The 285,481-nt window shown below is 44.3% G+C and overlaps 2 protein-coding genes, 2 long non-coding RNA genes and 4 pseudogenes across 8 annotated transcripts, besides 21 other annotated features; 4 read left to right on the top strand and 4 right to left on the bottom strand.

The window, feature by feature from the left end:
* On the top strand, positions 5,630-6,659 carry RPSAP49 (ribosomal protein SA pseudogene 49; annotated as a pseudogene).
* Positions 20,015-20,874: an enhancer, noted in NCBI's record as "H3K27ac-H3K4me1 hESC enhancer chr9:90953681-90954540 (GRCh37/hg19 assembly coordinates)". NCBI's record gives its function as "activates a minimal SCP1, AML or CMV promoter by ChIP-STARR-seq in naive H9 embryonic stem cells {active_cell/tissue: H9 hESC(naive)}" and the evidence as "EXISTENCE:reporter gene assay evidence [ECO:0000049][PMID:30033119]".
* LOC124902359 (uncharacterized) lies at positions 55,518-55,601 on the top strand (annotated as a pseudogene).
* Positions 59,544-60,540: an enhancer, noted in NCBI's record as "OCT4-NANOG-H3K27ac hESC enhancer chr9:90993210-90994206 (GRCh37/hg19 assembly coordinates)". NCBI's record gives its function as "activates a minimal SCP1, AML or CMV promoter by ChIP-STARR-seq in primed H9 embryonic stem cells {active_cell/tissue: H9 hESC(primed)}" and the evidence as "EXISTENCE:reporter gene assay evidence [ECO:0000049][PMID:30033119]".
* On the bottom strand, positions 66,077-70,448 carry LOC124902204 (uncharacterized). 2 transcript variants are annotated; one of them, XR_007061652.1, is made up of 2 exons: positions 70,361-70,448; positions 66,077-69,366 (listed from the first exon to the last, which is right to left on the bottom strand). It is a non-coding gene; the product is annotated as an uncharacterized LOC124902204 (long non-coding RNA). The 2 variants fall into 2 exon arrangements; XR_007061651.1 differs by having other exon boundaries at positions 66,077-69,363; positions 70,361-70,447.
* Positions 68,509-69,368: an enhancer, noted in NCBI's record as "H3K27ac-H3K4me1 hESC enhancer chr9:91002175-91003034 (GRCh37/hg19 assembly coordinates)". NCBI's record gives its function as "activates a minimal SCP1, AML or CMV promoter by ChIP-STARR-seq in primed H9 embryonic stem cells {active_cell/tissue: H9 hESC(primed)}" and the evidence as "EXISTENCE:reporter gene assay evidence [ECO:0000049][PMID:30033119]".
* Positions 69,446-70,345: a silencer, noted in NCBI's record as "silent region_20004". NCBI's record gives its function as "represses an Ori minimal core promoter by ATAC-STARR-seq in GM12878 lymphoblastoid cells {active_cell/tissue: GM12878}" and the evidence as "EXISTENCE:reporter gene assay evidence [ECO:0000049][PMID:35858748]".
* Positions 69,693-159,943, top strand: SPIN1 (spindlin 1). Its single transcript, NM_006717.3, has 6 exons — positions 69,693-69,787; positions 107,631-107,840; positions 130,190-130,238; positions 143,745-143,998; positions 149,621-149,854; positions 156,327-159,943. Exons 2-6 carry the CDS (start codon positions 107,789-107,791, stop codon positions 156,524-156,526), a joined length of 789 nt encoding a protein of 262 aa, NP_006708.2. The 5' UTR covers positions 69,693-69,787; positions 107,631-107,788; the 3' UTR covers positions 156,527-159,943.
* Positions 76,646-77,146: an enhancer, noted in NCBI's record as "H3K4me1 hESC enhancer chr9:91010312-91010812 (GRCh37/hg19 assembly coordinates)". NCBI's record gives its function as "activates a minimal SCP1, AML or CMV promoter by ChIP-STARR-seq in naive H9 embryonic stem cells {active_cell/tissue: H9 hESC(naive)}" and the evidence as "EXISTENCE:reporter gene assay evidence [ECO:0000049][PMID:30033119]".
* Positions 77,147-77,647: an enhancer, noted in NCBI's record as "H3K4me1 hESC enhancer chr9:91010813-91011313 (GRCh37/hg19 assembly coordinates)". NCBI's record gives its function as "activates a minimal SCP1, AML or CMV promoter by ChIP-STARR-seq in naive and primed H9 embryonic stem cells {active_cell/tissue: H9 hESC(naive and primed)}" and the evidence as "EXISTENCE:reporter gene assay evidence [ECO:0000049][PMID:30033119]".
* Positions 77,291-77,515: a silencer, noted in NCBI's record as "fragment chr9:91010957-91011181 (GRCh37/hg19 assembly coordinates)". NCBI's record gives its function as "represses an EF-1alpha promoter that drives an FKBP-Casp9 reporter gene in an ReSE screen in K562 erythroleukemia cells {active_cell/tissue: K562}" and the evidence as "EXISTENCE:reporter gene assay evidence [ECO:0000049][PMID:32094911]".
* HNRNPA1P14 (heterogeneous nuclear ribonucleoprotein A1 pseudogene 14) lies at positions 91,581-92,769 on the bottom strand (annotated as a pseudogene).
* Positions 99,243-99,537: a silencer, noted in NCBI's record as "tiled region #424; HepG2 Repressive non-DNase unmatched - State 16:ElonW, and K562 Repressive non-DNase unmatched - State 24:Quies". NCBI's record gives its function as "represses a minimal TATA promoter and a strong SV40 promoter by Sharpr-MPRA in HepG2 and K562 cells {active_cell/tissue: HepG2 | K562}" and the evidence as "EXISTENCE:reporter gene assay evidence [ECO:0000049][PMID:27701403]".
* Positions 99,243-100,855: a biological region, named in NCBI's record as "P300/CBP strongly-dependent group 1 enhancer GRCh37_chr9:91033322-91034521".
* Positions 99,247-99,963: an enhancer, noted in NCBI's record as "OCT4-NANOG-H3K27ac hESC enhancer chr9:91032913-91033629 (GRCh37/hg19 assembly coordinates)". NCBI's record gives its function as "activates a minimal SCP1, AML or CMV promoter by ChIP-STARR-seq in naive H9 embryonic stem cells {active_cell/tissue: H9 hESC(naive)}" and the evidence as "EXISTENCE:reporter gene assay evidence [ECO:0000049][PMID:30033119]".
* Positions 99,656-100,855: an enhancer, noted in NCBI's record as "P300/CBP strongly-dependent group 1 enhancer chr9:91033322-91034521 (GRCh37/hg19 assembly coordinates)". NCBI's record gives its function as "activates an origin of replication core promoter dependent on BRD2, BRD4, P300/CBP, MED14 and CDK7 cofactors, with strong dependence on P300/CBP, by STARR-seq in HCT116 cells {active_cell/tissue: HCT116}" and the evidence as "EXISTENCE:reporter gene assay evidence [ECO:0000049][PMID:35650434]".
* Positions 111,248-111,749: an enhancer, noted in NCBI's record as "NANOG hESC enhancer chr9:91044914-91045415 (GRCh37/hg19 assembly coordinates)". NCBI's record gives its function as "activates a minimal SCP1, AML or CMV promoter by ChIP-STARR-seq in naive H9 embryonic stem cells {active_cell/tissue: H9 hESC(naive)}" and the evidence as "EXISTENCE:reporter gene assay evidence [ECO:0000049][PMID:30033119]".
* Positions 124,479-125,180: an enhancer, noted in NCBI's record as "OCT4-NANOG-H3K4me1 hESC enhancer chr9:91058145-91058846 (GRCh37/hg19 assembly coordinates)". NCBI's record gives its function as "activates a minimal SCP1, AML or CMV promoter by ChIP-STARR-seq in primed H9 embryonic stem cells {active_cell/tissue: H9 hESC(primed)}" and the evidence as "EXISTENCE:reporter gene assay evidence [ECO:0000049][PMID:30033119]".
* On the bottom strand, positions 166,101-166,570 carry RPL21P85 (ribosomal protein L21 pseudogene 85; annotated as a pseudogene).
* Positions 169,284-169,343: an enhancer, noted in NCBI's record as "active region_28524". NCBI's record gives its function as "activates an Ori minimal core promoter by ATAC-STARR-seq in GM12878 lymphoblastoid cells {active_cell/tissue: GM12878}" and the evidence as "EXISTENCE:reporter gene assay evidence [ECO:0000049][PMID:35858748]".
* Positions 176,733-177,274: an enhancer, noted in NCBI's record as "H3K27ac-H3K4me1 hESC enhancer chr9:91110399-91110940 (GRCh37/hg19 assembly coordinates)". NCBI's record gives its function as "activates a minimal SCP1, AML or CMV promoter by ChIP-STARR-seq in naive H9 embryonic stem cells {active_cell/tissue: H9 hESC(naive)}" and the evidence as "EXISTENCE:reporter gene assay evidence [ECO:0000049][PMID:30033119]".
* Positions 200,918-201,622: an enhancer, noted in NCBI's record as "H3K27ac-H3K4me1 hESC enhancer chr9:91134584-91135288 (GRCh37/hg19 assembly coordinates)". NCBI's record gives its function as "activates a minimal SCP1, AML or CMV promoter by ChIP-STARR-seq in naive and primed H9 embryonic stem cells {active_cell/tissue: H9 hESC(naive and primed)}" and the evidence as "EXISTENCE:reporter gene assay evidence [ECO:0000049][PMID:30033119]".
* Positions 209,209-215,789, bottom strand: LOC105376134 (uncharacterized). The gene is made up of 2 exons (XR_007061653.1): positions 215,263-215,789; positions 209,209-210,013 (listed from the first exon to the last, which is right to left on the bottom strand). It is a non-coding gene; the product is annotated as an uncharacterized LOC105376134 (long non-coding RNA).
* Positions 216,213-217,047: an enhancer, noted in NCBI's record as "H3K27ac-H3K4me1 hESC enhancer chr9:91149879-91150713 (GRCh37/hg19 assembly coordinates)". NCBI's record gives its function as "activates a minimal SCP1, AML or CMV promoter by ChIP-STARR-seq in primed H9 embryonic stem cells {active_cell/tissue: H9 hESC(primed)}" and the evidence as "EXISTENCE:reporter gene assay evidence [ECO:0000049][PMID:30033119]".
* On the top strand, positions 216,427-265,759 carry NXNL2 (nucleoredoxin like 2). 4 transcript variants are annotated; one of them, NM_145283.3, is made up of 3 exons: positions 216,427-216,985; positions 252,336-252,457; positions 256,336-257,042. In NM_145283.3, the coding sequence occupies exons 1-2, from the start codon at positions 216,684-216,686 to the stop codon at positions 252,439-252,441; spliced, it is 408 nt and encodes a 135-aa protein (NP_660326.2). In that variant the 5' UTR covers positions 216,427-216,683; the 3' UTR covers positions 252,442-252,457; positions 256,336-257,042. The 4 variants fall into 4 exon arrangements, with proteins under 4 accessions (NP_660326.2, XP_011516578.1, XP_005251784.1 ...); XM_011518276.3 differs by lacking the exons at positions 252,336-252,457; positions 256,336-257,042 and adding an exon at positions 265,248-265,759; XM_005251727.4 differs by lacking the exon at positions 252,336-252,457 and having other exon boundaries at positions 256,336-257,168.
* Positions 217,048-217,881: an enhancer, noted in NCBI's record as "H3K27ac-H3K4me1 hESC enhancer chr9:91150714-91151547 (GRCh37/hg19 assembly coordinates)". NCBI's record gives its function as "activates a minimal SCP1, AML or CMV promoter by ChIP-STARR-seq in primed H9 embryonic stem cells {active_cell/tissue: H9 hESC(primed)}" and the evidence as "EXISTENCE:reporter gene assay evidence [ECO:0000049][PMID:30033119]".
* Positions 249,010-249,099: an enhancer, noted in NCBI's record as "active region_28525". NCBI's record gives its function as "activates an Ori minimal core promoter by ATAC-STARR-seq in GM12878 lymphoblastoid cells {active_cell/tissue: GM12878}" and the evidence as "EXISTENCE:reporter gene assay evidence [ECO:0000049][PMID:35858748]".
* Positions 270,647-271,152: an enhancer, noted in NCBI's record as "H3K4me1 hESC enhancer chr9:91204313-91204818 (GRCh37/hg19 assembly coordinates)". NCBI's record gives its function as "activates a minimal SCP1, AML or CMV promoter by ChIP-STARR-seq in primed H9 embryonic stem cells {active_cell/tissue: H9 hESC(primed)}" and the evidence as "EXISTENCE:reporter gene assay evidence [ECO:0000049][PMID:30033119]".
* Positions 275,150-275,309: an enhancer, noted in NCBI's record as "active region_28526". NCBI's record gives its function as "activates an Ori minimal core promoter by ATAC-STARR-seq in GM12878 lymphoblastoid cells {active_cell/tissue: GM12878}" and the evidence as "EXISTENCE:reporter gene assay evidence [ECO:0000049][PMID:35858748]".

Here is a 285,481-nt window from a genome sequence, read left to right on the forward strand (position 1 = left end):
CATGGAGAGCACCCAACACTCTTTGAATTAGGTGGGTTTGGGTTTGTACCCAGGTCTCTGGAATGAGCTGCTTGGCTGAGCCTCAGCCTCCAACGAAGCCCATTCAGCTGTGTCCTGGCAACCTCCTGCTGTCCCAGGGCTTGCTACAGAGAATTCAATGTCTACAGCATCTCCAGTGTGTCATTATTTAAGCTTCACTTATTTGTACAGGGAGAAATATATCAGGCCGTAAGTCATCTGTAGCTGTCACATCTTTTCTGTAAGGCTAAAATGTTTCCAGATGCTGACAATTTTTAAGATGATTCCCTCAGATTGATAAAGCAAGGGGATGATCTTTCTCTGTAGAAAAACTATCTAAATCATTCACTGAAGGCTTTGCTATTTCCCACCTTTTACCTCTTTGGTAAGAAAGCTGAATTCTTTGTGCAGTGAAGGCAGTGAAGTAGGAATGTGGATGTCTTCTGTCTAGCACCCACCCGAAGGGACAGATCCTCTCCCCAGGCCTTCTCACCTAATGGATGGAGGTCTTCCCCATGCTCTGCTGGCTCACCATGCTCTTGCATTTGCCTGTCATCATTTTTCATAGAAAATAAAAGGATTGGCCAGGTAAGGTGGCTCACACCTATAATCCCAGCACTTTGGGAGGCCAAGGCGGGCGGATCACTTGAGGTCAGGAGTTCGAGACCAGCCTGGCCAACATGGCGAAACCCCATCTCTACTAAAAATACAAAAATTGGCTGGGCGTGGTGGCACATGCCTATAATCCTAGCTACTTGGGAGGCTGAGGCAGGAGAGAATCGCTTGAACCTGGGAGGCAGAGGTTGCAGTGAGCCGAGATCGCACCACTGCACTCCAGCCTGGGCGATAGAGCGAGACTCATTCTCAAAAAAAAAAAAAAAAAAGAAAAGAAAAAAAAAAGGAAAGGACTTATTTCTATACATGTCTCTGACCTTTTTTTTTTCTGGAGGGGTATGTAGTGTACATTTCTGGTTGTAATAAGCAATGTTATTTCTTATATGCCCATCTCTGTTTTAAAGTCCCCTGATACCTCCAGCTTGGGCGAATAGATACCAAATTGCATACTTTTTATTTCAAATAACATTGGCACCTGTTCCAGGTAGCATTCGCTATACTCCTACTAGGGAAAAGTAAAGAACAGTGAAACTGACAGTAACTCTTGGAGCACAATCCTACAGGAAAATGCTTACCAAAACAAAATCTTTGCAATAATCATTTTTCTTTATGGGGAAAAAAACATTAGATAAGGACAACACTGTCTAAATATTTATTTGATGATTTGAAAGGCATTTCCGTTGTTTCAGGACTTGGTGAGGCATAGCCACATTCCTTATCCTAGACAAAGCCACCTCCAAGTAACCAAGGCCAGCATCTGGACTCAGCCACTGGTCACTGAGTTCACCAGGGTAGAGGCTGTCCCCAGGGAAAGAGACCATGCTGGGGCCCAGGGTGTAGGCTATGTTTCCAGAGAAAGTTGCAGCAACATCCCCACCCCAGCTGCCCTTCTGCCGAGTGACTTGCCCCTCCTCCACCAAGAGGTGGAATGGACTTCCCTCCCTTTGCATTGGGCTGGCCCAAGACAGGCTTTGACCAAGAGCACGCAGCAGGAGTCCCTTGGTGTGGCTACCAAGACTGGGCCAGGGGCAGCCTGCAGCTCCTCATCCTCCTTCTGCCTCCTTCACCGTTGTGCACTCCTCCCTAGTACAAGCATGGCCCTAAGCACCACACAGAGACAAGGCTCCCTGAGAAAGAGACCACTTGGAATAAGAGAGACGTCTGTCCAGCCTTCAACTGCTTTAGCCATCCTGCCTGGGCCAGCCCCAGGGGTCCCCGCCCCCAGCCCATCTGCCAACTGACATCACCTGCAGCAAAACTAACCTGGCTGAGCCCTGCCCAACTCTGGACCTACAGAAGTTTGCACATATGAAATGATGGTTGTCATCTTAAACTACTAAGTCCCTGGGCCATTTGTCATTCAATGAAAGGCCCAAGTGACAGGATATAGTTAGGGGTCCCAGCAGCTTGGCAGTAAATGCTGTCAGGGAAACCAGCACAGCAGAAAATGAAGCCTGGGTGGCTGGCCACAATGCCACACCCGCATATCACAAGCTACCACAGCCCCGATTCCAGCGGGCTCCAGGGCAGTGCCATCGGCGCCAGGAGAGAGGGTGTATGGAGCATGCTTGACATAAGTGACTCCATCTTAGAAAAAGACTCCATCTTACATTTCGGAAGGCACCACACCAACAAGGACCAGAGGTTCACCTAATTAATAAAGATGGCACCCAACCAGACCAGGACATAAACAGGCACACTCTTTTACCATCAGTCCTCACCAGAGGACTCTGTGGCCATAAAACATGCAGAACGTCATGAGCTCAAAATGGCCGTCTTAACAGACACTGTCTTGCTGTCACTGGTGATCGGTGCCCAGCATCTGCCACTGAAGGCTCGGCCTGCATCAAAAACTCTTTCTTGCAAGATGTTGACAAGTGCCCGGACCAGCTGAGGACACTGTCCATATTGCTCTCCTTGGACTGGTTTGTGAAACTCTCTTCCTATCCCCTCTACTCTTTTTTTTTTTTTTCTGAAACAGAGTTTCTCTCTGTCACCCAGGCTGAAGTGCAGTGGTGAAATCTTGGCTCACTGCAACCTCTGCCTCCCAGATTCAAGTGATTCTCATGCCTCGGCCTCCCAAGTAGCTGGGACTACAGACTTGGACCGCCACATCCGGCTAATTTTTGTATTTTTAGTAGAGATAGGGTTTCACCATATTGGCCAGGCTGGTCTCAAACTCCGGGCCTCAAGTGATCTACCCACCTCAGCCTCGCATAGTGTTGGGATTACAGGCGTGAGCCATCGTGCCTGGCCTCCCCTTTACTCTTGATGTTAAATGTTGTTTTGTTTGATGTGGAATGTTTAATCTGCAATATTTATATATTGATTAAGTATACTCTAATGTATGGTTTGCAGTATTGACTGACCTGTGGAGGGGTTTCAGCCTGTGTGCCCAAGGCTCTGACTACTGAGTAAATGGGATGTACTAAGGAGAATTGCCTCTGTGGGAACTTCATGTAGTTCATGGCTTTTATAACTGAAATAGCATCAATAAAAGTCCAGCCTTGTGGAAAGACACCAACTTGCATGGATCTGGTTATGTCTGACCTTGTGCTACTCATGACAGATGTGGACAGGATCACATGCTGTAGGGCCTCAGCCACACAGGCTGGTTTCTAAAACAGGCAGCGATTTAGAACACTGAATCTCTGAGGTCGCAGATTCAAATTTTTTTTTTTTTTTTTGAGACGGATTTTCACTCTTGTTGCTCAGGCTGGAGTGCAATGGTGCAGTCTTGGCTCACCACAACCTCCGCCTCCTGGGTTCAAGCAATTCTTCTGCCTCAGCCTCCCGAGTAGCTGGTATTACAGGCATGTGCCACCACGCCCGGCTAATTTTGTTTTTTTTCATTTGTTTGTTTTTGTTTTTGTTTTTTTTTGAGACAGAGTCTCACTCTGTCACCCAGGCTGGAGTTGCAGTGGTGCGATCTCAGCTCACTGCAAGCTCTGCCTCCCGGGTTCATACCATTCTCCTGCCTCGGCCTCCTGAGTAGCTGGGACTACAGGCACCGGCCACCACACCCGGCTAATTTTTTTTTTTTTTTGTATTTTTAGTAGAGACGGGGTTTCACCGTGTTAGCCAGGATGGTCTCGATCTCCTGACCTCGTGATCCACCCGCCTTGGCCCCCGCAAAGTGCTGGGATTACAGGCGTGAGCCAATTTTTGTATTTTTAGTAGAGACGGGATTTCTCCATGTTGGTCAGGCTGGTCTCAAACTCCTGACCTCAGGTGATCGGTCTGCCTCGGCCTCCCAAAGTGCTGGGATTACAGGCGTGAGCCACTGTGCCAGGCCCACAGATTCAATTTTACAGAGTTGGAGGAAAGGCATTTACAGATTCTGCATAGGGCCAGAATGTGTCTTAGCAACTAAATCATGGATGTACGTGTTTGCAGTTGGATCAAATGCCCCAAACAATTCAATATGTTAAATGTTTACATCAGAACACTTGTATCAGAATCTTTCTGTTTCTGCACTTAGCTCTGTAGTTTCTTTGGACCTTTGTGCCTGGTTTGTCATAGGCTAGGAGCCTCCCATAGGTTCCAGCAACAGCACACAAGTGAAGGAATGGGACAGGTGTAAAAAAAACCCACAAATAGAATGAGGACAATGCTGATGATGACATCTGCAGAGGGAAGACGACAGACCATTTCCGCAACACTGAACCCAGAGTGAAGAACGTTGCTGGAGGAAATAGCAGAGGAAACCACAACTCAGAGGAAGCCACAGCTAGACAAGCAGCTACTGGTGGGATGGGATGATGGAGGGTGGAGCCATGGAAGAAACTACTGTGCTCTGTAGAGTCTGGGATGGGGCCAGGGCTCCACAGTTAGAGGCAGGAGAGTCCAGTAGGGCTGAAAATCAATCAGGATTGAAGACCTGTGTGTAGAACAGTCAACACCCCCATCCCCACCCCACCCCATGCACAGAACTGTGAGGACATCCAGCCAGGTAATGACTCCAGGCAAAGAATCATGTGCACAGTCTGGAGGGACTTGAGCAGCTGGTGTGCATGACCAGAGTAAAGGCCTCCCCACAAAGGGTGATCTAAAGGCAGCAGTCCCTGTTCATGTCCCAGAGTTTCTGTCAGCTTTTATAGTCCCTCATTCTCAAATATAAAAGCTTAACAGAGGCTCGCTGCAGAATTAGAGAAAACCTGTGGTATGAAAGAAAGCAATGAGGATTCCAAAAGAGAGAGAAAGACAAAGATAGAAGTTTAACCTCAAAGAACACAGAGAGAATTCAGAGAACATAAGAACATAAAACAGGCCTGGCACGGTGGCTCAGGCCTGTCATCCCAGTACTTTGGGAGGACGAGGCGGGCAGATCACGAGTTCAGGAGATTGAGACCAGCCTGGCCAACGTGGTGAAATCCTGTCTTTACTAAAAATACAAAAATTAGCTGGGCATGGTGGCAGACGCCTGTAATCCCAGCTACTCAGGAGGCTGAGGCAGGAGAATCGCTTGAACCCATGAGGTGGAGGTTGCACTGAGACGCCGTCTCACAAAGAAAAAAGAACATAAAACAAAGAACATGAAAGAACAGAACTTCTTTGATCAGCATCCCCAGAGAGATTTTAGAAAATATTCCATCCATAAAACAATAAAACAAGAACATGACACAGTGAAAAATAAGCCCTGTGAGAAGAACCACAGTAAAAGCCTCTGGAAATTAAAATTATGGTTCACAAAATGTAAAATAATAAATATGGGTGGACAATAATGTTTAGGAGGTCACAGAGAATAAAGAGAACAGGAAACAGAAAATAGGCCAGAAACAATAAGAGATATAGATGATTAATACAGAGGTACAACACCTACCCAGTAGGAATTCCAGAAAGAGGAAAAGAAGGAAAGAAGAGGCTGGGCGTGGTGGCTCACGCCTGTAATCCCAACACTTTGGGAGGCGGAGGACGGCAGATCACGAGGTCAGGAGTTCACAACCAGCCTGGCCAACATGGTGAAACCCCGTCTCTACTGAAAATACAAAAATTATTTCTGCGCTACCCACAGAGGGGTCCATACGGCGTTCTGGATTCCCATCGTAACTTCAAGGAAAACTTTCACAATGTGCGGAGCCCTTGATGTCCTGCAAATGAAGAAGAAGGATGTCCTTAAGTTCCTTGCAGCAGGAACCCACTTAGGTGGCACCAATCTTGACTTCCAGATGAAACAGTACATCTATAAAAGGAAAAGTTATGGCACCTACATCACAAATCTGAAGAGGACCTGGGAGAAGCTTCTGCTGGCAGCTCATGCCATTGTTGCCATTGAATACCCTGCTGATGTCAGTGTCATATTCTCCAGGAATACTGGCCAGAGGGCCGTGCTGAAGTTTGCTGCTGCCACTGGAGCCACTCCAATTGCTGGCCGCTTCACTCCTGCAACCTTCACTAACCAGATCCAGGCAACCTTCCGGGAGCCACGGCTTCTTGTGGTTACCGACCCCAGGGCTGACCACCAGCCTCTCACGGAGGCATCTTATGTTAACCTACCTACCATCGCTCTGTGTAACACAGATTCTCCTCTGCACTGTGTGGACATTGCCATCCCATGCAACAACAAGGGAGCTCCCTCAGTGGGTCAGATATGGTGGATGCCAGCTCGGGAAGTTCTGCACATGCGTGGCACCATTTCCTGTGAACACCCGTGGGAGGTCATGCCTGATCTCTACTTCTACAGAGATCCTGAAGAGATTGAAAAAGAAGAGCAGGCTGCTGCTGAAAAGGCTGTGACCAAGGAGGAATTTCAGGGTGAGTGGACTGCTCTAGCTCCTGAGTTCACTGCTACTCAGCCTGAGATTGCAGACTGGTTTGAAGGTATGCAGGTGCCCTCTGTGCCTATTCACAGTTCCCTACTAAAGACTGGAGTGCTCAGCCTGCCACGGAAGTCTAGTCTGCAGCTCCCACTGCTCAGGCCACTGAGTGGGTAGCAGCAACCACTGATTGGTCTTAAGCACTTCTTGCACAGGCCCTTAAGCAACATGGAAATAAAGTTGATGGAAAATAAACATCAGTTTCCAAAAAAAAAAAAAAAAAAGTAAAGAAGAGAGACAGAAAGAAAGAAACAGAACATAAAATGAAGGATAGAAAATTATAAAATAAATAGTCCCGGCTCAGTGGCTCAAGCCTGTAATCCCAGCACTTTGGGAGGCTGAGGCAGGCAGATCACCTGAGGTCGGGAGTTCGAGACCGGACTGGCCAACATGGTGAAACCCCCGTCTCTATTAAAAATACAAAAACTAGCCAAGCCTAGTGGTGCACACCTGTAATCCCAGCTTCTCAGGAGGCTGAGGCAGGAGAATCGCTTGAACCTGGGAGGTGGAGATTGCAGTGAACCGAATTCGTGCCACAGCACTCCAGACTGGATGATAAGAGTAAGACTCTGTCAAAAAAAAAAAAAAAAGAAAGAAAGAAAAGGAAAGAAAATTTAAAAATAAATAATTAACTTTTCTGAAGAAAGCTAATGAAGAAAGACACAATCTTCAGATTGAAAGAGGCATTGGACCAGGCATGGTGGCTCACAACTGTAATCCCAGCTACTTAAGAGACCAAGATGGGAGGATCACTTGAGGACAGGAGTTTGAGGCCAGCTTGGCCAACATAGCGAATCCCTTGTTTCAAACAAACAAACAAAAAAGAATGAAAGAGGCATTGAGAGTATGAATTACTACAACCACTTTGAAGAACATCTTGATGATAATTCATGGAGCTGACTGTCCCTAGGCTCAGTAATTTTCCTGTCAGGTTCATTCCCTGGGGGCAGAGCTTACCGACTTGGAGCTCTTCGTGTGCTGTGAGATGAATGCAGACCTGCCGGGTTTAGAGTCTCAGTCCTCAGGATGTCTGAGCAGGGCCAGGAGCAGCTGGAACAGCCAGGGATCGGCCCCTCCTGCTGGGAGCAGCTCCTCCGTCCACTGATTCCTGTGTGCCACACCATGCGGTGCCACGTCCACTGTGCACCGTCATGCGACAAGACTGGGAAGTGCTTCCCTAGAAAGACACTACACTAAGCACATAAGATGTAGGCAATTAATTGCAGCATTGTTTGTGGGAGCAAAATAAATGGGAATAGCCTAAATGTCTACCAGTGGAAAGTGGATTAAACAATAACACGCTGAGAAGCCTTCAGGTCGGTGAACACATGGATGGGTCTGCAGGGCGGTGCCCTGGAGAAAGCATGGAGCCCTCGCCCTCCCCCAGACCTGGCCCTATGTATCTCTTCATCTGACTGTTCCTGAGTTGTATCCTTTATAATAAACCCACAATCTAGTAAATAGACCATTTTCCTAAATTCTGTAAGCCATTCTAGCAAATTGTCAAGCCCAAGAAGGGGGTCTTAGGAATGCTGGATGTATAGCTTGTTTGTCAGAAATACAGGCAATACTTAGATTTGAAATTGGCAGCGGAAGCTGAGGGTGGGGCAGTCTTGTGGGACACAGCCCTTAACCTGTGGGATTTGATGCTATCTCAGATAGATGTTGTCAGAATTGAGTTAAATTGTAGGACACCCATTTGGTGTCTTCCAAGGACCTGAATTGAATTTGTTGTAGGCAAACAACTCACACATTTGGTCACAGAAGTGTTCTAAAGTTGAGAGAAAAAAGTAGGTTTTTTCCTATACATTTGATGTTAGAGAATGGATTTCTAGGGATTTGCTAGAACAGCCCTGACTCATGGAAACAAGTGGTTTGGAAAGAGAAAGGATGAAAGGATGAGAGATCAGGAACCTTTGATCCCTGGATGGCTACGTGGTCACCCAAGGTATGAAAGTGCAGCTGGGCTGCATTCAGTGACCAAAGGTAAAAGTTACCCATGGAATTTGGAGATGGTATTAGACCCAACTCTTGAGTTGGCCCTTTGGGTACATAAGGAAATGCAAAATAATCAGAAGCATGCTAAACATACAATTCCGAGGGTACTGTGAGAATGTAATAGCTAAAATGAAATTAAAAGAGAGTGCTGGCTTGGACCTTGAGGCTAGACCAAACTCAGATGTGGGTTAGTCCAAGCTTCAGCCACTAGCCTCAAAGCCACCCCCAAAAGAAAAAGTACTTCTGGCTGGGGGCGGTGGCTCACACTTGTAATCCCAGCACTTTGGGAGGCTGAGGCGGGCAGATCACAAGGTCAAGAGATTGAGACCATCATGGCCAACATGGTGAAACCCTGTCTCTACTAAAACTACAAAAATTAGCTGGGTGTGGTGGCGTGCGCCTGTAATCCCGGCTACTTGGGAAGCTGAGGCAGGAGAATCACTTGAACCTGGGAGGCGGAGGTTGCAGTGAGCCGAGATCACGCCACTGCACTCTGGCCTGGCGACAGAGAGAGACCTTGTCTCAAAAAAAAAAAAAAGAAAAAGTACTTCCAAGACCTCTGCTCACCAACAAGGTTGTCCATGTGACAGGATGGCAAAACTAAGAAAGGACTACAGCCAGGGGTACGGAGTGAAGGAGTTGTTTCATTCTGTGAATCAGTCCACCAGCTTCCTGAGGAGACTTTACTAAAGTGGATTGTGAGAGTAACTCTTTTAGGGGCAGTATTTTTGGTTTTAAATGCCACAGAGTAGAAGAGCAGTTTAGGCTGATACAGTTCACTATGAAACAATCACCAATGACTATACGTGATCCAGACACACAAAGGAAATTCCCTAGGGAACAGCCAGCCTGGTGGACTGAGTAAAGCCACTGAAAGGTCTGTTTACCACCAGACTCCACCTTGATGCTAAGTGGAGCCCTGCAGATGAAGCAGCTGAAATGCTTTGTATGCAAGCCCTGTGGGACTGGCTTTATGATGACTGGAATATTCACCCACCAAATATGCCTGTTACCCAGGTCATGGTAAATGCTGTGGTTAAGGGGGCTCCTTTTGCATGGGTGTAGCATGTGACATTACTTCTGCAGAATCAGAGGACAATCCACAAATCCTTATCAGATAATCTGTCTCAGCTTCCCTGTATAGGTCTTACTGATACCAACGACATTAAAGTGATTTAATGGCCGGGTGCGGTGGCTCACACCTGTAATCCCAGCACTTTGGGAGGCTGAGGTGGGAGTTTGAGATCAGCCTGGGCAACACAGTGAAACCCTGTCTCTACCAAAAAAAAAAATACAAAAAATTAGCTGGGTGTGGTGGCATACCCCTGTAGTTGCAACTACTTGGGGTGCTGAGGTGGGAAGATTGAAAGAAAGAAAGAGAGGGAGGGAGGGAGGGAGGGAAGGAAGGAAGGAAGGGAAGGAGGGAAGGAAAAAAAGAAAGAGAAAGAAAGAGAGAGAGAGGAAGGAAGGGGGGGAGACAGAGAAAGAAGAAAGAAAGAAAGAAAGAGAAAGAAAGGAAGAAAGAAGGAAAGAAAAGAAAATGGAGAGACAGAGGCAAGAGTCAAGAAATTTGTCCCAGCAGGTGGAAGACTTTGGATGAAAAATGGGATGAATGTGACAAACACTGACGGTGCTAAACAAAGGTGTTGATGCAGCACTATCAAAACCAATGGGACCTCCTACTCATACCCTACCTTAAATGGCCCTGTCTTCAGGGCCGGGCGTGGTGGCTCACGCCTGTAATCCCAGCACTTTGGGAGGCCAAGGTGGGTGGATCATCTGAGGTAGGGAGTTCGATACCAGCCTGACCAACAAGGAGAAACCCCGTCTCTACTAAAAATACAAAATTAGCCAGGCCTGGTGGCGCATGCTTGTAATCCCAGGTACTTGGGAGGCTGAGGCAGGAGAATCATTTGAATCTGGGAGGCGGAGTTGGCAGTGAACCAAGATGGCGCCATTGCACTCCAGCCTGGGCAGCAAGAGTGAAACATCATCTCACACACACACACAAAAGGGCCTTGTCTTTGTTTGTTCTGCTCTAAGGGTGTCTACAATGAGTCAAAAATCTGTAAAATATTTGAAGATAGTTACTCTGAGGCGAATATGAGTGACCAATGGCCCACGACACAGCCCTTAGGAGACCCTGAGAGCGTGTGCCCAAGGTGGTCAAGGCACAACCTAGTTTTACACATTTAAGGGAGACATGAGACATCAATCAAATACATGTAGGATATGCATTGGTTCAGTCTGGAAAGGCAGGACAAGTGGTTGAAAGAGTTAAGTTATTATCTAACGACCTGGAATGAATAGAAAGGAATGTTTGATAAAGGAATGATAAGGGGTTGTAGAGACCAAAGTTGTACCATGCAGATAAAGCCTCCAGGTAGCAGGCTTCAGTGAGAACAGACTGTAAAGGTTTCTTATTATACTTAAGATCTGTGTTGATCTTAAATGCTGGTCAGCTTTTCCTGAATCCCAAAAGACGGCAGGGTGAGGGTGTAATGAGGTATGTTCAACCCTCCCTTCCTGTCATGGCCTGAGACAACTTTGGAAAGTCCTTGGCTGAAAGGAAGGGTCCATTCAGATGGTTGGCGGGAGGGGTGGGGAGGCTTAGAATTTTGCTTTTGGTTTACAATAGAATACCACAGACTAGTTAATTTATAAAGAACAAAATTGGCTCACGTCTGTAATCCCAGCACTTTGGGAGGCAGAGGCAGGTGGCACCTGAGGTCAGGAGTTCGAGACCAGCCTGGCCAACGTGGTAGAACCCTATCTCTACCAAATATACAAAAAATTAGCCAGGCGTGGTGGTGGGCACCTGTAATCCCAGCTACTCGGGAGGCTGAGGCAGGAGAATTGCTTGAACCTGAGAGGTGGAAGTTGCAGTGAGCCGAGATGGCGCCATTGCACTCCAGCCTGGGCAACAAGAGCAAAATTCTGTCTAAAAAAAAACAAAAACAAAAACAAAACAGAACAAAATTGAATTTCATACAGTTCTGGAGGTTGAGAAGTCCAAGTTCAAGGGGCTGCATCTTGTGAGGGCCTCCTTGCTGCTTCATCCCATGGCAGAAGGTGGAAGAGCAAGAGAGTACCCAGGAGCAAGCAAGGGGAAGCAGGCTGGACTCATTCTTTTATCAGGAGCCCATTCCTGCAATAACAGCATTCATCCATTCATAAAGGCAGAGCCCTCATGACCTAATCACCTCTTATGGGTTCCACCTCCCAACGCTGCTGCATTGAGGATTAAGTTTCCAACACATAAATTTTGGGGAACACATTCACAACATAGCACAGTCAAATCAATAATTTTTATAAAACTCAAGACTGAAACCTATCTGATATTGTTTGGACTTGTGTCCCCGCCCGAATCTCATGCAAATTGTAATCCCCAGTGTGAGAGGAGGGGCCTGGTGAGAGGTGATTGGACTGTTGGGGCAGACATTCCCCCTTGCTATTCTGGTGATAGTGAGTTCTCACGAGATTTGGTTGTCTAAAAGTGTGTAGCACCTCCCCTGTCGTCCGTTTCCTCCTGCTCCAGCCATGTAGGTCATGCCTGCTTCCCTTTCACCTTCTGCCATGATTGTAAGTTTCCTGAGGCCTCCCCAGCCATGCTCACTATAGAGCCTGCAGAACCATGAGCCAATTCAACCTCTTTTCTTTATAAATTACCCAGTCTCAGGTAGTTCTTTATAGCAATGCAAGAATGAACTAATACACTACCCAGTCATTCGTTGCACAAATATGGATGAATATGGGTTGAAATACTTTGCTGGAGGGGGAGCATGCCCGATCCATGCGCCATGGAGCTTTGATGCAGGGCCAAGCTTGTGATAGATGGCTGGAATGTGAAGTCAAGAGAGCTCTAGGCACCCACCAGGAAGGTCTGGCCCTGCCTGGGCATCAAAAAAAGCTGCCTTGATAAAGTGGTGGTTACGCTGAGGTCTAAAGGACTAACAGGGCTAAGAAGGGGAAGAGGAGCAAAAGGCCATTCCAGGTGTCCTGAAAGCACTTGCAGCTTTTTTTTTTTTTTTTTTTTTTTTTGAGACGGAGTTTCGCTCTTTTTGCCCAGGCTGGAGTGCAATGGTGCGATCTCGGCTCACTGCAACCTCCGCCTCCCAGGTTCAAGCGATTCTCCTGCCTCAGCCTCCCAAGTAGCTGGCATTACAGGCATGCACCACCACCCAGGCTAATTTTGTATTTTTAGTAGACACGGGGTTTCTCCATGTTGGTCAGGCTGGTCTTGAACTCCTGATCTCAGGTGTTCCACCCACCTCTGCCTCCCAAAGTGCTGGGATTACAGGCGCGAGCCACCGCGCCCGGCCAGCACTTGTAGCTTAAAAAAAAAAACCATTTCTGAGAAGCTAACTCTGGGATATGAAGCCAGAAGAGAAGTTATTGAATAAAATGAGAAACTGGCCGGCAAGGTGGCTCACTCCTGTAATCCCAGTACTTTGGGAGGCCGAGGCAGGCGGATCACTTGAGGCCAGGAGTTCAAGACCAGCCTGGCCAACATAGTGAAAACCGTCTCTACTAAAAATACAAAAATTAACCAAGCACGGTGTTGGGCGCCTGTAATCCCAGCTACTCAAGAGGCTGAGGCAGGAGAATCGCTTGAACCTGGGAGGCAGAGATTGCAGTGAGCCGAGATCACGCCACTGCACTCCAACCTGGGCAACAGAGCAAGACCCTGTCTCAAGAAGAAAAAAAAAAGAAATTTTTGATTATGAATAGGCACATTGTCAGACTACTCAAGAATTAGTGATGCCATTTCCATGCCTTAGAAGAGATTTATTCACAGGATCCTGGGCACAGCATGCGGATTGGGTTTCATCCCCACAGTGAGCAATCTGGTAGATTCCACACTTCTACTATCCTGAAGGTTACGTTTTATCTAAGATTGGTACTCTTTTTGTAATTGCTAAAACACAATATTCAACTGCTTTTGAGTAGCTAGGTAGCTTCATACAAGATAAATTTCCTCTATCTCAATAAACAGACTGAATTTTATATCGTTTGGAAATGTTTTTGCCCCAAGATTCTATGGACATTTTTGTCACATGCGTCCGGGTGAAGACACCACCAAACAGGCTTTGTGTGAGTAACAAGGCTGTTTATTTCACCTGGGTGCAGACGGGCTGAGTCCGAAAGGAGAGTCAGCAAAGGGTGGTGGGATTATCATTGGTTCTTTTTCTTTTTTGGAGATGGAGTCTCGCTCTGTCACCCAGGCTGGAGTGCACTGGCGCAGTCTCAGCTCACTGCAAGCTCCGCCTCCCGGGTTCACGCCATTCTCCTGTCTCACCCTCCCGAGTAGCTGGGACTACAGGCACCCGCCACCACGCCCAGCTAAATTTTTGTATTTTTACTAGAGACGGGGTTTCACTGTGTTAGCCAGGATGGTCTCGATCTTCTGAACTCGTGATCTGGCTGCCTCGGCCTCCCAAAGTGCTGGGATTACAGGCCTGAGCCATCGTGCCCCCCTGATTATCATTAGTTCTTATAGGTTTTGGGATAGGTGGTGGGGTTAGGAGCAATGTTTTGTGGGCAGGGGGTGGATCTCACAAAGTACATTCTCAAGGGTGGGGAGAATTACAAAGAACCTTCTTAAGGGTGGGGGAGATTACAAAGTACATTGATCAGTTAGGGTGGGGCAGGAACAAATCACAGTGTAGGAATGTCATCAGTTAAGGCTATTTTCACTTCTTTTGTGGATCTTCAGTTGCTTCAGGCCATCTGGAGCATATCCTGCAGGTCACAGGGGATATGATGGCTTAGCTTGGGCTCAGAGGCCTGACAATTTTTTTCTCAGAATTTAGAATGTTAACTACAGGAGAAGTTAGAAGCTTTTTATTGCCAAAGAAATATTTTATAATATCTTTTATTTGAATGTATTATTTTATTACAGATGTGCCCATTTGATTTTTGCTGTTTACAGTGACGAGTATATCAGAGTACAAAATTATAATTTTTTTTCTTTTTTGAGACGGAGTCTTGCTCTGTCACCCAGGCTGGAGTGCAGTGGCACAATCTCAGCTCACTGCAAGCTCTGCCTCCCAGGTTCACGCCATTCTCCTGCCTCAGCCTCCCGAGTAGCTGGGGCTACAGGCACCCACCACCAGGCCCAGCTAATTTTTTTGTATTTTTACTAGAGACGGGGTTTCACTGTGTTAGCCAGGATGGTCTCGATCTTCTGACCTCGTGATCTGGCTGCTTCGGCCTCCCGAAGTGCTGGGATTACAGGCCTGAGCCACCGTGCCTGGCTGATTATCATTAGTTCTTATAGGTTTTGGGATAGGAGGTGGAGTTAGGAGCAATGTTTTGCAGGCAGGGGGCGGATCTCCTGAGGTCAGGAATTCGAGACCAGCCTGGCCAGGGTGGTCAGGAGTGGTGGCAGGCGCCTGTAGTCCCAGCTACTCGGGAGGCTGAGACAGGAGAATCGTTTGAACCTGGTAGGCGGAGGTTGCAGTGAGCCGAGATCACACCATTGTACTCCAGCATGGGCAACAGAGTGAGACTCCGTCTCAAAAAAAAAAAAAAGCCAGTGGTTATTGTTTGTTCGAACTATATCTGTCCATCTTATGGAACTTTCCTGTTAGTTCCACTAGTTTTTCCGTTATATAAAATGCATAAATAACCGTCATGCATTTTGTGTGTAAGACAGTCATCTATTTTATTATTCATACTCCCTGGTTTTTTCCCTCCTATTGCATTAAGCCAGCACTTTGGGAGACCTAGGTGGGTGGATCACCTGAGGTCAGGAGTTCAAGACCAGCCTGGCCAACATGGTGAAACCCCGTCTCTACTAAAAATACAAAAATTAGCCAGGTGTGGTGTCAGGCACTTCTAATCCCAGCTACTCAGGAGGCTGAGGCACAATAATCTCTTTAACCTGGGAAGCGCAGGTTGCAATTAGCCAATATTGTGCCCCTGCACTCCAGCCTGGGCAACAGTGCAAGACTCTGTCTCAGCAACAACAATTAGCGGGGCGTGGTAGCACATGCCTGTAATCCCAGCTACTCCGGAGGCCGAGGCAGAATTGCTTGAACCTGGGAGGCAGAGGTTGCAGTGAGCCGAGATCTCACCTCTGCTTTCCAGCCTAGGCGACAAGAGCAAAACTCTGTCTCAAAAAGAAAAGAAAAGAAAAGAAAATAGGCCTGCTGCGGTGGCTCATGTCTGTAATCCCAGCACTTTGGGAGGCCAAGGCAGGCTAATCTATTGAGTCTAGGAGTTTGAGACCCGGCTGGGCAACATAGTGAGGCCCCTACCCTTACAAACAATAAACAAAATTAGCCAGGCATAGTGGCATGCACCTCACCTGTGGTCCCAGAAACTCAGGAAGCTGAAGTGGGAGGATTGCTTGAACCTGGGAGGTCAAGGCTGCAGTCAGCCAAGATCACACCACTACACTCCAGCCTAGGCAAGACCCTGCCCTCTAGCCTGGGAAAGACCTGTCTCAAAAAAAAAAAAAAAAAAAAAAAGAAAGAAAGAAAAGAAAAGAAAAAAGAAAATGAAGGAAAGAAAATCTGCCAGGAAAATGTTGAAGGAGAGGAAGAATGAGAGCACACAATCCTATCACAAGTCAAAGTAGCCAACGGCATTGAAACGAAAATTAGTGGCTTTCGCACTGATGGAGGCAACTCAACAAATGGGAGTTTAGTACATGACAAAGGTCACAGTAATTTTTTATTTATTGTTGGTTTTAAAGCCAGGCTCTTGCTCTGTTGCCCAGGCCTTGACCTCATGTGCTCAAGCAAATCTCCCACCTCAGCCACTGAGTAGATTATAGGTGCACACCACCATGCCCAACTAATTTTGTTTATTTCTTATAGAGACAGGGTCTCACTATGTTGCCCAAGCTGGTCTCGAACTCCTGAGCTCAAGAAATCCTCCCACCTCGCTCTCCCAAAGCGTTGGGATTACAGGCATGAGCCACCACAGAATGGATTATTTTTAAAATAATAGTGTTGAAACAATGATCTCTGTGGAAAAACTGCAATATTTTCCTCAGATCACACACCCTTAAAATTTATTTTATTGATTAAGGTCCTAGATGTAAGCATATTACAAAAGCACTGAAAGAAACCAAGGGAGTATATTTCTCTTTCCTTCCTTCCTTACTTCCTTCCTTCCTTTTTTTGAGATGGAGTCTCGCTCTGTCGCCCAGGCTGGAGTGCAATGGTGCGATCTCGGCTCACTGCAACCTCAGCCTCCCAGGTTCAAGTGATTCTCCTGCCTCAGCCTCCCGAATAGCTGGGACTACAGACACACGCCACCACGCCCAGCTAATTTTTGTATTTTTAGTAAAGATGGGGTTTCACCATGTTGGCCAAGATGGTCTCGATTTCTTGACCTCGTGATCCACCTGCCTCAGCCTCCCAAAGTGCTGGGATTACAGGCATGAGCCACAGTGCCTAGCCCCAAGGGAGTATATTTCTATAAGTCTTAGATGGTAAAGTATTTACTAATTAGGACATGAAATACACAAGTTATAAAGAAAATAAACTGGCCGGGCACGGTGGCTCACACCTGTAATCCCAGCACTTTTGAGAGGCCTGAGATCAGGAGTTCGAGACCAGCCTGGCCAATATGGTGAAACCTCTTCTCTACTAAAAATACAAAAAAATAGCCAGGTGTGGTGGCAGGCACCTGTAATCCCCGCTACTCGGGAGTCTGAGGCAGGAGAATTGCTTGAACCCGGGAGGCAGAGGTTGCAGTGAGCCAAGATCGCACCATTGTACTCCAGCCTGGGCAACAGAGCAAGACAACATCTCAAAAAAAAAAACAACTGTATATATATGGATGGTCAATAAAAGATGCTTTCTCTTAATAGTTATCAGATAAATGTAAAGTAAAACAGTGAGATATCATTTAAACTATTTAGATGGGCATAAATATTAAAGATTAATAACATACAGTGCAGACCAATGCATATGTACATATATGGAAAGGGGAGGAAGACCATATCCCCATACAATTTTGGTAGAAAATTTTTATGGAATTTTTAGATGAACCCTTTGAAGCATCTATCAACATTTTACAGTATGCATGTACTTTATGACAACAATTACATTTCCAAAAAGCTATCCCATAGAAACATTCATGCATGTATACAAGTGTTTATAGAAGTATTGTTTATCACAATGGAAAAATGGAAACAACCTAAATGTTCATCAAAAGGGAAATTTAAATAAACTATAGCACCTTTTTAATACAGAAAACTAAGTAGTGGTTTTAAAAAAATAAGGAATTTCAATTCAGGATGGCAGACCAATCATACATACCTACCTCTCACCTGATGAGGCCTCATGATACAGAATTCAGAGGCACAGGAGTGAATAAATCCAAATAAAGCAAGAATGAGGTGGTGGTGCAGGAGAAAGTGGTGACCAACAGATGAGAAATTTCAGTACACTTGCGGGAAACACATACCAGTGGAGAGCACGTTCACCTAATTACGAACATTATGTAAGTGTGGTGAGCTCCAGCAAGTAGGTAGGATGGAGGACAGAAGCCAGGATTGGGGTAAATGGGGAGAACTAACTGTTTGGGTTGGGTCCCTCACTTACTCCTCACCCCCGCAATGGATAATTCAAGAGAACAAGACACATATTTGAAAGTCTCTAACATTATATATATATATATATATATAGTTTGTGTTTTGTTTTGTTTTTTTTTTGAGACAGAGTCTCGCCCTGTCGCCATGCTGGAGTGCAGTGGCACGATCTCGGCTCACTGCAATCTCCGCCTCCCAGATTCAAGCAATTCTCCTGCCTCAGCCTCCTGAGCAGCTGGGATTACAGGCATGTTCCACCACACCCAGTTAATTTTTGTAATTTTAGTAGAGACAGGGTTTCACCATGTTGGCCAGGATGGTCTCCATCTCCTGACCTTGTGATCCCCTGCCTTAGCCTCCCAAAGTGCTGAGATTACAGGCGTGAGCCACTGAGCCCGGCCAAATATATATATATTTTGTACCACAAAACAAAGCCAGGAAAAATGGGGAATTATTATTTAATGGGTACAGGGTTTCATTCGTAGGGCATCAGAATGTGCTATCCCAGGACGCTTGCAGTGGCTCATGCCTGTAATCATAGCACTTTGGGAGGTGGAGGTGGGCAGATTGCATGCCTGTAGTAACAGCTAATCTGGAGGCTCAAGTGGGAGGATCACCTAAGCCCAGGAGGTTGAGGCTGCAGTGAGGCATGATCAAGCCACTGCACTCCAGCCTGGGTAACAAAGTGAGATGTTGTCTCAAAAAAAAGTGTTATCCCGGCTGGGCGTGGTGGCTCACACCTGTAATCCCAGCACTTTGGGAGGCCCAGGTGGACAGATCACAAGGTCAGGGGTTCAAGACCAGCTTGGCCAATATGGTGAAACCCCGTCTCTACCAATAATGTAAAAATTAGCCAGGCATGGTGGTGGGCGCCTATAGTCCCACCTACTCAGGAGGCTGAGGCAGGAGAATCACTTGAACCTGGGAGGCAGAGGTTGCAGTTAGCCGAGATCGTGCCACTGCACTCCAGCCTGGGCGACAGAGCGAGACTCCGTCTCAAAAAAAAAAAGTGTTATCCCAAAACATGTCTTTTGACATAATTATTATTTTGAGCCAAAGACTCAATAATTGAGAAGCAGCAGATGCCAAAAAAGCTCTCTGTCCTCCCCCTCATTTGCCTAAAAGCAGGCTTAGAGGCTTAATCACCTGAGGCTCTTTTTGGCCCAGAGACAGCACCCAAGGGGAATCTGGGTAACAAACCTTGCCAAAACAACAATCTTCCTTCCCAAGTTTCCCTGCACATCTTCACCTTCCCACGGATTGCTGTTTAGAAAAGCCTAGACATCTTTTCCTCTGTCTCATCACTTCTCTAAGAATATATTGTTCTTTGTCAAGATGCAATACAAGCTTATGTCTAACCACCCCTTTGAGTTACTCATCCCTGAGTGCTCCCTGTGTATGCACAGTGCACATGTTAACAAACTTATGTTTGTTTTTGTCTTGTTAATCTGTCTTTTGTCAGTTTAATTTCCAGGGCCCCAGCTGGTAAACCTGGAAGGGTAGGGGAGAAGCTTTTTTCCCTCCCCTCCACAGTTTTGCAAGATGATAAAAGTTCTGTGGGCTGGGCGTGGTGGCTCATGCCTGTAATCTCAGCACTTTCGGAGGCTGAGGTGGGAGGATTGCTTGAGCTCAGGAGTTCAAGACCATCCTGGGCAACACAGCAAAACTCCGTCTCTACAAAAAATACAAAAATTAGCTGGGTGTGGTGGTGTGCGCCTGTAGTTCCAGCTACTTGGGGTACCGAGACAGGAAAATCACTTGAGCCCAGGAGGTAGAGGTTGCACTGAGCCAAGATTGCACCACTGCACTCCAGCCTGTGGAACAGAACAAAACTGTCTCAAAAAAAAAAAAAAAAAAAAAAAAAAAGTGGGGGGGACGTGGGGAGTACAAACTTGTCTGTGTCCTCTGTGCTTCCCATTTCCTCCTATCTGTGGTGGCATGGCTGCAGCTCCGGCAGCTACCTTGGGACCAGAGGGAAGGCAGGCAGGAGACACTGAGACCTCAACCACAGCATCCAGCTGGGAAACTCCAAAAACCACCAGTCCCATGCTGCTTTTTCATAAACCCTTTTAGTTTGAGTCACTATTATTATTATTATCATTACTATTTTGAGACAGAGTCTTGCTCTGTCTCCCAGGCCGGAGTGCACTGGCATGATCTCCGCTCACTGCAACCTCCGCCTCCCAGGTTCAAGCAATTCTCCTGCCTCGCCCTCCCGAGTAGCTGGGACTACAGGTGTGTGCCACCACGCCTGGCTAATTTTTTTATTTTTATTAGAGACAGGGTTTCACCATGTTAGTCAGGATGGTCTCAATCTCCTGACCTCATGATCCCCTTGCCTCGGTCTCCCAAAGTGCTGGGATTACAGGCATGAGCCACCACGCCCGGCCAAGTCACTATTATTTTGTGCTTCCTGTTATATGCAGCCAAAGGCAATCCCTAACTGATGCATTCTTGTTATATCCTATTCCTGTTTCGTTTCCTGACAGCACCTAGCAGAAACCTTTGCAGAGCAGCCTTTTTACAAAGACTTGTTGAGCAAAAGAAATTGACTCAGGATTGTTATAACTTATATCAAACTGAGAACAGCACCACAAAATGCACTGGTGCCCTGAAGACCTCATAAAGGGAAGCAGAAGCCTTCCCCAGGGAGGAACACGAAGAACTAACAACTCTGCATGCTAAGGAAACTTCCATCAGTCTTGTCTAAGGAGGAAGGTGGATAGATGACGTCCTAGCAGATGAGGTAATAAGACAGAGCCTCCACTGTGAATTTATGTGCTTCAGCCCCTTGGGAGGTAAACTGCCTGAAACCAATCAACTTGTGGGCATTAGTGGCAAGGAGCAGGTGACAAATCACCCCCTGCTCATTATAACAGAAGCCAGAATGCCTCAGCTGTCAGGGAGAGAGAGAGGTGTTAACCCCTCACGTCCTCTCCTGCAACGGGGGCACTTCATGGAGACTAGAGAATTATTTCCCTTTATTCTTGGTAGTCAATAACAATCACTTATACCACAAGAGACAAAAGAATTCTTAGCTCTCCTTATTAAAAAGACTATTAAACCGGGCCAGGCACAGTGGCTCACGCCTATAATCCCAGCACTTTGGGGGGCCAAGGCGGGCAGATCATGAGGTCAGGAGTTCGAGACCAGCTTGACCAACATGGTAAAATCCCATCTCTACTAAAAATACAAAAAGTAGCCAGGCGTGGTATCACGCACCTGTAATCCCAGTGACTCAGGAGGCTAAGGCAGGAGAATTGCTTGAACCCGGGAGGCAGAGGTTGCAGTGAGCCAAGATCGGGCCACTGCACTCCAGTCTGAGCAACAGAGCGAGACTCCATCTCAAAAAAAAAAAAAGTGGCCTGGTGTGGAGGCTCATGCTTGTAATCCCAGCACTTTGGGAGGCCAAGGTGGGTGGATCACGAGGTCACGAGTTTGAGACCAGCCTGGCCAGTATGGTGAAAGCCCGTCTCTACTAAAAATACAAATATTAGCCAGGCATAGTGGTACCTGCCTGTAATCCCAGCTACTCGGGAGGCTGAGGCAGGAGAATTCTTGAACCCGGAAGGCAGAGGTTGCAGTCAGCCAAGATAACGCCACTGCACTCCAGCCTGGGACAGAGCAAGACTCTGTCTCAAAAATAAATAAATAAATAAATAAATAAATACTATTAAACCATAAATCACACAGGTCACAGAAGCATAGAACGAATATTCAAGTTGCCTGTCCGCTTTCATTTTCGAGATCAGAAACTTGGGGCTGGAAAAGCTAAATATTTGGCAACTAATTTGGGAACTTAAATTCATGCTTGTAAAGCTCTTAATGTCTAAAAGGAAAATGGATAATATTGATATTCTCATTCACTATCATTGCACTCCCCACCACCCCCAAATGTGGATGCTTAACTGTATTTTGTTTTCTTTGTTGTGAACTGATCTGGTATTTATAGTTCTAACGGTCTCTCCCTAATGAGGGCTGTGGTTTTAAGGGCCACTCCCCTTCCCACATATACTATTACTTCCCTTCTCTTTCTCTTTTTCCTTGACAATTGTCCATTTTCTCCAGTCTCTAGGTGGAAAAGAAATCACAGTCTAGTAAGAGGATCCAGTAAGAGGATCTACTTAATGTAAAATTTTATACGTTTTATATTCTGGGTTTCATATAGAACTTTTAAAAACAATAATGAAAATTGTGTTGACTTAGATGGACACTTTAATCTTTTTCCTATAGGTTGTATTTGATGGCTGGGCACGGTGCCTCATGCCTGTAATCCCAGCATTTTGAGAGGCTGAGGCAGATGGACCACCTGAGGTCAGGAGTTCGAGACCAGCCTGGCCAACATGGTGAAACCTCGTCTCTACTAAAAATACAAAAATTAGCCAGCATAGTGGCAGGTGCCTCTAATCCCAGCTACTCGGGAGGCTGAGGCAGGAGAATCACTTGAACCCGAGAGGCAGAGTTTGCTGTGAGCTGATATCGCACCACTGCACTCCAGCTTGGGCGACAGAGCAAGACTGTCAAAAAAAAAAAAATCAGCAGTATATATCAAAAGCACTACCATTTACTATTTTATTATGTATTTTTACTTTTTCCAGACAGAGTCTCACTCTGTTGCCCAGGCTGGAGCACAGTGGCGAGATCATGGCTCACTGCAGCCTCGACCTCCAGGGCTCAATCAATCCTCACACCTCACACCTCAGCCTCCTGAGTAGCTGGGACTACAGGCATGCACCACCATGCCTGGCTAATTTTTTTTTATTTTTTATGGAGACATGTTTCCTTATGTTGCTCAGACTAGTCTCAAACTCCTGGGCTCAAGCAATTCTCCCACCTCAGCCTCCCAAGACATTGGGATTATAGGCGTGAGACACTGCATCCAGCCCTCTTTCATTTTTGAGAAGTGACTAACAAAAAATAGCTGGCTGTGGTGGCATGCACCTGTAGTCCTAGCTACTGGGAGGCTGAGGTGGGAGAATCACTTGAGCGAGGGAGAATTGCTTGAACCCGGGAGGCGGAGGTTGCAGTGAGCTGAGATCAAGCCATCACATGCCAGCCTGGGTGACAAAGTGAGACTCCATCTCAAAAAAAAAAAAGAAAAATAGGCCAAGTGCAGTGGCTCACGCCTGTAATCCCACCAATCTGGGAGTCCGAGCCAGGTAGATCACAAGGTCAAGAAATCGAGACCATCCTGGCCAACATCATGAAACCCTGTCTCTACCAAAAATACAAAAATTAGCTGGGCGGGGTGGTGCGTGCCTGTAGTCCCAGCTACTTGGGAGGCTGAGGCAGGAGAATCGCTTGAACCCAGGAGGCAGAGATTGCAGTGAGCTGAGATTGTGCCACTGCACTCCAGCCTGGCGACAGAGCAAGACTCCATCTCAAAAAAATAAAAATAAAAAAATAAAAATAAAAATTAGGTGAGATAAATGGAGTGATCTTGCAGTATCCACTAATGTGCTACTTAAATTCGGGGATGTGTTGTGCAGACGCCCCCTCTGAGACCTTCTCCCTGGTTTGGAAGTCCCCACCTCTCTTCCCTCCAACACCAGAGAGTGGTTGATAGTGCATAGCAGTTCTCCCTTAACAATGAGAATGAAGAGATAAACCCTGGATTTCATTCTCAACTTTATACTTTTCTACCAGCCCCCCAGGGAATAACCACATCTACTTGCCTCAGCGCATTCTTTCCCTGCATTGTGTACTTCTGTGGCCAGGGAGTAAGGGATGACAAGAATCTGAAAACACTGCCCACTCGTTCATTCACCAAATCAAGAAACTGACAACTCTTTCCCCAAAGTCACACTAGCCATAGTCCAGTTACTTGTAGGAACAGAACCAGAAACAGCCACCAGGCTACTTCTCTATTTCCTTCTCAACCATGTTAAAGAAAAATTATTCTGACTCTTGTTAAAACAATTGGGAAGGCTTTATCCAAGATTACTGCAACAGAGGAGAAAGATCAGGCTTGAACCCCAAAGGCAGGAGAGACAGCTGGGACTGATAGCCAAAGAGCAGGATGGGGTCAGTAGGTGGAAAATTACTAAGAGGAGGCATCAAGGATCAGGAGATTCTGGCTAACCCAGACTAATGGGACTCTTGCTAAAGGCAAGCCAGGGACTTAGACTTAGAAAGCATCACCTTATCAAAGGTGGAGGATGATCAACTTGATATCAAGGGTGACCAGATTTCAGGGAAGAGGGATTCTCACTAAACTGACTCCCAGAGGTCTCTTTTAGCAAGGCACTCATGCCAGGCGCAGTGGCTCATGCCTGTAATCCCAACACTTTGGGAGGCTAAGGCAGGTGGATCGTCTGAGGTCTGGAGTTCGAGACCGGCCTGGACAACATAGTGAAACCCAGTCTCTACTAAAAAAAAAAAAATTGGCCGTCACAATGGCTCAGGCCTATAATCCCAGCAATTTGGGAGGCCGAGGTGGGTGGATCACCTGAGGTCAGAAGTTTGAGACCAGCCTGACCAACATGGAAAAACCCTGTCTCTACTAAAAATACAAAATTAGCCAGGCATGGAGGCCCATGCCTGTAATCCCAGCTTCTTGGGGGGCTGAGGCAGGAGGATCGCTTGAACCTGGGAGGCAGAGGTTGCAGTGAGCCAAGTTCATGCCACTGCACTCCGGCCTGGGTGATAGAGCAAGACTCCATCTCACAAAAAAAAAAAAAAAAAAAATATATATATATATATATATATATATAATATACATTTATATATAAATATATATAATATATAATGTATATTATATATTATATATAATATATAATATATAATATAATACATATTATGTATTATATATTATATATAATATATGAATATATATTATGTATTATATATTTATATATAAATATATATATATATTTTATATATATATTTATATATATAAATAATATAAATATATAATTATTTATATTATATATTATATATAGTTATATTATATATAATATATATAAATATATAATATATAAAAAATATATATTTATATTATATAATTAATATATAATATATATTATATATATTTAATATATAATATATATTAAATATATTATATTTAATATAATATATATAATATTACATATTATATTAAATATAATATACATAATATATTATATTTAATATAATATATAATATATTATATATCATATTTAATATAATATATTATGTATATTATATTAAATATAATATATAATATATTATATTAAATATAATATACATAATATATCATATATTATATATATATTTTATATATATATATACACTACCTGAGACTGGGTAATTTCTAAAGAAAAGAGGTTTCATTGACTCACAGTTCCACATGGCTGGGGAGGCCTCAGGAAACTTACAATCGTGGCAGAAGGTGAAGGGGAAACAAGAACCTTCACATGGCGGCAGGAAAGAGAAGTGCAAGCAGAGGAAATACCAGATTCTTATAAAACCATCAGATCTCGTGAGCACTCACTATCACGAGAACAGCAGAAGGGAAACCGCTCCCATGATCCAATCACTTCCCTCCCTCCACACGTGGGGATTACAGGTCCCTCCCTGGACACATAAGGATGACAATTACAGACAAAATTTGGGTGGGGACACAGAACCAAACCATATTGGTATGGATCAGAACCACCCTCTTGGGGTCCGTCTCCTCACAAAGAAACTGCTGTTTCATCGTCCTCTACCCTGGTTTGAGCATCAGGATGGCATGCAGCAAGGCTTTACCATACGCCCTCCTGGGAAGACCCTGAATCCTGTCAACACCACTTTGTGTGGACAGTGACCATCTGGGCAATCCACCATAAGCATGCAAGACCTTTCTGGTTGTTGATTATTCAGATCCCAAGAGATGAGGTGATAACAAGAGCACACTGAATATCTTCCTTGAAGTCTCTCATAGGGGTCAGGACATGCTACCCCAAATTGTGGCCCCTTGACATTTGAGAAAACAGCCAAGGCAGGAAGGTCACCCTCACCCTCCCTTCACCCTTTTCCCCTGAAGCAGGTCATTAAACCCTCATTTTTGAGGTGTCCTCTCTGGACTCAGAGGAAAGGAATGTCCTTATCTCTGAAGACACAAGCACACAGAGAAGAATCTGAACAAACTTGTCTTGCAAGTCCCCGATCTATTACCATTAGGTCATGTCCCTTTGTTCAATCACATTTCTGCACGCCTGTCCACTCTTCATCAAACTTAGCATTAAAATACATAGGTTAGGCTGGGTGCGGTGGCTCACGCCTGTAATCCCAGCACTTTGGGAGGCCGAGGTGGGCAGATCACCTGAGGTCGGGAGTTCGAGACCAGCCCGACCAACATGGAGAAACCCCATCTCTACTAAAAAATACAAAATTAGTCAGGTGTGGTGGCATATGCCTGTAATCCCAGCTACTCGGGAAGCTGAGGCAGGAGAATCGCTTGAACCCGGGAGGCCGAGGTTGCAGTGAGCCGAGACCACACCATTGCACTCCAGCCTGGGCGACAAGAACGAAACTCCATCTCAAAAAAAAAAAAAAAAAGAAAAAGAAAAAAACATAGGTTAGGGCACCTGTACTCTCAGCAACTTGGGAGGCCGAGGCAGGAGAATCACTTGAACCTGAGAGGCAGAGGTTGCATTGAGCCGAGATTGGGCTGCTGCACTCCAGCCTGGGCAACAGAACGAGACTCCTTCTCAAAAAAACCACATAGGTTTCCCTGTTTCTTTGGATCTTCATTTCTGAAGGCTCTAGTGTTTCATAAAACTTACATAAGATAAATGTGTATGCTTTTCTCTTCTTAATCTGTCTTTTGTTATAGGGGCTTCAGATGTGAACCTACTGATGGGGAAGAAAAGGTGGTTGGGTTTTCTTTTTTTTGAGATAGGGTCTTGCTCTGTCCCCTAGGCTGGAATGCAATGGTGTAATCTCGGCTCACTGCAACCTCCACCTTCTGGGGTCAAGTGATCCTCTCATCTTAGCCTCCTGAGTAGCTGGGACCACAGGTGCACACTACCACAACTGGTGAATTTTAAAATTTTTCAAAGAGATGGGCCCCACTATTCTCCCAAGGCTGATCTTGAACTTGTGGGCTCAAATGATCTTCCCACCTTGGCCTCCAAAGTGCTTGGATTATGAGCATGAGCCACTGAGCCAAGCCAAAAAAGGTTATTTCTTTCCCCATACATCTCCTACCATTGGTATGTTCTTCTAAATTTCTCTGGGTCTCTGAAAACCAGGTCTGGTGCTTACCGAATGGGTAAATTTAAAGGAAAAGGGTTTATAAGGTGAAAGAAGTTGGTGCCACTTTACTTGTGTGAAGATATTTTTCTTTTCTTTTTTTTTCTTGAGATGGAGTCTCTCTCTGTTGCCGAGGCTGGAGTGCAGTCGTGCAATCTCAGCTCACTGCAACCTCTGCCTCCCAGGTTCAAGCTATTCTCCTGCCTCAGCCTCCCGAGTAGCTGGGACTACAGGCGCCTGCCACCACGCCCATCTAATTTTTTGTATTTTTAGTAGAGATGGGGTTTCACCATGTTAGCCAGGATGGTCTCGATCTCCTGACATTGTGATACGCCCGCCTCAGCCTCCCAAAGTGTTGGGATTACAGGTGTGAGCCACTGTGCCCAGCCAATATATTTTTCTTAAGGATAGGACGATGTTTCTCAGGAGCACTTGGGGGTTTTCTTCCTTGTCAACTTCTTCCATTCCAGGAGAGAAAATAATGTTTGCCCTTATCAAACGTCAAATGTGGAAACCTTAGACAGTGCCTGTCCATCGCCACTCACGACTTCCCCCCACTGGGGCAAGGGAGCTGCTCACAAGCAGCCAGGGAGATAACAACACTTGAACCCTGAAGTATAGCCATAAACCACTGAAAACAGCCTTCGTTCACAAAGCACACTGCTGGCTTCCAAAGTTCTCAGCTGGCCAAGTGCAGTGGCTCATGCCTAGAATCCCAACACTTTGGGAGTCCAAGGCAGGAGGATTGCTTGAGCCCAGGAGCTCAAGATGAGCCTGGGGCTTGAACCCATAGGGAGATGCCATCTCTTCAAAAAATAAAAAATTAGACTAGGCATGGTGGTTCACACCTGTAATCCTAGCACTTTGGGAGAGGGCAGGCGGATGACCTGAGGTCAGGAGTTCCAGACTAGCCTGGCCAGCATGGTGAAACCCCATCTCTACTCAAAATACAAAAATCAACCTGGCGTGGTGGCTCATGCCAGTAATCCCAGCTACTGGGGTGGCTGAGGCAGGATAATTGCTTCTACCCAGGAGGCGAAGGTTACAGTGAGCCAAGATTGCGGCACTGCACTCCAGCCTCTGTGACAGAGTGAGACTCCATCTCAAAAATAAAAAATAAAAATAAAAATAAATAGCCAGGTGTGGTAGCTTGTGCCTGTAGTTTTAGTTACTAGGGAGGCTGAGGTGGGAGGACCAGTTGAGCCAGGAAAGTTGAGGCTGCGGTGAGCCAGGATCTGGCCACTGTACTCCAGCTTGGGCAACAGAATGAGACCCTGTCTCAAAAAAAAAAAAAAAGTTCTCTATGCTCTTACCCAGAAGCTCCCCTTAGTCCCAGAGGTCACCAGATAGGCCACTGGTGCCTCATATATCCCAATGTTAGGCCACAGTGAGAGCTGTGTCTCCAGGGTCCTGCTATGTCAAACTCTAGGATGACAGCAGTCCTCTGATGACAGGGATGAGCCTTGCATTCCAATAACATATCAACCCAATGGTTCTGGCGGGAACATGTGGAGAATTCCACTGTGGCCCTTTGCTGGCGTCTCTAGGATGGAACCTCTTCAGGGAAGGCTGGTGAGTGAGCCTGTGTCCAACAGGACAGGAATCTGCATAGCAGGAACCCACCGAGCAACTCCAATGACAGGCACATGAGGGTCCTGGCTTCCAGTGCAAAAGCACATACAAAGGAGAAATAAGGAGGCTTAATATTCCCCGAGAAAATAAGAGACTCCTGCAGCCTTTCCCCGCCCCTCCCCTCCCCTCCCCTCCCCTCCCCTCCCCTCCCCTCCCCTCCTCTCCTCTCCTCTCCTCTTTCATCTTGCTGTGTGGCCCAGGCTGGAGTACAGTGGAGCAATCATAAGTTACTGTAACTTTGAACTCCTGGGCTAAAGCAATCCTCCCACCTTGACCTCCCAAGTAACTGGGACCACAGGCACACACCACCATGACTGGTTAATTTTTAAATCTTTTGTGGAGATGGGGGTCTTGCTAGGCTCAATGGCTCACACCTGTAATCCCAGCACTTTGGGAGGCCAAAGTGGGAGGATTACTTGAGAACAGGAGTTCAAGATCACCCAGGGTGATATAGAGAGACCTCGTCTCTACAAGAAATGCAAAAACATTAACTGGGCTTGGTGACATGCATCTGTAGTCCTAGCTACTTGGGAGGCTGAGGTGGGAGGATTGCCTGAGTCCAGGAGTTCAAGGCTGCAGTGAGCTGTAGTCATGCCTCTGCACTCCAGCCTGGGTGATATAGTAAGACCCTGTCTCAAAAAAATAAAATAAAATTACAGCTGGGATCTCACTATGTTTGCCCAGGCTGCTCTCGAACTCCCACCTTGGCCTCCCAAAGCTTTGCGATTACAGGTGTGAGCCACCCACCGTATTCAGCCACCTTTTCTTTTTTTCACCTTTTCTTTCTTTCTACCTTTTCACTGCAACCTCTGCCTCCTGGGCCCAAGCCATCCTCCCACCTCAGCCTCCTGAATAGCTGAGACTACAGGCATGCACCACCACGCCCGGCTAATTTTTTTTGTACTTTTAGTAGAGACAGGGTTTCACCATGTTGGCCAGGCTGGTCTCAATCTCCCGACCTCAAGTGATTTGCCCACCTCGGCTTCCCAAAGTGCTGGGATTACAGGCGTGAGCCACCATGCTCAGCCGAGATGGGGTTTTGCCATGTCGGCCATGGCTGGTCTGGAACTCCTGGGCTCAAAGCAATCCACCTACCTCGGCCGCCCAAAGTGTTGGGATTGGCCAGGCGTGGTAGCTCATGCCTGTTATCCTAGCTACTAGGGAGCAAGAGGATTGCCTGAACCTGGGAGGTGGAGGTCGGAGGTTGCAGTGAGCTGAGATCGCGCCATTGCATGACAGAGTGAGACTTCGTCTCAAAAAAAAAGAAAAAAGGGCTGGGTTGGGATTACAATCTCACGTTAAGCCACCACACCCCCGCTACCTTTTCCTTCTCTTTCTTTTTTTTTTTTTTTTTTTTTTGAGACAGAGTTTCGCCCTTGTTGCCCAGGCTGGAGTGCAATGGCACGATCTCAGCTCACCACAACCTCCACCTCCCAGGTTCAAGTGATTCTCCTGCCTCAGCCTCCCGAGTAGCTGGGATTACAGGCATGCGCCACCACGCCTGGCTAATTTTGTATTTTTAGTAGAGATAGGGTTTCTCCATGTTGGTCAGGCTGGTCTCAAACTCCCGACCTCAGGTGATCTGCCTCCCATTAAGTGCTGGGATGACAGGCATGAGCCACTGCCCCGAGCCTCTCTGTCCTTTTCAAATGTATGTAAATCTTCTAATGGCCAAACAAGCCTCTTGCCTGCCTCCCAATGCCAGAAATGTTTCAAGGACCCAAGAGACATCTCCTTGAGACGTAATCATCAAGGAAGAGAATGGCCCTGTCTCCCAGTTTGAAATGTAATCATCAAGGAAGAGAATGGCCCTGTCTCCCAGTTTGCAGAGAGGAGATGGGCCTCACTTGCCACCTGACTCCACACTGCAAACCTACTTACTGCAATGTGTTGCAGCCACTTGCCTGTGCAAAAGAGGGAAATTTCTTTCAGTCTTTGCAATCTTTTAGCAGATTGCCTATGATGGATATATTCTATTTCATGCTTATTTGATAATAAAATTGTTTTCTTTCTCTTCTACTTTGTGGACAGGTTTTCTAGCTTAGAAGGGATTTTGTTTTTAATTCCATTTTCAAAGCACAGGACAGGGACAGCCCCCAGTGCACTTTTCTCGGGCCCCAGGAGAGGGCTGTTTTTCCTCTTGCGTCCTGGAAGCACCCAGGAGCTCCAGAAAAGACCAAGACCGGGCAGGCGCAGTGGCTCATGCCTGTAATCCCAGCACTTTGGGAGGCCAAGGTGGGTGGATTGCCTGAGCTCAGGAGTTCAAAACCAGCCTGGGCAACACGGTGAAACCCTGTCTCTACTAAAATAAAATTAAATTTTAAAAAAATTAGCTGAGCATGGCGGCGTGCACCTGTAGTCCCAGCTACTCAGGAGGCTGAGGCAGGAGAATTTCTAGAACCCGGGAGGCAGAGGTTTCAGTGAGCCAAGATTGTGCCACTGCCCTCCAGCCTGGGTGACAGAGTGAGACTTCATCTCCATAAAAAATCCAAGACCCAGAGGAGCCCCAGGCCAATTACTCTCAGTTAGACTTTCTGGGAGTAGGGCTGGGAAATTTAAAAATGTTTAAACTCTCCAGGTGATTCCAGTGTGCAGGCATAGCTGGGGTTTGCCACTCTGGGAGGACCAAAGAAACCAACAGACAAACCCACTGCCGATGGAACTGGAGCCTTACACAGAACTATAAAGACACCAAAAAAATGGCCTCTGACTTCACCCTTAAGAGACTTCCCATCTTCCTGCTCCAGGTCCCTTGAGGCTTGCCTGCTTCCTCATCCTTTCTAAGCCTGGTTCTCTAGTCCTTTCATTTTGGGAACAACATGTGGCCATTAAATTTCCTTTTGTGGCCAGGCACAGTGGCTCACACCTTGTATTAGTTTGTTTTCACGCTGCTGATAAAGACATATCTGAGACTGGGAAGAAAAAGGGGTTTAATTGGCCTTATAGTTGCACATGCCTGGGAGGCCTCAGAATCATGGCAGAGGGTGAAAGGCCACTTCTTACATGGGGGCGGCAAGAGAAAATGAGGAAGAAGCAAAAGCGGAAACCCCTGATAAACCCATCAGATCTCGTGAGACTTATTCACTATCACGAGAATAGCATGGGAAAGACCAGCCCCCATGATTCAATTACCTCCCCCTGGGTCCCTCCCACAACACATGGGAATTCTGGGAGATACAATTCAAGTTGAGATTTCGATGGGGACACAGACAAACCATATCACACTTGTAATCCCAGCATTTTGGGAGGCCAAGGTGGGAGGATTTCTTGAGCCCAGGAGTTCAAGACCAGCCTGGGCAACATGGCGAGATGCCATCTCTACCAAAAATACAAAAATTAGCCAAGTGTGGTGGCACGTGCCTATAGTCCCAGCTACTCAGGAGGCTGAGGTGAGAGGATCACTAGAGCTCCAGAGGTGGAGGATGCAGTGAGCTAGGATGGCACTACTGCACTCCAGCCTGGGTGAAACAGCAAGACCCTGTCTCAAAAAAAAAAAAAAAAAATCCATTTGTGTAAGTTAGACTACAATTTAAAAACCCAATATATTTATCTTCAGAAAGTCATCATTAAGTTAAGTCTCATACTGAAAAATCTAATCATGGCTTAGATTTTTTTCTAAGCTCTGAAGGCACAGAAAATCCAATCCAAACTTCTTAGGACTGCAGCCTCATTAAGGGAAAAATTATTCAGACACTTGTTAAAACAGGAAGAAAGACTATTCAGGACTATTGATATTGGTGTCAAGACAGCCACAATCAGGGAGAGAGATTAAATTTAACTCTGAATACACCTGTAATTTCAGCACTATGGGAGGCTGAGGTCGGTGGATAACCTGAGGTCAGGAGTTCAAGACCAGCCTGGTCAACATGGAGAAACCCTGTCTCTAATAAAAATACAAAAATTAGTGGGGTGTGGTGGCGGATGCCTGTAATCCCAGCTACTTGGCAGGCTGATGCAGGAGAATCACTTGAACCCGGAAGGGGAGGTTGCAGTGAGTCGAGATCGTGCCACTGCACTCCAGCCTGGGCAACAAGAGTGAAACTATGTCTCAAAATAAATAAATAAAAATAACCAGCCGGGCGCAGTGGCTCACACCTGTAATCTCAGCACTTTGGGAGGCCAAGGCAGGCGGCTCACCTGAGGTCGGGAGTTCGAGATCAGCCTGACCAACATGGAGAAACCCTGTCTCTACTAAAAATACACAAAATTAGCTGGGCGTGGTGGTGCATGCCTGTAACCCCAGCTACTCAGGAGGCTGAGGCAGGAGAATCGCTTGAACCTGGGAGGTGAAGGTTGCTGTGAGCTCAGATTGAGCCACTGCACTCCAGCCTGGGCAACAAGAGCGAAACTCCGTCTCAAAAATAATAATAATAAAAATTAAACTAACTCTGGCCGGGCGTGGTGGCTGATGCCTGTAATCCCAGCACTTTGGGAGGCTGAGGCAGGTGGATCACGAGGTCAGGAGTTCGAGACCAGCCTGGCCAATATGGTGAAACCCTACCTCTAATAAAAATACAAAAATTAGCTGAGCATGGTGGCATGTGCCTGTAGTCCCAGCTACTCATACGGAGGCTGAGGCAGGAGAATTGCTTGAACCTGGGAGGTGGAGGTTGCAGTGAGCCGAGATTGTGCCACTGCACTCCAGCCTGGGCGACAGAGCAAGACTCCGTCTCAAAAAAAAGTAAAAATAAACAACAACAAAAAAACTCTCAATACAACAAAAACAAGGAAAGCTAAGGAGCAGAGTGAGGGGGGTCAGAGGATGGAAAATTACTTAAGAGGGGAACTGGAGTGGGTGTTGGGGGCAGGGATTCTTGCTAAACTGATTTAGTAAGATTTTTGCTGAAGGGAGGCCAGAGAATCAGATATCTAGGGCGGAGGGTTAATTCTCTCCAAACTGGTGTGGTAGTATCTTTGCTATGTTGAGACTCAGAAATCAATTCCCCAAAATGAAGGCCTCAGAAGCGAAAGTTTTTCTCTGACCTTTTCCTTCCCTCTTTTTCTCATTTTCCCTCTCCCCCAAGGCTAGCCATAGAAAACAATCCCTCTTCCCCAAGGGGGTCGTAGAAACCTGAACGCTGTTTCTCCAAAGCCAGTCAAAAAACCTAAAAATATTACTCTAACTCTCCCACCACCAACCCACCTTTCTGTGTAAAAACTGGTCAGAAGGAAATTATCTGGGCCTGGGGTGGTGGCTCATGCCTGTAATCCTAGCACTTTGGGAAGCTGAGGCAGGAGGACTGGTTGAGCCCAGGAGTTCCAATCAAACCTGGGCAACATAGTGAGACCCTGTCTCTTTAAAATATTTATTTTAATTAAAAAGATATTTAAAAAATAAATTATCTGACCTATCTTATTTGACTGTATGTCATAAGACCCCCATTCCAGAAAGGGTCCTGCCCCACATGCAGAAGGAAGGAAGGCTGCTCAGAGAGGGCAAGAAGAATCTAGATAGACAGGCTTGCTGGGTTTCCCCACTCAGTCTAATTGCAATAGACCATACTCCTTCTGTCCTATCATATTTCTGCATGGCTGTGCATTGTGAGGAACTTAAGCATAAAAATGGACACTTTCCCCTGTATCCTTGGGTCCTCATTCTGAAGACTCACGTCTCACATAAAGCTATGATCAAATAAATTTGTATGCCTATTCTCCTATTAATCTGCATCTTGTCAGTGATTTTCAGCAAACCTTCATGACACCGCCTTTGCAAAAATTATAACTGAGACAGTGAAGGAGATCTAACTTAGCCAACTCCATGTTTCTTTTAATCTCCAAGCTGTCCTTGTTTATCCCTGGGCATAGGCTGAACTAACTTTGGGAAGAACTTAGTTTATAGTTTATAGTTTTATTGTTTTTTTTTAATTTTTTATTTTATTTTATTTTTTTCTGTGAACATTCAACTGAGATAAGCTGCTGTGTATTTGCATTCTGGAGAGAGGTAGATTTTGTTTGTTTGTTTGTTTGTTTGTTTGTTTGTTTTTGAGACAGAGTCTCTCTCTATTGCCCAGGCTGGAGCGCAGTGCCGTAATCTCAGCTCACTGCAAGCTCCACCTCCCGGGTTCACGCCATTCTCCTGCCTCAGCCTCCCGAGTAGCTGGGACTACAGGCACCCGCCACCATGCCCGGCTAATTTTTTGTATTTTTAGTAGAGACGGGGTTTCACCGTGTTAGCCAGGATGGTCTCGATCTTCTGACCTCATGATCTGCCCGCTTCGGCCTCCCCAAGTGCTGGGATTACAGGCTTGAGCCACTGCGCCCGGCCTATAGTTTATAGTTTTAAACAAAGATGATAACAGCCCTTTCCCAAAACAAACCTCCTTCTCGACTGGGGACTAGACTGCCTTTGTGGGACTAACAAATTAGCCACAAGATTAGAAATTATGGTTTAGGAGTCATGCAGCTGGAGGCTACAAGATTCTACATGCCTTAAACTGCTCCTCAGATCAGTGATTGAGATATTTTGCAGACCCTGCACTTGATGGATCAGCTGGCACTACCCAGATTAATGAACTGGCTCATCTGATCTTGTGGCCCCCACCCAGGAACAGACTCAGCCCAAGAAGACAGCTTCGACTCCCTGTGATTTCATCCCTGACCAATCAGCACTCCTGGCTCACTGGTTTCCCCCTACCCACCAAATTGTCTTTAAAAACTCTGCTCTCCGAATGCTCAGGAAGACTTATTTGAGTAATAAAAAAACTCTGGTCTCCCACACAGCCAGCTCTGTGTGAATTAGTCTTTCTCTATTGCAATTCCCCTGTCTTGATAAATTGGCTCTGTCTAGGCAGTGGGCAAGGTGAACCCATGGGGCAGTTACATTCAGAGAGTGAAGGGGAAGTTTTCCCTTGGCCTCAACAGCTTCCACTGGAGTTGTCAGGCTAAAGACAGGACCCAGAATGAGGCCTAGACAAAAAGAGGATTCAGAGGTGCCTGACTCAGGTTCAGCCTCCAATCTCTGTTTCCACCACTTTTCACCCTTTACGCTCTTGCAACAAACAGTTTGTGTGTATACACACAACTACATGCCACATCTTTGACCATGTGGTTTTCTATGCTTAAGCTATTTTTCTGTCTTTTGGTCTACAACTCACTTTTTTTTTTTTTTTTTTTTGAGACGCAGTTTAACTCTTGTTGCCCAGGCTGGAGTGCAGTGGTGCAATCTCAGCTCACTGCAACCTCTACCTCCCAGGTTCAAGTCTCCTGAGTAGCTGGGATTACAGGCACCCACCACCATGCCCGGCTAAATTTTGTATTTTTAGTAGAGACAGGGTTTCACCATGTTGGCCAGGCTGGTCTTGAACTCCTGACCTCAGGTGATCTGCCCACCTCAGCCTCCCAAAATGCTGGGATTACAGGCATGAGCCACCATGCCTGGCCTGCAACTCACTTTCAAAACTTACTAAACTTAGACAGATTCCTTGAAACATGCAATTAGCGAAGCTGACACAATGAAATAGAATATGTAAAGAGTCCTATATCTATAAAGAAGCTTAATTCACAATAAAAAATCTTCCCCCTATAGAAAGGACTTTACTAGTGAATTATGTCAAATAATGAAGAAATAATCTTAATACTAGACAAGCTCTTTCTGAAAATACAGGAGAAGGAAATGCTTCACGGCTTTATTTAGGAGGCCTGTGTGATTCTGGAACAAAACTTGATTAAGACAAGAAAAGCTGGGTGTGGTGCTGCACTCCTGTAGTCCCATCGACTCAGGAGGCTGAGGCAGGTGGGTCACATGACAGCAGAAGTTTGAGGTTACAGTGAGTCATTATCATGCCATGCAACTATACTCCAGCTGGGTGACAAAGCAGAGAATATATATATATATATATATTTTTAAGTCCAGGAGTGGCAGCTCATGCCTGTAATCCTAGCACTTTGGGAGGCCAAGGCAGGTGGAAAACTTGAGGTCAGGAGTTCAAGACCAGCCTGGCTAACATGGCAAAACCCCATCTCCACTAAGAATTCAAAAATTAGCCAGTTGTGGTGGCATCTGTAATCCCAGCTACTCAGGAGGCTGAGGCAGGAGAACTGCTTGAACCCAGGAAGTAAAAGCTGCAGTGAGCTGAGATAGCGCCACTGCACTCCAGCTTGGGTGACAGAGCAAGACTCCATCTCAAAACAAAACTAAACAAAAACCCAACCAAACAAACAAAAAAAGGACATTACACTACAAGAAAATTAAGACCTCACAAATATAGATGCAAAACTCTGATAAAATATTAGCAGATCTACTTTGGCAATACGTTTATAGGATTGAGTTTATCATGGCCAAGTGGGCTTATCCTAGAAATAAGGTTTAGCATTCAAAAGTCAATTATTATAATTCTTTATATTGAAAAAAGAAGAAAAACGTGATCATTTCAGTTAATGTATAAAAATCTTTTTACAGAATTAAACACCCATTCAGGATAAAAATCTCAGCAAACTAGGAATAGAGGGGATCATCCTCAACTTGATAAATACCATCTGCAAAAATCCTGGAGTTAACATATCAGAAAAAGAGAAAAGCTAACTCAGACACTACCAGTTTGGGCTCAGTGCCAATACCTGGCTGCCATATCTACAGTTAACTTAGCACTTGATATGGTTTGTCTGTTTTCCCACCCAAATCTCAACCTGAATTGTATTTCTCAGAATTCCCACGTGCTGTGGGAGGAACCCAGGGGGAGGTAATTGAGTCATGGGGGCTGGTCTTTCCTATGCTATTCCCGTGATAGTGAATAAGTCTCATGAGATCTGATGGGTTTATCGGCGGTTTCCACTTTTGCTTCTTCCTCGTTTTCTCTTGCTGCCACCATGTAAGAAGTGCCTTTCACCTCCTGCCATGATTCTGAGGCCTCCCAGCCATGTGGAAATGTAAGTCTATTTAAACCTCTTGTTCTTCTCAGTCTCGGATATGTCTTTATCAGCAGCCTGAAAACGGACTAATATAGTAAATTGTTACTGGGAGTGGGGCATTGCTGAAAAGATACCCAAACATGTGGAAGCAACTTTAGAACTGGGTAACAGGCAGAGGTTGGAACAGTTTGGAGGGCTCAGAAGCAGACAAGAAAATGTGGGAAAGTTTGGAACCTCCTAGAGACTTGTTGAATGGCTTTGACAAAAATGCTGATAGTGATATGAACAATAAGGTCCAGGCTGAGGTGGTCTCAGATGGAGTTGAGAAACTTGTTGGGAACTGGAACAAAGGTGACTCTTGTTATGTTTTAGAACAGAGACTGGTGGGATTTTGCCCTGCACTAGAGATCTGCGGAAGTTTGAACTTGTGAGAGATGACTTCGGGTATCTGATGGAAGAAATTTCTAAGCAACAAAACATTCAAAGGGTGACTTGAGTGCTGTTAAAAACATTCTTTTTTTTTTTTTTTTTTTTGAGATGGAATCTCACTCTGTTGCCAGGCTGGAAAGCAGTGGCGTAATCCCAGCTCACTGCAACCTCTGCCTCCCGGGTTCAAGCGATTCTCCTGCCTCAGCCTCCTGAGTAGCTGAGATTACAGGCACGCACCACCACGCCTGGCTAATTTTTGTATTTTTAGTAAGACGGGGTTTCACCATGTTGGCCAGGATGGTCTTGATCCCTTGACCTTGTGATCCCCCACCTTGGCCTCCCAAAGTGCTGGGATTACAGGTGTGAGCCACCACGGCCAGCAAAAGCATTCTGTTTTAAAAGGAAAACAGAGCATAAAAGTTCAGAAAATGTGCAGCCTGATGATGCAGTAGAAAAGAAAAACCCATTTTTTGAGGAGAAATTCAAGCCAGCTGCAGAAATTTGCATAAGTAGCAAGGATCCTAATGTTAATCCCTAAGACTACTGAGAAAATGTCTCCAGGCCATGTCAGACACATTCATGGAAGTCCCTCCCATCACAGACCCAGAGGCCCAGAAGGAAAAAGTGGTTTCATGAGCCAGGCCCAGGGTACCCATGCTGTGTGCTGCCTATGGACTTGGTGTCCTGGGTCCCAGCTGCTCCAAACATGGCAGAAAAGAGGCCAACATAGAGCTCAGGCTGTGGCTTCTCAGGGTGGAAGCCCCAAACCTGGGCAGCTTCCACATGGTTTTGAGCCTGTGGGTGCACAGAAGTCAAGAATTGAGGTTTGGTAACCTCTGCCTAGATTTCAGAAGATGTATGGAAATGTCTGGATGCCCAGGCAAAAGTTTGCTATGGGGGTGGGGCCCTCATGGAGAACCTCTGCTAGGGCAGTGCAGAAGGGAAATGTGGAGTCGGAGCCCCAGCACAGAGTCCCTAGTGGGGCACTGCCTAGTGGAGTTGTCAGAAGAGGGCCATCATCCTCCAGACCCCACAGTGGTAGATTCACTGACAGCTTGCACCATGTGCCTGGAAAAGCCACAGACACTCAATGTCAGCCTGTGAAAGCAGCCAGGAAGGAGGCTATACCCTGCAAAGCCACAGCGGCAGAGCTGCCCAAAACCATGGGAAACCAGCTTTTTTTGGTTTTGTTTTTTGTTTTTTTGAGACGGAGTCTTGCTCTGTCGCCCAGGCTGGAGTGCAGTGGCGCGATCTTGGCTCACTGCAAGCTCTGCCTTCTGGGTTCACGTCATTCTCCTGCCTCAGCCTCCTGAGTAGCTGGGTCTACATGCGCCCGCCACCGCACTCAGCTAATATTTTTTGTATTTTTTTTTTAGTAGAGATGGGGTTTCACCGTGTTAGCCAGGATGGTCTTGATCTCCTGACCTTGTGATCCGCCTGCCTCGGCCTCCCAAAGTGCTGGGATTACAGGCGTGAGCCACCGTGCCTGGCCTTGGGAACCCACCTTTTGCATCAGTGTGACCTGGATGTGAGACCTGTTATTAAAGGAGATCATTTTGGAGCTTTAAAATATGACTGCCCTGCTGGATTTTTGGACTTGCGTGGCCCTATAACCCCTTTGTTTTGGCCAACTTCTCCCATTTGGAATGGCTGTATTTACCCAATACCTGTACCCCCATTGTATGTAGAAAGTAACTAGCTTGCTTTTGATTTTACACCTCATAGGTGGAAGGGACTTGCCTTGTCTCAGATGAGATTTTGGACTGTGGACTTTTGGGTTAATGCTGAAATGAGTTAAGACTTTGGGGAACTGTTGGAAAGGCATGCTTGGTTTTGAAAAGTGAGGACATGAGATTTGGAGGGGCCAAGGGTGGAATGATATGGTGTGTCTGTGTCCCCACCCAAATCTCAACTTGGATTGTATCTCTCAGAATTCTCACGTGTTGTGGGAGGGACCTGGGAGAGGTAATTGAATCATGGGGTCTGGTCTTTCCTGTGTTAGTCTCATGATAGTGAATAAATCTCACAAGATCTGATGGGTTTATCAGGGGTTTCCGCTTTTGCTTCTTCCTCATTTTCTCTTGCCGCCACTGTGTAAGAAGTACCTTTTGTCTTCCACTATGATTCTGAGGCCTCGCAGCCACATGGAACTATAAGTCCAATTAAATCTCTTTTTCTTCTCAGTATCAGGTATGTTTTTATCAGCAGAATGAAAACAGACTAATACAGCACTTATCATTTGTAGTGATAATATATGTTTACATGTATCACCCATTTTCTAGTGTCTGTAAACCTGTGTTTAACATCTGCATATGTCAGACATGCATTGTTCTAGACAACCAGATATTATGTTTGAGTCACCTCGCCTTGGCCTCCTACCTCTCTCGTTGTCCCCAAGCCCCTTACAGGAGTAGTCTACCTCCTATCCTCCTGTGACCACACTTTTTTTTTTTTTCTTTTTTTGAGACAGAGTTTCGCTCTTGTTGCCCAGGCTGGAGTGCAATGGCGCAATCTCAGCTCACCGCAACCTCCCCGTCCTGGGTTCAAGCAATTCTCCTGCCTCAGCCTCCTGAGTAGCTGGGATTACAGGCATGTGTCACCACGCCTGGCTAATTTTTGTATTTTTAGTAGAGACGGGGTTTCTCCATGTTGGTCAGGCTGGTCTCGAACTCCCGACCTCAGGTGATCCGCCCACCTCGGCCTCCCAAAGTGCTGGGTTTACAGGCATGAGCCACTGCACCAGGCCTCTTTTTTTTTTTTTTTTTTTTGAGACGAAGTCTCACTCTGTTGCCCAGGCCAAGCTGGAGTGCAATGGCATGATCTCAGCTCACTGCAACCTCTGCCTCCCAGGTTCAAGCGATTCTCCTGCATCAGCCTCCTGAGTAGCTGGGATTACAGGCATGCACCACCATGTCTGGCTAATTTTTTGTATTTTTAGTAGAGACTGGGTTTCACCATGTTGGCTAGGCTGGTCTCAAACTCCTGACCTCAAGTGATCCATCTACCTTGGCCTCCCAAAGTATTGGGATTACAGGTATGAGCCACCCCGCACCAGGCCGATCACACTTTTCAAATAAAAACTGATAACCTTCTGGTCACATTTGACAGTTTACCTTAGAAGTAAGCAGGCTTACAAATTAATCACTCTTGGGAAGATCTTGTGACTTGATGGTGACATTCTGTCTCTGAGTAAAGAATCTTATTGAAAGTACTGCAAATTATTGATGTACTGATGAATGCATAGCCTGCTGACACTGAATAGGACGCGCTGATTTATTTTAAGATTAGCTGAAGCATGAAGTTCTACTGATTGTCTTGCATGTAGGCATTTTTTTTAGCCCACATGATGTAATCTGTAGCTAATGATCACGACTTCTGTATTGTACCCACCTATGAAAAGAGAACAACTCCAGTATGAGAAGTCCTCCTCCCCTCTTTTAAACTTTCCTATAAAAAACTTTTCAGGAGTTTGAGACCAGCCTGGCCAACCTGGTGAAACCCCGTCTCTACTAAAAATACAAAAATTAGCTGGGCGTGGTGGTGGGCACCTGTAATCCCAGCTACTCCGGAGGCTGAGGCAGGAGAATCACTTGAACCCGGGAGGCAGAGGTTGCAGTGAGCCAAGATCGTGCCATTGCACTCTAGCCTGGGCGACAGAGCAAGCCTCTGTCTCAGGAAAAAAAAAACAAAACACTTTTCACCATGGTGGGGTGTGGCAGCTCTACCTGTTAATCCCGGCACTTTGAGAGGCTGAGGCAGGAGGATCACTTGAGGCCAGGAGTTTGAGACCTGCCTGGGCAACAAAGTGAGACTCCGTCTCTATTAAAAAAAATTAAAAAGGCAAAACAAAAACAAACAAAACCTTTCACCTAGTGACAGACTCCAGAACAACTGCAAGTTTGTTGGTGGGTCTTCCTGGGCCAATCCTCATGTTCAGCTTTCAATAATCTCTTGTAAAATTATTTCTGTCTCAACAGCCTCAATTTTAGTAGACAAAACCAGCTGATTCAGAGCCCCAATCACCTCCTCTATGGGGATTCCACACTCTGGGCTACCATACACCTGCCCTAACCACCCCAGAGACAGGTATCAGACAACTAAGAGACAGCCCCTAAGCCCCAGGGGCCACTGACATTATGCAATCTAGCTAATCTTAAACCTGCTTTTGCTGTCTCTCCCATTCCTTACTATGCAAACTTCGATAAATAAACTTACCCACAGTTTTACTCTCCTCTTTCTTCCTCCTGACTGAACCTGATGCTTCCCCATCCATAATCTTCCCACCTACCCACCCCATCCCCATGGCATGATGTCTCCTCTTGGAAACTATAATTATGTTTTTTTTCTTTTTTCTTTTTTTTTTGAGATGGAGTCTCGCTCTGTCGCTCAGGCTGGAGTGCAGTGGCGCGATGTCGGCTCACTGCAAGCTCCGCCTCCCGGGTTCACGCCATTCTCCTGCCTCAGCCTACCCAGCAGCTGGGACTACAGGCGCACGCCACCATGCCCGGCTAATTTTTGTATTTTTAGTAGAGACGGGGTTTCACCGTGTTAGCCAGGATGGTCTCAATCTCCTGACCTTGTGATCCACCCGCCTCAGCCTCCCAAAGTGCTGGGATTACAGGCGTGAGCCACCGCGCCCGGCCTTATAATTATGTTATAAATGAACTATACCTGGTCTTTGTCCCTGGTTCCTAACACAGAGCACCTAAACGCCTTAGAATTTCTTAGGAGACACTTTTATCTTTTGCTGTTCATAATAAGCCTTTGTTCACACCGGAATTTATGCTAATGAGGTGACTCACAGTGGGGCTGCTATGCTAGCCTCAGGATGGGATTGGTCACCAGAAAGACCAAAAATGTGATTAGAGGGTGGGAACTATCGGCCCCACCTTCCCACCTGTAGGAAGAGGATGAGCTGAAGATTAAGTGCTATAAAAACTCTTCAACAGGGCCGGGCACGGTGGCTCACACCTGTAATCCCAGCACTTTGGGAGTCCAAGGCGGGTGGATCACCTGAAGTCAGGAGTTCGAGACCAGCCTGGCCAACATGGTAAAACCCTGTCTCTACTAAAAACCCAAAAATTAGCTGGGTGTGGTGGCAGGCGCCTGTAATCCCAGTTACTCGGGGGGCTGAGGCAGGAGAACTGCTTGAACCCAGGAGGCGGAGGTGGCAGTGAGCCGAGATCATGCCATTGCACTCCAGCCTGGGGGACAAGAGTGAGACTTTGTCCCAAAATCTTGGACCGGCCGGGCGCGGTGGCTCACGCCTGTAATCCCAGCACTTTGGGAGGCTGAGGCGGGTGGATCACCTGAGTTAAGGAGTTAAATACCAGCCTGGCCAACATGGTGAAACCCTGTCTCTACAAAAATACAAAAATTAGTCGGGCATGATGGCAGGTGCCTGTAGTTCCAGCTGCTTGGAAGGCTGAGGGCAGGAACATCGCTGGAACCCAGGAGGCAGAGGTTGCAGTGAACCCAGACTGCACCATTGCATTCCAGCCTGGGCGACAGAGGGAGACTCCAGCCCACCCCACCCCCCCGCAAAAAAAAGGCTGGGCGCAGTGGCTTATGGCTCACACCTGTAATCCCAGCACTTCGGGAGGCTGAGGTGGGCGGATTACCTGAGGTCAGGAGTTGAGACCAGCCTGGCCAACATGGTGAAACCCTGTCTCTACTAAAAATGCAAAAATTAGCTGGGTGTGGTGGCACACGCCTGTAATCCCAGCTACTCAGGAGGCTGAGGCAAGAGAATCGCTTGAACCTGGGAGGAGGAGGTTGCAGTAAGCCAAGACATGCCACTGCATTCCAGCCTGGGTGACAAGAGTGAAACTTTGTCTCAAAAAAAAAACAAAAAAAAAGGGAGAGAGGGAGACTGGAACTGCTCAGTGGGGTTCACCTTGCCTGCTGCCTAGACAAAGCCAATATATCAAGACAGGGGAATTGCAAAACAGAGTAATTCACGCAGAGCTGGCTGTGAGGGAGACCAGAGCTGTATTATTACTCAATTCAGTCTTCCAGAGTATTTAGGGATCAGAGTTTTTAAGGACAACTTGGTGGGTGGGGGAAAGCCAGTGAGCCGGGAGTGCTGATTGGTCAGGGGTGAAATCTTAGGGAATCTGAGATGTCTTCTTGGATTGAGTCTGTTCCTGGTTGGGGGCCACAAGATCAGATGAGCCAGTTTATTGATCTGGGTGGTGCCAGCTGATCCATCAAGTACAGGGCCTGCAAAATATCTCAAGCACTGATATTAGGAGCAGTTTAGGGAGGGTCAGAATCTTGTAGCCTCCAGCTACCTGACTCCTAAATGGTAATTTCCAATCTTGTGGCTAATGTTAGTCCTAAAAGGCAATCTAGTCTCCAGGCAAGAAGGAGGTTTGTTTTGGGAAAGGGTTGTTTTCGTCTTTGTTTTAAACTATAAACTGAATTTCTCCCAAAGTTAGCTCAGCCTACACTCAGGAATGAACAAGGACAGCTTACAGGTTAGAAGCAAGATGGAGTCAGTTAAGTTAGATCTTTTTCACTGTCTCAGTGATAATTTTGCAAACGTAGTTTCAAGACCTTTGTGTAGTGTGGATACCTGGCATGGTACATGAGCCCAGAAGAGTTATTTAAATGTGGTTAAACTAAAGACAAATACATACATTTCTTGGATATAACATTGTATCAAAAAAAAATTAAGAAAGTTTGAATAAATTTAAATATTAAATAATAGTTTGTTGACTATGAGGCAAAAAGAAAATCCAGGGAACTCACCACGCAGTCATCCCTGTGGTCCTGAGGTTCCTGGTCAGTCTGCTGTTCTCTGTCCTTCAAGTCTTGATGTTTGTTTCATATATAGTACCCAGGACTGTCAGTTGTACTTAGTATGAGGAATAAGGAAACTACCACAACCCACACATATGAAATAGATAATTTGAATAGCTGCATAACTATTAAAGAAATTGAATTCATAATTTTAAAACTCCAAAAAGGAAAAATTCAGGGCCAGATGGTTTCATTGGAGACTCCTGCCAAATGCTTAAAAAGTTAACACCAGTTGTACACAATCTCTTTTAGAAAATAGAGGAGAAGGGAATATTTCCCAATGCATTTTATGAAGTTAATATCTGCCTAATGCCAAAATCAAAGAAAATATTTAAAAATAGGGCAGGCATAGTGGCTCACATCTGTAATCCCAGCACTTCGGGAGGCTGAGGTGGAAGGGTTGCTTGAGCCCAGGAGTTCCAGAGACTAACGTGTGTAACCTGGTGAGATCCCATCTCTATTTAGAAATTAATGAATTAATTAAAACAAAAAACTACAAACCTATATCCCTCATGAGTAGAGATGCAAAACTCCTTAATAAAATATTAGTAAATAGAATTCAACAATATATTTTTAGAAACTATACAACATATCTGAGTAGAGTTGATTCCAAGGATGCAAGCATGGTTTAATATTTGAAAATCAGTGTAATCTATCATATTAGCAGGTTAAAGAGAGGCAAATCACATGATCATGTCAATAGATGCAGAAAAAGCTTTTGACAAAATTCAACACTCATTAATGATAAAAACTTTCAGAAAAAAAGGAATAGAAAAAAACACTTCTTCCATCTACAAAAAACCTACAGCTGCCAGGCACGATGGCTCATTTGCAAAGCTGAGGCAAGAGGATCTCTTGAGCCCAGGGGCTCAAGACCAGCCTGGGAAACATAGAGAGTCCCTGTTTCTACAAAAAAACAAAATACAAAAATTAGCTGGGCATGGTGGCTCTTGCAAGGCATAAGGATCACTTGAGCCTGGGAGGCAAGGCTGTGGTGAGCTGTGATCATACCACTGCACTCCAGCCTGGGTGATAGAGTGAGTGAGACCCTGCCTCCAAAACAAACAAACAACCAAACAAACCAACCAACCTACAGCTAACATACTTGATAGTGGAAGATGTCATGTTTTCCCTTTAAGACCAGGGACAAGGAAAAAAAATAAGATCAGGAACAAGGAAAGGATATCAGCTCTTATCAGTCTTATTCAACATAATGCTGAAAGTTCTATGCAGCGTATAAAGCAATAAAAGGAAATGAAAGGCATACAAACCATATGGATCTGAAAGGAAGAAATAAACTTGTCCATGGCTGGGCGCAGTGGCTCACCCCTATAATCCCAGCACTTTGGGAAGCCAAGGTGGGAGGATCACTTGAGTTCAGGAGTTTGAGTCCAGCCTGGCCAACATGGTAAAACCCATCTCTACTAAAAATACAAAAACTTAGCTGGGCGTGGTGGCGCACACCTGTAGTCCCAGATATTCGGGAGGCTGGGGCATGAAAATCACGTGAACCTGGAGGCAGAGGTGACAGTAAACCCAGATGGTGCCACTGCACCCCAGCCTGGGCAACAGAGCCAGACTCCATCTGAACAACAACAAAAATTGCCGGGTATGGTGGCTCACCCCTGTAATCCCTGCACTTTGGGAGGCTCAGGCGGGTGGATCACCTGAGGTCAGGAATTCAAGACCAGACTGAGGAACATAGGGAAACCCCGTCTCTACTAAAAATACAAAAATTAGCTGGAAGTGGTGGCATGTGCCTGTAATCCAGCAATTCGGGAGGCTGAGGCACAAGAATCACTTGAACCCAGGAGGCAGAGGTTGCAGTGAGCCAAGATCGCACCATTGCACTCCAGCCTGGGCAACGGAGCAGGACTCCATTTCAAAACAACAACAGCAATAACAAAATTGCAGATAGCATATACATATATATTTTGGTTTTTTTTCTTTTCTTTTCTTTTCTTTTGAGATGGAGTTTCGGCTCACTGAAGCTCCGTCTCCCGGGTTCACGCCATTCTCCTGCCTCAGCCTCCGACTAGCTGGGACTACAGGTGCCCGTCACCACACCTGGATAATTTTTTTGTATTTTTAGTAGATACGGGGTTTCACTGTGTTAGCCAGGATGGTCTCGATCTCCTGACCTCGTGATCCGCCTGCCCCAGCCTCAAGTGCTGGGATTACAGGCGTGAGCCACCACGCCTGGCCTAACATTTATATTTTTAACATTTTATTGGAGATGGAGTTTTATGGTGCTGCCCAGGCTGGTCTCGAACTCCTGAGCTCAGTCGATCCACCCACCTCACACTTCCACAGTGTCATGACAGGGGTGAGCCACTGTGCCTGGCCAGATAGCATAATTTTCTATGTAGAAAATCTCAAGGTAATTAAAAAAAAAAACTTCCTAGAATTAATGTAGAAGTCAATTGTATTTCTACATACAAGCATGAACATGAAGGCATCAAAATTAACAATGGAATACTTCCATTTAAAATCACTCAAAAAGTACTCAGGTATAAATATAGCAAAATAAGTACATGACTTACGTGCTAAAAACTACACAAATTTCAGGAAAGACATCAAAGAAGCTCTAAAGAAATGAGGAGACATACTATCCTGATGGATTAAAAGACTGAACATAGTAAAAATGGCAATTCTTTCCAAGTTGATATACAGGTATAATGAAATTCCTATCAAAATCGCAGCAAGATTACCTGTAGATATAGGCAAGATTATTCTAAAATGTGTGTGGAAAGACAAAGGAACTAGAATAGCTAAAGCAATTTTGAAAAAGAATAAAATAGGAGCAATTAGTTTACTTGATTTCAAGACTCATAATATAGCTACAGCAATCAAGTTGTTTGGTATTGGTAGAGGGATAGAGACATAGATTAAAGTAACATAACATAACATAACATAACATAACATAACATAACATAACATAACATAACATAACATAGACCTAGGAATAGACCCACATAAATATGCCCAACCGACTGGGCAAAAGCAATTCAACAGAGGAAAGATAACCTCTTCAAAAGATGGTACTGGAGCAATTGGACATTAAAAAGCAAAAAAATAAATCTCGGCCAAGTTTCATACCTTATAGAAAAACTCAAGGGCCTGGAGTGGTGGTTCACGCCTGTAATCCCAACACTTTGGAAGGCCGAGGTGGGTGGATCATGAGGTCAGGATCAAGACCAGCCTGGACAAGATGGTGAAACCCCGTCTCTACTAAAAATACAAAAAATTAGCCTGGTGTGGTTGTGGGCGCCTATAATCTCAGCTACTTGGGAGGCTGAGGCAGAGACTTGCTTGATCCCAGGAGGCAGAAGTTGCAGTGAGCTGAGATTGCGCCATTGCACTCTAGTCTGGGTGACAAAGCGAGACTGTCTCAAAAAATGAAAGAAAGAAAAAGAAAAAAAAAAGGAAAGAAAGAAAGAAAACGAAGGAGGGAAGGAAAGAAAGAGAAAGAAAGAAAAGAAAAGAAAAGAAGAGAAAGGTCCTCCCAATGTTCAGGGAGGAATACATATTGGTAAAACCCTGTCTCTACTAAAAATACAAAAATTAGTCTGGCATGGTGGCAGCTGCCTGTAATCCCAGCTACTCGGGTGGCTGAGGCATGAGAATCACTTGAACTGGGGAGGTGAAGCTTGCGGTGAGCTGAGATCACACCACTTCACTCCAGCCTGGGCAACAGAGCAAGACTCTGTCTCAAAAAAAAAAAAAAAGATAAAAAAAAATAAATGAACAATACAATGTCTGAGATTAAAAAAAAAGAAAAAAGAAAAACACTGGACATGATTAACAGCATCTTAGACAAGGCAGAAGAAAAGATGAGTGAATTGGAAGATGTAGCAACAGAATCCAGGCAAAATGAAACAGACCATAACATAGAGACCCAGAAATAGTCTTTGAGGGAAAGACTCAAAAGAAAAATAAACTGAAAAATGAATCGGTGAGCTGTGGGATAAATCAAATGGCCTAATATATTTGTAATTTGAGGTCCAGATGTATGGACATGGGGTGGAAGGAGGGACGGCCAAAAATATTTGAAGAAATAATGGCCTGGCCAAAAATATTTGAAGAAATAATGGCCTGTGTTTTCAAATTTGATGAAACTATAAACCCACAGTTCCAACCAACAAGAAAACCCAACAACCACAAGCAGAAGGAAAATGAAGAAAATTACACCAAAGCACAATATAATAAAATTGCAGTCCAGATGTGGTGGCTCACACCTATAATCCCAGCACTTTGGGAAGCCAAGGTGGATGAATCGCTTGAGTCCATGAGTTCGAGACCAGCTTGGGCAACATGGCAAAACCCTGTCTCTACAAAAAAAAAAAAAAAAAAAATTAGCCAGGCATGGTGGCACACACCTGTAGTCCCAGCTACTCAGGGGGAGGCTGAGGTGGAAGGACGGCTTGAGTCTCAGAGGCAGAGGTTGCAGTGAGCTGAGATCTTGCCACTGCACTCCAGCCTGGGTGACAGAGTGAGACCTCATCTCCAAAACAAACAAACAAACAAATACAATTGTTTAAAGTGAGATATAAGGCTGGGCATGGTGGCTTACACTTGTAAACTCAGTGAGACAGGAGAAAGGTAGAAATCAGTGAGGCAGGCAGTTAGGGTGGGTCCTTGGTTGAATTCTTTCATACAAAAGAATAGCCTGAAAAATCAAGCTTCAGGCACAGATAAGGGAACTTGCATAAAGGGTTTGCCTAAGACATGCCCTTGGCTGCACAGATAAGAAAGGATAGGCCGGACGGACGCAGTGGTTCACGCCTGTAATCCCAGCACTTTGGGAGGCCAAGACGGATGGATCACCTGAGGTCAGGAGATAAGACCATTCTGGTTAACACAGTGAAACCCCGTCTCTACTGAAAATACAAAAAATTAGCCGGGCGTGGTGGCGGGTGCCCGTAGTCCCAGCTACTTGGGAGGCTGAGGCAGGAGAATGGCGTGAACCCGGGAGGTGGAGCTTGCAGTGAGCCCAGATTGTGCCACTGCACTCCAGCCTGGGCGACAGAGCAAGACTCCATCTCAAAAAAAAAAAAAAAAAAAAAAAAGAAAGGATATATAGGTGACATGCCCGCAATGGAAAATTCTGTACCCTGACACATAGGCAGTAAGGGGAACAGAGCAATATGGAGTAACTCAAGCTAAGGAAGGGCCCGTGTGCACATTAGGAAGATGGGGTGGAGCTACCAGAAATTTGCACCTTATGCAAATGAGATGCCCAGGCCTCATAGGTTTCTCATAAAAGCCTTTGCATTTAACTGTAAAAACAGCAAGGCTGGGCACAGTGGCTCACGCCTGTATTCCCAGCACTTTGGGAGGCTGAGGCGGGCGATCACCTGAGGTCAGGAGTTTGAGACCAGCCAGGCAAACATGGTGAAACCCGGTCTCTACTAAAAATACAAAAATTAGCTGGGTGTGGTGGCAGGCACCTGTAATCCCAGCTATTTGGGAGGCTGAGGCAGGAGATCGCACCATTGCACTCCAGCCTGGGCGACAGAGCAAAACTGTCTCAAAAAAAAAACAAAAAAAAAAAACAGCAGCCTGGGCGGTGGCTCATGCCTGTAATCCCAGAACTTTGGGAGGCCTCTAAGTCTTCAACTCCTATTAACACGACATCATCATTAGCACAACATCACCCCAAGTCCTCTGGCCAGGCATGGTTCCTTTTGTGCAGATGATCTGGGAAGTACCCACTGATGTATTCCCACCACGAACACCCAGATTTCCTTGTTCTGCAGTGGTTCACTCTCAACCCAGGAATCTGAAGCAATAATTTCTAAATCATGTAGTTTGAGGGGGAGAGGTGATGACAATGTTGACATATTTAATTGATAACTAAGGCATAGAAAAATCAGCTAAACTTGGGCCATTTTTTCATATGTAGGTAACAGCTACACACACACGCGTGCGCACATGGTACATTCACATATGGGCATGCTCAACAGGTTTTTAACTGCCCAAACACACTTGGAATTCATCTGTGTAGAACATTCCAACACTCCTGCCTCAAAGGATGATCAGAAGACTGAAGATAATGAACACAGTTCTTGGCCTTTGGTTTGCAAAATAGGCTTCTGAGATCTCAAGGCAGAGATTTTAGTTTGAGACAACAAAGTTTTGAAGTCTGCAAGGTCTGTTTGAGACTCAAATGCCAAATTTCTTTTTTCTTTTCTTTTTTTTTCTCTTAAATGTCAAATCTCTAAAGATATATCTACTTTAGGAATATGGAAAGATTGGATGAGATCAGCGCTCTCCTGTCCCGTGATAAAGATCCCTTCCTCTGCCTGGGCAGGAGAAAGTTGGTGATGCCATGAAAGGTGGAGGGCTTTGGATCAGGGCATGAGAGTGTTTGTTCTCTAGGAGTTAGTGTGTTGGCTGAGTCTTGGGGTGTCCCTTCTGTCCTGGCCTGGCTACACCTTAACTCATTTATGCTGGAGGTTGCAATTTTTTGTGTGAAAAGTCAGATCTTGGCAATGATCTTGAGCAGTAGGATATAAATAACTCCCACAAGCTTAGAGTTCCAATAATGGAACACTAGTTAAGTATTATCTGGGATGTGTATTATCTGCTGGAATGCCAAGGCTCCCCTGTCTGTGCCCCAGCCTTTGTGCAGCCCTCAGACTCATCGTGACACCGAGAGAGGTTGTGGGCAGGCCTAGCATCCCCACTGAAGCTGGGCACTTATCATGTACACTCTGACTATAGTCAGTAGATGACCTAGTCTTGGAGGAAAACTGTGAAAGTAACCACCCCTCAAGGTCACTGTTTGAAAGCACTGTGGTTTCTTAGATTTAATCTATTCTATTACATGCTGGTGATTTATGGTTTTCACATCAAAGAAGTGAGCACTTACACTTTATACCCTCAGGGCAAATCTGGCCAGGGGAGGAGGGGATTGGTTGGTCTCTCACACACAGGAACAGACAGTCTCAAACACAGATGCACATGGAGAACTAGTAATCCTTTGGAAAGCTTGTCTTTTGTTTTAAGGAAATTATCTGTGGGCTAGCTATATAAACTAACATTTACACTTGATAGAGAATGAAAGTGGAATATTTTGATTATTTGACATTGTGAGCCATATGAAAAACATGTTTAAAGACAAAATAGGCGGGCTGGGTGCGGTGGCTCACGCCTGTAATCCCAGCACTTTGGGAGGCCGAGGAGGGTGGATCACCTCAGGTCAGGAGTTCGAGACTAGCCTGGCCAACATGGTGAAACCCCGTCTCTACTAAAAAATACAAAAGTTAGCTGGGCGTGGTGGCTCATGCCTGTAATCCCAGCTACTCGGGAGGCTGAGGCAGGAGAATGGCTTGAACCCAGTAGGCGGAGGTTGCAGTGAGCCAAGATTGTGCCATTACACTCCAGCCTGGGTGACAAGAGCAAAACTCCGTCTCAAAAAAAAAAAAAAAAAAAAAGACAAAATAGGCTGGGCTTGGTGGCTTGCCCCTGTAATCCCAGTACTTTGGGAGGCTAGGGTAGGCAGATCACCTGAGGTTAGGAGTTGGAGACTAGCCTGGCCAACATGGCAAAACTCCGTATCTACTAAAAATACAAAAATTAGCCAGGCATCATGGCGTGCGCCTGTATTCCCAGCTGTTTGGGAGGCTGAGGCATGAGAACCACTTTTACCAGGGAGGCAGAGGTTGCAGTGAGCTGAGATCGTGTGCCACTGCACTCCAGCCTGGGCGACAGAGACTCTGTCTCAGAAATAAATAAATAAAGACAAAATCAAAATTAATCCTCTCCAGTGCTTAAGGTTTTATTCTATAATTTGAAGTTTTTAAACATAAAAGTGTTTAAACTTTTATGTTTCAAAGTGTTCAAGTGTTTCTGAACATGAGAGTAGAAAAATGCATTATCTTAGTATGGGAAAGATGTTTCTAAACATTGTAAAAACTAAAGAAGCAGTGTAAGAAAATAGTGCCAAATTTGATTATACACAAATTTTAGGCCAGGTATGGTGGCTCATGCCTGTAATCCCAGCACTTCAGGAGGCTAAGGCACGAGGATAACTTGAGCCCAGGAGTTTGAGACTGCAAGACCTCCTCTCTACAAAAAATAGCAAATTGGCTAGGGCATGATGTTATGTGCCTGGGACCTCATTTACTTGGAACGCTGAGGTGGGTGGATTGCTTGAGCCCTAGAGGTTGAGGACACAGTGAGCTGATGATTGCACCACTGCAGGAAAATAAATACCATAAACAAAATAAAAACCGAAATAAAAAATTGGTTAAAAATTTTGCTACATATGTGACAACAGACTAATATTCTTCAACATGTAAGGAGTTCCTGTAAATCAAGGAAAAAAGACAAAATCCAAATAGATTAGACCACAACATGGACAATTTACAAGAAATAAATTTCCAATTTTTTTTGTTTTATTCTCTTAACAGCTTTTTTGAGATACATTTCATGTACTATATACTTTACTCATTTAAATCATACAATTCAGCTTTTATATATTCATACTTATGCATCTATTATCATAATCAATTTTGGAATATTTTTATTACTCCAGAAAGAAATGTAAGCACTTGACAAGTTCTTCCTGCCCATTGTGTAACTGCCCAGCGGGTTCACCTTGCCCTCTGCCTAGACAGAGCTGATTTATTAAGACAGGGGAATGGCAATACAGAAAGAGTAATTCACTCAGAGCCAGCTGTCCAGGAGACTAGAGTGTTATTATTACTCAAATCAGTCTCCCTGAGCATTCAGGGAGCAGAGTTTTTAAGGACAATTTTGTGGGTTGGGAAAAGCCGGTGAGCTGGGAGTGCTGATTGGTAGGGGATGAAATCACTGGGAGTGAGAGCTGTCTTCTTGGACTGAGTCAGTTCCTGGTTGGGGAAAATAAGATCAGATGAGCCAGTTTATTGATCTGGGTGGAGCCAGCTGACACATCAAGTGCAGGGTCTGCAAAATATCTCAAGCTCTGATCTTAGGAGCAACTTAGAGAGGGTCAGAATCTTGTAGCCTCCAGCTGCATGACTCCTAAACCATAATTTCTAATCTTATGGCTAACGTTAGTCCTACAAAGGCAGTCTAGTCCCCAGGCAAGAAGGAGGTCTGCTTTGGGAAAAGGACTATTAGGGTCTTTGTTTTAAACTATAAACTTTAAACTATAAACTATAAATTAAGTTTTTCCCAAAGTTAGTTCAGCCTACCCCCAGGAATGAACAAGGACAGCTTGGAGATTAGAAGCAAGATGGAGTTGGTTAGGTTAGATCTCTTTCACTGTCTCAGTCATAATTTTACAAAGATGGTTTCAATTGCAAAGACAAAATTATAATAATTCACTGAGACCACGAAATTGCAGTAAAGGAAGACTTCAATTGATGTGAGGCTGGTCACATCACATGAGAGACGGAGTTACTACTCAAATCAATATTACCAAAGGCTTAAAGGTTAGGGTGTTTTAAAGATAGTTCGGTGGGCAGGGAGTGAGGTTATAGGTGCTGATGATTGGTTGAGGATTCAATCATAGGGGTATGGAAAATGATCCTTATGTCTGAGTCGGCTTCTTGGTGGGTGCCCCAGGACTGGCTGAGTCATGGGCCTGGGTGGGGCTATCTAGTAGTAAAAAATGCAAAGTCTGGAAAGACATTTCAAAACGCCAATCTTAGGGTCTACGTAGTGATGTTATTTACAGGAATAATTGGGGAAGTTGCTAATCTTGTGACCTCTGGAATAATGTCTGGTAGCCATTTAAGTAATTTTGCAAAGGCAGTTTCAGAAACCATGTACTCCTTAGCCATTACCCCTCAATTCCCCATTCCCCCCAGTCCTAGGCATCAATATAATTTGTCTCTATGAATTTGTCTTTCAATTCATGAATATAGGATGCTTTTAAACTTATTTTGGACTTTAATTACCTTCAACATTATTTTATTCTTTTGGAATCTGTTATAAGTAGAATTGTTTTCTTAACTTCATTTTCAGTTTGTTCATTGCTACTGTATAGAAATACAACTGATTTTTATATATTGATCATACATCCTAAAACCTTGCTGAACTCATTTATTAGTTCTAAGAGTTTTTTTTTTTTTTTTTTTTTGAGACAGAGTTTCGCTCTTGTTGCCCAGGCTGGAGTGCAATGGCACTATCTCCTGAGTAGCTGTGATTACAGGCATGTGCCACCACACACGGCTAATTTTGTATTTTTAGTAGAGATGGGGTTTCTCCGTGTTGGTCAGGCTGGTCTCGAACTCCTGACCTCAGGTGATCCGCCTGCCTCAGCCTCCCAAAGTGCTGGGATTACAGGCATGAGCCACCGCATCTGGCCTGTTAGTTCTAAGAGTTTTTTAGAGGATTCCTTAGGAACAAATTACTTTTAAATATATGAAAAGAGATCAACTTCTCCTATACTAATAAGATAAATGCAAATCCAGATTACCACAGGATATGATAAATTCACCTACTAAATTGGCAGATCTAAAATTTTGATATCATTGTGTAGATGATATCATTGTGTAGGTGTTGTATCTATTAAGACAAATACTCATACTTTGTCTTCAGAATTCTGAAACCGCCATTGCAAAAGTATAACCGAGACAGTAGAAGAGATCTAACCTAAGACTATACTTTCAGGGATCATTTCTATAGTTCGTTACTAAAGAAGTTTCTCTGAACGTGTAGAGCACCGGTACAAACAAATGGAAGAACATTCCATGCTCATGGATAGGAAGAATCAATATCGTGAAAATGGCCATACTGCCCAAGGTAATTTATAGATTCAATGCCATCCCCATCAAGCTACCAATGACTTTCTTCACAGAATTGGAAAAAACTACTTTAAAGTTCATATGGAACCAAAAAAGACCCCGCATTGCCAAGTCAATCCTAAGCCAAAAGAACAAAGCCGGAGGCATCACACTACCTGACTTCAAACTATACTACAAGGCCACAGTAATCAAAACAGAATGGTACTGGTACCAAAACAGAGATATAGACCAATGGAACAGAACAGAGCCCTCAGAAGTAATACCACACATCTACAACTATCTGATCTTTGATAAACCTGACAAAAACAAGCAATGGGGAAAGGATTCCCTATTTAATAAATGGTGCTGGGAAAACTGGCTAGCCATATGTAGAAAGCTGAAACTGGATCCCTTCCTTACACCTTATACAAAAATTAATTCTAGATGGATGGATTAAAGACTTAAATGTTAGACCTAAAACCATAAAAACCCTAGAAGAAAACCTAGGCAATACCATTCAGGACATAGGCATGTGCAAGGACTTCATGTCTAAAACACCAAAAGCAATGGCAACAAAAGCCAAAATTGACAAATGGGATCTAATTAAACTAAAGAGCTTCTGCACAGCAAAAGAAACTACCATCAGAGTGAACAGGCAACCTACAGAATGGGAGAAAATTTTTGCAATCTACTCATCTGACAAAGGGCTAACATACAGAATCTACAAAGAACTCAAACAAACTTACAAGGAAAAAACCACCCCATCAAAAAGTGGGCGAAGAATATGACAGACACTTCTCAAAAGAAGATATTTATGCAGCCAAAAGACACATGAAAAAATGCTCATCATCACTGGCCATCAGAGAAATGCAAATCAAAACCACAATGAGATACCATCTCACACCAGTTAGAATGGCGATCATTAAAAAGTCAGGAAACAACAGGTGCTGGAGAGGATGTGGAGAAATAGGAACACTTTTACACTGTTGGTGGGACTGTAAACTAGTTCAACCATTGTGGAAGTCAGTGTGGCAATTCCTCAGGGATCTAGAACTAGAAATACCATTTGACCCAGCCATCCCATTACTGGGTATATACCCAAAGGATTATAAATCATGCTGCTATAAAGACACATGAACACGTATGTTTATTGCAGCACTATTCACAGTAGCAAAGACTTGGAACCAACCCAAATTTCCAACGATAGATTAAATTAAGAAAATGTGGCACATATACACCATGGAATACTATGCAGCCATAAAAAATGACGAGTTCATGTCCTTGTAGGGACATGGATGAAGCTGGAAACCATCATTCTCAGCAAACTATTGCAAGGACAAAAAACCAAACACTGCATGTTCTCACTCATAGGTGGGAACTGAACAATGAGAACACTTGGACACAGGAAGGGGAACATCACACACCAGGGCCTGTCGTGGGGTGGGGGGAGGGGGGAGGGATAGCATTAGGAGATACACTTAATGTAAATGACGAGTTAATGGGTGCAGCACAGCAACATGGCACATGTATCCATATGTAACAAACCTGCACGTTGTGCACATGTACCCTAGAACTTAAAGTATAATAAAAAACAAAAACAAACAAACAAACAAAAAAAAAAAATATATATATATATATATATATATATATATAGAGAGAGAGAGAGAGAGAGAGAGAGAGAGAGAGAGAGAGATCTAACCTAACTAGCTCCATCTTGCTTCTAACCTCCAAGCTGTCCTTGTTCATTCCTGGGGGTAGGCTGAACTAACTTTGGGAATAACTTAGTTTATAGTTTGAAGCAAAGATGTTAACAGCCCTTTCCCAAAACAAACTCCCTTCTTGCCTGGGAACTAGACTGTCTTTGTAGGACTAACGAATTAGTCAAAAGATTAGAAATTATGGTTTAGGAGTCATGCAGCTGGAGTCTACAAGATTCTGACCCTCCCCAGATTGTTCCTGGGGATAACAACACTATTGTAAAACCTAAGATCACTGCTTGAGATATTTTGCATATCCTGCACTTGATGGACCAGCCAGCACCACCCAGATTGATCAACTGGCTCATCTGATTTTGTGGCCTCCATTCAGGAACTGACTCAGCACAAGACTACAGCTTCAACTCCCTATGATTTCATCTCTGACCCAATCGGCACTCCCGAATCACTGGTGCCACCCCTCACTCATCAAATTATTCTTAAAAACTCTGATCCCCGGCTGGGTGCGGTGGCTCACACCTGTAATCCCAGCACTTTGGGAGGCCGAGGCGGGTGGATCACGAGGTCAGGAGTTCGAGATCAGCCTGGCCAAGATGGTGAAACCCGGTCTCTACTAAAAATACAAAAATTAGCTGGGCATGGTGGCACATGCCTGTATTCCCAGCAACTTGGGAGGCTAAGGCAGGAGAATCGCTTGAATCCAGGAGGCGGAGGTTGCGGTGAGCCGAGATCATGCCATTGCATTCCAGCCTGGGCGACAAGAGCGAAACTATGTCTTAAAAAGAAAAAAAAAAAAAGGCCGGGTGTGGTGGCTCATGCCTGTATTCCCAGCACTTTGACAGGCTGAGGCTGGCGGATCACGAGGTCGGGAGATCGAGACCATCCTGGCTAACACGGTGAAACCCCGTCTCTACTAAAAAAATACAAAAAAATTAGCCGGGTGCAGTGGCGGGCGCCTGTAGTCCCAGCTACTCAGGAGGCTGAGGCAGGAGAATGGCGGGAATCCAGAAGGCGGAGCTTGCAGTGAGCTGAGATCGCGCCACTGCACTCCAGCCTGGGAGACAGGCGAGACTCTATACCAAAAAAAAAAAAAAAAATTCTGATCCCCGAATGCCTGGGGAGACTGATTTGAGTAATAATAAAATTCCCATCTCCGTACGGCTCTGTGTGAAATACTCTTTCTCTATTGCAATTCCCCTGTCTTGATAAATTGGCTCTGTCTAGTCAGCAGTCAAGGTAAACATTTTAGGTGGTTATACATTTATAAACATACACATTTTATAAACATTTATAAAATATCCTCCTTCTCAACATAACCATCATCCCACTCCCCAATAAAATAATTATCTGTGATCGTGAAGTACCCAGTTTACTTGCTGTTTGACAATTATTTTTGAGACGGAGTTTCACTGTTGTCACCCAGGTGGCGTGCAGTGGATGCTATCTCAGCTTACTGCAACCTCCACCTCCTGGGTTCAAGGGATTCTCCTGCCTCAGCCTCCTGAGTAGCTGGAATTGCAGGCGCCTGCCACCACGCCCAGCTAATTTTTGTATTTGTAGTAGAGGCGGGGTTTCACCATGTTAGCCAGGTTGATCTCGAACTCCTGACCTCAGTGTGATCCACCCACCTAGGCTTCCGAAAGTGCTGGGATTACAGGTGTGAGCCACTGCACCCAGCCTGACAATTATTATTATGCTATCTTTTTCATGAGCACTCCATCAGGTCAAATCCTGTCTCCAAAAGTTTATTACAAGAGTCTTCTACATGGTCTCCTATATCTCAAAATTCCTCCTCTACATTTTCCTCTAGACAGCACCAGATTGACTCAGCAAAGTTTACCCCACAAACCTGACCGAACAACTTAAATGGTTTCCAACTGTATGGTGAAACTCCTTTATAAAAGTGTAGTTCTGTATAGAACTTATTTTGATCCTTGACATAACTCTGTAAGAATGGGCAAGGAGAGTTTAAATTCCCCCAATATCCTGGCGCTTCATAACCCCAGTGTCCTAATAAATCCACATGACCCAGTATTCCCTGACCATGTCATGCGTTTATTCATAATAAACAGTTGTTGAACCCTTACCGTGCTCTAGGAGTATACTGATAATGAAAACAAGAGTTTGTTGTGCCCTCTGGACTTGATAATGGGGTATGAGAACAGAGGATACACAAGTAAACAAACTGATACCTATGCAGTTACAAAAAGGATCTATGCTACAAGTAGAAACAATAAGGGTGTAAGTAAAAGGAAATAATAGTGGGCAATCTACTTGTGCGGGTGGTCAGGGGAGGCTTCTCTGAGGAGGTGACATTTAAAAGCATTTATTTGCCTGCTGTGCAGAAAATGACCTGTAGGGAGGTGGGGAGTCAGCCAAGGGAAATGGAAAGAAGCCTGGTAAGTTGACCAGATGGCTGAACTCTGCTCCTGCTGTTTCTCTCTTCAAGTTCTTCATTCAGTAAACATTTCCTGAGCACCATGTGATGTCTCCCCGCTCCCCAACCCTGTGATGTGTAAATGTTCTTGTGGATATACACTTTGTGCCCCCTCCAGAGGCTAATGAATAATGATAACTGCTGAACCAGGGAATGGAAGGGCTGTTCTGGTTTTCTTTTCTTTCTGTCTTTTTTTTTTTTGAACGGAGTTTCGCTCTTGTCACCCAGGCTGGAGTGCAATGGCGTGATCTTGGCTCACCGCAACCTCCGCCTCCCAGGTTCAAGCGATTCTTCTGCCTCAGCCTCCCGAGTAGCTGGGATTACAGGCATGCGCCACCACACCCAGCGAATTTTGTATTTTTAGTAGAGATGGGGTTTTTCCATGTTGGTCAGGCTGGTCTCGAACTCCCGACCTCAGGTGATCCGCCCGCCTCAGCCTCCCAAAGTGCTGGAATTACAGGTGTGAGCCACCGTGCCTGGCCTCTGTTTATTTTTATACAGACATGGACAGTTGTTTGAGAGAAGCCTGGAAGGGCATGGCACTACAATTTGTGATTTTGCTGAGGCTCCAGGAGCATGGCATTAAGCCACAGTATAAATGAGTATGGAGAGGGGGTGCCTTCCGAGAGACACAGTTCCTGGGTTCTGTTTGCCCCTTGTAGTCCCACAGCTGCCTGGCTTCCAGCGGACAGTGGCAGGCTAGTTCGGGGAGGAAAAAAATATTTTCCCTCAACCCTCTCTGAGTTCTTCACTGAGATGGACTGCTAGAACAAAATACAGATTAACAAGAGAAAAGCAAACAAGTTTATTAACATGACTATCTGATAAATACAAGGGAGATAACTCAGAGAAATGAGACAATCTCAAGAGTAGATCTCAAAGAGGTAGCTTCAGACTTATGTACCATCATTCCCTGATACAAATAATGAAAGGTGTGGGCCAGATCACCCTCATCCTCTGCTAGGACTACCTGGCCAAGAGGTGCAGGGTAAACAAAAGCCAGGTTTGTGATGCAGATTGAGCTTGTGCTTTTTGCATTAGTAAGAGTTTCCAAGGCCGAGAATGGTGGCTCATGCCTGTAATCTCAGTACATTGGGAGGCCAAGGCAGGCGGATCACCTGAGGTCCGGAGTTTGAGATCAGCCTGACCAACATGAAGAAACCCTGTCTCTACTTAAAAAAAAAAACAACACAAAATTAACCGGGCATGGTGGTGCATGCCTGTAATCCCAGCTACTCGGGAGGCTGAGGCAGGAGAATTGCTTGAACCCAGGAGGCGGAGGTTGCAGTGAGCCGAGATCGTGCCATTACACTCCAGCCTGGGCAAAAAGAGCGAAACTCTGTCTAAATAAAATAAAATAAAATAAAATAAAATAAAATAAAATAAAATAAAATAAAATAAGAATTTGCAGTGATTTAGTCATCCTTTTCTTCCTGGCATAGAGAGGAAAACACCATTACAAATGCAGATTTTCTTTATAGAATAAGTTTCTCTTGCAAAAGGATAACTGTTGACTGTTTTCAGAGCTTCTCCTGTGTCTGCTGTTTCCCAAAATCACCAGTTGAAAGTAATCCTTTGTCAAAGAGGCTTATTTGGAATGGCAATATACTGGTCTCCTACAGACATGTTTTGGGGTGGTGTGTGCTGAACTCCACCATTGGCTCCCTCTCCCTTTAATAGAAATGTAAATAACATTTATAGGAGGCCATTGATTTCCACTGAGCTCCTGCACCAGCTCCAACAGACCAAAGCAAGATGGAGTCCCTCCTGCTAAAGTTTGATGCCACCAAACTAAGTTAACTGACCTGAGAAATCAGGAGAGAGAGAGATAAAAGTCACTCCCAAACAGGCCAGTTTTAGCTGGCTTGATAAGGGAGTCTCCTCTGCTTCAACCCTTACAAGGAAAGCAACTTTGAACGTACCAATTTGCTTTTGGTTCTTTGTTTCTGCTTTCTTCATCCTTTTACCTAAGGATTAAGCTCTGATTTTTTTTATCTTGCCCCAATTCCTATCTAAGGGGTCTGCAGAATCGTGCCCTACAAATCATATCAGATGGGTTTTATTTAACCCTGTATATCGTGACTTACTTTCCAATCTGACTCTGGCATAACAAGGAAGAAAATCAAAATATTTTACCCCAAATCATGTTTCTCTGCCATATCTTGAAATGGCCCTGCCAAGCCATGTCTTATGGGAAACATCCACATTCTACAGAGAATCCCCTTTCCCCCTTTTCTTTATTCATTTATTTATTTTTTACCTTCCTTCCTTTCCAGATCCAGGAGATAATCAACTAAGAGCCAGGCACCCTTTTAGGTCCAGTAAGAAACATTTTACAACCTGCCCTCTCTGAATTCTACTATCTGAGAGCTTCTTCTGCACGATAAAACTTGGTCTCCACAATCCTTTATCTTAACCTGAACATTTCCTTTCTACTGATCCCAGGTCTTCAGATAAACTCAACCAATTGTCAACCAGAAAATGTTTAAATTTACCTATAGCCTGGAAGCCCCCTCTTTGAGTTGTCCCGTCTTTCAGAACCAAACCAATGTATTTCTTAAATGTATTTGATTGATGTCTCGTGCCTCCCTAAAATATATAAAATCAAGCTGTGCCCCGACCACCTTGGGCACATGTTCTCAGTGTTATAAAGTTTCAGTGCCACAAAAGAAATAGCACTCGAATATTAAATTTTCTTTTAATTATCAGCAAGGCAAGGTACTTCTATAGAAGGGTGTGCCCTCACAGATGGAGCAATGGTGAGCACACACTTGGACAAGGGAGGGGAAGGGGTTCTTATTCCTGACACCTGCTGCTGTGTCATTCCCCTATTGGCTAGGGTTAGACCGCATAGGCTAAACTAATTCCGACTGGCTAATTTAAAGAGAGTGACAGGGTGAGTGGTTTGGCGGGAAAAATGTTATCACAGAGCAGGTAATCGGAATGAGTCAGGGTGGAGCAGGTAATTGGAATGAGTCAGAGTGGAGTAGATAATCAGAATGAGTCAGGGTGGAGTAGGTAATCGAAAAAGGTTGATTTATGAGGAAGTTTAATTTTGTAAAAATACACAATTCGCCGGGTGTGGTGGTGCACGCCTGTAATCCCAGCCACTCGGGAGGCTGAGGCAGAAGAATCGCTTGAATCAAAAGGTTGATTTATGAGGAAGTTAATTTTAAAAGTAGAAGGCAAAGAATTGAACATACTGACATATTGACAGTTTGAAAAGAAATTTAGAACTCATATCTAACATCAAGACCACCTGAGGGCTGTGTCACTCACTGGCCATGGTCACTCATATGTGGCTCAGAATAAATCTGTTAAAGGTTTATTCTCAACATATCCATCCAAAATACTCATTGCCCACATTGCGGAGATGAGCTCTTGAAACCCCTTCTTGTTCTGAGGGTTGCATGATTGGTGAATTGTTCTTTGGTCAAATAAACTCTGTTAAACTTATCTTGTCTGATATTCTTCTTTATCAGGAAGAAGCTTTGGTGTCGAGTCCAGTAGTCGGAGGCTTCCTGAGAAGTAAACTAAACAGGCCCCCACCATTCAAGACTCACACTCTAGCAAGGTGATGGGATAGTGGGAGAAAGGGTCAGAGGATGGGGGCTGGGCCTAAGACTGGGTGTGGCTCCTCCACAGACCACCTGGGTTTGTTTTTTTTAAACCAATTACTTCCCATGGAAGAATAACTTCTGTATTGAAGTTGTAGCGTGAACATGGGGAAGCCATCCACAGAGACTCTAAACCATCAATAAGCCCTGAGCCGGTATGGAACTTGCCCAAGCTGGTATGGAACTCCTGGGTTCAAACAATACTCCTGCCCAGGCCTCCCAAAGTGCTGGGATTACAGGCGTGAGAGCCACAGTGCCCACCCTTATAGTGTCTTTATTGACCCCCTACTCTCACCAGACTTTTGTCTAGGCAGTGGAGATACGGCAAAGGATAGAGCAAAGGATGTATGCTGGGAGCTTATAAGACTATGATAATGTGACAGAGGGCTAGAGGAGGGATGGAGCATGCTCCCACCCTTGCCAGCCTCCTGGAACCCAGGTGAGCAGACAACACCCAGAGAGGCTCCCAGCAGGGCTGTGTGTGCTCAGTTTGTTTCTGACCCTGTCTCTGTTTGTGCTTTCCTTATTTGTTCCCCTCCTCTGGTCCTAATGCTGACCATCCAGGCAGGTGCTGGTGACTTCGGTTCTGACCGACAGCCTGGATGGACACCACACTTCCTCACGTGGAGCCTGTATCAGTTGTGGCTCTCAGTCAGAGATCTGGCCCCAGTGCCTCATCACATCCAACACAGAAGAGCTGCCTCTGTCTCAGTGAGGCCACCATCTTATCAGGATTCACATGTTAGGTGTCTTAGTCTATTTTCTGTTGCTTGAAACTGGGTAATTTATAAAGAAAGGAAGTTTCCTTTTTTCTTTTTTTTTGAGATGGAGTTTCACTTTGTTGCCTAGGCTGGAGTGCAGTGGCATGATCTCGACTCACTGCAACCTCCATCTCCCGGGTTCAAGCGATTCTTGTGCCTCACACTCCCAAATAGCTGGGACTACAAGCATGTGCCACCATGCCCAGATAATTTTTGTATTTTTAGTAGAGACGGGGTTTCACCATGTTGGCCAGGCTAGTCTCCAACTCCTGACCTCAGGTGATCCGCCCTCCTTCGCCTCCCAAAGTGCTGGGATTATAGGCATGAGCCAGCATGCCCGGCCACAAGGGAAATTTATTTCTTACAGTTATGGAGGCTGGGAAGTCCAAGCTCAAGAGGGCCTTCTTGCTAGTGGGGACTCTCTGCAGAGTCCTGAGACTGTGCAGGGCATCACATGGAGAGGGGGCTGAGTGAGCTCACTTGCTAGCTCAGGTCTCTCTTCCTCTTATAAAACCATCAGTTCCACTTTCATAACAACCCATTAATCCACTAATCCATGTATGGACTATACCTCTTAAAAGCCCCACCTCTCAATATTGCCACACTGGGGGCTATATTTCAACATGAGTTTGGAGGAGATAAACACTCAAACCATAGCATTTAGAGCTGCCTAATCAGCACATCCATAAATCTATAGCCATGAGTGTGAGTGGGAGAACCAGCATGAACCTCAATCATATTAAGGGCCAACATGTTAATATTCACTCAACGGGAGAACCTGAGCAGTCCTAGCTGGATGACCGCTGCCTGACCCATCTGTGTATGACACAGGCAACCACTGGGGAGACAGCATCCTTTCCTAAAGGTGGATCTTCAAGCTCACCCACCTAGAGGTTAAGCCAATCAAATAATTATCCATGTACTTGGGGTATATATTGGATACTGAATACTTTTCGCTGTGTTGAATAATTCTATAATAAATATACTAATTTGAAAAGGATCCCTAGGGTCAGTTTCCAATTATTACATCAATGCCAGTGGGGTGAACATATCAAGGTTCACCGTAGATATAACCACCCCTCATGCCTTTGGTATCTCTTCCTTCTTCCACTCCAAATCACAAGCATATTCATCCTTGGGGCAGAAATCCTCCCAAGTAGGAGCCCAGGAACCCAGAGTTAAAAGACATATACATCTAGTATAGGCCAAGGCTTTTATTTATTTATTTATTTTTGAGACGGAGTTTCGCTCTTATTGCCCAGGCTGGAGTGCAACGGCGCGATCTCGGCTCACTGCAACCTCTGCCTCCCAGGTTCAAGCGATTCTTCTGTCTCAGCCTCCCGAGTAGCTGGGATTACAGGCGCCTGCCACCAAGCCCGGCTAATTTTTTTGTATTTTTAGTAGAGAAGGGGTTTCACCGTGTTGGTCAGGCTGGTCTCGAACTCCTGACCTCAGGTGATCTGCCCACCTCTGCCTCTCAAAGTGTTGGGATTATAGGCATGAGCCACCGCGCCCAGCCGGCCAAGGTTTTTAACATGCCAATTTGTATTTAATAAGCTTGCTATAGGAGGAAAAATATATGTAGAACCTTTGATCCAATCTCTAGAAGTTGAGTATGGTTGAGAAACTGCAAAGAAATTAACTATATGCCAGGGTTGGTGGTGCATGCTTGTAGCCCCAGCTATTCAGGAAGCCAAGGTGAAGGATGGACAGTTCAAGCCAGGCCTGGGCGAAATAGCAAGACTCCTTCTCCAAAATATAACAAAAGCAAAATAAAAGAAATTTGCTATATAGGTAAGTTTCTCAAAACATTTCATTAGCAAGTTGGAGGACAGCAGGAGCTGCCTGGCAAGTTGAATCAATGGTCTTAGTATCCTAGAAATTCATAAATTAACTTGAATTCTATTTTTCCAATTTTTTATTTTGAAAAGTTCGTTTTCCAGAAAAGTTGAAAAAACTGCACAATAACACACCTAGACTCATCACTTAGATCCACCAACTATTAACAGTTTGTTACATTTGCTTTACCTCCATATAAAATACATCAGTCTCTGAGGCATTTATATGTCAGTTGTAGCCATCAGGTCTCTTGTCTAATGATTCAGCACTAACATCCTAAGAACTAGGGCATTCTTGTAAATAGCCACTGTCACACTGAAAAATCTAATGATGATACAATAATACTGTCTAATATATAGTCCATATATAACTACAAAGTTCCCCAGTTGTCCCTCAAATCTCTCTCACAGCTTTTTTGCCTTCAATGCAGTGCTGCATCAGGGGTCACTTAATGGACCAACCCAGTTGTGTTATCTGTCTGGACCAATTCCCTAGCTTGACTTTTTTTAGAGTGTAGTGCAGGGAAATTGTTTTGCTGAATGTCTTCCAACCTGGATTTTTCTTATTTTTTTTTCCAACTTTGATTAGATTCACTTAAACATTTTTGGCAGCTATACATGGGTAATATAAAAACCCATTTGTGACATTCTAATGAGCTAATTAGCAAGGCCTTAGATGCAGCTGAGATATGTACCACTCTAGAGTGTGACCTTTACTGATATAGGGCTGGGTGACATTACTGGACTGTGCATTCTTTTATTTTTAATTTTTTTTTTTTGAGATGGAGTCTCACTCTTGTTGTCCAGGCTGGAGTGCAGTGGTGCAATCTCGGCTCACTGTAACCCCTGCCTCCTGGGTTCAAGCGATTCTCCTGCCTCAGCCTCCTAAATAGCTCGGATTACTGGTGCCTGCCACCACGGCTGGCTAATTTTTATATTTTTAGTAGAAATGGGGTTTCACCACGTTGGCCAGGCTGGTCTAGAACTCCTGACCTCAAGTGATCTGCCTGCCTCGGCCTCCCAAAGTGCTGGGATTACAGGCGTGAGCCATTGCAGCTGGCCGGCCTTTGTTTCATTTTAAAAAATTTTATTTATTTATTGTACAGTTGGGGTCTTGCTATGTTGCCCAGGCTGGTCCTGAACTCCTGGGCTCAAGCCATCCTACCACCTTGGCCTCCCAAAGTGCCGGTATTACAGGCATGAGCCACAATCCTGTGTATTTTTTTTTGAGATGGAGTTTGACTCCGTCACCCAGGCTGGAGTGCAGTGGCACAGTCTCGACTCACTGCAAACCCTGCCTCCTGGGTTCAAGCGATTCTCCTGCCTCAGTCTCTGGAGCAGCTGGGATTACAGGCGTGCACCACCACGCCTCGCTAATTTTTGTATTTTTAGCAGAGATGGGGTTTCACTGTGTTGGCCAGGCTGGTCTCAAACTCCTGACCTCAAGTGATCCACTTGCCTCGGCCTCCCAAAGTGCTGGGATTACAGGTGAGAGCCACTGTTCTTGGCCTTTTTAAAATTTTTTAAAATTTTATTTATTTTAGAGTTGGGGTCTTGCTATGTTGCCCAGGCTGGTCTCAAACTCCTGGGCTCAAGCCATCCTCCAGCCTCAGCCTCCCAAAGTGTTGGGATTACAGGTGTAAACCACAGTCCTGTGTATTCTCAATAGCTCCCAATGAGATCATCACCAGTGGCAAATTTTAAATCAGGGGTTGGGGATGGAGATGAAGGTGGGGCCACATATTTGACTTTGAAGACGTTTTCCGTGAATTTTGGAGGAGTGTGTGTGCTACTGGCATCTAGTGGGTGGAGGCCAGGGATGCTGTCAAACATCCTACAAAGCATGGAACAGACCCCACATGAAAGGATTATCCCATCCCAAAAGCCAACACTGCTGAGGTGGAGAAACCCAGGGATCTCGCCAATGAGATGAAATCTTCCAACCAGCAGACTTCTTGGCACCTACCTTCTTCCCATCCCTCTTTGTTTCGGAGATGACCCCACTGCAAGACATTAAACAGGCCAGGCGCGGTGGCTCACGCCTGTAATCCTAGCACTTCAGGAGGCCGAGGCCAGCGGATTGCTGGAGGCCAGGAGTTTGAGACCGGCCTGGCCAACATGGCGAAACCCCGTCTCTACTAAAAATATTTTTAAAAATTAGCTGGACATGGTGGTGCGCGCCTGTAATCCCAGCTACTCGGGAGGCTGAAATGTGAGGATTGCTTGAACCCAGGAAGCGGAGGTTGCAGTGGGCCGAGATCATGCCACTGCACTGCAGCCTGGGGAACAGAGTGAGACTCCGTCTAAAAAAACAAAAAAGACATTAAACACACAAATGAAAGTGAGTAATTTCTCAACACTTGGTAACTTGTAAGTACAGCGATACACTTTTATATCTCAGTTTTGAAATTAGCTCTCTAGTTGGCCTGTGAACGTCCCATGCCTGCCAAGTGTGTCATCTGAGACAAGCACTTCAATTTGTTTGAGCAGGCATCTATCAATCTTATTTGTTAGAAAAGGTGCCAGTGAAACCCCAAAGAGTATTGCTAACTAATAACTGTGCTGCAGTTTAGAGTGTTCAAGGTGCTTTCCAGTAACATGTTCTGGAATTTGATCTGACAACGCTTTGGGAGGCGGTTTATTACGATGAGGCTGCGCTGTCGCACTCGAGGAACCAGGTCAGTGACCTGCTCCAGGACACGGGACTGGCGGGGAGGGGAGAGCGCCTGGACTCAGCCTCCAAGTCTCGCACTCGACTCTGCAGGAGTAAAAACTATTCTTGATCCTACCTCTCTCCCTTCTGCAAACAAGCAACAAAATGCTGAAAAGGCATCTTAACTGAAACGGAAGTCAAATGAATTCGCGTGCGATCATGGGAATTTTTGGCTCCTAACCTTGCGAGTAGAGCTGGGTGAGTTCCATTTGTGGTGGGGGAGTGGAAACAGGTTTCTGGGCTTGCAGAAGCCACATCCCGTCCCCACACAACCTAGGACAGGCCAGGTACTTGTAGGTGAGGCTCCGGGGCTCCAGCTAACCTGAGCTACCTGGGCTGGGCTTTGTGCGGGGAGGCAGCAAGCGGGGTGAGCCGGCGACGACGCCGGCCTCTACGCAGTGCGGTGGTGAAGACGTCTCTTCCAGGGAGTCACAGGAAGCAAATCCATCCTTTTAAAGGGCTCGCGTCCCGCGGCCCTGAACCGGCGCGCTGGAGCAGTAATGCGACGTTCTCCGAGGTTCAAGGCTCACGGCCCAGCCCTGTGATCCAGTTTCCTCAGTCTTCGCGGTGTGCACCACTCAGGACGACTTGCGGCTTACGTCCAGGACAAAGGGGGCTTGTCCTTTCTTCAACGTCCTACTGCGCAAAAACGAAGCCCTTCTCAGGCTGCCTGCCTTCCAGGAAAAGCTGCGCCCCCTCAGGAACCTGTGCCCCGCGCGCCTGCCGCCGCCCATTCCCGGCGCGCACCTGGCAGTCCCGGGCTCGAGCCCCGCCCTGCCGCCAGCCAGGTGAGAGGGGCCAGGCCCCGCCCTCGCCGGCCCCGCCCCGCCCCACTGCGCCTGCGCAGTCGGCCGTCGGCGCCAGGCGCCGGGGCGGCGCGGCCGTCGCAGTTCGGCGGGCGCAGTGCGCGTGCGCCCTGACTGTTGGGGGGCGGGCGGCGTCCGCGGCGAGGGAGCGGGGGCGGGGAGGCGCCGTCTGGCTCAGGCTGGGGCCGGCGGGAGCGCGAACGAGCGACGGCGGAACCCGTGGGCCTGTGGACTGCAGCCTCGGCGGTCAGCAGGTGAGGCCCGCGCAGGGCGGGCGTGGGTCGTGAGGGAGTGCGGGCTGCGGGCGGGCCAGCGGTGCGGCGGTCTGCCCGGGGGCGCAGGTGAGCGCGGCCCGCGCGGGGCCCGGCGGAGCATTGTCCAGCGGGCGGCGCCCGCATAGCGCCCCCTGCCGGCTGGGCCGCGGCGGGGACCCGGGCTGGGCGGGCCTGGGCCTCGGGGCGGGCGCGCGCTCCTTTGTTCGCCGGCCCCTACTCCTCCGTGCCCCCATCCCCGCCGCCCCCCGCCAACATGGCCGCCACCCTCTCGTCCCCAGTTCCCCGGCCGCCGCCGGCCCCTTAGCGCGCGCTTTGTTTGGAGCCGGGCGGGGAGGCCGGCGGGCAGGGGGCGGCGGCGCTGCGCAGTCGGGCGCGGGGAGGGGGCGCTGCGCCAGAATGCAGGCGGGGAGGGGGAACGTTGCATAATCCCGGGCCGGCGACGGGGGCGGGGCGGGGGGAGGGGCGGGACCCCGGCGCGACGGGTCGGGTCACCCCGGGGACGCGGGCCTGCCCTGGGGCCACCCCTCCCAGGCCCGGGGGATGGCCGCGGACCTTGTAAGTTGCAGGCTCCGCGGTTCGCGGCGCCGGAACGCCCACCGGCCAGTCCTCGCGCCCGCGCAGCCCCTTTCCTGATGCGCCGTCTCTTCGCCGCCCTCCGTGGGGGCGCGGCGAACGGGTTGCGTGCTCTGGAGAGAGACAGGCACTTTTCCTCTCCATCGTGAGTGACCTTGGGTGTATTCGTCAAGGAATGTGTTGAAACGAATTGTGCGATGCGGGAACTGCGCAGCGCCTCGGGTTTGGCTTTCTCGAGCATTTTATTGCATTGATTGTGCGTTCTCGATTTTACAGAGGTTCGTTTTGAGTAATGGCTTCAGTAATGTCATCGTATACGCATTTCAAAGTTTGTTTATGGAATTGTTTTTACATTTATTCTCTTTTTACTTATAATTTTTGAATCAGATTTTGTGTTTTGGAGAGATTTTCCGTACGTGGTGGAAGTGTTTTCACTCATGGTAAATATGGATTGTTTGGCAATTTTATCACGTTAATCACAAAACAATACCAGGAACATTTAAATGTCTTAAAGGATTTCACTCTACATGACTTGTGCCAGAGACGACACACGTACCAAAACGCGATTACCTGTCTTAACTTTTTTTCTATTGGAATTTTCTGGAAGGAATTCCATGCAATCCGAAAGGATTAATGGAGGGTACAGTAATTGCTTTCTACATCGCTTTTGTTAAGCAGTGAAAATTAAACTTGGAGATTTATACCTGGATATACTGAGTTTTTTTTAACACTCTTTTGAAGTGAAATTTTGGAAAGGGCAGGTGAAATGAGGCTTCTTCCAACCTCCCCACTCTCCCCCCTCAGCTTTAGTTAAAAGGCAAACACCAAAATATTGTAGTACCTGGTAATTTACAGAACGTTCGTTATCAGATTTGATAATTATATATTAAGGTTGTAAAGAATGTGTATGCCAGAATTATAGGTAGTAGATCCTAGATTCTTAGGAAAAATAGTTTCTTTATAATCTTTTGAGTAGTGAAATGGTTACTTTTACAATGGTTATGAACTGGGTCAAGGCAAAAGGGCCACTATATGTCTTCAGTCATCTTTCTATGCCTGAAATCCAGGAAACAGTGAAAATGGATGTTCCCTGGAACAGCCATTGCGATGCCATATGTTGGTCATTGGTGTCCTTAAAGTGTATCTCAGATAATTGTGTGTCTCCCTTACTTGTGAACTGAGGGGTCACAATATTGATGTGCCTGATGTGTGCCCCTCTGCATTTCGTGGGTAGTGTCTCAAATTTGGCTATCATATTGATGAGAGTTACTAATTTGGTTTTAGCTGCCAGAGGTTTAGGTGGTTTTCACTTCCAGTGACTTACCTGATTGCACATAGTTACAACGTTACTGGTTGCACTCCTTCATTGCTAGCATCTTTTTTCTAGTATATTCGATATACATTCTTTTGGTTTATCCTTTAAAATATTTGCTGAGATAGCATTTAAATGTTAATGCTGTATTTATATTTGTTGGATGCTTAATTCAATGTGTCTTCTTTCCCTTTCCATGAATGAAAAGAAATTGGAAGAAGAGAATCAACTATTTCGTGCAAGTATTTTGTTCAGTTTAGAAGATGTTATGGTATTGTGAAAACAATATTCTGGAGTTAGACATGGAATCACAATGGCCTTCCAAGTCAGAACAGTCTGGGTTGAAATTGACTCCTTACTGGTCCAAAGCCACATAACTGATTCATCATGCAGCCTTTTTTTAAAAAAAGTTTTTTTTTAAAGCTACTCAAATATGTCAGTTTTATTTTCTCTGTACACACATTTGTTACTGAAAATTGCAAAAACAGCACATTGAAGGTCCTCTTATTGGAGTTCACATTTTTGAAAACCAGAAAATTTAATAATTATGCTCTTGCCAAACTACCCACTGTTTTCTTTATATTCTTGCCCCACAAGTTGCTTTACTTGAACTCTTGGGTTGGGCTTCATCTCACTGACTTCAGGCTTCTAACACACATAGGACACTTAGGACCTACTGGCTCTTTGGGTCACATCAGGGAGGAGAGCTGAAGTATGTTGAAGTTACTCAAATACATTCAAGCTACATAGATCTCTGATAAATTATTGGTGGTATGGTAGAAATGAAAATATACCCAAAAAAATCACAGAACTGTTTATTAAAATTATTGGTATACAGGCTCTTCTAACATAGATTAGCTTTCTCAACCTAATACATAAAATTACCAGCAAGAAAAAAAAAGTACAAGAATGACAGTTTATGGTTGAATTGGCTTGGTGTCATGATTCCCTGTTGTAGCATTCTCAGGCTATCTATGATAACAGAAACTGCAGCCACATTTGAATGGTTCCCTTCTTGATTCATTCTGAACTCTCCCTTTGGCCCAGTGTCTACTAGTTTTTCAAGCCAAGAACATCTGTTGAGTAACAGGTATCTCAATTTTGCCATACTTCCTTTCTGCATAGGTAGCAGCGTTCTTACTTCTACTCCTGAGGCAAGCCATCTCTGATGTCCTGGAAGGTCGTTTCTCTTCTATCCAGTTGTTGGGATGAATCTTCTGGTAGAAGGGAAGGGAATTTGGTACTAGGGTTGAAAGTCACGCTACTGAAGTTCTTTATTGACATCTCTGAGCAGAAGAGAGGCCCGAGTCGTCCTGGGGATTTTCTTCACTGAGCATTTGTGAAGATTCTGGGGTCAAGGTTGGGTTAAACTTTTGTGGTGGGTCCATCCGCGGTCTAGTCAACAGTACTAAGCTCTTCCTGCATCTTTGGGACCCAGCGGGAAGTGATGCCAGCTCTCAAATTGCTACAAGGTATCCTGGAAAGAAATCTATGACCCAGAAAGAGCCTGAAAACCCAAACTCCAGCAAATATTGGTGAAAGAGCCAACCCGCAAAGCCTTTTAAAACCTTGAATTCCTTACCTATAAACTGGGATAAAACCTATGGTGTAAGTCTGTTCTGAGAATTACATGAAATGGATTTATAGAGTTCTCAGTACAGTTCCTGAAATACAGCAGCTGACGCCAGTAGATGTTGATTTCCTTCTCCTTTCTACTTTTGAACTTAGCTGTAGTTATTAGCATTTTTTTAATGTTGAGGTAAACAGTTTCCTTAGTTGTGCATCAGTATTCAGTCCAATTTAATGTTAAATTATGTTTTTACTGGGAGCCTGTTCATGACCTTAAAATTGCCGTAAACCCTTTATAGAACAAGTCGTGTTTGGCTAAATATATAAACACAGATGTATCCTTACAGACTTTATAGTCTGATAGAGGAGATACACATGCATATAATGAGGGAATTCTGTGCTGAAGGTATCTGGGAAGAGAAGGTGATTCCATAGATTATCAGAATGGGAGAAGAAAGACATCTGGATGGAGGGGAAAGCAGGAACAGAGGCATGAGAGGAGTTAAAGAGGCCATCGGGGATTTCAATCCCAGCCAAAAGTTAGCCCCTTGTTACCTGTCTCCTCTCCTCTCCTCTCTTCTCCTTCCTTCCCTCCTTCCTTCCTTCTTTCCTTCCTTCCTTCCTTCCTCCCTCTTTTTCTACCTATCTACCTAGCTACTATTTTCTATCTATCCTCCTTTGTGAGTGTGTTTATGTATAGCAGGGGACGAGAACACCTACCTCATCAGGGGTGAGCTTAAATGAAGTAAAATGTTTCATAGGCTCCTGGTGTACAGTAAATGCCCAGTTGATATTGATGATGATGTCACCACTGCCTACACCACCTGTAGTTTCTTTCCTATGGCTGATCTGTCTAGGGATGAATTTGGGGGCCACCTTTTAAATTCTGCATGTAACATTAAGGTGGTTGGTGTTGAATTTGTAGGCAGAGGGAAACCATTGAAAGCAGGGGCAGGATTGGACCTGTGTTTTAGAACAGTATGAAAGGTGAGTTGGAGGAACCTGCCCATGTAGGATCTTTAATCTCCAGAGTCTAGCCTGTTAGAGAAGCTGGTGAAGTCATTTAAGGCATGGGGTATTGGTCTGAACTCAGAATATTTAATGTTATGTTAAATGTGCTTTTTTTTTTTTTTTTCCTGAAGGGAGGGGAGGAGGAAGAATTTACTCAATGTAAATATTATTTTATCCAAATGGTGAGAGAATACATGAAAAGACTAGTAAGGCATCTTTTTACCATTTGAGATGTTATAGTAGCGTGTTAACAAAATAGGCAATTTTTTTTTTAAAACTAGGTTATATTTCTTTGTAGTTGTTTATGCTTGGGCCTGTCTGCAAATGATTTAACAAATCATATCATATATTTGAATTACTGTTGCTTAACCTGACACAGGCAATAAGGAGAGAAAAGAATGTCCTTTTTCTTGCTTTTGGGTTTTTTTTTTTTTTTTTTTTTTTTTTTTGAGACGGAGTCTCCCTCTGTCACCAGGCTGGAGTGCAGTGGCGCAGTCTCAGCTGACTGCACCCTCCACCTCCCGGGAGTCAAGCGATTCTCCTGCCTCAGCCTCCCGAATAGCTGGGTCTACAGGCATGTGCCACCACACCTAGCTAATTTTTGTATTTTTAGTAGAGACGGGGGTTTCATCATGTTGGCCAGGATGGTCTCGATCTCTTGACATTGTGATCTGCCCGCCTCGGCCTCCCAGAGTGTTGGGATTACAGGCGTCAGCCATCTCTCCAGAGCTGATTTTTTTTGGAGGGAGGGGTTTGAATTACTTTTTTCTTTCTCTCTTTAGCATCATTGTAGACCCATGGATTTTTATGTATCCAATGTGTGTTTTTGGTTTTTTAAATTTTGAGACAGTCTTGCTCTGTCACCCAGGCTGGAGTGCAGTGGTGTGACCTTGGCTTACTACAACCTCCGCCTCCCGGGTTCAAGCTATTCTCCTGGCTCAGCCTCCCAAGCAGCTGGGATTACAGGCGTGCACCACCATGCCTGGCAAATTTTTTGTATTTTTAGTAGAGATGGGGTTTTACCTTGTTGGTCCAGCTGGTCTCAAACTCCCAAGCTCAAGTGATCCTCTCACCTCAGCCTCCCAAAGTGCTGGGATTACAGGTGTGAGCCACCATGTGTGGCTTTATCCAGTGTTTTAATCAAATACTCACTGTTTTTCCTTAGCTTTTCACAACTTGGACATGTTGAGGTCCTTTCAACCTGGTTCTCTTTCCTTTGACATGACACGTAATCTCTGAAGCTTTTCTTGCTTTCTGACACAAGATGTCTAAGGTTCACTTTGTGCTTTTCCTGCCAAATACCTATCAACCGAGTCTTTCAGCTTGCTTTATTGAGGATTAGAATTTAGATACAGAAATCTGGGTGTTATATGTTCTTACTGTTAGAATGCCCATGCTTTTATTGGACAGCCATGGGAAGCATACAGATTTTGATTTTTATATTGGTATTTCCAGTTCGAATTTAACATCACAGAGTTTTTACTATGAGCTTATCCTTTTTTCTCTAACGTTGAAAATTTACATTCTTAGCAACATTAATATAATTGCATTATCTTACAGTATAAATGTAGTTTGAAAATAACACTAATAAGCAACTGTAGCTTTATGTTTGGTTATGGTTTTTTCCTTAAAATATATCCACATAAGCATGTACAGTTGACATTCTAATTTGGAAGGCCATTTGAAAAGATTTTCTCTGATTATGTTATATGTTTGATAATTAATTTGGGTTGTTTGCCTGAAATTCTTCCTTTAAGAATTGCTTTAGTTTTTTATTTAATGTATTTTTTTTTTTTTTTTTTTGAGACAGAGTCTCGCTCTGTCGCCCAGGCTGGAGTCCAGTGGTGCGATCTCGGCTCACTGCAAGCTCCGCCTCCCGGGTTCACGCCATTCTCCTGCCTCAGCCTCCTGAGTAGCTGGGACTACAGGTGCCCGCCACCACGCCCGGCTAATTTTTGTATTTTTAGTAGAGACGGGGTTTCACTATGTTAGCCAAGATGGTCTCGATCTCCTGACCTCGTGATCTGTCCGCCTCGGCCTGCCAAAGTGCTGGGATTACAGGCGTGAGCCACCGCGCCTGGCCTATTTAATGTATTTTTTAACATGTAGAACATTTATGTGAACATTTATGTAGTTAAAAAATCTGATCTGTGTTAAAAAGTTATGTTCACAGCTTCACTTTAATTCTGTTCCTCCACGAATTTCTCTCTTGCCCCAGTTGTTTTTGCTTTGTTTTTCTGATATTTCATTTTTGCAAATGTAAGCATATGTGTATATTTTTGTTTCCCTTTCCTACACAATAGGCAGCGTTCTATGCACACTGCTCTGCCGTTCTATGCACACTGCTCCCTTTTACTTAATTTATTCTGGAGAGCGCTTCATTGAAGTGCGTGCTTGCAACTCATCTCCTAATGATGAACATTTGGGTTGTTTATATTCTCTTGGCTGTTATAAATATTGCGGCAATGAATAACCTTGTGGGTATATTGTTTTTTATTTGTGCAGATACAGCTTTAAGATAGATGTGGGGTGAAAGGTAAACACATTTGTAGTTTTGTTAGTGTCAAAATGTTACATTTTCTTTTTAAAACTTTTTAATTTTTTGTAGAGATGAGGTCTCACAGTGTTGCCCAGGATGATCTTGAACTCCTGACCCCAAGCAGTTCTTTTACCTGGGCTTCCCAAAAAACTTGGGATTACAGGCGTCAGGCATCAATACAGCCTAAAAAAATTACATTTTCAGGCTCAGTGTGATGGCTCACACCTGTAATCCCAGCACTTTGGGAGGCTGAGGTGGGCCGATCATGAGGTCAGGAGTTCAAGAACAGCCTGACCAACGTGGTGAAACCCCATCTCTGCTAAAAATACAAAAATTAGCCTGGCGTGGTGGCGCGTGCCTGTAATCCCAGCTACTCGGGAGGCTGAGGCAAGAGAATCACTTGAACCTGGGAGGCAGAGACTGCAGTGAGCTGAGATTGCGCCACTGCACTCCAGCCTGGGTGACAGAGGGAGACTCCGTCTCAAAAACAACAGCAACAACAACAAAAAAACCCGTCTCTACTAAGAATACAAAAATTGGCCAGGCATGGTGGCCTGCGCCTGTAATCCCAGCTACTCCTCATGAGAGTCACTTGAACTTGGGAGGTGGAGGTTGCAGTGAGCTGAGATCGCGCCATTGCACTTCAGCCTGGGTGACAGAGTGAGACTCCATCTCAAAAAAAAAAAAATTACATTTTTAAAAGGCAGATCTGACCATGTCAGCTTTTTACTTAAAACTCTAAATGGTGGCCAGGTGGGTGCGGTGGCTCACACCTGTACTGTACTCCCAGCACTTTGGGAGGCTGAGGTGGGCGGATTACCTGAAGCTGGGAGTTTGAGGCCAGCCTGGCCAACATGGTGAAACCCCGTCTCTACTAAAAATACAAAAATTAGCCAGGTGTGGTGGCGCATGCCTGTAATCCCAGCTACTCAGGAGGCTGAGGCAGGAGAATTGCTTGAACCTGGGAGGCGGAGGCTGCAGTGAGCTGAGATCACACCCCTGCACTCCAGACTGGGCAACAGAGTGAGACTCCGTCTCAGAAAACAAAACAGAAAAACTCTAAATGGCTTTCCAGTGCCTTAAGGACAAAAGTTTATAATGTAGCCTCAAGGGTACACATATAGTTGGTGTACATATAGCTTTACATCCCTTAACAATGGGATACATTCAGAGAACCTCGTTGTGTACCTCATAGAGTATACTTACACAAACCTATATGGGACAACCTACTAGGCACCTAGGCTATGTAATATGGCTTAATGCTCCTAGGCTACAAACCTGTACAGCATATGACTGAACTGAATACTGTAGACTATTGGAACACAGTGCTGTGTAGGTATTTATTTATCTAAACATATCTAAGGACAGAGAAAGTACAGTAGAAATGTGGTATAAAAGAGAAATGGCATGCCTGTGTAGGGCACTGAACCATGAATGGAGCTGTCAGGACTGGAAGTTGCTCTGGGTTGAGTCTGTGAGTGAGTGGTGAGTGAATGTGAAGGCCTAGAACATTACTGTACACTACCGTAGACTGTATGTAAACACTACAGTTAGGCTACACTAAATTTATAAAAAGTTTCTTCAGTAATTTACCTTAGCTTACTGTAATTTTTTTAACTTAATAAGCTTTTTAACTTTTTTTTAAACTTTCTGTCTTTTTAAATAACACGTAGCTTAAAACAGCCTCATAATATGGATCCACTGTAGTATATGTGGTCTGTTGTGTTGACAGAAATGTCATTAGGTGGTGCATGACTAATTACTTTTGGGCCTCAGCCTCATCTTGTACTGTTTTTCCCCTTGCTTTCCTTTGCTCCAGTTGTGTGGGGCCTCCTTCATTCTCCTGTGCTCACCATATTCTCCACCAGGAATCTTGGCACTTGTTCTTTTCCTCTGCCTGGAATGCCTTTCTTTGTTAACAGTTATTCCTGGTCTTTAGAGTTTGGCTCAAGCATCACTTTTAATGAAATTTTCTGTGTGCGTGCTTGCACATTTTCATAAGATAAAGAGATTGGACTGTACTGATATTCATCACCGACTCCAACAAGCATCAGTTGTCTGAAGTGTTTTTTTTTTTTTCCCCAGTCTTGCTCTGTCTCCCAGGCTGGAGTGCAGTGGTGCGGTCTCAGCTCACTGCAGTCTCCACTTCCCAGGTTCTAGCAATTCTCACTCCTCAGTCTCCCAAGTAGCTGGGAGTACAGGTGCGTGCCACCATGCCTGGCTAATTTTTTTGTATTTTTAGTAGAGACAGGGTTTCACCTTGTTGGCCAGACTGGTCGCCATCTCCTGACCTCAAGTGATCTGCCCTCCTCTGCCTCCCAAAGTGCTGAGATTACAGGTGTGAGCCACCGTGCCCAGCCTGAAGTTGTTTTTTTGAGACGAGGTCTCACTCCAGTTGCCTAGGCTGTAGTGCAGTGGCACAGTTTTGGCTCATTGCAGCCTCGACCTTCCCGGACTCAGGTGATCTTCCCATCTCAGCCTCCCGCGTAGCTGAGACTACAGGCATGTGCCACCATGCCTGGCTAGTTTATTTTTGTATTTTTAGTAGAGACGGGATTTTGCCTTGTTGCCCAGGCTGGTCTCGAGCTCCTGAACTCAAGCAGTGTACCTGCCTCAGCCTCCCAAAGTGCTGCCTCAGCCTCCCACCTGTGCCACTGCACTACAGGCATGAGTCACCGTGCCTGGCTGTCTGAAGTTCTTGAATTTTTTTGACTTTTCTGCAGTCAAGTCCTCTTGGTGCTTATCAGAATTACAATGTTATATTAGTTTATGTGATTTAATTAATTTTAGTTTTCCCACAAAGGCTGAGTTTCATGAAAGCAGAACCATTCCTGTTTTTGCCTGTAATTACTTTTCTGGTATCTAGCTCAGTGTCTGAATTGTGAGGGCTCAAGCTACCCTGTGCAGTAGCGAGAATTAAATAATAAGAAAATTGAGGGTGTCTGGTTGGTTAAATGTCTTGTCTGCACAGGTGTTTGTCATACAGTGATTATTAAGTAACAATTTGTTGACTTTTATTTATTTATTTTGAGACAGAGTTTCGCTCTTGTTGCCCAGGCTGGAGTGCAATGGCGCGATGTTGGCTCATCGCAACCTCCGCCTCGTGGGATCAAGCAATTCTCCTGCCTCAGCCTCCTGAGTAGCTGGGATTACAGGCATGCACCACCACACCCAGCTAATTTTGTATTTTCAGTAGAAACGGGTTTCTCCATGTTGGTCAGGCTGGTCTTGAACTCCCCACCTCAGGTCATCCGCCTGCCTTGGCCTCCCTGGGATTACAGGCGTGAGCCACCGTGCCCGGCCTTGTTGACTTTTAATTGTAATATTTTTTTCAGGATCACATAAGGTTTAGAAAAATGAAACCCCTAGGATGGATAAAGGAAAACGTATATGGGATATGTGTGTGTATGTATTAAGGCATTTGTTACAGTGATTTGAGTTCACACAGTGTAGGAGGAGCTGGCTTAAGCAGTTTTTTTTTTTTTTGAGATGGAGTCTTGCTCTATTGCCCAGGCTGGAGTGCAGTGGCACAATCTTGGCTCACTGCAACCTCCGCCTCCTGGGTTCAAGCGATTCTCCTGCCTCAGCCTCCCGAGTAGCTGGGACTACAGGCGTGCGCCACCATGCCTGGCTAGTTTTTTTGTATTTTTAGTGGAGACGGGGTTTCACCATGTTGGCCAGGCTGGTCTTGAACTCCTGACCTCGTGATCCACCCGCCTCGGCCTCCCAAAGTGCTGGGATTACAGGCGTGAGCCACCGTGCCCAGCCGTTAAGCGGTTTCTGTCAGGCTGTTGTCTTTGTGATTGATGCTGGAGTTTGAAGTCCACAGGGCAGTCATTTGAGAAAGGAAGATGGATGTAAAGTGGGGAAGAAGAGGACACAGGAAGCCACAGGCAAGGTACATGGAAACCATGCTAGTTCTAGTTGCCTTTGTTCCTGCTTGTGTGGGTGGCCTGTAAGAGTTGGATCCTTGGCAAATGTAGCCCAGGAGGCAGAGAAGCTTAAGGAGAGCCCAGAGGAAGGTGGAGTGGATGCAGCTGCAATTCTAGGCCAACCACTGCCTCACACGAATGGGGTGAGTCAGAAGATGAGCAGCAACAGTGTGTGCAAGCTGCAGGGTGGTTGCTTTATCTTCTGCACCCTTCAGTTGCTGCACAAAAATCTCTTGTGAGCCATGCAAGTTGGAAACATAAAGGAAAGGAAATTCTGGGGAATGTAGTTCAGCTCAGCCAAGTTCAAACCATACAAAGCAGAATGATCAGCTCAGGCTTTTAAATTTTTAGCTCAGGCTACACGTAAGGGACCCGAAGGTTTCTGTGACTGCTCTAAAAATGCAAATGTAATTCCTAATTTGTGGGTGAGATCATTGATTGGTAGGAATGGAATCCTGAAAATTGGATTGGAGGCATATGGTCAGATTCTGTTTAAGCTGGAGTCCTTAAATCCTTAAATGCTGCTCTGCTGCCTTTCCCGGAGAAGCAGCCTTTCCAACCCTTCCCAGAGGAACTTAATCTCCGTTTGCCTGAAAAACCTGTAATTGGCCTCCCTTTGGGTAGTTGCCCAGCACGGTACTGTCTTCCTCAGAATCTGCCCTGTAATCCTTCTTTCTTGTAGATCTGTGGCTGGACTGTAGTTGCAGCAGGCCCCAGAGAGTGAGGTGACCCATGAGAAAGGTATGCTGCACTCTAAAAGATTGTATAGTTTTGCCACTGTATAGTCAGGAGCCTGGAGGAGTATTTGATTTGTGGCAATGGATCTTAGGGGTATAGTATAACAGTGGAAGGAACATAAAGTTGAATCAGGCAGAATTTATTGATGTGGGCTCACTAAGCAGAGATTCTGGGTTCAGTGTTATAGTTCAAGGAGATAGAAAGGACTCTTAACAGTTGGGTTAATTGACTGAGGCCCATCCACAAGGCCTGATGCCTCGGTTAGATTTTTTCTGGCCTAACAAGGAACTCCACTGACCATTCACTCACCTTCTATGAGAGTCTATATTTGGCCTGGCGTGATGGCTAATACCTGTAATCCCAGCACTTTGGGAGGCCAAGGCAGGAGGATCACCTGAGGTAAGGAGTTTGAGACCAGCCTGGCCAACATGGCGATACCTCATCTCTACTAAAAATACAAAAATTAAGCGGATATCATGGCCCATGCCTTAATCCCAGCTACTCGGCAGGCTGAGGCAGGAGAATCGCTTGAGCCCAGGAGGCAGAGGTTGCAGTGAGCCAAGATCATGCCACTGCACTCTAGCTGGGGTGACAGAGCGAGACTCCGCCTCAAAAAAAAAAAAAAAAAAATTAGCCGGGTGTGGTGGCTTGTGCCTGTAGTTTTAGTTACTCGGGAGGCTGAGGTGGGAGGATCAGTTGAGCTGGGGAAGTCGAGGCTGCGGTGAGCCATGATCGTGCAACTGCGCTCCAGCCTGGGCAACAGAGTGAGATTCTAATAAAATATTAGTTCATAAGGAAAGGTTCACCTAAATGCATAGCCCTTAAATAACTTGCATTGTTGGTGGAACTGTACTTTGCTAGGACCTTTTTGGAGGATGGCTGCACTAAAACAGAATTTAAAATGCATGTGCTCTGTTGATCCAGCAGTTTCACTGCTAGGATTTTATTGTATAGATGAATTTGGACAGTATACAAATACGTTATGTTTAAGGTTTTTCATTATATCAGTGTTTGTGATCGAGAAAAATTAGAAACAACTGTCCAATAATGGAGTTAAGGTAGAGTAAATGACCATTATACCCATACACTGGAATATTGTGCCACTGTTAATAATAAGAGGTTGATAGGAAAAAAAATTCATACAGCCATCCCTCCATATCAGGGAATTGGTTCCAGGACCCACACTCCGCCTGCCTCCCCGCCTGCACCCCACCCCATGGATACCAAAATCCATGGATGCTCAAGTTTCTTATATAAAATGGTGTAGTATTTGCATATAATCTATGCATATCTTTCTGTATACTTTAATCTCTAAATTACTCCTAGTATGTAATACAGTGTAAATGCTATACAAATAGTTATACTGTATTGTTGAGGGAATAACTACAAGGAAAAAACTTTATGTGTTTGGTACAGATGAAACCATCATTTCCCAAATGTTGAAAATCTGAGGTTAGTTGAATCCACAGATGTGGAGCTGAAGGGATAAGAGGCCAAGGGCCAACTATATTACACAAAAAATGTAACATTTAATAAGAGAAGCAAGTTGTGGAACTGTATGTTCTTGCTTATGTTGAGATGTTATGTGTCTGTTTTAAGCCTTTGCCTAAAAATACTTTGCTAAATTCCTAACAATCTTTTCCTTTTATTAATACATAATATTTTACATCTTTATGGGATGCATATGAATACTTGTTGCATGCATAGAATGTATAATGATCAAGTCAGGGTACCTGGAGCATCCATCACCTTGAGTATTTTATCTTTTTGTTTTTGAGATGGAGTCTCGCTCTGTTGCTCAGGCTGGAGTGCGGCGGTGCGATCTTGGCTTGCTGGAACCTCTTGCCTCCTGGGTTCAAGCAATTCTCCCGCCTCAGCCTCCTGAGTAAGCTGGGATTACAGGTGTGTGCCACCATGCTGGGCTAATTTTTGTAATTTTAGTAGAGACAGGGTTTCACCATGTTGGCCATTCTGGTCTGGGTCCCCTGACCTCAGGTGATCCGCCTGCCTCAGCCTCCCAAAGTGCTGGGATTGCAGGTGTGAACTACTGCGCCTCGTTGAGTATTTGTCATTGCTGTGTGCTGGTAACATTTCAAGCCTTCTCTTTTAGCTACTTTGAGATATACAGTATATATTTGCTAACTATGGTGACCCTACTCTGCTAGAGAACATTAGAACTTTCTAACTGTATGTTTGTACCCATTAACCAACCTCTCTTCCTCACCCTTCCCAGCCTCTGATACCTGTTATTGTATTTTCTATTTCCATGAGGTCAACTTTTTTTTTTTTTTTTTATAGCTCCCATGTATTTGTTAGAACATGTGTTATTTGTCCTTCTATGCCTGGCATGGCTTATTTCACTTAACATAATGACCTCCAGCTTCACCCATGTTGCTGCAAACATTTTATTCTTCTTTCTGGCTGAATAGCATTCCATTGTGTATACATGCCACGTTTTCTTTATCTCTCTGCTCATTGATGGATACTTAGGTTGATTCTATATCTTTGCTTTTGTAAATAGTGCTGTGGTAAACAGGTGAGTGTATGTATCCCTTTGATAATACTGAATTCTTTTCCTTTGGATAAATAGCCAGTAGTGGGATTGCTGAAGTATGTAGTAGTTCTATTTTTAGTGTTTTGAGAAATCTCCGTACTGTTTTTCATAATGGCTTTACTAATTTCCATCCCAGTGTATAAGAGTTCCCTTTTCTCCGCATCCTTGCCATCTTCTGTTGTTTGTGTTTTTAATAATAGTTATCCTAACTGTGGTAAGGTGCTATCTCATTGTAGTTTTGATTTGTATTTACCTGATGATTACTGATGTGAGCATTTTTTCATATATCATTTGGCCATTTGTATGTTTTTTGATGTCCTTTGCCCACTTTTTAGTGGGATTATTATTATTATTTTTTAATTGTTGGTTATTTGAGCTTGTTGCATATTCTGGATTTTAGTCCTTTGTCATGAATGGTTTGCACATATCATTTCCCATTCAACAGGTTGTCTCTTCACTCTGTCATTTGTTTCCTTTGCTGTGCAGAAACTTTTCAGCTTGTTCTGTTGGTTATTGAAAGAGATGTATTAATACTTTGATTTTGCATTTGTCAGTTTTTCCTTAGTTCCGATACCTTTTGCTTTATACATTATCTTATGAGGGTGTGTTCTTAGATGCATTGGTATTTAGAGCTATGTATCAACCAGGTCTTTTAAAATCACTGTAATCCCAGCAGTTTGGGAGGCTTGAGGTGGGAGGATCACTTGAGTCTAGAGTTTGAGACCAGCCTGGGCAACATAGCAAGACCCCATCTCTACAGAAAATTTAAAAAAATTAGCTGTGTGTGGTGGCACACACCTGTAGTCCCAGCTACTCGGGAGGGTAATGTGGGTGGATCACCTGAGCCTGAGAGGTGAAGGCTGCACTCAGGAACCCTGATCATACCGCTGCACTTAGCCTGGGTGACAGAGTAAGATCCTGTCTTCAAAGCGGGGGAAAAAAAAGAAAACCACTATTAAGTGTTCTTTTTAAGGGGCCAGTATTATTAGAGGTAAAGTTTATTTAGCTTGATATTAATGTTGCTGCAGTGTTTTCCTTTGGTTAGTATGTGTAGGGTATATCCTTTTTTACCCTTTAATTTCAGTCTTACTTATTTTTCCAGCATGTGTTGCTTAATGATGAGAATATGTTCTGAGAACTGCGTTGTTAGGTGAGCATTATAGAGCATACTTGCACAAAACTTAGATGGTGTAGCCTTTGACACACTTAGGCTAAATGGTAAGCCTATTTGCTCCTAGGCTGCAAACCTGTATAGTATGTGACTGAACTGAATACTGTAGACAGTTGGAACACAATGGTAAGTAATTATGTATGTAAACACAGAGAAAGTACAGTGAAAACCTGGTATAAAAGATACAGAAATGGTCCACCTGTATTAGGGCACTTACCATGAATGGAGCTTGCAGGATTGGAAGTTGCTCTGGGTGAGTGAGTGGTGAGTGAATGTGAAGGCCTAGGACATTATTGTGCACTATTGTAGACTGTGTATAAACACTGTACAGTTAGGCTACACTAAATTTATAGAAAAATTTTTCTTCAATAATAACTTAACCTTAGCTTACTCTCCCCTAACCCCCAATTCTTCAATCCAGTCTTGGCTGCTACAGTCAGACAGCGAAGACACTTTTTTCTTGCATCTGTATTAGAAACCGTGTAGCTTTTTTACTTTATGAAGTTCATAATTTTTAAATTTCTTGACTCTTATAGTACTTAGCTTAAAACACAAACACATTGTACAGATGTATAGAAATACTTTCTTCCTGTTATTTTGTAAGCCTTTTCTATTTTAAAAATTTATTACTTTTGTTTTTACTTTTTAAACTTTTTGTTAAAAACTAAGATACTTGGCCAGGCGCAGTGGTTCATGCCTGTAATCCCAGCATTTTGAGAGGCCGAGGCAGGCAGATCACCTGAGGTCAGGAGTTCAAGACCATCCTGGCCAACATGGTGAAACCCTGTCTCTACTAAAAATACAAAAAGTAGCCGGGCGTAGTGGCAGGCGCCTGTAATCCCAGCTACTCGGGAGGCTGAGGCAGGAGAATCGCTTGAACCCAGGAGGCAGAGGTTGCAGTGAGCCGAGATCGTGCCATTGCACTCCAGCCTGGGGGCAAGAGTGAGATTTCGTCTCAAAAAAAAAAAAAACAAAAAAAAAAAAACTAAGATACTCAGGATCATCTGTATCACTGTCTTCCACCTCGGCATCTTGTCCAGGTGAAAGGTCTTCAGGTGCAATAACACATATGGAGTTGTCATCTATGATAACAGTACTTTCTTCTGGAGTACCTCCTGAAGGACCTGCCTGAGGCTGTTTTACAGTTAACTTTTTTTATAAATAAGTATGAGTACAGACTAAAATAATGATTAAACATAGTTAATACATAAACCAGTAACATAGTTGTTTATTATCAAGTACAATGTACTGTACGTAATTGTACTATACTTTTTTTTGTTTGTTTTTTGAGACAGGGTCTCGCTCTGTCTCCCAGGCTGGAGTGCAGTGGCAGGATCTCGGCTCACTGCAACCTCCACCTCCCGGGTTCAAGCGATTCTCCTGCCTCAGCCTCCCGAGTAGCTGGGATTACTGGCATGCGCCACCATGCCCGGCTAATTCTTGTATTTTTAGTAGAGACGGGGTTTCACCATGTTGGTCAGGCTGGTCCAGTACTCCTGACCTCGTGATCCGCCCACCTCGCCCTCCCAAAGTGCTGGGATTACAGTCGTGAGCCACAGTGCCTGGCCTGTACTATCCTTTTTTTTTTTTTTTTTTTTCCCTGAGACAGAGTTTCGCTCTCGTTACCCAGGCTGGAGTGCAGTGGCGCGACCTCATCTCACTGCAGCCTCCGCCTCCCGGGTTCAAGTGATTCTTCTGCCTCAGCCTCCTGAGTAGCTGGGATTACAAGTGTGAGCCACTGCCCAGCCTGTACTATACTTTTGTATGACTTTGAACACAGTAGTTTTGTTTGCAGTGCAGTGGGTTTGTTTACACCAGCATCACCACAAAGACGGCTATGAAATCACTAGACAATAGGAATTTTTTAGCTCCATTATAATTTTTTTTGTTTGTTTTTGAGACAGGGTCTCGCTCTGGCCAAGGCTGGAGTGCAGTGGTGCCATCTTGGCTCACTGCAACCTCTGCCTCCTGGGTTCAAGTGATCCTCACACAATCTCCCTAGTAATTGTGACTACAGGCGCATGCCACCGTGCCTGGCTTGTGTGTCTGTGTGTGTGTGTGTGTGTGTGTGTGTGTGTGTGTGTACGTGTACGTGTAGAGATAGGGTTTTGCCGCTTGCCTAGTCTGGTCTCCAACCCTTGGACTCAAGTAATCTGCCCACCTTGGCCTCCCAGAGTGCTGGGGTTACAGATGTGAGCCACTGTGCCTGGCTCTATTATAATATTATGGGACTACCATTGTATATGTGATCCATTATTGACTGAAATGTCTCTGTGTGGGGCATGACTGTACTTAAGTTTTGAAAGATTTTCTTGCCAACAGTATATACTAGAATTTTTTTTTTTTTTTTGAGTTGGAGTCTCGCTCTGTCACCCAGGCTGAGTTGCCGTGGCGCAGACTCGGTTCACTGCAAGCTCCGCCTCCCAGGTTCACACCATTCTCCTGCCTCAGCCTCCCCAGTAGCTGGGACTACAGGCGCCTGCCAACCACCCTCAGCTAATTTTTTTGTATTTTTAGTAGAGACAGGGTTTCACCGTGTTAGCCAGCATGGTCTCCATCTTCTGACCTTGTAATCCATCCACCTCGGCTTCCCAAAGTGCTGGGATTACAGGCTTGAGCCACTGTGCCCAGCCAGTATATACTAGAATTTTAAAAAATCTTGTGTGTTTCTTATGATTAGAGCATCTGTCTATTGGCATTTGACAAAGTAACTGACGTTTAGTTTCAATCTGTTAATAAGTACTTTCTGCCTATCAAACCTGTTTTTTACCTTTTCCTGTCCTTTCTTGCCTTCTTTTAGATGCTTATTTTTTATGTTTGTTCTGCTGTTCTAACTTGGAAGTTACTTAAACATGAATCTTTTACTATCAAAATCTAATATTATTTGATACTTTCCTCCTCTCCTGGATACTCTGTTGAGCTCATTTTTATTCACATTGTCATTATTGCATTGTTTTAATTCTGTCTGTATTTTATCTTGACAGGTTTAATTTGTATTTTCAATAGCCATTTAGATTTACCCACAAAATTTATCCTTTTCATTTCCTAACTAGATCCTCCATCTTGTAACATTTTCTTCTGCCCGAAGAACACCCTTTATGCTTCCCACCTTTTGTGTAACTTCTAGTAGTGAATTTCCTATGTTAGTCTAGACATGCCTCAAATTGATCTTCCTTTAAAAAAAAAAAAAAAAAAAAAAGATGGAGTCTCACTCTGTTGCCCAGGCTTGAGTGCAGTGGCGTGATCTTGGCTCACTGCAACCCCTGCCTCCCAGTTCAAGCCATTCTCCTGCCTCAGCCTCCCGAATAGCTGGGACTACATACAGGTGTGCGCCACCATGCTTGGCTAATTTTTTTTGTTATTTTCAGTAGAGACAGGGTTTTGCCATATTGCCCAGGCTGGTCTTGAACTGCTGATCCCTAGTGATCCATCTGCTTGGCCTCCCAAAGTCCTGGGATTACAGGTGTGAGCCACCGGCCTCATCTTCCTTTTTGAAGGATACTTCTGATGTGTACAGAATTCTAAGTTGTCAGTTTTCTTCTAAGGTGTTAAAATAAGCTATTGAATTGTGGTCAGGAGCAGTGGCTCACATCTGTAATCCCAGCACTTTGGGAGGCCAAGGCAAGAGGATTACTTGAGCTCAAGAGTTCGAGACCAGCCTGGGCAACATAGTGAGACCTCATCTCTAATTTTTTTTTAAATTAAAAAAAAGCTATTGAATTGTATCTTCAGTTTTCATTTTTTTTTTTTGTAAGAAGTAAACTGTCAAGTTTTAAAAATCACTCCTATGACTGGAATCTCTCTCTCTTTTTTTTTTTTTGAGACAGAGTCTTGCTCTGTCACCCAGGCTGGAGTGCAGTTGTATGATCTCGACTCACTGCACCCTCCACCTCCCAGGCTCAAATGATCCTCCTACCTCAGCCTCTTGAGCAGTTGAGACCACAGGCCTGAGCCACCCCATGCTTGGCTATTTTTTGTGGTTTTTGTACAGACAGATAGGGTTTCGCCATGTTGTCCAGGCTGGTCTTGAACTCCTGGGCTCAAGGGATCTGCCTGCCTCAGTCTCTCAAAGTGCTGGGATTACAGGTGCAAGCCACTGTGCCCAGCCTGGAATCTCTTGGTACTGCAGGCTTTATGTTTTTTTTTTCTGCCTTTAGTTTTCAACAGTTTTACTGTGATGTGTTTGGTTATATATTTCTTTATTCATCCTGCTTGGAATTCTTAGGTTTTATTGAACCCATGGTGGGATGTCTTTCATTAGTTTCGAAAAGTTGACAGGCAATTTCTGCTATCCCCCCTTTACCCCCTCCCCCCACCTTCTGAGAGCCCATTTAAGCACTTCAGATCTTCTCAGTCCCTTACCCTTGTCATGCTTCATCCTGGATATTTTTGTTTTGGTTTTTCTTTTCCTTTTTTTCTTTTTTTTTTTTTTTTTTTGAGACGGAGTGTTGCTCTGTCACCCAGGCTGCAGTGCAGTGGTGCTATCTTGGCTAACTGCAACCTCCGCCTCCTGGGTTTAAGCAGTTCTCTGCCACAACCTGCCAAGTAGCTGGGACTACAGGTGCCCGCCACCAGGCCTCATTCATTTTTGTATTTTTAGGAGAGACAGGGTTTCACCATGTTGGGCAGGCTGGTCTTGAACTCCTGACCTTATGATCCACCCGCTTTGGCCTCCCAAAGGGCTGGGATTACAGGTGTGAGCCACCATGCCTGGCCCTTTTTTTTTTTTTTTTTGAGACAGTTTCACTCTTTTTGCTCAGGCTGGAGTGCAATGGCGCGATCTCGGCTCACTGCAACCTCTGCCTCCCGGGTTCAAGCGATTCTCCTGCCTCAGCCTCCCAAGTAGCTGGGATTACAGGCACCTGCCACCATGCCTGGCTAATTTTTAGTAGAGACGGGGTTTCACCATGTTGGCCAGGGTGGTCTCGATCTCGACCTCGTGATCCGCCCGCCTGGGCCTCCCAAAGTGTTGGGATTACAGGCGTGAGCCACAGCGCCCGGCCCTTTTGTGTTTGTGTGTGTTTGTGTGTGTGTGTGTGTGTGTGTGTGTGTTTGAGATGAATTTTTGCTCTTGTTGCCCAGGCTGGAGTGCAATGGCGTGATCTCGGCTCATCGCAACCTCCACCTCCTGGGTTCAAGAGATTCTCTTGACTTAGCCTCGGGAGTAGCTGGGATTACAGGCATGCGCCACCATGCCCGGCTAATTTTGTATTTTTAGTAGAGATGGGGTTTTTTCATGTTGATCAGGCTGGTCTCGAACTCCTGACCTCAGGTGATCTGCCCGCCTCGGCCTCCCAAAGTGCTGGGATTACAGGCGTGAGCCACTGTGCCCGGCCTGCTTTTCTTTTTTCTTGTTTTTTTTTCTGCTGGTTTTTATTCATTTTGTCTCCTTGTTGGCTCTGTGTGTGTGTATACACACGTGCACATCTAGTAGATCACATTATAAATATCGTTTGAATAATTTCGGGTCTAGGATGATATATCCAGAGAGGATTTATGCTTATTTCTATCTCAGGCATCTTAGGGAATAGGCAGTCTGGGAACACCGTGGTTCAGTTTTAGGGATAAAGATGAGTTGAAATTGAGCTACACGACGGCCAGGTGCGGTGGCTCATTCCTGTAATCCCAGCACTTTGGGAGGCCGAGGCGGGCGGATCACGAGGTCAGGAGATGAAGACTGTCCTGGCTAACATGGTGAAACCCTGTCTCTACTAAAATACAAAAAAAAAATTAGCTGGGCATGGTGGCGGGCACCTGTAGTCCCAGCTACTCAGGAGGCTGAGGCAGGAGAATGGTGTGAACCCAGGAGGCGGAGCTTGCAGTGAGCTGAGATCGCGCCACTGCACTCCAGCCTGGGCAACAGATCGAGACTCCGTCTCAAAAAAAAAAAAAAAGAAATTGAGCTACATGTCTTAGAGCCTGGCAGCTTCCCTTTTCCCTCCTTCTTAAGTTCAGCAATTCAGGATTCCAACTCGAAGGGAGGTGAGTTTACCAGTCCCCCTGTAACCCCCTTTGGTATTTTCCGAATTTTAGTTCTTTTCTCCTAATCTTACCAAGCTGTCAAGTTCTCAGCTGGTCCTTAACACTTGGCAATTGCTCTCAGGGACCAAAGTGGTTATAAATGTAGGGTGTCCCTCTTTAGATCCTGTCTCTCTGATACCTTACTATCTTTCAAGTTATTTGATGCTTTCATGCATATATTTAGTGTGTGTGTGTGTGTGTGTGTGTGTGCAACTTTTTTTTTTTTTAAAGACATTTATTCAGCATCATGATCAGACTATTACATTTAGCAATCAACAGCATGGGTGCAAAAAAAATCTACATTAAAACCTTTTGTTGGAATGCTTTAAACAAAAGAACAGAAACTAAAATAACCTGTTATACAATTAGTCACAAATACAGTCCTCGAGTTTTTTGCCCATATACATGAGTATTTGTCTAAAACATGTCTTCTTTGTAGCATCTAGGCCCTGCCACCACTGTGCTTGGCTGAATTCACAAATCTGTTTTAACCTGTAGCTTCTCTGTCACTTCTCTGGTTCTCCTCTCCTGCTAAGCTTTGTTACCTAATTAAAATCTTCTGCTACTGCCATAGCTACTGCTGCTACTGGAACCACCATAGTAGCCACCGTGGTTTCATGGTTTGGCATAGTATTGGCCTCCACCACCATAGGGGCCAGAGCTTCTGCCTCCAAAGTTTCCTTCCTTCGTGGGTCCAAAATTTGAAGACTGATTGTTGTAATTGCCAAAATCATTGTAGCTTCCACCACCTCCAAAATTGCTTCCACCATTACCAAATCCATTATAGCCATCCCCACTGCCACCAAAGCCACCATGACCACTGAAGTTTCCTCCACTACCAGAGTTGTCATTCCCACTGAAACCACCTCCACGACCACCACGTTTCCAGAATCACTTAGCTTCTTTGGCTGGATGAAGCACTAGCCATCTCTTGCTTTGACAGGGCTTTCCTAACTTCACAATTGTTGCCATTCACAGTATGATATTTCTGAATGACAGTCTTATCCACGGAGTTGTGGTCGTCAAAGGTTACAAAGGCAAAGCCCCTTTTCTTGCCACTGCCTCGGTCAGTCATGATTTCAATCACTTCAGTTTTTCAGAACTGTTTAAAATAATCTCTTAGGTGATGTTCTTTAGTGTCTTCTTTAATGCCACCAACAAATATCTTTTTCACAGTTAAGTGGGCACCTGGTCTTTAAGAATCTTCTGTTGAGACAGCTCTCTTTGGTTCCACAAGTCTTCTGTTCACCTTGTGTGGCCTTGCATTCATGGCTGCATCCTCCACCTCCACAGTGGCATATGTGACAAACTCAAAGCCCCTGGAGCACTTGGTGTTTGGATCTCTCATTACCACACAGTCCGTGAGTGTCCCCCATTGCTCAAAATGGCTCCTCAGGCTCTCATCGGTTGTTTCAAAGCTCAACCCTCCAATGAAGAGCTTCCTCAGCTGTTCGGGCTCTTTAGGAGACTTGTGACTTAGACATGATGGCATGGAGAAGAGAGACTTTAATGATGCTTCAGCGTCATCCATGGGCAGAAAGCTTTTTTTTTGGAGACAGAATCTCACTTTGTCACCCAGGCTAGAGTGCAGTGGCATGATCTTGGCTTACTATAGCCTTGGCCTCCTGGGCTCAAGCTGTCCTTCTGTGTCAGCCTCCCTAGTAGCCGGGACTACAGGTATGCATCGGCATGCCTGACTAATTTTTTAAATTTTTAGTAGAGATGAGATCACCCTGTGTTGCTCAGGCTGGTCTTGAACGCCTGGGCTCAAGCAATCCTCCCTCCCTTGCCTTCCAAAGTGCTGGGATTACAGGTGTGAACCACTGTGCCTGGCCTATTTTCAACTTTTTCTTATGGTAGTTTTCAGTTATATACAGAAGTCAAGAAAATAGTTCAGAACAACCCCGTTTGAGGCCGGGTGCGGTGGCTCATGCCTGTAATCAGCACTATGGGAGGCCGAGACGGGCAGATCACGAGGTCAGGAGATCGAGACCATCCTGGCTAGTGCGGTGAAACCCCGTCTCTACTAAAAATACAAAAAAAAAAAAAAATAGCTGGGCCTTGTGGTGGGCGCCTGTAGTCCCAGCTACTCGGGAGGCTGAGGCAGGAGAATGGCGTGAACCCAGGAGGCGGAGCTTGCAGTGAGCCGAGATCATGCCACTGCACTCCAGCCTGGGTGACTGAGCGAGACTGCATCTCAAAAAAAAACAAAAACCTTTTGTTTCCTTAACACAATTCCAGTAGTCGTTGATAGAGCTTCCTTGCTTCTGATATGACAAGATATTCCAAGCTCCTCTAATATCCTTCTCCTTATCTGGAGTTGGTTATTTCTCTAAGCAACTCTGGTTTCTGATAGTTTTTACTAGGGATATCCTTGTAAATTTTACTTTAATTTTGTAGCTGTTGGGAGGATTGTTTAAATTACCAGTCCATTGTTCCCAAGAGTTGGCCATTTATATTGATCCTTGCGGGTGGCCTTCAGAAACCCATCAAAGACCCAGAGAGACTGCTTGTTGTCCATAGGTTTGGGCAGAGGGGGTTGTGCCATGGACCGTTTGCCAGTTTTATGAAACCTATGGATGCCTTTTCAGAATCTTCTGAACACAGTGAATGAAATACATAGGATCACAACAGAAACCAATTATATTTAAGTTATACAAATATTACTACCCTGTTAAACAGAAGACCATGGTGTCTTTCTTTGTCAGTAATTTTTTTTTTTTTAGACAGTCTCACTCAGTCACCCAGGCTAGAGTGCAGATGGCGCGGTCTCAGCTCACTGCAACTTCCACCTCCCGGGTTCAAGTGATTCTCCCACTTCAGCCTCCCTAGTAGCTGGGACTACAGGCGCATGCCACCACACCCGGGTAATTTTTGTATTTTTAGTAGAGACAGGGTTTCACTATGTTGGCCAGGCTGGTCTCGAACTCCTAACCTCGTGATCCGCCCACCTTGGCCTCCCAAAGTGCTGGGATTACAGGCGTGAGCCACCGCGCCTGGCCTCTTTGTCAGTAATTTAAGTGACAAGACAATATTGTTGGTATATAGATAATTCAGATTTTGTTTTTTAAGATATTAAAATTAAGTTTTTTTTTTTTTTTTTTTGAGATGGAGTTTTGCTCTGTTGCTCAGGCTAGAGTGCAGTAGTGCGATCTTGGCTCACTGCAGCCTCTGCCTCCCAGGTTCGAGTGATTCTCCTGCCTCAGCCTCCTGAGTAGCTCGCACTACAGGTGCGTGCCACCACATCTGGCTAATTTTTGTAGAGATGGGATTTCACCATGTTGGCCAGGCTGGTCTCAAACTCCTGACATCAGGTGATCTGCCTGCCTTGGCCTCCTAAAGTGTTGGCCTCCTAAAGTGTTGGGATTACAGGTGTGAGCCACTTCCCTGGCCAAGGTGTTTTTGTTCTGTTTTTTTTATTTTTAAGGCAGTCTCCCTGTATCGCCCAGGCTGGAGTGCAGTGGTGCGATTTTGGCTTACTGCAACCTCAGCCTCCCAGGTTCAAGTGATTCTTCTACCTCAGCCTCCTGAGTAGCTGGGACTACAGGTGCGCACCACCACACCTGGCTAATTTTTTTTAGTAGAGACAGGGTTTCACCATTTTGGCCAGGCTGGTCTCAGACTCCTGACCTCAAGCAATCAGCCTGCCTTGGCCTCCTAACATGTTGGCCTCCCAAGGTCTCACACTCTACAGGTGTGAGCCACTGTGCCGGGCCAAAATTAAGGTTTTGATGTTTAATAAAAATCAATTGTGGGGTGGTCTTTGGCTTACCTCCTTTTATATATTCATCAACAAATAATTGTTGATGGGGAACTTTAGTGAGCATTGTGGATGTATGATTTCGATACAGTTCGACTTAGATCAAAGTTAATAGGTTTTCACAAGACTGCCCTCACTTTGGATACCAGCTGCAAACTTCGGGGGCTCCCATGTTACTTTTATTTCTGACCAAGTACAAATGTGGAGGTTTCCATCACACTCAAGTTTGATAATTCAGTTAGGATGACTCACAAAACTCAAGAAAGTCCAGTACTTATAGTTTATTATAGCAAAAAAAAAAAAATACAAATTAGGACCAACCATAAGAAGTGACATATAGGGCAGTGTCTGGGAAGGTCTCAGATATGAAGTGTTCATGCCCTCCTGTGGAGACAGGGTATTAACCGGGAAAGCTCATGTGAGCCTCTGTGTCCAGAGTTTTTATTGGTGCTTAACTACATCAGCATGATCCATTGAATCATTGGCCTTGAGCTTGAACTCAATTTCTTGCTCCCCTCTCTGAACTTTGGGCTGTTATCCTGGGGCTCAGAGCCCCAACCTTCTAATGCCATGGTTGGTCTTTCTGGTTTGGCCAGCCCCCCACCTCCACATCCTGAGATCTTGTTAACATAAACTAGGTGCTCACCATGAATCACAGAGATGCCCTGTCCCTCTCAGGACATTTCAGGGATTTAAAGGGCACCAACTGGAGCTGGGACAAAGGCCATCCAGTCTCTCTGTTATACCACAGTCAGCAATTCTGTTTTCAGTTTGATGCCTAAGGACCAGGCCTAGTGATATCACGTGGCTGACCTGAGCTGTGCCTGAGCGCCTGCATGAGAAGACTATGTGCTCTATCCTGGTGGCAAATCTAGTCAAGTGTCAGCTGATGAGTTTAAGTGGTATTTTGAGCTACAACAAATGCAATGGGATGGAAATATATGTGATTTCTATTGTTGAGAAGTTGGAAGTACTACTACTAATACTGTGGTTTGTTGCACGCATTCATGATAGAAGGAAGTGCTGTACTTCAGGTAGAGGTTAGGAAAGATGAAGATAAAATTTTTTCTCCTGTCCAAATCCATGGTCCTTATAAATTTTGACCACGTATTACACTTGTATTAAAACTTGGTGTTTTGATATTTAGTGGTTTAGGGTGTTTAATAATTTTTTTTGTTTTTTGAGATGGAGTCTCGCTGTGTCACCCATGGTGGAGTGCAGTGGCATGATCTCGGCTCACTGCAACCTCCACCTCCTGGGTTCAAGCAGTTTTCCTGCCTTAGCCTCCCGAGTAGCTGAGACTAAAGGTGCATGCCACCACGCCTGGCTAATTTTTTTGTATTTTTAGTAGAGATGGGGTTTCACCGTGTTAGCCAGGATGGTCTCAATCTCCTGACCTTGTGATCCGCCCGCCTCAGCCTCCCAAAGTGCTGGGATTACAGGTGTGAACCACTGCGCCTGGCCTAATAATTTTTATATTGATAGAGAATTTGGGCTCTGAAGGCCTTCAGATATCTACTTGGTATATATGATAGCTGCTTTGCCAGGATCCTTAAGTAGCTGAACATTGTGTAATTAGCAATGCTTTATAAGGATTGAGCCCTTTATTTTAATCTTTGAAGTTTTAGCTAAAGGCAGAACCTACACCAGAGGCCCCTAGAACATTGTCCTTAAGTTCCATTCATTGTAACATTTATTTTTTGAGAAAGGTCTTGCTCTGTCACCCAGTGCAGTGATGCCATCCTGGCTCACTGCAACCTCTGTTTCCCAGGCTTAAGTGATCCTCCCACCCCAGCCTCCCAGTTAGCTGGGACTACAGGCATGCACCACCACACTTGGCTAATTTTTATTTTTTATTTTTTTATAGCAATGAGGTCTTACTGTGTAGCCCAGGCTGCTCTGGAACTCCTGGACTCAAGTGATCTTCCTACCTTGGTCTTCCAAAGTGTTGGGATTACAGGTTTGAGCCCCACCCTGCCCATTGTAACATTTTAAATAAGAATATGTAATAATTTTTTTTTTGAGATGGAGTCTAGCTCTGTCGCTCAGGCTGGAGTGCAGTGGTGCAACCTTGGCTCACTGAAAGCTCTGCCTCCCGGGTTCATGCCAGTCTCCTGCCTCAGCCTCCTGAGTACCTGGGACTACAGGCGCCAGCCACCATGCTCGGCTAATTTTTTTTTTTTTTTTTTTGTATTTTTAGTAGAGATGGGGTTTCACTGTGTTAGCCAGGATGGTCTCGATCTCCTGACCTCGTGATCTGCCCGCCTTGGCCTTCCAAAGTGCTGCCATTACAGGCATGAGCCACCACGCCTAGCCCAAGAACGTCTTAATAAATTCTTGTAGTTACCTAGGAAGGTTTTGAGTTGTACTCTGAGTATTTTTTCTTTCCAGAACTATAAAACCTAAAACCATTGACCCTAAATTTTTGTTGTGAAACATTTCTAACATAGAAAAGTTGAAACAGGCAGTTAATATCTGTCCTCAACATCTACATTCAGGAATTGCAGATATTTTGCTGTCTTTTCCTCTTTTTTGTTTTTAAATTTCTTTTCTGCTAAACCATCCTTTCTTACCCTATTTTTGTTTTATTTGTTTATTTTTAGAGATGGGGTCTCATTCTGTCACCTAGGCTGGAGTGCAGTGTGACTTGATCATAGCTCTCTGCAGCATCAAATTCTTGGGCTCATGGGATCCTCCCACCTCAGCCTCCTGAACTGGAACTACAGATGTATACCACCACATCTGGCATTTCTCTACTTTTAATAATAATGTCTTAGTTACAAACTTAACTGGTAAACCCTTGTGATGCTGCTGCTAGTTCTAAACTTAGTTACTCCTTTCCCCTGCTGTTTTTTCCCTAAACTTTTTAAATGAAATTTTCTTTTTCTTTCTTTATTTTTTAAGATGGAGTTTCGCTCTTGTTGCCCAGGCTGGAGTGTAGTAGCATGATCTCGGCTCACTGCAACCTCCGCCTCCTGAGTTCAAGTGATTCTCCTGCCTCAGCCTCCCGAGTATCTGGGATTACAGGCATGTGCCACCACGCCTAGCTAATTTTGTATTTTTAATAGAGATGGGGTTTTTCCATGTTGGTCAGGCTAGTCTCGAACTCCCAACTTCAGGTGATCTGCCCACCTCAGCCTCCCAAAGTGCTGGGATTACAGGCGTGAGCCATCGCGCCCAGCCTTGAATGAAATTTTCTACACATAGAAGAGTTGAAACTATAGCAGAATGACCTAACCTGTCTACCTGATATCAAGATTTTAATTTGCTTACATTTTGCTCTACTGTTTTTTATTATTGAACCATTTGAAAGTTGCATTAAATTGCAGACATCATGACACTTGTTAAAGTAAGGTTGTTATTCTTTGTAACTACATGCCATATTTAAGAAAGCTAATTAGCCCTTCATATCTAATATCTATGCTCTGTATTTAGATTTTAGCTATATGTTTTTTTCGTATAAATGTCTGTGATAATTTATGTAATCCCCACTAAGTTAGAAAGGAGAAACAAATTCTTATTCTCTATGCTCATACTCAGCACAACACTTCTGTGATCAAATGTGTGTGGGTTTTCCCTACATTATCTGTGTCTCATTTTCTCTGATGACTCCAGTTGGTTGTCCTACAGTTTAACTTCTCAGAGTATCCACCTGGAAATAGCATCACATCCCACAAGACTGCCCCCATTTCTCATGCCAGTTGCAAGTCCAGGTTATTTATTTTATTTATTTACTTATTTATTTTTTGTGAGATGGAGTTCTCACTCTGCCACCCAGGCTGGAATGCAGTGGTGTGATCTCGGCCCACTGCAACCTCTGCCTCTCGGGTTCAAGCAATTTTCCTTTCTCAGCCTCCCCTGTAGCTGGGACTACAGGCACGTGCCACCATGCCCAGCTAATTTTTGTATTTTTAGTAGAGATGAGGTTTCACCATGTTGGCCAGGCTAGGCTTGAACTCCTGACCTCAAGTGATCCGCTGGCTTTGGCCTGCAAAGTGCTGGGATTACAGGCATGAGCCACCACACCCCAGCCAAGTCCAGGTTATGTTATGTGCTTCTGACACACTAGCTATAAATTGGAGACTCCTGTGATTCCTCTTTCAAAGAGGTTTTGTAATTTGCTAGAATCACTCACAGAACTCAGGGAAATAGTGTATTTGCTAGATTACCATTTTATAGTAAAGAATACAACTCAGGAACAGCCAGATGGAAGAGAGATGCATAAGGCAAAGAAGGAGTGTGGAACTCCCCTGCCTACTCTGGGCTCATCACCCTCACAGTACTTCCATGTGTTCACGAACCTTAAGTTTCTCTGCAGCTGTCCTTTTGGGTTTTTCTGTGATCTTCAGTAAGCTGGCATGATTGATTATGTCGTTGCCCACTGGTGATCAGCTTAGCTTTTAGCCCTCTCCTCTACCCGCCTCCCTTCCCAGGGTAGGGCTGAAAGTTCCAACCCTCTAACCACTGGTGGGGTTCCCCTGGAAATCAAACCACTTCCTGAGGCTATCCAGAAGCCATCAGACATCATTCATCTCATTAGCATAAAAAAGACACTGGTATTCCTAGAGTTTTAGGAATTTGGGTACCAGGAAATGGAAGAACAAAGTATATATTTCTTCACGTTTAACCTTGTGTGACAACAATTTTTTTTCTTTTTTGTTTAGGTCTTGTTGCATACCAAGGTAACAGTTTTAAGACAACTTGTTGACAGCCCAAGCTTCAGTTTACACTTGACATGTTTCACTATTAGTACTCCTGTATACTTTTTCATTAGTGGTCCTGGTGTTAAGATATGGGAACTTAGTATTTTTGCTTAAACAGTTTTAGGAGTCAATTTTCTTTTTATAAATAGCACTGTTCAGTGGTAGCAGCAGGCAACAAATACTTTGATATGACTCTGTTTCCTGAGAATTACTGCTTTTATATCTGAAATGTTGAAATATTCATGTTTTAGCCTTTTTGGAGACAATACATTGTCATTGATTTCTTGATACCCTATTCCTTTATTGAAGCAATCTATGTGTTTATTTTTAAATAGGAAGTTTATCTCGACAATGCTAGTTGCAGTCTGTGTGACCCTGACCAAGTTATTTTAATGTCTGTGCTGCAGTTTTTCAGTTTCCAAGATGGAATAGTTATAGTGCATATCTTCCTCATGGTTGTGAGGAGTGCATGACACATAGCGAGTGCTCAGTGAACAGTCATTTTTCTGGTAAGTAGTTGGAGAATTTTTTGATCTCCTTTGAGATTGCAATAGAATGAGAATTTTGAGTTTCAGAATTTAAGTTCATGACACATTTTTAAGATTAGTAAAATTGCAAGCCTGGATACTGTTAGATAAGAGTTCTAAATTTCTCTTCAAAGAATCAATATGTCAGTATGTTCAATTCTTTGCCTTCTACTTTTAAAATTAACTTCCTCTTAAAGCAGCCTTTCCTACCCTCATTCCTATTACGTGCTCCACCCTGGCTCATTCTGATTACCTGCTCCACCCTGACTCATTCTCCACCCTGACTCATTCTGATTTCCTGTTCTGTCATAACCATTTTTCCTGACAAACCACTCACCCCGTCACTCTCTTTAAATTAGCCAATTGGAAATAGTTTAGCCTGTGCGGTCTAACCCTAGCCAGTAGGGGAATGACACAGCAGCAGGGGACCCATGCGTCAGGAATAAGAACCCCTTGCTCTCCCTTGTGCAGGTAGTGTGCTCACCACTGCTCCATCTGTGAGGGCGCACCCTTCTATAGAAGTAAATTGCCTTGCTGAGAAGAAAAAAAAGAAAATTTTGTATTTGAGTGCTATTTATTTTGTGGCACTGAAACTTTATAACAATACTTAACTATATTTAATAAAGATGGACTTAGCAAAGGAAAATCCAGCATCTTTTTTTCTCTTAATTTCTTATGAAAAATTTGAACTGAAATAAAAGTTCAAAGAATAACATTAGTGAACACTAATATTCTCTTCACCTACGTTAAAAAATACTTTGCCATGTTCATGTTGAATGGAAATTGTAGGTGGTGCCATTGTTTTGAGCTAATCTTCTGCACTGGGCCATGATAGACCAGACTAAAATCTAAATGGAGCCACTCATGCTGAGGTTCCAGACTACCAAACTGAGGTGTTATCGGACCTTTCCAGAAATCAGGAGAGAGGAATAGCCTTAATTTCTCAAACCAGGCAGTTCCAGTTGGCATGATAATGCAGTTCCCAATCAGTGATTTCTCTATTGTCCTGTTTTTTCATTCCTTCCTTACAAGGAAAGTAACTTTGAAATGACCAATCCGCTTTTTGTTCTGCCATCCTGAAATAATCAAAAGGATCACAGTCAAGTTTAAAAGAGTTTTATTCAGGCCAGGCGCGGTGGCTCATGCCTGTAATCCCAGCACTTTGGGAGGCCGAGGCGGGTGGATCACCTGAGGTTGGGAGTTCGAGACCAGCCTGACCAACATGGAGAAACCTCGTCTCTACTAAAATTACAAAATTATCTGGATGTGGTGGCGCATGCCTGTAATCCCAGCTCCTCGGAAGGCTTAGGCAGGAGAATAACTTGAACCTGGGAGGCGGAGGTTGCAGTGAGCCGAGATTGCGCCATTGCACTTCCAGCCTGAGCAACAGGGTGAGACTCCGTCTCAACAAAACGAAACAGAAACAAAACAAAAGAGTTTTACTCAAGTGCAAAACTGAGAGTAGCCAACTGGGTAGCACAGAATCCAGAGGAATGGAGCCAGCCAGTCCTCTGAAGCTGAAAAGTTTAAGGTCTTGCTTATGTAGGCAGAAAACAAATTTAACAGGATTGCCACATTTTCCATACAAGGTTGGTTTATGAGTTATAGCAATTTGATTAGTTACAGTTCTTTTCCTTTTCCAATTTAAAAGAGTTTATTTAACATTCCATCTTAGTGTGGTAGTCTTGAGGTCTTTGTGTAAAAGAAGGAAGTTAATCTACAATGAAGATTAAGTTTAGAGGGATGGGGGTCTTCTCTGGAGCCCTTTAGTCTTTTCCAACATTTTACAAAACAGTGTAGGTAAAGAGGCTAATTCATTATCAGAGGACTAAAGCTGCCTGTCATGTGACTCAGATCCCATTATCACATTTCTTTAAGGCTGAAAATAATTTAAAAACTTCCAGCAGATTTGATTTTGAATTATTTTCACAGTTCTTTGTTTCTGCTTTCTTCAGGCCTGTTCTGTCTGTACACGTAGCCTCTGCTCTGCTCATTGGATGCTCATTCTATTTTATGGAACAAAGTGTTGCTGGATTCTAGAATCGTAAATAAAGCTGTTTAAGATCCTTAAACCACATTATTGTAATTTTGTCTTTTGATATTTATGTTAACCCTCATGTATGTATTGTTTTCTTTCCCTGAATTATTTGAAGTTAACTTACAGAAATTGTGAGTCTACCTCTTTAAGCATTTCAACATGTTTCCAAAGAATATATTCTCAGGCATAACCACAATGTCTTTGTTGTGCTTTTAAAATTTAATGATAATCTTACAATATCTAATGTTTAGTCTGCATTTAAATTTTCCCAGTTGTCTTAAATGTGTGTGTGTGTGTGTCTGTGTGTTTTTTCTTTTGATACAGGGTCTCAGTTGCCCAAGCCGAAGTGCAGTGGCTCGATCATGGCTCACTGCAGCCTTAACCTCCTGGTCTCATGTGATCCTCCTACCTCAGCCTCCTGAGTAGCTGGTAGCTGGTACTACAGATGTGCACCACCACCCACAGCTATCCTTACTGTGTTGATTGATCACTTGAACTCCTGGGCTCAAGTGATCTACTCCTCAGCCTTCCAAAGGATTAGGATTACAGGCATGAGCCATTGTGCCTGGCCTTAAGTGTCTTTTGTAGCTTTCGCCAGCCCCCTCCCCCCGCCCCAACAAACCGTGTGTTTAGGGTTTATTCATTGTGTCTTATTGTTGAGTCTTTAGTCTCTTTTAGTCTAGAGCAGTATGTCTACCATTTTTCTTTTTTGACACTGACTTTTTGAAGAGTATGGCCCACTTTTCATGTACAAAGTCCACCTTTCTAATTTGTCTGTTTCCTCATGGTGTTGTCTAAGTTGCTTCTGCATCACCTGTATTTCTGTAAACTAGAAATTCGATCTAAAAGCTTGACTAGATTTTTTTTTTAATATATTTTATATTGCCACATTTCACCTGGAGGTAAAACATTTTTGACGAGTATTTTATAAGTGATATAGTCTGCTTTGCGTCATATCACATTAAGAAGTGAATAAAGCAAGGTTGATTCCCTTTTAATGATGCCAAATTGTTTTATCTTTCAATTCCGTTGTAGTGAAGGGTCAAGATTGCTCCATTGTAAAGCAGTAACATTTTCCCCTTTATAATTAACGAGTAACCTGTGGAGTTACTTGTTTTGATACCGTACAATTATTGTTCTCCAGCAACCTTTCTCTTGATAGTTTTAGCAACTATTGATGGGTCTCTCTGAATGCAGGACCTTCTTCTTAATGACCTTATAATAAAGCTCCATTTGACAATATTTTCCGTAACACTTGAAGGTTCTGCTAACCTAGAAATAATGCTAACTCTGAATCTAAAATTTTTTTGTTTCCTTCAGTTTTTTCCTTCAGTTTTCATTTACAAAGTTAATCACTTAGTAGAATAACTTAAGGTGAAGATGGTATATCTTTAAAAAAACCTGAGCAAATTAAATTTAGCCTTTTCCAGTCAAAGAAGAGTGGGATTTGTTTTAGAAAAGCTCTAGTTCATCTGAATTTTGAAAGCCTTACATGGCAGCTGTTAAAACCAGGGTTTTCATTAGTTAGCACTCATTAGTGTTTTCCTTTTGATCTGTCTCTGCATTTCTTTCTGGTCTTAACAGGAGTTAGGATAAGATCAGGTGGTTGAACTATTTATTACTTGCAACTCAAAAAAGAGAAAGGACTCTAAAATTTTATTTTATTTTTTAGATTACATCTCAACATGAGGGAAGGACTCTTTTTTCTTTTTTTTTTTTGAAATGAAGTCTTGCTCTTGTCGCCCAGGCTGGAGTGCAGTGGCACTATCTCAGCTTACTGCAACCTCTGCCTCCCGGGTTCAGGCGATTCTCCTGCCTCAGCCTCTGGAGTAGCTGGGATTACAGCTGCCCACCACCATGCCTGGCTAATTTTTGTATTTTTAGAGGAGACCGAGTTTCACTATGTTGGCCAGGCTGGTCTTGAACTCCTGACCTCAGGTGATCGTCCACCTCGGCCTCCCAAAATGCTGGGATTACAGGCGTGAGCCACCACACCCAGCTGAGGGAAGGACTCTTATCTGGAGTTTTGCGTTCTAATATTATTCAAATAGCCACCATGTATCCTTCCCCCACTGCGACTCTTCCTTCTACTCCTGTCTTAAATTTTTAGTTTATTAACAAGTTCAACTTGAAATTTTAATGAAGTGGAAAACAGCAGAAAATACTGCTAAGATAAGCTTAAATCTGATAGGAGGGTACATACTTCAGAATATCAGTAAGTTAAAATTTTCATTTCATTGAATGAATTTGTTAGGATAAATTGATTTTATGTAGTTTTAAAATTTCTTTAATCTGGCTGGGTGCAGTGGCTCAGGCAGAATTTTTTTTCTTGATCTTTGAAGTCATTCTGTAAATAGCACAGAAAGGGAGTGGAGTCATGGGATGTTTTTTAAAATTGGGAAATACTACATTATGGTTTGTGGGTTTTTTGTTTGTTTGTTTGTTTGTTTTGTGACAGTCTTGCTCTGTCACCCAGGCTGTAGTGCAGTGGTGCGATCTCGGCTCACTCTAACCTCTGCCTCCCGAGTTCAAGCAGTTCTCCTGCCTCAGCCTCCTAAGTAGCTGGGATTACAGGTATGCACCACCACACCTGGCTAATTTTTGTATTTTTAGTAGAGACCGGGTCTCGAACTCCTGGCCTCAGGTGATCTGCCCACCTCGGTCCCCCAAAGTGCTGGGATTACAGGTGTGAACCACTGTGCCCAGCCTACATCATGTATTTTTTTTTTTTTTTTAATAAAAAGCTCTTGATCTTCTTTATTTATTGTACTTTTTTGAGATGGGGTCTCACTCTGTCATCCAGGCTGGAGTGCAGTGGTGTGATCTTGGCTCACTACAACCTCTGCCTCCTGGGTTCAAGTGATTCTCCTGCCTCAGCATCTCGAGTAGCTGGGACCAAGGGCATACGCCACCATGTTCGGCTAATTTTTTGTTGTGTTTTTTGTAGAGATGGTTTTGCCATGTTGGCCAGGCTGGTCTCGAACTTTTGAGCTCAAGTGATCTGCCTACTTTGGCCTCCCAAGGTGTTGGGTTTACAGGTGTGAACCACTGCGCCTGGCCTTTACATCGTGTGTTGTATGTTGATGGGACTATGCTAGTGGTAAATGTATACAGAGAAAAAGTATGGGATTGATTAGGCAAGTGACAGGGTTGAATGTGGCTCAGAGATATTGCATCTTTTATTATGGAGACAAAGGGTACTGATCAGTTAGTCAATTTGGTGGTAAAGTGATGAGTAGTTGAGTAGTTCTCTTTGCTTCTGTTTTCCTAGCCAATAGCAAGCCTGTCTGCTGAGGCTGTGGGTAGTATTGTTGAATGCACACTTGAGATACGAGATTACAAATTTGAAGTGAAATTTTTGTATGTTTTTCATCCATGTTTAACCACTTTATGTTGTAAGCACTCTAGGAAGGGATTTGGGTTAGGGTTTTGCCATACAACAGTGACAAGAAGAGAAGGGAAGAAAATTGAGAAAAGCAATGGAATAATAATCATCGTGATGTGATTGACCATCCATGAAAATCTAAGCAGAATAATAAGGGAAGTTAGTCCCTGAGGGAGATAATGCGATATTGGAAAAACAATAAAGCTGTACATTGATACTGGTTGCATCAAATAATTGTTGGAATGGGAGTGTCAGTGTAAGAAAACTAGAATGATCAGAGATGGTTTTGAGTATGAGATACTTGAAATAAAGGTTTTGGGATTATTGCAGTTATTGTTGATAAAAAGGTCTGTGTTGAGACTGTGAGAATAGATGAAGTGTAGGGTAAGTGGTTTGAAGGTAGGGTGTGTAAGAGCCAGGCGGGAGGTTGAATGGATCATATGTGTGGATGTTGAGGATGTCAAGAATGTTGATGGGATCATGGAGGAAAAGAAGTAAAGCCAATACCATAATCTTCAACAAATGAGTGCTGATGACGGAAGATTCACAGGTAGAAAAGTAACAAAAAGGGATAGCTGTTATGACTAGTGTTATGGCATGTGCTTCTAGGGTGAGGATTGGGGTAGGAGAGATTGTGTCAGGGTGTGTGGTGACAAATGCAAACCATCTTTTTGGGGGAGCTATTGGTGGTAGGGTCATGTGGTCAAAGTAGACTGCACTTTGCTGAAGAACGACTTTACCTTCTGGAGAGGTTTGGGCAGGCTGGGGGAAGAGAGTAATAGGGGCCCATTAGATAGGTCTGAGTGGGAAGAGAGTTTAATGAGGGAAAAGAGGGATATGAGATTTGATGTGGCAGCTGGATAGGCTCTCAGGGAAAGGTGAGTAAGCAACCAGTTGTCCTGATAGCCTTCATCTTAGGCCTAGTCTCTCTACATCATTGAGTGGTGAAACAGACCTGCTGTATCTCTAGGAACTAAATTTGGTTTAAAAGATGACACTGCTTCTGGCAGGGTGCAGTGGCTCACGTCTGTAATCCCAGCACTTTGGGAGGCCGAGGCAGGTGGATCACAAGGTCAGGAGATTGAGACCATCCTGACCAACATGGTGAAACCCCATCTTTACTAAAAATACAAAAATTAGCTGGGCATGGTGGCGCACACCTGTAGTTCCAGCTACTCCGGAGGCTGAGGCAGAATTGCTTGAACCCGGGAGGCAGAGGTTACAGTGAGCCAAGGTTGCGCCACTGCATTCCAGTCTGGCGACACAGCGAGACTCTGTCTCAAAAAAAAAAAAAAAAGATACACTACTTCCATAAAATGACTTTGGCATTTGCATGGGTGAGGAACTGTCTTTGAGGCTCCGCTGAAATTTCTCGACCTTTTTCTTTAGTTTCTGGAAGCTTGTGAGCAGAAAGGGAAACTCAGAGACGTGTTTGGCTATAATTCTTTCTCTTGCCCAAGACCCTGGCCTGCTGATCTTCAGCCTTGCTGTTACTCTGTCTTGAACATGATTTCCTGTGCTGCCCCCGTGCTGTCCTTCCACTCTGCCTCCCCAGTAACCTCACACCCCTGTCTCCCACCCCCATACTCTGTTTCTTTGTGTCCCATTAGACAGATGGGCCATGCTGTCTAAATCTTCTGTGAAATCCCAGCATCCACCCTTTTCTGATTTCTAGCAGCAGGATGCTTTAGGATAATAATGGGGATGTCAGACAGCAGCTGTATTGTGTTCCAGTTGATCTTGGAAGAGCTTCACTTTTGGGTCTTGCACATGTCCCAGGCTTCTTTTTTTAAAGAGTCTATCACCTCTTTTTCTCCTTTCTACTTTGTCATGTCCTAAGAACCCAGGTCTTAGGAAATAAAGTTAATTGCTTTGGGACAAAATGCACTTTAGCTAATACTTTTGCTTAAAATTTTATGTTTAATGGCTCACTAGGCATAATTTTGCTCTCTTGATGCTCTAGTAATGAACTGTTTCACTATTTTACAGAGTGCTTGTGATTTCACGTATTTTTGCTGAACTCGTAAAAGAGACACTTGGATGGTGGATTAACCAGAACACTAACATTCTGTGAAAAGTTTCAAATTGGAGAATATTGAATTTTCACCCTAGTCCAGCAGCTCCGCTGCTCACTTAAATACAGATGAATGAAGACCCCATTCGGAAAGACACCTGGCCAGCGGTCCAGAGCTGATGCAGGTAGGCATTGCGGTTCTACACATATTTAAATATATACTTTAATATAATTCATTTCAAACAAGTGTAAAATTGGGTACTTTCACATAATAGCTAGTGAAAAACTTTGTCATTTCTAGTATGTTATACACATATGCATATATTAAGAAGCAGATTTAAGTTTCTTGAAAGGGAAGTAGTCACATGAAATTTCTGTATAATCCTTTAGCAGGTTATAAATGTCTAGTAAATTTAGCAAGTGAATTGTAAATATCTGTTAATAGGATTATAGTAAAAGGAGTTTTTTCCGGAAGAGTTAAAGTGAGGTGACATGAGTTGGATTTAGTGAGATTTAGTGTACTGAGAGCAACTTTTAGGAAGAAAGATAAACTTGGAATTTCTTGTGTTTACTTGAAAGAAGTTTACTGGTGTGGAAATTTTAATAAAAATTACATTCATTCTTATTTTTGTGGCACATAGCTAGTATAACTTGAATAGAAGTTAGTCTTTGCCTGATTTTTAGCGTGCCTGCCCCAATAAAGATAAACAAAATCTTATAGAATACCCTATAAAATAGGTAAGTCATACTTTCTTTGGGACTTGAAAAGCATTCTTCTCCATTTCAGACATATATCTGAATGTTGAAAAAGAACATTTTAGGGTTCTTTGACAAATGAATCAGAATTATTCTATAAAAATTATTAATAGTACAAACTTAAGTGATTTAGAACAATTTCTTCTATTTATTTACTGTAGTATTTGGAGTTCTGTTGTAGAAAAACCACAAGAATTAAGATTTCTAAGTACCCTTTATCTTTATTTTAGCTTCTCTTTTATAAAGATAATACTCATTTAAATATTTAATATTTGTCAGTCAGATTAATTTGGGTTGGTGATGACTGAAGTTTAAGGTATATGAGAGCTTACTCAGAATCCTAGCCGTTATTAGCTGTATAAAGATGGGCACATTTCTTAGTCCTCTTGAGCCTTAGTTTTTCTCATCTAAAAAAACGGGACTTTTTTTTTCTTTTTCTCTCTTTTTTTTCTTTTTTTTTTGAGACGGAGTCTCGCTCTGTCACCCAGGCGATCTTGGCTCCAGGTGATCTGCAGCCTCTGCCTCCTGGGTTCAAGCGGTTCTCCTGCCTTGGTCTCCCCAGTAGCTGGGATTACAGGCATGAGCCACCCTGCCCGGCCAGTTTTTTTGTATTTTTAGTAGAGATGGGGTTTTGCCATGTTGGCCAGGCCGGTCTTGAACTCCTGACCTCAAGTGATCCTCCCGCGTCAGCCTCCCAAAGTGCTGGGATTACAGGTGTGAGCCACTGCGCCTGGCCAAAAAATGGGACTATTAATGTACCTATTGGGGTTAAGGACTAAATGAGATGTGAGTCAAATGTTTAGGTAGTTGCCTGGCACTTTTAATAGTGTTATTATTGATCATAATGTTTAGAATAAGATATTTTTATTTCTTCTCATTAATTGAAAAAATTGCTGCCAGGTGTTTATTGACTGGTGAAACCTCCCAGGTCTCTGTCATTTGAAATAGTAATTCCTTTTCTAAAGTTCATATATGTACAGCATACAGCATTCCAAATTCAACATGCATTCTTCTTTTAAATTTCTATTTTTATTTTAGATTCAGAGGTACGTGTTCAGGTTTGTTACAAGGGTATATTGTATGGTGCTGAGGTTTGGGTTTCTATTGATGCTGTCACCCAGATAGTGAACATACTAGTTCCAGCAGGAAGTTTTTCAGCCCTTGCTGCGTCCCTCCTTCCCTTTAGAGTCCCCGGTGTTGATAGTTTCCATATTTATGTCCACATGAACCCAAGATTTAGCTCCAACTTATGAGTGAGAATATGCAATATTTGGTTTTCTCTTTCTGCATTAGTTCACTTAGGATAATGGCCTCTAGCTGCATCCTTGTTGCTGCAAAGGACTTGATTTCATTCTTTTTCATGGCTGTGAACATTGCTATTTTCTTTATCGATTTTGAAATCATCTTGTGAGGAACCTAGCAGGCTGAGTAAAGTGATGTGTAATATGGTATAAGTAACTGAAGGAACTAAACCAAAAGATTTTATTTTTTTTAAAGGGTGAGATTGTTAATCCTAACAAGTACTTTGATCTTACATTTTCTTATTCTTTGATTTTTTTATGGCATATGGCATAGGCTTAAAGACAAAATAGGTTCTATGTAAATCCTAGTTGGCGTGTGAGATATTTTAGCATAAGAGTCCGTGAGGTTATTTTTTAATGTTGTGTAAGAAGATACAAGAAAAACAAACCAAAGTGTTTTTTCTTGCCTATTCTCTCTTTCTTTTTTAAAGAGACAGAGTTCCTCTCTCTCACATAGGCTGGAGTGTGGTAGTATGATTATAGTTCACTGCAGCCTTGAACTCCTGAGCTTAGGTGGTTTCTGCATCAGCCTCCCGACTAGCTGGGACCACAGGTGTGTGCCATCAAGCCTGGCTAATTTTTTTGTAGAGACAGGGTTTCGCAGTGTTGCCCAGGCTGGTCTTCAACTCCTGAGCTGAAGCGGTCCTCCTGCCTCAGCCTCCCATAGTGTTGGGATTACACTTAATGAGCCAGTGTGCCTGGCCTCCACCTATTCTCTTATGTAATTCAATACAACACAGCACCTCTGGTCACCCAAATGTGGGAAGGGGAGGAGTTGCTTCCCACCAGCAATCAAGCAGTTCTGCAGCAGACATCATTTCACTTCAGTCCAATTCTGATACTGTCCACCTAGAGACAGCATCAAATCTCATAGGTTGAGGGCTCAGTCCCATAAGACCGCTGCTTGCTTCTGATGCCAGTTCAGATGCATATCTGGGCCTCTGGAACTTCTGGTCTGAACAGCCATAAATTGGAGTTTCCACAGCCCTGTCCCTGGGCTCAATTAGTTTGCTAGAGCAACTCACAAAACTCAGTGAAACACTTAACTTTTACCAGTTTATTATAAAGGGTATTACAAAGGATACAGATGAACAGCCAGATGGAAGAAGGAGAGATGCATAGGGCAAGGCATGCAGGAAGGGGCATTGGTGCATCTACCCCCCTCCAGGAACCTTCAGATAGTGTTGCGCTATCTGGAAGCTCTTCTAAACTCTGTCTTTTGTGGTTTTTATGGAAGCTTCATTGTGTAGGCATGATTGATTACATCAGTGGCCATTGATGATCAGCTCAACCTTCAGCCCCTGTCCCGTAACAGTGGGTGGTTGAAAGTCCTGATCCTTTAGTCATGCCTTGGTCCTACTAGAGACCAGTCCCCATCCTGAAGCTGTCTCTGGTTATCCCATTAGCATACAGAAGACACTTACCACTCCAGAGTTTCCAAGGGTATTGGAAGCTGTAAGTCAAGAGGAGGAGGAAGGCCAAATATATATATTTCACAGTATTACAGAAGTATAGCCTATTTTGGAAAGATTGCTGACCCCAGGATCAGTATTGTTTATAAAATAGAGTCTTAATCATTCTTCCTGTTAGCATAGACAAATGCTCTGCTGCTTCTAAGTCCCTGTATCAGTAACCAATGTGTCTATTTGCAAATGAAAGAAAAATCACCAAAAAAGGGTTTTGTCTCAGGCAGCAAGAAGCCCAGGTAGGCATTTCAGAGTTGGTTAGGTAGTTCAGCTATGCCCTCAGGCAGGTGTCATCTCAAAGGCTTCTTCACTCACATGGGCTGATAGGACTTAAATAGCCTGGAGCTTTAGCCACCCGGCCTCCTGGGCATCTCTTTTCTTATGGGGACCTTTACATGGAGGCTTCCAGATAGTATCCCTAAGAGAAACTGTCACAGCTGTGTGGCCTTTATCTAGCCTTGGAACTTATACAGGTTCACTTCTACTGCATTCTATTCATTGAGGCAGTCACAGAGGCTCACCAAGTTTCCAGGGAGGGAGCATAGACACTATACTTGATGGGAGAAGTAGCAAAGAATTTGTGGCTATGTTTTAAAACTGCTACAGTGGTAAATAGATTGGGTAGGCAACTTCCAACATCTGCCATGACCCCCAGTACCTGTCTTTAACATAGAGGGTGAATGATTGAGGAAATATTTGAAAGTAATAATTTTATATTTTCTTTATCTCATTCACATATCAGGAATTTCTGTTTTGAAAATAACTTACGTTTATCTGTGATTATGTTGAAATTTAACTGGTTGCTAAGTAGCAGTTTATGCCTAATGACATTGGGTAACAAGTACTATTAGGGTATATGGTAAAATTTTTTTTCACGTTTTCCCCTGGTGTTAGCCTCCATTTTTAGTATTTTAGCAAAGGTTGCAGTATTTTCCTTTTATGATATATTTTTTCTTTTTTTTTTTTTTTTGAGATGGAGTTTTGCTCTTGTTGCCCAGGCTGGAGTGCAATGGCACGATCTTGGCTTACTGCAACCTCTGCCTCCCAGGTTCAAGTGATTCTGCTGCCTCAGCCTCCCAAGTGGCTGGGATTACAGGCATGCACCACCACACTCGGCTAACTTTTTTGCATTTTTAGTAGAGACGGGGTTTTTCCATGTTGGTCAGGCTGATCTTGAACTCCTGACCTCAGGTGATCTGCCCGCCTCGGCCTCCCAGAGTGCTGGGATTATAGGCGTGAGCCACCATGCCCGGCCCTTTTTATGATATATTTTAATCATATTGATGGTACAAGGAATGTTAGTCATAGATGCTCATGTACCTACTACTCAAATTTAACAAATATTTCTCTCTCTCTCTCTCTTTTTTTTTTTTTGAGATGGAGTCTCAAGAGCTCTGTCGGCCTGGGCTGGAATGCAGTGGCATGATCTCGGCTCATTGCAACCTCCGCCTCCTGGGTTCAAGTGATTCTCCTGCCTTAGTCTCCCTAGTAGCTGGGATTACAGGCATCCGCCACCACGCCCGGCCAATTTTGTATTTTTAGTAGAGACGGGGTTTCTCCATGTTGGTCAGGCTGGTCTTGAACTCCCGACCTCAGGTGATCCACCCGCCTCGGCCTCCCAGAGTGCTGGGATTACAGAAGTAGGCCACTGTGCCCAGCTTTGAATGGCATTTTTATTTCTCATTCTTTGTGTGTGTCCAGTGGGTTTTATTCCCCATTCTTTGGAAACTTTTAGAATTGGCTTTTTATGTCTTCTGAAACTTTTATGATAATGCCTGTTAGTGTATATCTTTTTCATTTATTGTTCTAGGCTTTCAATCTTCAGATTAATCCTTTAGGTCAGGTACAGTGGCTCATAAACTATAATCCCAGCGCTTTGGGAAGCTGAGGTAGGAGGATCATTTGAGGCCAGGAGTGTGAGACTGCCTGGGCAACATGGTGAGACCCCTTCTCTACAAAAAATTAGCTGGGTGTGATGGTGTGTACCTGTAGTTTTAGCTACTCAGGAACCTGAGGTGGGAGGATCACTTTGAGCTCAGGTGTTGCTGCTGTGAGCTGTGATTGTGTCACTGCATTCCTGCCTGGGTGACAGACTGTCCAGAAAAAAAAATAGATTTATTCTGTAACAGTGTGGAATATTATGTTTCTTCTTTAACTGTCTCCTGTTTTTCTTCTTCTCTCTGAAATGCATGCTACTTGGATGTTTGGCCTCTTAGATTGATCTCCATCACCCTCCCCTGTGCCCGTCCCGCCCCCCCCACCCCCAGTTTTTTTTTTTTGAGACAGAGTCTTGCTCTGTTGCCCAGGCTAAGTGCAATGGCATGATCTCAGCTCACTGCAACCTCCACCTCCCGGGCTCAAGCAATTGTCCTGTCTCAGCCTCCCAAGTAGTGGAATTACAGGCATGCGCTACTGCCCTGGCTAATTTTTGTATTTTTAGTAGAGACAGGGTTTCACCATGTTGCCCAGGCTGGTCTCGAACTCCTGACCTCAGGTGATCCATCCACTTCTGCCTCCCAAAGTGCTGGGATTACAGGTGTGAGCCACCCTGGCTCCTTTTTTTTTTTTTCTTTGAGACAGAGTCTTGCTCTGTCACCCAGGCTGGAGTGCAGTGGCGCGATCTCGGCTCACTGTAACCTCTGCTTCCCCTGTTAAGCTGTTCTCCTGCCTCAGCCTCTGGAGTAACTGGGATTACAGGCGCATGCCACCATGCCCAGCTAATTTTTTCTTTTTTCTTTCAGTAGAGATGGGGTTTCACCATGTTGGCCAGGCTGGTCTCGAACTCCTGATCTTGTGATCTGCCTGCCTTGACCTTCCAAAGTGTTGGGATTGCAGGCATGAGCCACTGCGCCTGGCCCATTTTCCCATTCTCTGGGGGAGCTTATTTACTTTATATTTTCCCACGTTTTCTGTTTTGTTTTTTGTTTTTTTTAATTTCAGTCAGCAACTTAATTTCTAAGTGCCTTCCCTCTTCCTCCCCCATTTTCTTTTACACAGGCTGGTTTCAAACTATTGGGCTCAAGAGATCCTCCCACCTCAGCCTTTCAGGTAGCTGGGAATACAGGCACATGTACCACTGCATCCAGCTTTTTTATTCTCATACTTGTTTATTTCATAGATACAAGTAGCTTATGTTTCTGGGGATATAAATTACTTTTTGTTTGTTTTGAGATAGGGTCTCGCCGTGTCACCCAGTCTGGAGCACAGTAGCATGATCTTGGCTCACTGCAGCCTCAAACTCCCAGGCTCAAGAGATCCTCCCACCTCAGCCTCCTGAGTAGCTGGGACTACAGGCGTGAGTGCCACCACGCCCTGCTAATTTTTGTATTTTTTTGTAGAGATGGGGTTTCGCCATGTTGCCCAGGCTGGTCTTGAACTCATGAGCTCAAGTGATCCACTGGCCTTGGTCTCCCTAAGTGCTGGGACTACAGTCATGCACCAGTGTACCTGCTTATAAATTGCTTTTTAAATAGCCTTTCTAGTGTTAGCCTTGTTGCTGACGAGTTTCTTTGTGTCTCTGCTATTAGTCTCTGTTTCATTTGGAGGCTTTCCTTGAGTCTCTTGATCCTAGCATGATCCTCTAGGAAGACATCAAGATGATGGCAAGCTGTCTGTGAGGAAATGGCTCTTGTTGCCTGGACTTCTCCTGCCTTATTGGGGAGTCTGTGAAATGTTTTCTTTGGAGATGGATTGTCAGGTGTCCTCCATAGATGATGATCACTCATCTCTCATATTTTCTTATTTCTCTTTTAAGTTTACATAGTCATATTTCCTTACCTGCTGCATCCCCAGACAAGACTGTCTGTCATACCAAGCTGAGCTTATAAAATCTGCAGAGCAACAAGGAGAGTATCACCTTGGTGGACTCTCAGTGAAATTTTCAAAGAAAGAAAGATACGGTAAGTCCTCACTTAATGTCATCCATAAGTTCTTGGAAACTGTGACTTCAAGGAAAACAAAACCAGTTTTTTGTTTTTTTTTTTCTCATCAACGTTATAAGGAAACAACTTTGAACATTGAACTGACAGCGTTTGAGGACCTCCTTTACGCTGTGTAAAGTCTCAGTTTCCAAGAACCTATCGATAGTTAAGTGAGAACTCAAGGGGAGGAGTGAGTCATAGGGTTGGAAGTCAGGAAGTATGATGTAGATGAGGATTGGTTTAGAATTTCTAATCCAAATGAGCTGCTGGATCAGACATTGGTCTTTATCATTGGAGCATCTGAGTCTACACAAAGTTCACTTAAAATAGTTGGTCTTACTTTGGAACATGTGCCTGAGTAAGCCTCTGTGAGACAGTTTTGGTTGTATTTTGTTTCTCTTGCATATTATGGTTTAGTATAGTTTAACTGTTTTAGAGTCAAATAGAATAGTTTATTTTATAATTTATAAAATTATTTTACAAATTATAAAATAGTTTATTTTATAAATTATAAAATAGTTTATTTTATAAATTATAAAATAGTTTATTTTATAAATTCATTTTATAAATTAGTTTATTTTATAAATTACGGTTTTCTTCAACAAATAGATATAATAAAGCTATATATTAAAGAAACTTCTGTTTTCCACTGGAAAGTCAGTGATGGGTGATATAACTCCCCATTTGGTGACAAACTGATAACAGTATCCAGTTAATGTGTACCCATTAACTTTTCTTTTTCTGCTTAACAATGTGGGTTAAGCAGTATGTAGAGCTCTAGCAGTATGTAGAGCTCTTCCTCATTGTTTTTTTACAGATGAATAGTACTCCATTGTGTGGCTGTACCATATTCATTTGGTATCCATTATTACTGGACGTGTGAGTTGTTTCTACTCTTCTGCTCTTACAGATAATAGCTACAATGAGCTGCGCGCGGTTGCTCATGCCTGTAATCCCAACACTCTGGGAGGCCGAAGCGGGTGGGTCACTTGAGGAGTTTGAGACCAGCCTGGCCAACATAGCGAAACCTCACATCTACTGAAAATGCAAAAATTAGCTGGGCATGGTGGTGGGTGCCTGTAATCCCCACTACTTGGGAGGCTGAGGCGGGAGAATTATCTGAACCCGGGAGGCGGAGGTTGCAGTGAGCCAAGATCGCACCACTGCACCCCAGCCTGGCTGAAAGTGTGAGACTCCAGCTCAAAAAAAAAAAAAAAGCTTATCTTTGTCAGTATGTCTTGCTGTTGTGTCATTGGATAAATTTCTGGAAATAGAATTGAGTCAGATCTTCAATTCATGTATGATTTTGTGAGATCTCACCAGATTGCCCTCCATCGACTCTGTATTATTTTGCATTCTTTTTTTTTTTCTTTTTTCTTTTTTGGAGATGGGATCTCACTCCGTCACCCAGGCTGGAGAGCAGTGGCACGATCATGGTTCACTGCAGCCTCGACCTCCTGGACTCAAGCGAATCTCCTACCTCAGCCTCTAAGTCGCTGGGACTACAGGCATGCACCACCACACCCGGCTAATTTTTGAATTTTTTAGGGTTTTACCATGTTGACCAGGCTGTTCTTGAACTCCTGAGCCTTGTGGGCCATGGTGCCAGCCCCATTTTGCATTCTTACCAGCAATAAAATATGTAAAGAGTTTCTCTCTTCTCACAGTCTTGCCAGTGACATATGTTGTCAAATATGTGGTTTTGTCTGTCTTGTGGGTGAGAAATGGTGTTTCTGTGCAGTTTTATTTGTGATCTTGGCTTGTAAGGGCCTACTTGGCCTTCCTTTTTCTGATATTACATCTATTTTTCTTTATTACTTGCATAAGGTTTTTTTACATCAGAGTTATTAACCTTTAATCTGTGATAGGGGTCATTTACCTTCTTACACTTCTGTTGTGTGGAGTCAGTTTCTTGGAAACAGCCTTTCTTGAGTCCCTGGTCTCTCACTCCCACCTGTATGGGTCTGTCAGCCTATATCACATAAGTCTTGCTTTGGAACCTTCTGCTCTTCTAGGTTATATCTATGGTTTCTCAGATCCTATGTGTTTATGTTGCTTTTCTTATTTCCTGAAGGGTATCCTTCAGTAACTTCCAAAGAAGATGTGTATGAAATATAAATTTTAGCCCATATATGTGTGGAAATGTATATACTGTCAGTTAATAATTTACCCAGGTACGAAGTTCAGAGTTCAAAATCATTTTGCTTCAATATTGACAATATTACTCTCTTGTCTTACTGTTTTCTAGCCCAGTTTTGTTTGTTTTAAAGAGGTGGGGTCTAACTGTGTTGCCCAGGCTGGACTTCAGTTCCTTGGTTCAAGTGATCCTCCTGCCTCAGCCACCCGAGTAGCTGGGACTACAGGTGTGCTCCACAGCGCCTGACTTTCTAGCTCAGTGTTGATGACAGAAGAATAATTTTAGACTAACAGTTTTTAAACTTTACAATCTTTCTACAGTTTTAGAGTTGCAAAGAGATAACGGGCTCTATTTTTTTAGAGCAGTTTTAGGTACTCAGGAAAATGGAGTGGAAAATAACAGAGTTCCCATATATTCCTTTCCCTCACAAATGTGCAGCACACCCTGCCCCATTCCTGTCCCAGCATCTCACAGTGTGGTACATTTGCTGGAAGTTGATGAACCTTCTTTGACATGTCATTATCACCCAAAGTCCATAGTTTACATTAAGGTTCATTCTTGATGTTTCACTACCCTGAAAATCCCTTGTTTTCCCATTGTTCTTCTCTCTCTCACCCTTAACCCCTGGCAAGTGCTGATTTTTTATTGTCTCCCTAGTTTTGTCTTTTCCAGAATAACGTCATAAAGTCGGAATCATACAGCGTGGAGTCTTTTCAGATTGGATTCGTTCACTTAGTAATTAATATGCACATAAATTTCCTCTGTGTCTTTTTTTTTTTTTTTTTTTTTTTTTTTTGAGACGGAGTCTCGCTCTGTCGCCCAGGCTGGAGTGCAGTGGCGGGATCTCGGCTCACTGCAAGCTCCGCCTCCCGGGTTCACGCCATTCTCCTGCCTCAGCCTCCCAAGTAGCTGGGACTACAGGCGCCCGCCACTACGCCCGGCTATTTTTTTTGTATTTTTAGTAGAGACGGGGTTTCACCGTTTTAGCCGGGATGGTCTCGATCTCCTGACCTCGTGATCCGCCCGCCTCGGCCTCCCAAAGTGCTGGGATTACAGGCGTGAGCCACCGCGCCCGGCCTCCTCTGTGTCTTTTTATGGCTTGATAGTTCATTTCTTTTTATCACCAAATAATCTACTGTTTGGATGCACAAGTTTATTTATCCATTCACCTATTGAAGAAACATCTTGGTTGCTTCCAAATTTTGGCAGTTTTGAATAAAGCTGCTATAGGCCGGGGGTGGTGGCTCACACCTGTAATCCCAGTATTTTGGGAGGTCAAGGTAGGCCGATCTCTTGAGCCTGAGAATTCTAGATCAGCCTGGGCAACATGGCAAAACCCTATCTCTACAAAAAATACAAAAAGTAGTGGAGCGTGGTGGCTCACACCTGTGGTCCTAGCCACTCGGGAGGTTGAGGCGGGAGGATGGCTTGAGCCAAGGAGGGAGAAGCTTCAGTGAGCACTGACCATGCTACCACACTCCAGCCTGGGCAACAGAGTAAGACCCTGTCTCAAGAAAAAAAAAAAAGAAGGAAAGAAACAACAAAATGAATGAAGCTGCTATATATATCTGTGTGCAGATTTTTGTGCAGGGATATTTTCAACTCTTGGATAAATATTGAGCACAACTCCTGGTTTATGGTTAAACGTATGTTTACTTTGCAAGAAATTGCCAAACTGTCTTCCAAAGCGGCTCTACCGTTTTGCATTTCCACAAGCAACTAGCTTTTGGTTTCATTGATTTTTCTCTATTGATTTTGATTTTCAATTGTAGTGATTTCTGCTCTAATTTTTAAAAGTTTATTTTCCTCTCCTCATCTTGGATTTAATATTCTCTTCTTTTTCTAGTTTCCTAAGACAGAAGCTTAGATTATTGACTTTAGATCTTTCTTTATCTGGGCGTGGTGGCTCAAGCCTGCAATCCCAGCACTTTGGGAGGCTGAGGGGGGCAGAGGCCAGGAGTTCAAGACCAGCCTGGCCAACATGGTGAAACTTTGTCTCTACTAAAAATAGAAAGATTAGCTGGCGTGGTGATGCGCGCCTGTAATCCCAGCTACTTGGGAGGCTGAGGAAGGAGAATCACTTGAATCTGGGAGGCAGAATTTGCAGTGCATCGAGATCATGCTGCTGCACTCCAGCCTGGGCCACAGAGCAAGACCCTGTCTCAAAAAAAAAAAAAAGATTTTTAATTGCTATAAATTAATTCATTAATTGCTGTAAATTTCTCTGTAAGCACTGCTTTTGCTCAGTGTTGGTAAGTTATGTTTTCATTTTCACTTAGTTCAAAATATATTTAAATTTCTCTTGCAGTTTCTTCTTTGACCCATGTGCTTAGAAGTATGTTGTTCAATCTCCATGTATTTTGAGATTTTTCAGCCATCTCTCTGTTACTGATTTCTAGTTTAATTACGTTGTTGTATGACAGCATACACTGTATGATTTGTATTCTTTTAAATTTGTGAAACTGTTTTACAGTTCATAATGTCGTCTGTTTTGGTGTATTTTCCGTGTGAACTTGAGAAAAGTTTGTATTCTGCTCCTGTTGGGCAAAGTAGTCTTTAGATTTGACTATAGATCAAATATATAGATTAGATTTGATCTATAGTCAACTAGATTTGATGGTGCTTGTTGAGTTCATCTATATCCTTACTGATTTTATGCCTTCTGGATCTGTCCATTATTGATAGAAGGATGTTGAAATCCATAACCATAATATAGGTTGAGCATCCCTAATCCAAAAACCTAATATCCAAAATACTTCAACATCTGAAACTTTTTGAGTAACTCACGTGATTCCACAATTGGGTGATGAAGATGACATTAATACTAAAGAAAAAGTGCCTGTTGATGACATGGGGAAAATGTGTGATGGGCTTATTGGAGGACTAGAGCAGGGTGCATTTGTAACACAACAAGAAACCATGTCAATTTATATGATCGAAGAGAGACTTTTAAGACAAAAACTTGTTCATGAGGCGGTTGACTAGAGGAAACACTTTAAAAAACCATCCAGTAGAATGCTTGCTCATTCCTAAGGACCCACTTCCTGGCCCCTCAACTGCTTCTGATATTTTTTTCTCACCTAAAAAAATAAAACACACAAAACACAGAATTGTAGGTGGAGAGTAAAGGCAAGCTGTTGTTTGTTGTTGCTGTTAATAGCTGATATAGATATTCTGGCGCTGCTACTGTGCTGCTTAGATATCCTGAACACATTATTTTTTCAGTGTATTAATGGTATGCTATATTTTTTACTGTTAAGAACTTATGTGTGAATTCGTGTAAGAGAATGGTTGCTGTTGGTAGCATATAAATTCAGTGTCAGGAATGATGATGATAACAAACACAGATTGTCCACATGGGTTGAGCTAGTGACACCTTTGCTTTCTGATACTTCAATGAGTATAAACTTTGTTTCATGCACAAAATTATTTAAAATATTACATAAAATTACTTTCAGGGGGTATATAGAAGGTTTATATGAAACATAAATAAATTTTGTGTTTAAACTTGGGTCCCATTCCCAAGATACCTCATTTTATACGCAGATATTCTGAAATGTGAAAGACTTCTGGTCCCAAGCATTTTGAATAACAGATACTCGACCTTCAGTGGAGTTAATCTGTCTCTTCCTATAGTTCCATCAGCTTTTTTTCCTCACATATTTTGATGCTCCATTTTTAGGCACATACACATTAAGGATTGTTTTGTTTTCTTGGAGAGTTGACACCTTTATTTTATGTAATGCCCCCCTTTATCTTTGATAACTTTTCTTCCTCCAAACTCTGCTTTTTCTAAAATTCATATAGCTTCCCACTTTCTTTTGATTATTGGTAGCAAGCTGTATCTTTTCTTCATCCATTTACTTTAAATCTGTGTATCTTTATAGTTAAAGTGGATTTCTTGTATCTAGCATGAAGTTGCATGTTGTTTTTGATCCACTCTGAGTCTGTCTTAATTGGTATATTTAGATCAGTGACACAGAAAATGATTATGTAGGTGGAGTAATACCGTGTCATATTTATGTTACTATTATCTGTTCTTTGCCCTTGTTCTTTTTTCCAGTTTTTGCTTTCCACTCTTTTCTGCCTTCTCTGGTTTTAATTGAGCATTTTATATGATTCCACCTTTTTCCCTTCCTTAGCATATCAAGGATATTTTTTGTTTTTAATTTTTTTTTTAATTTTTAAAAATAGAGACAGAGTTTCACCATGTTACAAAGGCTGGTCTCGGGCTTTCCACTCTTTTCTGCCTTCTCTGGTTTTAATTGAGCATTTTATATGATTCCACCTTTTTCCCTTCCTTAGCATATCAAGGATATTTTTTGTTTTTAATTTTTTTTTTAATTTTTAAAAATAGAGACAGAGTTTCACCATGTTACAAAGGCTGGTCTCGGACTCCTGAGCTCAAGCGATCCGTCCACCTTAGTCTCCCAAAGTGCTGGGATTACGGGCGTGAGCCCCGTGCCCAGCCAGTTAAGTTTTTAAACTTTTTTAGTGATTGCCCTGTAGTTTGCGATATATATTTACAAGTAATCCAAGTCTACTTTCTTTCTTTTCTTTCTCTGTCTCTGTCTCTCTCTCGCTTCCTTTCTACCCTTTTTTTTTTCTCTGAGATGGAGTCTCGCTCTGTTGCCCAGGCTGGAGTGCAGTGGTGTGGTCTCAGCGTACTGCAACCTCCGCCACCCGTGTTCAAGCAGTTCTCCCACCTCAGCCTCCCCAGTAGCTGGGACTACACGATGCACGCCACCACGCCAAGCTATTTCTTGTATTTTTGTAGAGATGGGGTTTCACCATGTTGGCCAGGCTGGTCTTGAACTCTCAACCTCAGGTGATCCACCTGCCTTGGCCTCCCAAAGTGCTGGGATTACAGGCATGACACCGCGCCTGGCCTCTTTCTTTCTTCCCTTTTCCCTCCCTTCCCCTCCCCTTTGTGTTTTCTTACAAAAAACAAAAAACGCCCCCTCCCCAAGCCTACTTCGAAATAATAATATATTGCTTTAGGGGTAGTGCCACGTACTTTATGACAATAAAATTTAGTTGGCCCTCTGTATCCGTGGGTTTTACATCTGTGGATTCATCCAAACACAGATTGAAAATATCCAGAAAAACATCATTGTGCCTATACTATAAACATGTACATTATTGTCATTTTTTTCTAAATGATGCATTATAACAATGATTTACATAACTTTTGTATTTGGCATTATTAGTAATCTGGAGATGATTTAAAGTATATGGGACGGGATGTGCCTAGGTTAGATGCAAATACTACACCATTTTATATAAGGGACTTGGGCATCCATGGAGTTTGGTGTTGAAGGGGGTCCTGGAACCAGTCCCCCGTAGATATGGAGGGACGGCTGTATTCCTGATTCTCTCTCCAGTCTGGTTGTATCATCATTGCTGCCATTCGTGTGTGTGTGTGTGTGCGCGCGCGCGCGCCCATGTGTGTGTACATACATTGTTGCTCAATTAAGAAAAAAGGCCAGGCCAGTATGCTGTGGCTCATGCCTATCATCCCAGCATTTTGGTAGGCCTAAGTGGGAGGATCACTTGAGCCCAGGAGTTCGAGACCAGTCTGGGCAATGTAGTGAGACCCCATCTCTATGAAAAATAAAAATGGCTAGGCATGATGGTGCATTCCTGTAGTCCCAGCTACTTCAGAGGTTGAGGCGGGAGGACCGCTTGAGTCTTGGGACGTTGAGGTTGCAGTGAGCCATAATCGCACCACCGCAGTCCAGCCTGGGCCACAGAGTGAGACCCTGTCTAAAAAATAAATAAATAAATAAAAGTTTTTATATTATATTTTTATTATATTTTTGTATTATAAAATATAAAATAATATAAAATAAAAATATGTTACATATTTATTATAATTGTATATTATATGTTGTTATATTATTTTCACTTATTTCTTCTTTAATGTTTTTCCTTTATATAGATCTCAGCTTCTGACCTATATTTTCCTTTTTTTTTTTTTTTTGAGATGGAGTTTTGCTCTGTCACCCAGCCTGGAGTGCAGTGATGTGATGTCGGCTCACTGCAACCTGTGCCTCCTGGGTTCAAGCAGTTCTCCTGCCTCAGCCTCCCAAGTAGCTAGGATTACAGGCGCTTGCCACCGCACCCAGCTGAATTTTCCTTCTTTCTAAAGATTTTCTTTTTAACATTTCTTACAAGGCAGGTCTGTTGGTGACAAATTTCATCACTTTTTGTTTGTGTGAGAAAGGCTTTTATTTCTCCTTCCCTTTGAAGTAATTCTGCAGGATATAAAACTGTAAGTTAGTAGTTTTTTTTCCTCTCAACACTTTAAATAGTTCCCTCTACTATCTTCCTTTTTTGCATGGTTTCTGAGGAGAAAGCTCATGTAATTCTTTATTCCTCTGTGGTAAGGTGGTTTCTTTCAAGATGTTTTTCTTTTTCTTTCCTTTTTTTTTTTTGAAGACAGTCTTGCTCTGTCACCTGGCTGGAATGCAGTGGCCTGATTTCAGCTCACTGCAACCTCTGCCTCCCTGGTTCAAGCATTTCTCCTGCCTCAGCCTCCCGAGTAGCTGGGATTACTGGTTAATTTTTGTATTTTTAGTAGAGATGGGGTTTCACCTTGTTGGCCAGGTTGGTCTCAAACTCCTGACCTCAAGTGATCCACCCACCTCGGCCTCCCAAAGTGCTGGGATTACAGGTGTGAGCCACCATGCCTGGTGAAGATTTTTTTTTTCTTTACCTTTGATTTTCTACAGTTTGAATATGATACTCTTTGGTGTAGTTTTTTTCTGGCATTTATTTGGCTTGGCATTCTCTGAGCTTCCTGGATTTGTGGTTTGGTGTCTGGCATTAATTTCTGGGAAATCTCAGTCTTAGCTGGGTATGGTGGCGCACGCCTGTAATCCCAGCACTTTGGGAGGCTGAGGCGGGCAAATCACGAGGTCAGGAGTTCAAGACCAGCCTGACCAACATGGTGAAACCCTGTCTCTACTAAAAATACAAGAATTAGCTGGGCGTGGTGGCACACGCCTGTAGTCCCAGCTACTTGGGAGGCTGAGGCAGGCGAATCGCTTGAACCTGGGAGGCAGAGGTTGCAGTGAGCCAAGATGGCACCACTGCCCTCCAGCCTGGGTGACAGAACGAGACTCCATCTCAAAAAAAAAAAAAAACAAAAAAAAACTCAGTCTTTGCTTTACATTGATTCTATTCCTTTCTTCCTTTACCTACTTGCATTTCCATAATGTGTAAGTTATGCCTTTTGTACTTGTCCCATAGTTCTTGGGTATTCCGGGGTTTTTCTCTCTGCTTTTCAGTTTTGGAAGTTTTATTAACATGCCATTAAACTCAGAGGTTCTTTGGTTAGTCCTGTCCAGTCTACTAATAAGCCTGTCTCTGAAAGGCACTCTTTGCTTCTGTTAAAGTGTTTATCTGTAGCTTTTTTTGATTGTTAGAAGTTCCATCTCTGTATATATTGTCCATCTATTCTTTCATGTTGTCTGTATTACTCTTTAGAGATTTAGCATATTAATCATAGTTCATTTAAATTCCTGGTCTGGGTGAAATTAACAGATGTAGTTGGTAATTCCCTGCCTAGTTGAGTCTGGTTCTGATGCTTGTTTTCTCTGTTAATACTGCTTTTTGCATTTCAAAGCCTGTGATTTCTTGTTGAAAGGCGCAGATGATGTCTGGGTAACAGGAGCTGTGGTAATAGGTCTTTAGCAAGGTAGTGGTAACGTATGCCGGGGAGGAGAAGCAGTCTGTAGTCCTATGATTGCCCGTCAATCTTTTCATGAGGCTTGTACCCCTGGGTTGTGACCTTTGCTTGTACTTCTCAGTTTCCCCACCCCTACCCCTTGTGGGACAGGATGGCTTGATCAACTTCCCCGGCTTGTAGAGGAAAAATTCAGGAAATTGTAGGGGTCCTCTTAAGAGAGCCCCCAACCCCTGGAGTTTTTGTCAGACCTGCCCATGCTGACTAGCAATGTCGGTTGCAGTTTAGGTTTTCTTACCATGGCCCTGGTTCCTGTGTAGAGGTTTCTGATCTAGTAAGTTGTGATTCTTTATCTCCGCCTGCCTCTCCAGTTTTGGGGACAGTTGTTTGTCTTGTGACCTCAATTCTCTGACTAGTCTAAGAAGTTGTTGATTTTTTAAGTTTGTTTAGCTTTTTATGGACAAATTAGTTAACTTGGAAGCTTTTTAAGTGCCAGATTCTCTTCATTTATTTTTTAATTTTCAGGAGCTGCTTTCCCTTTTCATAGCCTCTTGTTCCCATTTTTTTTTTTTTTTTTTTTTTGAGACAGAGTCTCGCTCTGTCGCTTAGGCTGGAGTGCAGTGGCGGGATCGCGGCTCACTGCAAGCTCCGCCTCCCGGGTTCCTGCCATTCTCCTGCCTCAGCCTCCCAAGTAGCTGGGACTACAGGCACCTGCCACTATGCCCGGCTAATTTTTTTTGTATTTTCTAGTAGAGACGAGGTTTTACCTTGTTAGCCAGGACAGTCTCGATCTCCTGACCCCGTGATCCACCCGCCTCAGCCTCCCAAAGTGCTGGGATCACAGGCGTGAGCCACCGCGCCCGGCCCCCATTCTGTTTTTATAATATCTTCAGTTTCCTTGGAGATGCCAATTCTTTATAATCATTTTAGATCTCAGATCATTTCAGGGATAGTGATGGTGGTCACTTTCATTTTTCTCAATTCTTTGATGATGAATGGTTTACCTTTTCTTTTCTTTTTTTTTTTTTTTTTGAGATGGAGTCTTGCTCTGTCGCCCAGGCTGGAGTGCAGTGGCATGATCTTGGCTCACTGCAAGCTCCACCTCCCGGGTTCACACCATTCTCCTGCCTCAGCCTCCCGAGTAGCTGGGACTACAGGTGACCACCAGCACGCCCGGCTAATTTTTTTGTATTTTTAGTAGAGACGGGGTTTCACTGTGTTATTAGCCAGGATGGTCTCGATCTCCTGACCTCGTGATCCGCCCGCCTCGGCCTCCCAAAGTGCTGGGATTACAGGCGTGAGCCACGCGCCCAGCCCCTTTTCTTGAGTGATAAATAGCAAGATTCTGTTTCTTCTAAATGGGAATGTTGACTCTGGGGACATAGGGGGATGTTTGGCATTTGAGGCACCCTTTCCTGGAACTCAGCACTGAGTACATCCAGTGTGGGGTTGTGTGTAAGTTGGGGATTGAAAAGGGTTCTTGACAAGGGTGCAATTCCAGTAGATCTTGAAAGACTTTTTACTTTTCTTTCTTTTTTTTCTTTTCTGACCTCCTTCCATCCTTGTCTACTCTAAGCCCAGACATGCTCCAGGAATGCTTCAGGTAGACTTGCTCCTGCTTCCTGTCTGTGTCTTGTCTTCACTATTTGAGGCCATCACATACTTAATTCTTCACCCATTAGCCATTATCAAGCCTCTGTCCACGTCTCAGTGCGTATGAACATGCTGGGTGAAGTGGGTAGAGTGGTTCTTGGCAGTCAGGCCTATCTCCCAGTTTTAGTCTCCAAGGTAGTACAGTAAGCTTTTGTTTGATTTCAGATTTTCTTAAATGTATTGAGACTTTTATTATTATTATTATTATTATTATTATTATTATTATTATTATTATATTGAGATGGAGTCTTGCTCTGGGCTGGAGTGCAGTGGCGTGATCTTGGCTCACTGCAACCTCTGCCTCTTGGGTTCAAGCGATTCTCTTGCCTTAGCCAGAATTACAGACGCCCACCACTATGCCCAGCTTTTTTTTTTCCCCCCGTATTTTTGGCAGAGACAATGTTTCACCATGTTGGCCAGGCTGGTCTTAAAATCCTGACCTCAAATCATCCACCAGCCTTGGCCTCTCCCAAAGTGCTGGGATTACAGGTGTGAGCCACCATGCTCCGCCTGAGACCTGTATGATTCAGAAATATGTATCTGAGTGAATATTTCCATGTGAACTTGGAAAACTATTTTGGCATTCTTTTAGTATTCTTTAAATGTCAACTAAGTAAGGTTGGTTGTTCGGGTCTTCTGTATTCCTTTTGATTTTCTTTTTTTAATTTTTCTATTATTTTGATTGGCATATTCATGATGTATCTTTCTGATTTTCCTGTCTGCTTGTTATATCAACTGCTGAGAAAAGAGAGTTGTATAATTAAGTATAATTATGGATGTGTCTTTGTCTTTAATTCTGTCAGTTTTGCTTCATGTGTTTCATTACTCTGTAATTGGGTTCATATGCATTTAAGATTATTATAGCTTTTTAATTAATTCACTCTTTTAGAATTTGGAATTGTCCTTTGATTTGTGGTAATATTGTTTGTCTTGAAGCTAGTTTGTTTGGCTTTTCCCTTTACAGTCTTAATTGGTACAATTAGACTGTTTCTATTTAGTTTAATTATCAATGTGTTGCAAGTGGAAGGTATTTTTTGCTGGATATAGTATTTTAAGTCCATAGGTTAGTTGGTTTGCTGTTTTTTTTTTTTTTTTTGACGGAGGTTTGCTCTTGTTGCCCAAGCTGGAGTGCAGTAACACAATCTCGGCTTACTGCAACCTCCGCCTCCTGGGTTCAAGCGATTCTCCTGCCTCAGCCTCCCGAGTAGCTGGGATTACAGGTGTGCGCCACCACACCTGGCTAATTTTTTGTATTTTTAGTAGAAACAGGGTTTCACCATGTTAGCCAGGCTGGTCTTGAACTCCTGACCTCATGTGATCCACCCTCCTCTGTCTCCCAAAGTGCTGGGATTACAGGCGTGAGCCACTGCGCCAGCCCGGCTTGCTTATTTTTTAGCACCTTAAAGATTTATTCCACTGTCTTCAGGCTTACGTTGTTTCTGACATCAATTTTGGAGCCAGTTTTATTTTTGTTTTCCTATATTTAATGTATCCTCTGTTCTTTAGCCATTTAAAAAAACTTATTTGTATCAATGGTTTTTAGAAATTTGATGAAGAAGTGCCTTGGTGTGGTTTCCTTTGTTTTTGATCTTACTTTGGCTTTGTTGAGCTTGTTAGCTCTGTGGTTATATGCTTTTTATCACATCTGGACAACTTTGTATCATTATATTTTCCCTCATTCCTCTCTCTGCTCTTTGTCTTTGATTCCGCTTTCCTATGTGTTAGGCCAGTTGATATTGTCCTAAAGGTCACTGAGGTTGTGCTCATTGTTTTCTTCCAGGTTTTTCTTTGTGTGCTATTTTGAGTAGTTTGTATTGCTGTGTGTCAAGGTCACTGCTCTTTGTATCTCACATTCAGTGAATTTTTAATTTCAGATTATGTATTTTTCACTAATTTCATTTTTCTTTATATTTTCCATTTTGTATTTTAAGTGTTTTTATTTTCCTTTAAATATTTTAACATATTTATTAATGTTGTCAATGTCCTTACCTGCTAAGTACTTTATTTCATTCATAGTCTACTTGCTTATGGAGTTACAATCTGCTACTTTTTTTTGTGTCTAATAATTTTTGTTGGTGTTGAACATTTGAAACCTTGTGTTGTTGAGTGTTGGGACTTTGTTGATGCCCTTTCGAGACTGTTGGAGTCTATTTTGGCAAGCACGTGCTGAGCTTTTGTTCCAGGCTTCCTCACATTTCCTAGTTAGGGCCATCTTTTGCCATTTTTATTGATTGCTCCAAGTGTTAAGAGGTGGCGATGGAATCTGAACAGCTGTCCCTTTGTGACTTCTCAGAATTATGTGCAGATTTGTGTTAGCCAAAGACTTAAGACATCCTCCCCCAAATGCAGACTTTTTGAGCTTCCCTTCTGAGTAGATCCCTTCTTGCCCACATGTACATGTAGTCCACAAATTCCAGCCAGCCCACCCTTCCCAACGCTACACTGAGTCACAACATGGTAAAAGGGTGGTGTTCTTGGTTCCCCCTTCATACACCATTGCCCAAAAATTGCTTCCAGGAATGAGGTCAGGGCCTATGCAGGGTTCTCGTGTGTGTTTTCTGCTCCCAGGTCCCACACACCTGTGCTGCCTATCAGCCAGCATCTGAAACCAGGTGTTTCATATATTTCATCCTGTTTTTCAGTTGTTTATGACAGTAAGACAGTTCTGTACCATTTAGGATTTTATGGCTAGGATTGTCACTTAGTCTTGTTTTGGTCTTTTTTTTTTTTTTGAGACAGTGTCTCACTCTGTTGCCCAGGCTGGAGTGCAGTAGTGCAGTCTTGGCTCACTGCAACCTCCACCTCCTGGGTTTAAGCGATCTTCCCACCTCAGCCTCCCAAGTAGTTGGGATTACAGGCATACGCCACCACGCCTGGCTAATTTTTGTATTTTTAGGAGAGACAGGGTTTCACCATCTTGGCCGGGCTGGTCTCGAACTCCTGACTTCAAGGAATCCACCCGACTTGGCCTCCCAAAGTATCGGGATTACAGGCGTGAGCCACTGTACCCAGTTAAGTTTTTTTGTTTTTTTTGTTTTTTGAGACAAGGTCTTGCTCTGTCACCCAGACTGGACTGCAGTGGCACAAACACAGCTCACTGCAACCTCGACTTCCTGGGCTCAAGCACTCCCCCCACCTCAGCCTCCTGAGTGGCTGAGACCACAGGTGCATACCACTACACTTGGCTTGTTGTTTTTTTTGTAGAGACAAGGTCTTGCTATGTTACCCAGGCTGGTCTCGAACTCCTGGCCTCAGCCACCCTCCTGCCTTAGCCTCCCAGAGTGCTGGGATTACAGGGATGAGCCTCCACACCAGGCTGACACATAGTTTTTCTTGTAGTTCTTGTCCATGCAATTCTGGTTTTGTGCTTTTACGGCTGATTTGAGGGGATAGAGAACTGTTGCCTCTGCTGCTTTGTCTTTCAAGAATCTCTTGTGTGTATCTCTTTTTTAAAAGTTCAGTAAACAAATGGCTTTCTTAACATGTTTGCTGGTAGTGGTGTATTTTCTTTTCATATTCTGTATAGCAGTTTTTCAGAAGTTAAGATTTCCTGCATTCTGAGGTATTCTTTTATCTGGTTTTCATTGACTATATACTCATCTCTCTTACAGGCCATGCTGGAGTATCTGCCAACATGATGAAGAAGAGGACATCCCACAAGTAAGCAGTTCTGAAACTGGTTCTAGATAGTGTTTTGTGACCTTTTGTTACGCAGCATACAAGATCACCTAGGTAAGGCCTCCTCCCCTGTGATCGAGGGCTTCCTAGCTCATAGGAGATGTAGTGTGCGATGAGGAATAGTATGTAGTCATCTTCTCTGTCTCTTCCCTTCCCCTTGGCCTGGCTGCAGTGTGCCAGGTCTACCCTTCAGCCTTTAAAAGCCTTTGGGAACTGGGCCAATGGAAGGAAAACTGTTATGGTAAGTGTGGCAGGTGCATGGTGAACCTCTCCCTCTTCTCTCCTTGGAATGCCTGTGTGAGCCTTGCGTGCAGGCTTCCTCTCCTGGTCTTGGTCCACTGTTTGACAAGGAGCTCCTTTTGGGCAGAGACCGTGTCTTAAGCTGGGAGGGCCTGCCTAGCATGGTGTCACATGCTCACTGTTTTATAGCATTTTTAAATGAAGGAAAAGCTTATGAATTTAGGGAAAGCATATCCATGTTAAAAGATAATGCAATAGCCATCTACGTAAACTGACAGTGTGTTCTCAATCCTAAATTCTGTAGATACCAGCTTACAGAAGCCACTTTTTTCCCTAATTTTTTTTTGTGTGTGACATAGTTACATCCAAAAAAGAAATTAAGATTCTATTGTTTTCAATTATAATATTCACTTTTACTTTATTATATCTAATAGATTTCACAACTATCTATCCTATACTGATAACTATGCCACTTCAAACTGGAAATGTCACTTGAACAATCTGTTCTGATTGTGAGACTCTTCTTAGTCATAGATTATTAAATATGGAGAAGACACTCCTTGACCATCGTGAGGCACTCTTAAGAAACATTTTCCCCCAAAATATTTATATTGAAAGTGTATGCCCCTTAGCCACCACACTGTAATAGCTGAAGAGGATGTGAGGCCTCTTGGCTCTCAGGGAAGGGCTGGATGAATGCCCTTCAGTAATTGTTAGTGATTGGGCGAAACAAAAGTCTCCAAAATGTGTACGTGATACATAATACAAATATTTGTAATATTTAGCTTAAGAAACTACCTGGAAAGTAAAAATGTGAAGGTAAGCTACATAAGTTCTTGTTTCTCTGAGGTTTAATAGTTTCTCAAATTTTATCCATGTGCTCATCATCTTCATGGTTTTGCCATACCCAGTGATATGTTTCTGCTCATTATCATGTCATTACTGTAAATGGTAAGCTGTGTCTTGCCACAAATAAAACATAACAATAAAAACAAATGTAAGCCATAAATATTAGGTAATGATGAAAAACTTAAATACAGTGGGGACAAAGGCAAGTTAAACCTTAACTTTGCAGGACCAGAACAGTTCATTCAAAATAGATTTTGCAAGTTAAGTTAAAGGCTTATAGAATATTAATGTGCGTTCTAATCATTTTTCCGTATTTTCTAATCATCTATGATTAAAAGTTCATTTACTTAGGATTTCAGATATTAATAGGTTTGAGCTCTTGGGCATGTTATTATAATGCGTTTTGTGCAATAAGATTCCATCTGCCTCATCCTAATAAGCCATACTGTTCATTAATTCATAGGTTTGATTCCCTAAAGCATAAGAAACGAAACACCTAAAGTTCGTATACATAGTAACTGAAAAAATCTCTCATCCTATATGTTCCACATTTGGGGACCTTAATTTAGTGCTTTCACAAGCATACATAGTTGTCTTGAAGACTGGAAGCCTTGAGCATATTACTATCTAGCAAAAGGGAGAAATGGAAAGGAAAAGTTGTGAGTCCCATTTTCCTATTCTCAATGTGAATCTGAAGATGGGTAGAAGGAAAGGCTGAAACAGAAGTTTCCACATTCACGAATGATGATTATTAATATTTTTCACATGGAGTGAGCAGGGATGGCTGCATGGAGCTTTGAAGAGGCTGCCTGGTGGGGACGCAGGCTCTCCCAGGTGCTGGTTTTGAAGTTAGGAAGCCTGATGGAGCTTGGCTGTTAGGCCTGTGGAAGTTCCTTAATGTATCTAAGGTTGGCTTAATCCTGTCTAAAATCAAGGTATTGGACTAGAACAATGAGGTTTGCAGCTTTTTAGCATAGATTCCTTTCTAAAATGCAATTTTTATGGAAACCAAATATAAAAAAAAAACAGAACTATAGCATCCCTCTCCCCTTCACTTTTTCCACTTCTGACTCAACGGGAGTTGCAAGGAATAAGGGCCACCTGGCTTGACACTGGGGCTCAATGACGGTGGCCCTCCTTCTGTCTCTTCCCAAGTCAGTATGGGGTGCCCGAGAAAGAACCTCTGGTTGCTTGAGGGAAAAGTCACAGAACTGCACTGAGTGAGCAATAGCACCTGTCCCCGAAGGTGTTAGGAAGGTTCAAGGAGTCTGGTGTGAAGTACTGAGACCACACAGGAAACATTATATAGCTGGGTTTGTGTTTTTTAAGAAAATAGAAGCAAGCTTTTTTTTCCTATAGGCTGAGCACCTTGTGGTGTTTTGGGTGAAACTGGTGGATACACCTTTCTGGGCTGTCCATGATTTGGGACAAACATTTGCATTAAAAGTACGTCTGTTTTTTTGTTTGTTTGTTTGTTTTTGAAATATGGAGTCTTGCTCTGTTGCTCAGGTTGGAGTGCAGTGGTGCAATCTTGGTTCACTGCAACCTCCACCTCCTGGGTTCAACTGGTTCTCCTGCCTCAGCTTCCTAAGTAGCTGAGACCACAGGCGTGCCGCAGCACGCCCAGCTAATTTTTGTATTTTTAGTATAGACAGGGTTTCACTGTGTTGGCCAGGCTGGTCTCGAACTCCTGACTTCAAGTGATCCACCTACCTCAGCCTCCCAAAGTGCTGGGATTATAGGCGTGAGCCACCGTGCCCAGCCTAAAAGTACATCTTGGAGGGAAAATATAGTTGGGGGAGTGTCTAAGACAAATTTATTTCTAGTGGTTCTTCGTTTCAGTTTTCAAATGTAAATTCCCTCCCCCCTCCTGCAATTTGAACAGGGAATAGATTTCCATTCCATGCTACTGTTGAAAGGGGTGATTGGGTTTTGGTATATTTTTCACTAACTTAGAAAGTGGACTAGAATCTACTAAACACTAAATAGAGGTATTTCCAGGGATTTCTTTCCTCCCATTTTATAAGACACAAATATTAGTCACTGACAAAAGTGTCGTTGTACTCCTCCTTGTCCCTAGTGTGTTCTCATGTAGTTTTCATGATAGCCCTGTCAAGTAGGAACTGTGACCCCTTACTGCAGATGAGGAAACTGATGCATGGAGGGATTAAGTAACTTGTCCAAGGTCATCCAGCTAGTAGGTGATTGAGCTAGGACTCAAATAGGACAGTCTGATTCCAGAGCCCATGTTATTAAGTACCACCCCATATTTACTGAACTGCAGGTTTTGTTTTCTCTTCTCAGAAATTGGTTATTTCAGTCGTGGACATGAAGACTGGGTAACTCTTGGTGCGGGCATCTATGTGCACCATGGTGTATACAGTCTTAAGTTGGTCAGAACATTGAATGCTTTTTAATCATCTTGCAGTAAGTCATTCATGCCAGCAATGAGAATAGCACTTGGAGGCCCTAAAGCTGTTTGAATGTTTGCCGTGGACATCTCTGGTATTCCCAAAGTGCGCAGTGTGTAGACAAAGTAGTGAAAGGAAACATGCTAATGTGGATGGAGAACTGACTTTTTTAGGGTCTATCTTGTTTTATTGTTGACATTTTAATCTGGGAAGTGACAGTACTTGGCATGGAACTTTTATTGAATAACAGTTACCTGCAAAGCAGGTTTTTTTCTCTCTTTCTGGTTTGCATCTTGCAAAAAGACAGTTATTTTGATTTAACCAGTCTTTTCTTCTAAAATCTACTGTAGCCCAGAGTAGGAGAATTGCTTTATTACAATACCAAATAGACCAAGAGTATCAGTAATTAATCCTTACAACCTAGTATACAGTGTATGACAGGCATTTACTGGTATGTGGTAGAATTGTGATTGTTGAAAATTTAACATGTATGATGTCTGTAAATGTTGGCTACCAAGATTAGATATTTAAATACTGGTTAGGAATAGGAGTTAATTCAAGCCATTAAGGAAGTCTAGGTAAAAAGATGAAAGGTCGTTTTCCTTTCCTTTCCCTTTCCCTTTGCTTTCCTTTTTTTTTAAATTTTTTATTTTCCCAATAAGCCTTTTGCACTCCTAAAAAGGTTTTTCAACACATGACTTCAGCACAAAGTGATGGTACTTTCAGAACTTCTTTGAAGTATTGAGAAGAGTACATAATGTTTCCTACAATCTCAGTTTACTTTTTTGGGAACAGGAACACATAGTGTTTGTTCTATATCAGTGCCACCCAAGGTATGGTTCATGGATTGGCTGCAGCATCAATTTGGCACTTGGGAGCTTATAGGAATTCTTTTGTTCCTCTTCATGCCGCTGAATCCAAGAGGATTTGGGGGCTGGTCTGGGGAATCTCATTAGAGGATCTTCAGAGGATTCACATGCATGCTGAAGTTTGAGAAGCACTGGCCTTAAATCATTGTTGGAATGGTATCTTTTTTTTTTTTTACCGAGATGGAGTTTTGCTCTTGTTGCCCAGACTGGAGTGCAGTCGGCTCACCACAACCTCCACCTCCTGGGTTCAAGCGATTCTTCCGCCTCAGCCTTCCGAGTAGCTGGGATTACAGGCATGCGCCACCACGCCCGACTGATTTTGTATTTTTGGTAGAGACGGGGTTTCTCCATGTTGGTCAGGCAGGTCTCAAACTCCCGACCTCAGGTGATCCATCCGCCTTGGCCTCTCAAAGTGCTGGGATTACAGGCGGGAGCCACCGCGCCCGCGGTATCTTAAGCACATCGGAGAACTAAGTTAAATTGGGGTTGGAAATCAGTACACTAAATTATGGCAATGAAAGGTCATTGCAGTGCTGTGTAATTGTTCACCATATACTCAAATTCAAACTACAAGAAAAGTTTTTTTTAGCCATTACACAGATACCGGTTTATCCCTAATGATGCTAAATACCTTTCGATTATTTTATTTTTTTTCTGGAATTGTTTCAAGAAATAGCTTCTGGAGTTACGAAACAAGAAAAGAGGTTATAGATGTTTAATTCTGGCTGCATTTCAAGATGTCCTAGGTTGAATGAAGTATCTTGGTATTTGTTTTACAGTATTGCTCTGTGAGGGGATGTTACTAACTGGTAAATGAGAGTAAGAATATTTTAGACTCTTTCCCAAGAAAATATAAGAGATTGAAGGGCTTTTAACAATACATATATCAAGATAGTATTTAAATAAAAATCACTATATTCAAAGAACCTTCATTTTAAATCACATTTAAGTTGCTAATCACTTTTCTCTATTTGGGATATTCTTAGACTGAATGATCCAGATATGACCAAAGGGTGTTTGATCATTTTATTCCCTTTCTAGTAATTCCTAATAGTTTGCTTTTATATACACTATTTCCACTTATGTAAGTAAGCTTTAACTTTTGTTATTAATAGTGTTTTTTTAATTTTATTTTTTAGAACTCCAAATAGGTGATTAGAAATTAAAATTTCTTTTAGGAACTTGTTCAATATATAAATAACTTTTTACTGTGGGAAATTTTAAATATACATAAAAATATAGAGTAGTGTATCATAAATCTTGGCATTCTTCACCTAGCTTCAATAATCTACATCAAACATCAGATATTCTTAGTGTATCTAAACCTGTCTTAAGTAGGTACTAGTTGGAAGAACTGAAATTTATTAACAGCTTCCATATTTCAGTGCTCTTAGTAGTGAGCACAGTCTAGGTTTGTTTAAATACTCTTCCTTGTGAACTTTGGCTGCTGAGCAGCTTGTGCATTCAAGCCCCACAACTGGAAAGCTGGACTCATGATTTTAACAATTAGTATATTATTCTAATTACTCGTTTTTTGCCTTCAGCCTTGAGGGGAAAATTACCGTTGTTTCCTTTGCCTTTAAAGAAATTGGACAGAAATAGTATCTATAACAGATATTCTTTAATCCTTCTTTTGGAAACAATAAAATTACATTCTGAAAGAATTGCTCTTGAATCACAAAAAGGCAGTAGAAATAAATGTAGGAATTGCCATCCTTAAAATATGCAAATCTATTTTTATATATAATTTCTTGCCGAATTAGTATACGCATTGCATTAATGTAGCAGTAATTAAAAATTGTGTTCTGCCGGGCGCGGTGGCTCACACCTGTAATCCCAACACTTCAGGAGGCCAAGGCTGGCAGATGACCTGAGGTCGGGAGTTTGAGACCAGCCTGATCAACATGATATCTCCACTAAAAATACAAAACTAGCCAGGCGTGGTGGCACATGCCTGTAATCCCAGCTACTCGGGAGGCTGAGGCAGGAGAATCGCTTGAACCGGGGAGACAGAGGTTGCGGTGAGCTGAGATCACGCCATTGCACTTCAGCCTGTGCAGCAAGAGTGAAACTCCGTGTCAGAAAAAACAGTTGTGTTTTATGTGGCTGCAAAAGTGAAATACTTAAGTTGTAGAAAATTTTGAAAACATAGGTAAACAGAGAAAGAAAACTTATTTATAATGCCATCACCCAGAGATTGTTAATAATTTAATGTATATTTTAAAAAACTTTTTCCTACGTACCTGTAAGGATTGTGTATAAAAATTTTTCATGTCATATTTTTTACACTTGTGGGTTTTTAAAATAAAAAGTTTTTAAGACTGGGTACAGTGGTTCATACTTCTAATCCCAGCACTTTGGGAGGCCAAGGTGGGAGGATTGCTTGAGCCCAGGAGTTTGAGACCAGGCTGGGCAACATAGTGAGACCCTGTCTGTACAAAAAATTAAACATTAGCTAGGCATGGTGGCAGGCACCCTTACGTAGTTCCAGCTACTTGGGAGGCTATAAAGCAAGAGGATTGCTTGAGCCCAGGAGTTTGAGGACAATTTGGGCAACAAAGCAAGACCCCAGTTCTTTAAATTCTTTTTCATGATTTTTAATACGTATATAGTTCATCATAGAGATAACGCTCTGAGCTTTTAAATTAATGGGGCCTATTGTTAAACATTTTCTTTAGTTTCCCGTGTTAGCAATATCTTTGTGCACATCCATTATTATTTTCTTTTGATAAATTTGTAGATGTGGACTCACGGAACAATGGAAACTCCACATGGTAAGGCTTTGGACAGATATTGCCAAACTAATCACTAGAAAGGTTTTATTCATTTTATACACAGATAGAAAATAATACTTCATCATAATTTGTACTAAAATTATGATGAAATTATCAAAATTCTAAGTTTTTGTTACTGTTAATATAAAAAGGTCATCCTGCTGGCAGACCAGAACACTAAGAAATTTCTAGATCTCAAGCAGATAGGAACAAGTTTATATCAAGACTCCACTGAGGAACTCTGGTGCCAACAAGTAAATAAACTAGATTTAGAATACTGCCAGGATCAGAGATAGTAAGGGCTGGACAATAGAATGGCTTGAGTACAGTTACCAAATATTAAAAGGGTAAGAAAATTGATTGTACAGAATTGGCATTGGAACAGAAGATGCTCAACTTACCTCCTCTTGATTTAAAGATACCTGTCACTTCTTAGCCTCTGTGCAGCTACCAGGGTTGTGGCTTCTGTCATCAGAACCTGCACTTACTGCTCAGAGGCCAGAGAGTCTGACTTGAGCTGAAGACATACATTGTATCTACAAATGCCACTTCATCTTGACTTGCATCTACAAATACGAACACCAAGAATCATGAGGCATCTTAGAGCACTAAACGCATAAAAGACAGTCACTAGTCAAAACAGAAGAACAAGCCAGGAATCACCATGTATGTGTAGAAAACAGAGGAGACTTGATCCTAAAGAGTTCCTAGAAGAATCAGGAAAAAATGAAACTTATCTTCAGATATCAGAAAGCATGTTCATTAAAAAGAAAAACCATTCGAGATAAGACAAAGACATTAAAAATATTATGCAAGATATTCAATAGGCTGAAAGTAGAGTTTACTTAATTCACTAACAATTGAGCTAAAAATTTCTTCAAGATGAAAAGTATGACAGGGCAGTTGAATCATGGAGAATTGATCTAGAAGTGCTAGCATTTGTCTGATGACATTTCAAAAGCGGGTGGAGGAGGAGAATAATCCAGACTACAAATGGGTGATAATTTTGCTTTGCTCTCTCTAGGTTGACCAGCTTCTTATGAGGGATAATTAAAAACACATGTCACAAGTCTTTGTGACATTTTAGAGTCTAGGAACAAAGAAAATTCTAAAACACCTTGAAGACCCAGCACTTTGGGAGACTGAGGTGGGGCGGATCACTTGAGGCCAGGAGTTTGAGCCAGCCTGACCAACATGGCGAAACCCTGTCTCTACTAAAAATGGAAAAATTAGCCGGGTGTGGTGGTGCACACCTGTAATCCCAGCTACTTAGGGAGGCTGAGGCACGAGAATCACGTGAACCTGGGAGGTGGAGGTTGCAGTGAGCTGAGATTGCACCACTATACTCCAGCCTGGGTGACTGAGTGAGACTCTCTCAAAAAATAATAATAAATAAAATAAAACACCTTGAAGAGAAAATTGCCCCTCAGAGGAACAAGGATCAGATTGGCTTCTATTGTCTGTAATTTTAGATGGTAAAATGAAAGTTTTTTTTTTCTCTCAAAGTACTGAGGGGAAAAAGACTTTGAACCTGATTTGTATACACAGGCAATTCAGGGATAAGGGCAAAATAATAATTTGAGGCTTGCAAAAATCTAGCGTTTGTATTCCTGAACTTTACCTGAAAGAATTACCAGAGGATGTATCTAGAAAGACAGAATATACATGAGAAAAAAATGTGAAAATACTACGCAAAAAGCAACCAAAAAACCTTTCTTGTTTCTAAATTAAAAAGTTACTAAGATAGTAGCAAAATGAAAATACCAATTTGTAACAAAAGTCTACATTTCAGCAATGCAGTAGAATTAGCCAGGTAAGGTTTTAAGTTTTTCTTTTACTAAGGATTTTTTCTTGTTTGGTTTTAGTGTTGCTTTGGCTGGGGGATGAAAAGTATAGGTTTTGATTAATCACAGATTTTAATAGAAAAATGAAAGTTTAGGTATAATATATGCAAAGTTAAAGATAATTGTTGGAAGACTAGAAGCAAGTTACATCATTTGCGTTAGAAGCTTTATTTAGTGAAAAGAAACTTCAATCATTCTAGTGGCACAGATGAAGGAAGAGAGGAAAGTGAGGAAATGAAAACAGAAGACAGGTAGACAACACAGAACAAAATGTTAAGTATGAGACTCATAGTATCATTTACCACAGCAAAGGCTAACTCTTAATAAGAAGATGAGGAAATAAAATCAGTTCAAAAGGGAGGAATATGCATTCCCAGAATTAAAGGACCCCGGGTCCAGTTTGAGGAGGACTCTTGGCCAGATACAAGCCCCTTGTATAATGCTCAAGAGGGAGGAGACCTTATTTGCTCCTTGGAGGTGTCTAGTATGAAAACTGCTTATTTTGAAATGTGATTCTAGCCATTATCAGGAGCAACTGCAGATAATTCCCATTTACAGAGGAATGCTGCTAACAGGTGTGGGAGGGAGCAGCGACAACGAAAAATTCTGCTGTCATAGGTCACGTTTATGTTGGTTTTCTTGAAAATCAAGGGTAGAAAATTTCATGCCTCTAGAGAGAGAGAGAAAAACACATGAGGAGGGAAGCGGGGAAGATTTATATTAAGGAATTGGCTAATGCAGTTGGGACTGAACAAGTTCAAAATCTATAGGGTAGGCCAGCCATCTAGAGAGCCAGGGAAGAGTTGAAGCTGCAGCACAAACAGCCAGTCTGGAGGCAGAATTCCTTCCTCCTCCGAGGAGGCCAGTTTTTTTCTTGGATGAGGTCCACCAACATTATGAGGGCAGTCTGCTGTGCTCATAGTCTGCGATCCAAATGTTCATTCCAGCTAAAAAATGCTTTCACAGAGACATCTAGAGTGGTGTTTGACCACATATCTGACTACTGTGGTGTAACCAAATTGACACACAAAGTTAACCACCATATGGGTGAAGATGCTGTATTTGCTTATAATTTTGTTAGTAATCATGGAATGTCTGTGTAAATTACAAAATGGGACACATGACTGAATTCTATCCTTAGTGAGGTTTGGGAACTAACCTTAGCCTTTGCACTAAATATGAAGAAAGCCTGATCCTGTACGGGGAGTAACTCATTGGATCTTTGGCTTAGAAATCAAAAGAAGATACGTAACTGGTTGTCAGTTTAAGAAAAAAAGTATTGCTACAAAGGATTCTTGTATTCTAAAGTGGAAATGTAATCTCCTTCACCAGCTGTTTTCCCGTAGAGGCCAATTGGATGTTACTGTATATTACTAGAGATTATGCAGATGTCTAGAAGTCAACTTTCTTCTACCTCTGAGTAGTAAAGTTACAGACTTTTTGTTTATTTTTATGTTATATATATATATTGGTTCCTTACTGTGAACAATACTGAATTTAGCTCTTTGTCATCTCCTTTCTCTCTACAATCCTAATTTTAATTCTTTTTTGATCTAAGTTTATAAGACACTCACTATACTTACTCTGCTTTGCATATTCTTTTCTCCTGTTTTTGAGAGTTGTGTTAAATTTGAAATATCAGAACAGATAACGGTTACACACTATTGTCTCTCCTTGCCGCCATTTGTTCTACAGTTAAATGTATTCATTGCTTTCTCTCAGTGCTGTACTGAACCTTCTCTGTGAGTTCCTTGATTATCTGAAGCTCATTGTCATATAACTTTATAAGAACAGTATCCCCTGCCTTCTGACATGTTCGTTACAGTTTTGTTTGCGGCCTTTATACTTGAAGGTCAGTGTACCTTCTTGGCTGATGAACAAATCCTTGGCTCACATTTTCTTTTCCTTGAGAACCTTAAGTTTATTACTCTGTTGCCTTCTGGCATAGAGTGTTGCTGTCAAATTCTGAGTCTATCCCTTACACATGATTTGGTCCTTTTGTGTAAATGCCCAAAGGGTGTTATTTTCTTTAAAATTCGTTTATTTGACTTGGATATGCCTTAGCGCCAGTCATTCTGGGTTTTCCTGTGGGGTGCATTAGTACATTCAAGTGTTTTGTTTCAGGAACGTTTTCTTCAATTACGATTTTTAGTACTCTCTTCTGTGAACTTTGATTTTAGTTTTTAGGTTCTTCTGTTACACAGAAGTTGGAATATTTGTTACCATCTCTTAATTCTTTTTACTTTTGTCCCCGTCTGTCCCCTTTTCATCATCCACTTTCCTCACATGCTCCCGTGGTGTCTGTTTCTTCTCATGTTCTTCTAGTCTTAATTTCTGAAAAAAAATTTCAAATTATTGATTCTTTACTTTGTTTGGTAGTTCTCACATCTTCTCTTGTCTAGCGATCTCATTTCTCATCTTTTCTGTTCCTGATACATGTTCTTACGTTAGGGTTCTCCAGGGAAATAGAATCGTTGGGAAATAGATAAAATATGAAGGAGATTTATTATGAGGAAATTGGTTTATGCTATTTTGAAGACTGAGAAGTCCCGTGGAGTGCTGTCTGTAAGCCAAGCCTCGGGAAAGCTGGAAGTGGAATTCATTCTGCAGGTCTAGAACCAGGGGACCCAGTGGTGTCAGTTCCAGTCCAAGGGCAGGAGAAGACTGATGTTCCAGCTCAGGCAGGCCAGCAGGAAGAAAAAGGGGTAAATTCCTCCCTCCTCTACCTTTTGTTCTATTCAAGCCCTTGACAGAATGGATTATGGCCACCCACATTGGTGATGGCATCTTCTTTGTTCAGTCTGCTGATTCAGATGCACAGACACACCCACGAACAGTGTTTAATCTAGGCACTCTGTGGCACAGTTAAGTTGACACACAAAATTAATCATCACAGTTTCTATTTCATGGCTTCTGTCATTTGCTCAGTGTTAGATAGTAGTTTTCATCTACTTAATGAGCCTGTTTTTGAGGCCTGCTCCTGCCTGTCAGAACATCTGTCACATTGTTAGTCTTTTTCCTCCTCAAGATACTTTCGTATGTTGTCCAACCATGATGCTTCCAGACCCATGTAAATGAGAGGATTCCAAGAATGCTTTCCTAGCTTAAGACCTCTCTGGGTAGCCACCTCTGTCATACTTTCTGAGACCTGCCGCCCTCATTTCTGCCTGAATCCTGCTTTCCTCACCCTGTGGTCCTGTCCTGGTCAGTAAGGATTGTGTACTCAGAAGGGCTTTGTCTTTCTGGAAGGAAGGTTTGCTGGGTTTTTGCACAGTCCCAAGGGGCTTAGGCAGACCTGGGTTTTCTGGCCTTACAGTCTTGCACTTAACCCTGTGAATCTCCTCCCAGTCTCCTTGGTTAGGTTCAGACCCCCTTGCTTAGTTTTTCACCCCCAGGAGAGAAGCTTCCCTTCTGCGGCGAGTACTCCTTATTGTCTCTTATGGCCTGTTCCCGTCTGACTTAGCTAAATATATGTTACCAGTCTAGAGTAAATTATTTCTATTTAGAAAATATATAATTTTAGTTTTAGCTGTTACAACCTACAATAAATTGTTTCTTTAAAACTTATTTGTGTTATATGTCAGATATTAATCACTTTTATTCATGGTGTACGAAATGAGAGCTTTATACCCATAAAACTGTGGGAAGGGAATTCCTTTCAGGTCTTTTTGTTCTTGGCGTATATCAGCATCTGTTATCTTGGTTTTGACCTTCAGCTTGCATCCAAGAAGCCAGGGTTTTAAGGTGAAATGAAGATTTTTTCCTGATATCAAGAGCCAGGTGTATTATTTATAAACATTCTGTGTGGATTTTTCAATTGCTAATAATAAGCCAGAAAAAAAGTAGTTTGATGTTTCAATAATTTTTAATATTACATTGTTATAAACTTCAGTTTTAAGATTATATGTTTTCTAGACAAGTAATGTTTCTATAGTGCATTGATATAAGCTAGTCTGGACTTCAGTTTAAGAGAAAATTGTCTAGTTTATTTTTATTAGTTAAGCTTGTACAGGCAGAATTATTTGGGCACGGGAATGGGTGAAATTGAATAGTTACACATTTCTTTTTAACTTGAAGTAGATATTATATAAAACTATATACCTGTGTGATTATTGATAACATGTATTTCACGGATCAGTCCTTCTTTAATTAACTTGGAAAATTTTGAGTTGATTGAATTAAAATAAACTCAGAAAGCTGATAACCTGATGCTTAATAGTAGGGCTTAAGTTGCTATTGACTAGTAGTTTTTTCTGCCTATACACAGTTGAGGTGCACAACAAGCTCCTATTACTAACATACCATGTTACACACTCACCACCACTGGTACAGGGGTAGAGGACAACCACTTTGAGTCACCTGAAGCAGGAATGTGGCAAACATGAGTTTGTACATATTTTGGGACCATCTGTAATGAGATCATGCTAGCCAGCGGTTATGTTAGATCTAGGCATGCATACTTTTGAGATAATACCTTATGTGTGTATATGTGTGAATACAGAAAACATCGGAGCAGTGTGGGTCCGAGCAAACCTGTTTCCCAGCCCCGGCGGAACATCGTAGGCTGCAGGATTCAGCATGGGTGGAAAGAGGGGAATGGCCCTGTTACCCAGTGGAAAGGAACCGTTCTGGACCAGGTGCCTGTAAATCCTTCTTTGTATCTTATAAAATACGATGGATTTGACTGTGTTTATGGACTAGAACTTAATAAAGATGAAAGAGTTTCTGCGCTTGAAGTCCTCCCTGATAGAGTTGGTAAGTTCTTTTTATAATTTGTGCATTATATACTTTAAAAATGATATTGAACTGGATGCTTTTTTTATTTTACATTATTAATACTTCACTTTTATTGGAACACAAGCACCCTTCTTGATAAACATTATATTAAATCACCGAAAACCACAAAAATGGATCCTAAGCAGTTCAAGGAACTGTGTGAGGGATATAGAGATGTGTATTTTCCCCCCAAGAAGTTTGCCACGTAATAATTTATAATACGGTTATTTCTAACATTTTTGCTCACTGTTCTCTGGACTCTGATGGGTAAGGTTATCAGTAGCTGAAATATCCTATATGTTAATCTCATCTCATCAGATACAAAAGATAAGAGAATGCTGTGCCTTTAGAATCTTTCTGTGAAAGTGTATCTTTGTGTACAACGTAAATGATAATTGTACTTTGAGCCAAAATTTAAACAACCAAAACGTGGTCTTTATTATACACAGAGCTTGATTGAACAATGTTTGTGGAAATGAATGGCTCTTTTTAAATGTCATACAGTGCCAGTTTTGCCCTGCAAGTGTTCCTTAAGGCATAAGGTCTAAGGTAAATAATAATTACTGATTTTATTAGTAGGGTGGGATACACCCAAACTAATATTACTTTTTTTTGAAGTATTTATTTTGAAATATTTTCTTATTACAGTGATGCTGCTCTTGTTTAAAATATTGGTTTATACTTTTAGAATTGTCTTTATAAGTCTATACCATTAAATAATAAAGTTTCAGCAGATCTAGACTTGGGAGGTAGGAATTTTGGGATCAAATTGTCACAGGAAGAAATTAGTTCAGTCTCCTCGCTTTGTTTTTCTTCAGACTGTGCCATTGTGTCCCTGGGATATAACGAGTTTCCTTAGGAAGTTAATTCTGCCTTAGTAGCAAGTTATTTTGTTTTACTCTTCTCTTTAGATATCAAATGCTAAATCCTTGCTCATCTGTATAAATATGGTTCAGTTTTCAAAGAAATCTTTCTTTAAATTTAAATCTTTATTATTACTCCTAAAAGTAATATTAAGTCTTTGTTATTTTCAACATTCTCATCTATTCTTAAGTGTGACTGATCACCTGCTCTTCCTCTTGATGCACATCCTACATTTCTTCTTGATCATGGCATTAATCCATTTCCCATATAAGAAACTTTAACATATTAAAAATCTTAACAGCAGAATTTTAGTCTCTGCCCCTTCTGAGACGACAGCTAGCTCACTTGAAGGTTCCTGCATATTGCTGCATGACCTGTGGTTGTTGGTCCTTTTGTCATCGAAGGATAGAAACTGTACAAGTATCTCTGGTGATGGGACTAAGGGTTCCATGTTGTTTGTAGTTTGGTATTATCTCTGTTTCCAACAATAGTAATTTTGTAAACATTCAAGCAATATAAAAAGAAACCCAAGAGCTTTTCTGTAAATCAGCAATATATATGCCTAATTCAGCTAATAGTTGTTATTAATTTTAGTATTCGTGGTATTAGGTTGGTGCAAAAGTAATTGCGGTTTTTGACATTGAAATTGAAAGTAATGGCCAAAACAGCAGTTACTTTGGCATCAACCTACTTTAGTCTAAAAAATTACTTGCTCTTCACTTACGTTTTACGTCGGAAGCAATTGCTTCAGGCAGTACATTAGAGTATAATTAAAATTATGTTTTTCTTAAGCTAAAGTTAGAGAAAAAAGTCAGTCAGCCAGAATGCATGTGATGTCACAGAGCAGTGGTTCCCAAAGCAAGGCCTGGGGACCCTTGGGTTCTCTGAAGCCCATTCAGGAGATTTGCAAGGTCAGAAATATTTTCATTTTGTTAAGCTGTAATTCGCGCTTTTCACTCTCTCTTTTTCTCAATTACACAGTGGAGTTTCCCACTATCTATTTGGAAGATTTGCATAACTTAGTGAACACAATATTTTCTTTATGAGCAGTGCATGGTACCACATCATGCATTGGTGAAAGAGCTATTCAAAGTGCAAGACTAACTACTTTTTTTTTAATTGTAAAAAAACATAGCATAAAATTTACTGTCCTAACCATTTTTAAGTGTACAGTTCAGTAGTGTGTTAAGTACATTCGCATTGTTGAAACAGATCTCCAGAACTACTTCATCTTACAAATCTGAAACTCTCTACCTATTAAACAAAACAACCTACCTTTCCTCCCATTCCCAGCCCCTGGCAACCACCATTCTACACTCTGTCTCTATGAATTTGACTATTCTAGATATCTCATAGAAGTGGAATCACACAGTATTTGTTTTGTGAGTAACTTATTTCACTTAGCATAATGTCCTCAAAGTTGGTTCATGTTGTAACGTGTGACAGGATTTCCTTTAAGGCTGAAAAGAACATTCCATTGTATCTATATACCACAGTTTGTTTATCTGTTCACCCATTAATGGACATTTGGATTGCTTCTACCTCTTGGTAGAATGTAAAATTGTACCATGTAAAATTGTGAATAGTGCTCCTGTAAACATGGATATGCAGATATTTCTTTGAGATCCTGCTTTCAGTTGTTTTGGATATAGGCACAGGAGTGGGATTGCTGGATCATATGGTAATTATAATTTTAATTTTAGTATCGTAATTCTAATTTCTTAGGTAGAACTACCATACTGTTTTCCACAGCAGTTGTACCATTTTCCAGTCCTACCTACAGTATACAAGGGTTCCAGTTCTCCATCCCTTAGTCAGCAGTTGCTATTTACTGTTTTTGTCATAGTGGTCATCCTGATGGGTGTGATACGATACCTCATTTTGTTTTGATTTGCATTTCTCTGATGATTAGTGATATTGAGCATCTTTTTATGTGCTTGTTGGCCACTTGTAAATCATCTTTGGGGAAATATCTACTCACATCCTTTGACCATTTTTTAATTAGGTTATTTTGATTTTTGTTGAGTTGTGAGAGTTCTTTATATGTTCTGGAGACATGAGTTTTAATGTAACAGTATGACAGATTTATTAATGGTTTCAGATTCTGCATTGTAACTAACCTTTAAGGAGCTAACTGTTGAATTCTGTGGTTTCATATAAGTATATCTAGAATTATCTGAAAGACGATTAGAATATTCTTTTCAGTATCATATCTTTGAGAGGCTGGATTTTATACCTGAACTGAAAGAGCAGATCATAACAGATTGAGTGCTAAAGCAGATATGAGAATCTACTTGTTCTTTTTAAAACCTAGACATTAGGAGATTTGCAAAAATGTAAAATTAAGCCACTCTTAATGTATTTTGATAGGAAATAGTTATTTTTAATTTAAAATGCATTGATATATAGGTATTTTTAAATAAATGTTTCTAGATTTGTTTTTCATTTTCTGAAGTAGTAAATATTGGTAGGCATTATCTATGTAAACAGATGCTTTTTTAGGTCTGTAGTAATTTCCATTTATGTTTTAATTTTTTTTTTAGAGACAGGATCTCGCTTTGTCACCCAGGCTGGAGTATAGTGGTGTGATCAGGGCTCACTGCTGTCTCAACACGTTGAGCTCAAACAGTCCTCCTGCCTCAGTCTCCTGAGTTGCTGGGACTACAGGCACTCACCACAGTACCCTGCTAATTTTTAACTTTTTGTAGAGATGAGATCTCATTATGTTGCCCAGGCTGGTCTCAAACTCCTGGCCTCAAGCAATCCTCCTGCCTGGGGCTCAAAGTGCTAGGATTATAGATGTGAGTCGCTGTGCCCAGCCAGTAATTTTTAAGAATGCACATGGAGTTCTGAGATCTAAGTCTGAGATCTACTGGCTTTAAGAAACTAGTGGGGTTTTTTTACTGTCATACACGGGGGGAATTCTGTGTAATTTTTTATTATTACTGCGTACTTAAAACCAGCCATACATGTTTAGGGTTTGCTGATAAAATTAAATAGCAATACATGTATCAAGAAAATCTCACTTTTTTGTTTCTTTTGATGTAACAGAAATAGAAGTTTGTTGAATGAGGAAAATAGGAGAGCTAATTGTTTGTTGTTGTTGTTTTTGTTGTTGTTAAGACAGGGCCTCACTCCCGTAGCCCAGGCTGGAGTGCAGTGGCGCCATCTTGTCTCACTGCAGCCTCGACCTCTGGGTTTAGGTGATTCACCACCTGAGCCTTCTCAGTAGCTGGGACTACAGGCCTGCACTGCCACACCTGGCTAATTTTTTGTATTTTTAGTAGAGACGGGGTTTTGTCATGTTGCCCAGGCTGGCCTCAAACTTCTGGGCTCAAGTGATTCGCCCGCCTTGGACTCCCAAAGTGCTAGGATTACAGGCGTGAGCCACCGTGCTTGTCTCTAATTGTTTGTTTGTTTGTTTGTTTGTTTTTTAAAGATAATTGTTTAAATTTGGTATAAAGACAGTTATCTAAAATTGTGGACTGGAGAAGTCTTAAAACCAATGGGATCCTTCATAGTTTTTCCAGTATTAAAAAGATGAAGGTGATAATTTTCACCACTTTTGAAAAATATTAAGGGCTAGGACCGTTAATCTATCATTTCAGAGACCTGAGCTCCCAACCACATGGGGTATCTGATTAAATCATACAAATACTGACCTGCTATGATCTAGGTATAAAACAAGAAAGGGAAGGTCTCTGCTTTCATGGGGATGTACAAGCAACTAACAAGTACACAAATAACATAAAGTGGGATAACTTTAGATCATGGTGAATGTTATTAAGAGGTAAAATTGGGTAATGTGACTGGGATTTGTGGGGCTACCTTGTTGGTCAGGAGAACTCCAAAAGGAACCGGCCTTCTGAAGGTATGGGGAAGAGCTTATCAGGCAGAGGAGAGTGTGTCCTAATGGGAGAGGAAGAAGAGCAGAGTAGAGAACGCATGAACAACAAGGAGGAAGATGGGAAACCTGAGGGCAGAGGCGTGAAGGCTTTTAGGGCTTGGGGGCTATGGTGAGCAGTTTGGTTGTTTTTCAAATTATAAAGGGAAGGCATGGGAACATTTTAGATCACACAATGTGGTATCAGTGACACAACGATTACTTTGGTTGCAGTGAAGAATAAGATTGTAGGAGCAAGAGAGTAAAAACCTATGCCTTAATAAAAAAATGGAAATAAGACTGAAGGAAAACAAACACCAATTTCTTTAAAAAAAAAAAACAAAAAAAAAACCCTCTGTGCCTTGAATAGCTTTTCTAAGTTTTAAATAAACGTTCTGTGGTTATGTAAGATGCTAATACAGGAGAAGCAAAGTGAACCGTATACAGGAACTCTACTATTTTTCCAGTTCTTCTGTAAGTCTGAAATTATCTCAAAATTTAACTGTTAAGTAAACAATAACAAACAGTATTTTATACCTTGAATGAACAATTAAAACTTTTGATTTGGGTACAGAACCAAGAGCAGATGAGTCCAGAAAAATAAAAAATCATATTTTTTTCAATTAACTGACTTGGGACAAAATACTTCTATTCTGTTGAATCCATCTCTGAGCTGGGGCCCAGTAGTTTGTCTTTGGTTTTTGTACTTTTTAAAGCTTTCCCAGATTCTGATGCTTGCTAATACGTTGCATGGACAAAATTTCAGGTGTAGCCTTCTTTAGTAAATTCAGTCTTCATAGTCGGTAATCAGCGAAACACTTTGTCAACTTTTTTTTTTTTTTTTTAATCCCCAGCGACATCTCGAATCAGCGATGCACACTTGGCAGACACAATGATTGGCAAAGCAGTGGAACATATGTTTGAGACAGAGGATGGTTCTAAAGATGAGTGGAGGGGAATGGTCTTAGCACGTGCACCTGTCATGAACACATGGTTTTACATTACCTATGAGAAAGACCCTGTCTTGTACATGTACCAACTCTTAGATGATTACAAAGAAGGCGACCTTCGCATTATGCCTGATTCCAGTAAGTATATATTGGCAACTTTTATATGTGATAATTAGAAGGGATTTGGACTTCAGTACAAGATATTTGATTGGCTCTTTTGCAGATACATTTTTATTTTTGGATATATGATTCTTTTAGTCATGCACAAACACAGCCTTTGAAATTTTTCATCCAGTTGTTATAAATGTTAGATAAGAAAATATTTGATAGTCAGTTCTGCTTGGCTTCTGTAATAAGATACAAGTTGTTTTATAATTATTAACACTACTACATATTACTTCTTGCTTTTATTTAAAAACATGATGGAATAGGGATCAGTAAAATACGTCCCCGTGTACCCTGCTCAGCTTTAACAGTTATCTCATCGCCTGTCTAGTTTTATCTGTTAGTCCCCCCAGTGCAATTATTTTGAATCTAATCCCAAGACATTGATTATTTCATCTGTAAATACTTGAACTTCAGAGCAGCGATCTTCAGCCTTTTTGTCACCGGGGACCAGTTTCATGGAAGACAGTTTTCTGTGGATTGGGGGTTGGGTGTGGATATGGTGGTTTTGGAGGCATTAGATTCCCATAAGGAACACACAACTTAGATTCTTCACATGCGTAGTTCACAATAAGGTTTGTGCTCCTGTGAGAATCTGATGCCTCTGCTGATCTGACAGGAGGCAGAGCTCAGACGGCAGTGCTCTCTTTGCCGCTGCTCACCTCCTGCTGTGCGGCGTGGCCCCAGGTGTCTGGGACTCCTGATTTAGAGAACATCAATTTCAGAAAACGATTGACTGCTAACTTTTCAGTAGCAAGTGGAGTACAGAGTCAGTGTTTAGACAGGTGATTTAGCTATTTCCACAACTAGTCTGTTCACACAGGTAAGGTAGAAGAGGATGTGACCTGGGCTAATTTCATTAGGCCTAGAAAACCTTTATTGTGGTTTTTGTTTTTGGACAGAGTCTTGCTCTGTTGCTCAGGCTGGGCTGGAGTGTAATGGTGTGGTCTTGGCTCACTGCAACCTCCGCCTCCCACGCTCAAGCGAGTCTTCTGCCCCAGCCTCCCAAGTGGCTGGGACTGCAGGCACCCACCGCCACACCTGGTTAATTTTTGTTTGTTTGTTTGTTTTGTTTTATATTTTAGAGATGGGGTTTCACCATGTTGGCCAAGGTGGTCTCAAACACTTGAGCTCAGGTAGTCCACCAGCCTTGGCCTCCCACAAGTGTTAGGATTACAGGTGTGAGCCATTACGACCATGTTAGTCCATATAGTTAGTCCATTTAAAATGTGCATTTCTGTACTTTTTAATATACGCACAGATATGTACAGTCCTCACCACAGTCGATTTTAGAACATTGTCATCACCTCAAAAGAAAACTTTGTATCTGTTAGCTGTCAGTCCTTTATTCTTCGAACCCCCTGGCCTTAAGCAACCAGTAATACTTGCTGTGTAAATTTCCCTGTTGTGGACATTCATATGAATGGACTATATGGTGTGAGGTCCTTTGTGCTAGCTTCTTTCCCTTAGCATATTTTGAGATTTCATTCACGCTGTAGCATATATCAGTACTTCATTCCTTTTAATGGCCAAATACGATTCCATTGTATGGATATACTACATTTTGATTAGCCATTCATCCAGTAAAGCACATCTGAGTTGTTTCCCCACCTCTTGGTTATTATGAATAATGCTGCTGTAAACATTTTTGTACAAGTTTCTGTGTGGACATGTTTTATTTCCTTTGGGTATATACCTAGGAGTGGAGTTGCTGGGTCATAATGGTAACTCTATGTTTAATCGTTTGGGGGAACTGCCAGGCTAATTTTAAAAACGGAAATACCACTTTACATTTCCAACAGCAGTGTATGAGACTTCTGATTTCTCCACATTCTCACCAACTGTTACTGTTACTTTGATTCTGGCCATCCTAGTGGATGTGAAGTGGTATCTCATTGTGGCTTTGATTTGCATTTCCCTGATGAGTAATGATGTTAAGCATCTTTCATATGCTTATTGGCCCCCCCCCTTTTTTTTTTTGAGACAGAGTCTTGCTCTGTCGCCCAGGCTGGAGTGCATTGGCGTGATCTCAGCTTACTGCAGCCTCCGCCTACTGGGTTCAAGCCATTCTCCTGCCTCAGCCTCCCCAGTAGCTGGGACTATAGGCGCGTGCCACCATGTCTTCTAATTTTTGTATTTTTAGTGGAGATGGGGTTTCACCATATTGGCCGGGCTCCTCTTGAACTCCTGACCTCAAAGGATCCACCTGCCTTGGCCTCCCAAAGGGCCGGGATTACAGACATGAGCCACCATGCCCGGCCTATTGGCCCTTTTAATATCATCTGTGGTGAAATGTCTATTCATATCCCCTGCCTATTTTTAAATTGAATTATCTGTCTTTCATTATTGCATTGTGACAATTTTTTAAATACAAGACCTTTATCAGATATATGTTGCAAATGTTTTCTCCTATTCCATGGGCTGTTTTTACTTTCTTGATGATGATCTTTGCACAAAAGTTTTAAACTCTGAAGTCCGAGTTATGTTTTCTCTTGCTGAGTATGCTTTTTGTGTCCTAAGAATCTTTTGCCAAATCTGAGGTCATAAAGATTTACCCTCGTTTTCTTATAAGAGTTTTATAATTATAGCTCTTACTTAGAGATCTTTGATGCATTTTCAAGTTAATTTTTGTTTGTGGTTCAAGTTAAGGGTCCAACTTCATTTTTTTTTGCTTGTGACTGCCTATCTAGTTGTCCAAGCACCATATTTTGAAAAGACTATTCTTTCCCCCATTGAATGGTTTTGGCATCCTTGTTGCGCGGTGGCTCACACCTGTAATCCCAGTACTTTGGGAGGCCAAGGCGGGTGGATCACGAGGTCAGGAGTTCGAGACCAGCCTGGGCAGCACGGGGAAACCCTGTCTCTACTAAAAATTAGCCAGGTGTGGTGGCAGGCACCTGTAATCCCAGCTACTCGGGAGGCTGAGGCAGGAGAATCGCTTGAACCTGGGAAGTGGATGTTGCAGTGAGCCAAGACCGCACCATTGCACTCCAGCCTGGGCAACAGAGCGAGACTCTGTCTCAAAAAAAAAAAAAAAAAAAAAAAAAGAAAATCAGTTGACCACAGATACGTGGGTGTGTTTCTGGACTCTCAATTCTGTTGCATTAGTTTGTATGTCTGTTGCTGTGCCAGTGCTGCATTGTCTTGATTACATTGCTTTGTGGTAAATTTTGAGATCAAGAAGTTTGAGTCCTGCTTTTTTTTTTCCTCCTTTTTTTGAGACAGTCGCACTCTGTTGCTCAGGCTGGAGTATAGTGGCACGATCTCGGCTCATTGCAACCTCCGCCTCCCAAGGAACTGGGATTACAGGCATACGCCACCACATTGGGCTAACTTTCGTATTTTTAGTAGAGATGGGGTTTTGCCATATTGGCCAGGCTGGTCTCAAACTCCTGGGGTGAAGTGATCTGCCCACCTCAGTCTTCCAAAGTGCTGGGATTACAGGTGTAAGCCACTGCACCCCGGCCCCTCCTTTCTTTTTCAGGAGTGTTTTGACTATTCTGGGTCCCTTGCAATTTCATATAAATTTTAGAATCAACTTGTCAGAACAAAGAAGTCACCTGGGATTCTGACAGGGACTATGTTGAATTTGTAGATCAGTTTTGAAGAGTATTGCCCTCTTAACAATGTTAACAAGACTTTATAAGTCTTCTAATCCATGGCTTGATCTCAGCTCACTGCAGCCTCTGCCTCTCAGGTTCCAGCGATTCTCCTGCCTCAGCCTCCCGGGTAGCTGGGGTTACAGGCACATGCCACCTCGCCTAGCTCATTTTTGTATTTTAGTAGAGATGGCGTTTCACCATGTTGACCAGGCTGGTCTCGATCTCCTGACCTCAGGTGAGCCGCCGCGCCTGGCCACTTTTTATTTATTTATTTTTTGAGATGGAGTCTTGCTCTGTTGCCAGGCTGGTGAGCAGTGGCACGATCTTGGCTCACTACAACCTCCAACTCCCAGGTTCAGGCAATTCGTCTACCTCAGCCTCCCGAGTAGCTGGGATTACAGGCACACGCCACCACGCCCATCTAATTTTTGTATTTTTAGTAGAGACAGAGTTTCACTGTGTTGGCCAGGATGGTCTCGATCTCCTGACCTTGTGTCTCTCACCTTGGCCTCGCAAAGTGCTGGGATTAAAGGCGTGAGCCACTGCGTCCGGCTCCACATTTCTTTTATTAAATTTACTTCTAAGGATTTTATTCTTTTTGATGCCATTGTGCATATGAATTGAATTGTTTTCTTAATTTCACTTTTGGATAAGCTTGTTCCTTTAAAAACTACTCAGTGGCCTTTCTTCAAACACATGAATCTCTGGCCTTGGACAGATGTAACTGGTAGGCCCTCTCCATACATTAGCCATGCGTCAGTCATCTTTATTTCTTTTTTTAAAAAAATTCTTCCTATGAATAAGTTAGTTAACATACTAATTTCCTCATCTGGCCTTGAATTTCTACTTCTTCAATACATATTTTTAAAATTTTTGGGCTGGGCATGGTGGCTCACGCCTGTAATCCCAGCACTTTGGGAGGCCGAGGCGGGCGGATCACCTGAGGTCAGGAGTTCGAGGTCAGCCTGGTCAATATGGTGAAACCCCGTCTCTACTAAAAATAAAAAAATTAGCCAAGTGTGGTGGAGGGCGCCTGTAGTCCCAGCTACTCGGGAGGCTGAAGCAGAAGAATCACTTGAACCCGGGAGGCAGAAGTTGCAGCGAGTCGAGATTGCACCACTGCACTCCAGCCTGGGCGAGAAGAGCAAGACTCCGTCTCAAAAAGAAAAAAAAAATTGTGTACATTTGTTATAAAGGGGTAATGCAACTTACATACTCAGGAATTTGTCATGAGAACATTTCTTTAAAAAGCATTTCTCCAACCTGTATGAGGTGACTTGAACATTTTTTTATAGATAAATAGAGCAAGTCCTGTTAACCTAATCATAGGAAATGCAAGGGCGTCTGCAATTCTGCATCGCTTTTCCTAGCCATTTTTTGATCTTCCCTCTCCTTTAATTCTCCAAACTTGTGTGTGTGTGTGTGTGCACGCGCTATGGAAGCTTATTACCTTTAGAAACAGTGGTGATGCTCTGATCTAATGATTTCTGAAAGGGTCCTGGTCGCGTACCCGCTCTGATGGTAAAACAGGCCTCTACATGACTCCCTTGGTTAGCTGAGTTACTATAAAATTCACGTGCGATTGTGTATTTGTAATTCTTTTGTAAACGTGCCACAAAAATATGGCAGTATGATGATACTGCTTAAGGGAAGAGAATTTTTAAAGAAAAGAGTTCAGCTTATATTTCTTTATTTCTTTTAAAAGAATTGATTATGCTCAGATGTTTTATTTTTATTTCTTGTGACTCTTAGTACCAGAGATCACAGTAGCAGTTTTTGGATTGTCATTCAGTGAGAGAATTTATTGTAACCGAAGAGGCAGACTACTATTAATACATGTACATTATATGGTCTACACCAGGATACCTGTGAGAGTAAAATGACATTACTACCAATTGTGCCAGGATAACATGGACTGTCTTATGTAGCTGGATCCTCTGGTTGCCCTACCTGAAGGCCACCTGCTACTACGAGGAAAAGAGCTTCGAGTTTTTCAGAACCCATGCAGAGTTTCTTAAAATAGAATTATAATTGCCTAGCAAACCCCCTCTCTTTTTTTTCTTTTACTTTGTTTTTTTGTTGTTGGTGGTGATGGTTTGCTGTTTCTGTGTGTTTTCTTAGAGGCTAGAGGCAGTACATTAATCTTGGGGACCTTTTAAACAGTACAGATGCCTGTGCCATCCTCAGAGATTCCCTTGTAGTTGTCCTGGGCTGAAGTTCATTCAGCACCAATTTTTAAAGCATGGAAAGCTTAAATTTTGGAACTGAGTTAGGAAGATGATGTGAAATGCAGTGAAGTTGAGGGGGAAGAAGCTTTAAGGATTCACAGAGTAAAACCAATGGTACTTAGGCATTTTAAATGTGTGCCATATTCTCAGTAATCCCTGTAGGAATTGTCTGCTTTCAAATTATATTTCAAAGCCACTCAAACTTATTTTCATTTAAGTGCAGCTACAGATTAAACATGGGCCAAAGAAATTTTTGGTTATGATTTTCAAAATTGTTCATATATCTAGATGGAGGTCGGCAAACTATGAAAAAAAGTTTTATTATTGGAACACAGCCACATCTGTTTATATACATATCATCAGTGGCTGCTTTTGTGCTACAGTGGCAGAGTTCAGCAGTTGGGACAGAGACCATATGACCCTAAGCCTGAAATATTTACTGTCTTGTCTTTTACGAAAACGTTTGCTGACTCCTGGTCTAGATAATCATGAATTCAGGCTATTAAAATTTTTTTTAAGTTATGAAAATAAATATGTGAGTTGATTTATATCTAAAAATTGACTTAGAAATTTTCTCTCTCTCTCTTTTTTTTTTTTTTTTTTTTTTTAATATAGATGATTCACCTCCAGCAGAAAGGGAACCAGGAGAAGTTGTGGACAGCCTGGTAGGCAAACAAGTGGAATATGCCAAAGAAGATGGCTCGAAAAGGACTGGCATGGTCATTCATCAAGTAGAAGCCAAGCCCTCCGTCTATTTCATCAAGTTTGATGATGATTTCCATATTTATGTCTACGATTTGGTGAAAACATCCTAGATGTCATCACAAACTCTGCCAAATTTGTGGAACTATGAAATGTATTATTTGTAGACATAAAGACTTGATTGCTTTCCAGTTTAATGAAAGCTTAAATGTCCCTGCGAACCCACAATCTCTGCCAGCAGAACTGGTTTTGTTCTGAATAGTACAGATTGATGTGAACACAAAGCATTTTGTGTAAGGAGAACCCCTTTCTTTTAAAAGAAGTCTGTCTATTTCGAGGGGAGTTACAGGCAAGTTTGGTAAAAGTTAAGCTAGTATCATAGTCATTTAAAATTGTAATAGATCTTAACCATTTTCCCCCTCACCCTAACTCTCTTATTCTGCCGCCACAATGCAAGCATAGTTTGATGTTTTCGTTATTGCCTTTTTTGAGATGTATGTATCTGTATCTACCTATATCTATATGTGTGTATACATATATAATATATACACACAGATACAAGTGTACACACACACACCACACACCACACACACCCCACTGGCAGTCTTTGTGGATTAGGATGGGGGTGACATAATTTTCTTGAGTTTAACAGGAGTGCTTTACCCAAGTCAGTCATGGATATGATATCACTGCTCTTTATTTAAAAGTAAACTTTGGGCACAGGAACCATATGGGAACATTCAGCTTGTTTAAAAAAAAAAAATCAGAAGTTCAGAGCACCTTTTCAATCTGGAGCCCTTAAACCATAAGTCCAAATATGAATTATTTGTGAACAGTTAATGACCCATATTAGAATTTTACAATCTGGTGAACAATCTGGGTAAAAGGCTACCTTTAATTCTAAGCTTCATTTTTTTTTGGGGGGGGGTTACATTTTAATCATAAATTCTTTTTTGCAAAGCCCAGGTTCTTGTTCCACACAGTGTAATGTAGGTGTATTTTGGACAGCACATATGGTCCATTGTGTACAAGTCAGTAATCTGGATTTCAGTACATGGATTTAAAAGGCAACAATCCATCACTGGTTTGTGTGTTTTTGGTTAAGTTTCTGGAAGAATACAATGCTTTTATATTGGAAGTATAAGTTTTGAGTGGCATTGTTGCCTTCTAACAAGCTCTCTGGGACTTTTAAAGTTTTATTACTATTATTGCTAATGTATGATTATGGTCAGAGACTTTCAACCCACCCCTTCCTGCCTACCCCTGGCTTTTCCTCACAAAGAATGTCTAGACAAACAGCAGCTTAGTCTCCTGACACCTCTTGTGGGGTGCATGTTCCTGCTCCAGGTATGCTGTTCATGTGGATTCATTCCATTCAGTGGCCCCTTGGGGTTTGCATGCCAGTGAAGCGTTACCATAGAAGAGCCAGCCGTTTGTGTTCGCTTGGTAGGTGTAAGTAATAGCAGCCCTTAGCCACGGAGTCTTTATGTGGTTTATTCCTGCAAGGTTGTTTTAAACTGAAATAGAACTGCTAGTGTGATTGGTTGATCAGCAAAACAGCTGCTCTCATTTTGTTTTGGAGGAACCCTGGTGGTTTGACAGCCAGGAGAAAGGCCATATGTGAAACCAGTCTCTTGTGGAGATTGGAAATCCTCCCTGATATTTGGGCAGAGCCTAAACGTGCATGCTTGTCACTCAAACACCAGAAGTTTGAATCAGAGGTCTGAGTGACCTCTTTTGTGGCTGTTCTTGATGGTTTCCAGGCCTCGTTATGCATGGTTTGCTTGATGCCCATTTTTTGTGCCTTGTGCTGTTGGATGGTAACGACCACTCACCATGTAAACACAGTACCTCAGTTTTCTGTCCACAGCTGCAGTCGCTCTGTCCCTCGTGCTTCACTGTGGGCAGCCAGGGACAAGCTTCTGAAAGCAGTGTGATACCCAAGTCATAGGTGCTTCTCGTATGTGAACAGGTGTCATTCTACAGATCTGTTATGTGTTTTCCTGTTGACTCTTAAGAGTCCCTGCATGTAAATCTCAAAGCTGAGCCTGGCTCCCAGAGTCCAGACTGACATTACAGCGCAAGAGTTTGCAAGTGTGTCCAGCATGCACCAACTGTGCAGAACTTGGCTCGGTAACTTTGCGTGGAAAAATAAAGTACATTTTGAAGTATCTTGAGGGTTGGGTCAATTGAGACATTTCTAGCATTACTTAATGACTTGCATTGTGGTTTTTCTGCAAGCAACTTTAATGACTTTTTTTATACCACATGGTCTCCCAGTTTCTAGATGAATGCAACATGATGATGGTGATGATGACGATGAGTTTAATCATTGTTCATTTATTGCCTTTAGGGCTGAGGGAAAGGGAAGGTTTGTTTTTTTTTCTCCCCATTTTCCCCCATTCTGTCTTTCTTTTGGTGACTTACACCACATGTAATGACGCTATGACTAATTCTGCTCCCAAGCCCTTGTATCTTGGGCTTCATTTTAGGCTCATGTGTCAGATCTGCATGCATTGCTTGCATTTTTCTGGTATCTGAATGTTGGTTCCTTGTTCCAGGAATTCAACATTAATTTCCAAAAGTATCATGGGACTTGTGACAATACAAGACATGAATCTATGTATAAAATTTATCGGCCTTTCTCATTTACCTGCTCTAGTATTATTGTATTGTGTGTGCGTGCGTGTGTGATGTCAGGCTGCCACGTAAAACTTCAGAGAAAAATCTTAAAAGCAGACCATCCTTTTTTGCATGCTCTATTCTAAGTAGAATGTTCAATGTAACTGACTAAAATTGCATGTTAAAGATATTTAGGTTTTTTTGTTTTCTTTATTTTTATTTGTTTTCAGTTTCCTGTATATTTGCTTACTGTGCCGTTTTAGTGGTTTTAGGATAAAAATGCACTGGTGAAGCAAATGTAGTGCCAACAGAAGGTGATTTTCCAGTTGTAAATGTCATGCAGCATTTGAAGGGACTGTGTTTTCTTAAAAAAAAATCACAGTTACTTCTAAACCAGATTTCATTTCTTTTATTGTTTTATGTGCCAAACCACGAAGTGCATTGGGCTTCAATCTCTGAACACTGTAGACCCATTAGAAGACTGTTCCGATTGTTACAAATTGTAGTGCCTGAAAACACTCTTAAGCTGATTGTCTTAACAAAATGAAAGTTCTCCAAAGACAAAACAGAACAATTATTATAACAAAATAATTATGGTTGAAATGTCTGTGGTTCCTTGGAAATGCTGCGCTCTTTGTGTTTTTCCATCATTAGTGCAGTTGGAATGAATGTGTATAGGTCAGAGGTCTTCGTGTTCACATTTTAAAATTAGGTAAATGACCTCATCTTTCAAGCTTGAATTCATTTTTAATTTTAATTTTATTTTATACAATGTGTAGACAGTTCCCTGTTCTCTGCATTTAGAAGTATACACAATATAAATCTGTTAATTCTGTAAGTAATTTTTATAATTATGATGTAACTCTATCTTATCCTTAAAACATTTAAAATAAACCCTTTATGTGCAACTCCTGACTGTAAAGTTTGTGCTGATGAGCAACATGTGATGTGTTAAACTTGATTCTGAAAAGTTTTTTGGGCCAAGTAACCTTTTCACCACATGTAAATGTCAGATATGCATAGAAAGAAATAGAATTTTTATTTGATAACATTCAATAATACCTGAAAGAAGAGGAGGCAGTCATCAATATCACACATATATTAAATATTGAAGTTTGCAATTTGACATTGAGAAAGTTTAACTTACAAGATCTTAAACTTAAAAAAATTCTTTTAAATATAATTAAATAATGGGTATTTTATACTTTTCACAAGTATTCTTGCTTTGAATATTTCTTATAATGCTTTTACTCATAAATAATAAACAATGGGATTCTATAGTGAAAAATCACTATTTCTCAATGCTAGGATACAAAAAAATGAAAGTAATATAGGCTGGTGCAAAGTAATAGCAGTTTTGCCACTGCTTTTATGGCAAAAAATGCAATTACTTTTTCACCAACCTAATATTAACACCTATGTATGTTTTATCTTTCTTGATTATTTTAATCAGTGAGGTAAAAAGTGGAATTTATGGCATGCTTTAATAAGATTTTTTTTTTTAATGTTTCCCAGTTCATTTTGGCCTAAGGATCTCATGCTTAAGTCTGGGATATTTACCTGCCTTTGGGAGAATGGTTGATACTTGGTGAGGGATGAATGCAAACTTGGGCTTTGGGACGCTGGGCTTCTAGGTTTGTGTCAGTGCAGTGCCTGTGCTCCAAGTCCATGGAGGTTACTGAGGTGGACTGAAGGCAGGGTCTACTCCGGCTTAGGTGGAAGAAGGCTGCAGTTCAAGGAGGAAATGAGCCATTGGGAAGCACAGGTGCCTCTCTTGAGTCTGGGTTTTCTGACCTTCCTTGCTGAAGGTAGATTATTCGTTGTCTGTGTTATCTGTCATGGGTACAGCTCTGTAAATATTGCCCCAAAAGTATAACAATGCAAGTTTAGTCTGAAGTTTGAAACTTGATAACTAGTATTTGTAAACTAATGAATCAACTCTCCTATTTAAAGCAGTCATCACTCTGTTGGAGAATTTTTGTTTTTTCTCTTGGTACAATTAAACTCTGTGATGACAAAAGCATTTGGTACTAATAAAGCATTCATAAATGCTTAATAAGTACCTTGCCAAGCACTTTCCACACTATTTTGTTTAGTTCTTAATGGTCTTTTGAGGAAGAGGCAGAGATTGAGTATCTCACGCAGGATTATAGGGGAATGAAGACTCGGATCTCTATTTTGTGCCCAGACTCTGAGCTGCTTTATGAACACCTCAATTAAATTACTTCATTGGAGTGATTTGAGTAATCTATCTATAGTGTAATATTTTCTATGAATAATTTTCTGTAACCTTATTTCATAAGTTAATATCTAAAAAGTGTTTATTTCCAAATTGCCAAATAAAAGGTTTTATATTAGTCATTAGAATGTAGGCATCTGTGTCTCTGTATGCTAAGAATTATAACCCAAAATTATTTTTGTGCTTAAAAAATAAATGATGTCTCCACGATGGCACGCATATACTTATGTAACAAACCTGCACATTCTGCACATGTATCCCGGAACTTAAAAAAATTTTTTTTCCATAACTAAAAAAATAAAAATAATGATGTCTTTTTTGGAGAGAAAGTATGCTGAAGAAATTTTAATAACTTTTCATCACAAGAATATAGATACTTTATTTTAACTTTTAAATCTATTCATTTGCTTATTTATTTTGAGACTGGGTTATGAGACTGGCTAATTTTTGTATTTTTGGTAGAGACAGGGTTTCAACCATGTTGCCAAGGCTGGTCTCGAACTCCTGGGCTCAAGCCATCCACCCTTCTCAGCCTCCCAAAGTGCTGAGATTATAGGCGTGAGTCACGGCACCCAGCCAGATAACTATATTTTAAAGACACTTTGAATATATCATGAAAGTAATATCTTCATAAACCTAATTTTTTTAACCATACAGGAGACTTAAAAAGCCTAGATTTCTTTTGCTCATAACCTACAATCTTATGTTTAATTTTTATAGTAATGAGTTTGTTCTGTGTCATATACTGGTAAGTTTTAGGCAGCATGTGGAGTTGAGAGAATTCATTGAGTCTTTAAGTTACTTCTCCAGCCATTCCTAGAGTCTTCGTCTGCCCTTATGATTAGTTTTGGTAAACCAAGTAGCAGACGGTTTTTTAATAATGTCATGGCACATAAGTTTGCCTAAACATGACATTGGCATTCTTTCTGCTTAATTTTCAAGTGAGGGCCCTGGACCAAGTGGTGCGTCGGCCCCTGTCAGCTCTGAGGTGACACACAAGTGCGGGGCCTTGCTGTGCATTTGTTTTTTTACGTTGACTGTTCAGTGAGAGAGGAGGCTTACTCCTGGCTCTGCTTTTACCATCCTCTTTCTCATTATTTTCAGTGTATGCTTTCTGGAGGGAAAGTTAAGAGCTTTATATACCACACAAACTACCTAAAATCCTTAATAGGGTAAGCAGATTATACATAACTTTAAAATTGTCTGTTTCTATGTTGGAATTACTGAAGCAGATTATAATGTGAAAGGACAGAAAGCCTTTTAAAAACCTTTATGTTGGGCTGGGCGCGGTGGCTCATGCCTATTGTAATCTCAGGACTTTGGGAGGCCAAGGTGGATGGATCACAAGGTCAGGAGTTCGAGACCAGCCTGGCCAAAATTGTGAAACCCCATCTCTACTAAAAATACAAAAAAATTAGCCGGGTATGGTGGCGCACGCCTGTGATCCCAGCTACTCAGGAGGCTGAGGCAGAAGAATAGCTTGAACCCCGGAGGCAGAGGTTGCAATGAGTTGACATCGTGCCACTGCACTCCAGCCTGGACGACAGAGTCTGTACAAGACTCTGTCTCAAAAAAAAAAAAAAAAAAAAAAAAAAAACCTTGATGTTAACATAAGTAACAGTTGTTAACAACCCAGGGTTGAGTGGCAGCATTGTGAATTGTCTTCAGATACAGATCGTGAAAATAACTCTAAAGCTTTTTCCTCGAACTTGTCTTTCTGTGGCTTTGTAAAAAATTGGATAGCTGCTTTCCTTGGTCTTCCCTGCACCTGCACACCGTGTATACAAGTGTGAGCCTCTGGTCTTCTCATAGAAAAGTCTGATGACTGTTAGAGAAATGACATCAGCAGTAGGTCTTTTTCCTAAAGTCAGTCTTTATCCTGTAGTGTGTTTACTCTTTGTTTTATTTATTGGGGACCTGGTTTTAACAAAATGTTACTTCCAGTTTTTCTGTAATAACTATGGTAAAGTAGCTTTAACCACTAGATTAAAGTAGCCACTAGATTCTTAATTTAATCTAAATCTGATGGATGCTACTAAGGACAAAACTGGTCATTTTCAGAGCAGTCCTGTAGGGGAGAGCAGTGTGTCAAAGACAAGTAAGCACAGTGCAGGCCTATGCCTGGCACAGGGCTTGCCGCTGTTCTGCCGGCCTGTCATCATTGGGTGTCACTTAAGGCCTTACAATGTTTTGCTTTGTTTTTTTCTTTCTTTCTTTCTTTCTTTTTTTTTCCATAGAAGGCGTCTCACTGTGTTTCTCAGACTCATCCTAAACTTCTGGACTCAAGTGTTCCTCCCGCCTCAGCCTCCCAAAGTGCTGGGATTACAGGTGTGAGTAACCATGCCCGGCTGGCTTTATTTTTGATGTTTGAGATTACGCTTTCAGTTCCACACAGTCGATTTTGCTTGTTATATAATGTTCGTTTTTAGGAAGATTTTAGTTGTTACATTTTTTTAACAACACTAGCATCTTCCAGCGTATATAAAAATTGTAATAAGCAGTGTTAAGTTTCACATTTTCTACTTTATTGTGATTGAGAAGACTATACATCTAACTTTTATGAATAAAGTGACACATCTGTGTGTGTTTGTTTTTTCTTGAGATGGAGTCTCGCTCTGTCACCCATGCTGGAGTGCAGTGGTGTGATCTCGGCTCACTGCAGTCTCCACCTCCTCGGTTCAAGCTATTTTCCTGCTTCAGCCTCTCGAGTAGCTGGGATTACAAGTGCTTGCCATCACACCCGGCTAATTTTTGTATTTTTAATAGAAACAGGGTTTCACCATGTTGGCCAGGCTGGTCTCAAATTCCTGACCTCAGGTGATCCACCTGCCTTGGCCTCCCAAAGTGCAGTGGGCATGAGCCACTGCGCCCAGTTCGAAGGGAGAAATCTGTGTTTTAAGTTTGCTTTTGCATTGTCTTAGTGTTCATGAACACTAAATTGTCTTCTTAGTTCATTTGTGAAACATGGTGCTGGAGTTTGCAGTCTAAGCTCATGGCTAGATGAGTAGTGACTTAAACAGCAGGTCTGCTTTCAGAATGTATTCCTGCAGAGAGTTAAGCTGCATTCTTTTAAAACGGACAGTTGTGCCCAGTAAAGTTTATCTGTTGAATACTACAGAAAAGTAACCATCATTGTATTTGTTTCTACCTTTAGGCCTTAGATACGTGATGTATTTAATCAGTCTTTTTCTTTCAAATATAACCTGAAATAGTTGGTCTTTGGAAAAGTTTAAAAAGTTGATTGTGTTTCTAAAGGGAGAAATTTCCAGATGTTAAAATTCACCTTGAATTTTTGGACATTCCGGCCTGGTGCGGTGGCTCACACCTGTAATCCCAGCACTTTGGGAGTCCCAGGCGGGCGGATTACTGAGGTCAGGAGTTTGAGACCAGCCTGGCCAACATGGTGAAACCCCGTCTCTACTAAATATACAAAAAAAATAGCCAGATGTGGTGGCACACACCTGTAATCCCAGCTACTCGGGAGGCTGAGGCAGGAGAATTGCTTGAGCCCGGGAGATGGAGGTTGCAGTGAGCTGAGATCACACCACTGCACTCCAGCCTGGCCAACAGAGCAAGGCTCTGTCTCAAAAAAAAAAAAAAAAAGATTTTTTTGACATTGCATCACTAATTCAGTTTCTGGTATGGATTTATAACATTGGTCCTCACAATCTAAGTAAAGCTAGCTGCTTTATCAATTCCAACAGAATCTCATTCTCTTAATGTGTGCTCAAAAGAAATAACTATCAAGATTGCGGGAGTGATTTCTAAAGGCAAGTGGGTCATTTTATGTTCTTCCATGTGGAGCTTTGTGACGTAGCAGAGAGTGTGAGTGGTGTCAATAGTATGGCAAGAAAACTTGCATATTTTGGTCCTGAGAAAGTGAAGGTAGTAGGCTGCCTTCCTAAAGGATTAGCAATTTAAGGGACGTTCTAGACCTCTAGTCTAGAAAATGTAACTGTTGGCTGGGCGCCATGGCTGACACCTGTAATCCCACACTTTGGGAGGCCGAGGTGGGCAGATCACCTGAGGTCAAGAGTTCGAAACCAGCCTAGCCAACATGGTGAAACCCCGTCTCTACTAAAAATACAAAAATTATCTCGGTGTGGTGGCACGTACCTTTAATCCCAGCTACTCAGGAGGCGGAGGCACAAGAATTGCTTGAACCCGGGGAGGCAGAGGTTGCAGTGAGCCGAGATCACGCCACTGCACTCCAGCCTGAGCAACAGAGGGAGACCCTGTCTCAAAAATAAAACAAAAAAAGAAAATGTAACTGCAGGTGAAGGTTTAATTAAACTTCTTTAGACTGGAATTTCACATGTTTTATCTATCAACTTTTGTTAAGAGGTAGGATCTCTTTTTGTCCCAGGCTGGAGTGCAGTGGTACAGTTACAGCTTACTGTAACCTTGAACTCCTGGGCTCAAGTGATCCTCCCAAGTAGCTAGACTACAGACAGGTGCCGCCACAGCCAGCTGATTTTTCAGAGACAGGATCTCTCTATGTTGCCCATGCTGGTCTTGAACTCCTGGCCTCGAGCCATCCTCCCACCTCGGCCTCCCAAAGTGCTGGGATTTGAGGCATGAGACACCCACACTCGGTCTTCAAGTTTTTATTGTAACTTATAAGCAAGTCAGTTCCAACTTAAATTGGTTTCAATGCTATTTAGATAGTAGCTAAAGTATGTATTTTCTTCTAGTATATTTTTAAAATGTGGGTATATATAAATAACTTCATAACCCACCTAAAATATTTTATGGGATAAAGTGGATATAAATAATTTTGTCCTTAGAAAGTTCTTTGCCATCTAATTATCATTTTTTAACATCTATTATTCCATAAATTCATAGGGACTAGGTTCCAGCAGCCCAGGCTCCTTTCCATTGGTTCTCACAAAGTGCGCTTCTCTGGGTAGAGCAGGCTGGCGTTTAGTGGAACCCAGACACCTTTCTCTGGCTTCCTCCTTTTTTCCAATCATTTTCCTTCACGAATTTCAGGAAGCTGTCCTGGCTCTTAAGAGTGCTCAGTATACTCTATACATAACACACATTAATTGTCTTAAGAATCTTGCCCTTACCTTGTTTACAACAATACCAACAGCATGTGGGTAACATTATAGACTGCTCCAGTTTTGCCATGGTAACATCTGTGGGCATTCCTTCTTGAACAGTACCCATTCCCTTAATGTCTACAATATCACCTTTCTTTACAGATACACATATATATGGGCAAAGGGACAACTCCAGGTTTTCTAAAAGGTTTAGAGGAAATATATCAGGTGCCTCTCTTCTTTCCTTTTGTTCATAATTTTGGCAAATTACTGGAAGATGGTGGTTCGGGCCAAAAGGAATAATTACAAATTTTTAAACTGTCATGTTGAAGAATTCTTTCTTCCTAGATAAATGTAAATTGACATGGTGTTCCACCACCTATCCTCAGAGATGCAGTTAGCAGAAATGGCTCCTAAAATTAGTGGTCACTGTTACATTATAAAAATTTGTCAGGCCAGGCACGGCGGCTCACGCCTGTAATCCCAGCACTTTGGGAGTCCAAGGCGGGTGGATCACTTGAAGTCAGGACTTGGAGACCAACCTGGGCAACATGGTGAAACCCTGTGTCTACTATAAGTACAAAAAAAATTAGCCAGGCATGGTGGCAGGTGCCTGTAATCCCAGCTACTTAGGAGGCTGAGGCAGGAGAATCGCCTGAACCTGGGAGGTGGAAGTTGCAGTGAGCCGAGGTGGCACCATTGCAACGGAGTGAGAAGCTGTCTCAAAAAAAAAAAAAAAAAAAAGCCTGTAAATGAACTTATATGGTGGTTATGATTTGGGGGATTTAGGGAGTACTGTGCCAGGTGGCAGTTGGACTTAGATTCTGGTAAGAATCAGCCTTAGGCAGAGATTTTGTAGTCTGTTCTGTTCTCTATTTTAAAATGTCTCTGTGCCTTAGTTTCTTTTCTTGCATGATTTTCTTAACATGTTTGAACTTCTGATTTATCTAGAATAACAGTATGGTTTCCTATTTTTTTAAAACACTCTGGAAAGATTAATTTGGTTTTGCGAAGTGTCACATTCAGTGACAGTACATTGCCTATAAAACTAGCAACATAATTTGAATCACTAACATGTTTTTTTCTTTTTTTTGAGACAGAGTTTCGCTCTTGTTGCCCAGGCTGGAGTGCAATAGCACGATCCTGGCTCACTGCAACCTCTGCGTCCTGGGTTCAAGTGATTCTCCTGCCTCAGCCTCCCGAGTAGCTGGGATTACAGGCATGCACCACCACGCCCGGCTAATTTTGTATTTTTATTAGAGACGGGGTTTCTCCATGTTGGTCAGGCTGGTCTCGAACTCCCAACCTCAAGTGATCCGCCCGCCTTGGCCTCCCAAAGTGCTGGGATTACAAGTGTGAGCCACTGCGCCCAGCCACTAACATGTTGTTGTCTATAAATCATTTGTGTCTATTGTAAGTGTGACTAGTCATAAGCTTTCCATTGCTCAGTTTTTTTGGGGGTTTGTTTTTTTTTGAGACGGAGTTTCACTCTTGTTGCCCAGGCTGGAGTGCAGTGGCGCAATCTCAGCTCACTGCAGTCTCCGCCTCCCTTTAAGCGATTCTCCTGACTCTCAGCCTCCTGAGTAGCTGGGATTACAGGCATGCACCCCCATGCCCGGCTAATTTTGTATTTTTAGTAGAGACGGGGTTTCACCATGTTGGTCAAGCTGGTCTCGAACTACTGACCTCAAGTGATACACCTGTCTCAGCCCCCAAAGTGCTGGGATTACAGGCGTGAGCCATCGCACGCGGCTGCTCACTTAGTTTAGGTACTTTCCACTGTTTATGTCTTAAAACTAACGATGACATCTGGACTTTGGACTAGAAACGTCAAGCTGATGAAGTCGTTTGTTCTTGTGTGCTTCTGTGATGATCCATGGAGGAGCTTAAGTCTAAAGATTGCCATTTTGCTATAGCTTTCAGGAAGAGAAAATAAAAAGTAAAATACAAATTGAAGCATGTTCTCAGTTTACAGTCATAATTCTAGCTGAGCATTAGCGGACAGAATGTTAATACTTTGGAATCCACCAAGGCCATTTCTGCATCTGCCCCAGAACAACACAAATGCACAGGACTTTTGTTCCAGCGTGATTCATTTAGCTACAGTCAAGACCTTTGGCTGGTCAGGCATTGTATCTGTTACTTCTTATGTTTTATGTGCACAGTGTTCTATAGTTTTATCATGAATTGAAAGGTTAAGTTTCAAGTTCCTTCCCATTCCACAGAAAAATATCCAGAAACTTTCCTAGTTCCTATGTCTTTATACTATAAAATTTCCTAAGATCATTTTTATGTTTTTTTTTTTCTACTCTTTAAAAATAGCTGTAGTTACAGTGTCAAATTAGAACGGGGAACAAGGTGCTGATGTGATTCTGGTTGGACACTGTCTTGAAGGATCTGGGTGAATCACCAACTTAAAATCTCATGTTCTGAGCTCTACTTCCATGGAAAAAATACCAGCTTTATCTTTCCGATGGGCATATTGTGGGATTTAATGGATTTCAAAAATGTTCATAAAATTTTGGGAAAGAAACTATTAAAATGGGACTTTAAAGTTCCTTTTATAACTAACCATAATATCAACTGCCTTTGCACTTTGTAAAAACCGGAATGTCTTAAAGTAAAATTGTTGTAGTTTTATTGAGGATTCTTGTGATAGTATAATTTTGTGCTTTTTTTTTTTTTTTTTAAAGGAACAATTTTAAGAATCTCATGTCATGAAGAATTTTTTTCAGATTAAGTTCTAGTTCAGTGTTTGGGAAGTACTATCTAGTGAAAACATTCTGGGTTTGAATGAGTTTGAGAAGAAAATTCCCGAAAAAGAAACGTATGACAGTACCTAATTGAAAAAATGAGGAAGTTAATTCATATAGTGCCTATAAGGTACCTTTAAGCATTAGAAGAAATGCTCTGAGCAAGTTCCTCTCAAGTTCAGCAGAGTCAATCTTTAGGTCGGTCTCCATGTCAGGCTTTCACATGCTGAGACCCAGGTTGTGGTTAAGGGGCACCTCCAGCTGTGCTGATCAAGGCACCCCAGGACCCCTCTCCATCGTGGTTCTCTGGCCGACTGCTGAGTTGGTTAAGCACAGCATTTCCTATGATGTGATGATTGGTGTTACAGGTCGCATGAGTGGTGCTGGTGTCACTTACAGAAGCCTCTGCAAGATCCAAGAAGTAGTCTAGGCCCGGTGCCCAATGAGAATTATAGTCCCTGGTGAAGAAATGCAGCTCTCAACTGATAATTTCCTGTCAGCTGGATGCAGGGATGACTCTTACACCTCAGAAAGTCAAGATATCTGCTTGTCGTGGAGCCTGTGCTGCCTGGCTGCCCCTCAGGCTACTTTCTAGTGGGAGAAATGGTGCCCATTGAGTCATAAACGGAAGGCTGGACCTTTCCATGGTTATGCTCCTGTTGTGGATGGTCAGGACTGTAGAAAAGGGCCTCACAGTACAGAAAGAAGAGCCAAATCTGAATCCTAATGGACCAGGCTGGATTTATAGCCTCAGAGGTTGCCCTGGTTTAATGTTGTAGCAGAATGAGTGGTAGCAGGGAAGGCCAGTCAGGGTCTAATTGGCTGCTTCTACTTTAACCACTTCTTGGAGACAGGATTGCAGGGCAAAGAGCTGTTGGCCAGCCTCAGGTTGCTTGTTGGGAGTCAGCAACTAGCTAGGTATCATGTAACTTAATTAGCTGATGGCTGGCATGACCATTTTCTCTCATACAAGTTATTCCCCAGTCTTTTTTTTTTTTTTTTTTTTTTTTTTGAGACAGTCTTGCTCTGTTGCCCAGGCTGGAGTACAGTGGCACGATCTCGGCTCACTGCAACCTCTGCCTCCCGGGTTCAAGCAATTCTGCCTCAGCCTCCCGAGTAGCTGAGATTACAGGCACATGCCACCACGCCCGGCTAATTTTTGTATTTTCAGTAGAGACGGGGTTTTACCATATTGGCCAGCCTGGTCTTGAACTCCTGACCTTGTCATCTGCCCGCCTCGGCCTCCCAAAGTGCTGGGATTGCAGTTGTGAGCCACTGCGCCTGGCCTCCCAGTCTTCGTACCTTTATTTCCCTTGCCTTATCAACAGTTAACACTTTTTAAAAGGTCATGAGCCCAACCCCTTCCAGAAAATTCAGTTGCTACCTTAGATCCTTAAAAAGTGGTGTTTTGTTTGCTTTTTGTTCATCAGTATCTGCCATTGTGCTTCTAACTCACCATTAAGTTACTCCTCTGGGGCAGAAAGAAATTAGAGATCCAAGAGACAGGAATTTATTGCACATTAAGTTTGTTACTCATCAGAGATGGATGGTCTTTAAGAGTGATCAGTAAGAATGTGAGATTGTTATTGCCATTAAAGACAAAATTACCAACTTAGCTTAGATCTTAACAGGCATTTATTCATGATTTTAGAATCGGATAGCCCTCCAAACCAGGGTAGGTTCAAAGAACTCCCATCTGTCACGTGGCCAGACGGCATTTATGAACAGAAAACAGAAATGAGGTAGAGAAAAACGACTGATACACAGAGACAGCTTGATTGATAACCACTCGATGTGTACCTTTTTATATAATTTAAACAGTGCCTGTGTTGACTGGCTGCTATGATTGTCTGAGACTGTTACAAAAGTATGAAAACATCTACTGTTATGCACTGTAATGTCACTCATCGCTTTTGATGGGAACACTTTTTGCAAAATTTTATATTTCGTTGTAGGAACATCTTAGAGTATACTTATACAATCCTAGAAGGTATAGCCTACTACACACCCAGGCTGCCTGGGATAGCCTGCTGCTCCTAGGCTACCAACCTGTCCAGCGTGTCACTGTACTGAATACTGTAGGCAGTTGGAACACAATGGTATTTGCATGTAAACACACCAAACAGAAAAGGTGCAGTAAAAATACAGTATTATAATTCTTTTTTTTTTTTTTTTTTTTTTTTGAGATGGAGTCTTGCTCTGTTGCCCAGGCTGGAGTGCAGTGGCGCAATCTCAGCTCACTGCAACCTCCACCTCCCAGGTTCAAGCAATTCTCCTGCCTCAGCCTCCTGAGTAGCTGAGATTACAGGCATGCACCACCATGCCCAGCTAATTTTTGTATTTTTAGTAGAGACAGGGTTTCACCATGTTGGTCAGGCTGGTCTTGAACTCCGGACCTTGTGATTCGCCCGCCTTGGCCTCCGAAAGTGCTGGGATTACAGGCGTGAGCCACTGTGCCTGGCCTAGTATTAGAATCTTATGGGACCACTGTCTATGTGCTGTCTGCTATTGACTAAAATGTCATTATGCCATGCATGACTGTATGCCTAAATTGGGCATTCAGTTAGTTCCATACTAAGTTAGGTTGCAGTTCATTACCCTAAGGACTTATGTACTGAGGTGTCCTCAGGCCAGATACTTTTAACCCACCTCAGGCGAGTGCTGAATGCAGTGCGAGTGCCAGCTACGGCAACTGTGTGAGGGGTGTTGAAAGTACAGATTCTTGAGCTTCACCCAGACTGAAATTAGGGCCCAGGAAACTGCAGTTTAAGAAGCACGTTCCCCCCACCCTTAAGTAACGTTAGAGGCACGGACCTACCATCACTCAGGTTAAAGAACTACCATTTTAGATTTTGGAGGTAGTTAAAAGTCATGGAGTTTTTTTTATTTTCTAATATTTGCAAGGCTGTATCTCAGGGATGAGGAGAAAATGATTTTATGCTCCTAATGACCTGAATCTTCCTGTTTCAAACCTGCGATTAAGTTTTATATCAATATATGAATCTTAAAAGAGTTTGGAACTGTGGGATTGATTAAAGTTGTTGAGTTTGGAGTTCTGTGAATGTGCCTTCCAGATTGCTGAGATTATCAGCACATAGTGTTACAGTCGTCCCTCAGTTTCCAGGACCCCTACAGATGCCAAAAACCATGTAGACTTAAGTTCCTTATATAACATGGTGTAGTATTTGCATATAACCTGCACACGTCTTCCCATATACTTTAAATCATCTCTAGATTACTTATAATGCCTAATACAATGTAAATGCTATATAAATAGCTGTTCTACTGTACTTGTTAATGAATATTATTTTTGTTGTTTTTTTCCCAAATATTTCTGATCCATGATTGGTTGAATCCACAGATGCGGAAGACCAGCTGTACTTGTGACTTGCCCATTCATGAGCCAGGCTTAGTTTTACCTATAGCCCCAGCCAGGTGACCCTTATCTGCCTTTGGCTATTAAGAAGGGACTGTTCTTGATGGGGAAAAACCTTCAGGCATCAGTACAAATGATGTTGGTAGTTTAATCAGCAATGAAGCTCAGTCACTTTTAGATGACCTCTGGTTTATTCCTGAAAGCATACAAAACAAGAAGAGTGCTGCCAAACATTTAAAGAAGAAAACATACCATTTTTCACAGACTCAGGAAGAAGAAGAGTAAGGAATACTTACCAACTCATTCTGTGAAACCAGTATTACCCTGATAGAAAATCCCTCATGAAAATATTGATAGTTACAAAAAACCATGAACAAGTCAAATAACATATAGAAAGATTTAGCTACATGGCCAGGTGAGACATGTTTAATACCAGAAAAACAATGTATTTTACCTATTAATAGATGACAGAAGGCAGGAGTCATCTCAAATGATGGGGAAAGAGCATTTGACAAAATCTAACACATATTCATGATAAAAATGGAAAAAAACTGGAATAGAAGATAATTTTTTCAGTCTGATAAAAGGCATCCATAGGCCAAGTGCGATGGCTCATGCCTGTAATCCCAGCACTTTGTGAGGCCGAGGCGGGCGGATCCCTTGAGGTCAGGAGTTTGAGACCAGCCTGGCCAATATGGTGAAACCCCGTCTCTACTAAAAATACAAAAATTAGCCAGGCGTGGTGGCAGTTGCCTGTAGTCCCAGCTACTTGGGAGGCTGAGGCAGGAGAATCGCTTAAACCCAGGAGGCGGAGGTTGCGGCAAGCCAAGATCGCGCCACTGCACTCCAGCCTGGGCGACAGAACAAGACTCCATCTCAAAAAAAAAAAAAAAAAAAGACATCCATAAAAAGAAGTTACCGATAACATTATACTTACGACGAGAGAATATACCCCTAAGATCAGTAGTAAGTCAAGGGTGTCTATACACACCCCTCATTATTGACATTGTACTGCAGTTTCTAACCAGTGCAATAAAGCAAGGAAAAGCATCCAGATTGGCAAGGAAGAAATAAAGTTGTCTTGCTTTGCAGATGACATAATTCTGTATGTAGAAAATCCTAAAGGGTACATATAACCACACTCGTGTGCACACAACGGAGCTGATGAGTTCAGCAAGGTTGTAAGATACAAGATGTATATACGAAAATTAGTTGTATATGTCTATATTGCAATATAGCAATAAATTGTGAAAACAAAACTAAACAATACTGTCCACAGTAGCATCAAAAAGGTCAAAATAGAGCCGGGTGCGTTGGCTCTAGCCTGTAATCCCAGCACTTTGGGAGGCCGAGGTGGGAGGATCACGAGGTCAGGAGTTCGAGACCAGCCTGGCCAACAGGGTGAAACCCTGTCTCTACTAAAACTACAAAAATGAGCTGGGTCTGGTGGTGTATGCCTGTAGTCCCAGCTACTTGGGGAGCTGAGGCAGGAGAATCTCTTGAACCTGGGAGGTAGAGGTTGCAGTGAGCAGAGATCACGCCACTGCACTCTAGCCTGGGCAACAGAGCAAGACTCCATTTCAAAAAAAAAATCAAAATACTTCAGAATAAATTTGACAAAAGTGCAAGATTTGTACACTGAAAACTGCAAAATATGGCTGAGAGGAATTAGTGACTACATAAATGGAGAGACATTCCATGTTCATAGGTTAGAAGACTCAAGATGGCAGTCCCTATCAAAATCCCAGCAGGCTTTTTTTCAGTAATTAACAAGCTGATCCTAAAATTTTTATGGGAATGCAAAGGACTCAGAATAGTCAAAAAAAAAATCTTGAAAAATAACAAATTTGGAGCATTTCCAAATGATAAAATTTACTATAAAGGTGTAGTAATCAAGACAATGTGGTATAAGGATAGACATATATATGTATATATCAATTGAAGATTTGAGGGTCCTGAAATTAGCCCTTAGATTCATTCTTAATCAGTTTTGCTCACAGGTGCCAAGGCATTTCAATGTGGAGAAGATTTGCCCTTTCGACAAATGAGGCTTGAAGCATTGGATATTCACATGCAAAATGATGGATTTAGATCCTTATATTTTCCACAAAAATTAACTCAAAATGGACCATACACCCAAATGTAAGAGTTAAAACTCTAAAACTTAGAAGAAAACATGGGCAAGAATTTTCATGACTCTGGGTTGGGCAAAAATTTCTCGTGTGACACCAAAAGCACAATCTTTCAAAGGTAAAATTGATGAATTGGTACGGTGCGGTGGCTCACACCCGTAATCCCAGCACTTTGGGAGGCCCAGGCAGGTGGATCACGAGGTCAGGAGTTGGAGACCAGACTGGCGAACATGGAAAAAGCCCATCTCTACTCTAAAAATACAAAAAAATTAGCTGGGCATGGTGGGCACCCGTAATCCGAGCTACTCAGGAGGCTGAGGCAGGAGAATCACCTGAAACCACGAGGCAGAGGTTGGAGTGAGCCAACATTGTGCCACTGCACTCCAGCCTGGGCGACAGAGCGAGACTCTGTCTCAAAAAAAAAAACAAAAAAAAAAAAACTAATGAATTGGACTTCATCTAAGTTAAAAACTTGTGTCTCATAAGCCACCATTAAAGAAATGAAAAAAATTACAGATGGGAAAAAGTATTTGCAAATCATATTGATAAAAGATTTATATCTAGAATGTATGAAGAAATCTTCAGGAAGTAATTCATGTAAAAGACAAAGGATTTGAATAGATATTTCTCTAAAAGAAGATATAAAATGGCCAATAAACATTGAAAAGATGCTCAACATCTTTGGCCATTAGAGAAATACTAATTAAAAGTATGAGATACCACTTCTCTCACACTAGGGTGACTATAATAAAAGATAGTAAGAAGTGTTGGTCAGGGTGTTGAGAAACTAGTTGCAGCCCCTTTGGATAGCAGTTTGGTAATTTCCTATGGTAAATACAAATTTACCATATTCGTAGGAATAGACCCATGTGAATTTTAAAATATATGTCTATAGGAAACTTGTAAACTAATACTTGTAGCTGCATCATGTAGTTCATATAGATCTTTGTATCTCTATTCTTGGTGCCAAACTGGAAATAACCCAAATTTCCATAAGCTGGTGAATTGATAAACACAGTAGGTTATATACGCACAAAGGAATCTTGCTCAGATATGAAAAGTGACGAAGTACATGCTACAACATGGATGAACCTCAAAAACTGATAAAATGAAAGAAGCCAAGGGGAAAATACCATGTATTGTATGGTTCCATTTATATGAAATGTCCTGAAGAGGGAAAACTGTAGGGACAGGAAGTGGATTAGCAGGGGGCTGGGATTTGGGCTGCCTGTGGACAGTAGCTGCGAATGGGCACAAGGAGCCCTTTTGGGATGAGGGGAATGTTTAAGATTGGTTAAAATTACTAAAATAAGTAGAATAGGTGATTTTATGACCTGTATGTAAATTCCACCTCAATAAAGCTGTTCAAGGCTCCTGAGATGAGACATGAATTCTAAAAGGAAAGTGTGGGAAGAAGTTTATGATTGTGGTTGTGGGCTGGTGCCTTAGAATTTGTTTTTTGCTTTTGTTTGAGACAGGGTCTTGCTCTGTCGCCCAGGCTAGAGTGCAGTGGGTCAGTCTCAGCTCCCTGCAGCCTCTGCCTCCCGGGTTAAAGTGATTCTCCCACCTCAGCCTCCCAAGTAGCTGGGATTACAGGCACACGCCACCATGCCTGGCTACGTTTTGTATTTTTAGTAGAGATGGCATTTCACCATGTTGGCCAGGCTGGTCTCAAACTTCCAACCTCAGGTGATCCTCCCATCTCAGTCTCCCAAAGTGCTGGGGTTACAGGTATGAGCCACCGGGCCGGGCCTTAGCACTTGTATTGCTAACAAGCTCCCAGGTGGCGTGTTGCTTCCATTCAAAGCCCTGGGACTAGACCCAGTGCCCTGTGTGATAGGATATCCACTTGTGTCTGAATGAGGTGAATGCCTGAGGGGGGCCCTGATCGCCATGGTGCTCCGGGTAAAATCTGGTGACCAGTGACAGGGCTGAAGTCCTGAAAAGCTAAAGGTTTCCCCTTTAGGAAAGAAAATGGTGAAAACCAAAAGATCCTGAGGAGGAGGCTGTCATGAGTTGCAAAGCTCTTGTTGAAAAGCGCGGGAGGAGTGGCTGAGATCAAGAACAGGAACACAAGAAGCTACAAGTGCTGGCTGAGCTGGGCATCCAGGCACAGCCACGGAGATGCGCTCCCGGAAGCAGCTTGTCACTCGGCCTGTGGACACTGCAGGGGACAGGGCTGAGTGAGCGAGACCGTGCTGCAAGGCCCACAAGTGACCAAGCGCTCAACGAAGTACCTTGGCCCTGGGCAGGCCCTCCTGATGCTGGAAATCCGGTCCTGCCTGGAGACTCAAGGAAGGTTAGCCAGTGAGAAAGGCAGATCCCAAAGACATGGCCCACAGACCAGAGTGCAAAAGGCCGAAACCAAACCCCAAGAATACAAGCAAAACAGTTAAGCTGAGTATAGACCCTCATGCAGTTTATTTTCACTCCTTGTAGTTCTTTATCTGAAATCTGCTTTAGGTGAGTTTAGCTGGGAATTAAGTTGGTTGTGCTAGGGAGGGCACTGCCCTCAGGGTGGGAACTGTGAGGAGGTGGACTTGGGTCATCGGGCTGTGGCCAAGAGCCCCCTTTTTGTTACTATTGAGCGGTCTCACCAGGATTTCCCTCCATCAAAATTCGGGCCGGACGTGATGGCTCACGCCTGTAATCCCAACTTTGTAATGGGGAGGCTGAGGCAGGAGGATCATTTGAGGTCAGGAGTTCGAGACCAGACTGACCAACATGGTGAAACCTCATCTCTACTAAAAAATACAAAATTAGCCCGGCATGGTTGTGCATGCCTGTAATCCCAGCTACTTGGGAAGCTGAGGCAGGAGAATTGCTTGAACCTGGGAGGCGGAGGTTGCAGTGAGCTGAGATCATGCCATTGCACTCCAGCCTGGGCAACAAGAGTGAAACACTCTCTCAAAAAAAAAAGAAAAAGAAGTTCAAGACTAGCCTGGGCGACATGGTGAAAATACAAAAATTAGCTAGGTGTGGTGGTGGGTACCTGTAATCCCAGCTACTTGGGAGGCTGAGGCAGGAGAATCACTTGAACTTGGGAGGTGGAGGTTGCAGTGAACTGAGATCACGCCACTGCACTCCAGCCTGGGCAACAAGCAAGACTCCGTCTAAAAAAAAAAAGAATTCAGGCTACTGCTGTGAGAAACCGGCTCTGCCAAAGAACCTTCCAGAGCCCACTTTGGAGATGGGAGGAAACTCGTTTGTGCATGCTCCATGCATATATGCCCTGCACCATGTTTGTGTGGATTTGAAATGTGCTGGCTGGAGCAAATGTGAGAGCACACAGATGACAGTGTGGAGGGCCAGAAGCAGTGGTGGTCATCTGACATCTGTGGTTCTGTGGGGTGTTTTGAAAGTTTTTTTGAGAAAAATTAGCTATGGAGGCGATCTTACAAGTCAGCCCAGCACCAGGGTCAATTTATATGGGAAAATATCCCATCAAGGTCCTGCACAGGGCCGGGTGCACTCCGTAGCGCGTCCACTGACACCAGACCATGCATGGGGCTCGCCCGAGAGTCAGGCCTGGCTCTTCACGTTCCCTTGTGCTGCCTCCTTCCCGTGTCCAAAATGGACATGGATGAGAGAAGGAAGCAAAAGGTATGTTTAATCCTTTGCTGCCAAAGTCCCTGGACTTTGAGGGAGAAACAGATCAAACATGTCAGAGGCCTTTGGGGTGGGGAAAGGGAAAGTCATTTGCGAAACAGAATGCCATCCAGGAGCAGATGCTAGCAGGGACAGTCTGGAGGCGAGATGTTACGGAGGCTGTTTGGGATAACAATTCATATGGATTTCAAGAGTCTCTTCTACTGGAATCCCTTGCTGGAGGGAGCACCTTATTTTTGCTGTTCTAATGCCTTCTGTGTGTGTTTTTGGTCACAAGGTTTCTCCATGTCAGGTTCCACTGCTGTCATTCAAGGGATATTCTCGCTTTACTGGTGTGACTGGGGATCCCCTCTATATTTCCCTTTTGGTGTCCTTTGCAAGCCACCCTAGGCCCTCCCACTGTTTCCATGGACTGCATCATCTTTGTGTGAGCTAGCGGTCAGTCCAGTGCCAGCTCCAGCCTTGTCCCCACAGGCAGTGACTGCCAGGGCCCTGTCTCCTCTCAGGCTTGGGACATGCATCTTTCTCCAAGATCCACCCAAGAATGATAGCAGGGGTCCAGATCTAAAGGGAAGATGTGCCTTTGGGGCTCCAATGGGCCTCACTCTCCATTCTTATGTGTCCATGTTTGCCCTGTCTCAGTTTTTGAGGAGAGCAACTCAAGGTCATGCCAACCACACTCATTCTGTTGTGAGAGCTGTGCTTTCACCTGAATGCTCTGTATATATTTGAAAATCTGTAGTGTCACGTGCAAATTCAAGTTTTAAGAATGCCTGTACTACAGTGAAGGTGGAGTGGCTGCGCTTGGGAACTGGTTACTTTCTTTGTACAGCAGAAGAACTGTGAGATGGGCTTGAGGCCAAGGGAAAAGGGAATTAGAATGATGCCACTGTCTGCCTCTGACAGGGAAAACCTTAACCTGGACGTTATACCCCGTGTCACAGAAGACTCAGGCAGCAGCCATTCCAGACCTGCTTTGGTTGATTTTATGTCTGTCTGTGTGTGTGTGCTAGCCCCACTGAGTATCAGTGATATTCTTATCTAAATTACATGCCAAAGAATAAAGCCAAGTGTCTGGCCTAGGCAGGGTGTTTTCCTCTCTATTTTGGAGAAATTGTGGTTATAGCAGTAATGAATAACAGTTAATGGATACACAGCAGCCATGCTGGATTGGGAGGCTGCCTCCGAAAGTGCACCCCCGCCCCCAGAGACTTTGTTATAAGTTTGAGATTGCCTTTTTAAATCTCCATTTGATAACTGATCCAAAGAAGTTCTTAGAATTGCTAGGCATGGTGGCTCACGCCTGTAATCCCAGCACTTTGGGAAGCCAAGGCAGGCGGATCACCTGAAGTCAGGAGTTCAAGACCAGCCTGACCAACATGGAGAAACCCCTTCTCTACCAAAAATACAAAATTAGCTGGGCATGGTGGCGTGTGCTTGTAATCCCAGCTACTTGGGAGGCTGAGGCAGGAGAATCGCTTGAACCTGGGGGACACAGGTGGCGGTGAGCTGAGATCGCACCACTGCACTCTAGCCTGGGCAACAAGAGTGAAACTCCGTCTAAAAAAAAAAAAAAAAAGAAATTCTTAGAATTATGATTACTTGATAGTTGCTGTTAAGAAGTAGAATCTAATCTACCAGGGTATCTTTGAATGAAAGTCTCTTAAGAATAAAGCATTGTTTGGATTTGTGGGTGTGAGGACCTAGAGAGACGCTTGGAAACTCTCACTTAGGGGAGACGGGCACAGAAATGTCTTGACATGGAGCATACATATGGGGATAGGACCTTATGCTCGGTTATAATTTCCTTCCTCGTGTTGTCTGCGGATAGCTACTATCAAGACAGTGCCGCTTATAAACACTCTCCAAGTGAGTACCAAGCTGGCTGGACCTCCCCAGGATCAAGCTGCCTCAGCTTGGAATTTTAGAAGCACCTCTTGGAAGAAGCCAAGATGGAGAGAAATTTTGTGTAGGCCAGGAACGTTCCAAACACCTGGAAGCCAAAGTAAGCTTAGCTGTAAAAGTAACGTTCCAAACACCCGGGAGCCAAAGTAAGATTAGTAAGATTAGCTGAGCACATCTTACTAACACCCAACAAAATAAGGACTCAAGGAGAACTGTGCCTGCCCAAGGGCACTGGGCAGGAGCCCAAGTCATGCCCTTCTCATTGTAGTAAGAGCTCAAATTTAATGAACCACAGAACACAGGCACACACAGGGACTTCGATCCATGTGTATGTTTTCTATATAGAGCATAAAATTCTTCACAGTCACCTTACCCTGACAGGCATTGTTACCACGCCCGTGTTACAGAAGGGGCAGGCTGAGTGTGTTGGGGGGGAACTTAGCCTGTGGTCTGAGGATCTAAGGAAGCTCCATAGAGCTCCCTGTGATGGAGAAAATGTTCTGTCTGTGCTGCCCAGGATGGTAGCCATGAGCCACACATGGCTTCAGAGGGCTGGAAATGGGGCTTATGAGACGGCAGAACTGAATTTTTAGATTTATTTCACTTTGGACCGGGCGCGGTGGCTCACGCCTGTAATCCCAGCACTTTGGGAGGCTGAGACGGGCAGATCACGAGCTCAGGAGATTGAGACCATCCTGGCTAACACGGTGAAACCTCGTCTCTACTAAAAATACAAAAAATTAGCCGGGCATGGTGGCAGGCGCCTGTAGTCCCAGCTATTGAGGAGGCTGAGGCAGGAGAATCACTTGAACCAGAGAGGCAGAGGTTGTAGTGAGCTGAGATCGCGCCACTGCACTCCAGGCCGGGCGAAAGAGCGAGCTTTTGTCTCAAAAAAAAAAAAAGATTTATTTCACTTAATTTAAATAGCCATGTGTGGCCAGTAGCTCTTGTGTCAGTGCAGGCAAGGTGCCACTCTGCGTCTTAACTTGGGGGTAGTCTGTTTATTGCTGTTCTTTAAACTGTGCAGCTAAGTGTTAATACTCATTAGTATGCATGGTAAACCCCACACTTTGAAAGGTTGTGGTCCGCCTCCTCCAGTCTCTCCCATTAGTGTCTGAGTATGACTTTTCCAGTGGCTTCTGTTCAGATCAGTCCAGGCCATCTTGCTTCTCTTGCTCAGCAATGCCACGAAGTCAGTCACATATATAAGAGGGTCTCTGACTGGGGCCTTGTACCCCAGCCAGCTGTCTTTAAGATTGTCACTGTTTTATTTATCCCTTGATTAGATCACATGATAGCCAGTGGATCACTGTTTCTAATTTGCTGCAACAAATGAAGTTGCTCTGCCGGGTACAGTGGCTCATGCCCATAATCCCAGCTACTCGGGAGGTTGAGGCAGGGGGATCACTTGAGGCCAGGAGTTCAAGACCAGCCTGGACAACATAGCAAGACTCTGTCACTACAAAAAACAAAACAGAACAAAATTAGCCAGGCATGATGCTGCATGTCTGTCATCCCAGCTACTTGGGAGGCTGAAGTGGGAGAATCACTTGAGCCTAGGAGGTCGAGGCTGCAGTGAGCTATGACTGCACCACTGAATGCAGTGTGGGTGATAGAGTGCGACTCTTTCTCAAAAAAAGAAGTATCTCTATTGCTAATAGGAGCTTATTTTAAAGTAATAGTAAGAAGAAACAACAGTTTACTGTTTGCAGGCACTTTTCAGGATGGTTTACATATGTCATCTCATTAATTCCTCATTTAACAGATATTACTGTCACCTTTTTATAGATGTGGAAATTGAGGCAGAGGGATGGTAAATAAGTAGCACAGTCCTGTTAGTAGGAATTGGTCTGCCTCACCTGTATGTCCACACCTCTTGAGCCACAGCACTTGTGGGGCATTAGAATCTGTTTATTTTATTTATTTATTTATTTGGAGACGGAGTTTCACTCTTGTCACCCAGGCTGGAGTGCAATGGCATGATCTCGGCTCACTGCAACCTCTGCCTCCCAGGTTCAAGGGATTCTCTTGCCTCAGCCTCCCAAGTAGCTGGAATTACAGGCATGCGCCACCACATCCAGCTAATTTTGCATTTTTGGTAGAGATGGGGTTTCTCCATGTTGGTCAGTCTGGTCTCGAACTCCCGACCTTAGGTGATCTGCCCGCCTCGGCCTCCCAAAGTGCTGGGATTACAGATGTGAACCACTGCACCTGGCTGGAATCTGTTTTTTATTATGTGTACTGAAAGGGTTTTTAAAATTTTGGGATGATAGAGAGGAGAGATATATTTGCTCTCAAAAGATATGTATTCATACTCGCTTCATACCCTCTAGAATGACTCTAGTAAAAAAGACAATAACAGGTGCTGGTGAGGAGGTAGAGAAATTGACACCCTTCTACCCTGCTGGTGGGAAGCAATGCAAAAGGGCGCAGCTGTGCCGGGTGCAGTGGCTCACGCCTGTAATCTCAACAATTTGGGAGGCCAAGGTGGGTGGATGGCTTGAGCCCAGGGATTGGAAACCAGCCTAGGCCACATGGCAAAACCTCATCTCTACAAAAAAATACAAAAATTAGCTGGGTGTGGTGGCGCATGCCTGTAGTCCCAGGGAGGCTGAGCAGGGAGAATCATTTGAGCCTTGGAGGTCAGGGCTGCCAGAGAGCCATGATTGTGCCACTGCACTCCAGCCTGGGTGACAGAGCGAGACTCCGTCTCAAAAAATAAAAAAAAGATTCAAAAAATAAAAATAAAGTGGTGCAGCTGCTGTGGAAAACAGGAGGTTCCTCAAAAAGTTAAGCACAGGATTACCATGTGACCCAGCAATTCTTTTCCTCAGTGGAAATGAAAAGACATATCCACACAAATGTTCACAGCAGCATTATCCACAATAGCCAAAAAGCAGAAACAAGCTAAATGTCCGTTGGCTGACGAATGGATATGTGGTTTATCTCTAGCATGGAGAATTATTTGGGCCATAAAAAGGAATGACATTCTGATACATCCTATAAGATAAATGCATTTTAAAAATGTACTAAGTGTAGCCAGGCATTGTGGCTCACGCCTATAATCCTAGCACTTTGGGAGGCTGAGGCGGGTGGATTACCTGAGGTCAGGAGTTCGAGACCAGCCTGGCCAACATGGCGAAACCCTGTCTCTACTAAAACTACAAAAATTAGCCAGGCGTGGTGGTGTGCGCCTGTAATCCCAGCTACTCAGGAGGCTGAGGTGGGAGAATCTCTTGAACCTGGGAGGCAGAGGTTGCAGTGAACCGAGATAATGCCACTGTACATACTACAGCCTGGGCAACAGAGCAAGACTTTGTCTCAAAAAAAAAAGAAAGTACTAAGTGAAAGAAGTCACAAAAGGCCACATTTCATGATTCCACTGATATTAAATGTCCAGAACTGGCAAATCTGAAGAGGCAGAAAGTAGATTGGTGGTTTCCGGGGCCTGGGAGGGGCAGGTGGGAAGGGAGTGTAACTGTTTATGGGTCTGGGGTTTTTCTTGGGGACTATGAAAATGTTCTGGAGATCATTGGTGGTGATGGGAGTCTGACTTTGTGAATCTACTAAAACCCATTGAATAATGCTCTCAGTGGGTGAATTTTACAGTGTGTCAATTATCTCTCAGTTTTTAAGATCTCCATGATCTAGCCTGGAGGACAAAGGCTGCAGGCCCTTTGTCATGCCAGCATCCTGACCTGGTGCTGCCTGTGTCCAGGGGACCTGAATAGATTCACACTGTGGCCTGGATAGCCGTGCCAGCACACAGGAGGCTGCCATCCTCCTTGTGTCCCCCAGGCCACACCTCCTCCCCTTGTTCCTCACTCTACTGCTCCATTTACACTCATATGTGCCCACCCACAGTTCCGGGTTTACCGGCGCCTTCCTGTGTGCTGGGCTCTGCTCTAGTCCTGCGTACACGGTGAGTGGGATGAGGGCTGGCCCTTGAGGCTCATGGTCTGGCGAGGAGACAGTAAGTCAGCAAGTCACAAGCAAGATGGACAGGAGGGCAGCGGGCCCGGGGTGGGGACGGTACTTTGGAATGTGCGTTCTCAAACATCCTGGGGAGGTGATATCTGAGCCGAGACTCTTACTGGGAGCCCCAGAGGCTTGCTCTGGGACAAGGCTGTCCTCTGATTTATTGCCCCATTACAGTGAGACTGAAGGAGACTGCTCACTAAGAGAACTTCTGGCATCTTTAGGAAACAGGAAGAGACAACCCTTCTAGGACTGGGGAGAAGGATGGAGCTGGGGTAAAGTTAAGTGCAGCAATGTATTGATAGGCCTGAAGCAAAGCAGGCCTATGTGGATGGGGCCACAGCAGGACTGGACTGCAGAGTGGCTGAGGCCGGTTTCTCCGGAAACAGCAGAGTTGAGAGTGACACGAATGTCCAAGCCACTGTCTGAGGCTCTCGCCTCTGACGGTGTCTGCATCTTCCTGACTCAGGCCCTGGGCGACCATGGGCTGCTTCATCCTCACTGCTGTCATTTCAAATGTTTGAGCTCTGTAGCTGGTCTTACCTGGATGTCCTCAGGCAGAGGAAGGAGAGGGGGGCCCGTCCACTTTCACCGCAGGCTCTACAGCAGGCCACCCAGCCAGCACTTAGCAACAGCCACCAGCCCCTTCATGATGCTCAGAGCCATGGGGGGATGAATGTCACACTCCTCATTATGCTGCACACGTGGGAACCCTTAGACAAATACATGTAACATAGAGATTTGGCTGCTTCGCTCCACGTGCAAAACATGCTGAGTGCCAGTAGTACAGGGCACCATTTGAACTAAACCGGCCTGACAGAGGCCGGGAAGAAAGATCCACCTGTGGAGAGGACACTGCAGTGAGGCCCAGGGAGCAGGAAGAGTGGGTTAGGGAAGGGGCAGAGGCCCTGGGCCAGGCAGCCGCAGCTGCTTCCGTTAGAGGGACAGAGTGCCAGGAGAAGGGTAGGGCCAGCCCGGTGAGCCTGGCCTCACTCAGCGCTGGAGGCAAGAGTCATGCGTGGTGTGTGTGTGTCATGTATATGTACTCAAGTCCTTGTATCCTCTCCTCCTTGTCAAACACAGGCGCATGCACACAGCATGCATGCACACACACTGGTGTTTGTCTTCATTCTGTCACCAACAGACTTCCCTGTGAGGTCTTCTCATGCAGGTGTCCCCGCTATGTCACACCGTGCAGTTGTGTCCACCAGAGAGGACCCTTTATGCGCTCTGCCACCTCATTCAAGGGCCTCACAGGGATGTGAACTTGCCATCACAAATGTGGGGGACTGGGCCACCCATTCTCTTGTTCGGAAAGTCACCACCCCAGCTGACAAAGTCATTGCAGTGGGAGACTCGAAAGCTGGACCCTGTGAGCAACAGGGCAGCTGAAGAACCCACACTCTGTGCAAGCAAAGCACTAGCGAGATAGCGCAGCCACGGGGATGCCAGGACAGGCCCTGGGCCCTGCTCCTGGTGTGTGGTGTGTGTGTGTTTGGGTGGTGTGTGGTGTGTGCTGTGTGTTTACGCTATGTATAGTATATGTGGTGTGAGTCCAGTGTGTGCAGTGTGCGAGGGGTGTGTGTGTGTGGTGTGTCTGGTGTGCGTGTGGTGTGTACGTGGTATGTGTATATGTGGCATGGTGCATGTGGTGTTTGTGGTATGTATATGCAGTGTGTGGTATATGTGGTGTATGGTGTATGTGGTGTGTGGTATACGTGGTGTGTATGTGGTGTGTTGTATATGTGGTGTGTGTGTGGTATGTGTATGTGGTGCATGTGGTGTGATATGTGTATATGTGGTGTGTGTGGTAGGTGTGTTGTGTATATTGTGGTGTATGTGTGGTATGTATATGGTATGAGTGTGTTGTGTATGGTGTGTGACACGTGTGTTGTGTGTGGTGCGTGTGTGTTTATTGTGTGTGGTGTCCTCTGTTCCCGCCTGTCCTGTGTCATCCTGGGATCGGGGAGCCTCTCCCTCAGGGAAGGAGCTCACACCACAAACCCAAGCATGACCCGGGCTTTCACAGTGAGGCTGGGGCCACTGCTGGGTCCTGTGTGGGTTCAGTAGACCTCAAGCCACATTGAGAAAACACCCCAGAGCCTCACAGACAGCACCTGACTGAGAGCTCAGAAGGGCAGAGAGTCCCCACCAAAGTTTATTACCTACTTATATGTTTGGGATTGACATAAAATAAATTCTCATTGGGGTCATGTTCCAAAAACCTTTGAAAAGTTCTACTTTAGTTGAATCATTGTGCATGGATTGAACGTGGTTGGGTCTACCACAGAGACTCTCACCCACAGATCATTAAATAAGTATGTTTGGTCTTGGCTATTTCAGAGAATTATGTAACAATGTATGTGGACGGTGCATGTGTGGACGCCGTTGATGAGCAGTTGATCTAGTTGGTCTAGTGGCCGTATCCCATAAAGAGAAGTAATTTTGTTGGGTATGATAATCAGTTCATGCTGCCTCTAGACCCGCCTCATCCGTCATGGTAGCCACAGCCACGTGTGGCAGTGAGCACTGGAAATGTGGCTGATCTCAATGCAGATGTGCTACCAGTGTGAGAACTGGAAGACTCGGCACACAAAATATCTCAGTAATTATGTACTGCTGGTTAGACGTTTAAATGCTAGTATTTTTGGCACATTAGTCTCACTGTGCTATATTTTAAAAATCAGTGTTACCTGTGTATACTTTCTGTGTTTAATGTGGCTACGGGAAAATTTAAATTTCCATTTGTGGCTTGGATTCTCTTTCTGGGGGCTGTGCTGGTGTCCATATAACTGGGTGCTGTTTGTCCGCTAACAGATAGGCCCACAGGCACACTACTGTCCTGGTTTGCAGCCCAGTGCCAGCCCCTTTGTGGCTTTCTCATTCATCTGGTACACAAACCCTTCCCAAACTACTCCTTGTCCAGCCCACGCTTCTTTAGGAGGAGCTAACCAGAGCCCCAGTTCCTTCACTTCATTTGCTTCGGTTGCATGTGGCTTTATTCAGCTGGAGACCATGATCCTGAAGAGGGTCTCTGCCGGGGCTGCGGAGAGGGGCCTGCGTGGGGCTGTGCAGCTATGTCTTCCGTTCCCTCTGGCCTCGCACCACCTGCAATCTTGCCTTTCCTGCCCCTTGCTGTTGCAAGAATGCAAACGTATACTCCCTCCCTCCTCCTCTTGCTGACCTAGTCTAGGATGTCTAGGTGACCTGGGCATAACCTCTTGAATTCTGACTGTTCACCTTCCATTTTTACCAACTCAGGCATTTTTCTGCCGAAATACAATAGATTTCTCTTCTCTTTTGATCAAAACTCTGTGATAGGCCAGGGGTGGTGGCTCACGCCTGTAATTTCAGCCCTTTGGGAGGCCAAGGCAGGCAGATCACCTGAGGTCAAGAGTTCGACACCAGCCTAGCCAACATGGTGAAAACCTGTTTCTACTAAAAATACAAAATTAGCCGGGCATGGTGGCACGTGTCTGTAATCCCAGCTACTCAGGACTCTGAGGCAGGAGAATCGCTTGAACCCGGGAGGTGGAGGTTGCAGTGAGCCGAGATCATGCCATTATACTGCAGCCTGGGCGACAAGAGCGAAACTCCATCTCAAAAAAACAAAACAAAACAAAACAAAACAACTCTGTGATAGTGTGAATGGATGCTCCTCCCCAAATCTTTAAGCAGTTTCCCACTAATAGACATTTAATTTTGTTTGTTATTATAAAAATGCTTCAATGAATGTCCTTAGGCACAATTTGGGGCATTCGTGAGTAGATCTGCAGAATAAAATTAGAGATGAAGGATTGCTAGATCAATATGTGTGTGTATATATATTTTGAGACAGAGTCTCACTCTGTTGCCCAGGCTGGAGTGCAGTGTCAGGATCTTGGCTCACTGCAACCTTCGTCTCCCAGGCGCAAAACATTCTCCTGCCTCAGCCTCCCAGGTAGCTAGGATTACAGGCATGTGCCACCACTCCCGGCTAATTTTTCTATTTTCAGTAGAGATGGGGTTTCACCATGTTGTCCAGTCTGGTCTCGAATTCCTGACTTAAGGTAATCCGCCCACCTCGGCCTCCCAAAGTGCTGGGATTACGGGCGTGAGCCACCGCGTCTGGCCATGTGTGTATAAAAAGTTGTTAGATATAAGCTACTCACTGTGACTTCTAAACGACCTTTGGAAAATATTCATAATTTTAAGAAATCTGGTCATTTTCTCAGTAACTTCAAATAGTTTTCTGGAGAATGAGGATCATAAGAACAAATACTTCCTTTTAAAAATCCACTTCATATTTTTATGATAAGGACAAAATTGTCAACTCTTGTTTAATTTTACCACACATGGACAAAAATGGCAATTTTGCAAGGAAATCCTAAAATAACCTGACCCTAAAACACTTTTTCTCATCTGAATATTTAAGTGTACTTTGATTTTATAAAGTGCCCTATTTGTCTTTTCACTTTGTTAGTTAAACGTTATAACATCTGCACCCTTACGAACTGGTCTTAACAACTGTTATTTCAATTTAGGTTTTCCTGTGCGCTTAAGAAGACCCGTAGAGGAGAATTACCTCTGTGTTAAAAAACCAAAACAAAACAAAACAAAAAACCTGTGTCATCTGGCCAGGCGCAGTGGCTCACGCCTGTAATCCTGGCACTTTGGGAGGCTGAGGTGGATGGATCATTTGAGGTCAGGAGTTTGAGACCAGCCCGACCAACATGGTGAAACCTCGTCTCTACTAAAAATACAAAAAAATTAGCCAGGTGTGGTGGCGCATGCCTGTAGTCTCAGCTACTTGGGAGGCTGAGGCAGGAGAATCTCTTGAACGCGGGAGTTGGAGGTTGCAGTGAGCCAAGATTGCACCACTGCACTCCAGCTTGGGCAACAGAGAGAGACTATGTCTCAAAACAAACAAACAAAAAAACTGTGTCATTCAATGCACTTCTTTTCCATCTAGAAGCCCCTTCAAATGTGCAGAAGCCCCTGGGTGCATCCTGAGGCACTGGGATTGTGCAGTGGGCTCCCCCACAGTGGACACAGTTTAGGGAGTTGGTTAGCCTTGCGCTCTGTTTTTGGAGCTTTGCAAATTGAAAGAAACCCTGTTTATTTTCCTGACTTGCTTAAGAATAAAGACACTCAGGTCATTTTTGTTAACTTTACATCTAGCATCCAGAGAAATGTGTCACTGTTTTTAATCTCATTGTGCTGTTAATCATGGTCTTATACAAAAAGGATTGGGAAGGTTGGGTGCAGTGGCTCATGCCTATAATCCCAGCACTTTGGTAGGCCAAGGCAGGCGGATCACTTGAGGTCAGGAGTTCAAGACCAGCCTGGCCAACTTGGAAAAACCCCATCTCTGCTAAAAATAACAAAAATTAGCCAGACGTGGTGGCATGTGCCTGTAACCCTAGCTACTCAGGAGGCTGAGACAGGAGAATCACTTGAACCCGGGAGGTGGAGGTTGCAGTGAGCCAAGATCACACCACTGCACTCCAGCCTGGGCAACAGAGCGAGATTCCATCTCAAAAAAAAAAAAAAAAAAAGTAAAAGGAGTGGGGAAAATCAAAATCCCCAAAGTATGTTAATACCACAAAATAGTAGTGATTTTAAACATACAGAAGGGAAATTTTTATAGCAACTGTCACTGAGTCATTTTACAAACAGAAGAATATGAAATTACCCTAATGCACATGCATAGTAATCCAGTGTTTTAAGAAGAAACCACCATTTTAAAGTCCTAATGCTATGTATGGTATTTTCAACAGGAATGAAAATGGAACGAAGCCAATAAGAGTTAAATTGATGGCCAGAATGAGTGTCCTGGTTATTTTTATTAATAAAAATCCCCATTTGTGACAAAACAATTGAAATTCAGTTTAACCTCCAGCATGAAAACACTGCTGGCCTCTCCCACTGGGCTGCCAGCTGTCTGGCCTATGTCCTGGTCATCAAAGCCAGCAAAGTGTGGCTTCTCTTTCTTAGGGCCAGGTGGTTTGTGAGTTAGTGAAAAACTAAGGATGGGGATAGAGGAACAGGTTAAAGTCCACCTAGAGGAAGTAACTGGCCAGATTCCTAGTGTGAACAAGGCTTTTGGGCAACCACCAAGGAAGTGTCCACAAGTCTGTGGCATAAATAACTGGGGGCAGGAATGGGGGCAGTGGAGACTCTTATAGATTACAGACCTAAAAAAAAGAGGCTTTGGAGGTATACTAACCAAACACAAAGGGTGGACCTTGTTTGAATCCTAATTTGAACAAATCAATTGTAAAAACATATTTCACAGACAGTTGGGGCAATAATATAATATTGCGCTCTGTTTTTGGAGCTTTGCAAATTGGCTATTTTTGTTATGTGTGAAAAGTTAATTTTATAAGAAGTATCAATGGGTGGAATGACACCATGTCTGGGATTTGCTTTAGAATGTTCCAGCAAAATGTTGGCATGTGCCTGTAATCCTAGCTACTCGAGAATCCAAGGCAGAGGGGCCTGGCCTCAATTCTGCTTGAGCTCAGAAGTTCAAGACCAGCCTGGGCAACACAGTGAGACCCTGTCTCAAAAAAAAAAAAAAAAAAAAAAGAAAAGAAAAGAAAAGAAAAAGAATGTTCCAGCAAAATGCATCAATAAGCAGATACATAAATGGTGCAGGAGTACTCGAGGAATCCAGGATGGGCGGGGGTAGAGCAGATGAAGCCATATAGCAAGGTACAGTTGGTGGTTGAAGCTACGGAAGGGATAACTGGGATCCCTGCCCTCTGCTTTTGTGCATTTTTGGAAAATTTGTAAATAGCCTTAACAACCCCCATTTATTAAATGCCTGCCAGGTACAGAGCACAATGCCACCTCCCGGGATACCTCCCACCCAGTTCCTCAATCCCCAGCCATGTTCCCAAGCCAGATGACCCTGGAGGGCTCTGCTGGCTGGGACTGGGGTGAAGAGGATCGAGGGATAGCAGGGTGACCCAAAATTAGCATCAGGAAAAGTGTATTCCTTAAAGTAAAAAGCATCAATAAGCATAAAAGAATGAAGAAAGTAATGACTTCATTAGTTGATGATAAAAAGGAGCACCTTGTAAAGAATATATAATAATCCTATCTGTAGATACAAAATATACCTTCAAAATATATAAAACAGGTCAGGCGCGGTGGCTCACGCCTGTAATCCCAGCACTTTGGGAGGCCAAGGTGGGCAGATCACGAGGTCAGGAGTTTGAGACCAGCCTGGCCAATATGGTGAAACCCCGTCTCTACTAAAACTACAAAAATTAACCAGGCGTGATGGTGGGTGCCTGCAGTTCCAGCTACTTGGGAGGCTGAGGCAGGAGAATTGCTCGAACCTGAGAGGCGGAGGTTGCAGTGAGCCGAGATCTCAGCACTGCACTTTAGCCTGGGAGATGGAGCGAGACGCCATCTCAAAAAAAAAAAAAAAAAAAAAAAAAAAAAAAAAAAAAAAAATTCTGATAAAATATATAAAACAAAAAAGGACAGAATACAAAGAAATTGCCAAGTCCACTATCACAATGGGAAAATGGAACATAAGTCTTTGAGAAATTGAGAGATCAGCAGAGAGAAATCAAAAAGGGCACAGAAGATTTGAACAATATAATTAATGAGCTTAATATAAGGACAGGCATAGATCCCTGCACCAAAAGGGATCTATGCCTGTCCTTATATCAAGCTCATTCATTATATGTAGCTCATATATTAATTATGTGTAGGTAACATACACAATTGTCCCTGTTGTTAGATATGAGTTCTAAATTTCTTTTCAAATAATTAATATGTCAGTACGTTCAATTCTTTGCCTTCTACTTTTAAACTTAACTTCCTCATAAAGCAACCTTTTTCGATTACCTACTCCACCCTGACTCATTCCAATCACCTGCTCCACCCTAACTCATTCCAATCACCTGCTCCACCCTAGCTCATTACGATTACCTGCTACCTGCTCTGCCCTGACTCCCACCAAAGCACTCACCTTGTCATTCTCTTTAAATTAGCCAATCGGAATTAGTTTAGCCGGTGCGGTCTAACCCTAGCCAATAGGGGAAGGACACAGCAGCAGGGGCCACGTGCCTCTGGGATAAGAACCCCTTCCCCTCCCTTGTCCAAGTGTGCGCTCACCATTTCTCCATCTGTAAGGGCGCACCCTTCTATAGAAGTACCTTGCCTTGCTGAGAATTAAAAAGAAAATCTTATATTCGAGTGCTATTTATTTTGTGGCACCAAAACTTTATATATAATAACACTCAGTATCCACAGGGTACCAAAGTCAGGCAAGCTGATAGAAGAAACAAACAATTTAAAGCAGAGTATCCAATTATGGATAAAGTAAATATTTTAATAGTTATGAGAGAATACTATGAATATTTTATACCTTTGAATTAAAGCCTTAGACAAAATGGACAGCTTTCTAGAAAAATCAGTGACCAAAACTCATTGAATAAAACAGAAAACCTGAATAGACCTTTAACTGTTAAATGAACGGAATCACCAAAAATGTATCCACAGAAACAAAACAAAAGGCAAGCCAAGATGATTTTGCAGATGTGACCTACCAAACCCTTCAAGGAACAGATCATCTCTACTTTATACAGTTGCACCTGAGAAGAATAAAAGAGAGAAAGCCCTTCAATTTGTAACCGCCCAAGGGGTTCTCCTTGCCCGCTGCCTAGACAGGGGGATTGTAATAGAGAAAGACGTTTTTTGTTGTTGTTGTTGTTGTTTTGGGACGGAGTCTTGCTCTGTTGCCCAGGCTGTAGTGCAGTGGCGTGATCTCGGCTCACTGCAAGCTCTGCCTCCCGGGTTCACGCCATTCTCCTGCCTCAGCCTCCTGAGTAGTTGGGACTACAGGCGCCCGCCACCACAACCAGCTAATTTTTTTTTTTTGTATTTTTTAGTAGAGACGGGGTTTCACCGTGTTAGCCAGGATGGTCTCGACCTCCTGAGCTCATGATCCGCCTGCCTTGGCCTTCCAAAATGCTGGGATTACAGGTGTGAGCCACTGTGCCCAGCCCTGAGAAGAGTTTAATTCACGCAGAGCTGGCTCTACAGGAGACTGGAGTTTTATTTTTATTCAAATCAGTCTCCTGATTTGAATCGGAGTTTTTAAGGATAGTTTGGTGGATCGGAGTTTTTAAGGATAGTTTGGTGGATAGGGGGTGGGAAAGTGGGGAATGCTGATTGGTTAGGTTGGAGATGAAATCATAGGGGATTGAAGTGAGTTTTTCTTGCTGTCTTCTATTCCTGGGTGGGATTGCAGAACAAGTTGAGCCAGATTACCAGTCTGGGTGGCCTCAGCTTGTGCATCGGAATGCAGGGTTTGCAAAATATCTCAAGCACTGATCTTAGGTTTTACAACAGTGATTAACATCCCAAGAGCAATTTGTGGAGGGTCCGACATTGCAGCTGGAGGCTGCCTGGCTTCTAAACTGCAATTTCTAATTTTGTAGCTTAATTTGTTAGTCCTACAAAGGCAGACTGGTACCCAGGCAAGAAGGGGGTTTATTTGGGGAAAGTACTATTATCTTCTTTGTTTCAAAGTTGAACTATAAACTAAATTCCTCCCAAAGTTAGTTCAGCCTTCTCCCAGGATTGAACAAGGACAACTTAGAGGTTAGAAGCAAGATAGATTAGATTAGGTCAGATCTTTTTCACTGTCATAACTTTCTCAGTTATAATTTCTGCAAAGGCAGTTTCCAATTCATTCCATGAGGCTAAGATTTTCTTGATGCCAAGTGAATAGTGACAGTCTAGGGGTACCTCTTATGTTCCTGTTACTTATAAACAGAGGTGCTAATAGCCTTTGAACATCTTTGTTTATAGAGAATGAAGGATTTGAACCTAAGGGTTGAGGAGAAGGTGTAGGGGAAGAATAAATGAGTAAAAGCATTTTAAAGTTTTTAATTCAGTTGGGTTAGATTTTTTTTTAAGTAAAAGATTTCTAAAGTCTTATCTCTTGAAAACAATATTTTGATCTGCAGTAGGATAGATCCTAAGGACTAAAGAACCACAAAGAAATTTTAAGTTTTATTCCAATGACTTAATTTTAGTAGTAAGATTGCTATTGTTATTTGGAAACTATTACATTTATACTGTAGAATAAAATAAATCAGTAATTTTTGATCATTTAGAACAAAACTTTACAGTGTAAAAGAAGACAGATACAGGTATAAAATTTTAAGTTTAGAGCCAGGCGTGGTGGCTCATGCCTGTAATCCCAGCACTTTGGGAAGCTGAGGCAGGTGGATCACCTGAGGTCAGGAGTTTGAGACCAGGCTGGCCAACATGGTGATGTAGCAGGACAAGCCACAGACGAAACCCCTCAGACACTGAGTTAAAGAAGGAAGGGCTTTATTCGGCTGGGAGCTTTGGCAAGACTCATGTCTCCAACAACCAAGCTCCCCGAGAGAGCAATTCCTGCCCCTTTTAAGGGCTCACAACTCTAAGGGGGTCCGCGTGAGAGGGTCGTGATCCATTGAGCAAGCAGGGGGTACGTGACTGGGGGCTGCAGGCACTGGTAATTAGAACAGAAGAGAACAGGACAGGGATTTTCACAGTGCTTTTCCATACAATATCTGGAATCTATAGATAACATAACTGGTTAGGTCAGGGGTCGATCTTTAACTACCAGGCCCAGGGTGTGGCACCAGGCTGTCTGCTTGTGGATTTCATTTCTGCCTTTTAGTTTTTACTTCTTCTTTCTTTGGAGGCAGAAATTGGGCATAAGACAATATGAGGGGTGGTCTCCTCCCTTAGTGAAATCCCGTCTCTACTAAAAATACAAAAATTAGCCGGGCATGGTGGCATGTGCCTGTAGTCCCAGCTACTCAGTAGGCTGAGGCAGGAGAATCACTTGAACCCGGGAGGTGGGGGTTGCAGTGAGCCAAGATTGCGCCACTGCACTCCAGCCTGGGCAACAGAGTAAGACCCTGTCTCAAAAAAAAAAAAAAAAAAAAAAAGAAAGAAATTAAGTTTAATAAAACCTCTATAATTTTAGATCTGAGTTAGAAATATCAGAATGAACTCAGGATTTATTTTTCTCTTTTTACAACATAAATGTTTCCTAGTTCTGGCCATGAAAACACTTAGAAGCCATGATAACCCAGTAGCAATGAGCACTTCTGTCAGAGGTGCGTGAACCAGAGCAACTCCATCTTAAACAGGAGCTGGGTGAGATAAGACTGAAACCTACTGGGCTGCATTCCCAGATGGTTAAGGCATTCTGAGTCACAGGATAAGATAGGAGGTCAGCACAAAATACAGGTCACAAAGGCCTTGCTGATAAAACAGCTTGCAGTAAAGGAGCCGGCCGAAACCCACTGTCAACGTGCATCCGTGTGAAGAGACCACCAAACAGGCTTTCTGTGAGCAATAAAGCTTTTTAATCACCTGGGTGCAGGTGGGCTGAGTCCGAAAAGAGAGTCAGCAAAGGGAGCTAGGGGTGGGTCAGTTTTATAGGATTTGAGTAGGTAGTGGAAAATTACAGTCAAAGGGGGTTGTTCCCTGGCGGGCAGGGGCAGGGGTCACAAGGTACTCAGTGGGGGAGCTTCTGAGCCAGGAGAAGAAATTTCACAAGGTAATGTCATCAGTTAAGGCAGGAACTGGCCATTTTAACTTCTTTTGTGATTCTTCAGTTGCTTCAGGCTATCTGGTTGTATACGTGCAGGCTTGGGCTCAGAGGCCTGACACCCACTAAAACCAAAATGGCTACGAGAGTGACTTCTGGTCATCCTCACTGCTACGCTCCCACCAGCGCCGTGGCATTTACAAATGCCATGGAACATCAGGAAGTTGCCCTATATGGCCTAAAAAGGGGAGGCATGAATAATCCACTCCTTGTTTAGCATATCATCAAAAAATAACTATAAAAATGGGCAACCAGCAGCCCTCGGGGCTGCGCTGTCTATGGAGCAGCAATTCTTTTTTTTTTTTTTTTTTTTTTGAGACAGATTTTGCTTTTGTTGCCCAGGCTGGAGTGCAGTGGCATGATCTTGGCTCACTGCAACCTCCGCTTCCCAGGTTCAAGACATTCTCCTGCTTCAGTCTCCCAAGTAGCTGGGATTACAGGCGTGCCACCACACCCAGCTAATTTTTGTATCTTTAGTAGAGATGGGGTTTCATCATGTTGGTCAGGCTGGTCTCGATCTCCTAACCTTGCGATCCGCTCACTTCAGCCTTCCAAAATGCTGGGATTACAGGCATGAGCCACTGCGCCCAGCCATTGGAGTAGCCGTTCTTTTATTCCTCTACTTTCTTAACAAACTTGCTTTCACTTTGCACTGTGGACTCGCCCTGAATTCTTTCTTACATGAGACCCAGGAACCCTCTCTTGGGGTCTGGATGGGGACCTCTGTCATGTAACACTTCTAATTCTCTAATGATTTGGTTGCTAAATACCGTATTCCTCTAAAAAAAGAGTAGGGCTCTTTGGAGCAATGGCTGATTCCAGTCTGGGGCAGGAAATGCACAAGACAAACCTGGGGCACATTTTGTGCCAAACAACAAAAACTACGAGGGTCATTTTATTTATTTATTATTATTTATTTATTTATTTTTTTGAGATGGAGTCTCGCCCTGTCACTGAGGCTGGAGTGCACTGGCATGATCTTGGCTCACTGCAACCTCCACCTCCCGGGTTCAAGCAATTCTCCTGCCTCAGCCTCCCGAGTAGCTGGGATTACAGGTGCGTCCCACCATGCCCGGCTAATTTTTTGTATCTTTAGTAGAGAAGGGGTTTCACCATGTTGGCCACGCTGGTCTCAAACTCCTAACCTTGTGATCTGTCTGCCTTGGCCTCCCAAAGTGCTGGGATTGCAGGCATGAACAACTGCGCCCGGCTCTGGGTCATTTTAGAAGGACACAGCTAATTTGAAAGGAGTCCTACTGGCCAAAGAAATGATTTGAACATTAGAAAGAAAAACTGCTACAATGGATCAAAGCACATCAAATTTATAAAATGCCATATGTATTAATAAAAATATTTAATAAAATGCATTAGCTCCCTTTCAAGGTTGGTGGGTGTCACTCATTTTGAAAATCCATAAAGAGTCAAACATGTATCCAGCTTTTTCTGCATGAACGGCACCTCAGGGAAACCATACCAGAGGAGGGAAAGGTCTTCTTTATGGAAAAATGTCAGTGCAGAAAGCTAAAGGGAGGATTGGATTAGGAAGTCACCATGTTAAACAGGCTGAAGTAACAGATTGAGACAAAAATAATCAGTGGATGCTAAAGCCGTAGGTGAAATTTTGAGGAAAACTTTTAAAGGACAGAGCAGGTTGACAACACCTGAAACCACTGATCAGTTTTGATGGAAGCGATGCTGTGGGAAGCACTCAGCATCACCTAAGAGGTAGCTCACCAATAAAAGAAAAAAAAAATCAACCCTCTAGTTTATTTTTTTAATTTAAATTTTAATTTTTTTTGAGATGGAGTTTCGCTCTTGTTGCCCAGAGCTGGAGTGCAATGGCGCAATCTCTACTCACAGCAACCTCCACCCACTGGGTTCAAGCAATTCTCCTGCCTTAGCCTCCCGAGTAGCTGGGACTACAGGCATGCACCACCATGCCCGGCTCATTTTTTATTTTTAGTAGAGACGGGGTTTCTCCATGTTGGCCAGGCTGGTCTCAAACTCCCAACCTCAGGTGATCCACCTGCCTCAGCCTCCCAAAGTGCTGGGATTACAGGCGTGAGCCACCATGCCGGCCGACCCTCTAGTTTAAACCAATGTCTTACAGGAAACCAGGCATGGAGGGATAAATTAATGACACCACAAGTAAACCATCTGCCAAATCCAGACTGGAAACTTCTCTAAGCTAAACAACTCGGCTTCTTCAGTGAGTAAACAGTATGGGGAAAAGTAGCGGGGGAGGCTTTAATACATTGAAAGAGGCCTGGAGACTGATCAACCACATTTTGTTCCTTCCTTCCTTCCTTCCTTCCTTCCTTCCTTCCTTCCTTCCCTCCCTCCCTCCTTCCTTCCTTTCTTTCTTTTTGAGACAGGGTCTCAGTCAGTCACCCAGGCTGGAGTGCATTGGTGCAGTCTCACTGCAACCTCTGCTTCCCAAGTTCAAGCCATTCTCCCGCCTCAGCCTCCTGAGTAGCTGGGACTACAGGCATGCGCCACCACACCAGGCTGGTCTTGAACTCCTGACCTCAAATGATCCGCCCACCTTGGCCTCTCAAGGTGTTGGGTTTACAGGTGTGAACCCAACCTAGCCAACCACTTTTTTTTTTTATACTCTAAGTTCTGGGGTACATGTGCAGAATGTGCAGGTTTGTCACATAAGTATACACATGCCATGGTAGTTTGTGGCACCCATCAACCCGTCATATACATTAGGTATTCCTCCTAATGCTATCCCTCCCCTAGTCCCCCACCCCCCGACAAGCCCCAGTGTGTGATGTTCCCCTCCCTGTGTCCATGTGTTCTCATTGTTCAGTTCCCACTTTTGAGTGAGAACATGCGGTGTTTGGTTTTTTGTTCTTGTGTTAGTTTGCTGAGAATGATGGTTTCCAGCTTCATCCATGTCCCTGCAAAGGACATGAACTCATCCTTTTTCATGGCTGCACAGTATTCCATGGTATATATGTGCCACCTTTTCTTTATCCAGTCTATCATTGATGGGCATTTGGGTTGGTTCCAAGTCTTTGCTATTGTGAACAGTACCACAATAAACATACGTGTGCGTGTGTCTTTATAGTAGAATTATTTATAATCCTTTGGGTATATATCCAGTAATGGGATTGCTGGGTCAAATGGTAATTCTAGTTCTAGATCCTTGAGGAATCGCCACACTGTCTTCCACCATGGCTGAACTAATTTACACTCCCTCCAACAGTGTAAAAGCATTCCTATTTCTCCACATCTTCTCCAGCATCTGTTGTTTCCTGCCTTTTTAATGATCGCCATTCAAATTGGCGTGAGATGGTATCTCATTGTGGTTTTGATTTGCATTTCTCTAATGATCAGTGATGATGACTTTTTTCATATGTTTGTTCAACCAACCACATTTAATGAGTGGTTTTCTTTGGGTCCTCACTTGAGCAAACCAAGTGTAAAAAAAAAAGACTTTTTAACCTTTTAACCTTTGAAACTTGGGAGAATTTGAACATGAGGAATTGCCATTGAGTAAACTGCAACCTACTTTGCCACTGGATGTTATTAAAGAATTATTTTACTTTTTAGTAGGTGTGGTAATGGCACTGTAGTTAAATTTTTTAAAAGAGTCTTATATGTTTAGAGATAACATACTGGAGCAGTCATGTGTCAGTTAATGACAGGAATATGTGCTTTTTTTGGTGGTTTTTTTTTTTTTTTTTTTGAGGCAGTCTTGCTCCGTCGCCCAGGCTGGAGTGCAATGGCGCAATCTCCCCTCACTGCAACCTCTGCCTCCTGGGTGCAAGTGATTCTCCTGCCTCAGTCTCTTAAGTAGTTGGAACTGCAGGCGTTGCACCACCATGCCCAGCTAATTTATTTATTTATTTATTTTGTGATGGAGTTTCGCTCTTGTTGCCCAGGCTGCAGGAGTGCAATGGTGCCGTCTTGGCTCACCGCAACCTCCGCCTCCTGGGTTCAAGCGATTCTCCTGCCTCAGCCTCCCAAGTAGCTGGGATTACAGGCATGTGCCACCATGTCTGGCTAATTTTGTATTTTTAGTAGAGATGGGGCTTCTACATGTTGGTCAGGCTGGTCTCAAACTCCCAACCTCAGGTGATCCGCCCACCTCGGCCTCCCAAAATGCTGGGATTACAGGCGTGAGCCACCACACCTGGCCATGCTAATTTATTTATTTATTTTTTAATGTTTTATTTTGTAAGCAGAGATGAGGTTTCACCATGTTGGCCAGGCTGGTCTTGAACTCCTGACCTCAGATGATCCACTCACCACAGCCTCACAAAGTGCTGGGATTACAGGCATGAGCCACCATGCCCGGCAGACAGGAATATGTTCAGAGAAATGTGGTGCTAGGCGATTTTGTCATCCTGTGAATATCATGGAGTGTACTCACACAAACCTAGATGGTATGGCTTCCTACTCACCTAGGAGGCCATATGATAAAGCCTATTGCTCCTAGGCTACAAAACTGTACAGTGTGTGACGTACTCAATACTGTAGGCAGTTGGAGCACAGTGGTAAGTGTGTATCTATCATATCTAAACATAGAAAGGCACAGTAAAAATACGGTATCATAATCTTAGGGGACCACCGTTGTCTATGTCGTCTGTAGTTGGCGGAAACATATGGTGCATGAATGTGTTTATGGATGGTTAAAAAAGGGCTCATCTCAATTGAGAAGACGTGTCAGGTGAATAAAATATCTTGTGGGGGGCAGGTAGCCAATCCCTTGCTTGGATCTAAGAGTAGAGAAAACGTGGGTTAGACACAGCCATCAGGAAAGGGATCATGGAATATTCAGGAACATCCCTGCTTTCTGGTGACAGGATGTCCCTACTAGTGGATCCCAATTCTGGCCTGATCACTGGCATCCAGGGGCCGTCTCAGCAGAAGCACAGAATAGGGGCTGGTTACCCACTATGGGGCCTCTTTCCCCTTCAGAAAAGTCTTCAGTTCCATAAGAACTAAAGTCAGCCACAGATGTTTAGACACCCATGTGCAGGATTTCTGAGCCTGAATTCTCCAGTGACCCTGGCCGTGGATGCTGACTCCCGACCTGAATTCCTTTGGGGGCTCAGATGTGGGGCGGAGCTGGTTTCTGCCCCTTGCTATGATCTTGAAACTGCTTTTGCAAAAATTGTATCAGTGAGAAAAGTATGACAGTGAAAGAGATCTGAGCTAACCCACCCTGCGTCTTGCCTTCCCCTTAATTATTCCTGGGTTATTGGGCTGAGCTAACTTTGAGAGACTTTTAGGATATAGTGTTAATAGGTCTCCCCCCAAATTCAACCGCTTTTGTAAAGCTAATGGGAGGCCATCAGGCTGGGAGGTGGAGAGGAGCCTGCGTCCTGCTAAGGCGCAGACATAAACGATTGTCAGCCATTATTCTTGAGGTTTTAAGATATGCAACTTCCCCAATTACTCCTGCAAATAATATCACTGTTGTAGAACCTAAGATATCTTTTCAGTTTTATCTTCATGTCTGACATCTATGGTTCCACCTGGACCTACCAACCCCACTCCTGTGGCCCACCAGAAGCTATTGAGCTCGCAGGAGGGCAGCTTCCACCTGCTATGATTTCATCTCCACCTCAGCCAATCAGCAGCCACCCACAGCCCTTCCCCCAAACTGCCTTTGAAAAACTCCTGGCCGGGCATGTTGGCTCATGCCTGTAATCACAGCACTTTGGGAGGCCGAAGTGGGTGGATCACCTGAGGTCAGGAGTTTCAGACCAGCCTGGCCAACATGATGAAGCCCCATCTCTACTAAAAATACAAAAAATTAGCTGGGTGTGGTGGCGGGCACCTGTAATCCCAGCTATGCGGGAGGCTGAGGCAGGAGAATCACTTGGACCCGGGAAGCAGAGGTTGCAGTGAGCCGAGACAGCGCCATTGCACTCCAGCCTGGGAAACAAGAGCAAAAAACTCCCTCTCAAAAAAAAAAAAAAAAAAAAAAACAAAAAAGGAAAGAAAAACCCCTAACCCTTGGTTGGGGATGGTGGCTCACGCCTGTAATCCTTCCTAGCACTTTGGGAGATCTAGGCGGGTGATCAGCCTGGCCAACATAGCGAAACCCTGTCTCTACTAAAAATACAAAAAAATTAGCCAGGTGTGGTGGGGGGCGCATATAATCCCAGCTGCTCAGGAGGCTGAGGCAGGAGAATTGCTTGAACCTGAGGCGCGGAGGTTGCAGTGAGCCGAGATTGCACCACTGCACTTCAGCCTGGGCGAAAGAGCGAGACTGTCTCAAACAAACAAACAAAAACAAAAAAACAAAAAAACCCTAACCCACGAGCTTTGGACAAGATGATTTGAGTATAAATTCCATCTCCCATGGTCATGAACGGCCTTGTCTCTATTAAACTCTTTCTTTACTGCAATGCTATGGTCTTTCTTTATACAATGGGCAGGAAGAAACACCTTGGTGCTTACAACCTGGTTGCGGGATCCCCAGGCCCTAGTGCCCATGGGGTCCTGGTCTCCACTCCTCCCCATACCCCCAACAGTGGGCCATGCTGATGGTTATGCTATACGCTTTAGGACCTCACTGCACCCGGGGTCAGGACTTAAACATCAGCTGTTTGTCTGGTGGAATGAACAAAACTTTTCCATTTCAGGTGGTAGCACATAGACAGAAATTCTTGTGATTTAATGTTTTTCATCCTGCCAGGGAAAACCATTTTCCCTTTAGAGACGCTTGTCCTGACAACCTATTTGTTTTCTCAAAGCAGTGATATTTCCAGAATTTGTAAGTGCCTGTGTTGGGGGAGGAGGGCTGATTGGAAAGGAGAATGGGGACGCGCAGAAAGAGGAATGAGCTTCCCACAATGATTTCTGATATGAAGAGAAGGTAAAAAGGTAATACAGTTTAGAGTTTTCTCTTTTACCTTCAAAAAGAGCATTACATTATCTTGGGTCTTTTATGTAATCCTCTCTCAGGTTGCTAATTAGGGGGTGATTTCATCGCTGAGCTGCTCTCCAGAAGCCCTGTTGCTTGGGCTTGGAGACTGCTTTGAAAGCTGAAGTTTGTAAATGTGGCTTAGCTGGAGAAGTGCCCCCACAGAGGCCGTGGCTCTGAGCTGAGCTCAGCGCTTCACAGAGAGGAAGTAGCTTTCCGATTCCACCCACTGAGCCAGTGCACTTGCAGCAACTGCAGGGCTTAGAGCATCCTTCAAACCCAAACCCAAAGGCATATGAATGTGGGTTTCTCTCTTTAAAAAATGGGACTATTTTACAACAGCTATAATTTGGGGATGAAAGTGTCAAATAGCCAGGTGCGGTGGCTCACACCTGTAATCCCAGCACTTTGGGAGGCCAAAGCAGGTGAATCACGAGGTCAGGAGATGGAGACCATCCTGGCCAACGTCGTGAAAGCCCGTCTCTACTAAGAATACAAAAAATTTAGCCGAGCGTGGTGGCACGTGCCTGTAATTCTAGCTACTCGGGAGGCTGAGGCAGGAGAATCGCTTGAACCAGGGAGTCAGAGGTTGCAGTGAGCTGAAATTGCGCCACTGCACTCCAGTCTTGTGACAGAGACTCTATCTCAAAAAAAAAAAAATCAGTGTCAAATAGTTTACTGGCACGGACAACATACAGGAAGCCTCATATCAGTTAAGGAAGGCCAGTTGAGTGTCTTCCAGAAAGTCACCCCCAAAGGAAGAAGGAGAGAAGGAGCCTCTCCTAACCTGAGTGCCGGGAAGGAGCAGGGCAGATTCAGGGGAGCCCAGACCAGGTCATACATTGGAGAGATGACCCGAGGGGCCTCTCATTTTCTTCTTTTTCTCAGACAACTGGTCACTCCCCAGGGTTTGACTCTTTCATCCTCAAAGCAAGTTAAAATAAAGGCAGAGCCAGATGACGACCCATCTTATTTATTTATTTAACTTTCACTGCTTTACAAATGTCCATTTTTGTGAGGAGGTTCTGGGACCATCCCACTCTCTCCAAGAGCCTCTAACTCCCCTTTATCCTGGCCAGCCCATGAGATCCTCCCTCTGGAAAGGGACAGGGTCACGCAGCTGTGTGGCTCTGCGGAACCCCAAATCCTGTCTGCTCCACAGTTGACTGCACCCTCCCTTCTGTGTGGCCAGTGGGGAGGAAGACAGAGGACATTGGTCCTGTCCTTGAGGGCCCAATCTAGACGCTGGCCTAGGCCACATTGGGTGGGTGGCACCTAACCTGGGGCTGTGGTTGGAGAGGCTCTCTTGGATTGGGCTGGTTAGAAGCGACACCTGCCCTGTCACACAGTACCTGAGATGAGCATTTGAGTATGAACTATTATTATTATTATTATTATTGTTATTATTAAGATAGAGTTTTGCTCTTGTTGCCCAGGCTGTAGTGCAGTGGCGCGATCTCGGCTCACTGCAACCTCCGCCTCCTGGGTTCAAGCGATTCTCCTGCCTCAGCCTCCTGAGTGGGGCTGGGACTATAGGCGCCTGCCACCACGCCTGGCTAATTTTTGTATTTTTAGTAGAGACGGAGTTTCACCATGTTGACCAGGCTAGTCTCGAACTGCTGACCTCAGGTGATCCACCCGCCTCAGCCTCCCAAAGTGCTGGGATTACAGGTGTGAGCCACCGCACCTGGCCGAGTATAAATTATTAATATTTGGAGCGATCTCAGGTAACACAACCAGAGAGTGGGGCAGTAGGGCCAGCGACAGGGGAACCTTCAACAGGTAAACTGTAAGGCAAAGAAAGAGATGGACTTGGACAAATGGATAGAAACAGTGTCTAGGGATGCGGCCAGGGTGACACACCAGGAAGAAATGTGAGGGGGCGATTTCCAGGGACATCAGGATGTGGCCACCTTCCTGGGGAGGGAGGGAGCTTGGGAAAGCCTCTGGATGGGGGAAAAGCTTCTTTATGACCTGGGTGAGGAGTGCAGGGATATTCCTCTTAAGGTAACTCATTCAGCTGTATGTTTGTTTTATGTGGTTTTCTGAATCTCATTTTTATTTTACAATCAAAGCTGGAAGAAACACATGGATGAGATCAGGAAAAAATGGGGAGGCCTGAGAAAATGTCTATGCGTAGGCTGCTGGAATGTGTCCTTTCTAGGGAGGTCTAGCAGACTTTCTATGCTACAGAGATTTTACACAAAAAAGCTCTTGCCTTTTGTCTTTGACTTGGGTACCGAAGAGTTGAAATGATTTCCTATAACTATGAATTATGCCCTGCTTCCTGGTTTAATTGCTTTTTGCTGAAGTTGATACAAAGATGAATGAGTCTGATAACGTGGTGGTTTCTCATCATCCAAATGCAGGTGGCTTGAGGCCTCCAGGTTTGGTCTAAGGTGAAGTCACGTGTTCTCAGGTGAGCCTCTAAGACCCTGGGCATTTGCACATGATAAAAATGGCCCAGGAAGGAGCCCAGGGAGTCCTGTATCCCTAATGACCTTTCGTGTGGCATGGAGGCATCTTAGCCATGGTACCCTCCACCCCAGGGGCTGGCCTTTAAGAATTCATCAAACCTCTCTCTCTTTCTCTTTTTTTTCTTATTTTTTTTTGAGAAGGAGTCTTGCTCTGTCGCCCAGGCTGGAGTGCAATGGCACGATCTCGGCTCACTGCAACCTCCGCCTCTCGGGTTCCAGTGATTCTCCTGCCTCAGCCTCCTGAGTAGCTGAGATTACAGGTGCCTGCCACCATGCCCAGCTAATTTTTGTATTTTTACTAGAGATGGGTTTTCACCATGTTGGCCAGGCTAGTCTCGATCTCCTGACCTCAGGTGATCCGCCCGCCTCAGCGTCCCAAAGTGCTGGGATTATAGGCATGAGCCACCACGCCCTGCCCAAATCTCTTAAAAGCAAGTAACTGGCCAGGAGTGGGGGAGGGAGGGGACATGGACAAACATTCTGATAAAATGATAAAACAATGACAGGTCTCAAAAGTTGAATACTATTGGGTTATACTCAGGGGATACAAATTCAAAGGAAAAAGTTCCAAGTCAAAAGCTGTGTGGGTCAATGGAGTCCCCCACCTCACCCTGACATGAACAGCTATTTCCTGTTGACACAATTTTTGTACAGCTCCTTCTTTCTTCAAATTTCCCCTCGGCCGGGCACAGTGGCTCACGCCTGTAATCCCAGCACTTTAGGAGGCTGAGGCAGGTGGATCACGAGGTCAGGAGATTGAGACCCCGGTGAAACCCCGTCTCTACTAAAAAAAATACAAAAAATTAGCCGGGCGCGGTGGTGGGCGCCTGTAGTCCCAGATACTCGGAAGGGTGAGGGAGGAGAATGGCGTGAACCCAGGAGGCGGAGCTTGCGGTGAGCCAAGATCGCGCCACTGCACTCCAGCCTGGGCGACAGAGCGAGAGTCCGTCTCAAAAAAAAAAAATTTCCCCTCACATGAAATGAGGTCTTTGGAGATGACTTAAATTGGAGAAATAATACATTTTATGAGGATGTGATAGGACTTGGGGCATGAACATCCCCTCTGGGTCAGCAGTCAGGTGTTTCGGCTCCAAGCAACAGAAAGTCTTTCTCAGAGGGGACAGGGGATGGCGGGGGGTCGGGGGGCGGTGTATATAGGTTCTTTTAAAAAGGTCCAAGAGCAGGTTTGGCTCTAGAAACGAAATAGGCATAACCCAAGGGTGGGGCCCTGCCCTGCACTCTGCAAGCCACCACCCTGGCCATTCCCACTGAGTGACCTCTTCCCTGTTACAGGGGGAGAGAAGCCTCTCATGGACTGAGCCCATGACTGTGCCAGGCTGCGACTGCAGAGTGAGGGAGGAGCAAAGGAGGCTTCCACGAGCGGGCAAGACCTAGCCCCGAGTCCTAGAGGGGCCATTCATGGGGTTTGGAAGCTGGGACACACATGCATATATATACACTCATATAACCCTTATGCACATGTACATACACACACAACACTCATATACACACCACCACACACACACTTACGTACAGATGCATGCTACGTTAAAGACTGAATTTTCTTCTTTTTTGTTTTTGTAGAGATGGGGCGGTCTTGCTATGTTGCCCAGGCTGGTCTCGAACTCCTGGGCTTAAGTGATCCTCCTGCCTTGATCTAACAAATTGCTGAGATTTGGGCATGAGCCGCTGCACCTGGACTGAATTTTCAACCGTGGGTTAGGACTATAGGGTTTTTGTGATTTTCTGACTTGGCGATGGTAGTTCTCTGGTCAGGCTTAACAGATAACTGAATGGTGTCTATATCAAGGGTTTTGTTCTGAAATGAAAAGGCCTTCGGGCTAGGGGGCTTGCTGCTGTCATCATTAGGAGTAGCTGGCGTGGTTAGTTTTGGGGAGTGTGATGAAGTGACGGTGACTGTTGGAAATATCTGTAGGATGCTGCTGGAAAAATGCTGGAAAAGCAGAACAAAACAGAACACCAAAAACAAAAGCCCTGGGCATCTGGTAAACATGTTTTCAAAAATACAAGCTATAGAAATGTGTTCTATGTCATAGCGAAGCATCTTTCAGGTGCCTCTTTTTTTTTTTTTTTGCGATGGAGTCTTGCTCTGTCACCAGGCTAGAATGCAGTAGTGCAATCTTGGCTCACTGCAACCTCTGCCTCCCGGGTTCAAGCGATTCTTCTGCCTCAGCCTCCCAAGTAGCTGGGATTGCAGGTGCACACCACCATGCCCAGCTAATTTTTGTATTTTTAGTAGAGACGAGGTTTCACCATGTTGGCCAGGATGGTCTCAATCTCCTGACCTTGTGATCCACCTGCCTTGGCCTCCCAAAGTGCTGGGATTATAGGCATGAGCCACCGCGCCCAGGCAGAGAGTGGGTGATTTTAATGTGACAAGTTATGTTTGCAGAGCAGACAGTCATGGCTTGTTCCCTCTGCATTTCCACCCTTCCTTGTGTTACCAAGAGTCCTGCCAATTGAACCTCTTGTCCCCATACAGTCTGTTCTGTCGTGCCCTACCTGGGCCGTGGGGTTTATCTCCTAGGAAACCCCCATAGGGGTTTGACCAGCTCCTGCTTCCTGGGCAACAGTGTGCCCAGCCCTAGAACTTGACAGTGGGGTCGGCTGTCTGCACCCAGTGACAGCCACCCTCATGGTGGCCCAACTGAGAAGCTCACTCTTCCCTCTCCCAACCTGCTGTGGCCCCGCTCCTGCCACCTCTTTCAAGGACCAGCCTCCTTACAAAGTCTTTCCCAGTCCTGCCCCTTGAAGAAACTCTCCTTCCTCCACACCTCTATTATGGGTTGTGCATCCCCCACAAAGATGAGCCATTCTGAAGTCCTAACTCTCAGGACCTCAAAATGTGACCTTATTTGGAAACAGGATCCTTGCAGATGTAATAGTTAAAGTTAGGTCACATTGGAGCAGGGTGGGCCGCTGACCCAATGTGACTGTGTTCTTATAAAAAGGAGACCGGTGAAGACCTAGGATTGGAGTGACACAGCCACAAGCCAAGGAACTCCAAAGATTGCTGCAGCCACCAGAAGCCAGGAAGAGGCAAGCAAGGACTTCCTAAGGTTTCAGAGGGAGCACGGCCCTGCACCACGCTGATGTCAGACTTCTGGCCTCTGGAACTATGAGATAGCCCATTTCTGTTGTTTGGAGCCACCCAGGTTGTCTTTGTTACAGCAGCCCTGAGGAACTAACCCAACCTCCATCCAGGAATGGATTGTATTTCCTGCTGCCAATGCTGGAGCAGGGTGGCTTCGTGGCCATGCAGCCCCTCAGAGGCACAGGGCCCTGCACTTGGGGTTTAGTGCTCTGTGATTGCTGTCTTGACATTCTTAATTATTTTATCAGGCTGGGCACGGTGGCTCATGCCTCTAATCCCAGCACTTTAGGAGGCCGAGGGGGGCGGATCACTTGAGGTCAGGAGTTTGAGACCAGCCTGGCCAGCATGGAGAAACCCCATCTCTACTAAAAATACAAAAAATTAGCCAGGTGTGGTGGTGGACACCTGTAGCCCCAGCTGTTTGGGAGGCTGAGGCAGGAGAATCACTTGAACCTGGAAGGTGGAAGTTGCAGTGAGCCAAGATTGCGCCACTGCACTCTAGCCTGGGTGACAGAGTGAGACTCTTGTCTCCAAAACAAAACAAAACAAAACAAAACAAAAAAAACTTTATTTTATCTTTGAATTTGTGTGGTGTAAGTGAGGCCTCATTGGACAGTGGAGCATACGTGAGCACTTGGAGCCTGCCTCATGTGTGCTCCCATCTGCTGCTGGTCCGCCACCTCTCCCAGGCACATTATTGACTGCTCGTCTCCCTCCCTTTGGTGTCCTGGGCCCCACATGGCCTCCCCATCCCCACCCTCACCCAGCAACCGCTGGTGCCCTCCATGGTCTGCGGGAACCTGAGTGTGTATGTGTGGAGGGGTGTGGGGTTGACATCAGATGCTTTTACTACACTACCCGTGGCATCTCAGGGTGGGCGTGGCCATGCAAGCAGCTGGTGGACTGTGTACCCACCAAGTCACTCGGCAGGGCCCCTGGGCAAGTGTGACAGTTGACACTCACCCTGTCCCAAGAAAGCATGATATTCAGTAGCAAATAAAAACACCATGATAGGTCAAAAGAGAGACCATGGAAGAAAGGGAAAAGCTTTCGTTTATTTTAGTTCCTTTGCTGGCCCATTCTTTTCCTGCTTTTTGAACAAGGGGCTCTGCATTTTTATTTTGCACTGGGCCTTTCAAATTTTGTGGCTGGCCCTGGTTGGGAGCTGCAAAGTGATGCTCCAACTTAGAAACGAGACACGGGATCCATCAGCTATGATACAAGATGAATTCCTGGTGGATTGGAACTCGGGCAAGCAGCCTCATGAAGAAACAAGGTATGCATGATGCTATTAGCAGGCAAGGGCCCTGGTCAGCTGAGACGGTCCTGCTTCCTCTGGATAGGGTATCCTGGCCACTGGAATATTTAAAACTAGGAAATTCAGAAAGTTATATTTGCACACTGGGATGTCTAATTTGTTTGTTATGCTGATCAGTGCAAAAAATCTTTTCCATAATTGTATTTGAATATTCATAAGTGTTGCTAGAAGAAAAAGTCAATTTCATGTCAAACCACCAAGGATCACATTTTCTTCACATGCTGCTCTTTTGCCAGGGAGAAGTGATTCAATGTATGTTGACAAAAAGCAGGACTGAGAAGAGCAGAACTGGTCCAAGAACTTATGAAATACCCACATTCAGGGAGACTTTCTCTAAGGAGAAACATCCCTCTTCAGAAGTCTGGGGAGCTTGCATACTGAGTAGAAAGGCAGAGCCGTACCTCCCTGGAGAGTCTCTGAAGACCTCATCTGCCCAGCCATCCAGCGTGAGCTCTGGAAACCTTCTGCCTTTTAGTCTATGTCAAGACTAGAAGCCAAGCAAGGTGTCACAGCCCTTCATAACTGTTAATGAGAAATAGAACTGAACACTATCCAAGGCAAAAAGACAGACTCTGTTGAGCACTACTGCAAAAGGAAAGCGCCGAGCACAATTCCCAACACAAGGACAAGTGGGGATTTACAGCCCAGGAACAGGGTGGAGGTGGGGGGTTGGCAGATGGAAAACAGAGGGGACCTTGACGGTAGGGGGGTATCTTGCTAAACTAACTTAACAGGACACCTGCTGCAGGCAGGCCAGGATGATTGGATACTAAAGGCAGAAGAGGACTTAACAGGATTCTTTGCTAAGACTGGCTCAGGCAGGCTGAGCACGGGGTCCAAGGATGAGGCCTAGCTGAAAAAAGTGCCGGAGGAGTCTGTCTGAAGTTGGTCAAGCAGTGAGTTATTATCGTGCTCTCGGGAGGAAATGCAGAAAGGACTACCCTTAAATCAGGGGCAGCGGGGAGGGGAGAGGGGCTCAGGGAGGGAGGGCAGGCCTGAGGGTGCCTTCACTGGGGTCTCTCCGGCCAGCATCTGGAGTGGGACTCACTGCCCAGTTTCCCTGTGGTTGTCCAAGGCAAGTAAAGCTGCTTACAGATGCCCACACTCATGTCACCTTTAGATGCCCTGGAAGGAAGTTTGGTATGAAAGTGGCTTTGCATATCCCAGCTAGGAAAGTAGGGGCCACCTAATCCTGTTTCCAGGACTGCATTTGTGAGTGTTCCTGTGTGTGTTGTGCAGAGAGAAACATGAAGGAGAACTTGGCTCCAGCAGCGGTGGGAGAATGCAGGGCTTCATGCTGCATCCTGTGGCACCTGCAGCCCACTCCCTCCCCAGGGAGAGGTCAGGGGGACAGCATTTGGAGGCAAATGACACAAGCTTTCTGCAATAGGAAGGGGTTTGGGAAAGTCCATTTGAAGACTGGCTGCCCCGGAAGAGTCAGCAATGACCCTTGAGAATGCCCTTTACTGAGTGAGCCAGGCTGAGCTGTTCTGGAGTCTCTGGTGCACGCATCTGACGAAGACCCCTCTTCCTTGCTGTCTACACACAGCCGCTCAGAGCAGGCAGTCCAAGGAGAATCTGGGATGGGGGTGGCTGACTCTGTTCCCCCATGATCACACCTCCCTGGAGGGCTTACTCGCTTCACCCAGGTCCCTGATGTAAACTAAATATAAAATCCTAACCCTCTACTCATTGAACAGACCCCCTGTTGGCCAAGAGGATCCCAGAAAAAAGTTAAAAACGAAATTCCTGGCCACAATGGGAAGGGAGGTTGGACTCATGCCTTGTTACATGCCCTCCCTTTTGGAGTTTAGGCAGAACTGACCAGCATAAATGTTAAAATACAGATCATAAGACTAACAAAACAGACTCTTTGTGACAATAAGGTAGCAAATGATAAATAGGACCTAAGTCCATGTCAGGCAAGGATTAAGTCACACACCCCATGGGTCACTCTGACCCAGTGGTTTGGTTAACAGACTTCCTTAACTGAAAACATTCCTTTCTGCTGATTCAAAATTTTTAGACAAAGTTTTACTCTTTTAACCAATTGCAAATTGAAGACTCTGGAGTGACCTATGACCAGGAAGCCCCCACTTTAACATATTCTGCCTTTCTGGGCCAAATCAATGTCTAATCTTCATGTATTGATTTATGACTTTTTCATAACTTCTGCTTCCCTGAAATGTGTAAAACAGAGTTGCGATCTAACTGCCCTGAGACCACTGACTCAAGGCTTTTTCAGTTTATGTCTTTCCCTGGGCTGTTGTCACTCATACTAGCTCAGAATAAACCTCTTTCAAATAGTTTACAGAGTTTGGTTTTTCCATTAACACTGAGTGGGCTGCTCTCCCCAGCAATGGAAATGCAGTGCCCCTTGTTCAACAAGCAGGAAAGGAAAGTGCCAGCAAAGGCACTAATATGCAAAAGCTTTTCTCTTTCTAGCATGGTCTTTTATTTGCCATTGAATGTCATACTTTCTTGGGCACAGGGTGAATGTCAACTTTCACCCTTGTCTGGGGGCCCTGCAGGCCACCAGCTATTCCTATGCCGTACCTACCCTGAGACCTTGTGGGGCAAAGGCATCGGACGTCAGTCTTCCCCCCACCACCTGGGCCCCCAGTGACCACAGAGGACACTAGCGGTTCCTGGGTGGAGGTGGAGATGGGGAGTCCAGGTGTGGCCCAGGACACCAAAAGGAGGAGAGGATTGAGCAGTCAAGAACCTATCTTGGGCTGGGCACAGTGGCTCACTCTTGTAATCCCAGCACTTTGAGAGGCCAAGGCAGGCGGATTACCTGAGGTCAGGAGTTCAAGTCCAGCCTGGCCAACATGGTGAAACCGTGTCTACTAAAAATACAAAAATTAGTTGGGCGTGGTGGCAGGTGTCTGTAATCCCACCTACTCGGGACGCTGAGGCAGGGAGAATTGCTTGAAGCCAGGAAGCGGAGGTTGCAGTGAGCTGAGATCACAGCACTGCACTCTAGCCTGGGTGACAGAGTGGGACTCAGTCTCAAAATAATAATAATAAGAAGAAGAACCTGTCTTGGGGAGGTAGGGAGGCAGTGGCAGGTGGGAGCACACATGAGCTAGGGTCCAAACACTCACATATGTGCCACTGTCCAAGACCTCTCATATACCACACAAATTCAAAGATAAATTAAGAATTTTGGCTGGGTGCGGTGGCTCACGCCTGTAATCCCAGCACTTTGGGAGGCTGAGGCGGGCGGATCACGAGGTCAGGAGTTAGGGACCAGCTTGGTCAATATGGTGAAACCCCGTCTCTACTAAAAATAAAAAAATTAGCCAGGCGTGGTGGCGTGCACCTGTAGTCCCAGCTACACGGGAGGCTGAGGCAGAAGAATCACTTGAACCTGGGAGGTGGAGGTTGCAGTGAGCTGAGATCACGCCATTGCACTCCAGCCTGGGCCACAGAGCGAGACTCCATCCAAAAAAAAAAAAAAAATCACCAGGCTGGGCAACAGAGGGAGACCCCATCTCTAAAAAATAATAATAATAATAATAAAAACAATTAGCCTTGCATAGTGGCATGTGGCTATAGTCCTAGCTACTCAGGAGGCTGAGGCGGGAGGATCCCTGGAGCCCAGGAGTTGGAAGCTGCAGTGAGCTATGATCCCACTACTGCACTCCAGCCTGGGTAAGAGAGTGAGATTCAGTTTCTAAACAAAAAACAAAACAACAAAGACTGCAACCGCAGAACACTGAGCCCCAAGTGAGTGCAGGGCCCTGTGCCTCTGAGGGTCTGCATGCCTAGGAAGCCGCCCTGCCCCCGACATCGGCAGCAGGAAGTGCGATCCATTCCTGGATGGAGGTTGGGTGAGTTCCCCAGGGCAGGCAGTATTAATGCGAATGACCGTTAATTTTCTCGGGAGGGTGGCACCGTCAACTAATTAGGAATGCTGTCTACTTTGGCTCATTGTGTGTTCAAGGATAAGATGACAAAACAAAATAGTCTGGATGATTTTGAGAGCTTAGCTGCATTTCATTCCTCTTACCTCTGAGTTTTAACGTAAGTCAGGGGCCTCCTCATGCAAGATTTATACTGCTCACAGTTCCTCTCAATTTTTTCCTCCGATTTGTCTATCCATTTTCCCCAGAGGACAGTGAATCGGGGCTCTTGACAGCCTGCTTCACCTAAGAGCGCCAATCAATCCTCCCGCAGGGTTTCCACTGAGCTTTGGCTGCTAAGTACATTTACGCAACCGAGCCGACGGGCTGTGCCTGCAGGCAACGGCGTCCGCCAATTTCCGTTCATTTAACGGCGAGACTGGGGGAGCCCGGGCCGGCAGGCGGGTCCTCAGGAAGCGCAAATTTCACCTTCCCTGACTCCTCTCACCGCTAGATTAAAACTGCGCCCCTCGGTGGCTCAAGCCTGTAATTCCAGCACTTTGGGAGGCAGAGGTGGGTAGATCACCTGAAGTCAGGAGTTTGAGACCAGCCTGGCTAACATGATGAAACCCCGTCTCTACTAAAAATACAAAAATTAGCTGGGCGTGGTGGCACGCGCCAGTAATCCCAGCTACTCAGGAGGCTGAGGCGGGAGAATTGCTTGAACCCGGGAGGCGGAGGTTGCAGTGAGCCGAGATCACGCCATTGCACTCCAGCCTGGGCAACAAGAGCGAGACTCCATCTCAACCAACCAACCAAACCAAACCAAAATAAAACAAAACAAAAACCTGCGCCCCTCCTCATGGCTCTTCTTTTGGCATAGCACCTGCAAAATATCTTCCTTATTTATTGTTTGTGCCCGTTAGAACATAAGCTCCAGGCAGGCACAGGAGCAGGACTCAGGGGTCGGTGAACGTGACGGGAGTCCAAAGTCAGTGGGGGATCCATCTTGTCTTAGGAGAGCAAAGACCTTCTCTCTGTCCTCCCCAGTTCCATAGCTGGCTCTATGAAATTAACTGCCAACGGGCAGATGAACGGGGGGAACGGGAATACACATTTATTAATCTTTAATATCACCTGCATGGGGGCATTGCAGGAAACTAGGTGAAAACCCCCCAAACCAGTGAGCTTTGAGAGCTTCTAAAATTGGGGAACTGGAAGCTGGTGTAGGCCACTTAGGGGAGAGTAACTGATTTTTAGGAAAGATGCATAAGTCTTTATGAGTTTGTGACAAAGTTTGTCTAGGTGTGGTGTGGACTTCTGCTGTGATAAGAGTCCATCCTCCCGGGAGGGAATTTACGACAATCAGTTTCTTTTGGAGGTTCCGTCTTTAGACAGGTAAGGGGAGAACGTCTCTCTGCATTTGCTATTTTTCAAGTGCCTCTCGCTCAAAATAATCAATATACCAAAGCGGCATATTTTAGGATGGCATATTTTGGTTTCATTCACTGTCTTTAAGTTTTTGATATTTTGTTCATTATAAACTTTTTTTGCATTCATTTTGACTTTTTAAGATATTGTATTAAAACATTATTTACCTTGACTACTGAGTTTTTTTGTCGCGCCCTTAAATTTTGCCCCTATGCGAGTGCCTCGCTCGCTTGCCTCCTTCTAGCCCGGGTCTGGCAGGGAGTTGAAATTATTTTTCTCACTGCTGAATTCCCAGGGCCTACAACAGTGCTCGCCAAAAAATTAATACTCTTGGTTCTTCAAATAAAACATTCTGTAAGGACTGCTCCCAATTTCTTCCTGAACTTCACGAACCCTCCCAGCCAGGCCACAGGATGTCAGGGGCAAACACCCTGAACCAACGGAGCTCAGGTTCCCTACCACCCCGCCCAAGCCCGCTCCAAGCCCAATTACCCTTCCCCTTCCTCGTCGTCCCATCCTCCCTGATGCCTCTTCCAGGGTGCTGGGCCGCGCGGCAAGAGCTCCAAGGCAAGATTCAAATGCCCTGGGGAGACGGCTGCGGGACACCTGCGGCGGGGCCCGGCAGGGAGCGCGAGACTGGAAGAGAGGCCAGGAGGGAAGGAGAGCGACGCGGGGTTTTGGGGGAGGGGCTGCGTGGGGCGCTGAAGGGGAGCGCGAGGAGTGGGAGGAAGTGAAGGAGGAGGAAGAGCACGGTGTGGGGGAAGCGCAGGAGGCAATAGGTGGGGCGGGACGGAGGGCAGGGCGCTGCGTCGGGAGAAAGTGTAGAAGCGCTGGGGAGAGTGCCCACGACGGGAGAGCCCAGGGGCGCGAGGGCGCGGGAGTGTGGGCGGGGCGCAGTGGGGATGGGGGCGGGGGCGCGGGATGTGGTAGGGGGCGTAGTGGGGAGAGAGTGCAGGAGTGTGGGCAGGGCGCAGTGTGGGGAGGGTGCGGGAGTGTGAGCGGGGCGCAGTGGAGGGAGTGCAGGATGTGGGCTGGACAACCAGTGGGAGAGGGCGCGGGAGGTGGGCGGGGCGCAGTCGGGATGGGGGCGGGGGCGCGGGATGTCGGCGGGCCGCAGTGAGGGGGAGGGCGCGGGAGTGTGGGCGGGGCGCAGTGGGGGAGGGAGCGGGAGTGTGCGCGGGGCGCAGTGAGGGGAAACTGTGGAATGTGGGCGAGGCGCAGTTGGAGAAGAGTGCGGGGATGTGGGCGGGGCGCAGTGAGGGGAAACTGTGGAATGTGGGCGAGGCGCAGTTGGAGGAGAGTGCGGGGATGTGGGCGGGGTGCGGTGGGGGAGGGTGCGGAGATGTGGGCGGGGCGCAGTGGGTGGAGAGTGTAGGGATGTGGGCCCAGCGCAGTGGGGGACAGTGTGGGGATGCGGGCGAGGCGCAGTGGGGGCGGGGGCGGGGATGTGGGCGGGGCGCAGTGGGTGGAGAGTGCGGGATGTGGGCGGGGCGCAGTGGGTGGAGAGTGCGGAATGTGGGCGGGGCGCAGTTGGGGAGCTTGCGGGGAATGTGGGCGGGGCGCAGTGGTGGGAGGGCGCAGGAGTGTGGGCGGGGCGCAGTTGGGGGAGGGTGCAGAGACCTGAGGGCTTGAGGTTGCCTGGCTGGCCCCGCTCCCAGAGGCGGGTGCCGCGCTGTCGCCCAGGTATCTGGGGTCTCTGGTGTCTGAGTGTCTCATTGTCGGCGCGAACACAATTGCTCCAGCCACAGGCGAGGCCTGGCCAAGGTGTGGGCGCATCTGGGGCAGGTCTTGAGAGGTCCAGCGCCCGGTGGTGCGGACAGAGGCGGGGCACCGCGGCGCTCGCCGCCGCCTCCCCGCAGGTGATCATCCTCCTGCAGGTGTCCTCGGGTCTCAGGTGGCTGCGTGTCTGCGCCATGGTTGACATTCTGGGCGAGCGGCACCTGGTGACCTGTAAGGGCGCGACGGTGGAGGCCGAGGCGGCGCTGCAGAACAAGGTGGTGGCACTGTACTTCGCGGCGGCCCGGTGCGCGCCGAGCCGCGACTTCACGCCGCTGCTCTGCGACTTCTATACGGCGCTGGTGGCCGAGGCGCGGCGGCCCGCGCCCTTCGAAGTGGTCTTCGTGTCAGCCGACGGCAGCTCCCAGGAGATGCTGGACTTCATGCGCGAGCTGCATGGCGCCTGGCTGGCGCTGCCCTTCCACGACCCCTACCGGCAGTGAGTGGGGGTCCTGGGGGGGCGGGGGCCGCCCGGCACGTCTCCCCCATGTTCCCCCAGGCCTCCCCCTCTGCACTGGGGAGCTCTTTATGACGCCCCCCCCCAACACCTCCCCGTCTCTCGGTTCACGTCCGGACTCCGGTAAATCACACTCAGTCTCAGTTTCAACCTCTCTTGGAGACCAGGGAGGGTGCAGACCAGATTCGAAAACCCAGGGCATCGGCACCCCAAGGGGGCTCGTGGAGCATGGACGCGGGCGCGTTTCTGCCTGGGGTCTGGAGCTCCGGGAATCTGCATTGCGAAGGAGCTCCCAGTGGTGGTGATGCTGTGAGTTCGCGGGCTCGGCTCCGGGAACCGCCGGCCCAATCAGCCCTGGACTCCCGGCGCCGCTGCGTCATCCTCCCAGTTAGTGGGCAGGAAGCACAGGGACATGACCCGGTGTCTGGATGCGGGGATGAGGGATGACCCGCGAGGACATCAGCTCTGTGACAGGCACCCACAGTGCAGGCCGTGGTTGGTTTGCTGGGAGGGAGGGACGGGGGCTTCAAGGCTGGCAGGAACCCAGGTGCTGGCCACCTTTGCGGTTTCATTTTTACCGACACTGATGGAATTTCATCACTAGAGAAGCATAAAACTCATTACTATAAACTTTATTACTCTAACTGTTGCAAAGGAGGGGGTAGGGATTGGCAGAGAGGGGATTACAGGGATTGATTGTTCTGCTTTTGGGGTGGGTCTCCTGTGGTCTCCTATGGTGTAAGAGTCCAGACTTAGGTTTAAAGCAGGCCTCGTCAAGTATGTTGTCCTGGCCACCCCCTTCTAGGTACCAATGTGAATTTCTGGGTTTTGCTTTACAGCCTCACATTTCTGGAGATTATCATTAAGTTGTGGCATTACCCCCTAAACTGATTATCATGAGATGACATTCCTTCTGGAAAATGAAAACTGGAAGCTAACTTTGGAAAGTTTTGTAGATGAGTAATTAATGGGAAGAAATCTAATTATTCCCCCAAACATGATTTTTGGTGATTCCCAGTGAAAGAGGAGGCCCAGGCAGGGCACCGCCCAGCCTTCCAGGGGGGTAACCTGCTTCTGGGAGCCTCACTCACACCGGGACTCTGAAAGTTCTATTGATAATGAATCTCCAAGATGGGTGGTTCACTTTGCAAAAGGATTTCTTACAGAATCAGTTCAAGTGGTGCTTTTAAAAACAGGATTGGACTTGTTTAGTACTCAAGTTATTTGTAAGCTTTTGAAAGAACGCAGGTTTGAAAGCGAGAGACGATGGCAGTATCATTATAGTAATTAGGCACAAAGCTCTGGCCCAGCTCTGGGATTTACTTGCCAGGTGATGGCAGGCAAGGTATTTTATTGCTGAGCATATGATACATCACGTGGTTGTTGTCAGGGTTGAGCTGATCACATATGAGCTCATGTGTCCGCTGGTTATGTCCCAGCTCTCTAGTCTATTGCCCCATTTTACAGATGTGCCATTGAGGCATAGAGTTCAGTTCTCCTGGCTCTGAGGACCCTCTTTCTGCCGTGCCCTACTTCCTCACTGAGGGGGTGGTGAGTCTTGGTCCCCAGCGGCACACAGATTGGACTGGGGAGGTCATCGCTTGGGGCCATGGAGACTGCTCGTCTGTTTCTGATGCTCTGGTCAAGCCTGTGAGCTCCAGCTGGAGGCAGTGAGCTGCGTGACGTGGGTCAGCTGTGTGCTCCTATCTTCTCAGCCTGGCTGGCCTGGGAGGGATTTTTCTTTTTGTAAACTTAGCTGTTTGTCCCTACCCCTTTCCACACTGAACTTCCTTAACTCTGTTGTTGTCATGTGTAAGCTAGGTAGTGGGATATTCTGTGGGAATTGTTGGAGCTACGCCCTAAATTCTGCTTATCCTACGTCTACAGGACCTTGGTGTTCCCATCTGATTGGCTCTTGGTTCAAAGACCAATCCGGTTTAGCCATGCCTTGCTCCAACTCTCCGGGGGTTTCCTGAGTTTCCATTGCCCACAGGACAGAGCCAGACATGGTTCAGTGCCTGGCATCCCCAGGGAGTGTGTTTGGTGAGTAGTTGAAGCAAGTGAGCAAAAGACAGTTCTGCAGAGAGATTTGCTTGGCCACAGCCTGCTCCTGGCTGAGATGACAGACTAGAGTCAGGAGTTGCCATGGCAACCCAGAAGTGTGGTTTATGCCAGCAACAAGGATGTGGCTGTGTTAGTTGAAGGCAGGGACCAACGCTGGTTGCAACAGTGCTGAGGACAAGGAGGAACTGGGCTCTTGGATTTTCCCCAAATGCTTAAAGTCCTAAGTTATTACCATGACAACATTCTCTCCTCCAAAAGCAAGTTCTTTTCTCTGTGGACACAGCTCAGGGCCCAGAGGGGATTGAGATGACATTAGGGAAAAAGTGAGGTTCTTTGCCTCTCATGTGCAGCTCCAAGGTTACATTTGTCCCCAGGCAGAGGCTGCCAGCATGGGGATTTGAGGGCTGGTACTGAGTGTCTCTTGGAATATCAGTGAAATGACCACCTCCACCCTCCTGATTCCTCAAAGCCCAGCCTGCTCTGCATCCCCCTGACTGTGTTAGAGCTTGATTTAATGTTGCAAGTGATTAAAACAGCAGCAATGAGAACAACTCAAAGAGCTTGAACAGTAAAGGTTATGGGCTGGCTTTAATGAGACACCCATCAGCCAGAAGATGGTGTCAAGGGCAAGCTGGAGGCCACGGAGGATGCAGCTTTGTGGCTCGCCTTCTGCCACGTCTGCCCCTTGCTCAGGCTGCAGGCAGTTGCTGCCTGGCAAATCCTGTGTCTCCTCACGGTGGCAGAATGGCTGCTGTGTCTCAGACTGCGCATTCCTGTACTTTCCTCTTTCCCAGCACACAGCCAGGTGCTGCACCACGCCTCATTGATTCTGATTTGGCTAGTTCCCCATTTCTGTACTATTAAGTGTAGCCAGGGGCCACCAGATAGATATGCTGACTGAGCAGTTGGCCCAGGTGGAATTGGAGGTGGGTCTTTCCCACACAGTAAGAACAGCTAGCATTTATCAAGTACTTATTATGTGCCAAGCCTCATTCTTCATTAAGCTGTTTATTTAATCCTCACAACAACTCCAGGAGGTGGATTCTGTTATTCCCGTGGTGTAGATGAGGAATCCGAGGTGCAGGAGGTTAACTAGCCTGCCCATGACACACAGCTAGTTCATGCCAGAAAATGAAGGAGACATGGTTTCCCAAGGAGGGTCACAGATGCTGAGCAGCAAACCACAGGCCTGTACTCCCCGTGCTGTCAGGGGCACCATGCCCAGCCTCCTCTCCGCTTGCTGTCTCCTACCTCCTCCCAGTTGGTGCAGGGGATGCAGAAAGCCCTGGAAGACTGCTGTGGGATTGGCCAACTTGAGCAAGCATAAACCACCAGATCTTGGGCACTGCCCCAGCGTCAGAGGTGGGGAGATTGCATTTCTGATGAGTTTCCAGGTGATGTTGGTGTTGCTGCTCCTGGGACCCCATATTGTTCCTGACAGTGCTGGTCAAAGGCTGGTGCATGGACCCATGTCAGTTGGGAATCTGTCAGGAGTGCAGATGCTGTCGGACCTGGGGGTGCTCAGGAATCTGTAGGTGAGATACTGCTGCTGCTGCTGCTGGCATCCCAACCCCTTCACGACCCACCAGCAGCCCTCCAAGGAGTCCTCATGGCCTTGGGGAAGAGGTTCCAGGTTCCTGAGATAACAGAGTCCCACCTGGTCTGGCCCCAGCCGGACCGTCTACTTTCCTTTCTGGAAGTGACGTGTGCGAGCCCTGCCCTGTCCCACTGCCCAAAGTACAGATGCTAAAATAACCCATTTGCCAAAACTGCTGGATAAAGAGCTTAAATCAGGCTGCTGGCCATTTTGCTGCAGTCTTTATGCAAAGAGTTACTTGGTTGTTTCTCGTTTCTTCACCTTTTTCTTTCTTTCTTTTTTATTTTCTGAGATGGAGTTTCGCTCTTGTTGCCCAGGCTAGAGTGCAATGGCGCAGGCTCAGCTCACTGCAACCTCTGCCTCCTGGGTTCAAGTGATTCTCCTGCCTCAGCCTCCCAAGTAGCTGGGATTACAGACACCCACCACCACACCCGGCTAATTTTCGTATTTTTAGTAGACACAGGGTTTCGCCATGTGAACAGGTCTCGAACTCCTGACCTCAGGTGATGCACCCATCTTGGCCTCCCAAATTGCTAGGATTACAGGCGTGAGCCACCGCACCTGGCCACACATTTTTGTTTTATGCCTTTGGGGAAAGCTAATTGCTTAGGCATTTTAAATTTTAGGTGTTGTGCGGCCGGGCGTGGTGGCTCACGCCTGTAATCCCAGCACTTTGGGAGGCCGAGGCGGGTGGATCACAAAGTCAGGAGATCGAAACCATCCTGGCTAACACGGTGAAACCCTGTCTCTACTAAAAATACAAAAAATTAGCCAGGCATGGTGGCGGGCGCCTGTGGTCCCCGCTACTCTGGAGGCTGAGGCAGGAGAATGGCGTGAACCTGGGAGGCGGAGGTTGCAGTGAGCCGAGATTGTACCACTGCACTCCAGTCTGGGCGAAAGAGCGAGACTCCATCTTAAAAAAAAAAAAAAAATAGGTGTTGTGCAGGATTCTTAAGATGCTAGAGAGGGACATCTCTGCCACATCTTTCATGCTGACTGCTGTGGTTCATTGACCTGTCCAGGCTCCATCTGGCCGAGTTCCACACGCGCCTCCCCTGTTGTGAGCACTCATGGCTGTTCGTGAAGGAGTTGGTGTCCCCTAAACCTGCAGTTTGACATGAATTCACATCTGCTCTGTGTTTGAGACATGACTTTCTCAGTTCTGCAAATACAGTTTTGGCTGAGTGGTCTCTGCTGTGTCTTTTTTTCACTGTGCATGATAGGTTTTAGAGAATAGTTTACATTTTTATTTTTTCCCACTTTTCCTTTCCCTCCCCAGGTGAGTCATTGGACACCACAGGGAGCAGGTCCGGACTGCCGGGGTGGGGGCTGTGTCCATTGGTTCTTTGGGGAATAGGCCTGTCCTGGCAGGGGTCATGCAGCCCCAGAAAGGCCACAGCCCTCCCAACAGTGTCCCCTCAAGGAGGTTCAGTCCACACTGGGCCTGTGTAATGACCAGGTTGGCCTCATTTTTGATATTCTTGTGCCTTCTCTCTTTTTCCTTGCTCAATCTCAGTAGATTTTTTTTTTTTTTTTTTTTTTTTTTTGGAGCTAGGGTCTTGCACCATCATCCAGGCTGGAGTGCAGTGGTGTGGTCACAGCTCCCTGCAACCTTGAACTCCTGGGTTCAAGCGATCCTCATGCCTCAGCCTCCCAAGTAGCTGAGCCTACAGGTGTGCACAGCCACACCTGGTTATTTTTTTTTATTTTGTGGAGATAGGGTCTTGTCATGTCACCCACCAGTGTCCCCTCAAGGAGGTTCAGTCCACACTGGGCCTGTGTAATGACCAGGCTGGCCTGATTTTTGATATTCTTCTGCATTCTCTCTTTTTCCTTGCTCAATCTCAGTAGACATTTTTTTTAGAGCTAGGGTCTTGCACCGTCATCCAGGCTGGAGTGCAGTGGTGTGATCACAGCTCCCTGCAACCTCAAACTCCTGGGTTCAAGCAATCCTCCTGCCTCAGCCTCCCAAGTAGCTGGGACTACAGGTGCGTGCAACCACACCTGGTTAATTTTTTTTTATTTTGTGGAGACAGGGTCTTGTCATGTCACCCAGGGATGTCTTGAACTCTTGGGCTCAAGTGATCCTCTCACCTTGACCTCCCAAAGTGCTGGGATTACAGGCGTGAGCCACTGTGCCCAGGCTCGGTAGAGATTTGTTTCACATTTTAGTGTTTCCTGAGAACCAGGTTGGGTTTTATTGGTCACCCCATGTTGGTTTTTGTTGGTTCATTTCCTATGTCAGTAATTTTTGTTCTCAATCTTATTCTGCCTTCTTTCTACTTTCTTTGTGTTTGTGCCATCCTTATTTTTCTAGCTTCTTGAATTAGATCCATAAGTCATCTATATACTAAAGTTTTGGATAAGCGTTTTTAAGGCTACAGCTTCCTAAGTGTGTTTAATTGTGTTTACAGCTTGGGATTTGTAGTATATTCCATATTGTTTTGTTTTAAATACTTTGTCATCTGCGTTACTATTTCCCATATAACATACAGTTAGTTTTAAAACTCATTCTTAAAAATGATTTCTTTTTGGCTGAGCACAGTGGCTCATGCCTGTAATCCCAGCACTTTGGGAGGCCGAGGTAGGCGGATCACGAGGTCAGGAGATCGAGACCATCCTGGCTAACATGGTGAAACCCCGTCTCTACTAAAAAAATACAAAAAAATTAGCCAGGCATGGTGGTGGGCGCCTGTAGTCCCAGCTACTCGGGAGGCTGAGGCAGGAGAATGGCATGAACCCAGGAGGCGGAGCTTGCAGTAAGCCGAGATTGCGTCACTGCACTCCAGCCTGGGCGACAGAGCAAGACTCCATCTCAAAAAACAAAAAAACAAAAAACAAAAAACAAACGAACGAACAAAAAAATATATATTTTTTTATTTTTATTTTTTGAGACAGAGTCTCACTCTGTCACCCAGGCTGGAGTGCAGTGGCGCGATCTCGGCTCACTGCAACTTCCGCCTGCTGGATTCAAGCAATTCTCTGGCCTCAGCCTCCCAAGTAGCTGGGACCACAAATGCGTGCCACCATGCCCGGCTAATTTTTTGTATTTTTAGCAGAGACAGGGTTTCACCGTGCTGGCCAGGCTGGTCTCAAACTCCTGACTTCATGATCTGCCCACCTCAGCCTCCCAAAGTGCTGGGATTACAGGCATGTGCCACCCGCACCCGGCCCCAAAAATGGTTTCTTATTGGTTTCCAATTCCATTACCATTGGTCTGATTAAGTGATCTATATGTTATTGACCACTTGAAATTCATTAATACTTCCTTTGTGACTTGAGAACATGATTGATTTTGTCACTGCTTCATAGATGTTTGGAAATAAACCATATTCTCTCTCTGTTGAGCGTAGGGGACCCTGTATTTTTTCCTGCTTGAGTGATGGTGTGTCTTTGACCTGGATGCCAGAAAGTGGCAGGAAGAACTTGAGGGACGTGTCAAAGGGGAGATTTGCTAATAGGAGGGTCTCAAATGGGTTTTTCCTTCCACTCGGGTTCACAATCCTGAGGGTGACAGATCAAGGAAATCCGATTACTGTCACTGTGAGGCCCTGGTGACCTGGCCATGGTAAACAGGAAAGGGATTTCACCCGGCTGCCCTGTCTTGAGGGAGTAATCCCAGTGAAGATTACGAGAACTGCAAAACCAAGAAGGCAGATGCTCGTTTCCCTAAATGAATACAAATAATTTTGTAAAAAGACCACTCATCAGGTTATAGATACTGTAAATGTAAATGATGTAAAATGAGGCTAAGAAACCTCTCATCATGATAATGGCAATTGGTGCATCACTGAATTTGTAGGGTGGAAAGTCAAGTGAAGCTCTAGATGTATTTAGAACTCATGGAATTTTAACTTTTTTTTTTTTTTTCCTTAGAAATGGGGTCTGCCGCCCAGGCTGGAATGTAGAGGCACTAACACGGCTCACTGCAGCCTCGACCTCCTGGGCTCAAGCGATCCTCCCACCTCAGCCTGTCGAGTAGCTGGGACTATAGGTGCATGCTACCACGCCTAGCTAATTTTTTAACTTTTGTAGAGACAAGGTCTCACTATGTTGCCCAGGCTGGTCTTGAACTCTTGGACTTAAGCCATCTTCCCACCTCAGTCTCCTGAAGTGCTGGGATTACAGGTGTCAGCAACCACACCTGGCTGGAATTTTAACTTTTACCATTATATGTACCTGATATTTTTCAACCCCTTGAGATGTAGAGGACATAAAAAATTACTGGGTTTATTTGTGGGTTTAGACCTGCACTATCCAATCTGGTAGCCACTAGCCACTTGTGACAACTTAAATTTAAATTAAAAGTTAATTAAAATGAAAACTTCAGTTCCTTAGGCACACTAGCCACATTCTGAGCTCTCCCAGCCATACGTGGCTGGTGGCTACTGGATTGGGTAGCACAGATACGGAGAGTTCACTGCTGCAGGCAGCTCTCTGGTGTGGAATTGGGTTAGAAATGGTAGCACCAAGGCTGGGCGTGGTGGCTAACGCCTGTAATCCCAGCATTTTGGGAGGCCAAGGCGGGCAGATCACTTGAGGCCCGGAGGTCGAGGCCAGTCTGGCCAACATGGTGAAACCCCATCTCTACTAAAAATACAAAAAATTAGCTGGATGTGGTGGCACATACCTGTAATCCCAGCTACTTGGGAGGCTGAGGCAGGAGAATCGCTTGAACGTGGGAGGTGGAGGTTGCAGTGAGCCGAGATCGCGCCATTGCACTCTAGCCTGGGCGACAAGAACAAAACTCCATCTCAAAAAAGAAAAAGAAAAAGAAAAAGAAATAGTAGCACCAAGAAGAAAGGAGCCCCCACCCCAGCAGGAGGGAGAGCAGGAGCAGGCTGGGTGGGGCACCTGGTGGCTTCCTCCAAGTTGGCTGTACCTCAGGCTGGAGGGAGGGGGCGTGTCCCTTCAGATGTGCATGTGGGAGTGCTAACTTCGGTACCACTCTTCTGTCCTGCAGTGAGCTGAGGAAGAGGTACAACGTCACAGCCATCCCCAAGCTTGTGATTGTGAAACAAAATGGGGAGGTCATCACCAACAAAGGGCGGAAGCAGATCCGGGAACGGGGGTTGGCCTGCTTCCAGGACTGGGTGGAGGCGGCCGATATCTTCCAGAATTTCTCCGTTTGAAGTGGGAGGGACCTCAGAGGGCCAGGACAGGTGCTGCTTCTCCAGCACCGACGCTGGGGCAAAGAGGAGCATGTTGGGTTCCTTCCTCTGTTGGTGTGATTTCATTGTATTTCAGAGCAGAAGCACTAAGCTGTGGTCAAAAAGCAACTATTGCTCAGGAAATAATACACTCCATATTTTGATCATGCAGGCTGTTTGTATTATAGTTATTTTTGTTATTCTTTGCATACCTTTATCCACCTGTGCTTAAGGAAGGATCCTCATATGTTCATACTGAGCTGTTGGAAATCTATGCAAGACATTTATTTGTACAAGTCTCTTCAGGTAAAATAATATATTTATTGATAACATTTTCTGGCGATCTGTTTATTTTAATGGTATGCTTTCACAACTATCTTAATAAAGTTTGCAAGCTGTGTACTTTAATAAACAAGTCTATTGCCTTCTTTCTCATTCCATTCCAGGTGCCAGTAGGAAGAAAAGGAGTCTCTTGACAAATACCATGCTTAAATATGTCTTATTTGTCACAGGTGCTAGTTTTTAATTATATGTCATCTTGGAATTTTCTTCTTCTCTTTGTTTTCTTTACACTTATTTGTAACAGTATTACAATATCCTAGAAAGCAATGAAATTTTCAAGGGTGTGTTTTCACATCTTCAAGATCAAACCTCAGTGTTACCTAAAAGTTAATAATCCATCGAAGTAAACAATCTTTATTAATGGTGGTGAAAGCCGTCAGTGGTTCAGATTACTGTCCCAGCTTCCCCTGTGGCCTCTTGCTGGCGGTCTTTCCTGTTTCTTTCCAGCCTCATTCTTATCCAATCAGCTGGGATTGTGAAAATACCGATACCCATCTCTAGCCAAGTCCTCACCTGCAGATCTGGTCAGCTTGCTGGGTTCCTCAGCTGAGAATTTGGAGCAAAGCTGACACCAGTAGGACCAGCAATAGTAGAGTAAGGAAGCCCAGTGGGTGATACTCAGTGAACCTGTGCCACTGAGACATAAGCTGTTAATTAATTAGTCCCTTCAATCTCCCTCACCCTCTGCGCTGTCAGTTAACTTCCCTGACCACTGAGACCCAGCCTCCTGGGGGCCCTGTGGGTTGACTAAGGATGCATTTACACTAACCTCATTGTTATTCGTGCCCCAAATAAGTCATGTAGAAATGCAGTTTTCTTCCAAAACTCAGAGATGAAATATTTATTTAATTATGGCTTTTTCTTTTCTTTTTTTTTGAGATGGAGTTTCACTCTTGTTGCCCAGCCTGGAGTGCAATGGCGCGGTCTCAGCTCACTGCAACCTCCGCCTCCTGGGTTCAAGTGATTCTCTTGTCTCAGCCTCCCGAGTAGCTGGGATTACAGGCGCCCGCCACCACGCCCAGCGAATTTTTGTATTTTTAGTAGAGACAGGGTTTCATCATATTGGTCAGGCTGGTCTCGAACTCCTTACCTCAGGTGATCCACCCGCCTCGGCCTCCCAAAGTGCTGGGATTACAGGCATGAGCCACCGTGCCCGGCCTAATTATGATATTTTTAATCACACATTCTTGGGAACTGGGTGGACATCTCTTGCATGTAGAGTATCCATAAACTGAGTGTTCGTGTGTGTGTGTGTGTGTGTGTGTGTGTGAGAACCACAACCACACACTTTTAAAAGGTAGAGAAACGGCCCTCCTGGTAAACGTGCTTGTAACTGCCAAGAACTGTGTTGGTGTTTGTGGGCTGGAAGATTTTGCTTTGGGGTGACTAGAGGGAGAGGCAGGGTCCACCTCGGCTGGGCTGGCCCTGTAGGACATGGGCCTTCGTCACCTAGGGCTGGGAGAGTGATGTGTCCTTTGAACCATTATTACTCCCTGAAGACACATTCTTTTTTTTTTTTTTTTTTTTTCTGAGACAGAGTCTCTGTCTCCCATGCTGGAGTGCAGCGGCACCATCTTGGCTCACTGCAATCTCTGCCTCCTGGGTTCAAGCGATTCTGTTGCCTCAGCCTCCCGAGTAGCTGGGATTAGAGGCGCCTGCCACCAAGCCCGGCTAATTTTGTATTTTTAGTTGAAATGGGGTTTCTTCATGTTGGCCAGGCTGGTCTCGAACTCCTGACCTCAAGTGATCCACCCGCTTCGGCCTCCCAGAGTGCTGTGATTACAGTCATGAGCCACCACGCTTGGCCGACACATACTTTAATATTATAACATCCCAAACAATTTTTCTTGACGTAAGGCAAAGTATTCCAGCCTTCTTTCCGAGAACTGTGTAATTTGTGACTATTTCTACAAGTGCCTTGTGCCCCTTGTGTTCCAGAAGCAATACGTGCTCACTGTGGACGAACATCAGGAAAAAGATTCCATCATCCTGAGGGAAAGCCATGATGGATGTTTTAGTCCATCTATATGTCCCCTAAAGTCACCACCTTTTTATTTTTTCCGTGTGTACACATTGCTTTTCATCTTTATACACTTGCCACCCTGCGTGTGGACATAGACAAGCAGTGGCAGTGTGATGTGGGCACCATGGGGCAGGGGTTGAAAGACATGCAGCATCGTGACCCAGCCCAGGCCCACGTCTCATCCAGACTCCCTGGTGAGCCCCGTGGGCGCTAACATCTGAGAAGCATGGCTCTGCAAAGGTGTCTTGTCCACTGAATTTGTTGAAGTCATTTCACTGATTTCAGCCCACAACTGGGGCATCTTTATCAAAGCCCAGGGTGCTCCACAAGCCATCAGGCCTGGGGCAGGTGGGGGCCCTCCCCTCTCCCAGGAGAGGCCTAGCCACTGGCATTCCTGCAGGAGCGCGTGCAGACCTCAGGGAGACTCATGAAATGCTGGTCACTGTGCACTGGAGAGGGGCAGTCACTGAGAGAACACACGTATACACCACACATATAACCTACACACACCACAAACACACACACAGACACAGACATTCCTAGAGAAAGGAAGAAGAGGGGTGACACAGAGCTCACCAGTCAGGAGAATTATGCTCTATTGGGCTGGACTGACTTAGGCCGAATTTACAAACACCATGGAGGTACCTTAAAACCCCATCCTTTCAGTAGGGTGTCCTATGCTAATTTTGATTGAAAAGAGCCTCTGTTTTAGTCATCTCCACTTTGCCAGCTATCTAGAATCTTTGAGCCATTTGGTAAACTGAATTACCCTTCTCTCCTGCATTTTTGTTTAAGAATTATCTGGGCTGGGCATGGTGGCTCATGCCTATAATCCCAGCACTTCCGGAGGCCGAGGTGGGTGGATTACCTAAGGTCAGAAGTTCAAGACCAGCCTGGCCAATGTGGTGAAACCCTGTCTCTACTAAAAATACAGAAATTAGCCAGGCATGGTGGCGGGCACCTGTAATTCCAGCTACCCGGGAGGCTGAGGCAGCAGAATCGCTGAACCCAGGAGGCAGAGGTTGCAGTGAGCCGAGATCATACCACTGCACTCCAGCCTGGGCAACAAAGAGCGAAACTCCATCTTAAAAAAAAAATAAAGAAAAAAGAATGATCTTATCTGATGAGTCAGGTGTGGTGGCTCACGCCTGTAATCCCAGCACTTTGGGAGGCCGAGGTGGGTGGATTGCCTGAGGTCAGGAGTTCAAGACCAGCCTGGACAACATGGTGAAACCCCGTCTCTACTAAAAATACAAAAATTAGCTGGGCGTGGTGGCAGGTGCCTGTAATCCCAGCTACTCAGGAGGCTGAGGCAGGAGAATTGCTTGAACCCAGGAGGTGGAGGTTGCAGTGTGCCAAGATCACACTATTGCACTCCAGCCTGGGCAACAAGAGGAAGACTTTTTCTCAAAAAAAAAAAAAAAAAAAAAAAAAAAAAAAAAAAAAAAAAAAGCTGGGTGCTGTAGCTCATGCCTGTAATCCTAGCACTTTTGGAGGCCAAGGTGTGTGGATCACGAGGTCAGGAGATGGAGACCATCCTGGCTAATATGGTGAAACCCTGTCTCTAAAATGGTGAAACCCTGTCTCTACTAAAAATACAAAAAAAAAATAGCCAGGCATGGTGGCATGCATCTGTAGTCCCAGCTACTCAGGAGGCTGAGGTGGGAGGCTGAGCCTGGGAGGCGGAGCTTGCAGTGAGCCGAGATGGCACCACTGCACTCCAGCCTGGGTAACAGAGCAAGACTCTGTCTCAAAAAAAAAAAAAAAAAAAGGAATTATCTTATCTGGCTGTTTGCTTTGTGTGTGTATTTTATTCTATGTACTTGCCATGACCTGAATGTTTCTGTCCGGTATAATCCATGTGTTGAAGTCCTAACCCCTAGGTGATGGTGGTGTTAGGAGGTGGGGCCTTTGGGAGGTGATTAGGTCAGGAGGGTGGGGTGGAGCCCTCATAAATGGGAGTAGTGTCCTCCTAGGAGAGACCCTTACCCCTTCTAATATATGAGGACACAGTGAGCAGATGCCATCTGTGAACAAGAAGTGGGCCCTTAGGAAACACAGAAGCTACTGCCATTTTGACCTTGGACTTACAGCCTCCAAAACTGTGAGCAATGCATTTCTATTATGATACACAGCCTCGTCTGTGGTATTTTGTGATAGCAGCCTGAACAGACAAAGACAGCGCCTATAAGTAGTCTAACCTGAACCCTCCACTGGCTATCCAGGTTTCCTCTCGAGATATGCAGACACATCCATTGGTCTGTCCCTTCTATCGTCTTGAAGAAACCTGTGCTGAAGCCTCCCAACATCTCCATAGGTTCTGGTGAGCTATGTTCCTGGTACATCTGTCAACCCGATGTCACCCTTTGGAATGATCCCCGGGCTGCTCCACGGCTCTCTCCTGCATTGAGTTTCTCTTTCTTGTCATTCTGTTTCTTGGTTTCCACCCTTGTTTTGTTGGAATACATCCTCTAATAGTTTCCTAAGAACAGGTGAAAGGGGGCAAACTCTTTGAAGCCTCCTGAGTCTGAAAAGCCTCCATTCTATATGTACTCACTGGATGAGTGGCAGGTGCAGAATTTAGGTTGGAAGTACTTTCCTTCAGTGATTTGAAGGCACCACCTCATAGCTTTTTTTTGTTTCTTTGTTATTGTTGAGAGATCCAACTACACTGTGACTCCTGGCCCTGTGAGTGGTTACTGTATTAGGCCATTCTTGCATTGCTATAGATACCTGAGACTGGCTCATGGTTCTGCAGGCTTTACAGGAAGCATGATGCTGGCATTTGCTTAGCTTCTTGGGAGGCCTCAGGAAGCTTACAACCATGGCAGAAGGTGAAAGGCGAGCAGGCATGTTACATGCCCAGAGCAGGAGCAAGAAAGGGAGGGGGAAGGTGCCACACACTTTTTTTGTTTTTTTAGATGGAGTTTTGCACTCGTTGCCCAGGCTGGAGTATAGTGGTGCTATCACTGCAACCTCCGCCTCCCAGGTTTAAGTGATCCTCCTGCCTCAGCCTCCTGAGTAGCTGCGATTACAGGCATGGGCCACCACGCCTGGCCAATTTTTTTGTATTTTTAGTAGAGATGGGATTTCTCCATTTTGGTCTCAAACTCCTGACCTCAGGTAATCTGCCCACCTCGGCCTCCCAAAGGTCTGGGATTACAGGCGTGAGCCACAGTGCCCGGCCTGCCACACACTTTTAAACTACCAGATCTTGCAAGAGCTCAGTCACTATTGCAAGGACAATACCAAGAGAATGGCACTAAACCATTCATGAGAAATCCACCCCCATGATCCAATCACCACCCACCAAGCCCCACCTCCAACAATGGGAGTTACAATTCAACATGATATTTGGGAAGGGACACACATCCAAACTACATCAGTGACCAAGCTGGACCTGGGTCTGCCCACCCAGCACAGCAAAGCTAAACACTAACATGGTGATGGCAGTGAGAGAAAGTGAGGCATTTATTGTGAGGTGCCAACAAGAATCAGGCAGCTCAGGCTTAAGACACAAATTTAATGGCTTACATGTAAGGGTTTTTAAAGGCGGGAGGCAGAGGTTACATGCAAAGTAATAAATGAATACATGGAAGCTACACATTGGTTTGGCCTAAAAAGGTGGGACATCTTGAAGCAGGGAAGCTCATAGGTCATAGGTAGATTCAAAGATTTTCTGACTTGTTATTGGTTAAGCTTTGTCTAAAAACTTGGGGTCAGCAGAAAGGAATCTTGAGCTCTGGCCTGTGGGTGTGACTTCCTCCAGGACCCTTAGTAGGAAGAAATTTGGAATAGAGAACAGTGGTCACAGTTCAGTCCTCAATTCTCTCTTCTCTGAGGTCTATGTGCCAGTAGATGACATTTTCCATTTGGTATGGTCCAGGTTTCTGAAAAGCAACTCAAGAATATTGTTAAGGTGTAATCTTTAGTTTCTGTAGGGAACCGAACATTCTGTGGCTCAGACTTCCTTGGCTATTGTGTGAGGCTCTCGTCACCTTCTTGTTTTCTAGGTTGCTTATTTACTTCTCAAGGCTGGGTAGGTGCCTGGAATTTCCCTTAAAGAAACTCAAGATGTTCCTTTATTTCCATGCTTGTCGGGGGTGGCAGGCCTCCAAGAGGGGTCCCTGCTGCATCTCAAGCGTGGTCTATTCTCTCTCAGAACTTGTCAGATATTCTCCTTGCCTGTTGTTCTATACTTTCATGATGCCTTAGCAAGCCTCTGTTTTCACCGTAGGGCCTGTTGGCTCTTGGGAGCTGTTCAGTCTGGAAACACACTCGTTTTCTTCTGGGAAATGTCTCAGAGTTATTTTTCTTAATTTTCTGTCTTCTGTTTGGTTGGCTTTGTCTTTCGGCATTTCCTAGTTTTTGAATGTTGGACTTTCTAGATTGGACCTCTAACATCCTTATATTTTTCTCTTCTATCTGCCATCTCTTTTTATTTTTGTTCTACTTTTTGAGAGATTTCCTCAAATTTATCTTCTAGCCCTTTATCTGCTATCATGATTTTAATACATATAAAGAGTTCTTTGTTGTCTGAGTCAGTTTCTCTCTGTCTCTCTTCTCTCCCTCCTTTCCCTTCCTATCTCTCTTTCATGGCATTCTGTTCTAGTTCCATGAAAGCAGTATCTCCTCATACCTCTCTAAGGATATTAACCATATTTTTAAAATGTCTTCTTTCTGCACAGTTTCTGTTCACCCCAAGTGGCTTCCCCTTCCCCTTCCCCTGTTGCTTCTCTCTCCTGTTTATTTTGGGAGGGACTTAGCAGAACATCAGTGGGGCTTGTTAACGCTGAGCTCCCCTATAGAGTGATCCTGCTGGGGCCATTCTGTTAGCAAGATTGCTCTTTCTGGCTTGTCACATTTACCAGAAAGCATCCTCTTATCTCCTATCAGGAGGAGGGATGAAAGGCTCAGTGTTCTGGGAGCTGGGTAGGATCATACCTTTTCATGAAATTACCCTGATTTCATTTTGGCACTCTTACTTTCAGCCACGTATTTCTCAACCAAGAGAGCCCATTTGTCACCTCAGGGGTGGTAAGTTCAATCACTCAGCATGTGGAGGTGGGAGGGAGCCTGGAGATCAAACCACTTTGTAAACACATCACACTCTTCCTTATAGGTGCCTGTATTACTACTTCAAGGGGGCTTCTGGAGCCACTGGCTCCCAGTCATTTGAGGATTACTTGGGATAAACCAGTTGGTTCTCACATTTTCCAGCTCTGGCCCAGATCACGCTTGTGTGTCTGTGGAGTCAGCCTCCACTCCCCTTCCGCTTTTACAGCTTCCAAACATGTTTTTGTTTTGTTTACTCTTTTGTTTTCCCCATCATTAAAAAAACAAATCCCTTTGCTGTCATTTCAATGGCTCTATTAGGGAGTGAAATTGCATGCATGTGTTTAAACTGCCTATTTGCCTGATTGTTGAGAAAAGTTAATTTTATGTTTGTAATTTTACAAGGAAGACTCCTTTTAAAATTTTACTTAATTTAGTGAACTGACAAAATGCCATGTGAATCTAGTTTTCTGCTTTAAACATGCATGTTTTTTTTTTTTTTTTTGAGATGGAGTCTCGCTCTGTCACCCAGGCTGGAGTGCAATGGCGATCTCCACTCACTGCAAACTCTGCCTCCTGAGTTCACGCCATTCTCCTGCCTCAGCCTCCCGAGTAGCTGGGACTACAGGTGCCCACCACCACGCCCAGCTAATTTTTGTATTTTTAGTAGAGACGGGATTTCACCGTGTTAGCCAGGATGGTCTCAATCTCCTGACCTCGTGATCCGCCCACCTCAGCCTCCCAAAGTGCTGGGATTACAGGCATGAGCCACCGCGCCCGGTGAAACATGCATTCTTAACCTTTATAATACCTCTACAGTTGTAATGACAAGTTCAAAGTTATTTCCACAATATCTGTCTGACTTTGCCATTGGAGTATGAGAATGAGAACAATTGTGCCCAGTTGAATCTGACCACTTTACACCAGAGGTAGGAAGTGGTGGAAAAATTGCCCACGACTAAGACCTAAAAGGATGATTTTAAACTAGGGGCAGCTAGCTAGGAATCTTAGATCTGAAATCCTGGATGATATCCTTCCACTCCACATGAAAAACCCATCTATAATCTAATGTCCCATGGGACCCAGTCTTGCCTTCAGTGAATGCCGTAATAATTGCAAAAAGCAAACTCCAATTGTTACTTGCATCATTTGAAAAATAATTGAGGAGATCCACTTCACAACCCAAGGCTACTCATCTAAAACCTCCTTTGCTAGCCCGGCTTGGTGATGTGCGCCTGTAATCCCAGCTACTCAGGAGGCTGAGGCAGGAGAATTGATTGAACCCGGGAAGCGGAGGTTGCAGTGAGCTGAGATTGTGCCATTGCACTCCAGCCTGGGTGACAAGAGTGAAATTCTGTCTCAAAAAAGCCCAAACAACAACAACAACAACAACAAAAAACCCATGCTTCTCCTCCCCAAATAGCCCTCCAGAGTCTTCCATCACTCCTTTTGAGGCCCAGCCCATGTGGCTCTGCTCCCCACCCTCCTTCTCCTTGTCTCTGAACTCCTTGCTACATAGCGTGTTGCAGCATGTCTGGTTGAATCTGCATCGCTTTATTTTTTTCTCCTGGTGCTACATCAGCAGCTGGGTCTAACCCAGAGGCTCTTTCTAGCGGGTCAGGGAGGTGGAGAGTCCAACAGGGTAAGAAGAACATTTTTCTTATCTAGCTGTGGAGTGACAGAGAGAGGGCTGGCTAGGGACATAAGAAATCATATCTCCTTTATACTTCATGTAAAAGATCTGATATTATTCCAGATATATTTACCTGGAATAAATCCTCAAGATTAAAGCCTTATGGTTTTTTTGGGTAAACATTTGCAGTGATAAGGCATAAGAGACATCACTTTTCATTCCTATGTTCTTTTTGCTTTTCTATTTTCACTTTCTGAAACAGAAAAGTAATGATCTTTATTCCTCTTTCCTTATGTATGTGTTGTCATGATTTTGTTACAAATAATCATCTTCAGGTAAATGTATTGTATTAGTACAAGGTTTTAGATATCAATTAATTAATTCATCCATTCATTCATTCAACAGGCGTTTGGTTCTTCTCTCTCCAGGCCTGGGCTGACATGAAACTCATCGTTATAATGGTATATGATGAGGTGGTGGAGTCAGGGCCTCAGGCAGGGATAAAGCTCAGAGGGAGAAGATAGAGTGGGGCTGGAGGAACCTGTAAGGACCACTGCCCCATTCTGACACCATGGCCCTTTATTTATTTTTATTATTATGTTTTTGAGATGGAGTCTCCCTTTGTCACCCAGGCGGGAGTGAAGTGGTGAGATCTTGGCTCACTGCAACCTCCACCTCCCACGTTCAAGTGATTCTCCTACCTCAGCCTCCTGAGTAGCTGGGATTATAGGCGTGCACCACCACAGCAGCTAATTTTTGTCTTTTTAGTAGAGATGGGGTTTCACCATGTTGGCCAGGCTGGTCTCAAACTCCTGACCTCAAGTGATCTGCCCACCTTGGCCTCCCAAAGTGCTGGGATTACAGACATGAGCCACCGCACCCAGACAGGCCCTTTAAAGAAGACCTCAATGACCACTTCCTGGAGAGGAAATCTGGTGCCTTTGGCAGGGAATGATTTATTTCTTTATGTTGATAATAACCATCTGCTGGAGTTGAACCAAGAATTATATGTCTGCACTGAAGGAAATCATTTAGGAATATTTCTCTATATTGCAGAGCCCTGGATATAACAACATTGCAGCAACAAATATTAATTGCAACAAGTGTTTTTGGCAGGTTACCGTCTCGTTTACATATCTCACCTGAATGAGGCTCCTCTTTTTCCGACCTCTCTCTGGACATTGTAAAAGAAAATAAAATTTCAGGGCCCTATAAATTTTTATACCATGGGGGAACTTAAGCCTGGAGACTGAGTCACGTAGCATGTTGTTTGCAATTCTGCTTCTTATTATAGCTTAACTCTCTTACTCACTGTTCTTGTCCTAGAATTGACTAGGAGAGACCAGATACCAGATCTACCCACCTTCCAATCACTGATCTTGGTTATAGATTGACTGCCTCATTTATTGTCCTGTACCTAACTCAGACCAGATGGTACACAAGACTTGATGATGTTGCAGGGTAAACCCTGAAACGGGGGCTTAGCCCAGGAGGCCACATGGGTTTTTTGGCTTTGCACAGGAAAGAATTCAAGAGTGAGCTGACAGAGAGAGTGAGAGCAAGTTTATTAAGAAAGTAAATGAATAAAAGGGCGATTACTTCATAGGCAACCCTCAGGGCTGCTGGTTGGCTATTTTTATGGTTGTTGCTTGATCATATGCTAAACAAAGTGTGGATTATTGATGAGTTTTCTGGAAACTGGTGGTGAATCCTCAAAACCCGGGGTTCCTCCTCTTTTTGGACCATATAGGGTAACTTCTGGAAGTTACCATGGCATCTGTTAACTGTCATGGCGCCAGTGGGAGTGTCTTTTAGCATGCTGATGCACTATATAATTAGCATATAATAAGCCATGAGGACAACCAGAGGTTGCCTTTGTAGCTGTCTGTGTTCTAGCTGGTTTGGACTGGCTTCTCTGCCACATCAGCAGGGTCTTTGTGACCTGTGTCTTGTGAAACAAGTCCTTGCAAACTCCTATCTCAATGACAGTTATATCTTCAGTGTGGAATGTAAATATACTTTTCCTGAAAGGAAAAAAGCCCTGGCGATTCTTTCGGTGCCGCTTTGCCAGCTGGAAACCTCTGTCCGGTGGTGCCTTTGCTCGGGCTTTGCTTGGTTCTGGGCTTGGCACTGGGCTCACTCCTCCCACTTAGCCTGGCGGGCTGCGCTCAGTTCTTGCTACTGTCCCAGATCCTTCACCTTCTGTGGGCAAGCCAGGTGCAGAGCGGCAAAAGGTGTGTGAGCCAGTGAGCAGAGGGTCCGGCCACAGTGCACAGCCAGTCATGCCGGCTGTTGTGGTTGGGTGGGCAGCTCTAGGTGCCAGCACAGGCATGGGCTCCATGAAAGGCTGCAGCTGGACCAGGTGTGCCTTGAATGGCTTCCACCTTGGGTGCTGGCATCTGGATGAGGGCAACACAGTGGCTCCCAGAAACTCGGAGACACAGCAACCCTGGAGCCCCAAGCGGGTGTTACAGTGGGTCACAACTCTGGCTCAGGGAGTCCCGAGGTCTCGGCCCCCAGAGGGTCACAGCTCTTCTCTCATAGTCTGGTGAATGGGAGTGCATCACCGCCTGCAACTTGGTGGGCCAGCCAGGAATATGTTTCAGCTCGTTTGCCCACTGCTGCTTCCTGTCACATGGGGAGGCCACCTGGCAATGGCAGAGGGCAGGAGGGCTACAGTGTTACAGCTCCTTTCTCACCCACTGTTTGGTGGGTCTTGGGTTCTTGTCCAAGAAGAATGAGGTTACATGGACAAGCGGAGAGTCAGCAAGGCAGAGAAGAGTTTTATTGAGTGACAGAACAGTTTTTGACATGAGAGGGGACCCGAAGTGGGTAACCCATATCTGAAGGTGGGTAGTCCCAACATGTAGCTGAGTCCAGGGGTTTCATGGGCTCAGAATGGGGGAGTGTGTGCTGATTGGTCCATAAGCAGTCCTGGAAAAAGCACCATTTGACTGGCTATAAAAGCATCAAGGAAGTTCTCACTCAGGTCATGGACTCTACCTGGAGCTGGCTGCCTGGTTTTCAGGCTTCAGGCTGTCTATGGCTTGAAGATCAGGTTTCATTGGGGACCTGCCCCTGTCTGCCTAGGAATTTGTCTGCCTTCTACTGCTATCAACACTTTGGCTCATCAGATTGTTGTAATTATGCATTCAGCCTTCCATAGAAAGATGTTAGGCCAGGTGCAAGCGGCTCACACCTGTAATCCCAGCACTTTGGAAGGCCAAGGCAGGCGGATCATGAGCTCAGGAGGTCGAGACCATCCTGGCTAACACGGTGAAACCCCGTCTCTACTAAAAAATGCAAAAAAAAATTAGCTGGTTGTGGTTGCAGACCCCTGTAGTCCCAGCTACTCAGGAGGCTGAGACAGGAGAATCGCTTGAACCCGGGAGGCGGAGGTTGCAGTGAGCCAAGATCATGCCACTGCATTCCATCCTAGGTGACAGAGTGAGACTCCATCTCAAAAAAAAAAAAAAAAAAAAAAAAGAAAGATGTTGAAATTCTGTTAAGCTTCCCTAAGCTTTGTTCATACAAGCAATCCCAAACTTCTACTACACTTTGAAGCACAGATTTCCATTCTTTGGAATACATTCTTCCCAAGTGGGCTGTCCTCAACTTTGTACTGTTGGGATAAATTCTCTTTGAACTAGATTCTGAACCTTTTGATTATTTTAGGTTGACAATACTGTTGGGACATTGGCTTTAAAAGAGACCTGAGAAATCACAGGCTTGGGTGGCTTTCCTTTCATGCTGGGCATCAAATTTTCCAAATTTTCCTAGTGGAGGCTCCTGCACCAGAGTCAGGATTTCTGCAGAGATCACAGGGTGAGCACGTTCTTAAGGTAAACGTGAATTAAGCAAATGCACAAACATATGCACAAACAACTTTTGCTGTCAGAGTCATTCCAATTTGCAGAATCACTGGGCTTGAAATGACTTCCCTATACCCTGTGTTCAGGTGGAGTGGAGCCACCAACAGCTAAGACAGGAGGCAGGAATAGTCTAATTTCTGAACAACTGACCTTTGTCCAAAAATGAGCGCTGACTGGCAACCTTGGTTTACAATTGTGCTTTCCACCTCACACTACCCAGAGGAGGAGAATGGCAAAGCCCAGAAAACCAGCCAACCAGCAGCCACTCATCAGAATCCCTGCAGTCACTCAAGAATCTGCAGGTTAGATAGAGCATAATTTCCAGGAGGGATTATTTCACTCTCCTGTTTGAGCATACAGTTGGAATGAGGGGCCTTTGCTCTCTCTTTCCAGGAAATTTCCCCTGCAACAATTTTTCTGCCCTTGCTTCATTCAGCAGACATCACTGAGAACGTGTTCAGTGGGAATAGGATTGTGCCTCTGTGATACTGTGAAATATATATTTGGGCTTCATCTGTTTCCTGGCACATGGCTCATAAAACACTTGGAATCTCCAGAGTGATGAGTCTTTTGTATGTCAATGAAATGACTGCTGGTTGGGGGCCCCTGAATAGCCTCAGGATGGGGCTGGTTCCCAGGGGAACCAACCATGTGGTCAGAGGGTTGGAACTTTCAGCTCCGATGGGACCTCCTGGGAGGGAAGAGGGGCTGAAGATTGAGTTGACCACCAATGGCCAATGATGTCATCAGTCATGCCTACATAATAAAGCTTCCATGAAACCCCAAAAGAGCAGAGTTTGGGGAGTTTCTGGCTAGCTGAACACGTAGAGATTCCTGGAGGGTGGTGTTCCCGGAGAGGGCATGGAAGCTCCATACCCCTTCTCTCATATGCATCTCCCTAAGCATCTCTTCATCCTCAGACATCCTTACATAATCTGTATCCTTTTTCATATATTTTATAATAAATGGATAGATGTAAGTGAAGTGTTTCCTTGATTTCTGTGAGCTCCTGTAGCAAATTAAACAAACTTAAGGAGAGGGTCATGGGAACCCCTATGTATAGCCACTGGGTCAAAAGCACAGGTTAAACAACCTGGGGCTTGGTTGGTGTCTGAAGTAGAAGAGGCCGTCTTGTGGGACTGATCCCTTAACCTGTGGGATATGACCCTACATATCCCAACCTGCCTGCTAACTATAGGCAGGTTGTGTCAAAATGGAATCGAATTATAAGACTCCCAGCTGGTGTCCACTGGAGAACTGGTTGATGTGTAGGGAAAACCCCCACACATCTAATGTCAGAAGTGAGTGGTGAGTGGTAGTGAGAATAGGAGAAATACCTTGGTTTTTCCTGTCTCTTAGCCTCCTTCTACCTGTAGGGGCTTAGGTCTCAAGGGGAGAGATGGCAGGTGGAGATAGTCCCCTCTGATCCCAGGTGGCAGGTCCATCAGCACTGATGTGGTCCCTGTCCCCATCTTTCCCCTTATGGCACCCAGCACTCAACCTCCCTTAAGCTCTCCATGCTGAGCAAATAGATGTCTCTGCATGCAACTGATACCCTCTGTGTTTCCCAAGAGACACAGACAACAAAGAAGAGCCAGAGGGTCCAGGTAGCCCTCAGACCACCTCTTTCCCATAGGGACGACTGCCTGCTCTCTTGTTTGCTTCCACTTCCAGGTGGCCTCTGGAGGGATGGGGACAAGGAGCTTGGTGCCTTTTCTCTGTTGGGATGGCATGTGCTCAGGCCCGGGAGGAGGCCTGCTCATGGCCCGTGGACTACAGGTTACATGGCAAGTATGATCAATGCCACCAGGAATAGCAGCAGCTCTCTGGAGGCTGAAAGCTATTATAGGCACCCATGATGCTGGGCTCTAATGACAGCCCAGAGAGGAGGCTGCAACACGAGCTTGTCCCCTGAGACTCAGAGCTTTGCCCCCTACAAGAATCTGTCCTTCATGACCAGCCAGCATCTGGTACTTGCCCCTCCAACAGCAACAACAGCAAATCGAATTGCAAAGGGCTTCCTCGCTACCAAGCACGTTCACTTGCTCGACCTCATCCCTGCCATCCGTAGGCCTGTCCCTTGAATGGGGATTCAAGGGCCTAGGTGGCCAGCTACTGCAGCAGGTCCCTGAGCTAGACTCTGAGCACAGAATCCCCACTCCATGCACTGCCTGTGGTCAGAGCTTCATTCTACTCGCCCAGTTTGTTTAAATCCCACACTTCAGAACAATCACGACCAGTAAGTCCCTCTACCCTGAAATTGCAAAACAAATGGCCTCAGTGGAAAGAGTGTGTGTGTCCATCTTTCAGGACCGGCCGGTGCCCTTTCTGGCCATTTCCACTTCTCATACAGAGCAAAGCCACCAAGTGGCAGGTTTTATGAAGTCAGCCTGTCCTGAGAACGTAAAAGGTTTGGCTGAAGTGGGACATATGTAAACACAGGATGTGAGTGTCTGGAGGGTTTCTAAAACCTTTTCGGGTTAACCTTCATGGCCTGCCCTGTCCTGGCCCTGCTGCGTGGCCTCAGGATCTAGTGGGGCTCATGGAAGGAGGTCTGTAGTTTTCCCTGGGAATAATTGCAGAGTATTCCTGTCTTTTATCATCAGGAACCTAATACACATCCTTAGGCAGCAGTTCAAACAATTCCCAGTAAATTCTGGCCTCAGTGAAGATGATGAAAAAAGGCCTGGTCACTTTTGCAAGAAAGCCCTTCCTGGACCTCTGGATGTGGATGCATCTTTCTGCCAGCGGGAGGTTCTCCCCTGAGATCCTGTCATTGCCCACTCAGCCCTTCTGCTTGTTGGAACTCCTACCCAGTACTAGACAAAAACACAAACTGGCAAGCCACAGAAAAGAGACGGAAAGGCTGACACCCCCACAAGGAGATGCTAAACCTCACTTGTCATCGGAAAAATGGATTGCCGGGGCATCTCTGGAATTGGAGGGGCCTGGGTGTCCACCAAAGCAAAGATCCACATGGTGGATGCAGCATCTAGAGTGCAGGGGACTAGATGTTTATGAAGCGTAACAGAATCAGTTAGAAAAGGGAAACTGCACTACCTGCGACAAACAGAGAGAAGAGCATGCAGAAGTATCTTGGCTATGCCAGGTTCAAGAGCAAAGAAGACACAGGCCAGGTGCAGTGCTGTGCATTGTAAATCCCTGCTATTGTGGATGCTGAGGTTGGAGATCGCTTGAGCTCAGGAGTTTGAGTCCAAGTCTAGCCTGGGCAACATAGTAAGACCCAGTCTCTAAAAAAAAGAAAGACAATTTAGGAAGCTGCAGACAACAAGCCTGGGAATGTTGAACGTCACTATAGGTTCTCATTTCCAGCATCACAGTGTAGAGAGGAGTGGCCTTGGGCTGAGACCCAGAATCTGACCCCACAGCAGCAGAGATGGATATTGAGAGCACTGCGCTGGGGGAGGAAAGAAAAACACAAGATGATTCATGAGATAGGTGTGCAACATTATCTTTATGCAATTAAAAATATATGTACACACACAAGAAGACCCCACACATGGGGTGTGATGGTTAATACTGAGTGTCGACTTGATTGGATTGAAGGATGCAATATTGATCCTGGGTGTGTCTGTGAGGGTGTTGCCAAAGGAGATTAACATTTGAGTCAGTGGGCTAGGGAAGGCAGTCACCTTAGTCAGGTGGACACCATCTAATCAGCTGCCAGTGAATATAAAGCAGGCAGAAAAACGTGAAGAGATGGAACGGGCCTAGCCTCCCAGCCTACATCTTTCTCCCATGCTGGATTCTTCCTGCCCTCAAACATCAGACTCCAAGTTCTTCAGTTTAGGGACCCGGACTGGCTCTCCTTGCTTCTCAGCTTGCAGACAGCCTATTGTGGAATCTTGTGATTGTGTAATCTTGTGATTGTGTAAATTAATACTTAATAAACTCCTCTTTATCTATCATCTATCTATCAATCTATCGATCAATCTATCTACCATCTACTATCTATCTATCTATCTATCTTTCTATCTACCTATCATCTATCTGTCTAATTAGTTCTGTCCCTCTAGGAGAACCCTGACTAATACATGGGACAATGACACACACAAACCAGTCTACACAATAAAAGCCTTAGAGTGAATTCCTAATGCTGGAGGAGGGGGAAAGGTAGGGGTGTGGGGATACAAAGGGGCATAAATAAGCAAGCACCAATAACAAGAGGGGAGCCTTGTGTGGACAGTAATCCCAATGTGCCGAGAACCTCTGCCCAGAGGATTAGAAACCAACCACACCAGCCATGACATGACACTGGTGCACACCCACCAGAAGGACTCTGATCCTAAAGGTGGGAAAGCCAAGCTCAGGAGAAGAGGTGGAATAACTGGAAGTCTCTGTGCTGCTGGTGGGGATGCAGACTCATACAGCCATTTGAGAAATTGAATTTGGCTGATTGTCCTAAAGCCGAAAAATTGCACATCTAGGAATTCCAAGGTGTATCCCAACGGATCCTATGTTACCCAAAGACACGACCAGGAATGTGCATAGCAGCACTAGTTGTAACAGGTGCTGACTGGGAATAGCTCCATCACCCCTCAGAAGTAGAATGCGTAAATCATTTGTAGTATATTTACACAACATGATACTACACAGGGACAACCTACAACTACATACAATAGAGATGAATCTCAACAATTAATGTGGAGGAAAAGGAGCCAGGCACACAGAGTACATACTGTATGTTTCCATTGATAGAAAATACAAAAGCAGAGAAAATTGATCTGTGTTTGTTAAAAGTCAGATAGTGCTCACTCTTGGTGGAGGGGTGGTTAGAAATGCAAAGGGCACCCAAGGGTGCGGCTGGGGGCGGCTGGGAGTGCTGGAGGTGCTCTGCATCTCCATCTAGGTGCTGGTTACATGGGTGTGTTCACTTCGTGAAAATCCATCAGGCCCTTCATTTCTGTTAACTTTCAAATAAAAAATGAAAAAAGAAAGAAAGAAAAGCAATTTAAATTGTAGTAAGGAGACTGGGAGCGGTGGCTCATCCCAGCACTTTGGGAGGCCGAGGTGGGTGGATCACTTGAGGTCAGGAGTTCAGGACCAGCCTGGCCAACATGGTGAAACCCCATTTCTACTAAAAATACAAAAATTAGCCAGGCATGGTGGCGTGGCCCGTAATACCAGCTACTTAGGAGGCTGAGGTAGGAGAATCACTTGAACCCGGGGGGTGGAGGTTGCAGTGAGCTGAGATTATGCCACTGCACTCCAGCCTGGGTGACAGGGCAAGACTCTGTCTCAAAAAAAAAAAAATTGTAGTGAGGCATTAAGAGACATACAAATAGTAGGACAGAAGGCAGAGGAAATTTTGCTTATTGACAAAATCCCAACACTTCGGGAGGCCAAGGCAGGTGGATCACAAGGTCAAGAGATCGAGACCATCCTGGCCAACATGGTGAAACCCTGTTTCTACTAAAAATACAAAAATTAGCTGGGCGTGGTGGCACACACCTGTAGTCCCAGCTACTCGGGAGGCTGAGGCAGGAGAATCGCTTGAACCCAGGAGGTGGAGGTTGCAGTGAGCCGAGATCATGCCACTGCAATCCAGCCTGGTGACAGAACGAGACTCCATCTCAAAAATAAAAATAAAAATAAAATAAACAGACTGAGGGCTTACCACATATGGGGTCTGGGGTCAGAAGACAGAGATAGACCGACTTGATTCCTGTTTGTGGTAATGGACACAATGAACAGAAATACACATGTATGCTCGTGCACATGCATGCTCACACATATGTGTGTACACACACACGTGTGTGCACTTGGCGACTTTCTATTCTAACTTTTCTGCACCCTGAATTTCTCATGTCGCAGCATCTGTTGCTGATTACTTTATATTCATACATTAGTTCTTCTCCTGACTTCCCATAGCTCAGGTCAAAAGCTGTGGAGTCATCTCCAGTGCCTGCTGTTCTTCACGTCCCACACCCGGTGCTTTAGGAGGCATCTATCTCGAACCGCCCACTCCCACCCTCCTTGCGCCCCTCAGCCTCTCACTTGCGTGGTCACAGTGGGCTCTCCGCTGGATTCCCAGTACTCACTCCAGACTCCCTATATTGCTTTGCCCATACAGCCACTCAAATGAGCCTTCTGAGGTTTAAATTGGATCATGTGGTGTTGCTGCTTCTCAGTGCCTTTAGACTAAAGTCCAGTCCTCTCCCAACCACCCTGCTGCTCCCCTATTTCTCTGCACCTCCCTTTCTCCCCTCCAGACACACCACCCTCTCCTCTCAAGAGCTTGTGGCTGGCTAGGCGTTCTCTCGGGAGCATCCTTCCCCACCTCTTTGCAGTCATCACTCTTTCCAATTGTTCACACCTCTGCCTAAATATCTCCTCAGAGGACCCTTCCCTGACCCTCCCATTCAAAAATGGCACCTGACTTCTAGCGTGCTTGAGTTTCATCAAAGCCCTTCTCTGGGCCGGGCGCGGTGGTTCACACCTGTAATCCTAGCACTTTGGGAGGCCAAAGTGGGTGGATCACTTAAGGTCAGGAGTTTGAGACCAGCCTGGCCAACATGGTGAAACCCTGTCTCTACTAAAAATAAAAAAATTAGCTGGGCGTGGTGGCATGTGTCTGTAATCCCAGCTACTCAGGAGGCTGAGGCAGGAGAATCGCTTGAACCTGGGAGGCAGAGGTTGCAGTGAGCTGAGATTGCACCATTGCACTCCAGCCTGGGGGACAAGAGCGAAACTCCATTTGAAAAAAAAAAAAGCCCTTCTCTGATGTTGTCTATCTATCTATCTATCTATCTATCTGTCTATCTATCTATCTATTATCTATCTATCTATCTATCTATCTATCTATCTATCTATCGTCTATTTATAGCTATCATCTATTTATCTGTCATCTATTATCTATCATGTATATATGTACAATGTATGTACATATCTATCTATTTATATATTTATTTATTTATTTTTTGAGATGGAGTTTCACTCTTGTCGCCCAGGCTGGAGTGCAGTGGCACCATCTCAGCTCACTGCAACCTCCGCCTCCAGGGTTCAAGTGATTCTCCTACCTCAGCCTCTGATGTAGCTGGGATTACAGGCATGTGCCACCATGCCCAGCTTATTTTTTATTTTTAGTAGAGACGGGGTTTCTCCATGTTGGTCAGGCTGGTCTTGAACTCCCGACCTCAGGTGATCCACTCGCCTCGGCCTCCCAAAGTGCTGGGATTACAGGCGTGAGCCACTGTGCCCAGCTGTATCTATTAATCTGTCTAATCTATTATCTGTCTTTTATTTACCTTTCTCTTTCTCATCTATCTTTATCTCTGTCAACCATCTGTCTATTATACATTTACTAATATTTCTTTTTCTTTAGATCTCTTGATTCTTATTTTGATTTTATTTTTGTAAGAAGACTTCACATAAGATCTCTCTTAACAGATTTCTAGTTGACAATACAGTATTGCCAACTACAGGCACAATGTCTTGGAGCAGATCTCTAGAACTTATTCATGTGGCACAGATGAAACTTCATATCCATTGAGTAGCAACCTCCCATTTTCTCCTCCCCCAGCCTCTGGCAACCACCATTCTACTCTATTCCTGTGAGTTTGACTACTTTAGACACCTCCTGTAAGTGGAATCATGCAGTATTTGTCCTCCTGCACCTGGTTTATTCCACTGAGCATGATATCCTCAAGGTTCATTTGTGTTGTCACAAATGGCAAGATTTCCCTCTTTTGTAAGGCTGGATAACATTCCATTGTATGTGTGTACCACATGTTTTATCCATTCATCTGTCGATGGACATGATGGTTATGTTTCCATCTTGGCTATTGTGAATAATGCTGCAGGGGACATGGGACTGCAGATATCTTTCTGAGATCCTGATCTCAATTCTTTTGGATAAATACCAAGAAGTAGGATTGCTGGATCATATGAGAGTTCTATTTTTAATTTTTTGAGGAATTGTTCCATATTGTTTTCCATAGCAGCTGCATCATTTTGCATTGCCACCAACTGGGTACAAGGGTTCCAATTATTCCACATCCTCTCTAACACTTGTATTTTAATTTTAATTTTTTTAAATTTTTGAGACAGAGTCCTTCTCTGTCTTGCCCAGGCTGGAGTGCAGTGGCATGATCTTGGCTCACTGCAGCCTCTGCCTCCCAGATTCAAGTGATTCTCCTGTCTCAGCCTCCTGAGCAGCTGGGATTACAGGTGCGGGACACCACACCTGGCTAATTTTGTATTTTTAGTAGAGAGAGGGTTTCACCACATTGGCCAGGCTGTTCTTGAGCTTCTGAACTCATGTGATCCACCCACCTTGGTCTCCCAAAGTGCTGAGATTACAGGCATGAGCCACCGTGCCCAGCCAACACTTGTATTTTTGTTGTTGTTAATAATAGCCATTCTAACAAGTGTGAGGTGATATCTCATTGTGGTTTTGATTTGCATTTCCCTGATAATTAGTGATGTTGAAAATCTTTTCATATACCTGTTTGCCATTTGTATGTTTTTGGAGAAGTGCCTATTCAAGTCCTAATCCCATTTTTAATTGAGTTATTAATTTTTTGTTTTGCTTTTTCTATTGAGTTTTATGAATTCCTATATGCTTTGGAAATCAGCCTCTTATCAGATATACAGTTTACAGATATTTTCTCCCATTGCATAGGTTGCCTTTTCACTCTGTTGATTGTTTTCTTTGCTGTGTTGAAGCTTTTTAGTTTGATGTAATCCCACTTGTCTATTTTTGCCTTAGTTATCTGTGCTTTTAGTGCCAGATCCATTAAATCATTGCCAAGGCCAATGTCATGAAGATTTCCCTTATGTTTTCTTTTCTTTTTTTTTTTGAGATGGAGTCTTGGTCTGTTACTCAGGCTGGAGTGCAGTGGCATGAACTCAGCTCATGACAACATGACAACCTCTGCCTTCCGCGTTCAAGCAATTCTCCTGCCTCAGCCTCCTGAGTAGCTGGGACTGCAGGCACGCACCACCACACCTGGCTAATTTTTATATTTTTAGTAGAGACAGGGTTTCACCATGTTGACCAGGCTGGTCTCAAACTCCTGACCTCAGGTGATCCACCCAGCTCGGCCTCCGAAAGTTCTGGGATTACAGGCATGAGCCACTGCGCCTGGCCGATCCCTTATGTTTTCTTTTAGGAGTTTTACAGTTTCAGGTCTTATATTTAAATCTTTAATCCATTTTGAGTTGATTTTTGTGTATGGTGTAGACAAAGGACACATTTCATTCTTTTGCATGTTTCATTCTTTTCTGGTTTTCCCAACACCACTTACTGAACTTCTTTCATCAAAGTTTTGTAGTTTTCAGTGTTCAAGTCTTTCATCTTTTTAGTTACGTTTATTCCTAAGTATTTTATTTCTTTTGATGCTATTGAAAATGGTATATTATCTATCTTTCTATCTAGCCTATTATCTATCTATCATCTATCTATCTATCTATCTAATCTAGCTCTATCATTTCTAATCTATCATCTTTCTATTATCTATCATCTATCTATCTATCTATCTATCTATCTATCTATCTATCTATCTATCATCTAATATGTTTTCTTTCTCCACAGACAGACTGTGACTTCTTTGAGAGCAGAAATTCCATCTGCCTGGTTGATAGAACTGGTACATAGTAGATTCTCTATAACTATTTCCTGACTTATTGAATTCTTTTTTTTCTCTGGGGGAGTCTTGCTCTGTTGCCCAGGCTGGAGTGCAATGACGTAACCTAGGTTCACTGCAACCTCTGCCTCCCAGGTTCAATCCATTCTCCGGCCTCAACCTCCTGAGTAGCTGGGATTACAGGTGCCTGCCACCATCCCCAGCTAATTTTTGTATTTTTAGTACAGACAGGGTTTCACCATGTTGGCCAGCCTTGTCTCCAACTCTTGACTTCGTGATTTGCCCGCCTCAGCCTCCCAAAGTGCTGGGATTACAGGCGTGAGCCACCGCGCCTGGGCTTGAATTCTTTTTAATGTCTATGCAGCATGTTAAAGTGGGTATACTATAATTTATTCTCTACAGTCCTTGGTTGATAGAATTGATGCCAGTCTTTAACTTTTACTTCAATAAATATCCTTGTATATATGCCAACCAGGACTTTTGTTGGACTACAATTAACTTCAAGATGAATTGGTGAAAGAGTAAAAAAATGATTCATCTCTGTTTTTCTAAACAGTGTGCCAGTTGTCCCATTCTGACTTAGGGAATAATCTGTCTTTCTCCCGCTAATAAAATAAGACACTAATATGTAAGGCACTAATCTCTCACTTATACCACAAGGGCCTGGAGCTGTGACTTAAGTACTTGGGCCTTTCTTCTCTGTGTGGGGAGCAGCCCAGACTCCAGGCCAACCCCTAGGCTCTCTGCATCGGGTTGCTCTCCACTCCCTACAGCAGGACCAAGACCAGCCTGAGTTGAAGGAGGTACTGATGCTCAGAATTCAGGGGGGCCCTCACTTGGGTGATGCTGGGTGCCAGTCCCTCCTTAAATTTTGCAACCTAGGTACGTGACTTGCCTCACCCAGTCCCAACCCTACCCCTAAGGTTGTGTTCTTACTGTGTGACCACAGATGGTTACTACCGTGGGTGGAGCCACGCTGGGCTAGGGGATACCCAGGGGAAGTTACTTGCTTTTAAGTTAGAGATGATCAAGTACACAGAATTCCCTATAGCCCAGCACTGCAGCCACAGGCACATGCAACTATCTGAGCACAAGAAATATGGCTAGTGCAACTAACTGCATCTTTAACAATGTCTTATTTTAATTAATTTAAATTTAAATTTAAATGCCCACATGTGGCTAGTGGCTACTGAATGGGATGGCACAGGGGGATCCACACTGAGAACTTCAGCTTTCCTCTCTCTGGCCAAGACTTGGTCACATGGCTGTACTTGAGTAGAGAGAGCCCGGGGGTGTCGTCCCTGGCCAGACAGCCATGGACCCAGCTCCGCACTGGGGAGGGTGAGAGGCAGGCTTGGTGCCACTGAAAAGACTGAGGGGACACTGGGCCCCCCAGGGGATCAGCACTGAGGGCCACAACCTCAAACTCTAAGAGTCACCTGCATCTGGCATTATCTTTCCATATTTATGTTTATACTTGGGCCTCTTTCTGGTCTTTCCAAGTAGTCCGTCAATCTGTTTGTCCTATCAAGCTATTTGATTTTCTGTATCATTATAATGTTTTATCATCTGGTAGAGCAAATCTTCCCTGTTTTCTCTTCTTTTGCAGAACTTCCTTGGGTATTCTCACATGTTTAGTTTTTCTGCAATAAGCTAAATGTCAGTATGTAGTTCAGAAGAGAATCCTGTTGTTTTTACATGAATCCACATTTATTTCACGTTCATTTATAATATGGTTTGATGAGAACCCACTTGGTTACATTATGGAGGCTTTGATCCAGCAAGAAGATCTGAGATATCTTTTATTCAAATTTTGTTTTACATCTCTTGATGAATTTTTTTTTTTCTTGGACAACGCCTCACTCTCACCCAGGCTGGAGTACAGTGGCACAATCATGGCTCACTGCAGCCTCAACCTCTCAGGCTCAAGCGATATTTCCACTTCAGCCTCCTGAGTAGCTGGGAATACAGGCATGCACCGCCACACCAGGATAATTTTTTTGTATTTTTTTTGTAGAGACTGGGTTTCGCCATGTTGCCCAGGCTGGTCTCGTACTCCTGGTCTCAAATGGTCCTCCTGCCTTGGCCTCCCAAAATATTGGGATTACAGGCGTAAGCCACCATGCCTGGCCCACTTGCTGGAGTTTTAATGTTTTTTCCATACAAGTCTGCATGGCTTGTAACTTTTCACATATGTTGTTGCTGTTGCCATTGTAAAGATAATCCTTTCTTCCTTTTTTTTCTTCCTTCAAACTTTATATATAGAAAAGAAGTTCTGTGCAGTATGTAGTTTCTTGCCAGCAACCTTATTGTTTTTAAGGCATTTCAGTTGTATCTGGATTTCCCAAGCACATGGAGGTGCCATCTTTCAATTTTGCCTTCCTTAGTATAATTTTTCATCTCTTCGGGTTTTCTCTTGCCTTAAATTGACATTTAATAATGGCAGAGACATAATGAAAATATGTCTGATGTTTTGATATCAAGTTTAATACTTATTTTTGGTTTAAGATATGCTTTGTATCATAATATGCACTTATTGTTATTAAGTGTTTTAAAATTTTAATCAGGAATTCTGAATTTTTAAAGTGCCATTTTAGCTGTATGCAGACAATTATGTGGTTTTTTCTTCTTTGACTTATTAATATAGTGAATTGTGTTAATAGATTCTTAATTTGAATTTTCCTTGCATTCCTGTGGGATAAATTCTATTTGGCCATGATTTATTATTATTTTAATATGTTTTAGAATTAGATTTGCTAATATTTTATTTCGGTTATTTGCAGAGATTGTTTTTTGTATGCTATTTCTTCTGCACTTTTTGCCCCCAGATCTTGCCATTCCCAGCAATGTGCTGTCTTTTCTGCAGACCTCTGCAGGGCGCCTCATGTCTGCAAACCTCCATGCCCATTCAGGGCTTTGTCCACCCACCTGCGTAGTTTGCAGTGTACTCGGTGGTTTTTCATAGGGTGTCACTCTTGGTTTTGCTTGTTTTTATTTTTTTTTAATTAATTAATTTTTTTATTTTTATTTTTATTTTTGAGACAGAGTCTGGCTCTGTTGTCCAGGCTGGAGTGCAGGGGTGTGATCTCAGCCCACTGCAATATCTGCCTCCCAGGTTCAAGTGATTCTCTTGCCTCAGCCTCCCAAAAAGCTGGGATTACAGGCACGTGCCACCATGTCCGGCTAATTTTGGCATTTTCGTAGAGATGAGGTTTCACCATGTTGGCCAGGCTGATCTCAAATTCCAGACCTCAAGCGATCCCCATGCCTTGGCCTCCCAAAGTGCTGGGATTACAGGCGTGAGCCACCATGCCTGGCAGGTTTTACTTGTTTTTAATTTTCAAAGATGTACTTTCCTTTTTGGTGAATAGAATATGGAGATGTACTAGGTTTGAATCCTTTATTTAAATGCAAACTCCTGGGCAAGTTTGTTTACCTCATCATGCCTCAGTTTCCTCATTTGTAAAATGGAGATAATGATCACACCTATCTCATAAGGCTGTTGGGGGAATAGATGGATTGTGAATATATGCAGACTTCTTAAAAGGGCATCCAGCACGCAGCAAACATTATGTAAATGCTTGGTTCATTTGGTTAGCTTCAGAGAATCTCAGATTTAACAGGAAGAGCCCAATACTGGTTTTTGTTTTGTTTTGTTTTTTGAGATGGAGTCTCATTCTGTCGCCCAGGCCAGAGTGCAGTGGCGGGATCTTGGCTCACTGAAACTTCCGCCTCCTGGGTTCAAACGATTCTTCTCTGTCAGCCTCCTGAGTAGCTGGGATTACAGGAGTGCACCACCATGCCTGGCTAATTTTTGTATTTTCAGTAGAGACAGGGTTTCACCATGTTGGCCAGGCTGGTCTCAAACTCCTGACCTCAGGTGATCCACCCGAGTTGGCCTCCCAAAGTGCTGGGATTACAGGTGTGAGCCACCGGTGCCAGGTCCCCAATACTGTTTTGATGCTTTCTTTTCTTTTTTTTTTTTCAGACGGAGTCTCGCTCTGTTGCCCAGGCTGGAGTGCAGTGGCGTGATCTTAGCTCACTGCAACCTTTGCCTCCTGGGTTCAAGTGATTCTCTAGCCTTAGCCTCCTGAGCATCTGGGACTACAGGTGCGTGCCACCATGCCAGGCTAATTTTTTTTGTATTTTTAGTAGAGACAGGGTTTCACCATGTTGTCCAGGCTGATCTCGAACTCCTGACCTTCAGGTGATCCACTTGCCTCGACCTTCCAAGGTGCTGGGATTACATGTGTGAGCCACAGCTCCTGGCCCTGTTTTGATGCTTTCAAATGATCAGAGCTTGGAGCTATAGGTGCTTTGGAAGATGCCTCCACTGTGCAGGAAGAATGTTGAGGCCTGTACATGGGAAAATCTTAAATACCTTATTAATCTTAAAGCTAGCTGGCAGAATCAGAACTGATGTTTTATTTTCCTGTTGAAATTCTCTTTCTCTCCTACCACAATTTGGCTCTGGTAACTGTGCTGCGCGTGTGGAGTGGGCAGGGAATCTTGTGATTCCACCGTTGCTATGGCAAGAGCTCCTGTTTCCAAGCAAGGGTTGAATTAAACTAAATGGCAAGTTCCTGTGTCAGTAGGTTTAGTCCAGTCCTGTGTAATTCACCAAGAGCTTTGCTCCGTCAGGAGGAGGGGCCCAGTCCCACCATGAATCCTTGAACACCTGGGGGCATCTCACTGGGCAAGACGGGGGTTCAGGCCAGTCCTCCTCAGAATTGTGCCTTGCCCATTTAACGTCTCCACCGGAGACCTTCAGCCAGGAGAGCCAGGACCACATCTATTCAGAGAAACATTTTCACCATCAGAGGGCACGCAGGGAGGGGGTGGCCACACAGGGCCCATGTTTATCTCTTCCTTGAAGACTTGAGTGGCTTCTGGTCCCCAAACAAATGGAGAAGGTGAATAGGTGTCCCAAGGCTGAGGAGCACGTGCCCAGAGAAGGCGGTTTCTCCCTCCCTCAGTCCCCCATAGCCCACCTCCAGACAGAATGCATCTGATTCCTGTTGGCGTGTCCCTAAATAGCTGACCCCAAGTTCCGTTATAATAGCACTAGAACCTTTAACACTTTTGTTAGTGTTGTTTCTGGGGCGTGCACTCATTCATTCACTCGATTGTATTACTGGGGGCTTTCTCTATGCCAGCCCTTGTGCCTGCCCTTGGGACAAACATGTTCTGACTCTGTGGATGGGTGGAGTAGATCCTAGGTGGGGACAGCTCCTAGGGCTCTCCTGTGAACCTTTCTTCGGCCTCCCACCTATAGTAGGAAACGGGCCTGAAATGGGCCATGGGGGAGTATTCACAGAGCAGAAATCAGACAACACTTCTAAGTAGCGGCTCCTCCTGCAGCTGGGTGTTAAACATGCACAGTACACCCTGCAGGTAGTCACACATGTGACGAATGACGGGCCTTTGGAGACGCCCTCAGACTGGGTGAGCCGTGCCCCTACCAGGCGACATGCTCAGCAGCAGAAGCTCCTGCCGACCCCGGCAAAACACAGGGCGATCGGCCTGTGCTGCGACCCAGGTGTTGGGAGGTGAAGGGGGATCATGAGTATCCCTCTGAGGTGAGGCTGAGCCTCGCTTTAATGACGGACACCTTAGCTCTCCATCCCCCATGTCACCCTAAGAGTATCTGAGTTAGGAGAAGGAGGTCCGGCACTTTGACAGCACCCTGGATATTGTTCTTTAATCCTCCTGGTGAAGAGGCGCCCAAGACAGAGATGGATCTAACTCACGTGTGGCCGGGATGTGCTCACAGGCTGGTGCCATAAGCCTCAGTCTGTGTCCCACAAGAGGCCATTGTGCAGAGACTTTGCTGCCAGCACTGCAGCCTCTGTTCTGTACTGTTGAAATTAGCACCCTGTGTGGGCCTGGGTAATCTTGCTCAATCCCATTAATGTGTCCAATTAATATTGCCTGAAGGGCCGATTTACCTGTGGGCTAGGGAGTTCCCACCTGAGGGGCAATTACTAGCTTGCTATTGAACATTTATTGAAATTGTTCCTATGATTGATTGAAGGACATAAAATAGTCAATTTTTTTTTTTTTGAGACAAGGTCTTGCTCTGTCACCAAGGCTGGAGTGCAGTGGTAAGATCTCAGCTCATTGCAGCCTCTACCTCCTGGGTTCAGGCAGTCCTCCTACCTCAGCCTCCCGGAGAGCTGGGACTACAGGTATGCACCACCATGCTCAGCTAATTTTTGTATTTTTTGTAGAGAAGGCGTTTTGCCATGTTGTCCAGGTTGGTTTCGAACTCCTGGGCTCAAGTGATCCCCCTGCCTCAGCCTTCCAAAGTGCTGCGATTACACGCATGAGCCACTGTGCCTGGCCATACAGTAGTCTTGAAACCTGAAATACTCATACTATCTTGGGTGATATTGGAGAAATGCTCTAACAGAGATTGGTGCCCCAAAGAATTCCATAATAAAATGGACATGTTTTATATAGGATCATCACACTAGGGGATTGAAGAGAGTTACTCATTGCACTCACGAGCAAGTGGTTGAATGCATGGAAATGGTAGACTGGTGGTTGCCAAGAGCAGGAGGAGGGGAAATGGGGCACGGTTTTTAGTGGGTATGAAAATGTTCTGGAGATGGGTTGCCCAACAGTGCAGATATACTTACCACTGCTGAACTGTACACTAAAATGGTTAGGATGGTGTTATGTTATGAGCATTTTGCCACAATTTTAAAAAAGATCTGTATAGACAGTTCTCCAAAGAAAATACACAAGTGGTCAAAAAGTATGTGAAGAAGTGCTAAACGTTAGTAGTTATCAAATGAATGCAAATCAAAGGCACCGTGAGATACCACCTCCCTGCCACTAGCATGGATAGAATGAGAAAGACTGTTAATAACAAGTATTGGTGAGGATGTGGAGCCTCTGGAACATCTGTATTCCTGCTGGGATTGTAACATGGTGCAGCCTCTTTGTAAAACAGTTTAGTGGTTTCTTTAAAAAGTTAAATGTTTTCATATGGTCTAGCAATTCCACTCATATATATATACACCCAAGAGAACTGAAAACATATGCCCCAGAAAGGCATATACACAAATGTTCATAGCAGTATTATTCACCATTGTCAAACACTGGAAGCAACCCATATGTCTGTCAATTGATGAATGGATACACAAATGTGGTACCATACTGTAAACCAAAGAGTATCCGATACAAGTCTTGATCAATTTAGGAAGTTTATTTTGCCAAGGTTAAGGACATGCCTGTGACACAGCCTCAGGAGGTCCCGATGACATATGCCCAAGGTGGTCAGGGCACAGCTTAGTTTTATACATTTTAGGGAGACATGAGACATCAATCAATATATGTAAGATGTACATTGGTTTGGTCCAGAAAGGAGGGACAACTCGAAGCAAGGAGGGGGCTTCCAAGTCATAGGTAGATAAGAGACAAATGATTGCATTCTTTTGAGTTTCTGATTAGTTGTTCCAAAGGAAGCAATTAGATATGCATTTATGTCAGTGTGCAGAGAGATGATGTTGAGCTCTGTCTGTCCTTTGTCCACAGGAATTTCAGTAAGAAATAGGGCAGTGGAGATTTTGAGGTGGGGACTTCCTTATACAGCATATTTGGGGCTGGATCCTTAGGAAGAGGATTTTTAGCTGATCTGAATAGAGGGAAGGAGCCAGCTTGTTGGGGAGAGGAATGTTTTCCAGACTCGAATGGATTTTTGCGAAGACTGGAAACTTGCAGACGGCCAGGGGCGGGGGATCCTGGCAGGGGCCAGGTGGTCTGAGCACATGTGTTTGCAGATGTAGGGCCTGTCCCCACCATCCTGGGGGCATAACTCTAAGGACATTGCTGTTTTTCCAAAGGGCACACGTTGCATAACTTACTTTAAATAATTTCTTTTTGTAGGACTCTTTGATTTTGCAACTGCATTTTTAAGCTTAAGAGGAGGTCATTAAAAGATCTGGCACTAAGCTCACCCTCCCCTTCTTATTCCTTTGAAGCCATTGCTGTGAATTACGTGAGGGAAAGATATTGAAGAGGAGTTGGACACTCCGAGAGTGCAGCTGTTCTCCCCCCGCACCATCCGTGTCCTGCATTCTGCGAGTCTGTGCTCATTAACAATGTGCTGTGACCATGTGACTCAGCAATCCTGCTGCTGGGTATATACCCGAAAGAAAGGAAAAGGAAGCCAGTATATTGAAGAGGTATCTGCACCCCCATGTTTATTGCAGCACTGTTCACAACAGCCAAGATTTGGAAGCAACCTAAGTGTCCATCAACAGATGAATGGATAAAGAAAACGTGGTACATATACACAATGGAGTACTCTTCAGCCATTAAAAAAATGAGATTCTGTCATTTGCAATAATATAGATGGAAAAGGAGGCCCTTATGTGAAGTGAAATAAGCCAGGCACAGAAAGACAAACATCACATGTTCTCACTTATTTGTGGGATCTAATGATCAAAACAATTGAACTCTTGGACATAGAGAGTAGAAGGTTGGTTACCAGAAGCTGGAAAGGAAAGTGGGGTTGGGAGGAAGGTGGGAATGGTTAATAGGTACAAAAAAATACAAAGAATAAATAAGACCTAATATTTGATAGCACAACAGTGTGACTACTGTCAATAATCATTTAATTGTACATTTAAAAATAACTATAATTGCATTGTTTGTAACACAAAAGATAAATGCTTGAGGGGATGAATACTCCGATTCTTCATTATGTGATTATTATGCATTGCATGCCTGTATCAAAACATCTCATGTACCCCATAAATATACACACCTACTATGTACCCACAAAAATTAAAAATAAAAAAATTAGGCCAGGCACGGTGGCTCATACCTGTAATCCCAGCACTTTGGGAGACTGAGGCAGGTGAATCACGAGGTCAGGAGTTCGAGATCAGCCTGGCCAACATGGTGAAATCCCGTCTCTACTAAAAAATACAAAAGATTAGTTGGGTGTGGTGGTGGGCACCTGTAATCCCAGCTACTTGGGAGGCTGAAGCAGGAGAATTGCTTGAGCCCAGGAGACAGAGGTTACAGTGAGCCGAGATTGTGCCACTGCACTCCAGCCTGGGCGATGGAGCGAGACTCCGTCTCAAAAAGAAAACAAAACAAACAAACAAACAAACAAAATATTGAAAACCACAAACAAAAACCCAATGCGCCTGACTCTCCCGACATGTGAACCCACAGCGATGGACCTAGACTTCTCAAGGTTTCTCGACTCCTTTTATACCTGGTTCAACAGGTGGCTGCTTCTTTCTCACGTTGGGGACTCACACTTATGTGGTGGCCCTAGACCCCCAGCTCCCACGTGGGCCAGGTTTCCTCGTGATGTCCAAGGCCTCTTGAATTCTCCCCGTGCAGGGTGAGCAAAGACCTTGTCTGCTGAAGATAAAGTCTCCCAGGGGTGCTTGCTGAAGGAGGGAGAGAGACTTCCAGTTTGCTAGCAGGTGACAAGGGAGACATGTCTGCTCTCCTGAGGGGAGAAGGGGAAGAGGGAGAATGGCCAATGGAGGTGCGGGAGGGGCAGCTATTCCTCGGGGCCCACAAGCCTAGAAGGACAACTTGTGTCTTCTTGGCTGGGACTGCTCCCTTCTCCACCAGCCCCTCAAAGGGAAAGGGCAGAGCTTGTTTTCCTGGGACTATGGAGTAGACTACAGGCAGCCCGTAGCAGGGAGGTCGGCCCTGCTTTCCTCTGGGTTCTCTGGGACGTAAGAGCCTGAGCACCAGACACAGCCCCTGCCATGTTGCTGCCTGAGTGTCTCCATGAAGTGCTTCTTCTCGGCCATGCTTAAGGGGCTCCAACACTGTGTTCCCTGCAGCCTTATCCCCAACTGGGGTGAGCCACCACCCATAGAGTGGTAGGTAGGGGGGGTCCCAGCTCCCAACTCCCAAGCCCCAGGCTACTGCTTATGGCTGCCCTCAAGGTAGAGGGTGAGGGAGGGTCCTTGCGAGGTGTCCTGGCCATGAGGAGCAGAGAGGAAGCAGGGGAGTGGGGTGACCGTGCTGAAACAGGTTGAAGCACACACAGCTGCCGTCCAGAGAGGGAGGTCTGTCAGAGCCCCAGACAAGTGAGGGTTAAAAGTGCATGTATTTCTGAGCAATTCTTAGCATTAGGAAGAGGAATTAGCTCCCTGATTCCTTTCCTGGATGCTTATTTCTACTGCTCATGGATGGGGTGTGTGTGTTTGTGACTGGGCGGGGGGGGCGGCATGAGACCATCAGGTGTTTGTGATGCACCCCCGGGCAGGGGTGAGAACAGCCCTGCACAGACAATGGACACGGTGGCCTCTGTTCCAGGTGAGCATGTCTACGGTCCTAAGAGAACTGCAGGTGCCAGCTCAGGCTGCCTCACATGATACCACAGGCTGGGGGCTCAAATGGCAGACATTCATTCTCTCACTGTTCTGAAGGCTGAAGATCTAGGTGCTGTCAAATCTGGTTTCTGATGAAGGCCTGCTTCCTGGCTTGTGGACACTGTGTCCTCACATGGCCTTTCCTCTGTGCTTATGTGGAGAGAGAAAGAGAGAGAGAGAGAGAGAGAGAAGAGAGCGAGCGAGCGCAGCACCGTGCATCTGTTCCTCTTCTTCTAAGGATGCATCGTCATATTGAATCAGGGACTTACTTATGACCTCATTTCAAAAGTGTGAGTCTCTAATCCAATATGTCCTTCCAAGTGCCATTTATAAGCCATATCGGGATTTAGGGCATCAACATATGAACTACGGGCACATGATCCTGTCCATAACAAGAATCCTGGGTGGTTGGGAGTCATCAGTGCCTAGAAACCCTGGGTCCAGCGGTGGGTCTGGCAGCAAGAGCAGTGTCCTGCTGTGGGACCCGCCCCTAGGCGCAGGCCCCTGCCGTTATATTCAGTCCTCATGGCACTCTGTGTCCAGTGTCTTCACGGTTGAAGTGGATCCATGGAGAAATTGGGAAGACTTCACGTGAAATGACTGAGAATTTGGGAAATGTCGCTATGAAAACAAGTTAAGAGTGGGGTGGTAGAGGGCACCCCTGGCAATGTCCTCAAGTATACAAAGTGCAGGCGCTGTTAATCTCCAAGAGAAAATGGAGTTCCATCACAACCAAAATAACTGGACGCAGGATAAGAGACACCTGTCCTCAAGGCGAGGGTTCCCGGACCCCAGGTGGGCTGCGCTGGACCCCAGGTGGAGACGGGCACAGCGGCTCCCAGGGGTACAAATCTTCCTTGCCTGAAGCAGTCCCTGCCGGTCCTGGAGTGGTCCGTGACACCTGGTCAGGATCTTTGCAGTTGGACAAATGTGTGAATTTGGATACAAGCAATGCAGAAAAACAGGTATCTACTGATCTGGCTTCTTTCTTTCATTTTAGTAATAAAATTTATTTGGTAATCAGTTACTTATCAATTACAGGACATTTGGGAAATAAACATAATCTGCCACCCCGCCACTCAGGGTTGGCTGTTGCCGCTGGCTGTGTATTTTCTTTTCCCTCCGGTTGGATTTCAGGTTGGGAAGTCCGGTCCGGCTGGTCAGCCAGGAGCCGCCGGCCCGGCCTACCAACTGCTCCACACTGCCCCCTCGTGGTCATCTGCTAGGCAGCAGGCTCCGACCTCCGGAAGGCTGGGCGCTCAGCCCCATCTCCTGACTTCCTTAGGGCACAGGAACTGGTGGAGCTCAGCCTCGACTGGGGCTCAGACATTGTCCACAGGCCTTTCTGAGCAACCTGGACTCCATACAGGGAACTGATTCACGGGGAAAGGGCTGGCCACGTTCAAGGATGCCCAGGCCATCTGGGGAGCAGTGGATGGAGCAGGGGACCTTGAAGTTGGAGAAGTAGGCGCTGGTGGGCGGCCTACATCTTTGTCTATGTGACAGCCACTCTGCTCCCCGCCCAGGAACTTGCAAAGGATGAACTGGACATGGGGATCACAGGAAAGTCTCGATTTCTTGCTGATTAAGTGGGTGGGTTGTCAGAACACCAAAATATGGGGGCACGCTGGCCAATGTAAAACGTTTGTCCTCCCAGAGGCACACTGGTGGCCTCTCTGCCCTTTCCTCCTGTCTTCACTACCCCACTGATGCCGCCTTTCATAACCCGAGACTCTGACACTGCAGCATGTGGTTTGGCTGATCTTGACTTTCTCAGCAGGAGATGGAACTCAGCTAAACATGGCTCTCTTGGTTGCGGGAGGCCCCTGCAATCCGGAATGCCTGAAGGACGGGGGGCTTCCTGACCTCTTCTAGTTACAGGACCCACGGGGTGGAGTCAGGTGTGGCCTGACTAGGGATTGGGTGCTGTGGCAGGACTCATTTCTGCAGCTTCAGGGCTGGCTTCTTGCTGGGACAGACTCCCTCCTGGCAGCAGCTGGTCACAGAGGTAGCTTTGGTCCCCATTGAGCTTATTCAAGTCCAGTGGAGGTGGGGCTGGTTGTGACAGCCTCCTGATGCTTAAGCCAAACGCTCAGAATTAAGTCTACTTCCTGCTGTCACATGCCCTCTGTGGAGTGTCACCAGGGCCAAGGAGACTGAATATGCTGCTGGGTAGGCTTGGGCCACACACCTCTTTTCTAGGGCTGGAGTTAGCAGCTCCTTCCCCAGAGTCTTATGACTGCGAGTCAAGGGAAAAATAAACTCCGCAATGAAAACCCGGGGTGAGAGAAGGGGGTGAGTGGGTTATGCAGGGTGGCCCCAAACAAATGTCCACCATATGGCTATCTCTTAACCTTCTGAGGGCTGGTAGCCAAATGAATTAAAAAATGATGGGAGGGCGCGGTGGCTCACGCCTGTAATCCCAGCAATTTTGGAGGCTGAGGAGGGTGGATCACGAGGTCAGGAGATCGAGACCCTCCTGACTAACACGGTGAAATCCTATCTCTACTAAAAAAAATAATAATGCAAAAAAATTAGCCGGGTGTGGTGGCACACGCCTGTAGTCCTAGCTACTCAGGAGGCTGAGGCAGGAGAATCGCTTGAACTGGGAGGCAGAGGTTGCAGTGAGCCAAGATCGCGCCATTGCACGCTAGCCTGGGTGACAGAGCAAGACTCCATCTCAAAAAAAAAAAATTCTTTTTTTTTTTTTTTTTGAGATGGAGTTTCACTCTTGTTGCCCAGGCTGGAGTACAGTGGTGAAATCTCAGCTCACTACAACTTCTACTTCCTGGGTTCAAGTGATTCTTCTGCCTCAGCCTCCCAAGTAGCTGGGATTACAGGCACCAGCCACCAGGCCTGGCTAATTTTTTGTATTTTTAGTAGAGATGGGATTTCACCATGTTGGCCAGGCTGGTGTCGAACTCCTGACCTCAGGTGATCCACCTGCCTCGGTCTTCCAAAGTGCTAGGATTACCTTGCCTGGCCAAAATTGATCATTTCTTTCCCACTAAATTTAAAGAACATAGATGTCAGCCAACAGTGGTGGGAGCTTCTCTCTTTTTTTTTCTCTTCTTGTTAAATTTTAAAGAGATTTTATTCTTTACTTTTTAAACTTGATTTTGAAATAAGTTGGAACTTAAAGTTGCAAAAACAGTACAAAAATTTTCTGTATGCCTTACCCCAGTTTCCCCAGTGTTTACACCTCACATAATTATGTTAAGATAGTCAATCCCAGGGACTTAGCATTGATGCAGTACTGTTAACGAATCCACCCATGCTCTTCAGATTTCATCCATGGCCCCACTGATGTCTTTCTCTGATCCAGGACCCAGTCCAATATCTCATGCTGTATTTAAGTCATCAAATGTCCTTGGTCTCTTTTAGTCTGGAATGGTTCCACAACTTTTCTTTGTCTCTAATGACCTTCAGACTTTTTTTAAAGAGTACTGGCCATGATTTTGTGGCACGTTCCTCCTGATTAAATGTAGCTTATGCATTATTTTTTGCAAGAATATCATAAGAGTGACGTGGTATCCTCCTCAGTGTGTGGTATCAGAGGGCACATAAGGCCAGTATGTGGCATGACTGATGATGCTAACCCGGCTCACCTGGTGAAGGTGCTGTGTGCAGCTTTCTCCTCGGGGCAGTTGCTATTTTTCCCTATGTAATTAATCTGTATCTCCATACCGGCCTTTTCATGCACTGACTCACAGTGTCTGCCAAGTTAAGTCTTTTAGCTGCTGTCCCAGCCACTGCCTTGGAAGGAGCTTCTGTCTGCAGCTACCCACTGCAAGAAATGGGCGAAGCCTATTTGGAGCTTCACTGAAACCAAGAGGACAAAGCTGGCTGGGGGTCCACAAGGAGTTCCTCATCAATGACCTCCAACACCCAGTGTGTCCAAAGACAAAGGCAATGCTACCACTTTTGGGGGGAGTTTGGCAATAGTGAGCATGAGTAATTTTAAATGAAGCAACCACTTTTTCTTTTTTTTTTTTGAGATGGAGTTTCGCTCTTGTTGCCCAGGCTGCAGGAGTGCAATGGCGTGATCTCAGCTCACCACAACCTCTGCCTCGTAGGTTCAAGCGATTCTCCCGCCTCAGCCGCCTCAGCCTCCCGAGTAGCTGCAATTACAGGCATGCGCCTGCATGTGCCACCATGCCTGGCTAATTTTGTATTTTTAGTGGAGACGGGGTTTCTCCATGTTCGTCAGGCTGGTCTCAAACACCCGACCTCAGGTGATCCGCCCACCTCGGCCTCCCAAAGTGTTGGGATTACAGGCGTGAGCCACTGCACCCGGCTGCAACCACTTTCTTAACCCATTTATTTGTGACTGTGTTGTTTCCAGATCAGTAAGAACATATTGTGGAATGGACTTTGCTGCACATAAGTACTTGCTGATGTCTATGCTTTTCTCTACAGTTGAGAAGGTTCTGTTTTTCAAGGTGAGCCTAACCATGGGCAAGATGACCACATTTGTGGCCGGTTCTGGTGGCTGCAGCCCATGGAGAGGAGTGGTTTTGGCACATCTCCTTATGGACTTCGGCTTCCTCTCCTGTCACCACTCCCCACCCCAGAGCTCATTCGGGGTTCTCATTCACTACTTCTGTCATTCCTCACCTGGCTTCTGGAAGAATATTTGAGTTGCAGGAGGTTTTGCTACTCTCTAGTCCTATATTTGTACAAAGAAATGGAATTTTGTTTGGGAAGGGGAGGATGTTCTTCATTAGAAAAGCAGTCTAGACCTGGGTGCAGTGGCTCACGCCTGTAATCCCAGCACTTTGTGAGGCCGAGGTGGGCGGATCACGAGGTCAGACCATCCTGGCTAACACGGTGAAACCCTGTCTCTGCTAAAAATACAAAAAATTAGCTGGGCATGGTGGCGGGCGCCTGTAGTCCCAGCTACTCGGGAGGCTGAGGCAGGAGAATGGTGTGAACCCGGGAGGCGGAGCTTGCAGTGAGCCGAGATCGCACCACTGCACTCCAGCCTGGGCGACAGAGAGAGACTTCATCTCAAAAAAATAAAAAAATGAAAAAAAAGAAAAGCAGTCTAAGTTGGGAGATTGCACCATTAGCAAGTATTAAGCACTATTTGCTGCATAGCAAAATATCTCAAAACTTAGAGGCTTAAAACAATCCTTCCTTCCTTCCTTCCTTTCTTCCTTCCTTCCTTCCTCCCTCCTCCCCTCCCTCCCTCCCTCTCTCTCTTTCTTTCTTTCTTCTTTCTTTCTTCTTTTGACAGTCTTGCTCTGTCACCCAGGGTGGAGCACAGTGGCACGATCTTGGCTCACTGCAACCTCCACCTCCTGGGTTCAAGCAATTCTTGTGCCTTAGCCTCCTGAGTAGCTGGGATTACAGATATGTGCCCCACACCCAGCTAATTTTTGTATTTTTAGTAGAGATGGGGCTTTGCCATGTTGGCCAGGCTGGTCTCGAACTCCTGACCTCAAGGGATCCTCCCGCCTTGGCCTCCCAAAGTGCTGGGATTACAGGTATGAGCCACTGAGCCTGGCCCAACGATACCCCTTTTCTTTGGTTTACTAGTCTAGGAGTTGGTTGGGCATTTCTTCTAGTTTGGGCCAGCTTGATGGTCTCTACTGGACAATTCCATGTGTCTGTGGCCAGTGGGCAGCCAGGCAGCTAGGACACCTTGATGCTGCTCTCTGTGGCCTCTTATCCCCTGGCAGGCCCGACTGGGCTCATTCCCATGGTGGTTTTGGGATTCTAAGCCTGTGCAGCACTGTTCAAGTCTCTGCTTCTGCGGCATTTGTTACCGCTGCACTGCAAACGTGGATGAAAGCCCTAATGCGTGGCATGCTCGTGGAGACCCACTCAGTGTTATCTTCTTAGTTCCTTTGGAATATCAGGGTTCACTCTTTCAGCAGGGCACAACTTCCAAGAGTGAGAGGGAATGTTCTCTGAATTCCTCCAATCCATAGCTCACTCTTCTTAGGTCGAGCAGGAATAATGGTATTTGACGCTGCATGGTAATCTGGCCCTAAAGTGGATTTCCATCACCCCGCTGGTCTCTGGTCAGCATCTGAGGGGTCTGACTGTTCACGGGTGACTCCACCCTACACAGACACCCCCGCTTTGGGGGCATGAAATCTTAGGATGGTGCTGAGATTGTGCTGCTCTGATGCTTTGGGATGAAAGCTAGACTTTGGTCGTGGTGGTGGTGGTTTATCATTGCTGTGGATTGAATTGTGTCCTGCATTTACCAAATTCATATGTTGAAGCCCTCACGCCCAATGTGATTGTGTCTGGAGACAAGGTCTGTAGAATGCAATTAGGGTTAAATGTGTCACAGGGTAGCCCTAATCTGATATGACTGTGGTCTTATAAGGAGAGGAAGAGAAAGAGCTTCTTTTCTCTCCACCATGTGAGAACACACTGAGAAGGCACTTGTCTGCAAGCCAGGAAGAGAACCCTTGCCAGGAACCAAATCAGCTGACACCTTGATGTGGACTTCCCTACCTCTAGAACTATGAGAAAGTAATTTTCTTTTATCTGTAAGCCACTCAGTCAATGGTATTTTGTTTCAGCAGCCGGAGCCAACTAATACATGCGGCCACCTTCTCTCCATGCCTGCACTTTCTGTTCCAAGCCATCTGGTGGAAGCAATCCAATTGCCTGCAGAATCATCCGAAAGCATCACTGGGAAGAAGCTGGTGGAACTAAGAAGCAATTCTTTAGCCTGACAGCCAGTCTGTTTTTAGTATTTCTAAACATGAAATCATCTCAGAAGAAGCCAAGGGCTGTCGAGGTGATTTGCCTGAGGTCCTACAACTCATCACTGACTGTGTTTGGAGGAAGGAAGTAATTAACTATAAATGTGATTATAAGGGTGGGGCCTTAATCTGATAGGACCAGTGTCCTTATAAGAACAGGAAGTGTGTGCGTTCACTGAGGAAAAGCCATGCAAGAACACAAAGAGAAGGCGGCTGTCTGCAAGCCTGGAGGAGAGCTCTGCCTAGAAACTAATCCTGCCGGGCATCTTAATCTTGGAATTCCAGCCTCCAGAACAGTGAGAAATAAATGTCTGTTGTTTAAACTACTCAGCCTGTGGTATTTTGTTATGACAGCCTGAACGAAAAAATACAGTCACTTAATGTCCAGAGAGAAAAAACATGTTTGAAGCTAAGAAACCATCCACTCAGGGAGGATCAGTCATCAATCCTCCTGAGTCTGAGCCATCTGAGCTATCAGCCCAAGTTCCTAGAGGCTCTAAGGACAGGGGAGTTCACCTGTGGCTAGTCTCCTGAGCTACAATGAGGTATGGGGTGTGGGTGTGTATTTTCTCCTGTTGCATTTCCGTTTTTTTTTTTTTTTACATGAAGTTTCACTGTGATGCCCAGGCTGGAGTGCAGTGGCACAATCTGGGCTCACTGCAATATCCACTTTCCGAGTTCAAGCAATTCTCCTGCCTCAGCCTCCCGAGTAGCTGGGATTACAGGCACACGCCACCATGCCCAGCTAATTTTTGTCTTTTTGGTAGAGATGGGGTTTTACCATGTTGGCCAGGCTGGCCTCAAACTCCTGACCTCAAGTGATCTGCCTGACTTGGCCTCCCAAAGTGTTGGGATTACAGGCGTGAGCCACCATGCCTTGCCTCTCCTGTTGTATTTCTAAGTCAGTTCAGAAATGGGTCCTGAAGAAGAGGGTGAAGGGTTAGAGGCAACAGCTTCAGCTCTATTTGAAATCTTAATTCATGACATCTCGTTTCTGAATGGTGAGACATAAAGATCACCACTTACATGTCATTAAGCACAGAACCCTTGATAAATTAATGAGAAAACACATTCTCACTTCATTTTATGAAGTCTAGGTTATATGGCTATGTCCCTCCTCACATGTATGTACATTAGCAGTAAAGACACACCTCAGCAGGTCAACTCAGTTTTCCATGGATAAATTATTTTCTTAAGTTTCTTTTTGAGCCACACACACCAATAATACCAGACAGAGCTGAAATTCTGCCATCATTGTTTTGGAAAATGGTCAATTCTGTGCACTTATCCTAGATGAGTTCTTTTCCCTGAGAAGTGATTTTAACATTCTCTTGAATCCAGACAAACATGTGATGATTATATGTAGCATTTTCTCCAGAAACCATGTTTATTTTCACCACTGGGAATTACTTTTCTTGGGCTTTTGTGGTACAATTTCCCTGAATGTGTTCCAACCATGTGCATAAACACAGCAGCAGTGTGTTACAAACAAATTCTACTCCTTGCCAAGTGTCCAGGAATATCAAAAGCAAATATTTCCTAGTATTGCTTAGGAGAGTAAAAAAGGAGTGATGAAAGTGAAGACATTTCAATTTGAATTGATACCACATTTGACAATAAATTTCTCCAGGCAGTGACGACTGGATAGGACTTGAATGGAAGGCCCTCTCACCTTTCCCCTTCCACCTGAATTTTGCACCTGTCTCCAAGGGTTTGCCTGCACCTTGCCTCCGGAGGTCCTGTCCTCCAGCTTCGGTTATTTACTGCATCACATTCACCACCAATTGCTGCCCTTCTTCTTTCTGCCCTTTCACAGGCCAGACGTTGGTTTGTTCATCCATTGGGAATATTTATTTATTAAAATCAATAAATACATATTTATCAGTGTAAAACATACTTATTATTCAAAGAATCAAACAGAACCGAAAATCTCACAATGAAAAGAATAAGTCCCCTTGCCCCTCCCCAAGGTCCCCCAGCCCAGCTTCTCAGAGTCACTCACTTTTAAACTTCTTAGCAGTTTCTTCTGCTAGTCACCTCCATAGCTTTTAGTCAGTATGCTCATATAATTACTTCTTGATTTGATCAATTTTATTAAGTAATTGTGAAATGATTTTCTGTAATGACAGATTTTCTTGCCTCATGTTTTTGTCTTCTCTCACATCTTATCATACAGTTGAATCAATAATCAATATTTTTATTACTAGGATAGCTATTTACATATTGTTCACTGAGGCCCCAAGAGGTGAATATACAATGTGTCCATTTCCTGTTTTGTGGAGCTTTTTGTTTCTGCTGGAGTTTTTAATTGCCTCATTTTTCACTTGTATATTTTCTAGCCACATATTTTTGTTATTGTCCCCAAATGTTCAATTTTTATAATTTGTTCTACTAGATTTCTCCCTTTCCCCAAGAGTCTTCCCTTCTGCATACTTCTATAAACCCGTCACATCTGGGCTGCTTGCCCTCTAGGCCTGTGGCGCATTTCTCACCCTAGAGCTGCTTCTTACTCTCCTGGGTGGGGCCTACTGTTTCTTTGCTTCCTTGTTTTCCTAATGTTACTGGACATTATTTTCAGTAGCTATTTAAGGAAGGGCCAAGAAAGGTCAATTTTATGAATCTTTATATGTACGAAAATTTCTTTAGTCTGTCTTTACATGTGATGAATACTTTGCTGAATGTATAATTTCAGGCTGAAAATAATTTTCCCTTGGAGTTTTTTAGGTATTAGTGTCTTCAGGAAGATAGCAGGCAACATAACATCTTCACTGATAATGAGGTGGTAAGTGAAGGCCTTAACTTTAAAGTTAAAGATTTAAAGATGCCCCTAGTTCCACCTCCTTTATACAACTCATTCACCTGTTTGCTTAACACTGAGCCAGTGCTCGGTGCTTCACAGTGGTCATTCTTTACAGGCTGAAGGGTCTTTGCCTAGGTGGTTTGTGTCTATCAGTACATCCAAATATCTTTCCCTTTATAAAAAATAGTGTTTGTCATTTTCTCAGCAGGGTTTTTTTTTGTTAATTTTTTTGTTACGAGATAGTACCCCCCACACCCCCCAACTTGTGGTTGTCTTTCCTTTCAAATTGGAATGACTCGTCTATTTCTCAATAGATCTGAAGGACTGCTGCAGGTCGTGTTTTCTTCTTCAGTTTTGCTGGCAGCAAGCCAGGGTTGGGTGCCAACAGCACAGGGTGACACTGAGGCCAGGGCTGCAGGGTGTGTTTGGGTGAGGCCTACATGTTTCCTCTATAGAGCTGCAGTGGAGACAAGAGCCAAGACAAGGAAATTAAGGAGCAGCAGAGGAAGGGTGGGCATGAGGATGTGCTCCTGGTTGCATTCTAACTCTCTCAAACACCCTCTTGGGTCCTTTCTGCCCAGTGATGGAGCCCAGGCACCAGGCTGGCATCAGGTCTCAGCCCACTGCTGAAGGGAGGGAGGGAAGGAGAATAAAACTTGGCCTGTGTGATAGCATGAAAATCAATTATAATTTTGAATTTGGAAAACAAAGCTCTGACCCTTGAAAGACAGACCACCTTCAGAAAGATGCTTCGCAAACAAATTTAAGATCCAGGCAGGGAACAGCATTTCCTGTCACCAAAAAACCCCTGCAAGTTCATTTCCCTCCAAAACACGATTTCTGCAATCTTCTGCTTTTCCAGGCACATAAGCCACTGCCTTAAGCTCCTGAGGTACATGGTAGAAGAGGACAAGGACAGTTGGCTCTGGTTCCTATGTCCCTGAGTGTGTGGGTGGGCCTCTGGTCCCCATATCCCCGTGCGTGGGTCAGGACCTGGTCTGGAGCGTCCCTGGGTGTGCAGGGAGGGCTGGTCTCAGGGTTCCCCAGGTGTAGGTGGTGGGATCTGTTCCTTTTTTGTGGTCATCCAGCAGGGTGTGCATGAGGTCAGGGTGGCACACAAGGTCCTCTCAGAACCTCTTCTTCATGCTCATCGTGCCTGTGGAATGTCCCAGGCCAAACACAGCCTTGAGGGACTCTGAAGGGTCCTCCATGGCTGCAGCCCTTGCTCTTGCTAGATGTGTTGTGTCTGTGAAGATGTTTCCATATAGATTCCAGGCTGCTGAGCAGGTCTCTCCTATGCAGGCAGGAAATGGGGTTGCGGGGAGGGGCAAGAGAAGATAGAGACAGTTGGAGGTAGGGTACATATGGAGATGATTAGTTTGGTGATCTTCAGTGGTCAATGCACTAAAGATCATGGGAAAGGAACTGTTATGGCCTGAATGTTTGTGTCCCTTGAGATTCCTGTGCTGAAACTGACTCTCCAGTGTGATGTCAGTAAGAGGTGGGGCCTGTGGGAGGGGATGAGGTCATGAGGGTGGAGCTCTCGTGAATGGGACTAGTGCCTTCCTGAAAGAGACCCCAGAGAGCTGCCTCACCTCTTCTACCACATAGCGAGAAGGCGCTGTCTCTGAGGAAGGAGCCTTCACCTGGCCAGACAACACGTCTTCTGGTGCCTTGATCTTGGACTTCCCAGCCTGTAGAACTGTGAGAAATAATTTTTTGTTGTTTATAAGCCACCTAGTTTATGGTATTCCATTATAGCCACCCAAATGGATGAAGACAGGAACTAATACCACTCATGGGCTGAGCTTCCCCAAAGGCAAGGCCCTGCCAGGGAGGTTGGTTGGTGGAACGGCAGGAGTGGTGTCAGTCCTGCCTGTTCTCTCCCAACAGCTACGCAGACACACAGAAACTTGTGGATTTCGTGCAGAGGGGCCATGCTCTGTTTTTAAAAATTCTACTATTGATATACTTCAACAGGGTCCAGGTTGTCTCATTACCTCGTCTTTAAAGTCTTCAATAATGAATAAAGTGAATAGGAGCTGGCAGAACAATCCTTACCTCTCTCCTGACTGTGGAGGTCTTGTGGGTGGGAGATGACACATTTCTATACCATCCCTTTTCTGCCCACAGAAAATAGTGGGAAAAGATACCCAAGAACATCACACAAAGGAAAGAGAGATTTGATCTGCCTCTGTCTGCCCTGCTGGGCTGTGGGGCAGGGTGCCCTGGGCCTCAGTGTCTGCTCTATGCATGAGCAGAGAAGGCAACCAGCTGTGGGCAAGGGGAAAATGGACCCTAATTCTGGATTTAGCCACAATAGCTTGTGCTGCCCAGAATTCTCCTTTGCTCATGGCAGATTGTGGTGTGTGTGTCCACGCTGGAACAGTGTGAGCGGAGGGGTGGGGGGTATCATTTTCACTTGGTTCCATGGAGAAACCTCAAGGGAAACTGAACTTGGGCTCCAAATCTTAGTTTGTTCTACCACTCCGTAGCCTTTTCTGTTGACCCCATGTCCTGCTAGGATACTTTTGTGTCCCAGGATTTGCTCTGGTGTGACAAGAGGGCCAGAGTTAAACAGAGGAGCAGAGAAGCTTAAAAACTGGAACGTTCCCAGGGATGGTGCCAAGGTTGGTAAGCAAGGTTGAAAATGGGGCTGTGCACACACAGGGTACAGGGGAGAGGCTCCAGTTTCCTCTTCTCTGCAGGAACTAGAAACCAGCTTTAAATGTGCCCCTTGCCACATGCACACCTGTGATGCCTCCAGAAGTCCCCACTGGCCTGGCCTTGTGTAGGGGTGTGTAGACACGCCTCTCACATACCCTGTCCCCCTGGGGTGAGCCTGGCTGAGGGCAGGGCTGAGCGTGGTGTGGGGCAACCCCAGCATCACCCCTGTTCTAGATGCTTTCAGGGAGGGTGGCCCTGCAGGGATCAGAGGGCTGGCACACACAGGCTCCAGAATCAATGCAAGGCAGTGGGGAAGACCTCTCAAATTTCTTGCGAGCCACCCACTGTGCCCATCTGAGGACAAGGCCCAGCAGGGAGCCACTGGCCCCACTGCCTTGCCTGTGCCCCACTGTACATTGACACTTGGAATAGGGCATGGCTGTCACCTCACTTATTTTTACTATTTCCTCTTGATAGAGGCAGGAGGCAGAGAAACTCTAGACAGACAGGAGTTGGTCCCTGGTGAAGCCCCACTTTCAAGCCAAAAAGCCTGACACCCACGGCTTAAAGTGAGAACTTCCGTCCCTCTTTGCCTACTCTCTCCCTATTAGTTTTTTCTGAGTAATGTGTTTTTTCCATTTGAATGTTGCCTTTTCCAAAACTACTTATGGCCTGCCCCACCCCCCATCCTGTGCTTATAAGGACCCCAGATTTAGCTGGTAGAGAGAAGCAGCTGTACTTCAGAGAGAGGCAACTTGATTTCAGAGGAGGGAGGCAGAGAGGCTGCTTGACTTCAGGGGAGAGTGACCTGTCCTTTCCATCCCCTTTCCAGTTCCACTCTCTGCTGAGAGCCACTCTCATCACTCAATAAAATTTCCACATTCATCATCCTTCAATTTGTTCATGTGACCGCATTCTTCTTGGAACTGGACAAGAATTCAAGACCTACCAAATGTGGGTACCAAAAAGGCTGTCACACTGGCCCTTTGCCCTCACTGGTGGAGGGCAGCTGCCCCACGCAGCGAGACAAAAGGCCCACTGAGCTGATAACACACTGCTGTCTGTGGACAGTAGAACTAAGTATTGCAACATGCCCTCTGGGGCCTTGGGATCGCAGGCGCCCCCACCTGGATGCTGACGCAGGGCCTGCACTGAGTTTTCTCTGCTGGCGCCAAAATGGCCAGCTGGTTCCTGCATTGGCTTGCCTACTCGCTCCCTCTGGCAAGAAATGGAGTGTGGTGGGCTGGAGTAAACCGAGTTTGCTCTTGTCTGCACAGAAGCCAGAATTGGCGGGCTGGTTCCTGCACTGGTTCGCTCATGTGCTCCCTCCTGCGAGGGGTTGAGCATGGTCAGCTGAGTAAAAGGGGCACCCTTCTCGTGAGTCCTGCAAAAGGGTCAAGAAAATATCCTGCCTCACTCTCATCCATGTCCCCTGGAGAGCATGCACCTCCAATGCCGATGCTCTCTTGGGAGCAGGAAGAGGGAAAGTGAATCAGGAATATTGGGTGATTTTAGCCTTTGGTCAGACATACTTTATGGCAAATTTCCACCAAAGAGGCAATTTCAACAAATACAATATTCTGTGGCAGACACTGCTTCTTTCTCTAATTCGCATAACACTAAGAAAACATTTCCCTCTATTAATGGAGATAGGAAAGAGACAGATAATGGATCCACTGGCAAGGCGTGGCTGCCCTCCACACTATTGATTTTTCTAGCCATGAAGTTGTCTCAGGCCAAATGCAGTCAGCTGAGAGGCAGTAATGGAGGGGGAAAGGGTCTATCGTGTGTATATGTAATGCATGCTGCTAAGTTGATGAATCTTTTGGAAGGACTCTGTTTGCTGTGGAAAATAGGCCAGGGTATGCAGGCCATCAACTGCGTGGAAGATTTCATTAGAAACAGAAATTCTCCACTCAATGTGGGCATCGTTTTCTGCCTGCCGACTCTGTGGCTTCCTGGCAAGGCCAGTGAATGAGGACCCTGCAGCAGCTGCGCACATTTCGACAACAGTATTTTGTTGAGTCTCAACACAGAATTCTTTCATTCTTTAACACAAATTCTGAAATTGAGATGGGCCTTACTATTAGCAGCAAAATAGACTTGCTTGGTTCCAGGCAGAGGATGGAGCTCAGAAGCTGTGTCGTTGCTGTGAGGACACGAACGTGCCATACATATGACTGTGGACCAGCTCCCTTCGTGTGGGCAGCGTTGCAACTGGCGGCATTGTAGTTCAACTTTGTGCTCTTTACTTTGACCTAATGTGTCATCACAAAACCCCACTATAAAATTATGTAGCTATACTTTGTTGTAAGTTAAAAATTATATGTTGTACATACAATTTATCTGTTTTTATATAAAATAAAAGTTAAGCTTCACGGAGGAAATTGCCTGCTGTGTTCCAGCCAGGAGAGCTCAAGAACCTCCCTGCGCTTTGCAATGAGTGAGGGGCACCTTATGGTCCACTGAAAAGCAGAGTTTCCAAGTCAGGAACAACTCTCTGTTAAGAAGAGGGCTCACGTTTGAAGGAAACTCATCTAACAGTCACATAGGATAACTGTGACTTAACCAAGTGGCAAATGAGCATGAGGTCCTGGCATTTTTGAGGTATGTTTTGAAATAATTTCTATCCATGTAGGACAGGGTTCTTTTATTTTTTTATTTTATTTTATGTTTTTAGGTTCAGGGAGCATGTATGTGGGTTTGTTACATGGATAAATTGCATGTTGCTGAGGTTTGGGGGTGAGTACTACCATGATATCATCACCCAGGCAGTGAGCATAGTACCTGATAGGTAGTTTTTTGTGTTTTTTTTTTCAACTTTTATTTTAGGTTTAGGGCTGGATTACAAAAAAATCACTGGTGGGTTCTATGCTTAGTACCTGGGTGACAAAATAACCTGTATACCAAACCCCTGTGCACGAGTTTACCTGTATAATGAACCTGCAGCAATGGGCACACAGAGGGGAACAACATGTAGGACAGAGTTCAAACCTTAAGGGATCAGGAGCAGGAGCAAGAGTTGGTAAAAATAAAAATAAAAGTCTACCATCTGCGGCTGGGTGAAAGGTCAGTGGGCCGGGGCATTCCCAAACTATTCAAACTCATTCTCAGGACTCGGCTGCCAGCAGAGGAAGGATATTATTGTCAGTTGTGTGCGTGTTTCAGTGTTGTGTTTTCCCTCTCAACCCCCGAAAAGCTGATCTCAGGAGGAGCTGGGGAGCTCTGGGCTCTCCTAGACCAGTCTGAGGATGCCACATAATACAGAGTTTTGGGCTTTTGGAAAGACACCGAGATGCGCTCTGCGAAGCCTTCTCAGCCCTGATCAGTGGCACATGGAGGACGCTGACCCAGGCAGCACAAGCCTGCCGGCAGCCTCTTTCCATGCAGCGCTGTAATTTCTAAAGAAGGGAATCCGCACGGTGAGACTTGGGTGTATAAGGCATTCTGGGGTTGAAAAATCGAAAATCATGATTAAAAATGACCTATCGGCATCTGTGCAGAGCCTGTAGACTGGCACTGGGGGCTATGTGTCACCTCGGCCCATTGGATCTTATTGATTTGTCTGGTCATTCAGCCTCTGGTCGTTCAAGCCCAGGGCAGGCAGCTCAGCAGGAGCAACAATGGTGAGTGTGGGGTGCACACCTCTGCAGGTCAGGCTTCTAGGGCAAAAGGGAATTCCAAAAGCCTTTGCCTAAGACACTCTCAGAGTAACTGATTCACAGACAAAGATGAGATTGCTAACATTTTTATTCTTGTGATTTCGTGAAGCAGGAACAAGTGCAGGTAATTCTGCAGGCTCAGGACTCTGAACGAATCTCCACTGGGGATACAGGTACACATTCCATCTGCATCTTTCAGGCAGACAAGGGGAATGAGCAAGGAAATTCTCTGCCTTTGAAAAAAAATGCACCTACAAAAAGGTGCAAAAGCTAACAAAGAAACAAAAAAACAAGCAAAAAACAAAGACAAACCTGGTTCTGTGTCAAGGCTTTGCAAATGCCAAATGGAAAGTTGGTTTTTCTTTGCAGCTCCCTGCAGCCTCCTCCACCTGCCCAGAAGCTCTAGAGACACTGCCTGGGACAGATTCTTGGCAGGTGGGATTTGTGGGGCACCGTGGTTCTCTTTTGCCCCTGGAAATGGTAGGCTGTGCTGGGGAAGAGAACGTGTAGGTCCTCAGGGTCTTTGCTTTCTTGAGGAAAAAAATGACTCAGCTTTCTTGGTGGTTAGAGCCCACATAATTTCATTTCAAGGGCTTGTTTTATATGTGGGAAAATTGCACATACACCCAATATACGATTGTTGAGGGTTTTTATAGATCCCCTTCACCACCAGGGGGCCCATAACTCCAGGTTAAGAATACCCCGAGAGAAAATTTTGCAGAGTGCAGGAAATGAAACCAAACCATATTTCCACAGACACCACAGTTAATATTTTGCTTTTCTTTTCAGTCTTTCTCAAAAGTTTATGCTTTCAAAAAGCCCTTTTCCATAAAAATTATTCACAAACTCTTTTTTGATGGCTACATAATACTCCGTCTCCAAATCATAGTTTACTGTTGGATTTTTAGGCTGTTCCCATTTTTTGACCATTAGAAACAGCACTCTTGTCATCACTGTGTGGATATAATTTTGTCTCTTTTTCATTTAATTTCCCTTGCATATACTTTTAGAAGTGGAACGACTAGGTCAGAGATTTAAATAATTTTTAATTTCTTGATACACATTGTTAAATTCTCATTTTCAGATATGTTGTCCCAATTCTCAATTTCAACAATAGTAGAGTGAGTGGAGTGGGCTTCCTATGCCATCCTTGCTGTCATAGACTGCTAGCATTTTCAATGTTTACAATTTCTTGGGTAAAACATGCCATTCCAGTGTGGCTCAAATCTGAACTTCTTTAATGACTGTGAGCGCAAACATTCATACAGGCACTTGTTTGCATATTTGTTTCTTCTTTTTTGAAGGTTCTGTCTCTTGTTTATTTTTTTCTTTTCTTTTCTTTTTCTTTGAGACAGGGTCTTGCTCTGTTGACCAGGCTGGAGTGCAGTGGCACCATCTCGGCTTACTGCAACCTCTGCTTTCCTGAGCTAAAGTGATTCTCCCATTTCAGCCTCCTGAGTAGCTGGGACTACAGGTGTGCACCACCATGCCTAGCTAATTTTTGTATTTTTAGTAGAGACAGGGTTTTGCCATGTTGACCAGGCAGGTCTTGAACTTCTGGGCTCAAGCAATCCTCCTGTCTCAGCCTCCCAAAGTCTTGGGATTACAAGCATGAGCCACCACACCTGGCCTATTTTACAATTAGGGTTTTCTCACCAAATTTGTGAGTTCTTGAAATATTATAAATAAACTTTCTCCTATTTGATGTCAACATTTCCCCTTTTGCTTACTGCATTATTTAATTTTGTTTATAGTAATTTCAGTTCTATTAGTTTTTTTGCTATTTTTTATGCAAAATCTCCTACCCCTATGCAAAAGAAAGGTAACTATTCACCTACAGTTTTTCTAATACTTCTATGATTTCAGATTTATATTTCACCTTTTAATCCATTCAACATTTATCTTGATATGTAACATGAAGTTAGACTAGAAAGCTGATTTATTTTCCCTCAATAAGATCAATAATTTTCCTAGCAGCAAGTATTGACTAATCCATTACAGTTTGGTTTGTGATTTGTAAAATATGTTAAGTTCTTATCAATAGAAATATGTGGTAGGCAGAATCATAAGACATCCCTGAAGATCATGCACATCCTGGGACTATGAATTTTCACTTAATGTCTTTTGTGACAAATTTTACTCTTGTGATTAGGTTAGGTTACGCAGTATGTTTGACCTCAGATAGGGAGACTCTCCTGTCGGCTAACCTAGTCACATAAACCCTTCTCTGGCTCTGCTGGCCTAGAAGACAGCAGAGTGCCTGTAGTCAGTCAGTGAGGAGACATGTACCCTAGGCCCATGGCTACAAGGAACTGGATTCTGACACAAGAATAATGAGCTGGGAAGCAAATATTTACCTAGAGCCTTCAGAGGAAGACTCAGCCTGTCAACATCTTGATTTTATGTTTGTGTGACTCTGAGTAGAGAACCCAGCCATGCCATTGCAAAATTCTGAGCCACAGACCTGTGAGCTGGTGAAGTGTTGTTTTAAATCATAAGTGTGTGATAATTTGTTACACAGCGTTGAGAACTATTACACCTACATATCCTGGTATATATACACCTGGTATAATGTGTTCAAATTAAATTTGAAGAATACAAAGTCATTGCCAGTGGAAAAACTGGGTGAAAGAGGTGGTTCCTTCCATGAGACGGAGCAGTGTGTCATGCGGCACAAAGGACACTAACAAAACAGCATTTTTTCCAGAATTACAAAAAGCATAGAAAGAGCTCCTGACACCCTTCAGCCAGATTCTCCAATTTTTCACATTTTACCATATTTGCCTCATCATTCCTTCTCTCTGTAGATAGAGATGCAATTGTAAACACACACACACACACACACACACACAGGTCTTTTTTAATTCACAACACTTCTGACTCACACCAGTGTGTTGGTTTTTTCCACACCAACGACCAAGGGTTCTGCAACTCTCCAAACACAAACTGGGTGTCCAGTAACTCAGTCCTATTTTTGTTGTGGGTGAGCAGTGACTGCCTGGGCCGGTGGTGCAGGGGTAAAATAATTTATCAAGACAGTGGTAGGCAAAGAAAGGCAGATTTATTAGAGGAAGTAGGAAAATACGTTGTAAGAAAGCAACAGACAGAATCAGCAAGAGAGGAGCTGACTGCAAGGAGACAAAGGCTTGGTGGGGATTTTATAGAATAGTGTTTATGCTATAAGCTGAAGAAGGGTTTGTGCAGTGCTGAAAATGATGAGGTTCCAGTGAACTCGCTTGCAGGTATCCGGTGACAGTTGGGCACAGGAAGATCGTGAGTTATTTGCACAGGAGGGCCATGTGTCCTGGACCATGAAGAAAGGCAGACTTAGAGCTTATCTGTTTCCTCTTTTTGTTTTCCCTTGGTCCCACTAGCCCTTTCCCTAATGAAGACTCCATAATTCTGACATGAACTACCTGGAGTTAGCTGACCCCACAGGTTTAAGGGCTCAGTCCCACGAGATAGCCCCCAGTTCAGACTCCAGTTGCAAGAACCAGGTCCTCAGTTTGCCTACACTTCTGTCTACTTTAGCTACAAAATTGGGGTTCCCACACCCCCATTCAGGTTTAATAACTTGGTAGAATGACTTGCAGAACTTAGAAAAGTGCTTCACTTACTGTTACCAGTTAATTATAAAGGTTACAACTCAGGAGCAGCCTGAAGGAAGAGAGACATAGGGCAAGGTATGCGGGAAGGGCAGGGAACTTCCATGCCCTGTTTGGGCATCTCATCCTCTCACCATCTCCATGTATCCACCAGCCCTGAAGCTTTCTGAACCCCATAATTTGTTTTTATGGAGGCTCCATTACATAGGCACAACTGATTAAATCATTGGCTATTAGTTATTAACTCACCCTCCAGCCTTTCCTTCCTCCCTAAAGGTCAGGGGTGGGGACAAAGTTCCAAGTTTCTAATGAAGGCTTGGTCTTTTTGGCCACTAGCTCCAATCCTCAAGATATCTAGGAAGCCACCAAGAGTTGCCTCATTAGAATAAAAGATGCTTCACCCTCCATTCCAAGATGGCCGAGTAGGAACAACTCCGGTCTGCAGCTCCCAGCATGATTGACACAGAAGACAGGTGATTTCTGCATTTCCAACTGAGGTACTGGTTCATCTCATTGGGACTGGTTGGAAAGTGGGTGCAGCCCACAGAAGGCCAGCTGAAGCAGGTGGGGGCATTGCCTTACCCGGGAAGTGCAAGGGGCTGGGGGATTTCCCTTTCCTAGCCAAGGGAAGCTGTGACAGACTGTACCTGGAAAAACGGGACATTTCCGCCCAAATACTGTGCTTTTCCCATGATCTTAGCAACTGGCAGACCAGCAGATTCTCTCCCGTGCCTGGCTGGGTGGGTCCCATGCCCAGGGAGCCTTGCTTACTGCTAGTGCAACAGTCTGAGGTCAACCTGTGAGGCTGCAGCCTGGCAGGGGGAGGGGCATCCACCATTGCTGAGGCTTGAGTAGGTAAGCAAAGCGGCCAGGAAGCTCTAACTAGGTGGAGCCCACTGCAGCTCAGCAAGGCCTACTGCCTCTATAGACTCCACCTCTGGGGGTAGGTCATAGCTGAACAAAATGGAGCAGAAACTTCTGCAGACTTAAACGTTCCTGTCTGACAGCTCTGAAAAGAGCAGTGGTTCTTCCAGCATGGCGTTTGAGCACTGACAACAAACAGACTGCCTCCTCAAGTGGGTCCCTGATGCCTGTGTAGCCTAACTGGGAGACACTGCCCAGTAGGGGCCAACAGACACCTCATACAGGCGGGTGCCCCTCTGGGACAAAGCTTCCAGAGGAAGGATCAGGCAGCAATATTTGCTGTTCTGCAATATTTGCTGTTCTGCAGCCTCTGCTGGTGATACCCAAGCAAACAGGGTCTGGAGTGGACCTCCAGCAAACTCCAACAGACCTGCAGCTGAGGGACTTGACTGTTTGAAGGAAAACTAACATACAAAGGAATAGCATCAACATCAACAAAAAATACATCCACACCAAAACCTCATCTGTAGGTCACCAACATCAAAGACCAAAGGTAGATAAAACCACAAAGATGGGGAGAAACCAGAGCAGAAAAGCTGAAAATTCTGAAAACCAGAGGACCTCTTCTCCTCCAAAGGACTGCAGCTCCTCACCAGCAACGGAACAAAGTGGGATGGAGAATGACTTTGATGAGTTGACAGAAGTAGGCTTCAGAAGGTCGGTAATAACAAACTTCTTTGAGCTAAAGGAGCATGTTCTAAACCATTGCAAGGAAGCTACAAACCTTAAAAAAGGTTAGAAGAATGTCTAACTAGAATAAACTATGTAGAGAAGACCTTAAATGACCTGATGGAGCTGAAAACCATGGCATGAGAACTACGTGACGCATGCACAAGCTTCAATAGCTGATTCGATCAAGTGGAAGAAAGGATATCAGTGATTGAAGATCAAATTAATGAAATAAAGCAAGAAAACAAGTTTAGAGAAAAAAGAGTAAAAAGAAATGAACAAAGCCTCCAAGAAATATGGGACTATGTGAAAAGACCAAATCTATGTTTAATTGGTGTACCTGAAAGTGACGGGGAGAATGAAACTAAGTTGGAAAACACTCTTCAGGATATTATCCAGGAGAACTTCCCCAACCTAGCAAAGCAGGCCAACATTCAAATTCAGAAATACAGAGGACACGACAAAGATACTCCTCGAGAAGAGTAACCCCAAGACACATAATTGTCAGATTCAGCAAAGTTGAAATGAAGGAAAAAATGTTAAAGGCAGCCAGAGAGAAAGGTCGGGTTACCCACAAAGGGAAGCCCATCAGGCTAACAGTGGATCTCTTGGCAGAAACTCCACAAGACAGAAGAGAGTGGGGGCCAATATTCAACATTCTTAAAGAAAAGAATTTTCAACCCAGAATTTCATATCCAGCCAAACTAAGCTTCATAAGTGAAGGAGAAATAAAATCCTTTACAGACAAGAAAATGCTGAGAGATTTTGTCACCACCAGGTCTGCCATACAAGAGCTCCTGAAGGAAGCACTAAACATGGAAAGGAACAACCAGTACCAGCCACTGCAAAAACATGCCAAATTGTAAAGACCATCGATGCTATAAAGAAACTGCATCAACTGATGGGCAAAATAACCAGCTGACATCATAATGACAGGATCAAATTCACACATAACAATATTAACCTTAAATGTAAATGGGCTAAATACCCCAATTAAAAGACACAAACTGGCAAATTGGATACTCAAGACCCATCAGTGTGCTGTATTCAGGAGACCTATCTCATGTGCAAAGACACACATAGGCTCCAAATAAAGGAATGGAGGAAGATCTACCAAGCAAATGGAAAGCAAAAAAAAAGCAGGGGTTGCAATCCTAGTCTCTGATAAAACGGACTTTAAACCAACAAAAATCAAAAGAGACAAAGAAGACCATTACATAATGGTAAAGGGATCAATTCAACAAAAGAGCTAACTATCCTAAATATATATGCACCCAATACAGGAGCACCCAGATTCATAAAGCAAGTCCTTCCAGACCTACAAAGAGACTTGGACTCCCACACAATAATAATGGGAGACGCTAACACCCCACTGTCAATATTAGACAGATCAACCAGACAGAAGGTTAATAAGGATATCCAGGACTTGAACTCAGCTCTGCACCAAGCAGACCTAATTGACATCTACAGAACTCTCCACCCCAAATCAACAGAATATACCTTCTTCTCAGGACCACATCGCACTTATTCCAAAATTGACCACAGAGTTGGAAGTAAAGCACTCCTCAGCAAATGTAAAAGAACAGAAATCACAACAAACTGTCTCTCAGACCACAGTGCAATCAAATTAGAACTCAGGATTAAGAAACTCATTCAAAACTGCACAACTACATGCAAACTTAACAACCTGCTCCTGAACGACTACTGGGTAAATAACAAAATGAAGGCAGAAATAAAGAGTTCTTTGAAACCAATGAGAAAAAAGACACAACGTACCAGAATCTCTGGGACACATTTAAAGCAGTGTGTAGAGGGAAATTTATAGCACTAAATGTCCACAAGAGAAAGCAGGAAAGATCTAAAATCGACACCCTAACATCACAATTAAAAGAACTAGAGAAGCAACAGCAAACACATTCAAAAGCTAGCAGAAATAACTAAGATCAGAGCAGAACTGAAGGAGACAGAGACACAAAAAGCCCTTCAAAAAATAATGAATCCAAGAGCTGGTTTTTTGAAAAGATCAACAATATTGATAGACTGCTAGCAAGACTAATAAAGAAGAAAAGAGAGAAGAATCAAATAGACGCAATAAAAAATGATAAAGGGGATATCACCACCGATCCCACAGAAATACAAACTACCATCAGAGAACACTATAAACACCTCTATGCAAATAAACTAGAAAATCTGGAAAAAATGGATGAATTCCTGGACACATACACCCTCCCAAGACTAAACCACGAAGAAGCAGAATCTCTGAATAGACCAATAACAGGATCTGAAATTGAGGTAATAAGTAATAACCTTCCAACCAAAAAAAGTCCAGAACCAGACAGATTCACAGCCAAATTCTACCAGGGGTACAAAGAGGAGCTGGTACCATTCCTTCTGAAACTATTCCAATCAATAGAAAAAGAGGGAATCCTCCCTAACTCATTTTATGAGGCCAGCATCATCCTGATACCAAAGCCTGGCAGAGACACAACAAAAAAAGAGAATTTTAGACCAATATCCCTGATGAACATCGATGCAAAAATCCTCAATAAAATACTGGCAAACTGAATCCAGCAGCACATCGAAAGGCTTATCCACCATGATCAAGTCAGCTTCATCCCTGGGATGCAACGCTGGTTCAACATACGCAAATCAATAAACGTAATCCATCACATAAACAGCACCAATGACAAAAACCACATAATTATCTCAATAGCTGCAGAAAAGGCCTTTGACAAAATTCAACAGCCCTTCATGCTAAAAACTCTCAATAAACTAGGTATTGATGGAACGTATCTCAAAATAATAAGACAAACCCACAGCCAATATTTATGACAAACCCACAGCCAATATCATACTGAATGGGAAAAAACTGGAAGCATTCCCTCTGAAAACCAGCACAAGACAAGGATGCCCTCTCTCACCACTTCTATTCAACATAGTGTTAGAAGTTTTGGTCAAGGCAATCAGGCAAGAGAAAGAAATAAAGGGTATTCAATTAGGAAAAGACGAAGTCAAATTGTCCCTGTTTGCAGATGACATGATTGTATATTTAGAAAACCCCATCATCTCAGCCCAAAATCTCCTTAAGCTGATAAGCAACTTCAGCAAAGTCTCAGGGCACAAAATCGATGTGCTAAAATCACAAGCATTACTATACATCAATAACAGACAAACAAAGAGCCAAATCATGAGTGAACTCTCATTCACAATTGCTACAAAGAGAATAAAATACCTAGGAATCCAACTTATAAGGGATGTGAAGGACTTCTTCAAGGAGAACTACAAACCACTGCTCAACGAAATAAAAGAGGACACAAACAAATGGAAGAACATTCCATGCTAATGGATAGGAAGAATCAATATCGTAAAAATGGCCATACTGCCCAAGGTAATTTATAGATTCAATACCATCCCCATCAAGCTACCAATGACTTTCTTCACAGGATTGGAAAAAACTGCTTTAAAGTTCATATGGAACCAAAAAAAAGCCCACATTGCCAAGACATTCCTAAGCAAAAAGAACAAAGCTGGAGGCATCAAACTATACTACTGACTTCAAACTATACTACGAGGCTACAGTAACAAAAACAACATGGTACTGGTACCAAAACAGATATATAGACAAATGGAACAGAACAGAGGCCTCAGAAATAACACCACACATCTACAATCATCTGATCTTTGACAAACCTGACAAAAACAAGAAATTGGGAACAGATTCCCTATTGATTAAATGGTGCTGGGAAAACTGGCTAGCCATATGTAGAAAGCTGAAACTGGATCCCTTCCTTACACCTTATACAAAAATTAATTCAAGGTGGATTAAAGACTTAAATGTTAGACCTGAAACCATAAAAACTCTAGAAGAAAACCTAGGCAATACCATTCAGGACATACACATGGGCAAGGACTTCATGACTAAAACACCAAAAGCAATGGCAACAAAAGCCAAAATAGATGAATGGGATCTAATTAAAGAGCTTTTGCACAGCAAAAGAAACTACCATCAGAGTGAACAGGTAACCTACAGAATGGGAGAATATTTTTGCAATCTACCCATCTGACAAAGGGCTAATATCTAGAATCTACAAAGAACTTAAACAAATTTTCAAGAAAAAAACAAACAAACCCATCAAAAAGTGGGCAAAGGATGTGAACAGACACTTCTCAAAAGAAGACATTTATGCAGCCAGCAGACACATGAAAAAATGCTCATCATCACTAGTCATCAGAGAAATGCAAATCAAAACCACAATGAGATACCATCTCACACCAGTTAGAATGGCAATCATTAAAAAGTCATGAAACAACAGATGCTGGAGAGGATGTGGAGAAATAGGAACACTTTTACACTGTTGGTGGGAGTGTAAATTAGTTCAACCATTGTGGAAGACAGTGTGACGATTCCTCAAGAATCTAGAACTAGAAATACCATTTGACCCAGTGATCCCATTACTGGGTATATACCCAAAGTATTATAAATCATGCTACTATAGAGACACATGCACAAGTATGTTTGTTGCGGCACTATTCACAATAACAAAGACTTGGAACCAACCCAAATGTCCATCAATGATAGACTGGATTAAGAAAATGTGGCACATATACACCATGGAACACTATGCAGCCATAAAAAATGATGAGTTCATGTCCTTTGTAGGGACATGGATGAAGCTGGAAACCATCATTCTCAGCAAACTATCACAAGGACATAAAAGCAAACACCGCATGTTCTCACTCATAGGTGGGAATTGAACAATGAGAACACTTGGACACAGGGAGGGGAACATCACACACCAGGGCCTGTCGTGGGGTGGGGGGCTGGGGGAGGGATAGCATTAGGAGAAATACCCAATGTAAATGATGAGTTAATGGGTGCAGCAAACCAACATGGCACATGTATAACTACGTAACAACCCTGCACATTATGCACATGTATCCTAGAACTTAAAGTATAATAATAAAAAAAGAATATATTATATACTTGTAAATTGCCAAGAGAGTAGATTTTAAGGAGTTTAAGTGTTCTCATCACAAATTATGTTTGAGGTAATGGAAATGTTAAATAGCTTGATTTATCCATTGCACCAACACTATATTGTACAATGTAAGTATATATAATTTTGACTTACCTAATAAATAATTTTTTGAAAAGAATAAGATACATCTATATGCGCTGACATAAAAGAATAGACATGATATATTGTTGAGTGAAAATAAGTGGCATATAAATTTTTGTCTGATATAAATTTTTAAAATCATGCAGTTTAATTTATTCCTTCCATAGACAAGTGAATAACATGGAAAAAGGTTGAGAAACATTGCATGGAGTATTTATTTTTGGTTCCCAATAATTTCCTTGCTACTCCAAATAAAGAACTGTTTTTTTCAGAATCACCTCAACTATGTTCAACTTCTATCTTGTTAGATGGGGGAGAGCAGCCACCCTCACTCTTGGGTGAGGGAGGCTCACTCAGGGATCACTGTCCTTCGCTGCCTTGTGTTCAGTCTAGAGAGTCTAAGTAATGTTTCTGAGGACACATAGCTTATAAGACACAAAGCGATACTAGACTCAGGTCTGTCTGTTTCAAGGACCCACAATTGTAATCTTCACACCATAAAGCCAATGAGAGTGTATTTCAACAAAAAAAGAAATCATATAATCAAGTCTCTATAAATGCCCTTAACTAAGATTTTCAGCCCACTGTGTCACCATGGAAC

Source organism: Homo sapiens, chromosome 9 (assembly GCF_000001405.40).
Source record: "Homo sapiens chromosome 9, GRCh38.p14 Primary Assembly".
NCBI classification, from domain to species: Eukaryota; Metazoa; Chordata; class Mammalia; order Primates; family Hominidae; genus Homo; species Homo sapiens.

Coding starts and splice junctions, on each gene's coding strand:
- SPIN1 (NM_006717.3), top strand. CDS start 107,789: ATGAAGACCCCATTCGGAAAGACACCTGGCCAGCGGTCCAGAGCTGAT. Junction 130,239..143,744: donor AAGAAGAGGACATCCCACAA/GTAAGCAGTTCT, acceptor GTGTGAATACAG/AAAACATCGGAGCAGTGTGG. Junction 143,999..149,620: donor AGTCCTCCCTGATAGAGTTG/GTAAGTTCTTTT, acceptor TTTAATCCCCAG/CGACATCTCGAATCAGCGAT.
- NXNL2 (NM_001161625.2), top strand. CDS start 216,684: ATGGTTGACATTCTGGGCGAGCGGCACCTGGTGACCTGTAAGGGCGCG. Junction 216,986..225,627: donor TTCCACGACCCCTACCGGCA/GTGAGTGGGGGT, acceptor TCTGTCCTGCAG/TGAGCTGAGGAAGAGGTACA.